General features: G+C 40.0%; 2 protein-coding genes across 13 annotated transcripts; one reads left to right on the top strand and one right to left on the bottom strand.

Annotated features, from left to right (window-relative positions):
• Positions 1-56,098: 56,098 nt before the first annotated feature.
• Positions 56,099-62,110, bottom strand: LOC134295571 (nanos homolog 2-like). 3 transcript variants are annotated; one of them, XR_010002201.1, is made up of 3 exons: positions 58,412-62,110; positions 58,244-58,282; positions 56,099-58,157 (listed from the first exon to the last, which is right to left on the bottom strand). XR_010002201.1 is itself a non-coding variant. In XM_062968512.1 (3 exons), exons 1-2 carry the CDS (start codon positions 59,033-59,035, stop codon positions 58,253-58,255), a joined length of 654 nt encoding a protein of 217 aa, XP_062824582.1. In that variant the 5' UTR covers positions 59,036-59,267; the 3' UTR covers positions 56,099-58,157; positions 58,244-58,252. The 3 variants fall into 3 exon arrangements, 1 of the variants encoding a protein (XP_062824582.1); XM_062968512.1 differs by having other exon boundaries at positions 58,412-59,267; XR_010002200.1 differs by having other exon boundaries at positions 58,244-62,110.
• A 48,196-nt stretch (positions 62,111-110,306) lies between these two features.
• cdc42bpb (CDC42 binding protein kinase beta) lies at positions 110,307-254,143 on the top strand. Of its 10 annotated transcripts, none has more exons than XM_062968505.1 (38): positions 110,307-111,047; positions 149,079-149,170; positions 159,865-159,948; positions 166,759-166,854; positions 171,204-171,352; positions 178,191-178,284; positions 181,607-181,807; positions 182,188-182,436; positions 185,657-185,736; positions 187,971-188,137; positions 188,227-188,346; positions 192,386-192,519; positions 194,242-194,484; positions 195,089-195,199; positions 195,943-196,190; positions 196,307-196,412; positions 196,971-197,095; positions 201,986-202,091; positions 205,313-205,461; positions 206,975-207,069; positions 207,149-207,228; positions 216,736-216,825; positions 217,224-217,313; positions 219,814-219,919; positions 221,999-222,135; positions 224,675-224,814; positions 225,242-225,323; positions 227,016-227,232; positions 228,580-228,642; positions 238,409-239,005; positions 245,996-246,093; positions 246,204-246,288; positions 247,256-247,373; positions 247,458-247,575; positions 248,318-248,491; positions 249,711-249,816; positions 249,894-249,964; positions 252,269-254,143. In XM_062968505.1, the coding sequence occupies exons 1-38, from the start codon at positions 110,870-110,872 to the stop codon at positions 252,398-252,400; spliced, it is 5,331 nt and encodes a 1,776-aa protein (XP_062824575.1). In that variant the 5' UTR covers positions 110,307-110,869; the 3' UTR covers positions 252,401-254,143. The 10 variants fall into 10 exon arrangements, with proteins under 10 accessions (XP_062824575.1, XP_062824574.1, XP_062824576.1 ...); XM_062968504.1 differs by having other exon boundaries at positions 247,253-247,373; XM_062968506.1 differs by having other exon boundaries at positions 110,308-111,047; positions 217,239-217,313; positions 247,253-247,373.
• Positions 254,144-255,943: the final 1,800 nt, after the last annotated feature.

The raw sequence follows: 255,943 nt of genomic DNA, 5'->3' as shown, positions 1-255,943 counted from the left end.
AGCTAGTCCTGAGCCAGGCAGCATCATTACTTTCCCCTTTTATATCCATGGGTTATATCAAAATCTGTAATTTGATATAGGGCCCCAAAACTTGCCCTTGACTTATTCATGTTGTATATATGGTAGTTTTTTGGAGTCCGGTTCTATCATTACATGTGAAGGGATGCTGGACTCCATCACAAAAGGGTTGAGAATCAGGATGCTTTACTGCGTGCCATCTGCTGCATCATTCACCACCCATAAAGCTTATCTTTTACAGTAGTAATGTGTCAGTGCTTAGCACCAAATAAAGCCTTGGGAAGACTTGGAACTAAAATCCAGTTCCAGAGCAGAAAAGGGGTGGAAATCTGGGTACTATCTCAATGCTACATAAACTTTCTTGGTTATGTTTAGGCAAACCACATTTTGCATTTGTCCTTTTCCTTGTGAGAATAAAAAGAGGAGTTGACTTTGCTTCTAATAATTGGTATACCACCTCACCAAATGCCTTTGAAATGAAAAATAAGTACATGTTTTTAAAAATCACAGTGTGTCCTATCTTCACCCACTTGGATCAGGCACTTCTTTGACTATCTCAGAAAGAGTGTCAAAAGGAAACTCATCAGTGAGATTATTCAACAGCTTTAGGGGATTACAGTAAATGCGATCGTGCTACCACTGCAGAAGCATTTATTTATAATCTATATTAAGGACCTACTTTCACAGAATTGCTCTTGACAGTTTATCTAGAAACACTTAACCACACTATAAATGGGGAAATTAATAATATTAATAATAATTCCAGCAAAGAGGGATAAATTGGAGCAAGACCTTGGCACTGCAATCCATTTTGAACTGCTGTGTACTACAATCCTGAAAATATTTATTCAGAAGTAAATCCCAAGGATATCAATGAGGAGCTGATAAAATGTAGTAAAAAGGTAAAGGTTTTACCCTGATGTTAAGTCCAGTCATGCTCATCTCCATTTCTAAGCCAAAGAGCCGGCGTTGTCCGTAGACACCTCCAAGGTCATGTGGCTGGCATGACTGCATGGAGCGCCGTTACCTTCCCGCCGGAGCAGTACCTATTGATCTACTCACGTTTGCATGTTTTCGAACTGCTAGGTTGGCAGGAGCTGGGGCTAACAGCGGGCGCTCATTCCGCTCCTGGGATTTGAACCTTGGACCTTTTAGTCCGCAAGTTCAGCAGCTCAGCGCTTTAACACACTGTGCCACCAGGGGCTCCTTGATAAAATAGTGTGGGGATAAACAACTGGCAGAAACTAAAAGACCACATTGCCCTCCTTTCAACATCTTGGAGGGTTGCATTCTGCACTGAACCTAACACAAATATTACTTATTTTTTCCTGTCAAATGTCACAAAATAGGAGCTCGTAGAATCACAAGAATCATAGAGTTGGAGGAGAGAAAAAGCACTGTGCAGCCCAAGTCCTTCAAATGTAGGAGGTGGAATACATAAAGCACTTTCAATAAATGGCCATCTAGTCTCTGTAAAGGTCTTCATATAAGGAGACTCCACTGTGTTCCAAGGCAGCATATTCCACTGGCAAACAACGTTTACCAACAGGATGTTCTTCAGGCTAAACATACCCAGCTCCCTAAGCCACTCTTTATAGGGCTAACCTTCCAGCCCGGTGTTAATTTCAGTTGCCAACCTCTGGACATGTTCAAGCATGTCAGTGTCTTTCCTGAATTGTAAATCACCTATGATCATTATTTATGTTTTCTTAATATTCAACTGTAAACCTGCCTTTGTACTTCCTTTCTTCTAAATCTTCTGCTATTTTTGCTAGTAGTATGATGGCATCTATATATCTTAGATTATACTGGAAAACAGGTATTTTGTTTCCTTTATCAATTTTGTGTACCAGATTTTTTGATGCTAATAACATAAATAACTTCAAAAATGTTACATCATGTACGGTTTTTGAGAAACGGCCAATTTTGTTTTACAATTATTACAAGATTATAAAATATTTTCTTGTTCCACAGTGACTTGTAAGATTTTTTAGATTGCTCATGCAGATGGAAGTGGATGGTGATCCTGACTTTGTGCCATCCAGTGATCATCATTTAATATCTCGAGCAGAGCTGAACGATCTGATCAGAAATTTGGGTTTATCAAAGAGTAAGACAGAGCTGCTTGGATCAAGGCAGCAAGAATGGAATATTTTGTCTTTTGATACAAAAATCTCAAAATTGCTCTACCATTTGAAGATTTGACAAAATATTTTAGCCAAGCTATAGTCTGATCTTTTGTTGTGACATCAACACTTTGTTTTGTGCTCTCAAATGCAACCATGAACCAATAGAATGGTGGCAAAGTCATTCATAGACTCATAGAATAACAAACAGACCACATGGACCATGCAGTCAGATACTTAAGTTTTAAGGCTGTTTTGCTGCACAACAGCAACATATTATTGAAGATACATTTTTTCATTCCCACATGGATTTCTTTCCTGACACTGTGAGAGATTTTTGTGTGTGTGTGTCAGGAGCGACTTGAGAAACTGCAACTCACTTCTGGTGTGAAAGAATTGGCTGTCTGCAAAAAAGTTGCCCAGGCGAAACCCAGATGTTTTGATGTTTTTACCATCCTTGTGGGAGGCTTCTCTCATGTCCCCACATGGAGCTGAAGCTGATAGATGGAGCTCATCCACTCTTTCCCTGCACTGGACTCAAACCGGCAACCTTCAAGTCAGCAACCCACCCTTCAAGTCATCCGCAAACTGTTGGACAGTGATAACAAACAAAAATCTGCAGCAAAACATTTGTAGTTGTGTTTCCTGAAGACACCATTACTATAATACAGTATGCCACTATAGACATATAGCAATGCTTAGGATGTATGTGATACAGACATAATAAATTACATACATAATAAATACATAGTTGTTTTCAGTGTGTTGAAATCTACTTGGTTCAACCAAAATTGTAGAAGAAATAAAACATTCCCAAAAATTTGTTGACCAATGTTGATATTCCCTCCTTCATTTTTTATGCATTCTTCCTCCATGTCTAATCTTGCTTTAAATATGCTATTTTCAATGTGCAAGTTCAGGAGATAGGGTGATGACAATGGGAAATTATTCAATTTCTTCATACTCTTTTCTGATAATAGCCTCTTGTCTTGAGTTTAGGTCATGCATGAAGGGACCTAGGTTATGCACTACTTTGCTGTGTGTACAAGTGACAACTCCATTGCCTATTGTTGTATCTGCAAGTAAAACAGCAAAACAAACACTTCCTTGCATGCAAGCATACCTTATAGTATATAGTTACATCCAACTTACAAATGACTCATAGTTAAGATTGGGGGTTGGACAACAGGAAGTGAGAGAAATCTACCCCTAAGAAGGGAAATTCACTCCAAAAGAGTTGTCATGGAGAAAAGGTATCTCAGCTTAAGCTTTATCACCAATCCTTGGTTCCACAACAAGCCAAATTTTTGAAAATCCAATTACCACAGAGACAGAAAGTGAGGTGAAATCTTCTGAACAGGGGCACAGACAGCAAAACAATCACCAGAGGGGCTATCCACATTATTCATATAAATATATATATGAATTTCTTTGGTAAGAAGCCTTTGACCTGTAATGGGAGCAGTGAAATAAGTGACCACGAATTAATGTGACTGACAAATGAAACAGCCCTGTATTATGATTTGGATTGCATGATTTTAATTGATGTTTTAATAATTGATGTTTTAACTGTTTGGATTTTAATTGTATTTGTTTATTTTATGGATATATATGTGTATGGCATTGAATGGCTGCCTGTTGTAAGGCTGCCCTGAGTCCTTACAATGTGGTAAATAATAAGACTATAATGGATGGCAAGCTACATGGAATGACAGTTTGCTTTTAGTTGCCGCCTACAATGTGCTGCTGTATGATAAGCATAATTAAGGAACTCCTTAATATATGTTCTAAACTATAATAGTTCCCAGAATCTGATGCAAGATAAGGAATTTCCATTACAGACAGGGTGGTCACTGTGAATGTCATCCAGAAACATGACAATAGAGAACACAGATTTTTATAAAAATGCATCTGCAAATGTACTGACATATATTTGGCAATAATTAAAGCAATTGTTCTGCACCAGGCATTCCCAAAGCATCCAAACGACACCTCTGGTAAAACCAAATTAATTCAGAATAAACCAGGATTTGCATGGTTTGTTCTGAATTGATTAAACATCTGGTAAGATCTGGATCTTACAGTAAGATCTGGGTCTTACCAGGTGTGGGCCCTGAGTGTATTGGGCCCGGGGATCTTGTCATGCAATTTCCAAGCCCAATCCACACAGCCATCTTAGTTTTCTGGACTCCAGGAGCCCGAAAAACCTCTCCCTCTAAACACCAAATGTATAAGCCGGGGGAGGCTTTTTCAGCTCATAAATAAGGGCTGAAAAACTCGGCTTATCTTCGAGTACATACGGTAAGTGGTTCCCATGTTTTACAAAACTGAAGCTGGATATTTGAAAAGCACAGCTTTTGGATTAAATTACCAGTAATAGAAATATGCAAAATGTCTTTTAAAAAAAAGGAAATGAGAAGAAGGAAACCTCCAAGGACCAGATAATTCTCTATGACTTTAGAAAGGATTCTAAGTGACTCAAGAGGATTTTAGAGATATTTTGCTAGAATGCCATGGCATTTCCACCTGACTTAGTGGGCTGCCTCCCATATTTATTGAAGTCTATATGATTACTGCACAGAAACATATTTTAGAAACCTCTCCACCTCCTCACAAAGGATTACAGTATGGTTATATTCAAAAGGCATTTAAGCCAAATATTATTATGAAGCAGCAACCTCCCACTTCTTGTTTTTGTGTAAGACTGAAAAAGTTCAGCTTCAGGACTGTCAGCAAAAGTTGTTACAAAGTACAGTAGAGTCTCACTTATCCAACATAAGCGGGCCAGCGGAACATTGGATAAGCGAAAATGTTGGATAATAAGGAGGGAATATGGAAAAGTCTATTAAATGTCAAATTATGTTATGATTTTAATAAATTAAACACTAAAACATCATGTTTTACAACAAATTGACAGAAAAAGCAGTTCAATACACGGTAACGTTATGTAGTAATTATTGTATTTACAAATTCAGCACCAAAACATTTCAATGTATTGAAAACATTGACTACAAAAACATTGGCTACTAACAAATAGACTACAAATAAAGATAGAATTGCATAAAATGATCTTACAGTAACAACATTGTCGAAAGTTAAAACCGTAAAAAGTTCAGTCCTTGCTGCCCAGAGAAACAGCTGTGGATCCAGGCAGGAGGCAGACTGTGTTGGATAATCCAGAATGTTGGCTAAGCAAAGTTGGATAAGTGAGACGCTACTGTACAATGCTGCAAAAAAATATTAAGAATTATTTATTATTTATTTATTTATTTACAGCATTTATATTCCGCCCTTCTCACCCCGAAGGGGACTCAGGGCGGATCACATTACACATATAGGCAAACATTCAGTGCCTTTTAACATAGAACAAAGACAAACAAACATAGGCTCCAAGCGGGGCTCGAACTCATGACCTCCTGGTCAGAGTGATTCATTGCAGTTAATTGCAGCTGGCTTGCTCTCCCGCCTGCGCCACAGCCCAGCACAGTAGTAAGAATTACTACTTACAAAATTAAATGATGTCACAGTTCAATGACATAAGTATCAAAAATAATAGGATAGCAGTATGGAAAGGAGCCTAACAGAAAATCTACTCCAGCCTTCTACAGTCTTGTAGTCTCAAAAGCGTCAGAGGATTTTTCTGAATGTTCAGAGGATGAGGGGGATTATGGTTTCCAAAATGAGCTGTGTGTGAGTGTTCAGGGGGAACTGCAGACAGATCACGCTGACCAGGCTGATGTTTGGAATGTATTCGATTGTTCCCAGACAACTGGGGAAACTCAAAGTACCAATTCCCTTGAGAAAAGGCCATGGGAAGATAAGGAGCTTTCAAGGGAGTGTAGATTAGACATGAGAATGCAGGGTGTGAAAAGCAGGCAAACTAGGTCTTCCAGCAAATTCAAGATAAGACCTTGAAGTCCAGGTGCATTAGTCATGATCTCATGGGAGCTTGGATGGGCTTAAATTAAGTGGTTTGGCTTCAAGCATCTCATAGGAGACAATGTTGGTAATGGTGATCAGTCTACTGTTCATGTTTCCAAGTTTCTGGTTCCTGTATTGTCAAGATTTTTGTTTTATGTTCCTGTCTATGGAGAGTTTACCTGGGAGAGATTCCTGTGTTCATGTTCATGGAAATACCTTGGATTAGTGCTGTGGTTTTCGATTCCTTGATTCTGGGATTTACCATGGCCTTATTGGATTATTGCTACTGAACTCTGACTTATTTTCTGTATTGCCTTTTATATATTGACTATCTCTTTTGAATTTGCTCTTTTCCCCTTTTTATATACTTTCTTCAATAAACATTTTATTACTGGATCACTGGACTCTGGTATGGTTTTTTTGTACTATGGTGCAACAAACGGTGAGATTAACCATACAAATCAAACCACATCTTCAAAAGACCCCGAATGAGATGCTACTATTTTTACTTTTACTATTATATTCATACGCACCCCCTTTCTACCAATAATGAGATTCCAGACAACTAACAATAGACTTAAAACAATACAAACTAAAAATAATAATAAGTCTGAATAAACATCTAAATATTTTTCACATGATTAAACAACTTTAAGTTAGAACATTAATTATTTTTTAAAAAAATAAATGGATTGAAAATCCTAAAAACAAGATTATTCATATCAGGGATGGACAACTTGATACTGTAAACCTCAGCAAAATTGTATGCATATCTCACAATACTCTTTAAACATAACTTTTAAAAATAACTAGAATAAGTTGGCTGATGCACAGAAATTGATTTTTTTTAAACTACATGTGACATTTCTTAGGACATTTGACTTGGCTGTATCTTTGTTAGGAAAAAAAATAGGGAGATTTATTAGGCCCCATGTGCACTACCATAAAACTGCATTATATGGTCAGTGTAGACCAGGCATGGGCAAATTTCGGTCCTCCAGGTATTTTGGACTTCAACTCCCACAATTCCTAACCTCCTCAGGCCCCTTCCTTTCCCCTTATATGGTGTAGATTCATATAATGTCATGCTGTCACACCCAGGCACCTTTTAAAGCTTTAAGATGTGCTTCTTCCTTTGCTCAGGTGAACTGCGGGGCCTTACTTAGAAGCTCTGGAAATCCCAGTAACCAAAGGCACTTTAAGTTGAACAATCAAATAAAATTTTATTTTCACAAAGTCCATAGCAGACTTGGCACACATAGTTAAGGTTGCAAATATAAACAGTCAACTTATAAAACCTTGTAGGTGTTCCTTTCTTGCTTTTCCTTTTTAGTTGCTGGTTTAACTTCCTCCAAAGGTGAAGAGATCCTGAGATCCTCTTTACCCTAGCCCTGAGCTATCAGAAAGAGCAGGTCTATAACTATCTAAGCTCCAAGCTAGTTTTTGAGGCAAAGTAGGTAGAATTTCCTCCAGTGGCAGAGAAATCCTGAGATATTCTCTGCCCCAGTGCTAAGCTACTGTTTTTAGAAAGAACAGGTCTTTCCCTATCTATGCTCGGCACTGGTTTTAAAGGCAAGTCAGTACTTACGATGGCTTTGTCAGAGTTGGCCTGGCTTGGCCACACAAGCACATCTAAGTTCTTTCTTCTTCAGCCTAGAAGGCAAGAGGCTTCTCAAAATGGAGCCTTCTTTTCCCAGGAAAAGGGGCAATCTCCAGAACAAAAAGATACATTTGCAAACCTATAGCAGTAAGGCTCTGCAAACTGGCTATAAACTCTGCTAATGGTTGACTACCAGAGTGCTGCAGAATCTGCAACAGCCCTGGAAGAAATGCAAACAGGTGCTGTTCCTACAACTATGAGCAATTTGTAAAATCAAACTCCTGGGAGACGGAACAAATGCAGTTCAAGAAAGTTAAACTGCATTATTTGAGTTTACACTGACCATATAATGCAGTTTTAAACTGTATTATATGGCAGTGTAGAAAGGGCCTCAGTTGTAGACCACTTCTTTAGAAAGAAGTGAGGTATGCCAACCACAAAGGAAGAAAGTCAGAAAAAATGGGACATTCTAGTAGTTGAGTATGTGGGATGGCAGAGGATTATTTGGGACATTACCTACATTACATTACTATGACTTGCTGTATTATCTAGCATTTTATTACTTCTATTGATGTTGCTGCTTTCTTATTTCACATTGCTTTAGCTGTTATATTCTTGTTAGTGTTTTAATCATCATTTAATCTTTTTAAATGTCACATTCTGCTTTGCACATTTTTAATTAACACTGAAAAGAGTATTATAATTTTTCAGTGGGGTAGGCATATTACACTGTTCCTTCAAAAGGAGGCTCCAATCTGAAACTATTTTATTTGAACTTATCAGAGAGGGTTGATCCTTTTGTTCAGTTTTGAATCAGACAAGGGATGCAGCCACACTACAGAAAGGCTAAACTGATTATGTTATCACCAGTTATTGCTACTGTAAATTGTCACAGTGATTATCTTGTACATATTTAGGCTTTACATGACATTTCCATACATTGAACTACACTCAGCCCTTCATATTAGCTGGGGTTAGGGACACAGGGCCCTGGTCAAAGAGAAAACCCACAAATAGGTGAAGGGACACCTGTACTTGCATTTTATGGCTCTGGGATCTTTGATTTACATACATTTTACTTTCTCAGAAAAATCAGTCAATCTATTAAGTGCTATAAGATTAGTTATTTATCAAACTAAGTACAGTGAAAAGTCAAGTCATGACAAAGCAGGCATTGCTTCTTTTTTCTTTTGCAAGCAAACAGTGTTCATTTGTTTTTAGGGTTTTCTGAATAGCAGAAAGAGGTTACAGATTACTACTCCTTTTTTTTAGAACTCTAGGATATACAGTGCTCCATAGCAGCACATTTTTTGCCTATTGAATTTTATGCGAACCTTTTTATCATGTGTTTTTCATGCCATCCCATGATTAAACATGCATTATGGGTGTGCGTTTTGTAGCTGCCACCCCCCTTTTATCCCAGTTTCCCTCAGGTTTTCAAGCCTGTGTAGATGGGCCCTGAGTTGCCCAAGTTCACCTGAATCCACTACATCACATCAGCATTTTCTAGTAGCTCTTTTAACTGGAAATACAAAAAGTCCAGCAGGAAAATCTATCAGGCAAATTACTTGCCCTTGAAAAGCATCCGTTCCTAGGAAATGCAAATAGAGAAAGCCAAAGAAAACAAGACTATTTTATGAGCCTCCTCAGAGGAAAGGCATTGTTAGTCAATGGGCTTGCTGAGACATGATTGCCTTGGTTTGAGAGGTCTTTGTTCCATATGAGCACCTGAATTCCAAGTAAAAATATATAGAAGCCTCTAGACACTCCAATTAGCCACTGCATTAAGAGTCCGCGAAAGCCAAACAGTCCAATTAACAAGCTCTCTTAGTGCCACTAATGAGAGTCAAGAAGCTGTTTTGCCAAAATTGCTGGATAATATTTCACTCAAAAGTTCATTGATTAGTGGCCTGCAGATTTTGACAAAACTTCCAACTGTTGTTTACTTCAACAGTGTTTTGCCTTGATTCAAGGCAACATAACCACAATTGCACCTTCTCCTCATTTTATTTACACAAGAATACTTCTTTTATTGGAAACTAAAATATAATATAAATCCCAGATTACTTCAGTGGACTTGAGGACCTTATTGTACTACACTGTTATGGTGCTACATTCCATTTAACCGCTTTGGCAACATTGTGTTTTAAAAGGTAAAGGTTTTCCCCTGACGCTAAGTCCAGTCGTGACCGATTCTGGGGGTTGGCGCTCATCTCCATTTCCAAGCCGAAGAGCCAGCATTGTCCTTAGACACCTCCAAGGTCATGTGGCCAGCATGACTGCATGGAGCGCCGTTACCCTCCCGCCAGAGCGGTACCTATTTATCTACTCATATTTGCATGTTTTTGAACTATACGTTGGCAGGAGCTGGGGCCAACAGCGGGCGCTCATTCCGCTCCTGGGATTTGAACCTGGGATCTTTTGGTCTGCAGGTTCAGCAGCTCAGCGCTTTAACACATTGCGCCACCACCAGGGCCCCAACATTGTGGGAATTTTCAGCCTGGGAAGTCTTGGACCTCACTAAACTACAACTCCCAGAATTCCACAGGATGTTTCCACGGCAGTTAAAATAGAATATAGTGTTATAACAGTGCAGCGTGACAGAAACTAAGGTCCCATCGATACTGTCGTATAATGCAGTTTGAAATGGATTGCATTAAATAAGTCTACACTGACCATATAATATGGTTTCAAGTATATATGGGGCCAGAGAAATAAAATCCTGGTCAGATTTTTAAATCATAGGTTCTGTGTTGTAAATATGATATCAAGAAATTGAACCCCCAAATTATGAATTATATAATGAAATGTATCAGAGCATGAAAAGAAGCAGCTGCTTTGCCAGACACAGCAAGTGTGTGCCTGTGCCTCACCTTTGTTATGAATTATCTTTGAAATGTTTCCTGGTTGCACCCAAAACCCATTCCTTCAACTTCCATAATCCCCTCATAATGAATTGGGAGACACGGAGGAAGGGAGATCGCTAAATGAATGTATGTCAAAACTCCCTGAGTCCATTTCCTGCTCCCATTGATAAAAATCGGAACTATCTGTGGGGAAGATCCAGTACTCATGTTTCAAGTCAGCTTCACCTATTGAGATGGTCATCATCCCCAAGTATCAATTGTGTACATTGGACTGTTGTGTTCACCAGAGCCAGACTATTAAGCTCATCGTGGACCCATTACCTAATATCACACTACATTCCTTTCAGATCACACTCCTCTTGGCAGAGGACCTTTAAACAGATTGACATTTCAAATGCTCCAGTGACATTTTATTGAATTTCCTGCCACCACAAAGCGTCAACCAGTGATGATGTCGGACAGAGACCTGAGCCACTCAGGATGCAGATCCTAGTAGGACAATTGTTCAACCAATTGGGAGTTGGCACGGGTTTCTTTAATAGCTGTCAAATGAAATAAAAATACTCTGTATTCACAATCGTGGCATGTCAGTACTTTGAAGGATGTTCTCTGCTGACATCCTCTCTGTCCATTGAGAATAAACCTCTGTTTTTTCCTTCTACCTGTCTGTGTCTGATTTGGCCTTCTTGACTGCCCCCCCCCCCGCCCACATTTTATCCATTAGTGGTGGTGTTTGACTCATATTATTTTACCATTCCACTTTACTATTATTGTGTTATACTGTATTACTGTGTTATCAATCTGTTTTTATTTTAATTGCTTGTTGGTGTTGCTTATATATGCTTTTAATTTTGTTCATGTATTGTTTTTTGGGCTTGGCCCCATGTTAGCCATCCCGAGCCCCCTCAGGGAGATGGAGGCGGGATAGAAAAATAAAGTATTATCATCATCATCATCATCATCATCATCGGCCTTCTGGAATAGCTAGATACACTGGGCTTCTGAACCCGCAGTTCTTGCATTAGCTGAAATCACTCAACAAATCTGGTTATAGTCTAAAGTCTGCTATTGTGAAGAAATTGACTTGGGCTGTAACGGTATCAGATTTCACCTGAGAAAATGTAGCAGGAATTATCCCTTTCCAAATTCAAAGATACAGATTTATCAGTCACTATCTCTAGTTTTTATCCCAAGCAATAAAATAAATAGATAAAGTACAGTGAGCTCTCCACATTTGCTGGGGATAGAAGTGTAGGGCTCCTACAAATGTGGGAAAACCACAAACAAAAATCTGTCTATATATATTTTCAAGCTGTGATAACACCTATCTAGGAATCTCTTGGCCATTCCATTGGAGGTTGAACATATTTATTTATTTATTTGATTTATATACCGCTCTTCTCCCCCAGGGGGACCCAGAGCGGTCTTACATAATGGCAAGATTAATGCCACATATAATACAAAATATAGTAAAACAAACGATCGTAAAAACACACTTAAAAACCAATATCATACCCCATTTAAAACAGCAAAACACTGTGTGACCATTACAACAGGGCCAGTAGCATTGGGCCAAAAGTCAGAGCCAGTCTGTATTCAATTACACATTAATCCAGCGAATACATCAGATTATATCAACCGTATCTTAGGATGGGCCAAAAGCTTGGTCCCACATCCAGGTCTTCAGCTGCTTCCTAAAAGACATGAGTGAGGGGGCTCCCCTAATCTCCCTTGGCAAGGAGTTCCACAGCCGCGGAGCCACATAGAATTGCATCAAGCGATGTGTTCTTTCTAGGAATCTTTAGATCAACCAGTGTGACTCTATGGTCAACTTCTAAGGGATAACCAGAGATTCCTAGAAGGAAAAATGTGTCAAATCCATGAATAATCAAATTCTCAAAAGCAAAACTTACAAACGTGGAGGGCCAATTCTACTTTTAAAAGTTTTCATTTTGTGACACAGTAATTCAGTTTTAACAGAAAACCAGAGGTTAAACCAACCCCTTATAAAAATATGGACACATACTTAAATTGTAATAAGGAAATGTATGGGGACACACATATAAATGAAAACGTTTCATTTATATTTCTCTAAAATATAGGATTGTAAAATAATAGCATACATTTTGGTCATTTTTCATTATGTTTGCACAACACACCAACTCGCTGCAGCCGACACATTAAGGTGTTGTGACACAGTTTGGAAAGCTCTGGAATCCTAGGGCTTACAATCTATGAAGGGAGTTTTAGGATTCTTAGCCAGAGAGCTCCAGTGCCTCACCAAACTACTAGCCCCAGGATAATAATAATAATAATAATAATAATAATAATAATAATAATAACAACAACAACTTTATTTTTATACCCCGCCCCATCTCCCCGAAGGGACTCGGGGCGGCTTACATGGGGCCTTGCCCGATAAAACAATCAAATATCAAAACACAGCAATAAAACAGTAATCCAATAAAAACATCAATTACAGTAAAAACAATCGTTAAAATCAACATAAAACATACAATATTAACACTGGAGACTAATTCATAGAACCCAGGCAACGTGCAACATGTGCCGAAATGGGGAAGGTAATTTCACAGTTGAAATGGACAAAGTGCAATATAGCATTGGCAACACCTTAAGAATGGGGCTATTATAAAATGGGCAGATCGATCAGTCCGACACCAGATTAAGTATCAAAGGCCTTTTGAAAGAGCCAGGTTTTTAAGCTCCTACGGAAGGAGAGGAGGGTAGGGGCCTGCCTGATCTCTCTAGGGAGCGAGTTCCAAAGCCGGGGGGGGGGGGCACGACGGAGAAGGCCCCACCAACCGCGACTGCGAGAGTGGTGGGAGCGAGAGAAGGGCCTCCCCCGACGAGTGAAGAGAACATGTGGGTTCATAGAGGGAGATGCGGTCTCTAAGGTAGGTGGGTCCCAAACCGTTTAGGGCTTTGTAGGTGATAACCTGCACCTTGAATTGGGCCCGGAAAGTAAATGGCAGCCAGTGGAGCTCCTTAAACAGTGTCACGCCCAAGGCAACGGAGCACTAAGAACCAAACACGGAGACCAAAAACAATCTAATATCTTTATTAAGGAAATATTAAAGTAGAATAAAAACAAGTAGAAAATGTAGTCCAGCAATAGACCTTTCAGGGAAGATCAAACATAGTCCAGAAATATATTGTCCAATATATTATATTAGAGTCCAAAGTTATAATCCCAATACCGAAACACACTCTACTTTCAAGCCGTAGAGGGGGAAACGTCCAAAGTGTTTCTAAGGTTCAAAATAAGTCCAAAGCAAGAACTGGAGACAAGGCTAGATACTTGAGACAAAATCCAAGGCTGGAAACATGACGAGATATTTCATGAAAACTTGACAAGGCTAGGCAAGGCAAGGCAAGGAAACTGGAGTTGCAGACTTAAAACACTGTCCACACTAGGCTGGAACCAAAGTTAATCCTGAAGCTGATCTGTTGACTCCGCACGGATTCCCCTGTGTGGGGAACTTTTATGTTCTTCAATCTTCCTGCAAAGCAGGTGTCCAGAACTTCCTTTCCCAAGGGAAAGAGAAGCAAAACACATCTTTCTGCAGCTGCGTTCCTCCCTGCAAATTCCCAGGAGAAACTTAGCTAATTAACGACTTGTTTGGCTGCTAATCTGAGGCTTCTCCTTGATAGTTCTTTCTGGCCCCAACTCGCCGTATAGGATTCCTTTCTCACAAAGGGAGGAGAGGAACTGGGAGAAATTTGTTCAAGGTCCGTTTGGCTAGAATCACCAACAACAGGCATCTGGAAGAAATCCGTCTCCTGCTGAGACGGCAGAAAACCCATGTTTTCGTCATCATTATCCATGATGGCGCTAGGGTCAGAACTCTGAGGCCCATGAGACATCACAAACAGAGGCGTTGAACGCGCCCTGTAATTCGCTCCGGTTAGAAGCCTGGCTGCCGAACGCTGTACTAGTTGTAATTTCCGGGCCGTCTTCAAAGGCAGCCCCACGTAGAGCGCATTGCAATAGTCCAGTCTAGAGGTAACTAAGGCATGGACCACCATGGTCAGATCAGACTTCTCGAGGTATGGTCGCAGCTGGCGCACAAGTTTTAATTCCCAGCCATGGCTGACACCTGAGCCTCAAGCGTCAGCCCCGAATCCAGGAGGACCCCCAAGCTGCGGACCTGCGCCTTCAGGGGGAGTGCGACCCCATCAAGCACAGGTTGCCAACCAATACCCCGATCAGACGTACGACTGACCTGGAGGACCTCTGTCTTGTCGGATGTCTTAAGGTGCTGCATTTCTATAGTGTGAAAATGTTCCTCTCTCCTTTGACATGATCTGGTAGACAGGCCAGTCTATAATATTTATAAGGAAAGAAAAATGCCTCAGGCTTCCCCCCATAGCTAGAGTAGGGTGGAGTGGTAGTGTCCCATTTTAACTACATAACTTTGAGGTTTTAATTCCATCTGTTGTGACACTAGCTGTGATTACTCATGGGCCATGTAGTCCCGTTCCTAGCACTGTTGTGACAGATGAAGAGGAAAACTTAGGTTTCCCACCGTTTCAGCCAGAATTGGAGCTTTTTCAGCCAGAATTGGAGCCCTTGCACCTGCAGGAGATTTGCCTTCCAGAAGTCTGCCAAACAAGCCTTGAGCAGAAATCTTCCCCATTTTCTCGCCGTGATTATTATAAACAACAGAAAGGCGCTCAGGAGGCGTCTCGCAGGAGCGCTAGGATTGCTGCCAGGCATTCAGCTGATTAAGCCTGCTTCCCATGGGAAACTTTAGGGAGTCATGCATCTGGACACAGAGAATGGCTTTCGGTTCTGGTTCCCCAGAGAAATGTTCTTTGGCGGGAAAACGAGACCCTATTTAGGTGTTTTGCTCACGTAGGAATCTTGCGGAGTCAATTCGTCAGCTTCGGGAGTAGGTTGTGTGTGGACTACGCTACTCCCGCGTCCAAGTCCTTTGCTCCCGTTTCCAGCCTTGCCTTGCTTCCCAGGACCTTGCCTTGCTCCACGGACCTTGCCTTGCTTTCCGGACCTCGCCACGAATTTACCACGGATCCTGTTCTTGCTCCTCGTTTCTTGTTGCCTTGAATTAAGCCTAGTGTTCCAAGAATCAAGTTTACTTCCTAGCCTTGCTTAAGTTTCATGGACTAAAGGACCTTGTCATCTCCCCTCACTTTGCTTGGCAAAGTGAGTGTTTCGGTTACTGGATTACAACTTTGGACCTTAATATTTCATATTGGACATTGTTTCTTTGGACTAATTTTGACCTTTCCTGAAAGGTCTACTTCTGGACTATTTTCTACACTTGTTTTTATTAACTTTATATATTTCCACAATAAAGATATTAGATAGATTCTGGCCTCTGTGTATGGTTATTGGTGCTCTGCAGCCTGTGTCCTGACACTAGCCATCATGCATATGGTAAAATAGGCTGTTGTCTAATACCTATGAAACCACATACCACAGCATGCCAGTTAGCCACTGCCATGTCACAGGATTTTCTGACTCCTTTTATTTGTCATGCAAAATTGGAGTTGAATCCTGGAGTCAAACTGTTCTTTATACTGGATAAAAGAAAAGGAAAAAGACTCTATTTGTGTATGTTGCCACCACAAAAATAAAGGGATTAAATTAAACAAGAGTACACTTCAGAAAAACTACTCAAAGCCCCCAAATTCACTTGAATAATTCAAAGGGCAGCTGGAAAGAACTGATGGAAAATACTATCCAATGCTTCGTACCATGAACATTGGAGAGCCTGAGCTGCATTGGAACTGATCTTGTGTCAAAAATTATAATTTAAATAGACCTTATACAGTAATATTAACCAAGATCAGCATTAAAAAAGTTATTTCCTCCCCAAGTCCATTTATTTATATTTGGGAGGAGAGGACTGTATGATGAAGTCTACGGTGCAACTTTGGGGGGAAATGTAAAAGCATTTGGCCCTCCACAATTGTGGGTTTAGCCTTTGAGGATATAATTATTCATGGATTTGATCAATATGTTCTCTCTCTAGGTCCTTGAGTGCAATTCTAAATTTTGCTTTTCCCCTAGGCTGTTTTCAGTTTATGAAATGCCCTTTTCTAAAACCAAAAAATGAATAAAACTCAGTTTTAAAAAAGCCACACAAAATCAGTCCAGACCAGCTAGGGATAACCTAAAAGACATCACATTCTATGGGGTATGGTGGCATATTGAGCGAAGATTTTTCTACAAAGAGAAAGAGAGGAGTCTTGCTGACTGCAAAAACAGTCTTAAGGATCTGTGTCCCACAAGCCACTTTCCCCCAACTCATGACATGAAGATATGTCTGGTTTCATTAATAAGGACAGTATTTTTAATAGGGTGTATGTAAGGGAGGACTTGCTGAAACCATGCCAAAAATCCCTCAACAATTCTCATCCCACTAGAACTATATATAGGACAATCCCGTTATCAACAGATTTGATATCCACGGTTTCATTAAGCCACACTCCAAAAAAAATCAAAAAAAAAAATCTCCCTCTGCCCTGGAACTCTTCGTGGACTTCCCTAGGTCCTCCATTATGATTCTATGGTATGCTTCTGGAACATATATAGTCAAAATATTGTTGTTTATTCGTTCATTCGCTTCCGAGTCTTCATGATCTCATGAACCAGCCCACGCCAGAGCCCCCTGTCGGTCATTGCCACCCCAGCTCCGTCAAGGTCAAGCCAGTCACTTCAAGGATACCATCATCCATCTTGCCTTTGGGTGAGGTCTTGTTGAACATATCCTCTGCCGATACATGAGTTGTACTAGGAGTTCAACTCTCCTGATTTGAGCGGGACAGTTCCAATTAATCCTCTGTCCTCCCACTTTTTCAGTGACTTTTAAAATTCTGTCTCCTTCCACTTTTTTGTCTTCAGCTTACTTTTGCTGCAGATTGTATTAAATGTGCAAAAATAAATGAATTCATTTTAATCAGAAAGGGCAAAAAGACAGGAGGGAACAGACTCTTGCCCTTTAGACTTAGCCAAAGTAAAGTGCTGTAGCATCTCCTAGCCTATCTACTCCTCCTCATTGATAATTTTGCAGTCTAGCCTGGACTTTGACATTTCTTGGCTACACATGTCCCTGTTTTCATTTGTGAAATGTTGGAGGGTACAGAAATCCTCTTTAGTACCATATTAACTCGAATCTAATGCTCACCTCAATTTTCAAAAACCTGAAACAAAAAAAGTATTTGCTGCCAAATGTAATGTGCAGCAGCAAAAAGTGCCCTCTTTGTAATTCAGCAAAGAAAGGTTGCTGCATGCTTTGAATTCCTTCTTTTAAAACAAAAGTGTTTGAGCACCAAAGCTTCCAGCAATTGAAAGGAAAACTTTGGAGTACATCTATGCTGTAGAATGAATCCACTTGGTTCGATGCTATGGAATCCTGGGAGCATTGAGCCATGGCCATAAAATTAGAGATGACAGCCCTCAACTAGGAGCTCCAGGTGCAGCTCCTGAAGCAGCTTCCCCTTTGGCTTTGGCTCAGCTTTAAGATTACTGTATTACATGAATCTAATGTGTGTCCTAATTTTGGCAAGGTAATTTCCCCCCAAAAGGTGAGCATTATTTAAGTAAATAGGCTAACTGATTTGAATCTTAAAGATATAATTCCCCAACCCTCAAAACTTAAGTAGAAGTAGCTTTGTGTCAGGGATTCCTCTTCTTCAGAGGAAGATGAAGGAGAGCAGGAAAGTGCTCATGAATCTGAGGGTGAGTTGGAGTCTGAGGAGGAGACTTTGCTAGTACCCTCATTCCAGGAGAGGCGAAAGGAAACAGAGCAGAGACGTCGTTCGGCTAGATTAGCTGCCAGAAATGCAACTGAGTACAGTAGAGTCTCACTTATCCAAGCTAAACGGGCCGGCAGAAGCTTGGATAAGCGAATAACTTGGATTATAAGGAGGGATTAAGGAAAAGCCTATTAAATGTCACATTTTGTTATGATTTTATAAATTAAGCATCAAAACATCATGTTTTGCAACAAATCCACAGAAAAAGCAGTTCAAGACACAGTAAAGTTATGTAGTAATTACTGTATTTATTAATTTACCTCCAAAACATAATGTTTTGCAACAAACCCACAAAAAAGCAGTTCAATACGCGGTAAAGTTATGTAGTAATTACTGCATTTATTAATTTAGCACCAAAACATCGCAATGCTTCTGGAACATGGCCAGACAGCCTGGAAAAATGACAACAACCCTGTGATCTGGGCCATGAAAGCCTTCGACAACACAGGGGGAGCCAGCAAGTGGGTGAGTGAGGAGGACTTTTGGAGCCCTCCTGGCTCACCCACCTGCCCGTGCCTCGGCTCCCTTGCATGCTGGGGCCGGCAGCACCGGCACCCAGCATGGAGGAGGAGCCAGCCAGCGAGTGGATGAGTGAGGAGGGCTCCAAAAGTCCTCCTCGCTCACCCACCCGCCCGTGCCTTGGTTCCCTCGCATGCTGGGGCCGGCAGCACTGGCACCCAGCATGGCGGAGGAGCGAGAGAGAGAGAGCTCACCCTCCATCCCTCGCTCACTCACTCACCTGGCTGGGTTCCAGCAGCACTGGGATCTGGCGGGATGGGGGGGGGGGGAGAGAGAATTTGGTTCGAATTTCCCAGATGCTCGAATGAGCAGGGCTCGATTTAGCGAGGTTTTACTGTAATTAGGAACTGCCCTAGCACCTGGGTGGGGACCCAGGGCTATAAAAGCAGAAGCAGGTGCAGCCAGCTCCCGCTGGTAACAAACTGACTCTAATACCTTTACTCTCTGTCTGCCTGCTCCAAGTCTGCATCTGGATTTATGCCTGTTTCTTTGTCTGAAGTAAGACTTCCTGGCTTTCTTTTGCATTATTTCACTGAATGTACTGTACTTTATGTTTTGCTGAAATAAGGCAGTTTTCATTTACTTACCACAGTGTCTTAAGGCTGTTCTTGAAAGACAAAACAGGACACTTTGCCACTCCTTCCCAAATCGAGATTTATGTCAATATTTATTGGCTCTTTAGCACTCTTTTCCATTTAATAATTAAAAATCCAGTTAATAACGTTGTTCTGAATAAATTTAATTTAATTAACATCTCCCCATTCTCTGTTAATTTCAGCATATCTTAATTAGTTTTAATTAGTTTGTTCCTAGTATTTTGCAAGAAAGTAGCCTTGGTGATTACTTTATGTTTTTTGTAAAAAGAAAACAGAGAATAACAAATCAGATGACAAACCGCACATGATTATCATCATCTATAGTTTCAGCTAACCCTTCTTGTAGGCTTGTTTGTTTCCTCCCCAACATACCATTTTTCCTTTTGGAGCAAATGCTTTTTGTTAACATCGCAGACGTTTTTAAGATGTGTCATCTCTTTGGAGCCAACCTTTAACAAAGATTGCATTTAGGGTTGTTGCAGGGAAAGGAAGGGGGGAGTGGGGGGGGGGGGAAGGAATATTGTTGTAATCTTCTGGCCCACAAAGATCCATGCTGAGCTGACTCTGGCAACTGATGTGGGTGTCACCTTGCAGCTCATAGGGAATTGATGTGACTTTTTGAGCTCTACAGCTCTTTAGGCAGTCTGCACGGCACTGACTGCCAGCCCGGTTCCTTGTGGGTGGTGCTGGAGAAGGAGGTTAAGGAATAATGTGCTTGAAATCACACTGCATCCCAACAGCTTGCAATTCAGTGCTGGCAAATACATGGAGTCCTGTTGACCTTTTCTTCTAGTATGGAAATACAGGGACACACAAGCATACACACACACACACACACAAAGAAAGGGCTTAGGAATTTTAAGGACTATAAAGTTTAGATGAGCAACAAAAATTGTAACTACTTTTCTTGGACTCTTTTACATGTTAAAGAGAGGGGCCAGGGATGGTACTGCATGTTTGTGCAAATTCCCATGGGAAAGGCTCTCTATTATGTGTGTATGTGTTTGTGTTGACTTATGATAATCCCATGAATTTCATAGGGTTTCCATAGGCAAGAAATTCTGAGGTGGTTTTGCCAGTTTGTTTCCCTAAAATGTTGTTGTGTGTCTTCAATTGTTTTCAACTTATGGTGACCCTATGGTGAAACTATTAAGGTTTTCTGGGGGTGAGAGTATATGACTCACTCAAAATCACCCAGAGTCATAATACAAGATACAGACCACTACACCATAAGGAGAATATTTTAATAAGAAAGTTGTTGTTGATTTTAGATGGGAAGGGACTTTCTAATATTCAGCATATCTCCTGAAGTCTGTAATGATAGCATCTAAAACTGTTAGTAGGCAAAGATATGTTACCACCTGTCTTAAATGTGGAGTTGTTTGTGGATACATAAATACCTACATAAATAAAATCAAGAGAAGAGAGATAGAAAAAATTATTGATTAGCAGCCTTAGAGAATTTCAGTCTGGAAACTGAATATGAAAAATTACCACCGACGATCTCTGACTGTATCAGCTAACCCCATTAAGGTGCACAGCTCTTGTAGTTAGAGTAAAGCAAATGGGTTACTATGAAAACTCATCCCTTCGGCAGTAATGAGATAAAATGGAGTTTCCCCTTAACAGTGATTATATAATTCACTAATTTGTCTAGTACTCATTGCTTGCTGTGTGTCTCTAAGCAATTGGGAGGAGGGACCACATTGGGACCACATTGCTTTGTAATGACTTCTACATTTCTACATTCTACATTTACCTCCCACTAAATTACTGAAGTGAAATAATGAAGTCTTTCAGGAGAGAACAGAAGGTGAGCTGTGTGTTGGGAGTCAACCTTGACTTTTTGCCTGTGTTTTCTTTGGAGGAGGGAGGTTGGCCATGGACTCTCTCTGAGCTCATGATTTCAGGGGACATCACTATATTGTTGGGTAGGACTGAAATATTAGTCCTACTCTATCCCCTCAGACACATTGCAGGAAAGAGCCCTGAAACTGGGCAGGAAGACAAACCGTCAACTAATCAAAACTTTGGCCAAAGATTTACGGAGTAACAGTACTGCTTTCAGTCCAACCTACTCACATCATTGGCTCAGACAGATAAAATGTATAACACACATCAGTATTTCATAGAACTTCAGAGTTATGAAGACAAAATGTGCATATGTGGTAATCCTTATCTGAGGTTTATTTAATCAGCACAGACTGTAACCAGAACTTGTCAGTTATTTAAGAGGATGTTCTTGGGATCCGGCACTGTATGTAACTATTACTTTTGGTTGTTGGCCCTGGACACATAATATTGTAGTTTTAGCGTCTGCAGCACAGCACAAATGACAGAGCTCAGCAAATAATGTAGGCCAGTTATTGTTAAGATTGAGTTTATCAGGCTCATTTAAAACAGATCGGCATATAGCTGAACCTTTCATTCTTATTTTATGCCATCAATGTAACAGCTGCCTCAATCTTTGGATTTTAGTCACAGGAGCAGTGATACATGTCTTGTGTCATATCAATAAGGATTATTACGGTCTGAAAGGAGTGAAAGAATAAATGCAGGGATGGAGACAGAAGGATCTTTTGCAATGTGTGTGCAGTGTTTGTCTTCTTGCCAAAGTCCTCACTGACTACACTTGCAGCACGTGCAAACTGGTGGCTCGCTTGGAAGAGAAGGTCAATGCACTGCAGCTACGTGTTAAGACTCTTCAACACATCAGAAAACACAAGAACTTCCTGGACAGAACAGAGTGAGAACTGATTCTTCAGAATCAACCAGAAAAAAACTGCCAATGAAAATGAATAGGGCTGTAACACTGAAGGAGCACTCTGGAGGATAGTCAGAAGGAGACCATGTCGAAGGGATTTGGAACTACTTCAACTAAGCAATCCCTTCCTACAACTTCCTGAGAACAACGGTAGTAATGAGGTGCAAATTGGACATGAACTCCAAGAGAAACTGCATGCCAAGAAAGCAGCCAACCTAATCAACAACTGTAGCAAGAAGAAGAAAAAGTGCTGTTGTTACAGGATCCATTACTCAGGGAATAGAGGGAACTGTGTATCTGCTGGACAAGATGAATTGGGACGTATGTTGTCTTCCTAGCATGCATCTCCAGAATGTCACTGACAGTTTATCAAAGCTCACCAAGGCAGAGCAGTCTGTCTTTCTTCAAATTCTTGTGGGCACCAATCACATTGCAAACTTTTTCTTTGAGCAGATCTTCTTGGAATATGAAACTCTGAGCAGGAAAGTAAATAATTTAGAGGAAAAAGTGGTATTCATGCTTATTTTACCAGTGAAAGATAGTGGTAGAAGATCACATAGGGATAAGAAGTTACAGTAAGTGAATGGCTAGCTACACAGATGGTGTAAACAGGAGAAGTTTGATGCTGGGACCATTGCTTTCCCTTCTTAGACAAATAATTACTGGTTACAGATGGGTTGAAGACCCAGAAGAATGTCTTTGGCAAATGTATATTGAATCTGGTCAAGAGCGCTTTAAACTACTGTAAAGCTTAAACATCTGTTTAAAAGCAAGCTCTAAACACAAAGATGTGAATTCCAGAGGAGAAAATGCTTCTGACACAATGTTTAGAAATGCAGAAAGTTTGAAAAATAAACAAGACAAGCTTGAAGTCTTAGTGCAGGGAGCTAAATATGACTTTATAGGTAAAATAGAGAATTAGTGGATGACTCCCATGATTGAACTATAACAATTTAAATCTGTTCAAAAAGATAGATGGGGGAGAGTGTAGTATTATATGTTAAAGATAATTAAAGGTAAAGGCTTCCCCTGACATTAAGTCCTGCCGTGACCAACTCTGGGGGTTGGTGCTCATCTCCATTTCTAAGCCGAAGAGCCGGCTTCGTTGTCCATAGACATCTCCAGGTCATGTGGCCGGCATGACTACATGGAGAGCCATTACCTTCCCGCTGGAGCGGTATCTATTGATCTACTCACATTTGCATGTTTTCGAACTGCTAGGTTGGCAGGAGCTGGGGCTAACAGCAAGTGCTCATTCCGCTCCCGGGATTTGAACCTGGGACCTTTTGGTCCACAAGTTCAGCAGCTCAGTGCTTTAACACACTGTGCCACCAGGGGCCCCTAAAGATAATTCAGTGGCCCAGTTTGCTTGAATTGATTTATGTATAAGTAAATTAAAGATAATTTACTTATACATAAATCCATTCAAGCAAACTGGGCCACTGAATAGCAATTTGGTAAAATTAACTGGAGAAACAGAAACATCTGCAGTAGGAGTGTACTGCAGGCCACTAAACCGAGGTGAGGTGATGGGTGATGGTTATGGGGGATCTGAAATATCCTAATACCTGCTGGAAGACTTATCCTGCAAATAATTGACTCTTCAATACATTCCTGATGTGCATTACAGATAATTTCCTCTTTCAAAAGGAAAAGGAAGGCACAAGGGAATTAACAATCCTGGACTTGATCCTAATCAATAGGAAGGAGTTAGTCATTAGATTCAAAGCAGTTAGGACATTTCAAATTTTCAGTCAGAGAAGTCTAGTGTTCCACCAAAATAGAAGCCCAGAATTTTTAGAGTAGTCCTGGCATAATTGTGTGATATGAAAGGGCTTCAAGTCTGAAACTGCATTTGAGCTTTGAAATACAACTGCAATAAGCAGGGTAGGGGTGGTCTCTCTTTCATGTTCTTTCTCCCTCTCTTTCTCTCTGAAGATTTGATTGATTTATGCACAGTAAACATGACTTGTTGAGTCACCAAGTGTACCTCTGTCTCCGCTAATCTTGTAATGCTAAAGTGGGCAATGATGAATCAAAATAGAGTAGATATTGTGGGATTTTCTGCCTTGATATTCTGGGTTACATGGCTGTGTGGAAGGACCCCCATTCATAGGGTCACCATAAGTTGAAGTTGATTTGATGGTAGTTAGTGAAGGAAAAACTCCTAACGGTAGCCTTGGACAGCCGCTACCACTACAGACAACAGACAACTATAGAGAGACTAGAGGATTGACACAGCTTCATACCGCTATATATTTCTAGTGTTTTGGCAGGGAAAGGCTATGGATGTAGAAGGATTGTCAATACTTCCTAATGATGATTTAACTGGGGGACACATAATAGAAGTGACAGGTGTATGGACCTAAATGGCTAGCTGATATTCTAAGGAGACTTGCTCACGGCAGAGGGGGATTTAAATTAGCAGAGAATAACTGCAATGCACAAAATGGCTCTTTCACACTACATGCTTCCACTTTAGCTGTCATCACAAAGTTCTGTGAAAAGTCAGGATTTGTAGTTGTGAAATTAGCATTTAGCATTTTCAGCCAGAGAACTCCAATGCTCTGCCAAAATACAAGCCCCAGCATTACTTAAAGAGTTGCCCTAGCAGTTGAAATGGAATCACTGTGCTATAATTATGTACTATGAAAGGGTCTCAGTCTGAAAGAGCCTTAAGTCTGAAAGCTGCATTTGAGCTCTGAAAGCTAACAGCAATTAGGCAGAGTCGGTTTGAATTCTCTCTCTCCTTCAAGATTTGTTTGATGAGGGCACAGTGGGCTTGACTTGAGTCATCACTGCCTACACTCATCTTGTACCATTAAAGTGGACAATGATGACATTAAAATAGTTCATGATTTTGTATATCTTGTCTCAGTCAGTAATCAAAATGAAGGAATTAGTCAGCAAATCAGAAGACTGTGGCCCCTTCTATGCTGCCATATAAAATCCAGATTATCTTCTTTGAACTGGAATATATGGCAATGTATGTTGCTGCATATGCATGTATTTGACTAAGTTTCTGTGGGATCGCCAATTGTGTGTATGTGTGTTAAGGGAAAAACAACTGGTCAATCAGAATTCATAGTTTGGTAATTAGAACAATCAAGGATAACAAGGTGTTGTCGAAGGCTTTCATGGCCGGGATCACAGGGTTGTTGTATGTCTTTCGGGCTGTGTGGCCATGTTGCAGAAGCATTCTCTCCTGACGTTTCGCCCACATCTATGGCAGGCATCCTCAGAGGTTGTGAGGTATGGATAAACTAAGTAAGGGAAGTAAAGAATATATATATCTGTGTAGAGTCCAGGGTGTGGCAAGAGTCTTCTACATTTAAAGGAAGGAACTGGAAAAACAACCTTGGAGTATTATTTGCCCAAGAAACCTTCCAAAATTCATGAGGTTACCATAAGTAGGCAGGCAAGGTGAAGGTACATACACCAATGAAGTAGAAGGCAATTGATAAAATGAAAGATCATGTAACAGTGGATTAATTGAGTTAAGGAAAACATAGCCCTGGGTTTGCAAGAGATCTGAGCAATTGATACAGGGGCCTTTGCGGTCCCTGATTCATAGGGTTGCCATAAGTTGAAATTAACTTGACAGAAAACAACAACAATGCCAGTAAACCTACACTGACCTCTTTTCAAACCTCAGTAAACACTGTGGGAACATCACCAAGCAGCGAAGGAAGGGTGTAAACATAATATATCCTCCTACTTCAGATCAAAAACGACAACTGATAAACTGTCACTAGATTTCCCTTCTCCAAAATAAATTGTCAGATCTTGCTAATCTTCACTCATGTTTTCCTGCTAGATAAGGGTGGCCAATGGTCGTAGGCTAGAGGATTGCATTACTTCCTCCAATGAGACTGCGAAGAGGGGAAATCAAATGTTCTGACAATGCCTCCTATTCTGCATTGGATTGTTGTTGCACTTTCACCATGTTTTGAGGGGCTATGGCCATGCTAGACTGAGAGACATTATTACAACATTCATTTCCTTTTTATTTAAAGGGTTAAAAGGTAAAGGTTTCCCCTGATGTTAAGTCCAGTCATGTCTGACTCTGGGGGTTGGTGCTAATCTCCATTTCTAAGCCGAAGAGCTGGCGTTGTCCATAGACACCTCCAAGGTCATGTGGCCAGCATGACTGCATGGAGCACCGTTACCTTCCCGCCGGAGCGATACCTATTGATCTACTCACATTGGCATGTTTTTGAACTGCTAGGTTGCCAGAAGCTGGAGCAACAGCAGGAGCTCACTTCGCTCCCAGGATTTGAACCTGGGACCTTTTGGTCTGCAAGTTCAGCAGCTCAGTGCTTTAACACACTTTGCCACTGGGAGAGGGGCCTAAAATTGTTCAGTGGGCAAAAAAGATGGCGAAACCTCTGCTTTATAATATTACAGCTACAAAAATGATGAAATGGATTATAGAGGATGAGCATCCCTTATGCAAAATTCCAAAATAGTTTCAAACTGCATTATATGGCAATGTAGACAGGTCTGATCATAACTGGACAGGTCAGCTCCATTAACTTTCCAAAGGCCCTATTCCCAGTGGAAACAAAACACTAGAATTGGGATAGAACTGCACTACTATTATGGAATCATTTTGGTTTTCATTTTCTGAGTGATTCATTTTTGACAGCTCTCTGATTGTTCACCATCAGTGATGTGTGCATGTGTGCCAATGTGCATTTATGTGTTTCCCCCCACACAAAAAGCCCCCACTGCCAAAAAATCAAACACATAACTGTTTAGCAGCTTAGCTTTTAACACAGGAAAAACAATTACAGTACCCAGAAAACAATGTCTCCTCCAAAGGAGGCCAAGTGATTTACAACTTATCAAAGAACAGAGGCAAGCTTTGCCTTTCTGTTTTGCGGCTTAAGGTTCTGTAACTATCAACCTTGGATACAATTCCATTTTCAAAAATATGTTTACCCTTATTTCATGTATATCCTTCCATTAAAGAATTAAGACTTGGCTTTGGGACCAGGCCTTTGAACATTAGTAGCAGCATCAACTATAACTATATGTCTCAGGATATAATGACAGACCCAGTTCGGACTCTAAACGCGTCTAAATGTATATTTATATGTGTATTTTATGAATGTTTTAATGTAACTTTAGTTTAAATTGAATTGAAATGTTATTGTAATTTTTATGTGTGCTTCATATTTGTAAGCCGCCCTGAGTCCCCTTATTGGGTGAGAAGGGCGGGGTAGAAATATTGTAATAAATAAATAAATAAAAGCAGTATCAACAATGAGTGTCCTGCCTCCTTTCAAGTTCACTACATACAAAAGAGACTCCATATATTTCAAATGATTCTGGAAAAGTAGAAAAAGTCCATTCAGGCAATCAATTGGATTACCTTGGAGAAAACGTGAGAAAAAAAAATCTGACTTTATTTAATGGGCACCATCATTTTAACCTTAAAGAGGTAAAAGATAGCTGCTTATGTCGGTTTACAGGGAGATAATCTCAGTTGTCAGTTTAAACTCAATCCACAGAGTAAAATCATGCAGGAATCAAAACCATGCTCATTGGTCTCCAAAGCTCCAGTCTCTGTGAAAAGAACTTTTTCTACTCTTGCATAAGTTATTACATCAGGGGTCCTCAAACTTTTAAAGCAGAGGGCCGGTCCACAATCCTTCAGACTGTGGAGGGGCCGAATTATCATTTGGAAAAAAAAACACGAACAAATTCCTATGCACACTGCACATGTCTTATTTGTAGTGCAAAACAACAACAATGAAAGAACAATACAATATTTAAAAATGAAAACAATTGTAACCAGCATAAACCTATCAGGATTTCAATGGGAAGTGTGGGCCTGCTTTTGGCCAATGAGATAGTCAAGTTAATTAGGATTGTTGTTGTTGTTGTGTGCCTTCAAGTCATTTCAGACTTTGGGCGAGCCTAAGTCTAAAATTATTTATTTATTCATTTACTACATTTATTTATTACATTTATATCCTGCCCTTCTCATCCTGAAGGGGACTCAGAGCAGCTGTATGTACATACAATATATTGTATTATTAGCATAGCACAATATTAGCATAATATATTACTATATTGAACTATACCACTATACTGTATTATATGTAATATATAACATATAATTAATATTATATTGTATAACATTATAATATTATTATCAATATTATATGTAAATACAATATATTATTAAAAATGATATAAAATATTATATTATAAAACTGAGGGCGGGGGCCAGGTAAATGACCTTGGAGGGCTGCATCCAGCCCCCAAGCCTTAGTTTGGGGACCCCTGCACTATACTGTAATATTGTATGTAATATATAACATATAATTAATATTATTATCTGGGGTTTTTTTGTTTGTTTTTTCATGTCAGGAGCGACTTGAGAAACTGCAAGTCGCTTCTGGAGTGAGAGAATTGGCCGTCTGCAAGGACATTGCCCAGGGGACACCCGGATGTTTTGATGTTTTTACCATCCTTGTGGGAGGCTTCTCTCATGTCCCCGCGTGGAGCTGGAGCTGATAGAGGGAGCTCATCCGCACTCTCGCCGGGTGGGATTCGAACCTGGCAGCCTTCAGGTCAGCAACCCAACCTTCAAGTCACAAGGCTTTAACCCACTACTCCACCGGGGGCTCTGGTAATATTATCTGGTATTAGTATTATATTGTATAACATTATAATATTATTATCAATATTATATGTAAATACAATATATTATTTAAAATGATTTAAAAATATTATATTATAAAACTGAAGGCAGGGGCCAGGTAAATGACCTTGGAGGGCTGCATCCGGCCCCCGGGCCTTAGTTTGGGGACCCCTGTATTACATGTTCAAGACGACTTGTGATGAGGAACATGGTGGTAGCGGAATAGTTGTTTTCCTACAATGTATCCTCACTATTGCTTAATACTCAATTTTAGATGTTACATTTATTCTACTGCAACTGATCAATATCAAGTTTCAAAGTAACGAGAATATTTAATTTTGGTTAAACATTAAATATTCGACTTGGTCTGGAATATGGTTTTTGTACAAGGTCTGGTGGACGAATGGCATAAGTACTTTGCACTATTTTAAATTTTGTATATTGTATATTATAATTATTTTAACTGTTTTAATGTTTATTTTATTGTACTATGGTGTATTGGCATAAATTGCCAGTCTGAGTCCCCTTGGGTGAGAAGGGCAGGGTAGAAATGATAGAAATAAATAAATAAATAAATAATAAACATGACTCTGCTCCAAATCTAAAATCATTAGCGTGGCCGTATATATAATGCCATATAATGCAGCTTGAAACTGCATTATATGGTCATTATAAACCCATCACAGGGTTGCTGTGAATCTTTCAGGCTGTATGGTCATGTTTCAGAAGTTTGCTCTCCTGACATTTCACCCACATCTGTGGCAGGCATCCTCAGAGGTTGTGAGGTAAGAGGTTGTGTACCTCAAAACTTCTGAGGATGCCTGCCACAGATGTGGGCGAAATGTCAGAAGAGAAAACTTCTAGAACAGGGCCATACAGCCCAAAAGACTCACAGCAACCCAGTGATTCCGGCCATGAAAGCCTTTGACAATATAGTAGGCATTATACGGCAAAATGTCTGGTGGAACATTTGGTTTAGTGGAGGCACTTCATAGGAGAAATCAGACAATTCTCATTGAGATAAGGGAGCAAAACAGAAGGTTCTGAACCACTGTTAGCAATCTGTCCATAGATGCTTTATATATAGACTTATCCCATCTAGTCCTACATGCCTGCAGCCAAATAAAACTAGGTCTTAACTAGGCCAGATGACTCACAGGAAGATATTCAAAATCTCTGGCTGTTGGCAGATACTGTAGATATTTCCTGATAATGCTTGTACTTATTTGATCTCCAAAGCAAGAATGTTGCCTGGATACCTCTGTCAAGTCCTGCTTCAGTGCTCCCTTTTAGCAGAGCAGCATAACTTAGCTTGAAGCCTATTTTAAAATGGAGAGAGTTCTTAATGGCCATTTCCACATAATTAGTGGGGATGAGGGGGAGCGTAAAATGGAAATGAATCACCAGCTACATGATTTGCATTTGCCCTTTGCTCTTTAAGTTCACTTTAGAAAACCCTCAGAGGTATGCATCCCTCATAAAAAAAATTTACACAAATTTTCCAAAGGGTTGCAACTTAATAAAGTTTGCCAGCTGCATGCCAACCTGGGGGAGTCAGGGGTCATTCCCAAATCTAGAAAGGAAAGTAACCAACAGCTCCTGGGACTCTTAGATCAGTGACTTCAGCAGCAATCTGAGGGCTCTGTACTGCACACCCACCTGACCTATTTGAGCAGGGATCGTCCTCGTTAATCCCCTGCCGTTTCACTTTTTCGACTGCTTTTAAAACATTTCAGGTGCAAAACCAGCCTTTCCATTAAGCTGAGGGAGGCAGTTGCCTTCAGAGTGTTCTGTGGGCTTGTGCTATTTTCCTAAAGTTAGACTACTTGGTTTGTGATTTTAGTATCACGGCTATACATTTCCCCCTCTTTTATTTCCTTTCATCTCTGTGCTCCCCTTCTCCAGAGCCATCTTTTCTTCTAAAATCCCACCAAAAGTTCAGTTCTTCATGTGGAGGTAAATTCCCATCATCTTTTTCCAATACTTTTTCTAAAAATCTTCTCCAGATACTTTCAAAGGTATTTTTCCCATAGTCCCTTCTTTACTTTTCAATTTGATGTTAGCCTATAATTCAACACCATTCTCTAGACTTCTTTATACCAGGGTTGTTGTATGTTTTCCGGGCCGTATGGCCATGTTCCAGAAGTATTCTCTTCTGATGTTTCACCCACATCTATGGCAGGCATCCTCAGAGGTGGTGAGGTATGGAGAAAACCTCTGAGGATGCCTCCCATCGATATGGGTGAAATGTCAGGAGAGAATACTTCTGGAACATGGCCATACAGCCCAGAAAACATACAACAACACTGTGATCCCAGCCATGAAAGCCTTCGACAACACTTCTTTATACCATTTGTATCATATTTTCCCCTTTCCAATATTTTGCTATTAATAATCTATCTGCTATTAATAGCATATCTATTAATTTCCCCCCTATCTTATCTTTCCATTAATCTATTTTAATTGATAGCAGTATTTCTGCCGGATTCCTTCTAATTTATTTATTTATTTAAAATATTTATATTCCACCCTTCTCACCCCAAAGGGGACTTAGAGTGGAACACAACATATATACAGCAAGCACTCCATGCTAGGACATGAAATAATTATAAATATACACAAACATTAAAATCAGTTATATCTACTTTAAAATCAGACATTTAAACCAACTCAGGACACCATGCTGGCTCTGGTCAGCAGAATAGGTTTCCTATTATTGCCTCATTGCAGTGTCCCAAAGGCTTGGTCCCACAGCCAGGTCTTTACCATCTTTCTGAAGGACAGGAGGGAGGGGTGTTATGGTTGAGCCTCATGGCTCTACTACTGGGAGACGTGGGCGTAAGACTCCTCGAGAGTCAGATACTCTCGAGGAGCGAGAAAGGAAGCGGCTGCGAGATATCTTTGCAGAACCATCTGACGAGGATTCTTTTGAGGGGTTTACTGAGAGAATGGAGGAAGAGATGGTTAGCTCGGAAGAGGATGACATGGAATGGACTCGTGTAAGGGAGGATTTGGGTGCCACTGGCAATGATAGTATGGAAGGCGATTGGGGACCTTCAGGATTAGACCCGTGGACAAGCTGGAGGGATGGGACGGGATCCACAGCTGGGGATGCTGTGGGGTGTAGTCAAAGGTGTTCCAGTTCTGATGAGGAAAGTGATGAGGAAACGCCCGGGCTAAGGAGAACAGCTGATAGCGATGAGGACTTGTAACTGGCATAAAATGGGGTTTGGGAGCAATAGCAAATTGCGTTGGGCAAGGTAATCTGGACGAACGCTTGGGATCTGTGTGGGAAGTTTTCCTGAAGAAGGGTGTGATTCGTTTGCTGACTACGTAAGTTATCCTGGACATTGGGCTCAGACGGCGGGAGGAATTGTGTGGGGTTTTGTTGTGCAACCTCTGCTTAATCTTAATAGCTTTGACCTTCCGTCGTCTTCTTGACGGACGCCATCTGCTTACTCTGGACTTACGGACTGACTGACTACGGCCTCGGATTCTCCTACCTGTGTCTATCGTTGGAACTGGTGAATTACAAACGTCTGCATCTGCCTTACGACCTTCGGAACGGATTGGGACTTCGCTGACTGCTTCTGCCCTCGTCTGCTGTGTTTGTATTGGGAAATTGCCTGCTGTGTGGAGGAGTAACCTCTAAGTTACTCAAACATAGCTCTTGGCAGCAGAGAAGCATCTGCTGCCAATTAGTTGCATTCCTTTGAACTTTTTGTTCACCAGCTTCTGTTTGTTTATTCCCAGGCTGAAGCAAGCTGTTTTGATTTAACCCGGATTAAACTCCGGTTTAATCCGGTTTATCTTTTGAACGTTTTTCTTGTCTCTTTTTACTTTTAAGGCCAGTGTTTGCCTAGCCCTTGTCTTTTACGGGCATTTTTGGTTCTGTAACTCCAATAAACTTTGTTATCTTTTATCTTGTGGCGTTCTGTCTTTGACAAGGGGGCTTATCTAATCTCTCCAGGGAGGGATTTCTATATAATTTCTATATTCATAATATTTTCTATTTCCCTTATAACTATTTTAACTTCATTAAAATCACAGGTTCGGGGTTTGGAGTTCCAAGCTTCCAAAGGACCAGATAAGACACAGATGGGCTGAAAATCAGGGCTCTGGATGCTAACATCCAGAGAGGATGTTAGCAGAGACAGCACTCCAAAGAACTGACAATACCTCAATGCAAATCATACAGAAATATTTATAACACTTTGACAGCAGTTTGAAACAAAGGACTTCTGTTAGTCTGAGTGTCCAGATAGTGGCAGGCTGGTTGGCTGGGATAAACTGTCTGTTGTTGTTGCTGATTGGTCCCTGGGTTTGGAGGAAAATTTAATAAACTGTAATTGGTATATTTGAAGGTTCATATCTGTTGATTGATCTGCCCATGAAAGCGGCAAGATTTATTTATTTATTTATTTCCAATATTTATACCCCGCCCTTCTCACCCGAAGGGACTCAGGGTGGCTTACAACACTGGCACAATTAGATACCTATACAAAATCAATCAATGATACATAAAATGTTATGATTGAGCCTCATGGCTCTGTTACTGGCAGACGTGGGCGTAAGACTCCTCGAGAGTCAGATACTCTCGAGGAGCGAGAAAGAAAGAGACTGCGAGATATCTTTGCAGCACCATCTGACGAAGAGTCTTTTGAGGGGTTTACGGAGAGAATGGAGGAGGGGCTGGTTAGCTCGGAGGAGGATGAGATGGATTGGACTCGGGTGAGGGAGGAATTGGGTGCCACTGGCAATGATGGGATGGAAGATGAATGGGGACCTTCAGGATTAGACCCATGGACAAGCTGGAGGGATGGGACGGGATCCACAGCTGGGGATGCTGTGGGGCGTAGTCAGAGGTGTTCCAGCTCTGATGAGGAAAGTGATGAGGAAACGCCCGGGTTAAGGAGGGCAGCTGATAGTGATGAGGATTTGTAACTGGCATAAAATGAGGCTTGGGAGCAATTGCAAATTGCGTTGGGCAAGGTAATCTGGACGAACGCTTGGGATCTGTGTGGGACGCTTTCCTGAAGACTGGTGTGTTTTCGTGTGCTGATACGTAAGTTGTTTTGGAATTTGGGGTCAGACGGCGGGAGGAATTGTGTGGGCTTTTGTTTGTGCAAACTTGTGCTTAATCTCATTAGCTTTGACCTTCCGTCGTCTTCTTGACGGACGCCATCTCCTGCTTTGGATTTCGGACTGAACTGACCATGGCTTGACTTCCCCCTACTCGGACTTGGTGAAACTACAAACGTCTGCTTCTGGCTTGAACTACGGAAAGGAACTGGGTCTACTCTACTGCTTCAATCCTCGGCTGATCTGTGTGTATTGGAAATCTTGCCTGCTGTGTGGAGGAGTGACTCAAGTTACTCAAAGCACAGTGCTGGCAGCAGAGAGGAATCTGCTGCCAATTAATTGCATTCTTTTGAACACTTTGTTCCCCGGCTTCTGTTTTGTTTATCCCCAGGCTGAAGCAAGCTGTTTTGTTTTTACCCGGATTAAACTCCGGTTTAATCCGGTTTATCTTTTGAACGTTTTTCCTTGCCCCTTTTTGCTTTTAAAGGCTAATACTGCCTGGCCCTTGTATTTTACGGGCATTTTGAGTTCTGTTATCCAATAAACTCTGTTATCTTTGATCTTGTGGCGTTCTGTCTTTGACATAAAATCAGTTAAAAGTATTACATACAGTATAAAATTACAGTATATAAATTAAGATTGTGGTGAGGCAAGCAATAATGGACTGAAATGGGTTTTAATATTCCAGCTCTGCTTAATGCAATGGATGTCAGTTCAGAGAGATAAAGGGGTCCTTAGGGTGCTGGTTTTATCAATGGAAGTCCTGGGACACGTTCAGTTTGGTGACAAGAACAAGGAAGTATTTCCAGGAATAAATCAGATCATATCTGGGAGAAACAGGAAAAAAACTCCTAGGCTCTTGTTCGAGCCCATTGGCCCCCTCCCCCTCCTGTGTATTGTGAAAAGATTATGTTAATGGAGGGATTGTTTCCTAAAGTACAGGGTGAGTGGGGTAACATTCCAGGGCAATTCATGAAGATTTACTGCAGGACAAATGGAAAGGCAAAACAGCCTCTCCGTATGTCCTGGTGGATCCATGTCTCATATCCACATGCTATGCTAATTTTATATATATATATATATATATATATATATATATATATATATATATATATATAAAATTTATAATACTTTATAAATATATAATATATTGTATATACATATAATATTGATAATAATAATATAATGGAATACAATATTATACTACAAATAATACAATATAATAATATTAATTATATATTATATATTAAATGTAATATTACTAATAATATTACCATATAATGATATAGTACAATATAGTAATTTAATGCTTATATTGTGCTATGCTAATAATATATTGTATGTTCATTTGATTTGTAAGCCGCTCTGAGTCACCTTCGGGGTGAGAAGAGCAAGATATAAATGTAGTAAATAAATAAATAAATATCCATAATTATGCGGTCTAATCTTTGATAACTTATTGACCATATGAAACTGGATAACACAGTAAATTTGACAGCTAATTCAATCTAGTTGTGTATGGGGTCTATCACAAAAGCAATGAGAATGATTTATTTTTAAAATTGAACATACATGCAATTACAGTTTATCCCCTTCAAAATAGGCACCTTGTGATTGACTTCAGCATTGTGGTCACCCTTCATAACAGTGGAGGACTCTTTACTTGAGATGTCATTCAAAGCCCTCGTCACAGCTGCCTGGACGTTTTCAGCTGCCCCAAAATGCTGTCCTTTGAGATGGGCTTTCAGCTTGGGAATAAAAAAAAATCACACAGAGAAAAGTAAAGGCTGTACTGTGGGTAAGGAAGCGTTCAGAACAGCCTTCACATGAGCCACATTGTTCTTCTCACTTCTTGACGTTGAAGGACGCCACTTCAGACTCCTCTGCATTTTTGCCCATGACAAGACACAAACACTACTATGCACTTTGCTGACATACCTTGTTAATGTACTGACTTTTTAGTGGGAGTGCCAAAGTGGGTTTTTAAAAGCCGTTCTGGCACAGATTTTTGCGCTGTGTGGAAGTGCCCAAAAAGTTACTATAGGTCAGAAACAAATTGAAGGCACATATTACAATAACATTCCAAGGAAAGCTTTGGGGAAATCCAGCATAGTAGGGGGAAAAGTACATATGGTTATCAGTCAACTAAACTTCAGTTCTATTGATATAATGTCAGTTTCTTTCACTGGGCCATTAAGTACAAAAAACCCAAAAAGGTAGTAATTAGAGGAAAAAGAGAAGGAAGGAGTAAAGAACTAAAATAGCAGCCATGTTTGAAAGTCACTTCTACATGTCCAAGCTAGGGTCAGAATGGACCTTGTCCAGGCCATCCAAACTTTTTGTAGCTGGGATCATTTTGAATTTTGTAATAAGATATTTTTTAATATACAGTTTGAATGTCTCTTATCTAGAATTAAAAAATGCTCCAAAATTAAAAACTGTCTTCATGGGTTGGTGCCTGAAATAGTGACACCTTTGCTTTCTGATGGTTCAGTGTACACAAAAACATTGCTTCATGCATTAAATTATTTAAAATACTATGTATAAAATTACCTTCAGGCTGTGTTTTCAAAGTGTTTATGAAGCATTAATGAATGTTGTGTTTCTAGAAAATATCTCCTTATGTCATCATAGGCTATCACTCGTGTATCAAGTATGATTACCTTCCAAGTGTAGCGTATTGGCGGTAGGTTCTTAAGTGACATAGAAACCTGTTCTGGATCCACATGTTCTTTCACAGTGAGGACATCAATTACCAGATGGAAGGCAGTCCCAACAAGGGTTGGCTTCATGCGCCTTCCTCTTGCCACCTTTCTCCCTTAATAAATAATTAAAAATAATAATAAAACTTTATTTATATACCGCCCTATCTCCTCATGGGACTCAGGGTGGTTCCAACATAGCAAGGAAAACCATACAACAACTTAAACCCATACAACAAGTAGACATAATACAATAATAAACCTAAGTATACAAAACATACAAATCAAGAAATTAACCACAGACTTAAGAACTAATAACAAAATACTCCAACAACAGACCAAGATACAGTGACCAGGGATTCAACGTTGGGGTGGCCAACTATAAAGTGCTAGGCAGGTCAAGTGCAACAGTGCTTTTGCCCTCCTTTTGTGCCTTTTTGAAATCCACAGCACTGTTGGTAACAGCTGACCTCCAGTTAGAATGTTCTGGGCTTCCCAGTTCTTGGTGTCTATGCCACAGTTCTTAAGGCAAGCTTTCAGCTCATCTTTGAATCTCTTTTGCTGTCTATCCACATTCCATTTCCCATTCTCAAGTTGACAGTAGAGTAACTGTTTTGGGAGATTGTGATTGGACATTCTGGTGGTTTCATGGTTGAGTGCAGACATTAACGTGTCTACCTGCAACATCAGGTTTTCCTCAGAGATAGGTGTTAAGTCGTGTTTACCTTTCAAAGCCCAGTCTCAAAACATGACATGCTAGGCACAAGATATGATGGTAATACAATGCAATCCATCTATCTGTGCAAGATATATTCCCAGACTTTGTGTGTATAAGCAAAACAGCAGATAATAGAAAATCCTGTTAAACTGAAGGACTTCTTGCCCAATAATTCCATAGAACTGCTCCAGAGGACCTAGAAAATGTTTGAAAAGGGCATATTGAAAAATAAAATGGCTGGTCCTGGTCCTGTGGATACAGAGGTCATACTGTAATGTGAGAACAGATGGGTGGGTTCTATCACTTGAAAGGTACACTCTTCTGAAAATGTGCCAGGCATATTGTCTAGTTTGAGCCTTGGTGATATGGGAAAGCAGCAGGATAATGCATTTTTTAAAAATAAAATAAATGCAAGGTCTGTGCAGGATCCCATCACTTCCAAGTCTCAGTGTTCATTCACTATACAAGAGTCTTTCCTTACATGCACACATCAAAATGAAGAAACTTCCCTTAAGTAGAAAATGAGTACCAGGCAAGCAGCCAACCATTTCTATGCTCAGTCAACATTTCCAATGGTACACCTCAATTGTATCAATTAAATAGGTACACTATTACCAGCTTAAATGGGCATGCTGTTCCTATTTACACTGCCGCTATTGAACAGGGACAGCAGGGAGGTTGTGTTAATCTCATGGAAGAATGATCAGTCAGTTCTTTCTCCCTTGAGCTTGCCTTTACAGGCACGTTTGACCCAGCTCTGCCCCCTGCATCCTTCCCTGGCTAGAGTCAATTATGCTCAAGATCTATACCAGCCAACATTTTACAAATGAAAACAGGGAGACATGTGGCTGAGCACCATCAGAGTGTGGTCAAAAGGGCAAAAGGTACTGATGAGCAAGAACACATAAATTATAGACTTCCTTCTCTCCTGTGTATCTGATGCCCAATGAAATAGGTTGGATGTGGAGTTATAACTGCAGCAGTTATAACTGAGGGCTCATCCTCATGGGCATTAAAACTAGAATCACCTTGAGTTGGCTCCTGACTGTCTGGACAATGTCTCTTTACTTTTTGTAAGTATTTCAAGTTAAATCAGCTTTATTTATTTATTTATTTATTTATTTATTTACAGTATTTATATTCCGCCCTTCTCACCTCGAAGGGGACTCAGGGCAGATCACATTACACATATAAGGCAAACATTCAATGCCTTAACATAGAACAGAGACAGAGACAAACGCAGGCTCCGAGCTGGCCTCGTACTCATGACCTCTTGGTCAGAGTGATTTGTTGCAGCTGGCTGCTCAGCAGCCTGTGCCACAGCCTGGCCCCAAGCTAGCCCTGTGTTAATAAATGTAGATGAGTGCTGCAGAGTTTTCTTAAATCTCCAGAGTATTCTCGTAGCCTTGGGACTGTGTGGACAACAGGATCAGATTTGATTTGGACTGGTATATTATTGGACTGGTCTTTGCAGACATCCTATCCTGACATCAGCAGAAGAAACTGCACTACCAGGAGAAAGGTGGAGAGATCTGATGACTCCTTCATCTTAGTTGATTGTGTGCCTTCGCTGGTGTGAGCAGAGGGAACCCACGATAGCCTGGAGCTCACATGAAGTTTTGCATGACGCCGAGAACAACAACAGCCATATGGACCATGAAGTGGTCCAAAACAGCCAGTATGGTCTTGGCCCAGCTGCAGAGTCTGAAGCTCCAGACAGACCCCAGACCCCAGGTCAGTGTAGATGCAGCCACACCTACAACTGTGGCTACAGAACAGTTGCCTAGATTTATTTCTCTGTAGCCGTTCATATTGATGACTGCTAATTAAGTGGAGAAACACAGACTCTTAGTGTCAGGTTGCAGCAGTGTGGTAAATAATGCAATAAACCTGAGCTGGGAAAACAATGGGATTGTACTGCAGCTGTGTGTGTATGCCTACAGCAGGTGAAGTAAACAGCAGCTGCCATCAGACTATCTTTCTGAGTACCGTATACGTGGAAAGCAAAATAGAGGAAAAAGGCAAGCAGACCAGCCTGCCACACCAGCTCCTCCTGGTGCCTTAAGAAAAGAAAAGAAAAGAAATGGAAAGCATAAGAAAAATGGAGGCTAATGAATGAAAGAAAAAGTAATCTCTGGATGCATTTTGGGAGGAAGTTTCAGGTGGTGTCTAGGAGGTTCAAAGGGTTTCTGTTTACCTATGCAAGTTATCTGACTCTAATGTTTTATTTCGCATGTGCATATTGTTAGTTTTGAATAAAATGTTTGCTAAAGCATGTTGAACTTCTTTTCCTTTTGTGGTATAGGAATTTATTATTTCCCTGTTGGTTCTGCCTCTGGCATCACATTTTCTGTTAACAAATAATGCTCAGGTATACATTTACCTCATTAATTGATGTATGCCTGTCAATTGATCATATGTACATCATTCCCTATTCACTATTATGAATTGCTTCTTATAGTGATATTTAAAGCATCCAAGTAGACCGCAGTCTCTAGTAGATAAATGAAACTGGAATAAGAAAACTCTTAACTCTTGGAAATGTTTTGGAACTGCAGCTTCTAGAAACTAAGGACTTGTCTACACTGGTCCTATACCCTGATTTTGATAAGACGTTGCTCCTGGATGTCCAGACAATTGACCTCTTCACACAACCCTTTTGGGTCGTGCCATTTTGCCAGCAGTCACAGACAAAAAGGAAGGTGTGTGGGGTGGCTCATGGCACTCCGCACACCCTCCCTCCTACCCCCATCATATGGTGGGGAAGGGACAGAGTGTGTGTTGGCACCCTGTCCCTGTCCCCATCAGATGGGAGAAAGGGTGGCAATGTTGTAGCCTGGTCTGATTTTGAGTGTTCAGACAGTGTGTGGTTTGTGGTGGAGAGTCTTCAGGGCCATAGTGCAACAGGCAAAACATGTTGCCCCGCCACCCTTTCCCCATCATACGGGGAATAGGGCAGGAAAGGGGGGTATCTCCGTTGGAGCTACTCAAAATAACTTCCTTCCCCATAGTGGTGGAGGAAGCGCCTTTCAACACTTTCCCTTCACTTTGGAAGGAACGTGGGCAGGGCCTGCCATGCATCATGTAATTGCACATGGCAGGCCCCATCCTTGCCGCAAAACAAAGTGGTAAAACAGGGCTAAAATGTACGAAGAGGTCAATGACCAGAATCTTCCAGTCAGCAACGCAAGGTAAAACGAGCTCACCCAGTATTAGGAAAAGTTTGGGAATGTGCCAGAATTTTGGCAAAACTCCAGAAAAGTCTTACAGTTCAAGGTAGCTAGGATACTATAACTCATTTTGGTCTACACAGCCAAACACCAGTGCCCTCTTTTCTCTGTATTCGGCAGCCACAGGAGAAAGTGGGTGGCTTGGGGCTGCTCTGTGGCCAGAGCAGATGGTCACAGAGCTCTGGATCATCTTCTTCCTCTGTGATTGCACAGGCAATGGATGGAAGATCTCCAAAGCAAAGCATTTAAATAGCTTTGCAGAGTCAAAGTCTGGTCCAAAGCAGCAATGCTCCAGACTGGCCCCGGATTTCCATAACTGTGCAGATGAGCTCTAAGAGTTTTCCAAAGTAGTTTTTTTCAAACTTTGCTTCTTTTCTGCAGGGCTCTTGCCTGCAAACTGTCTTCCAATTCCCTTTTGGCTCCACAGTGGGAAGGGGAGGCAACCATTTTAACCAGGAGGTTTAGATAAACTGAAGGAATGATTGGAAATGAAAATATAGCCAAGATGAAAGACCCAAAACACTCTTTTTTCTGTCTCCAACTCACACAGTACTCCAGAGTCCTGCAGGAGACTTCAGACTGGATAGATCCTTCAGTAATGCCACTACAGTTTGAGCATCAGATTTTGAAAGGCAAACTTGAAAGAGCTGTTGTTATAAACAATGCCTGAAGGGACTGGGATTGCATGCTTTAGGATAAGGCTTCAAGGCTGCTTCACTCCATGCCCTATTCACAAACCTGGCAGACGCAGAATTTATCATGCAAAATAAGTGCCTCTATGCAAATTGGTTTAATTGGCATGACTGATACAGATAATAAAATGTTACTTTTCTAGGCCCATGGTTGGTGAAGCGCCAACACTTTCCTGCCTACATCATACCATGTTTTCTAGGCTATTGATTGAGACTGGTTTAAAAAATCATGCAAACCTCCATGAAAAACACTTCACTGGCTGTCAGTTAATTTTGGGGCATAATTCAAAGTGCTGTCTTTGATCTTTAAAGCCCTACATGGCTCGGATCCAGAGTATTGAAAAACCATATCTTCTTATACAAGCTAGTGCAAGCTTTAGGATCTACAGTGTAAGTCTTTCTCTCCTTCATCGCTTTCACAGGTGTGTTTGGTAAGGAAAGAGCCTTCAGGTGACGGCTGCCAGGCTGTGGAACTCCTTTCCAAGGGCAGCCTAATTGGCTCCCTCCTTGCTCTCTTTCTGCGAAATGGATAATGAACTTTTTATCCAGGAAGGCCTTTGATTTGTAAAATGTATCACAGTAACGTACAATTTTAATTTTAATTGTTTTATTGAAATTAAGATTTAAATGTTTTTAACTGTTTTTTATCAAGGTTTTCATATATTGATACTTAATTCTTTTTAAAATTTGGTAAAATGAAATTGTAATATAATCTTGTTTTAAACTTCTGGAAGCCTCCTTGGATCCCATCCTGAGAGAGAGAGAGAGAGAGAGTATAAATCCAGTATTGGTGGTTGAAACCTAAAAACCCCAAAGGCACCAGTTCCCATCTGAACTAAGCAGTGATAGCCCTGATTAGGACTTGGATGAGCGACAACCAATGAATACCAAGTGCCATAGGCTAGATATCAGAGGAAGGAACTGGCAAAACCATCTCTCATCATTTTTTGCCTAAGAAAACCCTATGAAATCCATAGGGTTGCAATAAGTCACCTGCCAACTTGAAGGCACATAAACACACGCACATTGGTGATTGTGAAATATGGACAGAGATGAATGTTGATAGGAATAGAATGTGCTGCTGGATACCAAGGACTGTCAAAAATAAAAACAAAAACAAACCCCAGCTGAATGGTTCTGAGAGCAAATTAAGACAGAATCACCCAAGAAGCCAAAAACGATGAAACCAGTTGTACTTATCACGAGATGATGTGGCTCACTAGAAAAGACAATGATGCTTGGCAAAGTGGAAGGGAGTAAGAAAAGAGGAAGACTGCATTACAGGAGGATAGATTTGATCAAGGAAGACATGGCCCCGAGTTTGCAAGACCTGAGTTGGGCTGTTAATAACAGAGTGACTCAACAGTTACCTCAACAGAGGCCTCTCATTCATAGGCTTGCCATAAGTGGGAGTTGACTGGATGATAATTAGCAACAACTGCAACAACAAGTGGAAAGTGTTTGCCCCTGGACAGGTATAATGAAACTCTGCACATGCTGAGGAGCATCAGATCTTTTCTTAACAAAAAGTTGCAATGTGGAGCCATTCAAGTACTGCCAAAACCACCTCATCTGTCCTCAGATGAGCTGACAGAAACCACAAGCCAGGAACAAGGTGCCATGAAGATCCCTGCAGAGTAATTATCTCCTGATGATTCAAGCTAGGAGCTGAAATGAACTGCTGCAAGGAAAAGCCACATTCTAATGTTAACATTATTCATTCTGCCTGGAGGCTAGGCATACACATACCCATTGCACATCCCTGTGGGAAAGGGGTGCTCAAAATATGTATTAACCACAAGTATACAACTATTTAAAGTCTGAAAAGAGATTGATCCTGTGCAGGTTTGAATCTTCTGAAACACCATACTATAGGTTTTCCACTAATTTCAGACAGATTAGCTTCCAAGTAAACATGTATATATATGCCAACTGGACAATGTGGTTTATAGAAAGGCCCTCTATAATATTGATCAAATTATTGATTGACGCAGCAACACCCCCCCCCCTTGTGTCAATCCTAGCTTCAGCAGTAGCTCTCCACTGAAAGATTTGTTCATGGTCCTAACTCCAGATTCCTGTTGGCTCCTGGAAGTCCTACTTCCAGAATCTTGAAATTGTATGGAGATTCTACCTCCAGATTCCTGTCATTCCCTAGAGATCCCATGTCCAGATTCCTGATATTCTTTAGAGGTCTACTCCCAAATTCTTGATGTTCTTTGGAGGTCCTCCATTCATGTACTTAATCCAAACTCTACCGAACTTCCAGAATCAGCCAAGATTGTTTATGTCCAGGGTGTATTGGTCAAGTCCTGCTTCTCTGTAGGTGTACTTGGGTTCAGCCACATACTTTACAACTGTCCCAATTTGGAAGGGAAAGACCAAATTAATTTTCAATTTTCCCATTTTTTCCAATTGCTCTAAAAATGTCCCAGTTTTTCTTTCTCTTTCTCATTGTCCCAGTTTGTCCTTAGCTTCGTCCAGTTGCTAGAAAATGAGTTTAATGTGCAAAAAGTAGTTTTTACTCAATTAGTTCAGCAGGGCCGGGGGAGAGGAATAGTGAGGGCAAAATCTTGCTCTTCCCCAACAGGGTTTGGAAAAAGCAAACTGCTGTAGCCTCTCCTAGTCTGGTACGTTCTTCCTCATTAGTAACATATTCCATTTTGATCATGCTCTTAATTTTGTTTGGACACATGTGCTCTCGTTTTTATCTGTGAAATGTTGGAAGATATGTAGCCAAGGCAAAAGAATGCCAAGAAAATCATCTTTAATTTTTTGGGGGAAAAGATGTCATGTTTGTACTTCAGAGGAAAGATAAAAGGCCTCTTTTGTTCTCCAGTAAGTTTTGCAAAGATATATGTGGTGCAAAAGAGGAAACAAACAGCTTCCTGACCCCTGCTGTGAAATCATCTGTCTCTTTCTCTCTCAAGTGTACAACTGGATTGCCTTATCTTCCTTCCCTTTTGATATTGTGTGATAGCTGCTTAGTAACAAGAAGAGAATTCAGTTTTACCATCCCGCTGTTATATATCAGGCATACAAGAAGTGTTTAACTCAAAATGTTGTCAGGGCGACTTGGTCCGTTAATTGAGAGGGATATATGAATGCATAGGAATAAACATATGCACCTATCTAGAAATAACATTTAACCAACCTCAAATATGGAAGATAGAGCTCCATTAATGATTATTAGTCGTACCATTCCCCCATATTTTACTTGAGATCATAAAACATTTATTACAGAAGGCTCCTGGCATCTGTTAGAGTTTGGTCCTATGACACACCAACACCACCACCTTCCACACCCCGCCACCCATGGATCCATGGATGCTCAAGTCCCATTTTATACAATGGCATAGTAACATGGTGTCCCTTATATAAAATGACAAAACTGAGGTTTACTTTGAGGGATTTTTAAGGAATATTTCAAGCTGTGAATGATTGAATTTATGGATACAGATCTCTGGATATGGTATGCTGACTGTGTTTCATATTTTTGCCCAAGGAGCTTAAGGGTCTTACATGTTTTGTCCTTACAACAATCCTTGCTCTTAGGTTAGTTTAAGAGATAATGAGTTAGAGTCTATGATCTTCTTTTGCATACAAATTTTGCCTTTTTATCCATGGGACACTTCTGATCTACTAGAGTTCTTGAATAAAGGAATCTCACTGGATAAGAAGAGGTGGGAGGCAACTGTTGCTTACTGCTCCTTCCCTTTCTAGTTTCCTGCTCTCTCACACACTCTCTCTCTCTCTCACACACACACACACACCTGCTCTAGAGAACTACAGGAACCTCCAGGACAGAAGGAGACTGGAATAAGCAAAGTGAGGAGGAATACCGGTAGTTGAAGGTCATTTATCATCACCACGACCTCACCCTGCTTTCATTAATGCTTTGAGCAGAAATTCTCCCCAAGGAACATTTCTGCTGGCAGAAATGAAACAGAATCCAATCTAGTAACATATATGAGGGGCCATGCTTTTCAACTGTCACAATTAAGCAGGTTTAGTTCTAATCCGTCCTCTGGTATCTCATTTTTTTTCACCCTCTTTTAACATGTCTCAGTAATCTCAGCCTCCAACTTTCCCACTTAGCCCTCCACTTACTTGAATTGGTACAAATAGAGTTCAAAGTGCAAAAGTAGTTTATACTCAATTAACTCTGTGGATGGGAAGAAAAAGAGAGGAGGGCTAGACCTTACTCTTCCCAGTAGGCAAAAGCAAACTGCTGCAGCCTCCACTGACTTTAATTAGTAACTTTTTTTTATCTTGACCAGAGTTTAATGTTGCTTGGCCATCTGTGAAATGTTGGAGGCTATGTGAGGCCAGAGAATGTCATGGCTTTATTAGGCTATCAACCCTAGGTTTCCAGAATGGTTGCCATGATATTGGGGTACCCATAGACATATCCCTTGGCACCTGCTTTTCAAGGTCCCTTGTCCTTTCCTTTTATATCTTTGGTATCTCTTAGGGTTTGGTTCCAGGACCCCTCATGGATATTGAACTCCATGGATGCTCAAGATCCATTATATATAATTGTGTCGTAAATTGGCATCCCATAGATTAAAAAAAAAATCAAATTTGCCTTTTGAATTTTCTTTTAATATTTTCCAGACATGAATGGATATGGAGGGCCAACTGTATTTAATAGTTTTGCAGCAATACGATTACATTATATTAGATATCTAGCCTGTAGCTGTCCATAATTTCCATTTTCCAGAAGTGTGATGTCTCATGGGCCTTGTAGTCCCGTTCCTAGTACTATTGTGGCAGACGAAGAGGAAAACATGGGATTTACACCGTTTCAGCCAGAAACGGAGCCCCTGCACCTGCAGGATATTTGCCCTCAAGAAGTTAGCCAAACAAGCCTTGGGCAGAATTCTCCCCCGTTTTCTCGAAAGGACAATTATAATAAAGATAGAGGCGCTAGGGAGGCGAATCGCCGGAGCGCCAGAATCGCAGCCAAACAATTAGCGGATTAGGTCTGCTTCCCTTGGGAAATTCTAAGGAGTCATGCATCTGGACAGAGTTGAGTTTCATTTCTAGTTCTCCAGGGAAAATGTTATTCTGGCGGGAAGCGAGACCCTATTTAGGTGTTTTCCCGCGAAGGAAACCTTGCGGAGTCAACTCGTCAGCTTGTGGAGTGAGATCGTGTGTGGACTTCGTAATCCCAGCTCCTCGTTCCCGGACCAAGTTTCAAGCCGCCTTGTTTCACGGACCTTGCCACGGACCTTGTTCTTGTTCCTTGTTGCCTCGTATCAAGTCTTGCTTAGCCAAGTATCTAGTTGTTTTCCAGCCTTGTTGTCAAGCCTCCATGGACTAAAAGACCTTGTCATCTCCCCACACTTTGCTTGGCAAAGTGTGTGTTTCGGTTATTGGATTATAACTTTGGACTCTAATATCACATATTGGACATTGTTTTCCTGGACTATATTTGACCTTTCCTGAAAGGTCTACTTCTGAACTATATACTTCACTTGTTTTTATTGACTTTATATATTTCCTTAATAAAGATATTAGATAGATTCTGGTCTCTGCGCATGGTTATTGGTGCTCCGCAGCCTGGGTCCTGACAAGAAGCCATCTGATGTTAATGTGAACCTAGGCCTTGATTATGGAATGAGGAGAGCAGGAAGCTACAGACAAGTCCATTTACTTTTCAATGTACTGGACATACTGCCTCTTACCAAAAGTGGAATACAGAGCTAAATGTGGAGTGTTGAAGAGTGCCAACTCATTCTAGCTATATGGTGGGATTTAGCTATATGACTCATCAGAAAAGACAATAATGCTCAGTATATGTAGGCAGCAGGGAATTAGGAAGGTGATATAACAGGACAATGAACTGAGTCAAGGAGGTCTTCAGTTCTGAGTTTTCAAGACCTGAGCAGGGCTATTAATAATAGGCTGTCTTGGAAGTCCCTTGTTGATAGGGTCTCCTTGGTCAAAGCACATTAGAACAACAGTCAAAGACATAGGTTCATTTTTGTATGTAAATTAAATATGACAAAGACCCCAAGCATATGTCTGAGCTCAGCTCAGTGGAACAGGATATTGTCCAAAATCTTGAGTCCATACTGGCATGCCAGCTCCAATGTTTCCCAATCAAGCCATGCAGAGATGAAAGCTGAATCAGGATGGATGTCAGGGGATTTTCCCAGATCTGACATGCCCCCTGTTTACAGACATCAGTATTTTGCAGACATTCAAGAATAACAGACATTGTTCTGATTGGTGCAAATTACAATCCACTGTCGTTTTGTTCCGAAATATCTTCATTGTTGTCATGTTTTACCACCTGACATTGACAGAGGATGTATGGCAGGAACTTTAATAAAGTTTTCATTGGAGGAAAACCTGAGTCTGTCTGCTGTGTCTGAGTCCATCCTCTGTAGGCTGGAGGTGGAGAAACAGGTGCTAGTTTGGCGACAGTGGAGGCATTGAGGGTGGAATGACCCATGGGTGATGGGATTTCCCAATGGAGAGCAGGGTTGTGGTGATGGGCTTGGACCTCCTTTGGGTGGGATTCATTGTGCCTTTGTATGATTGGCTTGCCATCTGATTGATTATCAGCATTCTGATCCTATCATTGAGCCCAGTGGCTTGGCTGATGAGGAAGTTCTGGTGATTTGTCCCCATTGTGTGTTAGTGGGAAAACCAGGTGGAGTTTCCTGCTTCTAAAGTTAAGCGGGACATCGGGAAGTACTTTTTAGGTCTGGGTTTTTGGACAATAAGTGGTTCCCAGCAGATGGAGTGAACAGAGAAACTTACAATTGAAATCTCCAAATGTTTTTTTTCAATGCCATGATTGGATATTTTGTTGGCATTGTAAACAGAAATTATAATAGAATTAGCACTGTGTCATTTCTGCTTAAGCAAATCACCACAATGCTTAAATGTATAATTCCGTGTGCTGTTTGCTGGTTTGCATTGTGTAGGCTGTGTGAATGAAGTTGCTATTGTTTCTTTCTACTCCATGTAGCCTCATCCCAGTGCAAGCAAGAAGTGGCTGCTCACAATACATTCATCACATTGCATCCCATAAATCTACTAATTGGGGCCAATCCTACAACCCTTATCCAGGGAGGGTGGAGGGGAAGGAGCAATTCTCATAGTCCTGATTTTTAATAGGGGCCAATAATTCTAGGATCTTGCCCACTGTGCTTTGTAAAAAAAAAAGGGGGGGGGGATAATCAGTATGTGCAGAAAATATACAGCTCACAACTCAAAAGAACACTTGAAATCTGCTTAGCAATTTGTAACGCCCACAGTAACACAGTGTGGGAATGCTTCAGTGCAATACAAATCCACTTATCCTTTAACTACAGCTCTGGATATTTTCTCCCCCCCAGAAACCGACTCATAACTAGAAAAGCTACAAATCGTGGGAAGGAGGGGAACAGCCTTTCTTATAGGTTGTTTTGAGTAATAGGGAGGTAGGGGAGAGAAAGAGCATGTATTTATCGTCTTCTTTCTTCCCCAAAGACGCTATTTTATGCCATTAATGATATATTTTTTAAAACTCACTGCAATTATCAGCAACACACGCCTTAACCCCAAGCGTCACTCTGTTGTATCTGCTGACAGTTTGTGGTTATTACAGATTCCAAATGTCTCCCTGCCCTGACAGTGTTCCTTCAATAGATCCATTAGCGACTTAAAAGGCCAGTGCAAATTTTGCACAGACCCTGTTTTGTGTGTTGTGTTATCATTCTGAAGTTTCAAAATCTTCTCCACATGATTTTATTTCTATTGTATGACAAGCTGCTGTCTTCTTTCCCAGCAGGACTTCTAGCATAATATTAGTCACATATTAGTTCATTGGAGTGATTTGGTCCTGCGGTCCTTTGTGATGCATGGCCAAGCAGACTAAATCTACTCCGTCATCAGACTTCAAAGCCTGAAAGTATACCCGTTTGACATGGGTGAGTCTAAGGTTCAAATCGCACCTGTAATCATTACATTTATTCATGTGATTGATTGGCTTGTATCCCATCACTCAGGAAAAGGTACTTCAGTACTGTTCCTTTGTCCGGGTGGAGGCCACAAGGGGGTGCTAGAGAGAAAGGGATAGTCCATTTTACAGGGGGAGTTGGAGGAGGAAAAGCATTTCCCCTGTTTTCACTAATTATTCCTCCTCCCCATTCCTCTTGTCATAAATGAGGGTTATTTCCATGATGGGGACATGGGTGGGGGGAATAACAGGAAAACAGGGGGAAATTGTTTTTCTTGTTCAACCCAAATTTTATACTTACCGTGTTTCCCTGAAAATAAGACAGTGTCTTATATTATTTTTTGCTCCCAAAGATGCTCTAGGTCTTATTTTCAGGGGATGTCGTATTTTTCCATGAAGAAGAATTCACATTTATTGGTGAACAAAAAAAATGAACATTTTTTATATACTGTACAGTAGTTGTCATCACACACCAGCATAACCAAACAAACTGTGAATCCTATAAAGAATTTCTTGTTACTACCACTATTTCCATGTACAACAATCTATGGTACATACATTTACCAATCTTGCATGCTCTGGTGTTCTGTTCAGCGAGAATGCTTCCAAACAAAAACTTTGCTAGGTTTTACTTTCGGGGGAGGCCTTATATTTAGCAATTCAGCAAAACCTCTATTAGGTCTTATTTTCTGGGGATGTCTTATTTTAGGGGAAACAAGGTACATATACAATTATCAATAACATACAGGCACATGAGGGACTCATAGAGGGTAGGGGGACCCGTGTTGGTGGAGGACTCCCACTATGGAGTTCTTTGGGGAACACAGACAGAATGGGGCTCAGAGGGCAGCCTGGGGACCCTCCACTCCTGTACAATGGACTATCCTTCTCTCTCTGGCGCCTCCGTGTGGCCTCCACCCGCATAATGGAATAGTACCGGTACTTCTGTTTACTGATTCAAAATATGATTTCTCTTGTTTTAACCTATCTCACAAGATTGATGGAACATCCCCAGAATAATCCAAAAAAGTAGCTATTGTACTGATATATTGTTTATTTAATTTAAAAAAATCTGGCAGTACAATTGTCCCCCCCCCCCCCCCAAGTTTACAGGTTTAACTTTTGCAGATGTGATTACACATGGATTTGATTAATATGTTCTTTTCAGGAATCTCTATGTCCTCCAGCCCAATTCTATGGTCAGTTCTGCCAGAAGTTGATGATTGAGTCATTCCAGAGGATAAGATTGCAAGGCTGCATCTACACTATTGCACTCACATTAGCCTGGTGCATTCACACAGGCTAATGTGCATTAATCCAAGGTAAAAAAAATTAACCCATCTTGACCCCATGTTAAAACAATCCAGATCTTTGCTGGTGTTTTGGCAATGCGGACCGCCATCTCAGATTGCCGTGTACAATCCCAAATTGCATCCCCACAGCCATCCCTCACTCCCCTTGCCCAGGCCTGCTGAATCTGAAGTGGCTGTTCTTCTGCCTAGTGTAGACAAAATGTGGTTCAAAACACTATTTTTATGCCGGTTCCAGTCACATTTTGTGGATATGTGGCAGGGCCCCGAAAGAGATCACTATAAGAATCTCTAGCTTTCCTGTGGAGTTCTATGATCCAAGTTGACTATAGAGTCATGCTGCAGGAGCTAGAGACCCAGCTGCACCAAATACATAATACTATCACCAGCCTCTTTCTCTCTTCGATCCCCAGTCATGTCCTTAAGCAGTGGGAAAGAATGATTTCTTCATTTGGCTGCCATTATCCTGCAGCTTTTGTCAGAAAATCTGCAACCATCTCTGATTTATATTCTGCTCCTTGTCAGTCATTTTGGAGCATTGTTGCATGCCTTCTGATCTGCCCTTTTCACATCATTATGAACTATGAGCATAGACTTTTCTGAAGTGATGTTTCAACATTTTATCAACATTGCAGCATTATAAACCTACCAAAGAAGGAGATATTAGTGTTCTTCCTCACTAAAAATTGCCAGCACAACACGTACATCCTCTCTGAAAAACAGTTTTACCCTGCCAACATGGTACCATGTTCAGCAGTTGGTGACAAGAACCTTACTGACATGTGCTGAAGCATGTCTTTGTGTGCCATTTCTGCAAATTATTATTTTAAAAAAGAAGAGAGACCATGCCTTCTTGACTGAACAGTCCCAAATTAAGTGCAGATTAAGTGCTTCTGCATCCAAACTCCAATCCTTTCTCATCTGTATGAAACAAATGTGGATGGCAGTTACATCTCACTTGTTTTTGATGGATGTGTGCATTTTAATTTCAGATATACTGACTTCTATTTTTGAAACTCAAGGAAGCATTGCTAGTCATGTAAAAAAAATATGGTGTTAATGCAGGAATGTTAAAAATCCAAACTGCAACTGCCTAATCATTGTAAAAATCAAGTGAAAATGTAAAGGTAAAGGTTTCCCCTGACGTTAAGTCCAGTCATGTCTGACTCTGGGGATTGGTGCTCATCTCCATTTCTATGCCGAAGAGCCGGCATTGTCCGTAGACACCTCCAAGGTCATGTGGCTGGCATGACTGCATGGAGCGCCGTTACCTTCCCGCCGGAGCGGTACCTATTGATCTACTCACATTGGCATGTTTTCGAACTGCTAGGTTGGCAGAAGCTAGAGCTAACAGCGGGTGCTAACTCTGCTCCCGGGATTTGAACCTGGGACCTTTTGGTCTGCAAGTTCAGCAGCTCAGTGCTTTAACACACTTCGCCACTGGGGCTCCAAAAAATAAAAAAATCAAGTAAGACATGCTTTAATTCCTTCAGTCACTGAAAAAAACCCAATAATTTTATGTGGTCCTTGTGAAAGCATATACCTAACTGGGTGGGCCAGGAGGTGTCATTATCCAACTTCATATATTTTCTTGTATCCTCACAGGATTGTGAGGGAGGGCAACGTCAGAATCAGGCAATATTCTTGGAAGCACTTTAATTGCATCATCTTGGGTTGCCTAAACAGATTCTATAATTATGGGAAATGCTATGGTAAATCTGCAATACTTCAACTATTGTTGCCTGGATTTTTTTCAGCTGAGTCTCTTTTGATTAAATTAGATGTTTATGGTTCTGTTTTTTTCTTTCTTCATTTAATTCCTTTATGTTTTTATCTTGGCTTCTGAAAATACTTGTTAGGCATAGGATATATTTTGCAGTAACTGTTTTTGTTGACTTTGTGAAGTCCATTTTTGATGAGTCTTCCATTCTTCATTCAGGATTAAAACCACATAAACTCTTCCTCATCTTTGCTATGCTGAATGTCCTTTGCCATTATATTCACTGTCTGTCATAATTTGAATTTATTTTTAATATCTAAAATAAAAAAGAAGAAATAAATTTGCATGACTGACTAATACAGTGCCAAGAGGCCATCTCCTGGCTTGGCAGATGGTTGCAACACATTGTACTACAGAGATAAGACATAGAACTGTTCTGAAATATTCAGATTCTCATCTTTCACTCTTGGCTGTTTGAGTACCTCCAACAGTCTCAGCATTGATTCAGGACTAGTTTCCATGGTTTCCCCCTCCTTTTTGCTATCCACCAGTGAAGGAAAGCATTGGATCTCTCCCACCTGCCTCTTGAGATGACAGGCCGGTATGAGACCACAATGCTGGCTCATCAAATGAACAAATGCTTGCTCTTGAGATGACAGGATGGTGTGAATCTAGTGAATCAAGATCAGTCAAAGGGTTGGCCATTGGGAACTCAAGACAAAGCTCAATTCATAGTAATTCCAGGACAAACATGATGCATTGGCAATCGTGGACCCAACTGAGGATTTTCTCAATAGCATTATAGCTGGATTGACACACAATGCCATGTGCATCCTGCTACAAGTTTGCCTCCCGCTCCCCGAGGTTCTCCCATTCTTACCTATCAACAGGTAAAACAGCTCCCAGTTCCACAACATTCCTGTCACCTACCTTGATGTGATGGGTCCCTTCCGCTTCTATGTTAGCATGCCAGCAGTAACATGATGTAAGAGAGCAGGATTCCCCTCCTCTCTGCCTCTCTTCCCTCTTCCTTGCTGTTCCCAAGCTGGCTGTTTTCCTCTTTTTTTATGTATTTGTTTTTAATGCTGAAATTGTGCTAAAATGATAATAAAATGTAAGGAACTGCAGTAGCACAGAAAAGCTGGGTTACGAGGTTGTGCAGAAGTATGATCACTGGATCATAGAACGTTGGGGCAAAAGTGGTTTATAAATAAATTAAAATTAATAAATAAATTACTGCACTGTAGTCTTCAAGGAAGGCTTCCGCAGAAAGCATGAAACCAACAAATTGTGTTTATTTGGGAGTTACATTGTGATTTTCAAGCGAAAGTGGGTTAGAAGAGTAAAGGAAGGACACATGGTGATAAGCTAATATCACAATTTAGAATGAGAGAGCTGAAAAGCAAAGTCTACATACAGAGCTGTCCAAAGTGGTGCATCATTCTAGGGGAGAAGGGAAACAAATTATAAATCCTCTTCACACCAGATGAAGACATACTAATGAAAATTCGCACAGAAAAGTCAAAATAAGGCAGGTCAACAGAACCAGGTAGGAATTATGCAGCATGCTAGCCAACATTTGTTTATGTCCTAGCCTTCCTCCAAATGGTTGAGTGCAGTAAATATAACAAGGTTGGGGGAGAGGGGGGAGCAGCGGTGGATTCTAACCCATACTCAATTGGAATTATTATTTTTTATTTTTTTACAGTATTTATTTATTTTATTTTATTTATTTACAGTATTTATATTCCGCCCTTCTCACCCCGAAGGGGACTCAGGGCGGATCACATTATACACACATAGGGCAAACATTCAATGCCCATAAACACATCAAACAGAGACAGAGAGACACACGCAGAGGCAAGTTAACGTTCTTCTGAGGGGATGTTCGATTCTGGCCACAGGGGGGAGCAGCTGCTTCATCATCCACACTGACGGCACTTCCTCATTCCAGGTCGTAAATTAGTTAATCTTGCCTCCCCACTTTATAAGTGGTACCTTATCTCCTACTTGATAGATGCAACTATCTTTCGGGTTGCTAGGTCAGCAACGAGCAGGGGCTATTTTTTTTAAATTTTTAATTGACGGGTGCTCACCCTGCCACGGGCTGGCCTCGAACTCATGACCTCATGGTCAGAGTGATTTAAGGCAGCTGCTCAACAGCTGCGCCACAGCCCGGCCCTTTCCTTTCCTTTCTCCACCTTCATTCTAGTCCACTCAGATGCCTTGAGCTCCTCAAAAACACAAGGAGCCTCTGCTTTCCATCCAAATAAACAATACTTTATTGTGTTGCTTTTTTGGACCATCTCCATATTCCATCAACAGGAGCATGAAGAAACCCTTTCTGGATACATTAGTCTTTGAGGGCAGACTGTTTTAGAGAGTCCTCCATCCCTGGAGTGCTTAGACGTCCCAACACATGGAAACCATATTGGATAGTTCATTAATTGTCATCTGGATCAATCTCCGGTATTGCTTGGACACACTCATATCAGCTTTCATCTGTGAAATATGCATATAAAGTATGCATAGAACAACAACATCATAGATGTCCCTAGGACACAGCTGCAAGACATCTTCTCCTCTAGCTTTATTTACATCTGGGCATTGGAGCCAACCTGGGACAAAGGTGTTGCTGAAGAGAAATAGAACAAGATCCGACTTCTCTGTGTCCTACACGCTCCTTTAGATGTTAACAATAGACACACACGCATTATGTTAGCAGATCAGGCATGTGATTAAGCTGCTCAATATATTACAAGCCCTGTCCAATATAATTTACTCACTGAACTTGCTTTAATTCTCAGGATGTTTGTTATGATGGTGTGATATTTCCTTTCTAGAAATATCTGCCTCACATTGTTCCATTAATTTCTGCACTCTCGAATCATTACCCTCCTGAATTCCATCTATAATTTATTTGTTTTCTTTTAATTGACTGTGTATCCTTTAATCACAAATCCCATCGGGTCTCCTTTCCATTTTGTTTATCATGCCAGTAGCATACCACTTTAAGTAATCCATGTTCTCGGTCTTTCTTTTGAGTCATGATCTTGTATAAATCCCTTTCAGAAATACATGGCTTATTTCTGGGTATCTTGAGTGCCATTATATAGAAAATAAGCCTACTCTTAGTCATGGTCTTTTCTATCTTCATGATTTTTTTAAACAAGAGAAAGATTTTCTTTTCTTTCCTTTGTTTATCTTATTGGTTGACATGGCAGCACTGATTTATACTCTTTCCTTTCTGCCACTTCTATTCCTTCTCATTCTTCCTGTTCTTTTTTCATTGTAAATTGCATTGTTTCTTTTCTCATTCCCTCAAGTGTTGTAACTTTCTATTTATCTATTGCACAACTTGTCAATATCTTCATAACCTTATCAGTTTCTTGGCTTCAGTTTCTTGCATCTGAGAAGTAGTCTTGGGGATTGGTTACACTAGCTCTATAAGACAAAGTAGTCTAGCTCCTGGATGTCCAAATGACGTCCAGGACTTCTGGTTTCTCATGTGGGCAAACCAGGTTGAATCAGTTTAATCCCACATTGAGTATTAGGCTTGATCGATCCATGAAAAATTTGATTCTAAACTCGTTTCAAAACTAGAGGGGGCAGTTTTTCGTTTTTGTTGCTAATAACGAATTTGGCCCCCAAAATTTTTCGAAATTAACAAAAATTCGTTATTTTCTAAATTAATTCGTTAATGGCGGACGCGCATGCGCGGTGGCCCGAAAACAGCCCGAAGGGGGGGGGACTTAGGGGGCTCTCCCGCCCTCATTTTTTGAGTGATCTTCTTCAAACTTGGTACAGTGGTAGAACACATTTAACACTGATAGCTCACCAAAATGTGGAACGTTTCCCTTATCCTCTGATTTTTGGCAAATTTTCATAGCTTTTATAATGAACCATTTTTTAATAATTGCAGAAATCTGTTCCTGGTTTGAAAGTCTTATTTCCTGTTAAATTGGGTTGTCTTTACTGTGAAAGTCATTGCTCTACTTTAGAAACTTTGTTTTTGTGGCTGAAACTTTGTTAAATTGGTGTAGTCCCTGCATGTGTGTGTGTGTAAAGGTATCCCTTGACGTTAAGTTCAGTCATGTCTGACTCTGGGGGTTGTGCTCACCTCCATTTCTAACCCCAAGAGCCAGTGTTGTCCATAGACACCTCCAAGGTCATGTGGTCGGCATGACTACATGGAGTGCCATTACCTTCCCGCCACAGCGGTACCTATTCATCTACTCACATTGGCATGTTTTCAAGCTGCTAGGTTGGCAGAAGCTGGAGCTAACAGCGGGCGCTCACTCTGCTCCCGGGATTTGAACCTGGGACCTTTCAGTCTGCAAGTTCAGCAGCTCAATGGTCTTTGCCTTGGCTGCCTTCCAGATCAGGCTTATAACCAGCCTATTATGGGCCACAAATTAAAGAAAATTCAATCCCATTTAAGCACAACATGAACAGTTTTGATGCCAAAACCATAAACTCTGTTTATTAAACTCTACGATCCAAACTTTAGAACAACTTGCAAACAATTGAAGGTTAGACCACAGTAATAATAACCAATTCTATTCCTTTCCAAAATTTAAACATAAAATAGTATCTTTCTTTCCAATAGCATATAAACTTTTCCTTTCTTTACAAAACAAAATTCTAGACAGTAGCCATTTAGAAGATATTTCTATATTTTCCCTGCAAAGGATAGGGCTGCATCCCTCTGGAGACACACATGATAACCCGGACATGATATAAGGCACTTATATACGTTAAATAAACATGATGTCATTGCATATATAAAAGAAGCATGATATTAGGCAATTATAGTTGCAAATAATATAATTAAACATGTAAAAATTATACATCCATACATAAAAGAAACATGTAAAGTAACTGCATATATAAAACACAATATAAAATATGATATAAGGCAATTACAGATGTCAAAGGAACGTGATATTACATATGTAAAAAACATGATTATATGTATAAAAAAGCATGATACAAGGTGTCAGGATCTAGGCTGCTGGGCACCAATAACCATACACTGAGGCCAGATTCTATCTAATATCTTTATTAAAGGAATATATAAAGTCAATAAAAACAAGTGTAGAATAAAGTTCAGAAGCAGACCTTTCAAATGAGGCCAAATATAGTCCAGCAGATTATTGTCCAATATGAAATATTAGAGTCCAAAGATTATAATCCAATAACCGCAACACACGCTTTGCCAAGCAAAGCGTTGGGAAAACAGAAAAAGTCTTGAATCCAATGAAGCTTGACACAAGGCTGAAAGTTACTTGGAACGTGGCTGGAGCTGTGGCTAAAGGCAAAGCAACTTGAAGCATGGAACAAGATCTGTGGTAAATCCGTGAGACGAGGACAAGGCTTGGAACTAGATTCAGGAGGCAAGGAACAGGATTCGAAGTCCACACACACATGACCTCTCTCCAGGAGCTGACGAATTGACTCCGCAAGGAATCCTTCGCGCAATTTCCCTATATTGGGTCTCGTTTCCCCAAACAACAATCACTTTCCCTAGAGAACAGGGAGCGAAGGAAACCAGCTTGCAGGTGCAAGACTCCCCGTATTTTCTCAGGGGAAATACTTCTAATCAGTGGCATATTTGGCAGCAAGGCGAGCACTACTTCTAAATTTTTCTCTCGATCCTCTATCAGTCGTGTAAGCCTGTTTTCTCCCATAAGGGGGAGAGTTCCCACCAAGGTCAGGTTTAATTGGTTCTTGGACTAGAACTTCAGGCAGCTGCCAAGGCTCTGACTCCGACCGGAAATCTGGGGAAAACTCCATATTTTCCTCCTCATCTGCCACAATACTGTCAGGAATAGGACTGCAGGGCCCATGAATCATCACACTAGGCAACTGACACATCTAAAAGAAACACAATATAATTAACCTAGGTACAACAAATGTGAAAGAAGGCAACAATATACATAAAAAAACATTTCTGGACTCACAAATGTAGTCTAAGAGAATTGGGCTTCCATTCTCCAAACCTGAAACAAAGTGGGAGGAAATGTAAAGAGTGTTAATGATGCTCGAAATCAAATGTTGTTCTTTTACAAAGTCAAACTAAAACTAAGAATAAATGCTTCGGTCTTCTCCTGATCTTCTTATCTCCTCACCTTGCGTCCAGCCGAGTTACGTCCGCACTTGCGATACAGCGACCTCTTCCCTTGGCTCAGTGGGCAGTATTTTAAAGTATGGGCCTTTTCGCCCGTGGCACCGCAGAGCGGACAGGTGTATTTGCGCAAGATGGGGCACTCCACGGTGCCGTCCATCCCCTTCAGCCGGTGGGACGAATAGACCTGCTTGGATTCCCCGTTGTGTTTGCAGAAATTGCAAATCTCCTTGTTTTGGGAAGCCTGGCCATTGGCACTACCTTTGGAGCTCTTGCTGCTGGAACTGCTTCCATTAACCCATTGTGATGCTGTTTCAAAGTTGTCCTCGTTGAGGACTAGCTGCATGTCGTACTCCATTGTGTCCAAACTCTGAGATGGAAATGGGACCTTCTTGCGTTCCGCGATGATCTCCGTAACCACTTTCGCAAGGCTCAGATAGCCCTTCCATCTGTCAAACTCCCTGAACATGGAAGGGGCATAATGTGGCACGTGCATGGCTGATCTGGAGAGCATGGTGCCAATTCTACCCTGGTGTGGACACACACTGAATGCCACATATTGGAGGCGGAGTCTTTGTTTTATATATAAGGGGAGGGGTTCCAAACCTTTCACATTGGACCCTCCCATCTATTTTTACACTCCTTTGCCCTAGATTTAACCCCCACATGTCTAGACAATCACAGCTTTTCAAGGAAGAGTTTGGTTTTTCCAATTTTTTAACTTCGGAGGTAATGCCACAGTTTCTCCCTTGAGGCAGTGGTTCTCGACTTGTGGGTCCCCAGATGTTTTGGCCTTCAACTCCCAGAAATCCTAACAGCTGGTAAAATGGCTGGGATTTCTGGGACTTGTAGGTAAAAACACCTGGAGATCCACAGGTTGAGAAACACTGCCTTAAGGGAACGTTAGCAGTTGTGGTTCTGTTTGTCCATCCAAGAATGAGTTGAATTTCTGCCTTGGATGAAATAGCAACATTGCACATCCAACGTTTGCCAAAGTCCTGAAGGACGGATCCAGTAATGATGAAGCCTGCAAGAGTGTTATATTGCTTTTGCATGGCAGAATAGCATTGGACTGGATGGTCTCTTCTACCTTTATGATTCTATGATGTTTGGCGCCATGACTCTATGATTCTATCATTTTAGGATTCTAGGACTTTTGGGATGATTCTGTTACTTGTTTCTTTGAGTCTATGACTTTAGGGACCATGTTTCTATTATTCCATGACTTCTGTGACCATATTTCTATGACTTTTGTGACCATTCATGGGCCATCTGGCTAGTATTCCGGGACGGTAAATGATATATCGGTTACAGCACCAGATATTTCTGGATACAGTAGAGTCTCGCTTATCCAACATTAACGGGCCAGCAGAACGTTGGATAAGCAAATATGTTGGATGATAAGGAGACATTAAGGAAAAGCCCTTTGAACAGCAAATTAGGTTATTTTACAAATTAAGCCCCATAAAATCTTGTTTAACAGCAAATTAGACAGAAAAGGTAGTTCAATACGCAGTAATATTACGTAGTAATGACGAATTTAGCAACAAAATATCACAATATATTGAAAACATTGACTACAAAAATAAGTTGGATAATCCAGAACATTGGATAAGCGAGTGTTGGATGACTGAGACTCTACTGTATATTGTTTTTGCATGGCAGAATGGCGTTGGACTGGATGGTCTCTTCTAGCTTTATGATTATATGATGTTTGGTGCCATGTTTCTATGATTCTATCATTATGTTGTCGAGCAATTTAGAACAGTATAGGATACCGCTAACTGTTTCTTTGAGTGGTGTTCTGTGGAAACACAACCCGCCCATCCTCCCCCGCTGATTTCATGAAAATAAAAGAAAAGAAAGAATAAGCCACATCCGGCAAGGCCCACACACTGAAATACTAGGCCGGCCATCGTTGGCCGGCAAGCTTCCCTGAGTGGAAGAAATAGAGGCCGCCGCCCCAAAGAAGGGTTCTGTGCAAGATTGCACCAAGGGGTAAAGAACGACAGCCGCGAGAGAAGACAGAGGCGGTGCATCGTGGGAAACACGTCGACCACATAGGCCGACAAGGCCCACACGTTGAAATACTAGGCGTGCCACCGTTGGCCGGCACGCTTCCCTGTGAGGAAGAAAGAGGGGCCGCCGCCCCAAAGGAGGCTTCTGTGCAAAATCGCATAAAGGGGTAAAGAACGACAGCCGGCGAGAGAAGAGAGAGGCGGTGCATCGTGGGAAACCCGACCACGTAGGCCGAGAGGCAGCAAAAAGAAAAGAAAAGAAAAGAAAAGTAAGAAAAAAGCCACAGGCGACAAGGCCCATACATTAAGCCGGGCCGGCCACTGTTTGCCGGCACGCATCCCTGAGAGAGAGAGAGAGAGAGAAAAAAAACCAGAGGACACCGCCCCAAAGGAGGCTTCTGTGCAAAATAGCATAAAGGGCTAAAGAACGACAGCCGGCGAGAGAAGAGAGAGGCGGTACATCGGGGAAACTCGGCCACGTAGGCCGAGAGGCAGCAAAGACCAAAGAAAAGACAGAAAAAGCCACCGCCAAAAAGGCCCACACTATAAAATACTAGGCCGGCCACCGTTGGCCCGCACGATTCCCAGACAGGAAGAAAGAGGGGCCGTCGCCCCAAAGGAGGCTTCGGTGCAAACTCGCATAAAGGGCTAAAGAACGACAGCCGAGAGAGAAGAGAGAGGCGGTGCATCGGGGGAAACTCGGCCACGTAGGCCGAGAGGCAGCAAAAAGAAAAGAAAAGAAAAGAAAAGAAAGAAAAAAGCCACAGGCGACAAGGCCCATACATTAAGCCGGGCCGGCCAATGTTTGCCGGCACGCATCCCTGAGAGAGAGAGAGAGAGAGAAAAAAAACCAGAGGACACCGCCCCAAAGGAGGCTTCTGTGCAAAATAGCATAAAGGGCTAAAGAACGACAGCCGGCGAGAGAAGAGAGAGGCGGTACATCGGGGAAACTCGGCCACGTAGGCCGAGAGGCAGCAAAGACCAAAGAAAAGACAGAAAAAGCCACCGCCAAAAAGGCCCACACTATAAAATACTAGGCCGGCCACCGTTGGCCCGCACGATTCCCAGACAGGAAGAAAGAGGGGCCGTCGCCCCAAAGGAGGCTTCGGTGCAAACTCGCATAAAGGGCTAAAGAACGACAGCCGAGAGAGAAGAGAGAGGCGGTGCATCGGGGGAAACTCGGCCACGTAGGCCGAGAGGCAGCAAAAAGAAAAGAAAAGAAAAGAAAAGAAAGAAAAAAGCCACAGGCGACAAGGCCCATACATTAAGCCGGGCCGGCCAATGTTTGCCGGCACGCATCCCTGAGAGAGAGAGAGAGAGAGAAAAAAAACCAGAGGACACCGCCCCAAAGGAGGCTTCTGTGCAAAATAGCATAAAGGGCTAAAGAACGACAGCCGGCGAGAGAAGAGAGAGGCGGTACATCGGGGAAACTCGGCCACGTAGGCCGAGAGGCAGCAAAGACCAAAGAAAAGACAGAAAAAGCCACCGCCAAAAAGGCCCACACTTTAAAATACTAGGCCGGCCACCGTTGGCCGGCACCCTTCCCAGAGAAAGAGAGAGAAGACCAAAAAAAAGGAAATGTGGGCCCAAGCCCCTCAGACCCGGGGGGCCGGCCACCGTTGGCCGGCCCCACGCCCACACGCCGCAACCCACGGGGAAGGGCAGGCTTTCTTCACGTCTGCTTGCAAAATGTGGGCCCAAGCCCCTCAGACCCGGGGGGCCGGCCACCGTTGGCCGGCCCCACAACCACACGCCACAACCCACGGGGAAGGGCATGCTTTCTTCACGTCTGCTTGCAAAATGTGGGCCCAAGCCCCTCAGACCCGGGGGGCCGGCCACCGTTGGCCGGCCCCACGCCCACACGCCGCAACCCACGGGGAAGGGCAGGCTTTCTTCACGTCTGCTTGCAAAATGTGGGCCCAAGCCCCTCAGACCCGGGGGGCCGGCCACCGTTGGCCGGCCCCACGCCCACACCGCTGGACCCACAGGGGGAAGGGCATGCTTTCTTCACGTCTGCTTGCAAAATGTGGGCCCAAGCCCCTCAGACCCGGGGGGCCGGCCACCGTTGGCCGGCCCCACGCCCACACCGCTGAACCCAGAGGGGGAAGGGCATGCTTTCTTCACGTCTGCTTTCAAAATGTGGGCCCAAGCCCCTCAGACCCGGGGGGCCGGCCACCGTTGGCCGGCCCCACGCCCACACACCACAACCCATGACACAAAGATACACTCCATAACAGCAAACCGTCTAGCCTCTGGAAAAATCTAGCCATTTCTGTAGTCAATGATTCCATTATATTGTGATATTTTGAAGCTAAATTCATAAAGTAAGCAATAGCAACATATCATTTCAGCATATAGAACGACTTCTTATGTCTCCTTGGTTGTATAACATGCATTTATGGTGCTTTATTTGGATAATAATAACCTGATATGATGTGTTATATGCTTTTCTTCAACAAGTCCAATCCAAGAAATCTGCTTATTTCAGCAGTGGTAGGCCCGTTTGGCTTTGATCAGTGAGACTCTTCTGTGTTCATGTTGGGTCAATAAGACATAAGATATAACTGAAGTCACAGTCAGCATACAGCATTACCAGCTTAAAAAACAGTGGTGTAAAAACACGGCTCGAGTCCGAGGACTGAAGAGGAGGTAGTTTGACAGTTAAAAAACTATACAGTGCGAAATACTATTGGCCTGTCAAGCTATTCTTAAATAGGCTACAAACGACCACACAGACCTATAATGCTTTTTGGAGGGGGAAGGTTTTAAGGCTCTGATGTTAGGAACATGTTTCCATGCAGTTCCACTGCAGGTAAGACTAGTGTGTTCTTCAGGGGTTATTAAAGTTCTCCTGCAGATGACCTGGATAGAGGGAAATGACTTCAGTTGGTTGGTATACATACAGTTTAAGTATACTTGAGGAAGTACAATTATGAAAGATATAGTGTGTAATGTAGTAGAAAGTAATTCAAAGTAGAAACAAAGCAGAAATGTGGATTCCAAAGGAAACATGAAGGCATTATTAAGTAATTGTTTTTAATAGCAAAAGAGATTCTGAGTGGATTGATTCTCTACTTCTTACTCTGCGTAAGATTATCATCACATGCTCTCGACTACACCCGCACAAGGCAATGGTACAGTAAAAGAAGACAATTTTGAGAAGTGGTAAAGGCCAAGGTGTCCCACTTCTTTCATTGATTCCGCGTGCGCGGCCAGAGGGCGAGGGGAACAGCAAGAAACAGTTTCCACGAGACGGAACTTGCGCCCACTCCTTGAAAGCAGCCGCAAAGGCACACGCCCTGACGGGCAATCGGCAACGTCCGTGTGCGCGGACAGTGGGCAAGGGGAGCCAAAGGCGGCCGTTCTGCCGCCACATCGTTGAGTACACTTCCTTTTAAGGTGAATGGGACACTGTCCCACAGTCTGTGATCACTCCACCCTCGTTATTACCAACAGACCAGCAAGAAACAGTTTCCACGAGACGGAACTTGCGCCCACTCCTTGAAAGCAGCCGCAAAGGCACACGCCCTGACGGGCAATCGGCAACGTCCGTGTGCGCGGACAGTGGGCAAGGGGAACCAAAGGCGGCCTTTCCGCAGCAACAGCGTCAATCACAACCTCTCAGGGTGATGGGAGACTGTACCACTGTCTTTGATCATTCCACCCTCTTCTATTGTTTTACCCACAGGCCAGCAAAAAACATTTACCACTCGGCGAAACGTTCTGCCAACACCTTGAAAGCAGCCGCAAAGGCACACGCCCTGACGGGCAATCGGCAACGTCCGTGTGCGCGGACAGTGGGCAAGGGGAACCAAAGGCGGCCGTTCCGCAGCAATAGCGTCAATCACAGCCTCTCAGGGTGATGGGAGACTTTGAATCGTTCCACCCTCTTCTATCGTTTTACCCAAAGGCCAGCAAAAGGCAGTTCCCACTCTGGGTAACCTGCGCCCACACATTGCAAGCAGCCGCAAAGGAACACGCCCTGAAGGGGGAAGGGCATATACCTCTAGAGTCTGGCGTCACGTAGTCCGAGAGGCAGCAAAAAGAAAAGAAAAGTAAGGGGAAAAAACAAAGGGCAGCAAAGACCCCACCCTGAGCCAGCCGGCCACAGTTGACCGGCATGCATCCCGGAGAATTCGGCACGGCCCTCCCACAAAGTTTTTTGTTTTTGCGACTTAAACCTCTACCCACAGCAACACTCCACCACCCCAGGGGAAGGCCGTGTACCTCTTCTATCGTCCTGCCAACAAGCCAGCAAAAGGCAGTTCCCACTCTGGGTAACCTGCGCCCACACATTGCAAGCAGCCGCAAAGGAACACGCCCTGAAGGGGGAAGGGCATATACCTCTAGAGTCTGGCGTCACATAGTCCGAGAGGCAGCAAAAAGAAAAGAAAAGTAAGGGGAAAAAACAAAGGGCAGCAAAGACCCCACCCTGAGCCAGCCGGCCACAGTTGACCGGCATGCATCCCGGAGAATTCGGCACGGCCCTCCCACAAAGTTTTTTGTTTTTGCGACTTAAACCTCTACCCACAGCAACACTCCACCACCCCAGGGGAAGGCCGTGTACCTCTTCTATCGTCCTGCCAACAAGCCAGCAAAAGGCAGTTCCCACTCTGGGTAACCTGCGCCCACACATTGCAAGCAGCCGCAAAGGAACACGCCCTGAAGGGGGAAGGGCATATACCTCTAGAGTCTGGCGTCACGTAGTCCGAGAGGCAGCAAAAAGAAAAGAAAAGTAAGGGGAAAAAACAAAGGGCAGCAAAGACCCCACCCTGAGACAGCCGGCCACAGTTGGCCGGCATGCATCCCGGAGAATTCGGCACGGCCCTCCCACAAAGTTTTTTGTTTTTGCGATTTAAGCCTCTACCCACAGCAACACCCCACCACCCAAGGGGAAGGCCGTGTACCTCTTCTATCGTTTTCCCAACAAGCCAGCAAAAGGCAATTCCCACTCGGCGTAACCTGCGCCCAAACATCTAAAGCAGCCGCAAGGCACACGTCCTGAAGGGGGAACGGCACCCTCTGCGTGCCAGGTCAAAGGGGGAGGGGACCCAAAAGCAGCCGTTTTACGACCACAGCGTAGACCACGGCATATAAAGGAGAAGGGACACTAGACAACCATTTGGAGAAATGCTGGCAAAGGCGGAGGAGTACCACTGTCTTTGATGATTCCCCCCTCCGAGTTATAAAGGCACCCTCCGCGTAAGCGGTCAGAGGGCTAGGGGACCCAAAGGCGGCCGTCCCATGACCACTGCGGCAACCACACCCGCTCTAGACAATGGGACACTGAAAGATGACAATTTAGAGAAGTTCTGTCCCAAGTCGAGGTGTATTAATTCCAGTGGATAAAGACATCCTCAAAGGTTCAGATGGACAGATAGTATACCTCTGTAAAGTGAGAGTCTGGCGTATTCCTACACCTGAAATGATTATCTGAAGTATCCACATCAAATATAACAGTGCTCTTTCTGTACAGGAGCTGCGAGGATCTGTAGAAGACCAAACAGTCATGGCTCGTGATGGTAATATTTCCCCCCCCCCCAAATAAAAAGGGAATTGAATGAAATCCGAACAGAACACAAAGAGGAAGCATTATCTACCTTGGCTTTTATGGTCTAATTTTCCACAGAATATCCTTCAACCTCTACAGAGCCAGTATTACATGAGAGAAAACGTTTTGTAACTTCCGAATACAGAGATGGGCCAAAAGTATATTAAGTTCAACAGGGACAAATGAAAGATAGTACTTCTCTCCGCGATGGTTGTTCGGGAGTGGAACTGTCTCCCCCGGACTGTGTTGTAGGCCCCTTCTTTTGAAGCTTTTAAGCATAGGCTCGATGGCCATCTGTCGGGGATGCTTTGAATGATACTTCCTGCGTCTTTCTTGGGGGAGAACTCGATGGCCCATGAGTTCTATTCCAACTCTACTTTTCTATGATTCCATGATTACATGATTCGTGAAACGGCCCCTTGAGATGGATGAACCCAAAAACGTCAGTGGGGCAACGTCGAGTGATGAAAAAGAGGAGAAAGGAAGGGAAAAGAGAGAGGAAAGCATTGTAGGATAGAGGAGAGAGTTGTTGGACAGAGTCCAAAGGGGCCACCCCCCCGCCCGGACGCCCAAAAAAATTGGCAAAAGTTACTCTGAAGCAGAGTTGGTTAAAGGACGAGAACTGTTGCTCTAGGAGCAGTCGGTCTCAAAATCCAAATCTGGGAAATTCAACACAGGAAGGTTGGCCTTCAGGAAAACAAGTTTCTCAACTGTTTGAGGGTCCAGCAAGCTGCGGTGGGGCGTGACTACATCTCCCGCTATGCTGAAGACCCTTTCGCTCTGGACGCTGGTGGGAGGACAGCTGAGGAACTGGCGGGCTACGTGCGACAGATCCGGCCACATGTGTTCGCGTGAAGCCCAATAGGACAATGGATCACAAGAAATTATCTCCGGAGGCTCCTCAAAGTACCTGTTGACCGAGCATTCGGCCGAGTCTACCTTTTGAGCAGAAGCCAGCAAAGAGGATTCTTCAGAGCAGGCAAGTATGGCCACCGTCTCTGCAAAGAAAACGTTTCCTGTTCGCGCCTGGAGATCCGTATCCCTACGGCAACCCCCTACCGGCTCCGCGGGACTTTCCGTCTCGCCACTAGCGCTAGTGCTTGGGGTGACAGGCAGTTCTGGAAGAGGGGCCGCTGTGCCCGTTTCCTCCACCCTGGCAGCAAAGACCTCCCTCACAAGGTCAACAAGTTGGGCCTTCCACATGGTAAAGTCTTTTGGGCAGACGTTGTACTTTAGCCGTGGATCACACAAGGCCGCCAGCATATGGACCTTGCTGGAAAGAAGTGGCTCTAGCCGTTTCCGTACAGCAAAGGACAACCTCCTCACCACCTCCTGGACCGGCGGTGTCAGCGGTCCAGCCAGGGAGTCAATTGTTCGACCGGCACCAAGCCTTTCTAGGTGCCTCCTTAGCCTCAAGACCATGGGCACTGCCTGGCTCAGAAGAGCTTTTGATTCCGAAAGTGTCTCAGTGGCATGTTTGAATGGCTTTAGTACGTCTACTAGCTGGGAGATGGTGTCCCACTCTTGCTTAGTTGGAACAAGCTTGCTAACAGGCGCAACCAAAGTGAGGGAGATGCCGTGTACCGCCTTCTGCTGCTCGACCATGCGTTCGAGCATTTTTAAGGTTGAATTCCACCGAGTCGAGACGTCCTGGAGCAGCTTGTGCTGCGGGAGGCCTTCAAGGCTCTGCCTGTCTCTCAGCTGCCGGGCTGCCTTGATGCTCCGGTGGAAGTAGCCCGCGATCTTTCTACAGCGCTCGATCAGCAGGGAGATGTTTGTGTTGCTGCCCGACTGCTCTTCCTGGCTCTTTAAACCTTCCTTGACGGTATTGTGAAGCAAGTGGGCCATGCAGGACACATTCTGAAACCCGGCACTTTCAACCGCTTTGATCATATTTTTCCCTGCGTCCGTCACCATAAAGCCCCTCCTCATTTCTTCCGGCCTACACTGCATCCATTCCCCCATCATGTTTTCCAGATAGTTGCAGATGGTCTCTGCCTTGTGATCACGATCAACTACCTCCAATGCGAGGAGTGCCCAACGATGGGATGTATCCATAGTGCCTTCCTTCTCCCACCAATGTGCCGTGAGAGAGAGGTAGGAGTGGCCTCCTCCCAAGCTTGACCAAATATCAGAGGTAAAATGGATGTGTCCTCCCATGGCGCTACGCAACATCTGGATAATGCGTTCCTTACAGCCCTCGTACAAGCCGGGAATTACTTTTCTGGAAAAGGTGTGACGGGAGGGGATTTTGTAGCGGGGGCACAGTCGTTTCATAAGGCGTACAAAGCCTTCTTGTTCTACCAGGCGGAAGGGATGGTGATCTAGGGCAATCATCTCTCCCACAGTTTGGGTTATCTGCTGGGGTGTGAGCAATGTTTCCCCCGTTTTCTTTCTGGGTAATGGAATGGCCCAATCCTCCATGGTGGACTGTGTCCGCCTTCCACTATCTTCACCTGGTGAACTTTGCGTGCTAAGGCTGCCACTGGAAGGGCTTGCAGTTCCCCCTCCCAGCGAAATGGAGGGATGGTGTCGCTTCATGTGAGAGCTCAACCCCGAGGTCGCAAGATGTCTCGTGTCTCTGCCTCTGCTGATATTTGCCCCACAGTGTCTACAAACTGCCAAAGTAGAACTCTGAGAGTGGACATGGAAATGGTCCCAAATAAATGACCTTGGCCTCCCCACAGCCACTGTGGCGACGCCCTCAGAGATGGGAGTCGTGGGCACCCTTTCAGCAGCATGAGGAAGTCTACGTTTTGATGGTAGTACCTCCTCTACCTCCTCCTCACTGTCAGTAGTGGGTGGAGGGGTGGGGTTATCTATATCCTCACTATCCACCACCTGTAGTTCCAGGACGGCAACACCTGTATGTTCCAATGATCGTCCAGTTGTCTCAGCTCCATGCGACAGCCGGCTCCGGGTGGATGCCTGTGAACTGTCTGCATTAGAACAGCCTGGTTCTTCATCAAGTCCACCCACTCCCATAGTTCGTCGTTCCAGACGTATGGGACCCACCTTAACTTTTTTGGCCCCCCACAGTGTCCTGGCCGTGGCTTGACCACTACTAGGACTTGCTCCCCCAGACCCGCGTACAGCTGAGCGCTTCATGTCAAGGGGAGTGTTTTCAGGTAACAGAAGGGATGATGGTTAGGTGTTGTGTTACTGGTGGGAAATATTTGTTGAATCTTGATTGGCAACGTGTTATATTCTGGCCAATGTACTGTTGCAAAAGCGTAGTCTATAACATTTAGTTAGTTTTATTTATTTACAAGGGGATACCTATACTTTCCAGTTCTACAGGAAAGTATGGGATATGCAACTCTTTCCCAAAGTTGTCTTGGGAAAATCAGGAAGCGTCCCTGGCAGACACACACACAAGGCAAGGCAGAAAGGCAAGCTTTTCTTTCCCCAAAAGGAGTTGTATTTTGAACAGGATGGGATATGCAACTCTTTTTCAAAGCGTCCCTGCAGACACACACACAAGGCAAGGCAGAAAGGCAGGCTTTCCTTTCCCCAAAAGGAGTTGTATTTTGAACTGGATGGGATATGCAACTCTTTTTCAAAGCGTCCCTGCAGACACACACACAAGGCAAGGCAGAAAGGCAGGCTTTCCTTTCCCCAAAAGGAGTTGTATTTTGAACTGGATGGGATATGCAACTCTTTTTCAAAGCGTCCCTGCAGACACACACACAAGGCAAGGCAGAAAGGCAGGCTTTCCTTTCCCCAAAAGGAGTTGTATTTTGAACAGGATGGGATATGCAACTCTTTTTCAAAGCGTCCCTGCAGACACACACACAAGGCAAGGCAGAAAGGCAGGCTTTCCTTTCCCCAAAAGGAGTTGTATTTTGAACAGGATGGGATATGCAACTCTTTTTCAAAGCGTCCCTGCAGACACACACACAAGGCAAGGCAGAAAGGCAGGCTTTCCTTTCCCCAAAAGGAGTTGTATTTTGAACTGGATGGGATATGCAACTCTTTTTCAAAGCGTCCCTGCAGACACACACACAAGGCAAGGCAGAAAGGCAGGCTTTCCTTTCCCCAAAAGGAGTTGTATTTTGAACTGGATGGGATATGCAACTCTTTTTCAAAGCGTCCCTGCAGACACACACACAAGGCAAGGCAGAAAGGCAGGCTTTCCTTTCCCCAAAAGGAGTTGTATTTTGAACAGGATGGGATATGCAACTCTTTTTCAAAGCGTCCCTGCAGACACACACACAAGGCAAGCCACAAAGGCAGGCTTTTCTTTCCCCAAAAGGAGTTGTATTTTGAACAGGATGGGATATGCAACTCTTTTTCAAAGCGTCCCTGCAGACACACACACAAGGCAAGGCAGAAAGGCAGGCTTTCCTTTCCCCAAAAGGAGTTGTATTTTGAACAGGATGGGATATGCAACTCTTTTTCAAAGCGTCCCTGCAGACACACACACAAGGCAAGGCAGAAAGGCAGGCTTTCCTTTCCCCAAAAGGAGTTGTATTTTGAACTGGATGGGATATGCAACTCTTTTTCAAAGCGTCCCTGCAGACACACACACAAGGCAAGGCAGAAAGGCAGGCTTTCCTTTCCCCAAAAGGAGTTGTATTTTGAACAGGATGGGATATGCAACTCTTTTTCAAAGCGTCCCTGCAGACACACACACAAGGCAAGCCACAAAGGCAGGCTTTTCTTTCCCCAAAAGGAGTTGTATTTTGAACAGGATGGGATATGCAACTCTTTTTCAAAGCGTCCCTGCAGACACACACACAAGGCAAGGCAGAAAGGCAGGCTTTCCTTTCCCCAAAAGGAGTTGTATTTTGAACAGGATGGGATATGCAACTCTTTTTCAAAGCGTCCCTGCAGACACACACACAAGGCAAGGCAGAAAGGCAGGCTTTCCTTTCCCCAAAAGGAGTTGTATTTTGAACAGGATGGGATATGCAACTCTTTTTCAAAGCGTCCCTGCAGACACACACACAAGGCAAGGCAGAAAGGCAGGCTTTCCTTTCCCCAAAAGGAGTTGTATTTTGAACTGGATGGGATATGCAACTCTTTTTCAAAGCGTCCCTGCAGACACACACACAAGGCAAGGCAGAAAGGCAGGCTTTTCTTTCCCCAAAAGGAGTTGTATTTTGAACAGGATGGGATATGCAACTCTTTTTCAAAGCGTCCCTGCAGACACACACACAAGGCAAGGCAGAAAGGCAGGCTTTCCTTTCCCCAAAAGGAGTTGTATTTTGAACTGGATGGGATATGCAACTCTTTTTCAAAGCGTCCCTGCAGACACACACACAAGGCAAGGCAGAAAGGCAGGCTTTCCTTTCCCCAAAAGGAGTTGTATTTTGAACAGGATGGGATATGCAACTCTTTTTCAAAGCGTCCCTGCAGACACACACACAAGGCAAGGCAGAAAGGCAGGCTTTCCTTTCCCCAAAAGGAGTTGTATTTTGAACAGGATGGGATATGCAACTCTTTTTCAAAGCGTCCCTGCAGACACACACACAAGGCAAGGCAGAAAGGCAGGCTTTCCTTTCCCCAAAAGGAGTTGTATTTTGAACTGGATGGGATATGCAACTCTTTTTCAAAGCGTCCCTGCAGACACACACACAAGGCAAGGCAGAAAGGCAGGCTTTTCTTTCCCCAAAAGGAGTTGTATTTTGAACAGGATGGGATATGCAACTCTTTTTCAAAGCGTCCCTGCAGACACACACACAAGGCAAGGCAGAAAGGCAGGCTTTTCTTTCCCCAAAAGGAGTTGTATTTTGAACAGGATGGGATATGCAACTCTTTCCCAGAGCGTCCCTGCAGACACACACACAAGGCAAGGCAGAAAGGCAGGCTTTCCTTTCCCCAAAAGGAGTTGTATTTTGAACAGGATGGGATATGCAACTCTTTTTCAAAGCGTCCCTGCAGACACACACACAAGGCAAGCCACAAAGGCAGGCTTTCCTTTCCCCAAAAGGAGTTGTATTTTGAACTGGATGGGATATGCAACTCTTTTTCAAAGCGTCCCTGCAGACACACACACAAGGCAAGGCAGAAAGGCAGGCTTTCCTTTCCCCAAAAGGAGTTGTATTTTGAACAGGATGGGATATGCAACTCTTTTTCAAAGCGTCCCTGCAGACACACACACAAGGCAAGGCAGAAAGGCAGGCTTTCCTTTCCCCAAAAGGAGTTGTATTTTGAACTGGATGGGATATGCAACTCTTTTTCAAAGCGTCCCTGCAGACACACACACAAGGCAAGGCAGAAAGGCAGGCTTTTCTTTCCCCAAAAGGAGTTGTATTTTGAACAGGATGGGATATGCAACTCTTTTTCAAAGCGTCCCTGGCAGACACACACACAAAGAAGGCAAGGCACAAAGGCAAGCTTTTCTTTCCCCAAAAGGAGTTGTATTTTGAACAGGAAAAACACCCACAGGACAGCCCTTTGCAAGTTTGCAACAACAAAAGAAATAGAAAGACCTAAGACCCACACCACCAAACTCAGCCACAGACCACCCCACCTTTTCTCCTGTCCTGGTCTTCACACAGCCATGCTGTGACGCAGCAATGTTTCCTGCCTGCCTACACCAATGAATCTCTACCCTTCCACCCTCTCCAAAAGTCCCAGTGCGACTGAGCCACGAGGCGTGTGCACGCTGTTTTCATTAAGCACGTCCTACCAGCCCCTCCCCCTGGTTAAACGTGCTCTCTGATTGGCTACAAGGGGCAAACAACACACTAGATTGCCCCAGTGGACTTAAAAAAGTTTGGATGATTTGACAAAGCATTTTTTAAAAACGAAAAAAAAGGCGCCATTACGGAAAACGGCCAATCGCGGTTCGAAACCGCGATATCCAGGCGTGTGGACAGCCAAGATTCAATATTGCTTCAAAAAATCCGAAAAAAACGAATCAATAACGGTAAACGGGGAAAACGAATTATTTGAGCAAGCCTATTGAGTATAGTTAGGGCATGTTCTGGAGTTTTTTCCAGATCACCAGACCAGCTCCTCACTTCAGGTAGAGTGTGGACAACAGATTGGCTCCACTTGGGTCATTGCCACCATCCTCCTTTCCTTCTGGTTAGCAGTACAGGGAAAATGGAATGGACCAGGGCTATGTTGCCCTCATCACCACGGCAGATGGCTGGAGAGCTCCTGGCAATTATTATTTATAATATTTATATTCCGCCCTTCTCACCCCGAAGGGGACTCAGGGCGGATCACATTATACACACATAAGGCAAACATTCAATGCCCATAAACACATCAAACAGAGACAGACAGACACAGAGGCAATTTAACCTTCTCCTGAGGGGATGTTCGATTCTGGCCACAGCTGGGGGCAGCTGCTTCATCATCCACTCTGATGGCACTTCCTCATTCCAAGTTGTAAATTAGTTAAACTTACCTCCCCACTTTTATAAGTGGTACCTTATTTCCTACTTGATAGATGCAACTATCTTTCAGGTTGCTAGGTTAGCAACGAGCAAGGGCTATTTTTAATTTTTAATTGACAGGTGCTCACCCCAGCCACGGGCTGGCCTCGAACTCATGAACTCATGGTCAGAGTGATTTATTGCAGCAGGCTGCTCAACAGCCTGCGCCACAGCCCAGCCCCAATCACTAGGCACCTTTACTGATACCAGCAACCAAGGAAGGGAACTTCCCCTGGACATGTGGACACTTTTACTGATATCAGCAAAGGTGCCTAGTAATGGCCAGAAGCTCTCTGGAGCTCTCCAGTCATGTGTCACAACATCGGGGGCCACAGGAAAACTAAGGTGACAGTCCAGTTGGACCAAATTAGTTTTGGCTTGACTGTATGATCTAGATTCCTCTCTGCCATTGTGGCAGGTTGGGGCAGTGTGTCTCAATACCTCCAAGTAGTCCAGAGGATTTCCGCTCTGAATTGGACTCGGATTTTGTGGTTGGTGTAGATGAGCCCTTTGTCTATGAAAGCTTATGCTAGCAACTTTGTTCTTTCTAAAGTCCCATAAGAGCTGATATTCCAGACTAACAGGGCCATGCCTTTCAATTCCTTCTCTCTATCTTGTCAATCTAAGAAGAACCCGTAGTCCTTTCACACTATACAATTATCATACTATGGTGCCTTTTTAACTACCAAGGTTTCATTCAGAGCTAGATTTAGATGCCCTAAGCACTTAAAAGATTTTAGTGCCCTAGTATATCTCGAATTCAAAATATAAAGAGGAATAATAATAATAATAATAATAATAATAATAATAATAATAATAACAACAACAATAACTTTACTTGTAACCCACCCTATCTCCCCGGGGAAGGGAGAACTAAAACATTTTTTTTAAAAAAAAATGAAATGAAACAAAACTTACAGTAAGATGGAAAATAATGTTTATTTTGTATACTTCTGCATCAAATCTCTTCTGATCTTGGGAGCTAAGTAGGGTCAGCGTGGATTATTATTTGAATGGGAAAATGCCACTTCTAGTTTTGAATAAAAACCCAGTAGGATGGGGTGGACAAAGTGTGAGGTATCCTGTTTTGTGGCAAATCAACCATTCAGGAAAGCTTCCACTAATAGAAATAGCTATTTTATTCTCAAAATTACAATGGGATTGAGTATCCAGTAGTGAGATGGAGGTCCAAGGATGACCAAAAGACCCGGGACACAAATGCCAGGGTTCTGGGATTTGTAATTTTGGGGTTATATCTTAAAGGCACGTGATCCCATCAGACCTTTGGTCCATTCAGTTTAATAATTAGGTCCTTTTATTGGTGGCTGAAACCTAAATACCTTAAAGCACCTGTTCCAATCTAAAGTGAAACAGGATCATAGCTGGTCAGTACTTGGATGGAAGAATGCCAGTAGATGTGCTACAGCGACAGCTAGATTTCATAGGCGGCGACTGACTAAACTACCTCCGAGTATTTCTTGCCTAAGAAAACCATATAAAATTCATGGAGTCAACATAAGTCAAAATGTGACTTGAAGGCACATACACACACACATACACATAGCTAAAGGAAGCACTAGTACTCCAGCACAGTGGACCCTTTCACTCTATACAATTATAGCATTATGAGTCTACCTTTAACTGCCATGGAAGTTTCCTGTGAAGTTCTGGAGTTTTGGTTAGACAGAGGAGCTATCTGGCTGAATATTCTAATAATAACTTGTCCCTAAACTACAAATCTGAGGGCTCTGATAGCCACAGCAGTTAAAGTTGAATCATAACACTATAACAGTGTAGTGTGAAAGGACCCAGTGTCTTTGGTAGTCCTATAATGAATTAAAGTGAAGCAGTCACACAATAACAAGCATTCAAAGTAGAGAGCTACGTATTAAGTAGTCTGCCTTATGTCTTCTATCTTCATTTATATTGGAGTGCACTGCTGTCCATCACCCATGATGAACTAAAATTCAGTTGGCTATTTGATCGGCTTTTGTACTGCAATCAGAAGGAATGTGGTTGCTTGTGACATATTGTGGTCCACTAATATTTGCCGTTTAGAGCATTTTACCCTCTTTGGCTGAAAGCACATAAATCCCCAAGACCTTAAGAAAGCACCCTAAACCTTTGCCTCATGTTGATGTCTCATCTAAGTCTATAAGGTACAGTGTCGGAGACTGCTTCTTTCTCTACAATTTATAGAGCTGAGGGTTGCTCTTGCTCAGGTATGTTAGCACTTTGCATATTTGAAAAGGCAGAAACAAATGTTTAATTTACTTTTAGCTCCCTCTTGTGGATCTAACAAATAGGCTTTTGCTTTAATTGTGACATTTCCACCCATTACATAGCTAATATGGGCTCTCTCCGGACCTGACAGTGCATAACAGATCATCTTTCCAGCCATGGTTGACCTTCTTTACTCATTCTGCACCTTTCTTCCATCCAGAGGGAACTCTCTGTTTTCCAACTCAATATAGCAAACAAGCCTTGTTGTTTTCTCTCCCCAGTCATTTAAAAGGCCAAAAAGCAAAAATACAAAAGAAAGATAAATGGCATGAAAGCATATTGGAAGTAAACCAGGAAAAACTTTTAAGAAAAATTAAATACAGAATCCAAGATATTTGATTACACAGAATCTATATTATGCTAAAATCCACAAGATTTATTCAATCAAATAACATTTCTAAAGATTGCTATGTGTACTTTTGGGGGGGGGGGGCGGTAAGCCTCACTATTACTACTGAGGTAGTTCATAAAACTATACTAAACGTTCATCTACACTGTAGAATTAATACCACTTTAATTGCCATGGCTCAATGTTATGATTTCAGAAGACAGGAGCAGCATTCAAAATGATCTTAACAGACTAGAGAGATGGGTCAAAACTAACAAAATGAAGTTCAACAGGGACAAATGCAAGATACTCCACTTAAGCAGAAAAAAAATGAAATGCAAAGATGCAGAATGGGGGACGCCTGGCTCAACAGCAGTACGTGTGAAAAAGACCTTGGAGTCCTTGTAGACAACAAGTTAAACATGAGCCAACAATGTTATGCGGCAGCTAAAAACGCCCATGGGATTTTGGCCTGCATCAATAGGAGTCTAGTGTCTAGATCCAGGGAAGTCATGCTCTATTCTGCCTTGGTCAGACCACACCTGGAATACTGTGTCCAATTCTGGGCACCGCATTTTAAGGGAGATGTTGACAAGCTGGAAAGCGTCCAGAGGAGGGCAACTAAAATGATCAAGGGTCTGGAGAACAAGCCCCATGAGGAGCGGCTTAAAGAGCTGGGCATATTTAGCCTGCAAAAGAGAAGGCTAAGAGGAGACATGATAGCTATGTATAAATATGTAAGGTGAAGTCACAGGGAGAAGGGAGCAAGCTTGTTTTCTGCTGCCCTGCAGACTAGGACGCGGAACAATGGCTTCAAACTACAGGAAAGGAGATTCCACCTGAACATCAGGAAGAACTTCCTCACTGTGAGAGCTGTTGAAGAGTGGAACTTTCTGCCCCAGACTGTGGTGGAGGCTCCTCCTTTGGAAGCTTTTAAGTAGAGGCTGGATGGCTATCTGTCGAGTGTGCTTTGAATGCGATTTCTTGCTTTTTGGCAGGGGGTTAGACTGGATAATAACTCTATTATTCTATGATTCTATGATAGGATTTATAGTTTGTTGAGGCTCCTACTCTTTTGGGCAGAAAAGGCTAACGCCCTTGTACAGCCCCCATGAGTCCAAAGCATTGAACCATAGCAACTGAAGTGGTGTCAGACTGCATTAATTCTACAGTGGAGATGCACCTTTAGTTTCATGATTATTATAATTATTAGGTTTATTTATATCCTGCTTTTTCTCTCCATAAGGAGACAAAAAGTGGCTGACATTAAAAGCATTAAAATACACTGAAATCCACAAGCATGTGGACAAATTAAACAGAAAGGAGGAAACCATGAAAATGAACAAAATCTGGCTACCAGTATTAAAAAAAACTCTAAAATCAGAACAGTAAATAAAGAAAAACACTCTGAAAACAGAGAAATTCCAGACATGAATCAACCAGGGGCAGCTAACACCTCCAAATAAAGGATTCCCACCCAGGAAGGAAGAAGCCAAGCCATGAAGCTGGCAAGGCCATTAATGCTAATTAAGGCGATTAATTACAACATTCACACTGGCCTCCAACAAGCAAGAATTCTTTCGCTCACCCTGGACTTTCCACAGATATATACACCTCCCTTGCTTAGTTTTTCAATGTACCTCATAACCTCTGAGGATGCCTGCCACATATGTGGGTAAAATGTCAGGAGAGAATGCTTCTGGAACATGGCTATACAGCCTGGAAAATGCACAACAACCCAGTTATTCCCGCCATGAAGGCCTTCGACAACACAATTTAATATATACAAATATTCAAATATTAAAACAGTATTAAATATCATTAGTATTAAAAACAATTCAGTTTAAATCCATAAAAACATTTAAAAACCATAGCAGTCTCTGACATGATCTTAAAAACCTTCCTCTTTAAAGGCCTGCCTGAATAAAAGGGTTTCTGGTACATGCTGTCAATATTTTTTTGTTGCTGTCAAGAAAGTGGTTTGAGCATTGGTCAAAAACTCTAGGCCAGGGTTCAAAACCCTTCTGAGCCATGGAAACCCATTGAATGACCTAGGGCAAGCCACATTTTCTCAGCCTCAGAGGAAGGCAATAGGAAATCTTCTATGAATATATCTTACCATGAAAACCCCAAGATACGGTCACCTCTCAGTCGCCTTAGCCTGGAAGGACCAAAAGAAATGGGATATTAAAACATGGTATAAATATATAGCAGACTATCTCCTCCAAGACTACATTAACGAAAGGAAAGGTTACTATAAAAAAGGCCAAATCAGAAAGACATGGGAGGCAAAGCGGAAAGACTTAATTTACAGAATAAAGGGGAAAGACAAATATAAGGAATTAAACAAGATTATCCTCATGATCGAACAATTGTAATAAATATAGAAAATTTGTAAACTGTTCCTGGGGAGGGGAGGGGAGGGAGGGAGAAAAAGGAGGAAGAATGTAAACATGTGTTACCAATGAAAATTGTTCTGAATGTTTGTATAATTTTACGTAGCACTATTTACAATTTAAAAAGGTGGAATCTCAAAAAAAAAAAAAGTACATTCACCTTAGGGATGCTATACATGATAAATGTCTCGAAGACACTCAATAAAAAATGCTATTAAGGCAACAAGTTTGGCATTGGAATAATGCAACAGATTGAGGCCCGTTTCTTGATCCTCATATGCCCTTCTCACCCCCACCCCACCCCCACCCCGAAAGCATTGAACATCTGCTACTTACTTTAAAAGATTTCTAGGAATAGTTGCAACCCCATGATTCCATAACATTGAGCCATGACACATTGTTGTCAAACTGCATTAATTTTACAATGTAGATATAACCTAAAACGGCCTTGTTGTCAATCAGAAGGGCTGTTTTTAACATACCGTGCTTAAATTATGGTGCTGAAACTAGTTTTGGGCTTGTTAGATTCTTTGGGCAAAGTTAATATCTGTTCTGTCAGGGGTTAATTAGCTCTGTACCACCCTGATTTATTGGTGAGTCAGGCCTCTCACCGATCCATCTTCCGTCAGACCGTTTAAGCATCTGGCTACAAGCAGCACGAACAAACGACACCTCAGTTGTAACTCAGCTGATCACAGCGGTTCCAAGGCTTTATTATATACAAACTATACAACTATAAAGTCCATCGCTCATAGGACCAATGCTTTCCAAAGCATGGCAAAGCATGTCCTCTCTCTTTGCCAATCGTCTGCAAAGCTTTTCTGCCGGCAACTCCCACATTCCATAGAAGAATGACGAATGTCCTGTCTGCACTTCTGAGACTGGAAGGCTCGATCTATTGGCTAAGCAGGCTATCATTCAAGCTGGCCTGCCATTAACCCATGTGCTGCTGGAAAGCATACTGAAATACACAGTTGCAAAACCCCAACAGCAAAAACACTTGAATTCAACATTTCACACTGACACCAAAATACACCAACATGTTCTGTTTGCTTTCCTGCCCAGTTTTAGGGTTCATCCTAGCTGTGTCTCGTCATGGAGAGACCATACAGATCCTACTCAACACTACCATTGCCTCCAATGAACAATGAAACAATGCCTCTTTGTGATCCATTGATAGTAACAGGAAGAAAACTCTGCACATGTTCTGAAATGTTCACATTGTTTTGGAAGCTTCACTCCCAATCACATCTGTGACTTAGATGCCAAATCTACATTTCAGTCATTCACAGTAGTTAAATGTCTACTTAACATCTGCCTCCAAGGGGAGACCGGTGGACAAGTGGTTGACAGAGGGCAAGGCTTTCTTTCTCCTTCTTGAAATATGGAATCCACGGGAGGAACGTGCAAAGCAATGTTTTTGCCAGCAGGAGGCTGAGGAGGATGTCGGGAAATGGAGAGCCATGCAATTAGGCGAGTGCTGGGAACCTGTCAGTTAAGTGAGCCAGCCAAGAAGAGGGCACTCACTGAGGCTGTCATGGTAGGACGACGAGGGACCAAAAAAAAAAAAAAAAACCCCAACTGAACTACAACAGCTAGAAATCTGTCTTTGTGCCAAATAAAGCAAAGTGTGTATTTAATCTCCTCTGTGCCCTGACAATGCAGTGTCTTTGAAGCTACTAAGAACTGACAGCACCTAAATGAACCTGAAAATGGTGTGTGTGTGTGTGTGTGGGCATTTGCATGCACACTGAGGATAGGACATTATAGAGCTCGGGAAAGATAGCAGCATCAACGGTGATTTCTTCCCAATGGAAAAAAAGAAGCTTCTGGTGGAGTGCATTCTGGAAGGACCCCCTCGCTAGTTAATCTGGCCTCTGCCAATAGGCAGATGGATTTTGAAGTCCTTGTTAGCATCATAGTCAAAGAATAACAGCTGCCCTTGTTAGATGTACTTCAGCATTAGCATGGCAGTTTGAAGCTAGAAAAACGACATGGAGGCTGAGAACAGATTAAGGGAGTGGATAATGTTTTAGCACTGTTCTCATAGTTATGGAAGGGCTAGATAATGGATTTCTTTGTTTGTTTCTGCAATACAGACACCTGGCATCTGCTGGGATTTGATTCCAGGACCCCCTATGGATACCAACATTCACAAATGCTCAAGTCTGTACATAATCACTGTATATAGCTACTGAAAGTCCATCTGTTATCGAAAAATTAAACCCTATAGTCCATGGCTTTGTAAGGATGAATTAGGGAGCCCACAATGACTTTATTCTTAGTTTCAGACTGTCTTTCATCGAACCCCCTGGAAAGTTATAGCCTATAAAGCTCTAAAAGGTTCCGGCCCAGCCTACTTGTCTGAACGTATCTCCCTCTATGATCCACCTCGGAGGTTAAGATCATCGGGGAAGGCCCTGCTCTCGATCCCACCACCCTCGCAATCGCAATTGGTGGGGACGGGAGACAGGGCCTTCTCAATCGTGGCCCCTCGACTGTGGAACTCCCTCCCTAATGAAATCAGGTCAACCCCCTCCTTTCTGTCCTTTTGGAAAAACCTCAAAACATGGCTATAGGACCAGGGATTTGACCAGCAAACACAACAATAATAACAAGAACAATTTATGTGGCTGATAATGGTCAGACCCTGGACTATGTCTTAGACTAGTGCAATTTTTAAACAATGTTTTTTTAATTGATGCTTATATATATATATATATATATATATATATATATATATATATATATATAGTGTGTGTGTGTGTGTATGCGAGAGAAAGCGCAACATTTTGAGTAACACTGTCCTAAAAATAGGGGCTGCCTGCTCAGTCCTAAAGCAACTAAGCTGCTTTCCTCCACTCAAAATGCAGGCATTACTTCTTTTTCGGAGATGCTTTCCTAGGTCAGAATTGATATTGGGCAACCTGAGTAGAAAAGCAAGATACATACAGTTGAGTTGAGAAAAAGTAATTATTGTATGATCACTTCCAGAATCATTTGCAAACATGTTGTTATTGTGGCATTCCAAATTGTGTCGAGCTAGCTGTGTAAGCAAAGACAGGAATCACAATTAAATATACCTAGATATATGTGTTTTTCTGTGTCACTAGAGGGCACTCGAATGTTTCTTTTCCCCCTTGTTCCATTCATGCCTAAAAAACCTTTTAAAAAAAGAAAAATTGGAGGCTGCATACACAGATTATTTGGGGTCAAAAGGGTTCTTGCCGAACTGTTTTCTTTGGAACACAGAAGTTGTGACTAAGAAAACACATGTTTCAAACACTAAGGAAGTTGAATGGAAATCAAAGTGTGGTCCAATGAAAAATATGTATACAAACCATGCTTTTATTCTCATTAAGACAAGCAATAGTTCAGATCTTTATTAAAGAGGTTGCAGAAAGAAAATAACTAAATATAAAGGTTGTGCATTAGCTGTAGGGAGCAGGGGAGAGAAGACTCCAATTGTTTTATTCACTGCATGAAATGTTCAAAGCAGATGATATTTTTTTCCTTGTATCTTATGTAATGATTAACCATTTGAGAGCTGGGTCAAAACTAACAAAATGAATTTCAACAAGGACAAATGTAAGATACTACATTTAGGCAGAAAAAAATGAAATGCAAAGATACAGGATGGGTGATGCCTGGCTTGACAACAGTCCATGTGAAAAAGATATTGGGAGTCTTTGTGGACAAGTTGAGCATGATCCAACAGGGTGATGCAGCAGCTAAAAATGGCAATGGGTTTTTGGGCTGCATCAAAAGGAGCAGTGTCTAGATCGAAGGAAGTCATGGTGTATTCTGCTTTGGTAAGACCTCACCTTGAATACTGTGTCCAATTCTGGGCACCACAGTTTAAATGAGATATTAACAAGCTGGAAGGTGTCCAGAGGAGGGCAATTAAAATGATCAAAGTTCTGGAGACCATGAATAATCCCTATGTAGAAGAGAAGGCCGAGAGAATACATGATGTATATATTTTATAGTGGTATGTTTTGATAGATGTATTTTCTTGTATTTATTTTATGTTGATGTGTTTTGACTGCTTTGTACCTTCTTCCTCCAAGTGAGGCCTAGTCCAATGCTCAAATCACTAGGACTCATTCGGAGGTCAGGCTCAGAGGTCTTCTTAGCAGTGGAAGTCCACTGGGTGGCCTTGGCCAAGCCATACTCTCTGAACCTCAAAGGAAGGCAGTGACAAAATCTCCCCTGAAAAGTTCTTGCCAAAAGATATAACCTGTAATAGAATATGTGTTTTCTCTTTCTATCTGCCCTTCATCCATCCACCTATCTACCTAATCTATTTTTGTATTTGGCCTTTTTATAATCCCACCTTTCTTCTGAATCTAAGGCAGCATACAACTTTTAAAAATACAATTTAACTAAAAAGACTTACTGTAGCCTTGTTTGGGAGGTTTCATTTTTGGGGAGAGGATTTGCATACTTAGAGTATTTTCAAAATAAGTAACATGTTACTGACATGTTACTCTAAAAATAGCAAGTAATAGGCAGACTTTGTTGTGGCGTGCCTTCAAGTCATTTCTGAGTTACGGCGGGTTTAAGGTGAAATTATCACAGGATTTCTTTGGCAAAATGAGTTTTACAAGAAGGGGTTTGCCATTGCCTTTCTCTGAGGCTGTGAGAGTTGTGGCTTACCCAAGGTCGCCCATTTATTTCCAGGCCTGAGCAAGGATTTGAACACTAGTTTAGTCCAATGCTCAAGTTGTTTTTGGGGAACAGGCAGGGTATAAATAAAGTAACTGACTGAGCATGAAGTAGCCTTTTGCTTATTTTCAGGGAGATTTGGAGCCTCTCTGGTGCTTGGATGAGTTATTCAGGACTTCTTATAAATGAAATCATTTTTTTCCCTTTAATATGCAGATTGATTTTCCTTCCCAGATCTACCCCTGCATTAAAGTGCTTACTGATGGGGTCTTTGAGTATCCTAAAGGTGAGATGAAATAATGAACTACACAATAATCAAATGGAAGTGTGTGGGTACCTGGGAGCCTCACAGCAGTGTCTCCCTGCCTTCTCCTTTGTGCAAGGCGCTGCCCATAAATAGCACCGCGGTCACTTCCCCCAAACCTTGTGGCTGCTGTGAAGAGACAACAGATGGACAAAACAAAGAGACGGGAGGACCACAAGGTAACTGCAAGGCAATTACGATTAGCTTCGTAAGCTTCTGTCCCTGCACGCCAGCTGCCCAACCACTGTCACTAATTGGTGCTGGTATTTAACGAATTAGCACCTTCAATGTCATCAAGAAATGTAACGGGCACCTTCAAGAGCGGATAAAAATATTTTGATTATTTCCCCACAGATCCAATCACGTCGCCTGGCGCAATTGCCCCGCTTGACTTAATCCAGCATATTAGCAGATGCGGCATTGGATAAGTGTACAAGCTGCTATGCCTTCCCCCAACCCCGACTCCCAACCCCCTTCATGAATTAGCCTTATTATATACACTCAGCCAAAGATGCCTCAAGTGCTCCGGAAACCAGTTTGTCCTTGAAATGAGAATATAAAGATCCAACCCTATCTCTGTCTGGAGAAACATATGCTTCACATCAAAGCAATATTTCCCTTCAGTTAAAAACCTTTGGGAATCTTATTGGGAGTGATTTTGTGACTCGTTTTTAGCTGCTGCTTCATGAGTCCAAAATTCTAACCATTCACACATTTGCATTGGGGTCAGTTCCCATCCTCCATCTATTTAATACATCTATTAAAGGAAGAGCTGCAATGTCCTCCTGAGGGGGAGAGCGGCAGCAGGGATTAAAATGCCATTGGGCCTGCAAACTTGGAAACTGCTCTAGTCTTTCTGAAATTGCCATTGATGACAATTATGATGACAAGAATGCAGCAATAAATAAAGTTGCCATTCTTTCATCTTTGGAAGCAAAGGAGTACTGCTCTGCAAACTTGGGAACTGTTCTGGCCTTTCTGAAATTGCCACTGATGACAATTATGATGTCAAGAATGCATCAATAAATAGGGTTGTCACTGTGTTGTCGAAGGCCTTCATGGCTGGGATCACAGGGTTGTTGTATGTTTTCTGGGCTGTATGGCCATGTTCTAGAAGTATTCTCTCCTGACCTTTTGCCCACATCTATGGCAGGCATCCTCAGAGGTTGTGAGCAGGCCTGTAGCGAGGGGGGGGGTAGGAGTTCCCCCCCCCCCCGGAAATTTTTCAGGTTATAAAAAAACCCTGGTTTACTCATGAATTTTAACTGGTTAACCAAATCCTCATGCTAAGTCTATGAGACGCAAAATATTAAGAGTCCCTCCAGGCACTATCTCAAGCAGATACTGACAGGTTTGTAGTGGGGGGGGGTGCTAGGGGTTCAACCCCTCCCCCCCCCCGAAATTTTCAAAACTCCTCCCAAAATTTTTTTCTGGCTACGGCCCTGGTTGTGAGGTATGGAGAAACTAAGCAAGGAAGGTTTATATATATCTGTGGGAAGTCCAGGGTGAGGGAAGAACTCTTGTCAGTTGGAGGCCAGCGTAAATGTTGCAGTTAATCACCCTAATTTGCATTGAATGGCTACATCTACTAGCTACTTTCTGCCTGGGGGCATTCTTTGTTAACTGCCCCTAGTTCCCATGTCTCAGAGTGTTGCTTCTTATTTACTGTTCTGATTTTTGAGTTTTTTAATACTGGTAGCCAGATTTTGTTCATTTTCATGGTTTCCTCCTTTCTGTTGAAGTTGTCCACATGCTTGTGAATTTCAATGGCTTCTCTGTGTAGTCTGACATGATAGTTGTTGAAGTGGTCCAGCATTTCTGTGTTCTCAAATAATATACTGTGTCCAGGTTGGTTCATCAAGTGCTCTGCTATGGCTGATTTCTCTGGTTGAGTTAGTCTGCATGAAAGGCACTGCAGACTAACTCATGGCCATACAGCCATGAGAACATGGCCATACAGCCCGGAAAACATACAACAACCCAGGGTTGTCACTCTTTCATCTGCAAAAGCAAAGGGGCAGCAAAAGTACACTTATTGCTTACTGATCCCACACTGTGCTTTGTTCTTTAGGGCTGTCATGGCTGAACAGGGATCTGAACCTGTCAGCGGGGATGATGGGTAGCAGAGTGAAATCCAAAAATTCACCATCCTGTTCTTCACCTCCTCCAGACTGTCTCCCATGTGGAAAACAGCACTGGACAAACACACTCCAGCAGATGAGGGTTCGGTTGGAAATCCAATGGCAATAAACTTTTATTTACAAGACTATATACAAAATAGAGTAAATCAGTCCTTCCTCCATGAGTGCTTGCAGAAGCGACTCATGCATGCACACAGCACACTGCTCAACGCTGCTCTAGAAACTCCTCTGCATTCCACAGGAACAAGAAAGAAAGTCCCGGTCAAAACAAACTTGACCCCATTGGTCCTGTGATACATCAATCATAGCAGACTCTCATTAACTCCATAACTGCTGAAATGCCTTGCCAGAAAAACTAACACATAAGGCACTTCTAACAACCCAGATTGATTTTAACATTTCACAATACACAATACCCTGACAGAACCCACATTTCCAGGGTTGCAGCCCAAGAAGACTCAAACCACTATGCCATGCTGTGTTTGCTCAGGGCACACACCTTTCTGCTGAATGTTAAGGTCGCTCAACCAGTTGTACACCCGCCGGTGTGCTTGCTTATGCAATGGAGTGTGATAGCTGTATGTGCAAATCCAATGAATTGCAAGTGGTTCGTTGAAGTCACAAATAACGATGCACCACCTGAGAATACACAAAGGCATGTGGACTGGTTATGCAAAGGGATGTCTATTTACAAAACAATGAACTGAATATAATGTTTGTGCAATGACTTAACAAAATGAAACTGCATGGACACTTACAAGTTCACACAATGTGTGCAGAGGAAGCTGACCAAAATGATTAAAGAACACATTTCTTATGTTGCTGATGCTCTGGAGTGAGTAAGCAGAAGGTAACTTTCTTACAAGGGTCTCTCTCGCACACAGATGGCCTTTGGAAGGAAAGTCTTTGTGGCTGTCTTCCTTCCTTTCTTCTAGAGATTTATGGTTGTTCTTTCTTTAGTTTTTCCATGGCCCTCCTTAACCAGAAATAAAAGCCATCCAGTTGGAAAAGAGACATCTTTAACTTGATGTGAATGGGAGAACACAATGCTGAGAAACTTCCAGGACTGACTGTTTAGATTTTCTGTTCGCAAGGAGACAAGCTGCTCAGTCCTGTGATATAGGCCTAGTAAGACATCGTGGCCAAACCATGGCTGGGCTATTGGGGGCACCCCGTTATTTCATGCACTCCTTCCTTCTCTCTACATTCCTTGGTTTGCTAGATTTTTTGTCTCAATTTTTAAGCTTCTGTTGTGATTGCCATTGGCCACAGTAAGAAGGCAATGATTATTGTTAATCCTGAAACATTGTAATGTAGTGTTTACAAAATCATGCTTTTGCTTTATCATAACTATTTTGCCTGATTCCTATTTCATGCTAAAGACACCAGGAAAGAAGCACTGTGTGAGAAGCATAAAGGAAAGTGTATGCATGTACGTTTGTGTGCATACAAACACCTGCAATTGTGCAACAATAGTTCATGCGAAGGCACCTCTAATAATTGTTAGAAATGTAGCCATAGTATTCTTTAAAATGCAGATGACAAGACTAAATATTTTTATGCAAATGAGTAAATTCAAGATGTGTCTCAATTATGGATCCATCTCAATTTTCCTTCTTGGTCACTATAACTAAATATTCTGATTCACTTTTAAATTATTGTTTACAGAGCTAAGGGGCTAATAAATAACTTTTAAAAGCACTTCCACTCCTACTGATCCATATGTCTTGAGAAACTGCAAGTTGCTTCTGGTGTGAGAGAATTGAATGTCTGTAAGTACGTTGACCAGGGGACACCCTTATGTTTTGATGTTTTTACCATCCTTGTGGGAGGCTTCTCTCATGTCCCCGCATGGAGCTGGAGCTGATAGAGGGAGCTCAACCATGCTTCCCCAGGCTGGATTCAAACCGGCAACCTTCAGGTGAGCAACCCAACCTTCAAATCATCATTCCTGCTGGCACAAGGGTTTAACCCACTGCACCACCAGGAGCTCTCAACTATACTAATACATAATTTAATACTAAAAGAAGACACAGTAATATTGACTAGAGGTTTCCATTCCATTGGTGCAGTGAATCTGGATTTTAGCAGAAACTTTAAAGAAGTTGTCCAAGATGCTGAACATTATTCCACAACTAGATTCAGCACCTTTAAAAGTCCCATGGACGTTCAAGCCAAAACTGTACATTACACCAAGTCATGGTGTCTGTTACACACTGTTTGTTGGATTAGCCATCATTTATATTGCAAATGACCAAACAAACAACAATTCATCCCACTCTAGTATGTTTCTTTTCCTGATTTTTTTTTGGCATGTTTCAGGGAGGGTAGCTGAGAGAATAAGTCAGAATTCTGGGTTTAATTGAAATTAAAAGTCATGGTTTAAAGAAATCAGAGTCTATGGTTTGTGAACAGTGACCAAATTATGATTCGTTTGCAGGAATTGCTTATTATTGGGTACAATAGTAAGCGATAATCCAGTACTCAACCTGGGCCTCATCTACATTGTCATATAATGCAGTTTCATAATGCAGTTTAACTGCATTGAATTGGATTATATGATTCAACACTGACATATAATGCAGTTCAATGCAGTTAAACTGCATTCTGAAATTTCATAAGACAGTGTTGACAGGGCCTGGTTTCCTACTGTGCGTGAAACAGCCATATGTCTTTATTTAATCAGAAGGCATTACATTTATGAAACTAAATAAGAAATGCTGAAGGTATTTCAGAATCAGGCACTCCTACAGAAGAAAAGGTGAAAAGAAGCTTATTGGATAATGCAACAAAAAATACAGACAGGTTGGAAAACAGCTGCTGCTAGTAAATCCCCTCAGACAGTCGCCTAACCTTAGAAGCAAGATTTTTAAAAGAAATCTATTAGCCAACAACAGATCTTTCAGGCCGTTTAAAATTTGATATGAAGACATGTATATGCCTCAGCATCTTAACTGATATTTAGTCCATGTTATTGTAAAGGCTGAAAACAGCAATACCCCCAAATGAAACAATGATTGACATCAGACAAAATGGATAATAATTTGGTCTGATTGTCTAAAATCACAGAAGATTAACCATTGCAGACTTCAAATCCCCAAGAACAACTCAAAATTCAAATTTCCTGTGAGAAAAACTTAAATTAAGTGCAGAAACTGAGCCGACAGTACCATGTCCAAAGCTCTACTTGAATGGAACCATAGGTCTGGAGCACCAGAAAACAAACAAAGAGATGCAAAACTGAACAATAAAATAATACAAATCCTGTCTTCCTCGAGCTCCTCCAGACAAGGAAAATGTGTCGGGAGATCACAATATTTGCTGCTAATAGTTTTGGGGGTTTTCCTCCTAAAATATCCAGACCTGCTTCTTAAACTGTGGGTCCTGTCCCCAACTGGGGTCCCCTAAGCTCAATGATCAGGTCATTAAAATTGGTCAATAGTTAAAGGTTTTTTTCTGTGTGTGTCAGGAACGACTTGAGAAACTGAAGGTCACTTCTGATGTGAGAGAATTGGCCATCTGTAAGGACGTTGCCTAGGGGACACCCGGATGTTTGATGTTTTACCATCCTTGTGGGAGGCTTCTCTCATGTCCCTGCATGAGGAGCTGGAGCTGTCAGAGAGAGCTCACTCACTCTCCTCAGATTCAAACCATCAACCTATTGGTCAGTAGTCTCGCTGGTGCACGGGGTTTAACCCATTGCACCACTGGGGGATCCATAGTAAAAGGTTTCTGAACGCCACTCAATTACACAAATCTATTAGCAATACCATGCATTATTTACAGTGGACTCTGCATAAAATGCTTCAGCTATATGCACCACAAAAAAGAAAAGCAGCCTGTCAAGCAAGCCTCCCAAAATGCTGATTTATTTTTTAATTAAGTGTTTGATTTTTATATCTATTTTATATATGTATACACCTGGGGTCCTGTAAAAATTTATTGGGCGAAAGGGGTCACGAATAGAAAAAGATTATGAAAACTTGCTATAGCACACTAGTGAAATGACACTTTTGCACTATAATTCTATAAATGACTCATGATTGAGATTCTCGATCAGGTACTTTGTTGCTCTGGCCCAACCTTCCCAGCCCATCCTGCTTTATTGAGCAACTACTGGATATCTGTTGTCCTGTCGATACGGGTGCAGCAGACTGACATTTCCACCCCTTTCTGCAGGAAATCTCTACGACAGAAGCAGGATCCCTCTTGGAATCCCTCCTCATATCTGAGATTACTGGAGGGAGGGAATAGTCCCTCCCAATCCACAAGAATTAGTTCCAATCCACAAGAGGATAGATTTGAATTGCTCACAGTGCCTGCTTTCTGGTAAGGAAGCATTACAAGAATTTTATGATCTCTGCACATTCCTTACACTGTTGCCATGATCACGATTGTGCAGGATTGTGAACATGAGTCAGTTATTGCTGCATAGCTTTAGATAATCCAGTTTATCTGTGATTGTAAATTCCAGCCTATACTTTTTTAAAAATTCAGAGAGGGGGAAATTTGTCTGTTAAACCATAGGAACACTTCAGGGAGGGTTTTTTTAAAAAAGTTTTCAAGAGCCGTGGTACAGATCAACGAAATAGATATAAACAGCCCCCCCCCTCCCGCCCCAAGAACAAGTAGATATGGAGAAGGCAACACAAGCAAAACCTAAGGAGCGTGTGATAACTTACATTTCTTTGGACCAGTATGGAGAAGCCTTGAGTAGCAATAGGATTTTATATTTTATTGTGGATGATTTATTTAAAGAGCTACTTTTGGGACTGAACTAAATGTTACCAGGGAAATACAATGAACCTAAACCTTATGCAGTTTTTGTAGGCCCTTTACCCCTCTAAATTTGTAGTACTGTCTAAAACCGGTGAATTTTCCCTACCAGAAATCTCCAGGAGTGGCAATTCATTTTTAATTCATGGTGGTATCCTAATTCCTTAGAAGGTCAGATGGCCAGGAGTGTCTTTGACCAATTTTAGCTGGTACCCCAACTGCATTTCTTTGACCACAACAATGCATACCTTAATTAAGTCCCAGTTAGACTATTGCAATATACTTCACATGGAATACCTTGGAATACCTCTAATACCCTTGCATTAGAAAACAAGTGATGGTCAAACTATTTTTGTCAAGTGCTTTAGAGTTCATATATCACTAGTTTTGTACCAAACACACTGCCTTCCAATCTGCTTCTGAACTCAATGGAAGATGCTGATTTTGACTTGCAAAACTACCATAAATGACTTTGGACTAATATCCCATCTATACTGCCATTATAATACAGATTGAACTGGATAATATGACACTGTAAACTCATAAAATCCAGTCCAATGCAGTTTAATCTGTATTATATGAGTTTACAGTCTACACTGCCCATATAATGCAGTTCAAATTGCATTATAGAGCAGTGTAGATAGGCCCATGATATCTGAAAAATTGCCTTCTCCTGTATGAAAATCAAAGGCCCCTTCCACATGACTATAAAATCCACATTGAACTGGTTTATATGGTAGTGTAGACTCAGATAATTCAGTTCAAAGCAGATATTGTGGATTATCTGCCTTGATATTCTGGGGCCTTCTAGACAGGCCCTATACCCCAAGATCTGATCCCAAGTTTTCTGTTTATCCCAGATTATCTGACAATGTGGACTCATATAATCCAGTTTAAAGCAGAACATCTGGGATCAGATCCTGGGATATAGGGCCTGTCTGGAAGGGCCCTGGATTATATGGCTGTGTGGAAGGGCCTTGAGATTCTCCATAGAAGTTTGGTTTTGCATCCCACACTCTGAAAGCCTAGATTGGGGGCTAAAGAAAGAAGTTTATCTTTTGAAGTACTGTATCTTGGTTGTAGCGCTATTCTAAGGAAGGTCAGGTTGGCTTTGTTTCTCCTGAGCTTTCCAGCTGGCAGAAAACATTGCATTGCTACATATAGCCTTTTGTTCTTAACTAGGGTTTCCAGGTCAAGATTTCAGGGATGTTTGTCCTTAGATAAGTTTGCCTGACCCTGAGACCAAAACTGAGATGTATGGATCGTGCTTTTATACGTCACAGATGTAGGTTCTGGTGATGTCATTAAGCATGACAGACTTTCACACAGCATGCCATTCAAATAGCAAAACACCAGGTCTAATAACTGAAGAAAATATACACAACTAGCCTTCTGCATTTGTAAGTTTAACTTTTGCAGGTGTGGTTATTTGTGAATTTGATTAATATGTTCTTTCTGGGAATGTCTGTTATGTGGTCAACTTTCTGCTGGAGGGCCATAAGACTCCTAGAGAAAACACCTTTCTAAGAATTTGTGCAATCTGTTCTATGGTCAACTTCTGGTGGAAGTTGACCATAGTGTTATGCTGGAGGACCTAGAGATTCTTAGAGAAGTGTTCTCTCAGGTAAAGAAAATAATAGTTTTTTATTTGTGTTTTTTTCCACATTTGCAGAGAGCACTGTGTCCAAACCCCACAAAAGTGGAGAGCCTCCAATACACACAAACTTTTCAAGATGGCTCAATCCCCCTGGGATTCCTCCACATTACCCTAAGATTGGGGATAGAGATCTGGGAACACTATCCTTAGTTTTTATTGCTGTTTACATGCCTGTGTTTTAAGCTGGGTATTTGAAAGTTGTTTGTTATCTTTTTAACTGTTTTGCTTTGTTTCAAAAATCCCGTTGGGCTGAGAGGCACAAAGCAAATATTTTAACAAAAAAAACCCAAACAACCCAATTAATTAAATCAACCTATAAATCTGACAGATCTCTTTGAATGGAAATACTAAAACTGAGCTTGGCCTTGTCCAGAACAGGCAGGCGGCAGGAGGGGGAGGACACAATGTTATCCATTTACTATTACATAACACCATGAGTCAACATACCAAAACCAGGCACATCTTGCTGCTGTGTTTCTGAGTATTTCCTTTAAATCCATAATGCATTCTAAGTGCTTTCTGTAACAATGGATGGGTCTATGCCAGTTGACAACAGGCAGCCAATTGAACAAGCAATAGTGGTTTTTCACACAATGTCCCCTACTGGGTTCTACATTTTTTTTTGCTTTGTTTTTTTGGCTAAAGTACAATGCTTCCCTGCCTGCCCCAGCCTCAGATGGAACAGGAAAAAAAGAAATCAACCTTCTAAATATGCTAGCACCTTTCTTGATTCCGGCTTTATCATTAGCATTAAAGGCTTATCTAGGATTGTTCTGTTACCGTATAAAAGCTTTGAGAACGGAATAGAGTATCGCATGGTGTGTCTTAATTTTATCAATCTGCTTGTATGTTAACAGGATACTTTGGCAGAAAGCTTTTAAAAGGCTACATAATGCATTTCAAGATGAACATTTCCAAAAACTCAATAGTACATTTCAGGCAAGGTCCTCTTTCTAGAGTGTCTGCATTATAATATCACTTACAGCTATATATCAGATTGTAGCAGAGGGATTGAATATGCTGTTTTATAGAAATATGCGAGCAGTTTGGTTTCTGCCTTCTTTGTAGCAACATGGAAAGTTCCTTTTTTTGGACTACAATTTCTAGAAGCCCTCAGTCAGCATTAGCGAAGCTGTGAGCATTGCAATCCCAACAGTAAGGATGACCAAAATGGTAAAAGTTCTGGAAGCCAAGCCTATGAGGACAGGCTTAAAGCTGCGCATGTTTAGCCTGGAGAAGAGAAGAGATAATAGCTATCTTAAATCCTGAAAAGGATGTCATAATGAAGATGGAGCAAGCTTGTTTTCTGCTGCTCTAGAGACTAGGACACAATGGATTCAAACTGCAGGAAAAGAGATTCCACCAAAACATTAAGAAACCTTCCTGATAGTAAGAACTATTCAACAGAGCAGTACGCTCCCTGGGAGTCCAGTGGAGTCTGTTTCTCTCTTATTAAAAAAAGGTTGTATGGCTATCTGTCGGAAGTGCTTTGATTGTGTGTTCCTGTATGGTTGAGGGTAATGATTCTGTATCATTTTTTTCAGCCTTGTCTTAACAGAAACAATTATGAAATGAATTGCCCTGGAATGGTCTGCCTTCAAATATATTCATTATTTGAATCTCTTCTTATTAAATGGCATGTGGCATAGACATCAAGAACTGGGAAGCCTTGGCCCTTGAGTGCTCTAATTGGAGATCAGCTGTGACCAGCAATGCACTGGAATTCGAAGAAACGTGAATGGAGGGCAAAAGGGAGAAATGTGCCAAGATGAAGGCGCATCAAGCCAACCCTGACCGCCTTTCACCTGTAAACCGATGCCCTTACTTTGGAAGAACATGCAGGTCAAGAATAGGGCTCCACAGTCACCTATGTACCCACCACCAAGACACTACACTTGGAGGGCCATCATACTCGGATAACGAGGGATTGTCTAAGTAAGTGTTAAATGACAGTAACATTGCCCCATGACTTTGCAACTTACATCACATCAACTGTCAGGTTGGCTGTCCCTAAGAGAGATGACAGCGCCAGGTTTATGTGCACTGAATAAATGTTTGACATCCGCGAGGGATCAAGGGGGTACAAAGGTTGCATTCAACTCCTGTAGGTGTGGCTTTGGCTCCAGTCTAACTAAGCATTTTGATACCCTGTGAAACTAAGTGGAAATGCTGTCAATCACTTGGTAAAGAGGCAAGGGAGTAACTGGATACTCCTCCCTCTTCTAAACCAGGTAACAATTGGCCAAATTTAGCTTCTTTAAAAAAATAAAACACTTGCAATCCAATGTCACAAGAATTCATGGTGAAAACAGGAGAGGCAGAACTCCATATTTCTACTTATAACAGGCTATTAACTGTTTAAATTTTGCACATAAATGAGAGCTTTTTAAAAACATGGACTAAGTCATGCTTATGCACATTCTTTGAAGGTGTGCATTTTGTCATACAGGTTTTTGAATTAAACCCAGGGTGCCTACTCCCCCCAAATTGTACTGCAAAATGTTTGTATTGCTGAGACAACGTGTGTTCTGTTCTGTTGATAATATTGGGAGCTGTGAACTAGATATTTTCTTATGAATATTCAAATACAATCAATTTCTTTTTATGCCCAATCAGATGGCAATTATATTTTTACAATATAACTTGAACAGGAAAAATGCTTTTTTCATTTGAATAAGGTCCTTTCTACACGGTGATTATAATGCAAATTGAACTGGATTATATGGCAGTGTAGATTCATATAATTCAGTGTAATGCCATTCAATCTATATTATATGAGTCTACATTGACTATATAATGAAGTTTAAATTGCATTATATGGCAGCGTAGGTGGGACTGAAGACTTTCTATTGCAGGATCAATGAAGACAGGAGAACTTTCACTAGAATGTTATAGGATATCACATGGGGAGAAATTGGGTGTTACACATATGTTTCTATTTTTGGTCTGCTAAATGGCAGAGGGTGTTATCTTGAGATGATGAGTTGTGACCACAATATGCTACCACAGAAACTTCTCCAGCTAATGAAAAAATTACAAGAGAGTCATAGAATTGCAGTGTTGAAAGGCTATCTAGTCCAATCCCTTGCCATGAAAGAATACACAACTAAAGGTCTTCTGAAAGATGACCATGCAGTCATCAAAGACCTCAAAAGAGAAAGGGCCCTGGGACTGTCATTTATTTACTTGATTTAGATTCTTCCTTTCTTCCAAAGCAGGGACTCAAGACAATGTATAATGAGATTTTACGGACGACACCCAACTCCTTCTGCGCTTGGAGCCTGGAGCAACGTCAATACCAGACAATTTCACCTTATGTCTGGAGGCTCTGTCGAACTGGCTACGTGCTAGTAGACTGAAGGTGAACCCAGCGAAGACAGATTCTCTGGCATGGCCGCTCGACTGGTCTGACCCACTTGCTACCCACCTTCGATGGTGCTGCCCTATCTCCTTCGCCTACCTGGGTGTCGTTTTGGATTCGCAGCTGACAATGGAAGCTCAAGTCGCTGCTGCCAGCAAACAGGCCTTTTTCCATCTACGGCAAGTGAGGCAACTGGCACCCTATCTATCTGATGAGGCGCTGGCAACAGTTATCCATGCCACGGTCACGTCTAGGCTGGACTATTGCAACGCCCTGTATGTTGGCCTTTCAATGTCCATGACCCAAAAGCTCCGTATTGTTCAGAATGCGGCAGCCAGGCTACTCACAAGAACACCCATGAAATGCCACATAACACCAGTGCTGCAGCATCTGTATTGGCTTCCAACTAATTACCGTGGTCTATATAAGATGCTAGTTCTGACCTTTAAAACTCTTTACGGCCAGGGCCCATCGTACCTTAGGGACCGTCTCTCCTTCTCCCATCATCGGAGGTTGCAACGACCATCCCAATGAGACTTACTTTATGTACCGGGTCCTAGAGAACTGCACTTGGAAAGGACCAGGCGCAGAGCTTTTTCTATTTCTGCCCCTGTCTTATGGAATGCCTTGCCACCCTATATGAGAGCCATGCATGAGTTAGGGCCTTTCACCCTAGCACTCAAGACCTGGCTCTTTACTAAAGCTTTTAATCTATGTTAATTTTATGAATATTTGTATGTATGTATTTTTGTCCTTTACAATTTTATCTTGTAGATCGCCTAGAGCATCTTGGATGGAGGGCAATTAATAAGTAATTAAATGATGATGATGATGATGATTTACTTTAAATGGTACTAATAAAACAAATATGGATTGTACAATGGTGGTGAAGGAAATCAGACACAGTCAGCTGAGTCTGACCAGTCCATTTTACAAGCGCCTTTCCTCTTTTTCGCATGCTACACCCATAATCTTCCCCCTCCTGCTCCTACACCCTACATTTGAAGTAGTTAAACCAGATTCTAGCCAATAAAGCAAATTAGAATTTCAAAACACAATAGAATTAAAACGATTTAAAGCACATGGGTGTAGAAATATATTCCTAATCTCATTTTTCAGCAGCCTGTCAATTGCCTGAAGCCTACTTGAAACAAAAGGTTTTTGATTGCTAGCAGAGAGACAACGTGGAGGAGGCATCCTAATTTCCCTTGGAAAGGAAATCCAAATATTAAAAAATCAGTTTGCTGCAATTGTGAAAGCCGGACAGTGAAGAAAGCTGATAGGAAGAAAACCAACTTATTTGAAATGTAGTGCTGGAGAAAGGTTCTTCTGATATCTTGAACAATGAAACAAACGAAAAAATGGATCCTAGAGCAAACCACTCCTGAACATTTCCTTTTGAAGCCAAGATGACTAGACTAAGGCTGTCAAACTTCGGACATATAATGAGAAGGCTGGGCTATTTAGAAAAGCCCATAATGTTTGGAAAGGTAAAAGCAATAAAAAGAGGAAGACCACATCCCAGATGGATAAATCCAATGAAGGAAGCCACATCCCTGTGTCTGCAGGACCTGCAGGGATGTTGATGACAGGATGACATGATGGTCTTTTATTCAAAGGATTGCCATAAGTGAGAAGTTAACAACAAACTTAACTGGCATTGCCTCCTTAGTAGTAAATATCTCTGTATAACCAGGTCATCAGCTTTCTCCAGCATTTGCTTGGAGGCGTTTGGTAACCCATTGTAAGGTCGCTGGCTAGTCTCTAGAAGTGGCACATGGAAAATGTAATTTCAATTTAGAAATAGCTTCCTCTGCTCTAGTTGTGTTTCAAGGTGCATCTTCAATACCCTGTAGGAGGTTTTATGAAGTGTCACATATTTTAATGCAATTTGTCTAGGTATTAAGATCTTTATCTACATCATTCCAAGTCCTTCTGCTGAAGCAAGACAGCAGGTGAGACAAGATAGGTCCTGTATTGCACAGGGATGTGTAATTTTTTTTCTCCAGGGAAGCTCACTCCCTGTGACTTCTTTTCTCTTTTCAGCAACAAGTGAGGTCCTGTTACAAAGAATTGCCACAGTTGTATGAGGGAGTTCAGAATAACTGGCTCAGAGAAAGCAAATGTCAGAGAAAGCAAAACTGGGGAAAGTGATGCAGGGCAAAATCCAGCTTTCAGCAAGTCATGTCATTCAGAATGTAGGACTTTTATCACACAAGGCTGGTAAATCACAATTACAGCATGATAATAGTATGTTTGGCTGATATTTATTGGATGATGTCACATCTCTCCTGTTGCTGCTTTGCATTTATTTATTTTTATTTATTACAACATTTATATCCCGCCCTTCTCACCCCTTCTCATTTGCATTTAGTTCAGTGAAGTGCCTATTTTTATTGACAGGAAAACCATTGCACAATTGCAGAAAAGTGTGATAGTGATGGTCTCTATACCCCTGTGTTTCCATTTACTTCAACAATATGATTGCTGTGAGACAACAGTCTTGTGTCATAAATTCCTCAGTCAGTTCCACAGAAGCTGGAGAGTCATAACAGCAATGCTCAAGTGTTGCTTTAGCAATAAGTAAACGCAGGCCGCACCCTAAACAGAGCTGCAGTTTGTTCTTCGGAGTGCCTTGAAGAATTTCTTTTTGGACACAAACTTCAGATTAAAATTCCTAGACAGTTGTACTACAAAAAAACCAAAAAACAAAAAACCCCTAACTTCCAAGCCCTGGCTCTGGTGCCCAAGGTCACCCTTTGCAAAAAAAAAAAAAAAAATCCTCTTTAGTTAGGTGTTCAAAGCACAACTGGGCAAAGCATAGCAAAGCAAAGTCCAGCTTTCAACATGTCATATTATCCAGGATATGGTCACTTCCATGGAATCTGGAGTCATGTAAAAGCAAAGCTCAAACATAATTTTATCAAAGGATGAAACCAGGCTGAATTTTAAACAAAGCTGTATTATTTTCAGACGACATATTCCTGAATCCCCCAGCAAGTGGCATTTCAGAAATGTTACTTTTTCAAGGCCTGACAGGGTGCTAACGAGACTTCTACAGTTAAAGGGGTCTTTGCACAGTACTGAACGCTTTGCTATCTTAGGGCCTTATCATACTATACTGCTATAGATCGTATTTCATTTGAATTGCCATGGACTACAAATTCCAGAATTTCATAGGATGTTTCCATGGCTCCTTACAAGAGCTGCATGGCTGAGAATTTTAAACGACTCTCCCAAAACTACACATCCCCGAATTCCATACGTTGCCATAGCAGTTAAATAGCAGTGTGATTCAGTCTTAGGTAAATGCCAGTAAGAGGCTTGAATGGAGGAAGAAAAGAAATGGTGCTGATTGTAATGTCATGGTCACAGTAACCTTCTCTAATGTGTGTCTTCAGTTTCCCCAACCCAGGAAAAAGATTCTAGACAGGAGACACTATCTGAGGACACAAACTGAACTGTCATTTTAGCAATGCAATTTCTATAGACATGATCATGAATCATGAGTTGATTATTTCCCTCTTAGTATGGGTATTATGAAAGAATTCTTACTTTACAACCAGAATCAGAAAACAAATGTATGAGTAGTTCAGTGTTAAATTTCATATGCTTTTTAAGCAAGATCATCTGACTTCCTTGTTAGGACATGCTCTAGGATGTGACATTTAATTGAAAGTCATTTTTAATGGGCATTAATTATTGCAGTTGACCTCAGATTGAACCTATCACAGGGTTTTCTTTGCAGATTTTGTTCAGAGAGAGTTTGCCATTGCCTCCCTCTGAGGCTGAGAGAGTGCAACTTGCCCAGGGTTATTCTTTGGGTTTCTCATGGCAAAGCAGGGATTTGTACCCTGGCCTCCAAATTCATAGTCCAATGCTCAATGCTGTCTCTCCATGGCATGTTTTCATATAAATCAGTTATAGGCCGAGCATCCCTTATCTGGAGTTCTGAAATATTCCAAATACTGAAATTGTCCACATGGGTGTCTAAGGTAGTAGTGCTTTTGCTCTTTGATGGTTGAGTGTACACAAACTTTGTTTTATGCACAAAAGTATTAAAACGATTGTGCATAAAATTACTTCCAGGCTATGTATATAAAGTATATATGAAACTTAAACAAACTTCGTGTTTAGACTTGGGTCCCATTTCTAAGATATCTCATTGTGTACGCATGTGCAAATGCAGACTTTTATTTCAACATTCTAGAACACCCCAAATCTAAACATTTCTGGTTGCTAGCATTTTGAATAAGGGATATTCAAACTTTATTGATAGAGCTATACCAGTCTGGGTCACCTCAGCCTGAGTGGTAAAGGTAAACGTGGACTTTCATAGGCTATGCCAACAGATTACAATGTCTGGAAAGTTTTATCAAGCTAGTTATACTGCCAGCTGACAATTTGTCCACAGCAATTATTGTGATCTGCACTGGTGGAATGGCTAATAAAACCACACTAATGTGGTAATGAAACTACTGAGCTCTAAGATCAAGTGCACATGACGTGACATAGACATTGATTGGGCAGCTAGCTGAAAAATTTAGAAGATAACATTCAACATGAGAAAGGGAAGTACAGCTGTTTCATTTGCACATGATCTTTCGTATTGTTTGACATGGGAATTAGAGGGTTATCCCTTAGGAAAAATCAGAATAAAATGGTCCTTGATGCAAAACTTGGGCTGATGTAGGATAAATTGTCCACCTTATTCTTATTTGTTTTGCACTACTAAAGAATACTCTGGCCCCTTTCAGTGGTCCTACAAACATGTGCCAGCAACACAACTTGAAACACCTCCTTTGGGGGGACAACAAGTTCCAGAATTCCCTTAACTAATATTGTATTGTAATTGCATAGATTCCATAAGATGAGAGTAGAAGTCTTCCATCACAATGCTATGTGCATTTCAAGACACCGTGCCTATGTACACTCATTCTTATAGTATAATGATGCCAAATAATGTCAGGTAAGTTGAGGATCCCATTTCATATAGTGCAAGTCAACTTATGTTCATGCAGTAGGACCTCCTCTCCCCCCCCCCCCACCCCACCCCGCCCCATGCATCATTCGGTATTCGGTCTTTTCCAGTTGATCATGTTGTTGTTGTTGTTGTTGTTGTTGTTGTTGTTGTTGTTGTTGTGTGCCCAGTTCATTTCTGGCCTATGATGACCCTATCACAGAGATTTACTGACAAGTTTTGTCATTGCTTTCCTCTGGGGCTGAGGAAGTGTGACTTCCCCAAGGTAACTGTGGGTTTCGTGGCAGAGCAGAGATTGAAGCCTTAGTCTTGAGTCAAAGCTTAATACTTAAACCATTACATTGGCCTGGCTCCTAGTAGGTCACCTAGTCTTCAAGAAAATATTTGGAAGACATTAGGGGCTGTAATGAGATGGTGAATTCCTCCAGTGGAGTCTATTTAACTGGAAGAGATCTCAAAGTGGGTGTATGTGTTTCGACTGGGTTATCAGCACATGAACATAATAAATTGGGGTGTTGTGCGGTTTCCAGGATGTACAGACATATTCTAGTATCATTTTCTCCTGATGTTTCACCTGCATCTGTGGCTGGCATCTTCAGAGGATCATAATAAACTCATAGGGATTTTAAACATTTTTAAAAGTCTATTTTAGATAATAATAATAATAATTATTATTATTATTATTATTTCTTACCCGCCTCTCCTTGTGGCTTGAGGTAGGTTACAGAATAATTAAAACACATAATCATCATAAAAGTACTGCAAATCCACATATTAAAATGTATTTCTATAAAAGTTATTAAACCATATTTCTATAAAACACGTATTAAAATATACAAAACAGAGATGAATAATAATTATATTTCTTTTCTTTTTTTCCATTGCAGATTTTTATTCACATATAGTGTATAAAAGCTTCTGATGCATTAAACATTCCATCTCTATCCAGTACAAAAGGCCTAGATTTTGATAAGGGAAACCTGGATTCTGACACAGTAACGCCTTTGCTAGTTTCTGTCCAGTATAATGTATATACATATATTATAGAAAGCACCATCTAAAAAACAATGTTCCCCTCCCATGTGAGTCAGAAAGATGACTGCCTCTTTTATTAGCTTTGCAGAGACACAAGCTCCATCAGGATCTGATGGAAGCAGGCTAAAGTTAAGACATCTAACAGGTTTTTATTTAATCCACATTTAAGTGTTGCAAATTTTGGCAACTCCTGTTCAAAGTCTGAAATTAATTTGAGAGAAGCAGAAACAGGTGCACTCTGTCAGCATGAGGAACCAGAAACCTTTAGCATGGCTTTTCCTTATACTGTTTCTGTTTCAACTGTTCATGATAAGAACTTTGTAGCTAGACTGACGTGTGTGTTTGCTTTTGTCCTCTGTCCCAATCCATGTTTCTTTTGTGTAATGTTTGTATTGTAATTACAAACCCAAAAGCTGGCACTATTTTACTGCTGAACTTAGTGGCTCTGAGAGCCTTGTTCAGTGCACTCAAGGATACAAATTCATCAAATAATGTGGCATCCCTTGCCCATAATTTTTCTAAATACCTATTATCTATAATTGTTTTTTTGTCATATAGGCTGATAAATTTGGAACAACCTTTTGATAATCAGAAAGGTTTCAATTGAGGCCTATTATTCAAAGGTTTTGAACAATCGCTCTAAACTAATCCTGCTGGCTGAGTTTTAAAGGAACTATAGTTCTAGACAGCACTAGACTGTTTATATGCTGGAACTCTTAGCAATTTGTTATACATAGCATGTTTGAATTAGTCCTATGTCATTGTCTTGCCAAGGTCTCATTTAGGAGGAGCAATGATCCATTCTTGGTTTTGGGGGCTGAGGACACCAGAATGTAGTCTTGTAGCATGTTGTTTAACCAGCAGAGGCTGGATGACCACCTGTTGGGGGGTGCTTTGATTGTGTTTTCCTGCATGGCTGGGGGTTGGACTGGATGGCCCTTCTGGTATCTTCCAACTCTACGGTTCTATGAAATGGAAATACAGAATTATTGAAATGAACACTATCACACCTTGCTACGATGGGGCTATGCGGGCTGTTTGGTGATGCAAATTATTCTGATATAGGGTTGTTGTATGTCTTTCGGGCTGTGTGGCCATGTTCCAGAAGCATTCTCTCCTGACGTTTTGCCCACATCTATGGCAGGCATCCTCAGAGGCAACCTCTGAGGATGCCTGCCATAGATGTGGGCGAAACGTCAGGAGAGAATGCTTCTGGAACATGGCCACACAGCCCGAAAGACATACAACAACCCTGTGATTCTGGCCATGAAAGCCTTCGACAACACATATTCTGATATAGTTTCCCCACTTCCTACCCATGCTTCTCCCATCCAATGCATGGGTGCTGTTGTCTTCTCTTATTTTACTGCAATTGCACGGTAATGCGATTTCAGCATTCTTGCAAAGCCTTCCTCTGCTTTGCAATATCGGAGCTGCAGTGGGAGGAAATGATCACATAAGAAATAGTGGCAGAACAATGATTTTGGATTCATTTATGGTTTTTCCCATACATGAAGAGAGGCTATCCAATCACAATTCAAACATAATGCAATCACAGCATTATACAGTAAATAATTAAATATTATTTTATCTTGCCATAATTGTGCATTATCATCCTTGTGGGATAAAGTCCTAAGTTTATTTTTCCCCCCTTTGGTGTGCTTTATTGGTAGCAAGCCCCGTTGAGTTCAATGCGACTTACTCCCAAGTAAGTGTATGGACAAGTAAATAAGGCTAAGTAAATAAGGCAGCTGAATTCACCACAGAGCTTCAAGCAGTCTTGCTAATGGCACAAAATGTTTCAGTATTTTGAGAACTGGTGTTCCTCGGTGTCCCTGTTGGTTTCTTTAATTGCCTGGTAGAAAAACCCCTGATCTGTGGGTGGATTTTCCTGAGGCAGTGACACAGCCATTTCCTGTTGCCATTGCAGTCTTGACACAGGATATCTCTCTGGTGTTATCTGCCTCATTTCTTGGAGTTAAGCCAAGCACAAAGGATTTGGGGACACGGGCGCTATCTTAGATCTGAGATTCTTTCCAGGGGAACCTTGATAAATGTTGCATTTCAAGAAGCTAAGTTTAAGAGAAAGATAAGGAGAGCATTTGCTAAGACAGATCGAACAAAAGCAAGGCTTTAAGATCATTTCAAAGGGCTTGAGCAGGGAAGATGGGTTTGTGTTTTTCCACTGAAACGTCAGACAGGAAAAAGGAACTGCCAGGACACATATTTCCCTCACAGCCAAGTCACTTTTATTTTTAGCCTGCACCTCAGATAATATGAAACACCCGCCCCAGGCCTGCAGAGCAACGTGCAATTCATCAGGCTGGCTATAACCAATGAGCAGTAATACATTAAGGACTCTCTTGTTTTCTTCAGTCCTATTCACTAGTGGGGAGTAACAGGTCACAAACAACACAGTTTTGCACCAGCAGAACAGTGAATCTGCTCTGGGTTCTAGCTTGAACTTGAAAAGCGTCATTCAAGGGTGCATCTACACTGCAGAATTAATGTGGTTTGATACAACTTTAACTGCCATTACTCAATGCCAAGAGTTGGAATCCCAAGTTGTATTTTGGTGAAGCACCAGCAGTATTTGGCAGACAAGGCTAAAGACCATTTAAAACTACAACTCTTATGATCCCATAGCATTGAGCCGTAATAGATGCGTCCAGGATGCTGAACCTATGTTGCAGGTAGGGCTCAGTACCTTGGAAAGCTCTTTTAAAGTATGGGTTAAAAACAAGAGTGGATCTATAGTGTGCATGTACAGCATAGAATCAATGTTGTTTGACACCACTTTAACTGCCATGACTCAAGGCTAGGGAATGATGGGATTTGTGGTTTACTGGGGCACCAGCACCTTGTAACACTACAGCTCTCATGATTTCACAGTACATACTAAACCAAGAGCAGTTAAAGTATTATCAAACTGCATTTACAGTGTAAATGCACCCATAGAAGCCATCAATTGTTGAGTCTGTGGTTGTCACACTTTTCTTTTCATTTGTTGGTGTTACATTTCTAACATAATGCAACTAGGGAAAACAAAGTCTCTTAGTTGTGTAATGGTAAAGGTTTCCCATTAACATTAAGTGACTCATAGAATCATAGAGTTGGAAGAGACCTCATGGGCCATCCAGTCCAACCCCCTGCCAAGAAGCAGGAAATTGTATTCAAAGCACCCCCGACAGATGGCCATCCAGCCTCTGTTTAAAAGTCTCCAAAGGAGGAGCTTCCACCACACTCCAGTACAGAAAGTTTCACTGCTGAGCAGCTCTCACAGTGACAAAGTTCTTCCTAATTTTCAGATGAAATCTCCTTTCCTGTAGTTTAAAGCTATAAAGCCATTGTTCCGCATCCTAGTCTCCAGGGCAGCAGAAAATAAGCTTGCTCCCTCTTCCCTATGACTTGCCCCCACATATTTATACATGGCTATCATGTTTCCTCACAGCCTTCTCTTCTGCATGCTAAACATGTGCAGCTCTTTAAGCTGCTCCTCATAGGCCTTGTTCTCCAGACCCTTGATCATTTTAGTTGTCCTCCTCTGGACACTTTCCAGCTTATCAACATCTCCCTTCAACTGCGGTGCTCAGAACTGGACACAGTGTGATTCCAGGTGTGGTCTTGGCTGAATAGAGGGGTAGCATGACTTCCCTGGATCTAGACACTAGACTCCTATTTATGCAGGCCAAAATCCCATTGGCCACAAGGACTCCAAGATCCTTTTCACACATGCTGCTGTCGAGCCAGGCATCCCCCATTCTGTATCTTTATATTTCATTTTTTCTGCCTAATTGGAATATCTTGCATTCGTTCACTTAGCCAATTACAGATCCACCTAACTGTAGTTTTTTCTAGCCCACATTTGACTAGTTGACTCTGGGGGTTGGTGCTCATTTCCATTTCTAAGCCGAAGAGCCAACGTTGTCCGTTGACATCTCCTAAGTCATGTGGCTGGCATGAATGCATGGAACACTATTACTTTTCCACTAAAGCAGTATCTATTGTTCTACTCCCATTTGTACGTTTTGAGCTGCTAGGTTGGCAGAAGCTGGGGCTAACAGCGGGAGCTCACCCCACTTTGTGGATTTGAACCATTGACCTTCTGATCAGCAAGTTCTGCAGCTGTGCCATCGCGGTCACTTCTTAGTTGTATAATGAATAACAATTTCTAACTATTTTTAAAAGTTAAAATAAACATAATTTTAAATTTAATATTCTGGCATATTGTTAGAGATACTTTATATGAGTTTTCAAGATTCATGCTGTTCTCAATTCTTGTTCCTTTTTTTAAAAAAGGTAGAAAGCAATAAAAAAAGCAAAGAATAATGCAGTGATTGGCACAAGTTATTTTTTAAATACTACCCCAGATAATAGCAACAAAATCATTGGTTTAAATATGAGTGCACACACACACAGTATGAATAACAAGCATGACACCATAAAAGAGGGTTTGGACTAGGTTCCCGTAAAATATCTTTGTCCCATAAAAACCTTGTCAGAGGTCTTGTTAACTCCGGTATGCCTGTTTCCTTTTTACCTGAGTGTCAGCATGGTGAAATGCTTTCAGCACTGGATTAGCACACTAGGAAACCAGGATTTGAATCCCAGCCCAGCCTTGGACCCCCACTCAGTGGGAAGGTCACACTCTCAATTTTAGAAGAAGGCAATACCTTCAAATGTGTGGTGGCAATTTCTCATCCATGGTTGATATATGTCCTCAATCTCTATTTATCTGTCAGGCTATATATTTTTAAGAGTCACAGGTGAATACTGTAAAAAGAAACATAAACAAACTCTTGGCTAGAGGAACATTTGAATACATTGCTTGCAGGCTTTAACTTCAGACAGGCGCTAGTGGAAGTGCAATCTATGTTTCAGAGCTACCGATTTTATCAAGAGATGTAGCATAATAATGTTCTAAAAGACAGAAGTCTTAATTGCAGACTAAATCTGCTATTGAAATCAGTTGCCCTGGGAATGCTTAATTATAGCTTGGAGTTACTGGCACATCTCAGTTAACAAAGTCTTGACAGTGAAGTTTCTTTAATGAAGGATGATTTACACTGTAGAAGTAATAGTTTGACACTTTAACTGCTATGACTCAATGCCATGGAATCCTGGGATTTGTAGTTTGGTGAGGAACCAGCACTCTTCAGCAGCAAAGGCTATAGATCTTAGAAAATGACATCTTCCATATTCCATAGCATTGAGCCATAGCAGTTAAAGTGATGTCAAACTTTGTTAATTGTGCAGTGTTGATCCTCCCTAGTGTGGACAGGATCTTCATGTAGTTTATCCTTGAGCATATAGCCTTCCTTGTAAAAGCAATACTAAAATTGCCATGCTCATGTTGGAGTAAGAGGAATAAGCTGAGCCTTGCACATCTATCTGATAGAAATGCAATTGGGGAAGCAGCCCTACAACATAGTTTTGCTTGAGAAAGGAGGCATATTTCACAGACTTTCTTATTCACTCAGCTGTTCTAGTTACAGGAAAGCTATGGATTGCTGCCTATTATCTTGTTGACATAAAATAATACAAGTAACAGTAAGTTAACTTTGCCATCATATAAAGTCTTGATAATCCATAGAGCTAATATTTAACATCAAAAATGACAAATATTGCATTTGACCTTCCATGTTTACAGATTTCACTTTTGTGGATATGATGAATATGCTTTTTCTAGGAATGTCTAGGTTCTCCAGTACAATTCTATGGTCATTCCGGCTGAAGTTAGCTAGAGTTGCATTGGAGAAGCTAGGCCCCATTTATACTGCCATATAATGCAGTTTAAACTGTATTATATGGTAAGTGTAGACACATATCATGCAGTTTAACTGCATTGAACTGCATGATGAGAGTCTACAATGATCATATTATGCAGTTTTAAACTGCATTATATAGCAGTATAGATGTAGCCCCAGGGATTCTTAGAAAAAACATGTAACAACAACAACAACTTTATTTATAACCCGCCCTATCTCCCTGGGGGAACTCATCACTCACCTTTTATCAGCACTTGACCGCCCCCATTTTATCCATTTATTCATTGATGGTGATGTGATGTTTGTTTTATTACCTTATTTTTTATCTGGCCACTATGGTTTGTACTGTATTTTTCTGTTTTAAATTTGTTCATTTTATTTATTATGTTGCTATTGTTTTCAGTTATTTATACTGGTTTTAACTTGTTACATTCTGTTCTGTTTTGGGCTTGGTCCCATGTTAGCCACCCAAGTCCCTTTGGGGAGATGAAGGCGGGATAAAAAAATAAATTATTATTATTATTATTATTTGATAAGTCCCGCTGAACAATTCTATTGGAAGTTGATTATAGAATTGCACTGGATTCATAGAGGAGTATTCTCTCACTCCCCTTCCACACAGCTGTATAAAATCCTCATTGAACTGGAATATATGGCAGTGTGGACGCTGGGGAGGGAGTTCCACAGCCAAGGGGCCACCACTGAGAAAGCCCTGTCTCTCCTTCCCACCAATTGCACTTGCGAGGGCGGCAGGACCGAGAACAGGACCTCTCCAGCAGAACTTAGTGCTCTAACTGGCTCATAATGGGAGATGCATTTGGACAGGTAAGCTGGACTGAAACTGTTTAGGGATTTATAGGTTAAGCTAGCACTTAGTAGCAGACTGGGAGCCAGTGGAGTTGACACAACAGGGGGGTTGTATGCTCCCTCTACGCTGTTCCAGTAAGAAACCTGGCTGCTGTCAGTTGGACTACTTGAAGCTTTCGAAAAGTCTTCAAAGACAACCTCACGTAGAGTGTGTTGCAGTAGTCTATTCGAGATGTAACAAGAGCATGGACCATCATGGACATATCTGACTTCCCAAGGTATGGGCGCAACTGGCACACATGATTTACTTGTGTGAATATTCCCCTGGCCACCAAAACCTAAGGTTCTAGGCTCAGCGATGAGTCCAGAATTCCCAAGCTGCGAATCTGTGTTTTCAGGGAGAGTGTAATCCCATTCAGGCCAGGCTGTAAGCCTATACCCTGTTCGGTCTTGCGACTGGCCAGGAGTACCTCTGTTTTGTTTGGATTCAGTTTCAATTTGTTCACCCTCTTCCAGACCGTCACAGCTGTCAAACACTGGTTGTATTATTATTAAAGGTAAAGGTAAAGGTTTTCCCCTGACGTTAAGTCCAGTCATGTCTGACTCTGGGGTGGGGTGCTCATCTCCATTTCTAAGCTGAAGAGCCAGCGTTGTCTGTAGACACCTCCAAGGTCATGTCGCCGGCATGACTGTATGGAGCGCCGTTACCTTCCCGCCGGAGCAGTACCTATTGATCTACTCACATTGGCATGTTTTCGAACTGCTAGGTTGGCAGGAGCTGGAGCTAACAGCGGCTGCTCACACCGCTCCCGGGGCTTGAACCTGGGACCTTTCGGTCTGCAGCTCAGTGCTTTAATGCACTTTGCCACCGGGGATCCAATAATAATAATTTATAATAACAATAATAATAATAATAATAATAATAATAATAATAATTTCTTGTTTAAATGTATGTCCCATTTCCAAGATATGTCATTATGCATATCTTTTCTGTTCTCACGCATTTCGGATATGGTGTTATGATGTATTGAGAACACTGACTACAGAGGTGCATTGGATGGTCCAGAACCTTGGATGGGCGAGTCTTGGATAGGTGGGACTCTACTGTAATAATAATAATAATAATAATAATAATAATAATAATAATAATAATAATAATACAAACTTTATTTATATACCGCCTTATCTCTCGGATGGGACTCTGGGTGGTTTCCAATCATAAAAACAACACAAACATTACATAGCAACATAATAACACATTATTAAGCAAAGTAAAATAATACAATTATAGCAATAAATAACACTTACATGACCTGTATATGCATTTTATTCTGTTTACTGTTTGTTCTTCGGGCTTGGCCCCATGTTAGCCACCCTGAGTCCCTTCGGGGAGATGGAGGGGGATAGAAAAATAAAGTATTAATATGGGCCCCACTATTCTACACTGACATACAAAAATCGCATCATCTGATTTGAACTGAATTATAAATTCCACAGCCATATAACCCAGAATATCAAGGCAGAGAATCTCACAATATATGCTTTAAACTGGGTTACCTAAGGTTCCTTCCACACAGCTGAATAAAACCCCACATTATCTGATTTGAATATATGGCAGTGTGGACTCAGATAACCCATTCCAAAGCAGATTGTTGTTTATTCGTTCAGTTGCTTCCAACTCTTCATGATCTCATGGGCCAGCAATCTGCTGTCACGACCTCCAGCTCCTTCAAAGTAAAGCCTGTCACTTCAAGGCTACCATCCTTCCATCTTGCCCTTGGTCGGCTCCTCTTCCTTGTTCCTGCCATTTTCCCCAGCACCATTATCTTCTCCAAGCTTTCCTGTCTTCTCATTATGAGGCCAAACTACTTCTTCTTTAGAATATACTTCCCTCCAGTGAGCAGTCGGGCATTATTTCCTGGAGGATGGACTGGTTGGATCTTCTTGCGGTCCAAGACACTCTCAGGATTTTCCTCCAACACCAAAGTTCAAAAGCGTTTATCTTCCTTCGCTCAACCTTCCTTATGTTCAAAGCAAATACTGTGCGATTTTCTGCCTTGATATTCTGGGTTATATGGCTGTGTGGAAGGGCCCTGAGTCCACACTGCCATATATTCCAGTTCAAAGTAGATATTGTGGGGTTTTCTGCTTTGATATTCTGGGTTATATGGCTGTGTGGAAGGGCCCTGAGTCCACACTGCCATATATTCCAGTTCAAAGCAGATAATGTGCGATTTTATTCAGCTGTGTGGAAGCGGCCTCAGTCTACACTGATGGCCAGTTTCATGCTGAGGCTTATATTGCAGTATAGACGGGGCCTCAATTTGCATTTCCTCAGAAGCAAGTCGGAGTGATTTTGGGGCGTGGAAGCCACGAAAGTGTTGACCGCAATCGCAAAGCTCGCTTTTTCCTTCCAAGATTCCATTCGGTTGGAATCAGAGGGAGGAGGAAATTCTCTCCCTCTTCGCTGGGTTGCGCAAGTAACGAATCAGCCGACGGCGTTTCCAATAGCCTTTTTCCCCCACTCCCTCTCTCTCCCAGCTTCCTATTGCCCGGATGGTCACAGCCAGGGTGAGGGTTTTTTTTTTCTAGGAACTACGGCAAGCGGCGGGGTCCAACTTGTCCCGGCTTCTCCTTCGAGGCTGTAAGAGGGGCATCTTAAGCCTGTGCTGCTTCTAACTACGGCAGGCGGCGAGGCCTAAATCCGTCCCGGTTTCCCCTCTGAGGCTGTGATTTGGAGCCTCCGCTTTCTCCTCAGCGGTTGCCAGGCGAAGCGAGCGAGAGGGCGGGTCCGGAGAGGGCGGCCCATGGACCAGCCGGGCCCGGAGCGGAGGAGGCGGCTCGGGGCTCTTCCCTCGTCCGGATGAAGCCCAGGCCCTGAGGCGGCGCCGCCTCCTCTCCCTTTCCTTCCTCCTCCTGTTCATCCTTCTCCTCAGGCCTCTCGCCTTTCCTCTCGCCCTTGGCCTGAGGTAGGCGCTTGCCTCCGCCGCCGCCATGTCGGCCAAGGTGCGCCTGAAGAAGCTGGAGCAGCTGCTGCTGGACGGGCCGCGGCGCCACGAGAGTGTCCTGAGCGTGGAGGCCTTGCTGGACCTCTTGGTTGGCCTTTACACCGAATGCAGCCGCGACTCGCCGCTCCGGAGGGACAGGCTTGTCTCCGACTTCCTCGAGTGGGGTGAGCAGAGGAGCCAGAGCGCAGGAGTCGCCTGGTGGGATCCCGCCCCCCCCTCTCCCTGGGCGCATCTGCACTGTGGAATGGATTTGGGTTGACTTCGCTTGAGCTGCCCTGGCCCAGTGCTCTGGAATCATTGGTTTTGTACGTTTACACCAGGCATGGGCAACGTTGTGCCCTCCATGTGTTTTGGACTTCAACTCCCACCATTCCTAACAGCCTCAGGCCCTTTCCTTTTCCCCCTGAGCCATAGCGGCAGAGGGGGGAAAGGAAAGGGCCTGAGGCTGTTAGGAATGGTGGGAGTTGAAGTCCAAAACACCTGGAGGGCCCAAGTTTTCCCATGCTGGAGATTCTACACTGACCACTTCATGTTCAAGAAAGTGATTTAGCTGTGCAGATGATTACTTACGAAATTGCTGAAGCAATTTGAGGCCCCCCCAGGGCGATTACACAAACCACAGAGTGCTTATGCGCATTAAGGGCTTTCTTTTGCACACCCGCAGTTTGTAGCTAGCCTCAAACTCATTCAGTGGTCAGGGCAATGGAGCCTGAGAGGTAGTAGGTAAAGTAGACTACATTCATTCTACAGTGTAGATCAGGCATGGGCAAACTTTGGCCCTCTAGGTGTTTTGGACTTCAATTCCCACTATTCCAGGTCTGAAGAACAAGCCCTATGAGGAGTGGCTTAAAGAGCTGGGCATGTTTAGCCTGCAAAAGAGAAGTCTGGGAGGAAACATGATGGCCATGTGTAAATTAAATATGTGAGGATAAGTCATAGGGAGGAGGGGGCAAGCTTGTTTTCTGCTGCCCTGGAGACTAGGATGCAGAACAATTGCTTCAAATTACATGAAAGGAGATTCCACCTCAACATTAGGAAGAACTTCCTAACTGTGAGAACTGTTCAGCAGTGGAACTCTCTGCCCCTGAGTGTGGTGGAGGCTCCTTCTTTAGAGGCTTTTAAACAGAGGCTGGATGGCCATCTGTCGGGGTGCTTTGAATGCAATTTTCCTGCTTCTTGGCAGGGGGTTGGACTGGATGACTCACAAGGTCTCTTCCAACTCTATGATTCTGTTGGCTGTTAGGAATTGTGGAAGTGGAAGTCCAAAACACCTAGAGGTCTGAAGTTTGCCCATGCCTTCATTAGATATATTCAATAAATGTCTGTTAGTTGAGTATTAGATATACTCAATAAAAGGGATTGTGGGAGCTAAAGTCTAAAACACCTGGAGGGCTGAAGTTTGCCCATGCCTGGGGTAGATAAACACCCCTTTTCATCTGCCACCAAGATTAAGCCTTGACAGAGCTTGCAACCAAAGAGATGGGCTCCTAATAGATTCTCCTCAGGAAAGGGAATATCTGTTTAAGGGAATCTCTGGCATGCATCTACACTGTAGAATGAATGTGGTTTGACACCACTTCAACTGGTATCGCTCAGTGTTATGGAATCATGGGAGTTGGTCTTTAATGAGGCACTAGGACTCTTTTGCAGAGGAGGCTGAAGAACTTGCAAATCTCCAACTCCCAGGGTTCCAAAGCATTAAGGAATATCAAATACAGGGGTGTCAAACTACATTCATTCTACTATGGAGGTGCATCTTTTGACTGAAGGATAGAGAGATCTGTATGTTGGCCCGACAGCTGAGGTTGACAATAGCTGTACCAATATATGGGGGTGGCAAGGGATAGTGTGGAGGATATTTGAAAGACCAGTGGGAAAACCAACATATCCATTGTCAATTGGGATTCAGAGATGGTATATGTTGAGTATCCCTTATCCAAAGTGCTTGGGATAAGTATTTTGGATCCCCCTCCCCCAATTTAAGAATGAAATACAGTAGAGTCTCACTTATCCAAGCCTTGCTTATCCAAGCTTCTGGATTATCCAAGTCATTTTTGTAGTCAATGTTTTCAATATATCATGATATTTTGGTGCAAAATTAGTAAATACAGCAATTACAACATAACATTACTGCGCATTGAACTACTTTTTCTGTCAAATTTGTTGTATAACATGATGTTTTGGTGCTTAATTTGTGAAATCATAACCTAATTTGATGTTTAATAGGCTTTTCCTTAATCCCTCCTTATTATCCAAGATACTCGCTTATCCAAGCTTCTGCCGGCCCGTTTAGCTTGGATAAGTGAGACTCTACTGTATCTTAAAGATCAGACTCAAGACTAAACAAAATTCATTTGTTTCATATGCATCTTATTTACAAAGATGGTTTTATACACACAGTTGTAACAACGTTGTGCCTGAAACAAAGTTTGTGTACATCGAAATTTCAGAAAACAAAGGTGTCACTATCCCAGCCACCCATGCAGACAATTTCAGGTTGTGGAGCATTTTGGAATTCCAGATAACTTATATTGGGAAGTGACAGAGGGTAATGGAGTGATATGAGAGCTTTTTGAAGGCCCAGTGGGAAAAGCAACATATCCTTTGTCATCTGGGGTGTGGTGATGATATTGTGGTGACTGGGTGGCTATTGTTGCTTTATTAGAAAGAGTAGTGAAATTTGTTTGATGACTGAAATGGGAAAGGTGTGTAATGCTATTTAGGGGGAGTGGTACAGGAAGTACTTATGTGGAGGGGGCAGGGCCTCCACAGTGATTTAGGCATGTCATGAGAGAAGCACTGTGTATAGGCTCTGTCTTGGAACTATCATAGGTATTCATGGGAAGGGAGTGTGTCCATTATGAGAGTGTGGGGATGCTAACAATAATAAGGATGAAGCAACATGTGTTCAATGACAATGTATAAGCAAGGGTTTGCATCAGCTTATGAAAAATGGAGTAGATGAAGGGAGAACAGAGGTGCTATACTGATTTGCAATTGTCTGGATCATTTACTGATTGTTAAGTATAATAACAGGTGTATCTATGGGACAATTGCATTAACTAAGATGCCATGGCACCTTTGTGCCTTGGAATAGGAAATTATGAGATGCAGAGATTATGGTAGACTATTTAAGAAAACTGTTCTATGTTGGGCCAATTAGTGAAGTTCAAAAAATTGAAACAAGATCTGAGGATGGGCACTGTTATTATATGAAGAGTGGAAAAGTAGACTTCAAACATTGATTGAAAGTTTGGGTGTGGTAGGGAGTGGAAGTTCATTGACTCATGACAGACCCAGGAAAGATGTGGAAGAAAGATAATGCTACTCATACATAACTAGAGCAGGAATGTTGCTGCACTGTGAAAAGTTGATACTGTCTAAATCCAAAATACTTGATTTAGGTTCAACCATTATCAAGGATTAGTCCAGACTACAGCAAGAGAACAGTTGGGTATTGTCAGTAGTTAAATGTACAATTGGCTGTTATATGGAAGAGACTGTTCAGTATGGAAATAGGAAGTGAGGAGGTAGAACACTTCTTGTATTTAGAACTGTGGGAAAGACTTGTTCACTTCTGGAAAATGGCATTTCAGATTCATTTATCTTATTTATATCTTGCCTTTCTCCCAAAATGAGACCCAGATTGTCAGTAATGTGGTGGAGAGGAATCTCATCATTGGAGAATCACAATGGGTTATTGGAAGAGATTGAAGGAAAATTCAGGACTTCATAGATATAGCCCACTGATTGCTGATTAACAACAAGATTTGCTTTCCTAATTTGGAGACCATGCTGTATCAGAACAAAGATCTATATCACATCCTGTTTCTTTCATTGTGACTTACTAGATGACTACGAGGAGCCTGAAAGCAGGACACGAGTGTAGTAGCAATCGTGTTCCCCAGCAACTGGTGCTGATTAACATACTGCTTCTGATATGCAAAAGGGAGTCATTGTAAGCCAGTTTTAAAGGACAAGAACATATGAGATGCTATTGCTGAAAGTTGGAGATATTGTGGAAATTAAGTACAATAATTTTATTTCAGTGTGCTTTTGTTTGAGGTTTTCCTTAGTTTTGACGTTGTGTATGTGCTCTTTTTATTCCTTCACTTTTTAGAGTGTATTGAAAGTAGGTGTGGTAAAAAATGAAAATAAATAAAAATGTACATAGGAAATATGGCATTAAAGTATCCTTGGCTTGGTGCCAGGTTCAGCTTAGCCTGAAATGCCAAGTTAATCCCATGACCTTTTCTTAGCTTGTTCTACCTGGAATGGGTGGAGAAGAGGAAAAGAGAAGCAGGCACTCAGGTTCCACTCTTTCAGTTGTATTCAGTGTCATGTTCTGTCAGATTTGTTGCTTCTGCTAGACAAAAAAGACTAAATTTCCAGAAGAATACAGTGGTTCTGTACAATTTTCATTATTATACTTTAATATTGTGATAACTTTTGTGACAGATTCACACTGACACTGAAGAGTATGTAGCAATGGAACAGGAACAAGGACTCAAGTTAGTTCATTTTAAAATACACTTTTAGAAAGGGATACATCTTTGTAATAAGACAATGGAAATATCTATCAGTTGGCATGTTGTTCTTAAATGCTGAGGATTACTATTCTTAATCCTGGAAGTATTTATCTGTCTTTTTCTGTATAAAAGATTGGTCCAAAGAAAATCTGAAATTGTTTCAGGATTAGTTTGTTTTGAACCAGATGTATTGCTGAAAAGTAACTTCCACTAAAGTGTGTGGAGAAAGTGATATTAAGGCCGCAAGTGTGTGTTTTTCATCTTTGAAAAAAGTCTTCTCATTTTTTGTTAGAAAACTTCTTTTAAAAAGTCATATTTTCCCTTTCTCCTATGAGACACATAATAGTCATACATATGAGTGGTAAGGTACATTTTGATTCATCCTAGTCATACTTCGTTGTGCACTAAAATGTGGAACAGCTGGTTCTCAATTTCTGTAGGGACCACTGCTCTTTGTTATACATTAACCAACTAAGAGGATTCACTTCCTGAAGTCATCTGTTGATGTCAATAATAAGATTGCCAACTGAATAATTAAACACTGTCCAACATCTGCTTTGGAAGCATACAGCATCGATTATTCGTTTTGTGGCAGAAGAATGGTATACCGCAATCAAAGTTCTTTTTTTTGTAAGTCAGTTAGACATGCTTCCATAATGCTTCTTATAGAGGCCATTGTATAATGGCTGATGGAGGAAATTGACAGGAACATTTCTGGAGAGAAACACTCCTTAATTTTTATCTCACTGGAATAACATCCATGGTAATAATGGATATTTGGACAATCAGGATATTGGCATAATAAAGACATGTTTTTTAGGCATTTGCATTCAGCTGCTTTGCTACTCTCTTTGCACACAACTGGTGAAACAAGCTGGGAACCACAATTAACTATAGTTTCCCATTATATATGTACTTGGAGATCATAGTTTATAGCTTCCAAGAAAATCAGGCTGTGGGGAATAGCTTTAAATTGGGTCTTTGTGTTCTTGTTTTTTTCTGATAAGGAAGTGATGGGAAGTTATGATTAACTGCATTTCCTGGTTTATTGTATTGCTTATGCAAAGGGAGATGTGGTTATGAGCAAGTACTTTATGAAGCTGAAAATTTGGTCATCCAAATGTGGCCACACTGTTACGGATGACTATATTATTGATGTCCCATGGCCACTGTTTCTTAAAGTATTTATTTTTGTTTTAAAAGGCACAAATACTCTCTAAAATCTTGGTATGGTAATTTTGTCAAAGGAAAGCTAGTTTAATTTTATATAAGGTACAGCTGGTCTCATACAAAATAATTGAGGAGGAGGCATGTGTTAATAAAGCTAATGATATAGAATTAATTCTTGTATTGTTCCCATACTGTTCTTTCTTAGACTACAGAAGCCAATATGAATATTGAAGGGGGGGGGAGATCACTGTATTGGTCAGTTACTGTTAAAGTATTGTCAACTGACCAGTTAAATATTCAATTAAACTAAAACATTCATCTGTGCAAGTGACAGGTTATTTGTTGATCAGAAAAAGAGATAGGGCTCCCCCTCCTGAAATTGTTGCAGTAAGGAGCAAATCTAGCAGCATAGCAACTTTTCTCCTATGTGTTGGCTTCTACCTGTGTAGATATCTGGAAATGAGCAGAAGGAGTAATGCATAGCAAACTTCACTCTCTAAGACCACCCATAATTATAATTACAGGCTGCAGTACTCAGGATACACATTTTGTCTGTAGCTTATGTGGTGGGAGTCTGAGCATAAGTTGAGAAAGATAGTAGATGTTGAGGGCATGGGGATACTTGTTGCAAATTACCTTTATACTAATTAAGTTAATGTGTTAAAATGCACAACTAATATTTGCTCAGAATTTTTGAGCTGTCAAATATCCAGAATTAAGCACTCCACTTTATTTATTTATTTATTTAAAGTATTTATCTATGCAATTCAAGGCATATTACAGTGCCTGTTTTCATCATTGAAGTATCTTCTAGGTCACTCATGTTAAAACAGACATACAAAAAAAAAGATCCTGCTAGGCCAGTACTTAAATTATGACAAGTTCTTAAGCTTTGTTTCACAAATAGCCCCTGATGGTTTCTTTGCTTTACGAATTTTGATGCTTGAACTTTTATGATGCTGTCAGTGTTTTAGTTTTATTACACAGTCCAACAAAAATATATTTTTCTTGGTGTCTTGGTTTTTTGGCCTGTTCCTGGGGTTATTTGGGGCACTGATTAAAAAAATGGCATTAGATAGACTACATTAACTCTGGTTTCTTAGATATATAGTTACCATGATTTTCTACATGTGAGCAGATGGCAAATGTTTTGTGTCTCAAAAATTAGAACTGATAGGGGATAACTGGTGCCATTTTTGGAATCAGCAGATCAGATATACTCAAAAACAGATCTAATATTTGAGGCAACAAAATTCGTTAGCCAGTGTTATCACTGAATTAAATACATGGAGAAGCATGCACGTTTGCTTTTTCAACCATTCTGTTCCTGTCGATATGGGGAACATTCTGTAGGTGACAGTGCTGAACACATAATTTCTCAAAGTTTCTCTCAATTGATCTTGCCATATCCTAATAATAATAAGTCTGTCCATAATTGATATGTTTGTGTGTTTGTGTGTTTTCAGGTAGCCTGTCAACTTATGGCAACCTTTTAAATTTCATAGAGTTTCCTTAGGCAAGGAATAGTCAAAGGCTGTTTTACCAGTTCCTTCCTCTGAAAGAGTATATTGCCTAGGGTACCTGGTTTTCTTTGGCAGTTTCTCATCCAAGCATTAATCAGGACTAACCATGCTTAGCTTCCAAGATCAGTTAGGATCTGGTGCTCTTAGAGTATTTAGGCTCTTGTGGTATGGCACTCTTTTCAGTTGAAGTGTGCAGTGATCCCTCATACTTGCACCCACTTTTCAAGAATAATTTGCACAATCAGCAGCATATAGTTGGATATGCAAGCAGTCCCTAGGTTGCAAACAAGATAGGTTCTGTAGGTTTGTTCTTATGCTGAATTTGTATGTAAGTCAGAACAGGTACATTTTTTTAAAAGTGCAACTACAGCCAATTTTTAAAAAGTTTTGGATAGCATAAGGAAAGGACTAACACCTCTGTAATGTTTGCTTTGCTGTCTGTGCCCCTGTTCAAAATATTTCACCCCACTTTCTGTCCTTTTGACAATTGGAGTTTGAAAATTTGGGATTGCTGTGGAAACAAGGATTGGTGATAAAGCTTCAGTGGAGCTGCCTTTTCCCCATGATAACTCTCACAGAAGTGATTTTCCCTTCTTAGGGGTAGATTTTCTCTTGCTTAATGTTGTCCCACTCTGTCCACCTTCTGCAGGAACCACAAAATCTGGATGTTTCAGTGTGCATTTGATAATAATTAGGACCCTGTCTAAGAATGCCCAGCCCAAACTGACCATGACAGTGAACTCAGCACTTTACCCCAGCCCTGGCCCTATAATCTGCTTTTTGCATAAGCCCATGCCCAGCCCTCTCCAATTTCTGATCTTTCCCACCTTATCCCTGGTTCTGGTTATTGAGATTGTTTTATTTTGTGGTTGTTTTATATTTTGCTGTTTAATTGTTTTAATTAGATTGCTATATGTTTATTGTGTTTCTAAATGTGTTTTAGCTCATAGTTTTTGTTGTGCTGGGCTTGGTCCCACTTGTAAGCTGCCCCGAGTCCCTTCGGGAAGGTGGTGGAGGGATATAAAAATAAAGTTACTACTATTATTGTCTAGGGGACAGGAAGTGTGATTAAATGTTTCTGATGAGGATACAGGCAGCAGTAAAAATCTCTCAGTGACTCTAACTCAGACATGGGCAAACATTTTGTGATGGGGGCCGCACTGGGCCGGGAGGGGGGAGGCCAGGGGGAGGGCTTTCCTGCCAAGAGGAGAGTTTGTGTGGGCAGGAAGACACAGTGGGCAGGAGGATGCTAGAGAGAGAGAGAGAGGCCTGGGCAGCTGTGTGTAACTGCCTTGGCCCCACTCTCAATGTGGGGACACGGTTGTGGACGGAGAGACAGAGGATGGCTGGAGGAAGTAGCCCAAGGGGCCACATCTGGCCCTGCGTGTCTGCCCATGCCTGCTCTAACCCCACACCATACTCAACAAAATTCAAAAAAGTACAATTTGCATGGAGTTCTACTTTAAATGCAACTTGAGCAGACGTCTGTCTTAACATAGTATTTATTTTTACCTGTGCATGTAAATGCTTAAACATTTTCAAATACTGCAAAAGGCCTGGCACTCTGTTGGCTGTCATGCCCACTCCCAGGCCCAACCTGTCCCAAACAGATGTAATATCAGATGTTTGTAATTCGGGGACTGCCTGTATAGTCTTTTGAATCAGAGTCCTTTTCAGGCAATGTTTTGTATATATTTCTAATAGGAAAATAATACTTTTTCTAGTAAGAAAGGCTAGATTTATTCCTGTGATCCTCCATTTAGGACATTGGTGAAGTTTGAAATGAGCAATAAATGACATATTTTTACTAATATAAATGTACTATCAGGTTTTATATTGTCAGTAGCTGTATTTTAAGAAATACAGTAGACTCTCTGTTGGGCCAGGGGGCAGTAATGGTACTACTGGTGAAACTACTAGCAGGAGGAAAAGGGCTAATGGTGAGCAGGTGTTTGATGAGGAACAGCAAGCAAAGCAGGTCCGGGAAATACTTATGGCTCCCTCTGAGGATGAAACGTTTGAAGGGTTCTCTGGTGATGAGGAGTCAATGGTGGAAGATGTTGGTTTTACAGAGAGTAGAGGAACTAAAAGGTCAACTCGGGAGCAAGAGTCAGATGAGGAAAGGGAAAGGAAGAAGATCCGGGATATACTTACTGCTCCCACGGAAGATGAAACATTTGAGGCTTTTTCTGGGAATGATGGGTCTGGGAGTGAGATGGAAAATGCTGCAGATTGGACTCAAGTAAATGTGTGTGCTGAGCCAGTTCTTGAGGGTGCATCAAGGGATTGGCAAATTACTGATACACCAGGGACTTGGGGAGATCTAAGTCTTGAACAAAGATGGAGGGACTGGAGGGATGATGGGCGAGGTTCACATATGAGATCAAGATCAGCTGTGGATAATGATGACAGGGCGGAGGCCTCATCATCATCGGACTCCGAGGTGTAAGTTAAAAGTAGAGTTGGAAGTAAAGTTCCCTTGCAGACATTGGGTTGTCGCTGCCTGTTCTCCTGTTGGGCTTGGTTCCTGGCTATACAGCTTCATGTTCCTAAATCTGGTTTGGCTCCTGACGACAGCATCGCTCGTTCCTGGCTTGGCGTTTCCTGGCTTTCTCTCGGTTCCTGAATTCGGTCTGACTCCTGACAACGACAACGCTTGTTGCTGTCTTCCTCTTGGTTCCTGAATTCGGTTTGGCTCCTGACGACGACAATGCTCGTTCCCGGTTTGGCGTCTTCTGGCTTCCTTTTGGCTCCTGAATTTGGCTTGGCTCCTGACGATGGCATCGCTACTCCCGGTTGGCTTCCCTTTTTGGTTCCTGAATTCGGCTTGGCTTTTGACGATGGCATTGCTACTCCCGGTTGCCTCTCCTTTGGGTTTCTGAATTCAGCTTGGCTTTTTGAACAATGGCATCGCTTGCTCTCACTACTGGTGGGTGTTTGGCCCTCTTCTGGCTCTCTGTGCCATAGCTGGATGTAGCACTAGTTTCAGTAAATGTTTGGTTGAAGTTAAACCAGATTATTAGGCTAGATAATCCGGATTATTTTCTGTCCCTGCACTTTTGCCTTTTCTTGAAGCAAAGACATTTACTTTCACTAGGAACACTGAAGTTAAGTGTTCCTAGGTTCAGATTATTATTTATTAAACGTTTGTTATTTTTACTCATTGTGTGTGGCCTTTTAAGAGGCGTCTGAGTCCTGACACACTCAGTTAACTGGAACCCAAGCAACCAGAACTCTCAAGCAACTGGTAAAAGACCAAAGAAATAATATTTAAATAAAAATTAAAGTAATGTTTAATTACCAGTTCACAAAAATTGCATACAGTACAAAACCATTTTTATAATAGCCAAACTATGTTAGATTACACCAAGTTTGTCTTCATTTATCTTTATTTGCTTTTAATTACTACATTTCAATATTAATATCAAGTCAATATAGAATTTAAGGTATGGTATACTATAGGGCAGTGATTCCCAAAGTGGGTGCTGCCACCCCCTGGTGGGCGATGCAGTGATCCAGGGGAGCGGTGATGGCACCTATTAGGACATGGGGGCGGGGCCAGGGGAGGAGTGGGGCCTCTTCCCAAGTGCTGGAAACAGGGCTGAGCACCTGAGGCGCCTGTTAGGACACAGGGGGCGGAGCTAGAGGAGTGGGCATGGCTTCTTCCCAAGAGCGCGAGACAGGGCTGACCCTCTGTATACCTCCCCTGAGGTGCTTGTTTGAACACGGGGGCGGGATATCGAGGTTCAGCCCCGTCAGGCACTTGGGAAGAGGCCCTGCCCCCTCTTCTAGCCCTGCCCCGTGTCCTGGCAGGCCCTGCAGGACAGGGACAGCAGCTCAGCCCTGCCTCAGAGCTCATAACTCCACCTATCCCAGTCCTGGCCGCCCATTTGTGGTCCTGCCCACCTCCCCCTCCCCTTCCCAGCCCTGCATCTTGGACTAGGGGAAAGGCTCAGCCCCCCCCCCCAGCAGGAGCCACACCCACTCCTCTAAGCCATGCTCCCTTTCCAGGAGGCGCTGAGTAATATTTTTTTCTGGAAAGGGGGCAGTAGGCCAAATAAGTTTGGGAACCACTGCTATAGGGTATAGCATTAATTAGGCCTATTTTAATAGTTTCTAGTTGCTTCAAAGTTACTATGTTTATCCCGCATCTACCACTTCCCATTGGTGTTAGTGAAACCGAAAGTCTATTGTACATTAATGGGTAAACTATTTCTTTGGTTTACATTATAATGCATGTAATGGAAGTTACATTATGGAAAAATTAACAAACAGTTGAACAGTACTTCACATTACATTATTGAATTGAATAATTTATTACGATCAACATGTCAGACAAAAACAAGTAGAACTGAACAAACAATATTCATAACAAAGTCACATAAAAACAAACACTATTAAATACAGATAAAAATTCCTCTAAGTTTATGGTGTCATGTTTGCCGACAAGTGAGCGCTGCCAGCAGAGTGCTCTGGGCTTTTTGCAGTACTACTGTATAATATACTCATGTATCAATTGACCTCATGGATAAGTTGAGGGTTATGTGAAGAGGGGAAAACACCAATGTCAGCTCAGGGGACCAGCTGTCCTTGGCCGCTGCCGCCATTTCCCTGCATTCAAAAAGGCTTGAGGTGGTGCCATGGTGGAGGAAGTAGAATAGATCGGTGCTACTTTAGGTTTTCCTGGGATGGACTAGGTTTTGTCTTTCTCTATTCTACTCAGAGAAGGGGATCATTCCTCTTTTTTTTATGAGAGTTAAGGTACTACTCATATTAACACATGGACACATGAGTTCAACTCAGGTCTTGGGTTGGACTTTTGACTAAAATGTCTAAACATATACACATAAGTCTATGGACATGCCCTCTCTTTTTCTTTCTTTCAAGGACTTGCTTCTTTCTGAGTGCAAATACAAAGAATCGGTGAATAAAGAATTTGAGAATATGTCTGAACAAAAAAGAGGCGTCTATGTAAAAACTAGAGATCCATCTTTTTTGGATGAATGGAAATTGAGTTTGAATAACTGCTTGACCTACCTTCTAGTGACCTATTTTTAAGCAGGCAAAATAGTTCGTCATCTTCTGATTCCCATAGGGCTGATAGCTGTTCAAAACAAACATTTTGTTAACTGCTTTTGCAAACATCTGTTTTCAAGCGCTGTATGTTTAGGTGTTGTGGCATGCTATTGCTTTTGCATCAAGAAATAGTCCTGAGGACTTTGGGTGATTTTTAAATTTCACAAAATAGCAGAATTTTCATTGGGGGAAGGAAATACAGTGGGCCCATCATATCACTCAGATACAAAAAGACATGGGTGATCACACCCCATACTCTTAAATGGTTGCAACGTGAACATGCACATTTCAGCATGTTCATGTTCACTTTGCTGCAATGTAATACTATGGGGCATGTTGTTCTGCAGTTAGTTGAATTCGCAGATCTAAAGATTGCAGATTGGAAGAGCCCATGGTATTTCACTGGAAGTTTTTGGAGGGGGGGGGGGGAGAAAGAGTGCCTAGAGGAGGGTAAAAGTAACTGTCACAAAATGAAAGCATACATCTATTCATATTATCACAATCACAATATTAGCACTTATCAGGGTTCATTTTCATTGTTTATTTAAATGTGCACAGAAATATGAACTAATCTTAAACTAATGATCTTCCTTGGAGGCTTTTAAACAGGCTGGATGGCCGTCTGTGAGGGGTGCTTTGATTGTGCTTTTCGTTGGACTAGATGGCTTATTTGATCTCTTCACACTGTGATTCTGTGAACATGTGATGCTATCAAGAATGGGAAGAAGGCTTGTGTAGTGATAAATGAACTTCAGTTAAACCTCTGCAAATTATTACAAGCTGTGTCCGTATTCTGCCTCATTCATAAGTTCACTGATACAAAAGAGTCTCACTTATCCAACATAAACGGGCCGGCAGAACATTGGATAAGCGAATATGTTGGATAATAAGGAGAGATTAAGGAGAAGCCTATTAAACATCAAATTAAGTTATGATTTTACAAATTAAGCACCAAAACATCATGTTATACAACAAATCTGGCAGAAAAAGTAGTTCAATACGCAGTAATGCTACGTAGTAATTACTGTATTTACGAATTTTGCACCAAAATATCATGATATATTGAAAACGTTGACTACAAAAATGCATTGGATAATCCAGAACGTTGGATAAGCGAGTGTTGGATAAGTGAGATTCTACTGTAACTTTAAAACTGAATTACATTTGACTCAGTTAAAGGAAATGTTATTCGCACAGCTAGTTTGTGTAAATTTTGCAAATTTTGTAGGATGGGACAAAAGTAGTTCATGCCTAAGATAAGCAGTGTAAGATTTTGTTTCATAGAATAATTGAATTGTCATTTGAAATGGTTTCCCATGTGGCTGAAACGAGTTTATCAATAAATTTGTCAGTGTTAGCAAAGCAAATAAAAATAAGCTTTTGATGTTGATGCATATGCCAACAAAACCATGACTGGCAAGGCATGTGACACTTTGCTTTTGTAGTTAAACAGTGATAACTTCTGTGTTGAAGTTAGACCTACAAGTAAGTTTAAATATAGATCTTTACTCCTAAGTGTGAGAAAGCACATTTCTTTGTACAGTAGAGTTCGGGTTATCCGACTTAAACGGCTGGGCCGAATGTCGGATAACTGGATCTGTTGGATAATAGGGAGGCCCGGTTTAGGGAAGCTCTGGGTTCTCTGAAGGCCAGGCCCTTACCAGAGGGAACAGTTTCCTCCCTCCGGCAAGGGCCCGGCTGAGGAAAACCCGGGCCACATTGCTGTTTAGCAACACGCTCCCAGTTTCTCCAAAGGCCCGGGCCCTTACCTTCCATGGCTGCCTCTGCTGCTGAGTCTGCCTCCCCCTCCTCCGCAGCCATGAGCGCCACCGCGACAGGGAGAATACGACGCGCCGGCAAGCCCCTGGCGGTGTATCGGATAGCGGAAGTAAGATAACTGGAACTCTACTGTACTTGGTTTTTCCTTTCATAGCTTTCTGACAGATTTGTCATTCGCTGGCAGCAATGTGTAGTTGTCATGGTGAGCACTCTAATGATTACCTACATAGCATAGTAGAGGCAGCAGGTGTTGGAAATGTGTGTCAAAACTGGTTTTGTAACTTAAATATGGTAATGCAACGTACAATGGCAGTGAAAGGTACAAAGCATATGGATGGAATTTTTTAAATGGCTGATCTTGGCTCATTTTTCTTAAGCTTCTGTGTTGCTTTCAACTTTAAAGTTGTAACATGCTCAGAAAAATTTAAAATGGATTATATGTTATTTCATATTTGTGATGGATTTAAATCAAGTCTCCATATATCCGGCATGAACATTAGTTACTATAAAACTCAGTAGGTGCTTCAAACTTTCTTAAGAGTATTATACAGACCTCTGGCCACCTAGTATCCATGGTGTTTTTTAAAATAATAATATATTAAGTTTAGATCCCATTGATATATGTGGGGAAGTGATTGTAAATTTAAGATTCTGTTTGACTTGATATATGCACATAGGAATATTTACGAAAATTGCTTACTGAAAATCTTGGCGTCTAGAATATTTTGTGAGCTGAGGCAATCAGTTACTTGGTACTACATGGAAATACAGTATCTCTGCGATTTGGCCAACTCTAAATAATACTTATATATGTGTATGTTTATCTGCTCGTGCATGTGTGCTTTCAATTCACCAGTCAACTTGAGGTGACCCCATGAATTTCAAAGGGTTTATGTAGGCAAAAAGTTTTTTCTTGGAGGTGTTTTTCCAGTACTTTCTTCTGAAATATAGGTAAAGCACCTGGTATTATGTATCTTCATAACTTCTATAACAGCAAATTAATGAACAGAAAGTTCACTAACTTGTAGTATAGATAGTTATACTATCTGACTTCAGCTCCTATTTTTGCTTCTTTGTGTCTTTGTGTCTCTTAAAGTTCACTTGTAAGAGATAATAAATATACTTATATTTCTGTATCACTTTTGAGAGTTATTTTAAATGGATATTTTAAATCCAATTTATGTATTTTGAGGAAGAAACTAAAGCATCCTGTTCATAGTATGTTGATATAATTAATAATTTATTTTGTTTTATGACTCTTCATTAATTGTCATTTTTTCTAATTTTTTGACTGGCTTGGCTGTTCTGAAGTGATGCTCTTCTCTCCTTTTTTATGTATCAAATATGCAGTTGTTTTTAGCCCAAGAGTCCCTAGATTTTCAAACTACCACATAATCTTTTTTGCCTGAAAAGGCCAGTGACTCCTGGAGATTGCATACAAAAAAGTTAACATGATTGTGCTTATAAAGAGCTACCATAGGGAAACAAGAACATGTGCTTAACAACAAAAATGTGGAAAATAGTAAAATTGCAATATAAGAGAGAGATATACACATTTTCATGGCTCATCTTGAAGTGGTTTGTCTCATACCATGAATTTTACTCTTTCTTTCTAGCATGTTCATCCCTTCAGTACCATCAGCATTACTTCCTTTCCAATGACATTTTTGCAATATACTAGATCTGTTGCAATATTACGACTGCTGGATATAGTTGATCAATGTTTTAGGTTGTATCTTATAAGACTTTCTCTGAATTTGGTACTATAGGTGGCTCTTTAAAGTGATGTGTAAAGAACAACGGAAAGCCAGGTAATTAGGAAATGGAATAGTATTGTTAGTTTTGGAGATCCTGTATGATTTTCTTGTTATATGTTTCAGGACCAAGGCAGAAACTTACACATGGATTGCTTTAGCCAGGTGCCTGCTGACTCAAGTAATTGAAAATTTTACCCCCATGACAGTTATGTAGTTGGTCACTGTTACTGAAGTTATAGTCCTTTAGCGGAGGAACTTGAAATCACACTTAGATCCTATTACTTTTAACTGCATTAGTGCATATCTGTGCAGGTTGATATCATTGCACTGTACTGATAGTTGGTTTGAGAAGAGAAGATAGGCCACAATATATTTTCTGTATTATGAGGATTTCAAGTAAATTGAGATTTATAAACTTACCTCAATATATGCCTCATCCCAAGCCCCTTACCATGGGGCTCAGGTTACCTACTTCTTGTCTAGTTTACATTCCTCTCTTCATGCACTTTCATTGATCCAGTTCATTTTTATGAGCCTGCTCAGGTTTTTAACTATTTGTGTTATTATTGATGTGATTTTACTATGTTTTATATGGATCTGTTTTTACTTGGAATGTTTTTTTTGCTATGACTGTAACCACCTGGGCTTGACCCCATGTAAACCACCCCAAGTTCCCTTGGGGAGATGGAGGCAGAGTATAAACATAAAGTTGTTGTTGTTGTTGTTGTTGTTTTTATCTGAGGTGGATAATGTGGACCATATGATGTGGTTGGATTGCTTCTACCAACTCTAGCCAGAAGAGATTGTGGTGAGGATTAACTATATGCTAAACCAGTGTTCCCGCAATTCTGGTTTTAAAGGTATTTTGGGCCTTGGCTCCCAGAATCCCAGGATACCTGACTATTGTCCAAATTTGCTGGGGCTTCAGGGAGTTGAAGTCCAAAACAGCTGGAGGACCAATGTTTGGGAACCACAGTCCTGATGTGCTTTCAGAATTATATTTATGGTCTGGAAACTCATACCACTTCTGATCTTCTGCAGCAAAAATAATTCTTGCTTGTGCTTGGAAGCCTCCTTTGCCAGGTATCAGAAATGGAATTGATAAGGTAAAGAATATGTGCCTTTACAGAAAAAGACAAAACAACATTTAATTATTATTTTGATAAATTATTTCTAGTTTTACCCTTTTAGAATCCTAGCTGTAGTTTAGGAAGACAGAAAAGAAATTGTTTCTATAAGTTGGTCAGTATAGTAGTTGGTTCCTGCGTGGCCAGGTCTTGTCCACTTCCCGCGGGGCGCGCCCTGGTACAGCCAGGCTGCGTGTGGCGGCAGTCCTTCCAGGCTGGGTCTTCACTGCAGCCTGGAAGGACTCCCGCTGCACGCAGCCTGGCTGGGCCAGGACGCGTGCCACGGGAGGCGGGACCGGCCACGCCTCCCATGGCGCGCGCACTGCAATGGGAGTCCTTGCAGGAGGCGGTGAAGACCCAGCCAGGCTGGGCTTAAGCTGCGGCCTGGAAGGACTCCCGCCGCAGCCTGGCTGGGACAGGACGCGCGCAGCGGGAGGTTGGGCCAGGTCTGGCCCCACCTCCCGTGCTGCGCGCCCTGGACCCGCCGCCTGCGCCACAGGAGGCAAGGCCGCCCGGTGGGGGAGGCGGTGTCAGGGCGCGGGAGGCTGGGCGCAAATTTTTTTTTTTGTGTACCCCTTTAAATTTCCTCAGGCCGGTCCTGGTAAGGGATGAATACAGGCAATCCAGTCCTCAAGTTACAAACATCCGACTTACATTTGACTCATAGTTAAGAACAGAGGTGAGACAACAGCAAGTGAGTGAAATATACCCTTAGGAAGGGAAATTCACTCCTGGAAGAGTTATCATGGGAGAAAGGTGTCTCCACTGAAGCTTTATCACCAGCAAGCCAAAATGTTCAAAATCCAATTCACAGGGACAGAAAGTGAGGTGAAATACTCTGAACAAGGGCCCAGTTTGGCCAATTGTATCAAGTTAAGGAGAGACCCCTTTGAAAAGATGCCACATTCTTCTATAGAGACAGCATTTTAGAGCATATGTAATTTTTATTACATATATCAATACAATCTTTCTGATCTATAATGCTTCTAGGAATGTTGGTGCTATACTGAGAATGGATGTTTAGGGTTTTTTGTTCCTCAGTCAATGTCATAGTTCTTATTAAACCTGCTCATTTTATTCTTACAATATTGCTTTGCATTTTTTTCTTTTAAGATTTTTAATTTATTGCAAATTCTCTGAAACTGCTAAAATGAGGATTATAAGAATTGCTCAGTTCAAAATGTGAAAAATCTTTTTTACCATGTTGAATTTCAAATCAAGAGCTAGATTTTTCAATGATAGAATGCCTTCCTGATAATGATGTCTTTAGCAAATTGCCTTCAGATTACTATATGAATTCTCTTTGAGTTTCCTTTTCAGTACGAACATGCTACTTTATCTGCACAGTTGCTGTTGCTATGTATCTGCTCAAGAGATTAATGCTAAATATATATATTGTCCTTTAATTCTGAAGCCATGATTTGAACTTGAATTTAAAGAGCTTGGTTGATATTACTCATTTTTAGCATCAACCTCTGGGAAAGACACCACAATGAATACTGAAAAGGGTAAAAATAGGAAAGGAAAGAATTTAAGTATGAGAGTAGGGAGTGTTTCCATTTTCTTAAGACTGGGAAATATTGTGTATGCTACATCCTAACTGATAGCCGAAGTTTGCATTTTTGCTGTGTTTAGTATACATGGATCATGGATTTCATTGCTTTTTTTCAAAGGTTCTTAGAAATATATATTATCCTGCCTTTCCTCCCTACTTTTTCTTAATAATAGCCATGTGAGGCAGAACAGGGTCAGCTCTTAATTGTATTGCTCAGTGTAGAGACTTTGCTCTCTGAGGTTATGCATTACTCTACATTGGCTCTTGATTTTTTTTTTTTACTGGTATGTGCTGTGCATGAAGTTCTGCAACTAATACTTTCATTACAAGGAAGAAGTTTATAGGGACTGTTAATAAAATCTGTAAGAGCCCCTGGTGGCACAATGGGTTAAACCATTGTGCCGGCAGGATTGCTGACTTGAAGATTGGGTTGCTGACTTGAAGGTTGCCGGTTCGAATCCGAGGAGAGCGCGGATGAGCTCCTTCTGTCAGCTCCAATTCACCATGCGGGGACATGAGAGAAGCCTCCTACAAGGATGGTAAAAACATCAAACATCCGGGTATCCCCTGGGCAAGGTCCTTGCAGATGGCCAATGTTCTTAAACCAGAAGTGACTTGCAGTTTCTCAAGTTGCTCCTGACATGAAAAAAATAAAATCTGTAAACCCAATCTGTAAACTCTCCCCCCCAAGTCTCCTTTCAATTTTAGCTATTACTGAAACCAGCATCCGAGACAGACATTTAAGAAATGAGACTTAGAAACTACTCATAATTAAGAACAGAGTGAAACAACAGGAAGTGAGAGAAATCTAGCCCTAGAAGGTAAATTCATTCCTGAAAAAGTTATCATTTACTTACTTACTTACTTAAGCGATCCCTCGTAGCCTCTGCAGTGAAGACATCGGTTTCCAGGTGGAAGGGTTAGCTTGACGCGCTTTCCTCTTGGCACATTTCTCCCTTAAGCCTTCCATCCGTGCCTCTTTGAATTCTGCAGCACTGCTGGTCACAGCTGACCTCCAGTTAGAACGCTCAAGGGCAAGGGCATCCCAGTTCTCAGTGTCTGTGCCACAATTTTTAATGTTGGCTTTGAGAAAAGGTGTCTCAGCTGAAGCTTTCTCACCAATCCTTATTTCCACAACAAGCTATTTTTTCATAATCCAATTCTCACAGGGACAGAAAATGAAGCAAAATCTACTGAACAGGGGCACAGACAGCAAAGCAAACACCACAGGGTTGTTAACCCTTCCCTTTGCTATCCAAAGCTATATATGGCTGGAGTTACACTTAAAATGTATGTGTGTTTACTTGCATACGAATTCAACTTAAGAACAAACCTACAGAACCTACCCTGTTCATAACTTGGGGACCTCCTATATTACAGAATACTGACATTCATACTATGAGGTGCTTCATGTGCTGAACCCCATACCATTGACATTGAAGTCGGAGCAAACAATAGTTGTAGTCCAGAGATAACAACAATGTAGCACCCCTCTTATAAGTCCTTTCTTTACAAACCTTCAGATCTGGCCTGGTGGTACATGCCTTAGTTACTTTCCATCTGGATTACTGTAATGCACTCTATGTGGAACTGACTTTAAAGAGTGTTCGGAAACATAAGCTTGTTCAAAGAGATGCAGCCAGGTTGCTAACTGGGGATGGTTACAGGGAGCAGACAACCCCCATGTTGCAGCAGCTCTACTGGCTGCCAGTCTGTTTCTGGGCACAATTCAAAGTGCTGGTTATGATCTTAAAGCCTTAGACAGTTCAGTTCCAGGCTATTTGGTCAACCACATCCCCTTGTATGAACCTGTCTGGGCCCTGAAGTCTTCAGGAGAGGCCCTTCTTTCAGTCCCACCTCCATCTCAAGCTCGGAAGTGGGAACAAGAGACAGGGCCTTCTCAGTGGCTGCTCCACGACTCTGGAACTCCCTTCCCGGGAAAGCCAAAATGGTCCCCTTCCTGTTGTCCTTCTGGCGGCAGGTTAAAACCTTTTTATTCAGACAGGCTTTTAAAGATGAAGATGTTTGAGATCTAATCAGAGGGTGTTGTGGTTTTTAACTTTGAATATGTTATGGTGGATTTAAATGGTGATTTTTTTTAGTCCTGTTTGTGTTTAATTCTGTTTTAATGTTTGTATATTTTAAAATGTATAGCAATACTTTTATGTCAAACCGCTTTCAGTCCCCTTTGGGGAGATAAAGCGGGGTATAAATAAATAAATAAATAAAGAATACATATTGTTATTATTATTCCTCTTGACAAGAGATAAAGACATTGTAATGCTTTTTACTATGTGTTCTGTTTTGTGATATACATATAACCGTCTCTCACCTTCCTGTACTAATCATACCAAGTCAGTGTGGTGATATTCTACATGATCAGATTTACATTTTAATTTGGCCTGTCATTGCAGTGTCTGCAGTGCAAGCAATTCAGTATGGTATCTGTCCAGACCACTAATCTCTGGCATGCTGCATTCTATAAGTAGAAGAACAATTTCAGTTTAAATGAGATGATAGACTCATCAAATGCTGCCTGAGCAGTTAACTTTTACACCTCATATCGTGTTTCAGATTGTCCTGAATAACTTCCTTCTGTACATAAAGAAGAATGAAAAAAAATAAGCTATGTTATTATAATGAACACACTGAGTAATGTGTTTTATTGATAATGTTGTCACAGAATACTTTATTAAAAATCACCCATGGATAATTGCCATTGTACTTGTTCTGCTGTTTTCCAAGGGAGCTGAGGATTTTAAAGGAAGCCCCAGTAGTCTTCCAAGTTTATGTAATTCTGGCTAATCAGTTTTTTCGGATAATGGGTGAAATATCTTGTTGGAACTTGTTGAAACAGCTTATTTAAGGGCTCTATTTTTTGCATGTGTACTTAGGGCAAAACCGCCAGCACTGTTTGCTGCCGTGTTGTTTTGTTGTGAGGATTAACTTCTATTTGTGAAGTGGAACTTTGCATTTTCCCTCTTCCAATCAAATTCCATGAATGGCCAAAATATCCCAGTTCAGTCGATAGCAGATGTCTCAAGGTGAAGGGGGCGGGGTTGTGTTCCAACAGGTAACACTTTGCTGTTGGATGGATAATGCTGGATACAACCCCATGTATTACCTAGCTTGTGTGCTTGGAGCATGGCATAAAACAACTATCAGGGCAGCCTTCATTTTTAGTTATCAGTTATCAGTTCCAATGTTTTAGTTATAGCAGATTGTACAACTACTTTGACTTTACACATAAGATTGCATTTCTTCCTATGTCACTTGCATGAATGCTGGGTTTTGAGGAGACTGTGTTTATTCATGCCTGAAAGTTCAGGAGATCTTTCTGTACCCAGTGAAACAATGTCCATATATCAAAGATGCTGTCTCTGTAACCATTTGGTTAGCTGCGTGTCTTCAGTTATTTATGTTTTAGAGTGAGAATAGGGAGCCTGTTTCTTAGTATCTTTTTCTGTTGTGTATAATCATGTAAATTAGCCTTCTCAGAATTGTATGTTTTTTTCCTTTGAAAAGATTAGTGTTATTTCTAAAAGTATATATCAATACTTACAACATATGCATTAAAATAAAAGCATTGATAGGAAATACATTATATTTGTATTGCTTAGGCCTCTAGAATTGTTCAGGAAATGGGAAATGCTTCTTTGATCAAGACTAAAAAGGGTGACAGCTGCAAGAAGATAATGGATTATTTCTGTGGGAGGGTATAAGGTCGGTTGCGTCCTCCTTTTAACTTGAGCTTCCTTCTTTCAAGCTCTTTGTCAACCTTGGGGACAGATGTTTCTCTAGCTTTTTAAGAGAAAAGATAAAAAATTATACAATTTTTATTTTATAGTTTCATTAACAGCAAGAGAAGTTTTACTGGGTATGAGAACTCAGAGCAGGTTAAGCCCTTATTGAATTTATTCTACTGTTGAAATACTAATTGCCTAGGAATATTATCATTTGTCAAGATCAAACCCGCATCACTGACTCGCTTATAAATGTGGAAATAGTTCAAATGGGTATGTTTGGAAATATAGCTGTTTGATGTCCTCTTACAAAAAGCTAAAACCAGATAGTTTGCTTTTTTGATAAATAGTAATATGCTTACTGGGAAGTTTATCTAAAACTTCTTGCCTGGAAACTGGATAGGTTCCTTACTAAAATCATTGGCAACTATCTAAGGACTGGGGGACCCATTTCCCACAGATGCAGTGTGGGATATACCCCATAACATATGAAAATATATCCTTTTTTGTTGGAGTGCTTCTCAAAATGGCAACTGGAATAGTAGTATGAGAGGAACTACCACAGAGAAAGAGAGGGAGAGATCAAGGAGCAGGTTTCTAGTGGGTGTTTGAGTACTTGGGGACCCTTGTGCAAAGTTTTCATGTACAAATAGTCTGAATATTATGCCATATTTTTAAATTGTGAGGATCGGGAGACTTTGAGACACTAACATGAGGCTTTGGCAACTGTAAAAGATATGCCCAGTGTCAATAAATCCTTCAGAATGCTCATTTCCCACTTCTGATTTACTGAAACTGACATTACTAAATGTGTTATAATATCTTCATCACCTGTGTTCTGGTTAGTATTTAAAATGAAGCAATATATTCAAAAGTCATGAAAACAAAAAGTTTGGAAAATCCATATGAGTATTTGCTTTGAGTGGCCACTTGAAGGACAGAAAATATTGTGGGCCCTTGGTTTCCACTGGGATTTTGTTTCAGGACTCATGAATGCCAATACATGTTATATACAATGACATAGCAAAATGTTGTCCCTCATGTACAATGGCAAATCAAGGTCTGCTTTTTGACATTTCCCCGCTCCCCTGAAATATTTTGAAACTGTAGAAGCTATGGATACAGTATCCATGGATATGTAAATCTCATCAAACCATTACCTGGGTATGCAAAATGTTGATTTTTTTTTTAGATACATTTTGAGCCCTGTCCTACCTTAAGAAATACTAGGAAGATTTGTTTTATCTTTATACAGTTGTTATTCAAAAAACCCGGGGACTACTAAATAGAGAGGTGAATAGCGAATAAAATACCGTGTCCAGGAATATGTATGGTTATTTTATGGGAATAGTCTCTTATTGAATTCATGAGAGATTATTTATTTGTAATGCAATTATCATGAATTTATTAATGTAAAAAAAGTGAATATTGAGTCCATGGGCACATATTCACTGTAATTTTCTTATATATATTTTTTTAAAAAACATGTGTTTGGCAGTTTCCTGCACTCTGAAGTAAATTTTCTTCAGACGTGCTGCCTTAATTTAAGGTTTCTTTACAGTGTTTACATCTAACTAGTCATTTCTGGAAAATACTGTACTCGTTGAAATTGTGGGCTATAACTGCTTCGGTAAGTAGTCATAGAAATGGCCACTGTTCAGCTTGGCCAGCCAGAATAATTAGATGAGTGAATTGCATACTCCACTGAAATGTTATCATTCTGCACTAAAATATTATCATGCTTATTTTTAAAAAATCAATTGTGTGTGATATTAGTAGTAGTTGTATGGCATTGTAATAGAATATCTTTTGGCAAATTATTACACAGTTTTAAATTTTGTTTTATTTGTCATTATCTGAACCATTCTGAATGTTATTCAGTCCAGTTATAATTAAGTTTCATGGGTAGCTGTCTGACCAAAATATAAAGCTAATAGCTCAATTTTCAAGGAGACTATTCTCTTGATATTGAGTTCTGATGGCATTAGGTTATTTGCAGCATTATATTTTTATTTGCCTAGGTTTTTATACAGTACTCACATGTTATATTTAGTAGGCCATTTGCTTCTGAACAGTTGTCACCATGATGTCCATGGAATTTCAAAAACACAGCATTTTGGGATTTATGTTTAAGAACTAGAGAATATGCATTTTTGTATATCTTAGAACTGACAAATATGCTGAAAATAAGTGTCATGCAGACACTAGTGTTTATCTTAGTGTTTAACAGGATATATATTTCCATTCTTCCTGTGGAACTGTGTGATCTTTGTGTGAATTATAATGTATTCTTCATACTGTTTTGCCTTCTGATCTGGTGTGTGGAGACAGTATTATATAAAAAAGGAAGAAGACAAGGAAAGTGTTCTGCCTCCTTTGACTCCAAATTAACATTAACCTTTATCCAGGCAAATATTTTTAAAATTCATTTGACAGGAATGTTTGTAAGTGCAGAAGCAAGTGGGGAAATTCTTTTATCTGTTAAATAAATGCTTACTTCTGGCAGGTGGCTGGAACTTTGGAACATTATAACTCTACTTTATAAGGTTGCAAAATACTTACCTTGTTAAACGAGTTATGTGTGAATTTTGCAATTAAAATCTCACATCTGCTTGATTGAGGAATGAAATAGATTGTAGGTTAAAATAGGTTGACATATCAATTAATAGCGCAATATGATATTTACTGATAAATCTAAATACAGGCATGTAAAGAGAAAACCTTTCAGTATTTTAGCTGTTTTAAATTTATTTTTGTGAGTCAGTTTAGAAAAACATGATTAAATGTCATGCGACATACACTTCTTTCACAAATGGTATTACTAATTTCAATACTTTTTTCAGTCACATATCACCACGTAAATATATCAATGCAAGTTGTGGAAAAACTGTATACGATGGGTCTAATCTGAGGTCATTTTTGGATTCACAATGCCAAATTCTGTAAAAATCATCATACATTTAAAAATGTTTTGTGACTCGGTTTTGCAGGACTGTGTTAAAATTGAACTTATACTACAACTTGTTAACTACCAATATTTTGTTGAATAAATAGTAACTACAAAAAATTAGAAGAGAAGAAATTCAAAAGTCCTTCTTTGTTTCTGGAAAAACCTTGAACTTTGGCCAGTTTTTCAAAATAGGTGTGTGATGAAATGACCTATGAATCAGCTGTCTGTACATTCAAAGAACAAGAAAAATAATCCTGGCTTCTTATACTTGGTTAAGAGATTGAGAAAGCTTTTTCTTCTTCCTGACTTTAGCCATGGTGTACCAATGATATTGGAATATTTGTGAATCAGGGTTTGTAAAACAGCATCAATTCAGGCACTGGTGCTCTGGGTTTTATCTTTTATTATCTCCAGTGGAGGGTCATGAAGGAATTTACAGATTTCAAAACATACTACTTGTAAACAGTTTTGTAATTCTTTTAAGTAGAGTGTCCTGTACAGGCAGTCCCCAAGTTACCGATATCTGACTTACAAACAACTCATAGTTAAGAACAGGGCTAAGATAACAGGAAGTGAGAGAAATCTACCTCTAGGAAAGGAAATTCATTCCTGAAAGAGTTATCATTAGGAAAAGGTGTCAGCAAAACAAACTCCATAGGGGTGCTAACCCTTCCCTTTGCTGTGTATGTGTGTGTATGTGTGTGTGACTGGAGTTACACTTAAAAATGTACCTGTTCTGACTTACAAATTCAACTTAAGAACAAACCTATAGAACCTATCTGATCTTATCTTGGGGACTGCCTCTATATGTTCATGTATAAATTTAGAAATTTTAGTCCAAAACATCCACCCCAAATCTGAGTCAATCTATCCACGAGTCAATGTAAATATTGTACCTTAACTCTTACCAAATAAATGAATCATCCCTTTCTCTAAGTAGAGAAAGGTGTAAGAGCTTAGTCTGTGATGAGATTTCAAGGAAGCACTGAACTCATCTACTGTCTCTAGCTTACTTCTGGCCTTCTTGAATGTGTTGATGAAGAAAGAGCATTTGGTGGCCAGGAATAGCTGGATCACTGAGGTGGCAGCACTGGCACTTTCCCCTCTCCTTGGAATGACCCTTGACCTATTCATTGTTGACATCAAAATCCATAATTTTGGCCTACAAATGTGCCCTGAACTTATACACGAGGCCAATTTATACACAAGTATATACAGCAATTCTTATAGATCTTTTTTTTTTTTAAAAAAAAAGATAGCCATATTGAAAAATTATTGCAGATAATATAATGAGCTGTACCAGTAATGGCATTTCCCTTGTAGAATATGACATTTGTAAAACAAACAATTCTAAAGTGAAGATTGACTTTTCTGCCAACATTTTAAGGAGGTCTCTTGTTTCACTGCATCTATTACAACTAATAGCAGCAGTGAATGCCTTTTTAAATGTTTTAATGATTTTTTTGCTGAAGGCAAAGGTTCATTTTTCACTGACATTTCAGTTAGAATTCTCTTTAAGAAAGGAAAAAAGGGTGTGGAGCATAGAGCATAGTTGAAAACATTTACTGCAATTTCTTAATAGGAAGTGAAATGAAGAGAAAGGTGTGCCACACATTTATATTCACTAATTATTGCTCTTGATTTCTATCTTTTAATGGAAACATGTTTTATGTAAATCTTTCTGCACAGTCCCAGTAGCAAACACAACTTAAACCACTATTGTTCTTGGCAGAGAAACTGAAGTAAATGGTGCATTTAAAAGGATTTTTTCTGAAATCAAATTGATATATTTAAGGGTTTATGTTACAGAACAGTAGGGATAAATTACCTTTCCATAAAAATCCCTGTTATATTAACTGCTTGTGGCATTGGTGTATTGTTACCATATAGAATATGTATGTTTAGGAATGCTAACATTACTTTCCTTCTTTTCCAACTTTAATCTCGCAATTCATTGAAATTATAGTAGATTTTAAAATAAAACAAGAACACCATCATATGCCAGGTAGGTTCACACTTCTGTTTTTGGAGTATTTTGCAATATTTTTTCTGAATATTGTAAGATACAAAATACAGTAGAGTCTCACTTATCCAAGCTAAACAGGCCAGCAGAAGCTTGGATAAGCGAATATCTTGGATAATAAGGAGGGATTAAGGAAAAGCCTATTAAACATCAAATAAGATTATGATTTTACAAATTAAGTACCAAAACATCATGTTATACAACAAATTTGACAGAAAAAGTAGTTCAATAAGCAGGAATGTTACGTTGTAATTACTGTATTTATGAATTTAGCACCAAAATATCACAATATATTGAAAATATTGACTACAAAAATGGCTTGGATAATCCAGAAGTTTGGATAAGCAAGGCTTGGATAAGTGACACACTACTGTATTACAGAAAAGAGCATTAGAGACCTATCTGCATTACCGTTTCAGGTTGCAAGTTTTGTTGCCAAAGCTGCTAAGCTTTGCAGTGGTAAGTTTCTCACTAGTATCAACGCAAGGTCTGCAGGCCGAATCTGACCCACCATGTCATTTAATGCGACCCGCAAGGTTTTCAGTGCCAGGGCAACATAGTTCTATTTATACAATTACAAATGGTTCTTTGAAGGCAACCATAAGGCTAATGTGGCTCTTGATGAAAAATGAGTTTGACACTTCTGGTGTAGTGGATTCCCAGTTCCTGCGAACCATCATTAGTACATAGTATGGAAAATTATCTACATGGAAGCTAATATTCATGTTGGATATTGTACTACATTAGGATGAATGGGGACTCTTACCACAGGAGTGATACTCCCTATAGGGAACAGTGACATGTAATCCAGAGTACAGACATCTGAAGATTCAGTTTGCAGTGTTCTCTTTTGTCAGCATCTTTTTGGGTGTGTAGATAATATGAAAAACTAAGAAGCAGGATTACCTAGATTCACAATATGGTTAAAATTGCCAAACAGAATGCTTTAGTAAAATAATTGGTTCTCTTGATTCACAGCTCCATAAATTAATACGAGGTGTTGCACTTTGTTTCTGTACCTAGTCAGGAAACGTACTGAGGCAAGGGCCACCTTTGGCAGCTGTCTGTTTCTTTGCAGAGAAAGCTGCACTGTAGTTCTGAGAGTTATACTAACATATATTCTCATGTATGGTTTATCAAATATGCTGTTTAAACTAAAATACCTCAAGGCAAGTTACAGCACATTGGTCCTTTACATTTTTATATGAATTATGTTTACGAAGTGTAACTGATTAAGGGTTTGGCAGCTCTAGCGTAAAATGTGAATGTACTCCTGAGATGATATGATCGTAGCATGTTACCAAACCGTGAAGGTGTACAGTTCAATTGGAGATTACTGTTATTGCCCACTGAAGCTACAGTTTCCTTCCTTTGCATCTACATTTAAAAGGGTGAAGTAGCAGGTAATGAAAGAAACCTGGAAAGCCATTTGGAACAGGCAGTAGTGGGCTAGATCAAACTGTCTGTCCATCTGGTATATGATAGTTTCCAGTGAATAACAGAAAGAAATGAAAAGATTCTCCTCTCTTTGTTAAAGCGCTAGTAGGGATTTGTTTAAAATTAAATTCACAGTTAACATAGACATGGATTTGCGGAATCCTTTAGAAGAATCTATAATGCAATATGATCAGTTTATATAGCCTGCTATTTATTTGTCCCTTCAAGCATGCAGTTGGTCAAAGGGAGTCACCTTAATTGCTGTGACTAGCAAACACGTGAAAAGGCCAAGAAGTCATAAACAGATCTCTCTCTCTCTCTCTCTCTCTCTCTCTCTCTCTCTCTCTCTCTCTCTCTTGAAAATGAGACTTAAAAAGAGAGGTAAAAATCTTTTTGTTCTGATTTAATTTTCTTAACATTTCCTCATAGCATACTTTCTCAATATGCTCTCATTTCACCCTTGTCAAAACAGTAAGAATTAAAACTATTGTAGTATGATAGACGTAGAAGAATTTGTTTTTCTTGCACTTGTATCCAGGCCATTGAGTAACACGACACATTGAATACTATGTGTTGGTTTGTGTAAATAGTGTGTGAAAATTTCCATGTAGTTCTAATTTTCACTCCAGAAATGTTATAATAAAGCTAAAGTTGGATGCAAAAATAAGTGGATCACTATTTCCTTCTTAGAGGGCATTTTTGCAGAATCTTTATTTTTTAAAAAAACAGCAAAAAAATGACAAATGATTATAACGTGTTTCCCCAAAAATAAGACAGTGTCTTATATTAATTTTTGCTCCCAAAGATGCTCTAGGTCTTATTTTCAGGGGTCTTATTTTTCCATGAAGAAGAATTCCATTTATTGTTGAACAAAAAAATGAACATTTATATATTGTACAGTAGTTGTCATCACAAACCAGCATAACCAGACAAACGGAATCCTATCAAGAATTTCTTGTTACTACCATTATTTCCATGTACAACAATCTATGGTATGTACATTTACCGATCCTGCATGCTCTGGTGTTCTGTTCGGCGGGCATGCTTCCAAACAAAACCTTTGCTAGGTCTTACTTTCAGGGGAGGCCTTATATTTAGTAATTCAGCAAAACCTCTACTAAGTCTTATTTTCTGGGGATGTTTTATTTTAGGGGAAACAGGGTAGCAGAAGTTTGTGTTCTAGTGAACTAAAGCTTAGTGATATTGGTGAGAGAGGGGGGGAGAAGGTTTGAGGGTAATCTACAGCAAATAGGAATACAGTAATATTTCTCATGTATTACTTACATGCAGTAAGTAGATCAACAACGGATATTGGCTTTTACTGTGGAACAAGAGGTCTAACAGAAATGCTTTTGAAAAATGTTGTTGTTTCTTAACGTGTCAGTATTGGGGTTTCAATAAGGCAGAAATTCCAAAGCTATGTGCCATCTAATTTAGCTTCCTGTAACAAGGCAAGCTGTCCTATAAGAAATGGACACGTTGTGACAGGTTGGCTCACCTCCATTGTTAAGTTGCACCATCTAAATTTTTCCTACATTGTTTAATAATCCTAATGCTTAACCTTGTCATCGTGACCTACAGGTGCAGCAGAATGAGATGGCACAATCTTCAAGAGTTAGAATGAACGTCATCATTTCAAACTGGATGCAGAGGTTCACATTTCTTACTGCAGGCCCTAAATATATGTATAATAATAATAATAATAATAATAATAATAATAATAATAATAATAATAATAATAATAATAATTTTACTTCTTTCCCGCCTCTCCTTGTGGCTTGAGGCGGATTACAATATATATATGAGGGTTGAATGAAGACTAATGCCTTCGCCTTCATTACTTGGGTTTGGATGGGAATATTTTAATAAATCAAACGCAGAAATAATCCTTAGAATGTGCTCTTTAACTACCACTGTTCACTTTTCCACATAATCACCAGACAATTGGATACATTTCTGCCAACGATGAACAAGTTTTCTGAAGGCGTCATGGAAGAATTTGACACTCTGTTTCCGCAACCGGCGTCTCACAGTTCTCTCAATGTCTTCATCAGAAGCATAATGATGTCTCCACAGATCTTCTTTCATTATCGGGAACAGATGAAAGTCAGAGGGTGCTAAATCTGGACTGTATGGAGGATACCATACAGTGGTGAGATCCAGTCTCTGAAGTTCTGCTGTGGTGGCATGTGAAGTGTGTGGTCTGGCATTGTCATGCTGCAGGAAAACATTTCTCTTTTCCTTTTGGACCCGTATTAGCCGTCATTTCAAAGTTCACAGTGTTGTGATGTAACATTCTGAATTTATTGCCGTTCTACATTCAAGGAAATCAACATGGATAACAGCATCTGCATGCCAGAACACTATTGCCATGATTTTTTCAGCTGAGGGCTGTGTCTTGAATTTTTTTTTTTCTGGGGCGGGTCTTTGTGTCGATACTCCATAGATTGATGCTTCGTCTCCGGGTCGTAATGGCGTACCCACGTTTCGTCTCCTGTCATAATTGAATGGAGAAAGGCGTCACCTTCATTCTTGTAACGTGAAAGGAGTTCCTGGCAAATTTAAAGTCTGTGCGCTTTCATTTCAGCATCCTGGGTACTCATCGTGCACAGATCTTCTGATAGCCAAGAAAGCAATAATGTGACCCACATGTTCTTGTGAAATGCCAATTATGCTTGAAATTTCTCTCTGAGTGTTACGGCGATCATCCTGAATCAATCTGTCAACCTTTTGCTTGTGAAACTCGATGGTTGCTGTCACAGGACGTCCAACTCTTTGTTTGTCACACAAGTCAGATGTTCCCACCTCAACATCTTTAAACTTACTCACCTAACAGTGCACAGTACTCAACAGCTTGCATTTTCTAATGAATCTCCTTTGGGGTGACACTTTCTGTTGTCAAGAATTCGACTGCACATTGCTGTCAGGACCCAGGCTGCAGAGCACCAATAACCATGTGCAGAGACCAGAATCTATGTAATATCTTTATTAAAGGAATATATATAGTCAATAAAAACAAGTGAAGAATAAAGTTCAGAAGTAGGCCTTTCAGGAAAGGTCAAATATAGTCCAGGAAATCAATGTCCAATATGAGATATTAGAGTCCAAAGTTATAATCCAATAACCGAAACACACACTTGCCGAGCAAGTGTGGGGAAATGACAGGGTCCTTTAGTCCAATGGAGCTTGACAACAAGGCTGGAAAACAAACTAGATTCTTGGCAAACAAGACTTGATACGAGGCAACAAGAAGCAAGAAGCAAGAACAAGGTCCGTGGCGAGGTCCGGGGAACAAGGCAGGCTTGGAACTAGAACAAGGTCCGTGGCAAGGTCCTGGAAACAAGGAACTGGAGTAGCGTAGTCCACACACGATCTCACTCCTGAAGCTGACGAATTGACTCCGCAAGGATCTCCTTGCGGGTAAACACCTATATAGGATCTTGTTTTCCTGCCAAGGAACACTTTCCCTGGGGAACAAGAAGTGAAACCCATACTGTGTCCAGATGCATGACTCCTTAAGATTTCCCAAGGGAAACAGGCTTAATCAGCTAATTGTCTGGCAGCAATTCTGGCGCTTCGGCGCTTCGCCTCCCTAGCGCCTCTATCTCTATTATAATTATCCTTACGAGAGAACAGGGGAGAATTCTGCCCAAGGCTTGTTTGGCTGACTTCTTGAGGGCAAACATCCTGCAGGTGCAAGGGCTCCAATTCTGGCTGAATCGGTGGGAAACCCAAGTTTTCCTCTTCGTCTGCCACAATAGTACTAGGAACGGGACTACATGGCCCATGAGACATCACAATTGTTTAAGTCTGCGCAGGGTTCCATACTTCGCACTTTAACAACACAACCGTTCAATGCTAAGGCTTCCCGCCAAATGCAACTATAGAGGAGAGTCTACTGAACAAGCCAGTACCTGCCGCATACCAGGACTGCCATCTGTTGAGGAGTTAAGGTGGAGGCATTAATTTTCATTCAACTGTCATAAAAACACATAATCATTTTAAATATTCTATAAAATACACATATTAAAACATATTTCTATAAAATGCATGTTAAAATACACAGAACAAAGATTAAAACATATTTCTATAAAATGCATGTTAAAATACACAGAACAAAGATTAAAACATAAGATGTGAGTTTAAAATTCATGATTAAAACTGGCTGGGTAGGCCTTCCGGAAGATACAGGTCTTCAGATGGGGTGGCCAATGAAAAGGTCTTCTGGGTGACGTTTGCCAGTCCGGTTCTGGCTGGCTAGAGTAGCCTCCCCCCAGAAGATCTAAGTGTTTAGGGCGGATTGTATGGGGGAAGGTATTGTTGCATATGGATGTATTTGACTTAAGTTTTTTTGGGATCACCACTTGTGTGTGTGTGTTAAGGGGAAAACACCTGGTCAATCACAATTCATAGTTGGGTAATTAGAACAATCAAGGATAACAAGCTTGAACCACTCCCTGAATGGGGTATAACTTGGGGAATGTTTGTAACGCATTTTGGGACTTACTGAATCGCTTGCTTCAGAACTTACTCGGAGTAAGTTCCTGGCTGAGAGCCTACTATGCTTGTCTCCTTGCACCATTGAAGAAGAAATCTCCAAAGAAGATGCATGAATTTAATGCAAAGAACTTTATGTGAGTTTGTTGCTCCAGATGGACTGAGTTATTTTTCAAGCTGGAGGTTTTGTGTTTTTGAAGCTACTTGTTTTCTCCTTGACTCTGCTACTTAAGAGTAAACTTTGATTTTTCCCGTTTTCTTGGCTTGTATTTGCTCATTGTGGATGCACAAAAGAGCTGGATAAGTCTGGATAGGACTGCACGCAGTTTGTTTTTTCACAAACCCGTAACAGAAGGCGATACTGGAGAAAACCTGGACCCAAACCGTGTAGGGCTTTAAAGGTCAAAACCAACATTTTTTACTTTGCCCAGAAACTAATTGGCAGCGAATTGAGTTATTTTAGTATTGATGTAGTATGCTCACACCTGGATGTCCTTGTAACCAATCTGGCTGCCATATTTTGAACCAACTGGAGTTTCTGAATTTGATACAGAGGTAGCCCAAAGGAAAGCACATTACAGAAGTCCAACCTTGAGATAGGTACAGTGTTGTAACCCAGCTTCTGTCAACTCTTCTGTTTTTCTGTTATGTTGTGAAGCAGGGACTGTGGAAATATTTTTAAGGTGAGGAGCTCAATATTTTTGCAGGAGGATTACTCTTTTATCTGCTTGCATGGGAAGAGTAAAGTCCCTTTTTTACCTATTGTGACTGAAAGCATCCTTAGGTATGAAGAATCCTACAAGTCTAGTGTATATATCGAAGTGCCCTCCGTGTGTTCAGTGTAACTTACTCTGAAGTAAATGTACATAAGATAGATAGCACAGAGCCTTTATTGTTCCTGGAAGGGCTCCATGACAATAGCTGTCTTAATATTTCTTGTGCCTGATGGGTACACTCCTGAATGAGGAGGCTAAACTATATAGAAGTGGTGCAGTTTTGCAGATTATTGGGTTGAAGGACTCACTTTCCCTGCCCTTCCTTCCATGGTTCATGTTGCAAAGAATCCAGAAACATTGTATCTTGCTTTTAATCCATTAGTGTTACTCCTTTAGGACCCTACCACCTCATTCTGCACATATACAGATCTACACAGAGTTAATTCATATATGGTCAGAGTGTGCAAGATAATGCGTACATGAGGAAAGTATTATCTGTTTTGTCATGAAACAAATATGCTGGTAAGTCATGATGTGCTGGAGAAACAGTCAGACCTATTGGGCTATGCCTAGATATCTAATCTTGCACAGTATGTGTGCTTCTGTTCTGCATTCTTAAAGAAGAAGGTACACTGAAATATGATGTAAACAAGAAGCTTGGGTAATCATTTGAAGGAGGCTCAGATTGGGTTGAAGGAGTAACTGGAGAAATGAAAGCATAAAGAGGCATACTGTTCTTTGGACTTTGAAGTATAACATATTTTCCCTTGAAATATCTTGTAACTTTAGGTGATATTTCCAGTTTTAATTAACCCCCTGTTTCAGTATCTAGTCTCCAATATATTGAGTTTTCTTACAACATAGTTTTCTCAGTAAAAATATGAATGTATTCCCACACTAGTTTCTCAAAGGAAAGCAGAGTTGTGTCCATGAAGACTGCTTAAGACAAGTGAAAGCTTAGGATACAATCTGAATGTAGCAAATTGTAGATGTGGGTGAGTGCATTCAGTCTGTATGTGCTTGCTAATCACAAGACAGACAGCATGCTATCTATTGAATCTCAGTACATATAATACCAGAAAATGTGACTCTACACTCAGTATTTATTAGGTGAGAAGTCCAGTGTGGCCCTTGTGGAAGCCTGATAGCATGATAGGACTTTCTTCCCCTTCACTTCCAGCCTAACCTGTTTTCCAGATACTTGCTCCAGATGATTCCCTAAACTCTGAAAACTCTAAGGATATGTGGGGAGTCCAGGGAGGCAATTACCTTCTACTACTTCTACTAATAGATGGTGAACAATCAAGGACAAGGCCCTTTGGTTCCCTTCTTGAACAATTAAATTGCCCAAGAACAACTAGTTCATGGGAAAGCCTAGCCTTGTAAATGTTTCCTCAAACAAGCAACAATGTATTTGATCTTCAGTGTTGAAAAAGCACAAAAAATTACCTTATGGGTTGTTGTTGTTGTTTATTTGTTCAGTCGATTTCGATTCTTCGTGACCTCATGGACCAGCCCACTCTAGAGCTTCCTGTCGGTTGTCGCCACCCCAGCTCCTTCAAGGGCAAGCCAGTCCCTTCAAGGATACCATACATCCATCTTGCCCTTGGTCAGCCCCTCTTCCTTTTTCCTTCCTTTTCCTCCACCATCATTCACTTCTCCAAGCTTTCCTGTCTTCTCATTATGTGGCCAAAGTACTTCATCTTTGCGTCTAATATCCTTCCCTTCAATGAGAAGCCGGGCTTTATTTCCTGGAATATGGACTGGTTGGATCTTCTTGCGGTCCAAGGCACTCTCAGAATTTTCCACCACAGTTCAAAAGCGTCTCTCTTCCTTTGCTCATCCTTCCTTATGGTCCAGCTCTCACATCCATAGGTTACTACTGGGAATACCATTACTTTAACAATCAGTCTGGTTGCCATAATTTTGGTTTTCTTGATGTTTAACTGTAACCCAGCTTTTGCACTTTCTTCTTTCACCTTGGTTATAAGACTCCTCAGCTCCTCTTTTCAGCCATCAGAGTAGTATCATCTGCATATCTAAGGTTCCTAATGTTTCTTTCAGCAATTTTAACTCCAGCCTTGGATTATTCAAGCCCTACATGTTGTGTGATGTATTCTGCATACAAGTTGAATAGGAAGGGTGAGAGTATACAGCCCTGCCGTACTCCTTTCCCAATCTTAAACCAGTCTGTCGTTCCGTGGTCTGTTTTTACTGTTGCTACTTAGTCATTATACAGATTCCTCAGGAGACAGACAGGGTGACTTGGTATTCCCTTACCACCAAGAACTTTCCACAATTTGTTATGATCCACACAGTCAAAGGCTTTAGAATGGTCAATAAAACAGATATAGATGTTTTCCTGAAATTCCCTGCCTTTCTCCATTATCCAGCGGATATTGACAATTTGGTCTCTCATTTCTCTGCCTTTTCTAAACCCAGCTTGTACACCAGGCAACTGTCTCTCCATGTATTGCTGTAGTCTACCTTGTAGGATCTTGAGCATTCAAGATCTGTGGCTGTGGCGCAGGCTGGTAAACAGCTGCTGCAATAAATCACTCTGACCAAGAAGTAATGAGTTCGAGGCCAGCCCGTGGCGGGGTGAGCACCCGTCAATTAAAAATAAAAAATAGCCACTGCTCGTTGCTGACCTAGCAACCCGAAAGATAGTTGCATCTATCAAGTAGGAAATAAGGTACCACTTATAAAAGTGGGGAGGCAAGTTTAACTAATTTACGACATTGGAATGAGGAAGTGCCGTCAGAGTGGATGATGAAGCAGCTGCTCCCCCCTGTGGCCAGAATCGAACATCCCCTCAGGAGAAGGTTAAATTGCCTCTGGGTCTGTCTGTCTGTTGTCTCTGTCTCAGTTCGATGTGTTTATGGGCATTGAATGTTTGCCCTATATGTACATAATGTGATCCGCCTTGAGTCCCCTTCGGGGTGAGAAGGGCGGAATATAAATACTGTAAATAAATAAATAAATCTTACTGGCATGTGAAATAAATTCCACTGTACAAGAGCTTGAACATTCTTTAGCGTTTCCCTTTTTTGGGTTACTGTAATGAAAGTAGTTTGTTATTGTTTATTCAATCTGTCTATAATGTAGTCTTCCTCACTTCCTACTCCCGGTGGAGAGTTTTCTGTCTGTGTACCAGGTCAAGGGAGAGAGAATGTTTTGCATTTTCAAGTGGTATAATTTTGAACTGTGCATTTGCACCTATCAGCTTCACAAGGAGCTTATGATGTAGACAGAGTAGGTAAGGGAAATGGATTGTTGGGTCTTAATATATTAATATGACTTCTTAATGCTCAGTATTGCCAGATAACAATTTTACAGAAACAGTGAGTTTCTGTATATTTTTGAGAAAAGGGCTGGTGTCTTTGCTCAGAAACAATGTCTTTTATGTTCCAGTTTACTTTTGAATTATGATCTCACTAGTTGTCTGTGAATCAGGCTTGTTTTGTCTTTTGTGTGGTGATGACTGTTCTTAAGTTGGTGGCCTAAAAATTGACTGAAAGAACAAACAAAGGTAATGATTGACTTGATGATGTAGGCTACTCCCAAGAATGGCTCTCACCTTACATTGAACTTACTCTTAGCTGTATGTGTGTGAGGGAGAGTATCAGTGAGGTAGACATTACAGACTTGGTTTGAAACATATGTTATGTTTTGGGAAGGAATATGCTCACTTTATTTGGGTTTTGTTTAAACATAAATGTTTACCTATGCACTTCCTTCTGCACTTTATGTTAATTTAATACACTTTTTCTCATTTCTGATTTGACTACAGTAGTTTATATATAACTCTATTCAGCACACTGGTGCTATTCTACATTCTCTTTAATCTGAAAAAACATAAGATGGTAAGCCGGCCTTTGCCCTTGAATTACTACCAAATTGTGTTCTTAGTGTTACTGTGGCAACTATGAATTGAGGCTCTGAGATTTCCAGTAACAGATCCTAATGTAAGGATCTTTTGGTGACAGTAACATTACAAACAAATTAGTTGATGTGATGGTTTTGTGAATGCAAAAAGTGTGTAGGCACTCACATGTGCTGTCATACCATGCTGTAGATCAGAGTTTCTAAAACTGTTCTCCGCCAGATGTTTTGGACTTCAGCTCCCACAATTCCTAACAGCTGGTAAGCTGACTGGGATTTCTGGGAGCTGAAGTCCAAAACGCCTGGAGCAGCAGTTTGAGAAACACTGCTATAGATATAAACAGGTTAGGGCAAGCATGCTAATAACATTTGTAGACATATTTGCATGGTATGGATTTTAATTTGTGATTTCCTTTTGTTCTTAACAGCAAAACCATTTACACAATTGGTGAAGGAGATGCAGCTTCATCGAGATGACTTTGAAATCATAAAAGTCATTGGTAGGGGTGCATTTGGTGAGGTAAGTTGCTTTTGTAGCACAGCTGTAAATATACTGTCTGCTGAACATGGAACATACACCACATACTTCATATTCACATTGTTTCTCCATTATGATTGCAGTTTTTCAGACCTAAGTGGGCTCTTGTTCACAAAACTTTAATGAGTGTAGTAAATAGTTATAAAATGCTTTAAGATTCTGTGTGGTTGCTATAACCAAGAGTCTGCTTTTTGACGGTGTAATGAATCTGTAGCTGTCATAGGGAGAAGATAATACATAGCTTTTTGTCTATGGCAGGAGTGGGCAAATCACTGCCAAACCTGCCACAGCAGCAGCAGAAACTCAATTTCATGAAAATAGAATCCTAGGGTGGGGTTAACACACAGTTTCAAGACAGTATTATGGGAAGTATTATTAACATTGCATTGAAAATAACACTAGTAGGAACTCTATTTTCACTAGAAAACAAGGCAATTGGAATGATCATACTTGGTTGTTAAGACTAGCTGCATGTCAAGGAGGTGTCTGTCAGTGTTATGGCCTGGTAATACCCCCACCCCAGATACATTTTAATTTTTGAAACCGTCCTTGCAATTCAGTGGCAGGATGGGAACAGCCCTTGAGATGCTACAGAAATGGCTGGGTTTATACGTCTCCACAATCTCTGTGCTGCTTCTCCCTGGCAGAATAATACATATAATATACAGGAATGCTAGCATACAACACCATTTTGTGGAATATGAACTGTCCAGGATCCAAATTTGTAAGGTAGTACCCAATTTGCAAATATCTGAAAACCTAAATTTTCAATTTTTTTGAAAAAGGCTTAAGAAATGCAGTTTTTCATTAGAAATCAGTAGAATAAATATTTGAAGACTCCTGTCAGTCATGTATACTATTCTAGCATGCATGTAAGAGAAAGCAGGCTGTTTCAGAGGAGAGGACATAGTACTTAATTAGTGCTAGATCCCAGGATTTTTTGCATGCTGCAAGAGTCGCTGCGTTTATGTAGATTTATCAGCAGACATTGACTGCAGCTCTACAGAGTTTTATGTTTGTGAACTGGGGGATTCTCACCTTGACCTTCCCCTGACACCAGTTCTGCAACACATTGAATCTGCTGCCAGTTTTGGGGGGACAGATTGGCTGGGTAACATATGAAGTAACTTTTGTACATAATACAGTTGAGCACTCTTCTGCAACTATATATTTCACATTACATTTATTTATTTATTTTTCAAACTTATATGCCGCCACTCCCCTAGGGCTCGGAGCGGCTTACAAGGACCGGCTAAAATCAACAATTTAAAAACATCTTTAAAACATCTTTAAAAAACATCTTAAAAAATATCTTAAAAAAACATCCTAGAAGCACCTTTTAAAACATCAACAACAGTACTCAAAAGCCTGTCGAAACAGGTGTGTCTTACATGCCCTACGGAAGGCCAACAAGTCCCGCAAGGCACGAACTTCAGGTGGCAAGGTGTTCCAAAGAGATGGCGCCACTACTGAAAAGGCTCTGCGTCTGGTTGTTGTTAGACGCAAGGTCTTAAAACTGGGGACTTCCAACAGGTCCTTGGTCCTCAGAACGGAGGGATCTCTGGGGTTTGTAGGGAGTGAGGCGGTCCCTCAGGTACATCGGCCCTAGACCATGTAAGGCCTTGAAGGTAAGCACCATTGGTAACCAGTGCAGCTGCCGTAAGATTGGTGTTATGTGGCATCTTACCGGGACTCCCGCAAGGAGCCGGGCAGCTGCATTTTGCACCAATTTGAGCTTCCGGATCACCGACACATTGTCTTGCAACTGTTAGAAGTTTACATTTTCATAGTAGATTTGATAATTGATCACCTTGGTTCTCTTTGAATTGCAAGTTGTAAATTTGTGAGTTGAAAACAAAAAGTCAGAACAATTGATGTTCGCCTTTGCTTTAGCTGCTGTAATATTGTATGAAATAAATAAATGAATACATTTTATTTGCTACCGTGATTGAGGCAAGGCGTAACACAGTAAAAACACATCATCATAAAATACATATATTAAAATACATGGTACAAATATTAAAATATAATATAATAGAATGTAAATTTAAAATTCATGGTTTAAAATTGACTGGGTAGGCCTGTTGCAAAATATGGATCTTTAGTTGTTTTTAAATGTTGAAAGCTCATTTAGCTGTTGGATCTCCTCCAGTAGTCATTCCACAGTCTTCTTGGGGCAGCCAAGGAAAAGGTCCTCTGGGTGATGGTTGCCACTCAAGTTCTGACTGGTTGAAGTATACACCCCCAGAGGACTGAAGTGTTCTTCACTTAGAAACTAATTGGCAACCAGTGGAGTGACTTCTCTACAGTTGTAGTATGCTCACTCCTAGAAGTTCCCATAATCACTTTGCCTGCCATGTTTTGAACTAATTGAGTTTCTGAACTTGATACAGGGTTATATTAATGTATAGCGCATTGCAGAGGTCCAACCTTGAGGTTACTGTTTATAGTTAGATAGATAGATATACATATATAGTTAAATACATAGATAAATATAAACATGGATGGGTGTTTGTGGTATTTTTATAGACATAGATCATGAATGAAAACCCTGCTTTCAGTTTAATTACAGTAGAGTTCCTGTTAACGAAGTTCTGGTTAACCGACACTCCGTATTATTCAAGGTGCCGCCGGGGGCTCCCTTCCCTCTCTCCTTCTCTTGAGTTTCTTCCTGGGGCAGCCTGAGGAAGGGAGCTCAAGAGGAGGAGAGGGAGAGGGAGAAGGAAGCACCCCATGAACGTTGCTAGGCAGCAGCACTTGTGGGGTGCTTCCCAAGGGGCGAGGGCTCGCCGAGGAATGGGGCTCGGCCCAGGGAAGCACTCCGCTATCGCTGCTGCCTAGCAACGTTCACGGGTTGCTTCCCTATACTGGATTGCCGGGAGGGATAAAAAGGCCTCCCTATTATCCAAGCAGTTCCGGTTATCTGATATTGGGCCCTTTATCTCGATTAACCGGAACTCTACTGTAGTTGCTTATTGTTAACTGTTGGTTAGTATAACATGTTTTTGTGGCATGTATGTTACATGACGCATACAGTTAAACATAGTTATTTGTCGAAAAGGAAATCTTTGGTAATTAAGAAATGGCAGGGGGGGGGGGACAGAGTTTCCTTGACATTTATAGTATTAAATTGTTTTACTTCTTGTTATAATTACCTGTCCTATTTCTATGGTGCAGTAGGGAATAGCTTATCAATTCATTATTCTGCTTCTTTAAGTATGGAGATTCAAGTAATTGATTATTTTCCTTTAATTGCTGACTTTTACCAGGATATGGTCCCTCCATCTTGTTCACAACATGAACAGTCTTAGCTTCAGGTTTATACATGATGTATGTGATTGTTGTTATGGACTCTGTCTCATGGAGTCTGTTCTCCCCGTCCTTGTTTTTCCACACACAAGCTTCCCATATATGGTCATGTATAGTAATAGGAAGAGAGAAATGTTCTGCTTCTTAAAAATGGGCACCTCAAGTTTCTATAGATACAACTAGAGACTACATCATAGAGGATGTTTTCATAGCTAAAAGACACACCTTACCTTATATCCCTAAGCCCAGGGAACATGCTTCTTCACCCCATCTCATTGCTTTCAGTAGATACAGCACAGTCACACTGGGAGAAAGAGCCCCTGCATTTGTTCTCTCCACAAGTCCAGGAAGACAGCAGTGCCTTGGTGTGTGTTAATCTTTAATCTGAAAAGCTTTCTTAACATGTGTAATCTATAGAATCGCTTCAAACTAAAGACATCCCTAATAGATAAACGTAGTTTATTTAATAACCTCCGTTTTTTGCTTTCATTTTTTCAAGGAACTAACATTTGCAACACAGTCATCTCAGTTAGAAATATTCTGAAATGTATTATAAACTAAAGCATGTACATATGAATAGTCTAAGTAACATTATGATCTGTATGTTTTAACAGTTTGCTCACTTCGTTCATTTATTCATTTCCTTTGTTTAAAAGACTGGGCATTAATAATGTTTTACTGAAAGTTTAGTGGATCCATTATGGTCTTTAAAAGCACAAACTGTCCCATACAGGTCATTATGATTTAATAAATTAAAACTAACATGAGAAAAATCTAAGTGAAGACGGTTCTATGCCCGGTGCATGGAGCCGTTGAAACATATCCATGGAGCCATGTTAAGAACTCTTGCTATAAATAATGAAGCTACTGAGATTGAGTTTCAGGTTACTGTAATGTGTGATTTTATGATTAAAATCAATTCATTATATTAAACACCTTAAGAAGTAATTCAAAATTATTATATCATAAACTTTCATAATTTTGAATTTACTTGATTGTATTTAGCTGATAAAGTGGAATACAATGTTCCCTCACTACTTCGCTGTTCACTTTTTGCAGATTCGCTGTTTTGCGGTTTTTCAATAAATTCTAAAAGAATATTATAAATCACAAAAAAATACAATTTACAGCTTAAGGAAGGGAGAAAGGAGAAGCCGAAGGGAGAGAAAAGGAGCCCAAGCAGCAACAGGAGGAGAAAGAAGCGATTTATCAACACACAATTGATTGATAAAGACTTAAAATAGTGTATAACTACTAAAATAATGTATAAATATTAAAACAAATATAGCGTCCCTACTTCATGGATTTTCACTTATTGAGGGTGGTTCTGGAACATAACATAAGTGAGGGAACACTGTATAGCAGGGGTCCCCAAACTAAGGCCCGGGGGCCGGATGCGGCCCATCGAAGCTATTTATCCGGCCCCACGGCACAAGGGCAGAAGGGGGTTGGACTAAATGACCCAAGGTGTCTCTTCTTCTCTTACAACCCTTATTATTGTTATTACTATTATTACTATTATTATTATTATTATTATCATTATTATTATTATTATATCGTATGACACAGCAAACAAGATAGATATGCTGGATTTTGTATCACAAAATCACATTATTATAATATTATTATTATTGACATTGAGGCTGGGTGGCCATCTGTCAGGGGTGCTTTGCTTGTGCTTTCGGTGCGCAAAGGCAGAAGGGGATTGGACTAAATGGCCCAAGGGGTATCTTCCAACCCTCTATTTATTATTATTATTGTTGTTGTTGTTGTTATTATTATTATTATTATTATTATTATTATTATTATTATTGCTCAGTGGCCAACTATAGTCTGGCCCTCCTATGGTCCAAAGGAGCGTGAACTGGCCCCCTGTTTAAAAAGTTTGGGGACCCCTGCTGTATAGTGCAGGGCAGTTTATATACCCTAGTACATTTGTTAGTCTCTGAGATTCTATGATACTTGTATCTGTTTAATTCTGTTGCTGCCAAAACAGAACTCACCATTGGGATTATGTTGCACAATATACAACACCTGATATTTCAAACAGGTCTTAGAATTATTATTATGCTGCTGCTGCTGCTGCTGCTGCTGCTGCTGCTGCTGCTGCTGCTGCTGCTGCTGCTGCTGCTGCTGCTGCTTCTTCTTCTTCTTCTTCTTCTTCTTCTTCTTCTTCTTCTTCTTCTTCTTCCTCCTCCTCCTACTCCTCCTCTTCCTCCTCCTCCTCCTCCTCCTCTTCCTCCTCCTTCTGCTTTGGAGCAGACTCCTGTTTTCTCTTTATGTGTGACTGTGTAGCTGTTTTTTGATGACCCATCCAGATGTACCTATGGTCCAAGCCAATTAAAATCTACCAGTAGGTTAGAGCCAATAGAAAGAAATGTATGGCCTATGTTAAACCTCTCCCCTCCTGCAGTTCAGATAATAAATAACAGAATACTGAGCACCTTCTCTCTCTCCCTCCCCCCCCTCTCTCTCTCTCTCTCTCTCTCACACACACACACACACACACACGTGTCTGTCCAAGCCAGTTATGTCAGTGACTAGCTGCTGATTGTATGTTTGAATCTAGACAGCAAATTTGATTCAAAGTACAGGCTGCAGTAGTCTGGTTTGCTACATTTAAAAAATCTTGACCTATAAATGGACTAAGTAGCTGATTGAATTGAATTGGAAGCATAAAGAAGATGGCTGCATATTCAGGTTCAGTAGCATTTCTGCACTCAAGAAGTTTACACATTCTATGCCTGATAGGAACAGAGATTTATGAATTCAATTTAACTGATCAGTCTTGTCAATGGAGACTGCTTTGGAAATGCTCTCATATTCACTGGACCCCTTTTCAGTGACCAGAAAACTGCTAACGAACCATGGAGATCATGTATTAAGTGGTCTGTCAGAGAAATAATGTGCAATCATTTCATGAATGAGATGCTGATGAAAATGTCTCATGTAATCAGAGCAATGATGAATGCATGAACTACTGTTCAGTTTAAAGCAGTGACTGTGGATCTAGTTCTACCCTGGCAGCAACAAACTGTGGATCTGTTGTTCCTGAGTGGTGATGGAGATATTATCTACCATCACATCGGCTTTGACTTATAATGACCCTGTGAATGAGAGACCTTCAAGAATCCCAGGAAACAGCTGCCCTCAAGTTTTGCGTGCTCTGGCCATGGCTGTACCTATTGTCTACCTCTTTTCCTACTTCCTTCCACTTTAGCAAACATTATCTTTTTCCATTATCTTATGTCCAAAGTACGACAGCCAGTTGATATTTGTGTGAGAGGCAAAGTATGACAGTACATCTGTCATACGACAGCACATGACAGATGAGATGAGGTAACAATCTTTTTATCCCCTTAATACTGGTAGTTTCCAGCAACCAGCTCTTTATGTGTATTTGTATATGCACATGTTTGTGTGTATGAGTAAGAGAGAAAATATGGGTTGCTCTGGTGTCGCCATCTCCTTTCTCTTCCTTTGTCTCCTTATGCCAAATCCAACACTATAAACCTATTGAATCTTATGAATTTGTGTGTCTATAACAGGATGCATCTAATACTTTTGATTTCTCAGAAGGATTTTTGTCTAAGTTCTGCTTCTCTAACAGCTAAGTTAGCAAGCCACCTAACAAAATGTATGCATTATCAACAAAATTAATTGTGTAATGTCTAGATCACACCATTGGGATAAGGTGTCATTGTTGACAGTTCTGCAACAGGACAATCCAATAGGTGAAAATATGAAATACAGGAGTTATGGTATAAGGCAGGGGCTCCCAAACAAAGGCCCCTGGGCCAGATGCTGCTCTCCAAGGTCATTTATCCAGTCCGCTGCCCTAAATTTTAGACTTAGGGTTGCCCTATGTCTGAAATTAGTTGAAGGCACACAACAACAACAATCCTAATTAACTTGACTATCTCATCAACAAAAAGCAGGCCCACACTTCCCATTGAAATACTGGTAAGTTTATGTTCGTTAAAATTGTTCTTCATTTTAAATATTGTATTTAATTTTTTTGTTCTACAAATGAGATCTGTGCAGTGTGCATAGGAATTTGTTCATGTTCTTTTTAACTATAGTCCACCCCCATCCCAACAGTCTGAGTGACTGTGAATCAACCCTCTGCTTAAAAAGTCTGGGGACCCCTTGTATAAGATAATAATTAAACTATCAAGTTTTTCCAGAAGATACAAAGTGTTTATATTGGGATGGACAACTGTTAGGATATGGGGAGACAACATAGCTTTCCATGACGTAGTCAAACCTCTGTTCTCCATGAAGCTCCAATTTTACCATTCTTCCCCTTCCCCAGTTGATTTAAGGCTCTAGAGAGGTATTTTTACAAGAATGGACTGTCCCGGAAATCAAGATTTGGTTCATTTCCTATTTTCCAGAAAAACTGCTTTAAGGCCAACAATGATCTGTAGATCTGTAAATCTCCCTCTATTTAACTTTAGGGCAGGGGTTGGGTAAATTACCTTGGAGGACTGCTTCCAGCCAGCAGGCCTTAGTTTGGGGACTCCCGCCTTATACCATAGCTCCTGTATTTCATATATTGACCGTATCATCATCGTTGTCAATAATAATAATAATAATAATAATAATACTTTTATTTATTACCCACCTCTCCTGATGGCTTTAGGCTGGGTACAACAAATTCAAAAACATGAACATAAAATACTTACAATAAATTACATAGAAAAAAACCACAAAAACATGAAAAACTTGCACCAAACACAGATACAGAATTGACATATAGTAGCAATAGAATGTAAATAAAAACATATGATTAAAACTGACTTAGTAGGCCTGCTAGAAGAGATGGGTTTTCAATTGCATTTCAAATTCCAACAGCTCGTTTAGCTGTCAAAGCTCTTCCAGCAGATCACTCCACACTCTTGGGGCAGCTGATGTAAAGGTCCTCTAGGTGATGGTTACCTGTCTTGGGAAGTTGTTCACAGCCTGTGGGCTACCTTTTTCTCACCTAATATCTGTATCTGCTATACATGCACTTGTTTTGGAGATAAATACTGCATTGGTCTTTATTGTGGAACTGAACTGAGGGAAAGTGTGCTTTTCTGGCACTTTAATTGGATTTTAGTATTATTGATTATTTCACAATTGCCTGACTGATTTAGGACTTTAAAGGATAGTTTTACAGTTCATTTTTTCCAGAATATAGTACCAAGAAATTTCTGTTTCTCCTCCTGGCCACTGGCGCATGACCTTGTTTTCCAATGCAGTATTCTCCAGATGGTTTGGACTTTTCTCTTTTGTGCTGTAATATCTGTATGGATGAAATGCCTCTTATTGCTATCACTGTCTAGGGAAGCTGTGGAAGTGTGTTGTCACTAGTGGGACAGATTGCTGCTTATAAACTGACACTTCGTCCAGACAAAAGTTAGTATGGCCTATAGAAAACCCAATCTAGAAATAAAGATTTAGCCTGTGTTCAGGTTGAAGGTAGTTTCCAGATTAAGGTAGTCTTTTGGGCCTGATTTTGACTGTTGATAACCAGGTGAATTCTGCAGCCAGAAATACATCTTTGTTGCTTATCCAATGTGTCCTTTCAGAAAAAAAAGCAGATCAGGCTGTGATGGTATATATATTTGCACTCCACTCTGAGGCAGCTTCTAAAAAGCTTCAGCTTGTTCAAAATAAGATACCCAGATTGTTAACTGGAATGGTTTATCAAGATCACTGTTGCTGAGACAGAAAGATCCATAGGTCCATTTCAGAGGAATGGATGTGACCTTTCAACCTGTACATAATTTAGTGCTAATGGACATCCTTCTTCCTTTTGAGTTTGTCTGCTTATTAAGATCATCTTTGTATTCCTTCTGGCTGCTCTTAAGTCCATGTTTGGTTAGATAAGAGTATTTGTTTTGTAATCAAACCCTGCTTTGGAACCCCTTACCTAGGAAGTTTGTTTTTTCCTTCCTTGTTAAATCTCCACAAGGAATCAAAATCTCCCTATATAGAAACACCTCTACTGGTTGAATTTTGTTGCTTGTATGTACTCACATGCATTTCTTCCTGTTTTCTATCATAGCTTTTCATTGTAAATATATTTTCTTTTGCAGGTGTTTATTTTTCTTTCTTTTTGATATTATTTTTATTTAATTTTATTTTCAAAATTTAAATATGAGGAAAGGTGGTATATTTTAAACAATGGACATCTTACAACAAAAATTTCATCTGCACTCTAGCTAATGTAGAAAAAAAATCAGTTAGGATACTGTTCGCACTATAGCAGTAATGGCAGGATTTAGCCTATTCTTTCCCTCCTCCAGACCAATGATGTGCATTGCCAGAGTAAGGGAACAATATCATTCCTTAATGCCATATCTGAAGCCACATGTTGACACTTTTCAGTATGGCAGTATGAAAGGGCAACTCAACTTCTACTTATATATTATTTGTGTGAGTTAGCACATATTTGTAGGTTTAATTCAAACTAAAAGTTGGCTATACATTTTGAATAGATAAATACAGTATAAATTCCAGGACCAAGGAATGTTAAGGAAATATGGTTAAAAACTGTTAGGTAGGTCAAGACATAGACATTTTTTTTTATTGAAGACAGATTTTTAAATTTGTCTCTAATCATAAAAGCTACATAATTAGCAAAAAAAAAAAAACCAGATGGGAGGGGGGAAGAACCTAAATTACATGTCATCTAAGCAGCTTGTATATGAATTTTCAGAGGATAACTAAGTCTGCTTATAACTGTACACTAGTATCAGGGCAAGGTAATTTAATTTCTTTAAGTACTAGTCTTTAGAACCTGTTAATGCTTACTCTGATAATTTGTGGAAATATGCCATCATGTGCTAAGAAGTACTGTGCTAGCCAAAAATGCCAGTATTCCCTATAATTTTTGGCTCAGTTCAAAATGCTGGTTATTACTGTAAAAGTCCTCCAAGGTTTGGGTCCAGGTTATCTGCAGGATCACATTTTCCCATATAATCCACTCATAGATAAATGTCTTCCAGCACAGCTCTATGGTCAATTTCTTCCAGGCGTTCTCTCTAGTAACCAGATTCTCCAGCGTGATTAACTTCCAGTGGCCCTAGACTCACACTGAAGGACTTAGAGATTGCTAGGGAAAACATTTTAACCAAACGTGTGAATGATTAAATATGCCCAAGTCAAACCCACAGAGCTGGAGGAGCGACTGTATATGTATCTTCCATTAGTGCCATTTACAGTTAAACTAATCAATATTTCATTGAATTAGTTTTCCATTCTGTAGCACACTGTGGCTCTAATCTAGTATTTGTATTGTAACATGTATCCTTTATCAGGTATTGTGATATGTTTCCTTTTTGTAGAAATACATTGACCTTTTTTAAAAATTCTAGGTTGCAGTTGTTAAAATGAAGTGCACGGAGCGCATTTACGCAATGAAAATCCTAAATAAATGGGAAATGCTTAAAAGGGCAGAGGTAAGTCCAGTGTTTCCAATTCTGAGATTTTTTTAAAAAAAATGGTATTAAAGAAAATCACAGTGAATTTCTGCTAGATTAGAAAGAATTAACTGCATGAGCATATAGGAGCTTCATTTTCCCCCCCCCAAAGTGAACTGCTTTAATGCAATCAAGTCTGACAGTCCCTTTGAGGCATCTGTTGTTCTCAGCATTACTGTGTATTCGTTTACCAGACAGTCTGCCCTAGTTTTTTTTTTACCATGAATTATATTGGCTAGATTTTTGTTTACTATAAAACCAAGTTAAAGGCTACATGGAAGCTTCAGATTTCAGTTACTGTGACATACAGAGCCATATGCATAAGACATTATTCCGGACAAATAATAGATATTTATGCATTTGAAAGTCATTTCTTCAAGGAAGATTGTTATTTGATGTGGTAGAGTGGTAAGGAGACTATAGCTCCTTAAATATATTTACTGAGAAGGTGTTTGTGCAGGTAAAGTACTGAAATATTGTTGATTTGTCCTTAGAGGTGATATTTTGTTTAAAAGGCTTTTGGAGTCTCTTCCAGCTCTATGAATCTATGTTTGTGGAGATCTGCACATGAGTTATGAAAGAGCAATAGTATTCAAATCTAGATTGCAACATATAAAAGACTGGTTGAAAACAGTCATAAGAGTTGAGATACTTTTGTATGACCACCTCCCACAATATAAATTAAGATTTTAGCTCCTACCTATTTTCAGTCAAAAAGAGCCTTTGGAAGCACAGCTTTGACAGTAAATGCCTTCAGTCCCCCAGAATATTTATTTATTTATTTATTTGCCCCATTTATACCCCGCCTTTCTCACACTGAAGGGGACTCAAGGAAGCTTACACATGACACAATTTGATGCCCCAAAACACATATAAAATCAAAGCTTAAAATATTAAATATTTCAAAATCTAGACATAAAAATTTAAACATTACAACAGGTAAAAATCACGCCAACCAAAAAATCATGGCCTAAAGCCATTCCAAGGTAATTACAGTAGAGTCTCACTTATCCAACATAAACGGCCGGCAGAATGTTGGATAAGTGAATATGTTGGATAATAGGGAGAGATTAAGAAAAAGCCTATTAAACATCAAAATAGGCTATGATTTTACAAATTAAGCACCAAAACATCATGTTATACAACAAATTTGACAGAAAAAGTAGTTCATTACACATTAATGCTATGTAGTAATTACTGTATTTACGAATCTAGCACCAAAATATCATGATATATTGAAAACATTGACTACAAAAATGCATTGGATAATCCAGAACGTTGGATAAGTGAGTGTTGGATAAGTGAGACTCTACTGTATACATTTTAGACATCCATTCTTGCACTGCACAGTTACCCAAAAGCTTGATCCCAGAGCCAGGTCTTTACTTTTCTTCTGAAAGCCAAAAGGGAGGGGGCTGACCCTACATCGCTGGGGAGGGAGTTCCACAGCCAAGGGGCCACCACTGAGAAGGCCCTGTCTCTCGTCCCCGCCAGCCGTGCCTGTGAAGCAGGCGGGACCGAGAGCAGGGCCTACCCAGGTGATCTTAATCTATGAGGTGGTTCATAAGCGGAGATATGTTCGGACAGGTAAGGTGGGCCAGAACCGTTTAGGGCTTTGTAGGCTAAAGTCAGCACTTTGAATTGTGCTCGGTAGCAGACTGGTAGCTAGTGGAGCTGGCGTAGCGGGGGGTTGTGTGCTCCCTGTACGCCGCTGTAATATCAGTTTCAGTCTCCATTGATCCTGCCAGTGGAGGCCACCAAACATTGTTTTGAGAAGGTAATGAAAATGACATTTTGAGTATGCCCACCAGTAATCTAGAAGGACACTATAAATGATTTTACATCATACTCTAGGAAAGTTCAAATGATGAATTAGTTTACTATATTGTTTACAATGTTGTTAGACATTTGAAGCTTGCATGTAAAGAAATGGGATACTATACATACATGTAAAGGGGAAGTAGGTTAATAATAATAATAATAATAATAATAATAATAATACAGTAGAGTCTCATTTATCCAACCTTTGCTTATTCAACATTCTGTATTCAACGCAGTTTGCCTTTTAGTATTCAATGTTTTTGTAGTCAGTATTTTCAATACATTGTGATATTTTGGTGCTAAATTCGTAAATACAGTAATTACTACATAACATTACCATGTATTGAACTGCTTTTTTCTGTCAATTTGTTGTAAAATATGATGTTTTGCTGTTTAATTTGTAAAATCATAACATAATTTGACATTTAATAGGCTTTTCCTTAATCCCATTTTCGCTTATCCAACGTTCTGCTGGCCCGTTTATGTTGAATAAGTGAGACTCTACTGTAATAATAACTTTATAACCCTGCCTCCATCTCCCCGAAGGGACTCAGGGCGGCTTACATGTGGCCAGGCCCAGGTGGATACAAACAATATAAAACAGCACAAGAATTAAAAACAAATCAATAAAACATTTTAAAAACACATTTTACAATCAAACATACTTGGCTAAAAGTGCCATCCTCTGCAAACTTACTGTATATACTTTAGTATAAACCAAGTTTTTCAACTCTATCCCACCTCAATTTTCCCAGCTTTTCCCAATCCCTCCCTTCACGCTCTAGACTGGGATCTTTTCCATTTTTCCAGCCCCCTTTTTCATCCCAACATTTCCCAGTTTCCAGCTCCCCCTTCACACCTGTCATTCCTCCTCCTCCAGTTGCTCCCTTCTCTCCCCAATATTTCCTACTTTTCCAGCTACCCCCCTTTCCATGTCATTTTCCCAGTTTTTCAACAATCTCCTTTCATCTCAACCTTTTCCCATTTCCAGTTCTTTTGTCCCACCCCTTCCCAAGCCAGTCTTTCTCACTTTTCCATATTTATATACACACAGCATTTCCCCCAAAATGAAGAGTTAAAATAAATTATGGTTATTAGTGGAAGGACACATTAGCACATTTACATTGAAGAAGTTTAGAATAATGATTTAATCAGAATTGGTCAGTCTTATCTTAAATTCCAGTTTTATGTAAATATTCAAAACATTTAACCTACTGATACCTCAATTAATGTAATTCTATTAGTATCTATTTCCATTTTAAAATTTACCAGTAGCTGCTGTGTTCCTCACCCTCACATATACTAGAGTTGATACGTTTTCCCAGTTTTTTGAGGTAAAATTAGGTGCCTCAGCTTGTATTCGGGTTGGCTTATATTTGAGTATATACTGTATTCGTGGGGAAATCTGACTGAACTCGGTAGGAATTTCTTTTCAGTAATGTATAAGATGAAGCAAGAATTATGTTAGAAGTGTGTTAAGCCACAAAAGGGGATTTGATTGAATGTTGTTTGTTTGTTTACTTGTGAAAAAGATTTGAGACAGAAAATGATATTGTTCACATTTTAAACCGTTACATACAAGCAGATGATTAGTTTCAAGGAAAAAAAACTAATCCCTAGAATGTACTGTTTCTAACTGAAAGCATTATTGATTAAATGCCTTGGGAATTATTTTTTAGTTGGAATCTTTGTTTAGTGAGAGCTAGTGTGGTGTTGTGGTTTAAGTGTTATGCTAAACCTCCAGGATGCCAAAGTTCAGAATCTGCTTAGTTATACGAATGTATTGGGTGATTTCAAGTGAGACACTCTCTCTCAGGCTCTGAGGAAGGCAGTGGACTTCCCCCCTCTGAAACAAATCTTGCCAAGAAAACCTTGTGATATCATAAGCCAGAAACAACTTGAAGGCTCATAATAGCAACAGTTTAATGTTCAGCCAGTAAATTTTACACTAAACAAAAATGGACAATAGATTATTCTGTGTCTTTGTCAAGTTCTCTCTTTTTTCTCCTGTAAATTGCAAAATGTTGATTATCATATCCATGTCAACTGGCAGATAGAGAATCCTTGCTCAACCAAACTCCAGATAGAAATATCAAAGGTGGAATCTGGTGAATATGGCAGTTCATGTCTAAAGAGAAAGTTAGCGTATCTTGAATTTTGCAACCAAGAAGCAATAGCGGATCTCCCTTTCTGAAAACTTAATGACTAGTGTGTTTTGTTCTTCTTTATTTATACTGATGATGTGGACTCTACCTTTTATGCCTGCAGTTTTTTTTGCAAGTGATTAATTAAGATTGTAGTTGCTTTTCCTACAATTCTAATTTGCTCCCCTTCCCAAGGCAGAGCCCTTTAAAAGCTTAACATATTCTGGACAGGAGGAGCGGAAGAATTAGGGTCAAAAATTTTGTGCTTTATAAATTTTATCTCTAGCCCTAGTTCTCTTTTTTAAAATGTCACCATTTTTAGGTGCATTTAGATCAAATTTTTTTTGGTCTCTTTAACAAACTTCCTTGCCTTCTGGAGGGTGATGAGTGTACATCATGTTGTGCTTTTGTAGTGGTTAATTTTAGCATTCCTGTAGAATCTCTTCCTCCAAAATTCACAGAAACTACTGTCTTATCAGAGAATGCTCTTTTTTCCTGGCTAGCTGAGAACCACCAAGTTCCATATCAGAAGGAATAAGACGGCACCCACAACAAAATATTGCAGAGTATTTCCAGCTTTACACAGGAATACTATCTTAGCTGGAGGAACCCTGTTACTTTGGCAGGAGAGAAAAGGCCATTTTTTCTGTTTTTTTCTTATTATATCTTAGTTTCAGCTGTATCTTGCCTTTCCCCCTGTGAGAGGAAGACCACATACAAGATTCTTACTTCCTGCACTTCATCCTTATAATGATTTTATGAGGTAGAACAGGCCGAAAATGACTGTCCTTTGGAATGTGTTTGAACCTGAATCTCACCAATCCCTAACTTCCCAGTACTTTTCTTATTTCTAAAAATTCAATTAAAGTTGTCAGTCAGCCCTAAACGTTTGTGCATATTAGCATGCGTATGTATTTTATTGTATTATATACCACCTTTCCTCTAAAATGGGACTGAAGGTACCTCACAGTAAGAGAGAGTGATAATGATAAAAAATACAATTCAAACACCAAAAAATATCTGTGTGTGATGGATGGATGTACATCCCACCTTTTTTCTAGTGTAGGACCAAAACCAGTTTGCAACCTGTTTCTGGAAGATAAAAAGGACAATCCAATTTTAGTGGGTTGTTTTTGACACTATCTAGAAACATAGACAAGGGCTTCACATCCTTAAGGGTTTCTTGTCCCTAATTTTTTTTTTACTTCTTTCTCTTCTGCCTTTAGCCAGAACAGAGTAGTTTCTAGAGGCCATTATTTTCTCTGTTTCTGTTCTTTGATCTTGTATTTCCTTTGTTCTTCTGGATTACCATTGTCAGTGGTAGGAATCACGTGGCCCTCTATGTGTTTTTGCACTGCAAGCCCTAGCAGCATTAGCCAGCACAGTCAATATTGAGAAATGCTAGACTTGCAGTCCAAGTATATCTGTAGGACCACACAATTGGCACCTCTGCTATGCTGTGCTTCTTTGTTTAGCTTTAGATTTTTCCACTTCCTATGGTTGTCAACAAGGTCCTCTTAGTTCCTGCTTAACTTTGCCTTTTTCTCTGTCTCTGCTATGGATACTGATGAGAGAAATGATTACTACAGTACCTACAAATGTTAACGTGCAATTAAATGAGAAGCACAACTTAAAATGCATGAGTCAGAGGAACACAAAAGCCACCTGAAAAAAACACTTCTTCCTCAGCAACATGTCAGTTTCCAAAATCCTGCCTGAATAAAAACATCTTTACTTGACCTTCTTGTGGTTCAGCTGTGTATAGGGCTCTTCCAGACAGGTCTAAAATGCAGAACCTGTCTCGCTGTATAAATGACACTTCAGGTAAAAGCAAATTAATGCAGAATAAACCATGTTTCCCCAGTTTACTCCTCAATAATTAAACATCTCTAAAGATTGGGACCTTAGTCTAAGTTGCAGATTTTTAGAAGTGAGGGCCCTGTGGGGACTGACTCCCGGAATTGCTTCCCCCCACAGCCATCCTGCTTCTTTGGGCTCCCAAAAGCTCGAAGGAGCGGGAGGGCGCTCATCCCTCCAGTCCCCTTTTCCCTCCCAACTTACCAGAGGGGCCTGCTGGCAGCGTAGACCCCTCTGTACAGGAATCTTGACATGAAATCCCCCCCCCCCCCATGTCAGGAGTTCAGTACAGAGGAGCCTGTGCTGCCGGCAGGCCCCTCTGGTAAATTTTGGAGGGGAGAATGGGGGACTGGAGGGGGGCTGGATGGCATTCTGGGTCAACCTTGACTCAAGATGCCATCTAGCCATCCCTTATAGGATACCCCGGGGTTTGGGTTGAGGGTGGGGACCAGAACCTGAAAGGAAGCATATTGTTTTAATCCACTTCTTCTCGGGTTTTAGCTTAGCGTAGAAGGTCCCATAGTTTCACTTCTCCCAGATAATCATTGGTTCTGGATTTCTGATGGGAAAATGATCATCATCATCTTTTTGACATTTCTTTTATACATATCTCTGACTGAGCACCTTTGTTAAATGTGGAAAACGATGTGAGCGTTTGTGTCTCAGAAGCCACTGACTTCATAGAAGTCACACTGTACCACCTTCTTGGACTTGCCTTCAAAATTTCTGTTTTGAAATGTGGCTGGGAAAGTTCTAGTGTTCTCCTTTACATTGATGGGGCAAATCAGTACTAAGCTAGATGCTTTGAATTAAGTAAGACAAGCTGGGACTCACATTTGAATTCTGATTTGATTTTTTTTTGTCCTTAATTGTGTGCTAAGGTATAGATCATTTTAAATTCACATTAAAATATCTTGCAAATATAAATCAATTTGAAAAGAAATCCCTTTTGTTATTCCACATTTAGACTGCTTGCTTTCGAGAAGAGAGAGATGTTTTGGTGAATGGAGATTGCCAGTGGATTACTACATTGCACTATGCCTTTCAGGATGAAAACTATTTGGTATGTATAAGCAGTAAGCCTTCAAAGACGTGGGCCTCAACACCTTGTTTCTTAGTTGGATATCTTTTGGAGAATTTAAAATATTAACTACGTACCTTCTCGTCATTTATTTTCCTCTCTAGTCATGTTTGATTTAATGTAATGAGTTTCTTAATTTAATTAGATGAATAATTGTTCAGCTGAATGTTTATTCCATAGTAATTTACCATGGCACAGTAGCCTTATGTGTCATTGTATATGTAAGATTACAAGACTGATGTTTCTATCCAGGATTGGACCTGAACATTAAATAAGACATGGCTTAATTACTGCTCAGCCACCTCTCTTCAGTATTTGATGGAAGAGGAAACTGGAATAGTTTTCAGTGAAGCCATCTTTATGGTGTAAATCTTTGCTTGTTTGCTCATGAGAACGTATCTTTGAGTTTTGTAAGGTTTGCCCAAAGGTAATTGTTGCAGCTAGAATGTATGTTTGAATGGAGCCAATAGATGGAAAATAGCTACTCTGCCCAAGGACTATTGCAGGCAAAATGCAAAGAGAGATGACTTAGAATCATAGAATCATAGAATCATAGAATCATAGAATAGTAGAGTTGGAAGAGACCACATGGGCCATCCAGTCCAACCCCCTGCTAAGAAGCAGGAAATCGCATTCAAAGCACCCCTGACAGATGGCCATCCAGCCTCTGCTTAAAAGCCTCCAAAGAAGGAGCCTCCACCATGGCCCCGGGGAGAGAGTTCCACTGTCGAACAGCTCTCACAGTGAGGAAGTTCTTCCTGATGTTCAGGTGGAATCTCCTTTCCTGTAGTTTGAAGCCATTGTTCCGTGTCCTAGTCTGCAGGGCAGCAGAAAACAAGCTTGCTCCCTCCTCCCTATGACTTCCCTTCACGTATTTGTACATGGCTATCATGTCTCCTCTCAGCCTTCTCTTCTGCAGGCTAAACATGCCCAGCTCTTTAAGCCGCTCCTCATAGGGCTTGTTCTCCAGACCCTTAATCATTTTAGTCGCCCTCCTCTGGACGCTTTCCAGCTTGTCAACATCTCCCTTCAACTGTGGTGCCCAAAATTGGACACAGTATTCCAGGTATGGTCTGACCAAGGCAGAATAGAGGGGGAGCATAACTTCCCTGGATCTAGACGCTATTCCCCTATTGATGCAGGCCAGAATCCCATTGGCTTTTTTAGCAGCCGCATCACATTGTTGGCCCATGTTTAACTTGTTGTCCACAAGGACTCCAAGGTCTTTTTCGCACACACTGTTGTCAAGCCAGGCGTCCCCCATTCTGTATCTTTGATTTCCATTTTTTCTGCCGAAGTGAAGTATCTTGCATTTGTCCCTGTTGAACTTCATTTTGTTAGTTTTGGCCCATCTCTCTAGTCTGTCAAGATCGTTTTGAATTCTGCTCCTGTCTTCTGGAGTGTTAGCTATCCCTCCCAGTTTTGTGTTGTCTGCAAACTTGATGATCGTGCCTTCTAACCCTTCGTCTAAGTCGTTAATAAAGATGTTGAACAGAACCGGGCCCAGGACAGAGCCCTGCGGCACTCCACTTGTCACTTCTTTCCATGATGAAGACGACGCATTGGTGAGCACCCTTTGGGTTCGTTCGCTTAGCCAATTACAGATCCACCTAACCGTAGTTTTGTCTAGCCCACATTTTACTAGTTTGTTTGCCAGAAGGTCGTGGGGGACTTTGTCGAAGGCCTTACTGAAATCCAGGTACGCTACATCCACAGCATTCCCTTTATCGACCCAACTCGTAACTCTATCGAAAAAAGAGATCAGATTAGTCTGGCATGACTTGTTTTTGGTAAATCCGTGTTGACTATTAGCAATGACCGCATTTGTTTCTAAGTGTTCGCAGACCACTTCCTTAATGATCTTTTCCAGAATTTTGCCTGGTATTGATGTGAGGCTGACCGGACGGTAATTGTTTGGGTCGTTCTTTTTTCCCTTCTTGAAGATAGGGACCACATTCGCCCTCCTCCAATCTGCTGGGACTTCTCCCGTTCTCCAAGAACTCTCGAAGATAATTGCCAGTGGTTCTGAAATAACTTCCGCTAGTTCCTTCAGTACTCTTGGATGTAGCTGATCTGGCCCTGGGGACTTGAATTCGTTTAGAGTGGCCAGGTGTTCCTGGACAACTTGTTTCCCTATTTGGGGTTGGATTTCCCCCAATCCTTCGTCCATTCCATGTTGCTGAGGTTGAAGATGGCTTTCTTTGGCTGGATTGATTAGGTTCTTTTAGAAAAGTAACTTGTGAAGCTAAAAGAATGGAAATGGAGATTTCAGACCTATAAAACAGATGGAATCCCCAGGAATTTTGGACAAAATTGTCACAGCAAATGATCAAACACTGGCTTTTTCCCCCTTTAGTTTTTGAATTTTTAAAAAAATATTTTTCAGACCAAACACATTTATTTCACATTATCACTTTGCTCCATGATTAAATATTTGAGCTGAAGCCTTTAAAGTTGCTACTGTGACATGCTTCTAATTCTTCAACTAGAAGCCCCTGTCAACTTTTAGAGCAGTGGTTCTCAACCTTTAGGTCCCCAAATGTTTTGGGGACCTAAAGGACTCCCAGAAATCCTAACAGCTGGTAAACTGGCTGGGATTTCTGGGAGTCGTAGGCCAAAACACCCGGAGACTCACAGTTTGAGAACCACTGTTTTAGAGTAAGATGTAATAATATATGGCAGAAAGTAATTTTAATTGCTGATTTTACTTATTGTTGATTTTTGATCAGTGTTTTACTGAGTTGTATTTTATTTCTTGTATGCTGCCTCCAGAGATTCCTTTTCATAAAAAAGACAGCTTTAAAAATATTTTCTTAATTTAAAAAATTGAATAGAAGGATTTATCACCCTTCCTTTTCTTGCTGGTGTATGCATCTCTAGTAATGCAGTTTTGCTTAAAGTATTTTAATCCATTTTTTAGTTCTTATTTTGTATAATTATTCTTTTGTAGATGGAAAGTGGGATTATTTTCTGCTATTTTCTGCTCTGATTAATCTATAGTTTGAAGACAAAAATTATAAGAAAGATTCGTTGAAATGAAACTTTCAAATATAATCGTTACATCCAGAGAGCTGTATCATCAATACTGACTGAAAGAGAATCCTGGAGATCATCCATGACAAGCAGTCAGTATCTCTGCCTTTTGGCTGACCTATATTTTCAAGCAGTATTCTCTTGAGTTAATTGCTTGTAAGGAACTTATAACACCAATCTCCTGAGTTAGCAGTGCCTAAAGACATCTTTTAGTGAACCTAAAGACAAATCTATAGCTGTAGATACAGGACCCTGTTTTTATAGCTAAAATATTTCTATTTGGTTTCCACTATAAATATTCTTAGAAGCTACTTAACTAGAAGCTTTACCAAATGAGTAAATAGCTCTTTGTCCTCTCCTCCCATGTCTTGAATTTAGATTATAAGCCTAAGGGCAGGGACTGTCATGCTGATCATCTTTGTATCCCACTCTGTTGGAAGCCTTTTTGGCTAAAGGGTGACGTAGAAATTCAATAAACAAATAATAATTAGACTGCATACAGTGGTTGCTATCACCAGTTGTGGTCAGTCAACCATGAACAATGTCAATGAACCATTTGTTTGACTACAGTTATACCCACAATTCTTCCATGAAAGTCAAGCCAGTGGCCTAAATCTAATAGAGTAGAGTAGACCAACTGAATCACTAGGGAATTGATAAGTTTACATATATAAATTCTTATGTTTGGGCATATCTAACCATTTGGCTTGGATCATTGCCTGTATGGTCTCATAGGTGGTTTTTCACCCAAGCATTGACTATAGTGCCAGACTTGCTTACTTTTAGTACAGTTGCTATGCTATATAGTTTCAAGACCATTGCTTGACATGATTGCACTTGAACATTTCCTTTCACATATTTTGTAAACTTTTGTCCATGGGAATTTTAGTGTGTTCTGTCTAGAACACCACTGATCATACAGTTGCTTAAATTACTTATATGTGTATGTTTGTATATACATTCTTTAACTGCACCATTTAACTATTTTCAAAAATGATATTTATTATTTATATTTCACTTTTCTCCCAAGATGAGATTCTTGGCAGTTTAAAAATATCAAGCTAAAACAGTAATTTATAGAAGTTTTAAAAAATTAAACAGGATTTTAAAAAAATATTATAAGCGGTTAAAACCATTTAAAAGATACGCAAAGCACAAAAATTACCCAGTTTGATCCCCAGTTTCCCAAAATTCACATTTGTTTGCTGTCGTACCATAACTGCTATGGATAATCAGTTATGACTTGGTTCTAAATTGACTCTTACCTGTACTGTGTATTTACTGTTTTGTTTTTTTAGTACTTAGTGATGGACTACTATGTGGGTGGTGATTTGCTGACACTACTTAGCAAGTTTGAAGACAAGCTTCCTGAAGATATGGCAAGGTTCTACATTGGTGAAATGGTTCTTGCTATACATTCCATTCATCAACTACATTATGTGCACAGGTAAGGAATTTACCTTTATATTGGGAGCTAGTCTTGATCATTTTTGTTATAAGCCGGTTTGTGAAACCTACCTGTATGAGAGGAACTCCTGTTCATGTTACAATACAAGCTATGGCTTCCTTTAAAATACACTAAACTGTACAATACAGTACACAATGCTGTACCATCTATATGCATCAGCCTCTGCTACATACATGCACATTTAATAGTACCCCTTTGTGATTTTGTTTTGTTGCTTTACTTGTAGTATACTTTTACATACTTCAAAATCCTCTTGAGTATGCTGTTTCCAGCATTCATTTTGTTTCTGTCCCATATTGCTTGAGTGCTGCCCCTTTTGCTTTTGGAAAAAAGTAATCACTTCAGGTGATAGGTAGATATACATAATTCTAAGAATCACTTTTTGTTTTCTTTTTTTGCTTTGCGGTGCCTCCAATATTTAGAGGGAGGTGCTTTACTGCTTCTGATAGTTTTGTTCTTATCTCCAAGTGTTCCAGGATGTTTAAACCATTTATTTAAATTTCTTCATTTAATTATCAAAATTGAAAACATTAACTTTCAAAAATATGAGGTTTATAAAATGCTGCAGAACTCACCAGGAAGAGAAGTTTTGTAGGATAAATATGTAATTGAAGCCAATATGTATAGGTAGCAGATAGTCGGCATCCCTGCAGACATATGAAGTTCACAGCTGCCACAAATACATATGCAAGGAAATCGTGTATTACAACATTGTCTGTAAAATACACATACAGTAGATTCTCGCTTATCCAACATAAACGGGCCGGCAGAATGTTGGATAAGCGAAAATGTTGGATAATGAGGGATTAAGGAAAACATAAAACATAAAAACATAAAACATTAAACATAAAATTACATTATGATTTTACAAATTAAGTACCAAAACATCATATTTTACAACAAATTGACAGAAAAAGCAGTACAGTGCACATTAACGTTATGTAGTAATTACAGTATTTACGAATTTAGCACCAAAACATTGCAACATTTACTACAAAAACACTAAAAGGCAGACTGCGTTGGATAATACAGAACATAGGATTAGTGAAGGTTGGATAAGCGAAACTCTACTGTATACCAAAGCCAGCTAATTTGTATATGGGCCCACAATCAATATGCCCACAGTATCCGATTATTGGGTAGGATGGAAATCTAAAAATTAGCAATGGTAGAACACACAGGCAAACTAGAAAACTGAGTGTCAATCTTTAAACTTTCATTGACTTCTTGGTTTTTGAAATAGTGTATATTATAATTTAGAATCAGTACAGAAATAAGTGGCATTTAGTAGTCAAATAACATAATATCAGAAATGTCAAATTGTTCTGTAACATTTGTCACTAGATTTATTGCTATTCCCTGTGATTGTAAATACATTATATATATAGAAACTTCAACAGGTTCTGAAGGTACCTTTTACATAGGTAACTGGATATCAGATCTGATGTTGATATGAAATTAAAACAGAATTTGTGTCTTTTCAGGTAGCTAAAAAATTGAACCCCTCAAACCAGATTGGTTGTGTATGCATACAAAGCCATGCAGGCCTCTCATATAGTCATTATAATGCATCTCCCCCCCCCCCTTTTTTTTTTTTTTTTGGAATCTGTGTCAGTATGTATTGGGCCTGTAGGTTGCCATGCAAAATGGCAGCAAATATTCAGATTTTGGATTATTTTATTAAAGATATTTCTATATGAGATGTCTGTGAAAATTCCTTTGAATTGGGGTATTATTACTACTACTACTACTACTACTACTATAGTTATTCCCGGCTTTATCTCCCCAAAGGGGACTCAAAGTGGCTTGACATAATAGCATTAGTAAACACTTTAAAATATACAAATATACAAACATTAGAACAGAATTAAACACAAACTGCAGTTAAAAAATCATAGTTAAACTCACGGTTAAAATAGTAGGAGAAGTCATTGCTGAGAGAGCATATCATTTGATCATTTTTAACATATCAATAATTTTCTTCTTGGACTAATCTTGATCTTGCTAACATAATGTGACTTTTGGTGACCTTTTAAAATTACTGCCGTTTCAGGAAGTCAGTTAAGGACTTTTTGTCTTGCTGAGAGCAAGATAGAAAATTGGCCTTTAAAGCCAGTTTTCTGGAGCAAACAAACTGGTGACTTTCAGAAATGTTATGTACAGTGACTCTCAGTTAACCGGCAGCCATGGAGATTGCTAGATGCTATAAATTTGGTTACTTGAGAGTTACTATTAAAATCAGCCTAATACTATATCCCATAGTATGCCATACCATAAACTCTGAACTTACTTGATATTGAAATACAGTAATTAAAACCAAATTAATACAATTAAAGGCAAACTTAATGTAACATTTCCACTAAAGTGATTTTATTTTAATTTTTATTTAAAATATTATTTCTTTGTTACTTGAGAGTTTCAGTTGCTTGAGTTCCAGTTAACTGAGAGTCTACTGTATTCACTTCACTGTCCAGAATGTTGTTGCTTCTTTTCCTGCAATGTTGGGAAGTAATCCTTATACAGGTTCTTTCTCCTTCTGTGCATATTTGAGGCAAGCCTTAAATAAACTGTCATTCCAACTTCACCACCAAAAGTGGGAGAGCTAGTCCCTCCTCCCAGTTCCTTCCTGTGTTGCTTTGAACAGAACAGGACTTTCCTTTTTCCGGCACTTCAGATCTTCAGATATTGTTGAAGAAGCTTTCTTGCTTTTCTTTTTTTTAGCGAATCACTTGGTTGTTTTCAAATACTGCCCTTTCTTTCAAACTTTGCTAGTGACAACTAGTTTGTTGGGAAATGGAAAGCTTTTGCAGCCCTAATGTCTCCTTGAATGAGGAGTTAAAGGGTGGATGAATAGAGGTGGAGATGTCCTCCAAATGAGCCCAAAAGGCAGATCAATGTACCCAGCCTTGTTCTGTACTGTAGAGATATGTGATGCAGTGAGCGAGTTGGCAATGAACAGACATGTCTGCCTGTGAGTGTGATTGTGGCTGTGTGGTGAGTGATTACGATGCTACCATTTCTTTCCCAGCTGTAGTCATCGAAGAACAATCCCAAATTGCACCATTGAATCACTCTCAAGTCAGTTGGGACCTAGGGGTGTGTGGGAAACGGCAGTGACTTCAGAGGCCTCACACAATAGCAGGAAGGAACATGTTGGGCACAACAACGCAAAGCAAACCTGGTGACTATGATGAACATGGTCCCTCTATGTCAGAAGTTCTCAAATTTTTAAAGCTGTGGAGCCCTTCAGAAGGAAAAGTTTCTTGTGGAGCCCCAAGAAACTTTTGGATATGGGCCACATTGCATTTTCAAATTTTACAGATGGGCCTGGCTAGTGGCAGATGGATGAAGAATGTGTGTGTGAACTAATTTTAAAATCATGAACAAATTCCTATGCACACTGCACATATCTTGCAGAAATAAAGAAAGAATAATACAATATTTAAAATGAAGAACAATTTTAAGCAGCATAAACTTAACAGTATTTCAGTGGAAGATCTTAGTCCAATCCCTTCTGCTGTGCAAGAAAAGCATAGTCAAAAAGCACAGTTAAGCAGATGACAATCCAACCTCTGCTTAATGATTAGTACTACTACTACTAGTAGTAGTAGTAACAATAACAACAGCAACCCCAGGGGCCATCCAGTCCTACCTCATTCTGCCATGCAAGGGAGGCGTTGAAGGTTATGGCAGTGGCGGGACTCCCCAGGCCACATGCTTCGGGGAGCACCACAGGCAGAGTGCTGGCAGTGGGGTGCTCCAGAACCCTGACTGTGCTTCGTATAGCCTAAAGGGCTCAGTGGAGCACAGTTTGAGAATCACTGCTCTATGTGTATAAGACAAACAAGGAAATGTTGTTCCTTTGAGAGTGGAGTTTGGAGATCATAATTGGGGCTATTGTCTTGTGGATTCCCTCCTGTGCAAAGCTTAAAGGAAGAGCAGATAATGCATCCTGAAGAGATTGCTGTGCCTTCTTTTTGCCCAAGTCCTAGGGCACTGCAGGAGAAAGTGGCAAGAAAAAGAGTGGCACTTGTTGTTTGAGGCTGTGTTAGGAATCCTTCCTGCCCTTTGTTGGTGGGTATTAGTGTTGTTTGAGTCACAGTTGGCATTTTTACTTTACTCTGGAGCTTGTTATTGCATCACTAGATGGAGAGTCTAGCTCTCCTGCCTAGAGTGGTGAAATTTTGCAATTTCTTTAAACCCTGTCTCAAAAATGTTAGTAGAAAGACCCAGTACTGTATAAAGATTCAATTTTTACCACTGCAGAAAAGAAGCCTTCATGGTAAGTGTCAATATTCAGTTTTAATTGCATTATATTTTACTGTCCAGAAGCCTATATTGACTTAGTGTTTCATGTTAGAAGATATATATATATATATATATATATATATATATATATATATATATATATATATATACACACACACACACACACACACACATACACACACACACACACACACACACACATACATACATACACACACACACACACAAGTAATACTTTAAAATAATTTTTCAGGATTTTCAGTAGTTGTTACCCACTTTCCTTCCTCTTAGATTGTGGGAGGAAGTGAAAGGCAAAGTACGTAGCATACACTTTCATTGTTAGAATGCCTATTCCAGAAACTGGAACTGTTTCCCCTGGGAAACAGAAGTGTTAAGAGAAGCATGGGAAATGTTGCCCTCAATACAATGTGAGAATTAGCTAAGTTCTAAGACTGATATTATGACATATATTTGCCCTCATGAAACAATTGTGCTGTCAGGTTTTGTGGGGTGGAAAAGGGAGAGGGCAGGTGTTAAGGGAAATCACTTAATAAAGGAAATTTGAACCACAATTTCTGTTGTGATTTTTTGAGGTATCAGATTACAATCTTTTGTATGCATCTTATTTTATTTTAAAGGCTGGGATGGTAATTTCTTCAATGTTTGAGGAAATTCCTAATTAATAGCCAATGGAAATGGATGATTTGCATATTTAGTTGCATAGATTTACTCTGTTTTGAAATTTGACAAGCTGATTGTATTTCCAAACATAAGTTAAAACACAGAAGCCTAAAACCAATTGCTATTCCCAACAAGAGTAGACCCAGTGAATCTGAAATAAACACCATTGATTCATTGAATGTATGTGGGATTAACAACTGGATTCAGCTAAAGTTACAACAATTTTCAAAGATTCATGCTATATAAGATGCAAATAGAACATGTTCAATTTAATCACAAAATAGAAGCTATTCTCTTTTGCTGTCAACTGAAGAGAACAGATGAATCTGCACTTTTGCAAGAGCTTGAATTTACTGTCTTTACGTGGTGCTTTGAATGAGCAATCCCCTGTGCAAAATAAGTATATTATCTTCAGTATGCTGCAATTTTATGTCATAATTTGAATTTGGAAAAAATATTGGGACAATCATCATTAAAACATTGATATAACTTCTTAATTGGATTAATGCAATGACATTGATGCTTCTAAAATCCTTTCTATTTTGTGTTTGAACTGGGTTTTTTTGGCATATTTTATAAAACTCTTTCTTTTCATCTCTTATTTGTTGTAATAGAATATATAAAATATTATCTTGTTTATCTCATACCATGCTGAAGATGATTTGCATCTTATATAAATTTGCGTTCATATTTTGCTATGCTTTGTTTTGCTATTACTGTTTGTTTATATACCACAATCAATGTGTATGGTGTTTAACAAGTATAATAAGTAAAAACAATGGGCCCTGCCAAAGGCATACAGCCTCTCTCACACAAACACACATGCAGGCATGCACACACACATATGTGTGTGTTTATCCATATCCTGATAGAAAGAAGGAATACAGTAATAAAATATAAAGCTATACAATATAATTGTAAAACAAATTAGCCAGATAAAGTATAAAAATACCATACGATATAAAACAAACTGATAAATTGCAGTCAAAACATAAGTACAGTAGAGTCTCACTTATCCAACATAAACGGGCCGGCAGAACGTTGGATAAGTGAATATGTTGGATAATAAGGAGGCATTAAGGAAAAGCCTATTAAACATCAAATTAAGTTATGATTTTACAAATTAAGCACCAAAACATCATGTTATACAACAAATTTGACAGAAAAAGTAGTTCAATACGCAGTAATGCTATGTAGTAATTACTGTATTTTCGAATTTAGCACCAAAATATCACGATATATTGAAAACATTGACTACAAAAATGTGTTGGATAATCCAGAATGTTGGATAAGCGAGTGTTGGATAAGTGAGACTCTACTGTAAATTAAACTTAGAACAACAAGACAGCTTTTAATTGAGATTTGGCAATAACGAGGGAAGGTTCAGACTGCAATGTTCAGGGAGAAAGTTCCAAGAATATGGAACAGTGAATGAAAAAGGATAAAGCCGAGCCAGGGAGGAACCCCTGGTTGGGTAAAAAGGCTAGCATTCAATTTGATTTTGAATAGCGAATCTGAGGAAATTGATAGGCATATACTACATATCTACTTTAAAAACTCAATTTTGTTATAAAATTGTGATGCCACATATATCCTACATTTACAACCAAGGTACTGTACACTATATTTGAAAGGACATAACTGGCAAAACTACTTCTGGGTATTTATTGCCTAAGGAAATCTATTTAAATGAATGAGGTTACCATTGGATGACAGTTTGAAAGTACATACACACACAAATTGAATGTACTTGTATAATAAAAAAACACAGTTGATTTCTGAAGTTGATTACTAAAGGCTCAGTAAAATTAGTATTTTAACTTAATATATATTCAGTTTGAAAATATGCCTTTTCTTTTAAAATCAGAGATATAAAACCTGATAATGTTCTGTTGGATGTGAATGGCCATATACGCCTGGCGGACTTCGGATCATGTTTGAAGATGAGTGAGGATGGCACTGTATGTATTAATAAAATTTTAATTATAAGACTTGTTAAACTATCTGATACAATGGCTTTCAGTTAACATCTTAACATTTGTAAGATACAAGCTATGACATTTGTTTAATATTACTTAGTCAGCAGGCTGCTGCAGCTTCCACTAAAGCTTGTGTATTATTCTTTGAATAAAGTTAGAATTCTAATATCTATTTATTTTTAATATAGAACTTAGGTTCTTTTTCATGTTCTCTATGATTCACACATATGGTTTGCTCTGTGTCTGCATTCTAAACTGCGGGAATTTCTAGATCTGTGTTTGAGTGATAACCTTACTCCTTTGCTTGTATGTGTATAATCCATGTGTTTCTACCAAAACCCAGTTTCCATCCGTTATCGCAATTAGCTAGTTAGGTGCTTCTGAAACATGGCCATACAGCCCGGAAAACACACAACTACCCAGATATCCAACATGTTTGTGTGAATACTCATAATTGGGATGCATGTTACAGTGATTATGCAGCTTGTAGTCGTACCTCCTCCCCTTGCCACAGCCATAGTCCTTTGGCTGCTCTTTCCACAGCATTTGATGATGCTTATATTTCCTCCATGAGTTCCAGTACCTCCTTTTTGTCTAGCCAATTTGGCCTCTAGTCATTCCTTCTTCTACTTGACCATTGTGATGCTGTCTCTGATCAGTGCACTGGCAGTATTATGGGTTGACCCTTTTCTTACATCTCTATAGGGGCACGTAGTCATTTGGGTGTTGGACTAGAACCCTGGAGACCACAATTCGCACCCCCAGTCAGCTTTGTTGGAAACCCACAAAGTGACCCTAGTCAAGTTATACTCTCTCAACCTCAGAGAAAGGCAATGGAACATGTTGCCTAGAAAATCCTATATCAGGGTTGTCATAAATCAGAAGGACTTGGAGGCGCACAATTGCATCAGCAATGAAGCCCTCTTCATGGAATCTCCCTCCCTAAAGTATCTTATTTCCATCTCAATCAGCCTTCAGTTCTTCCACCTTTCAAGTAGTCACCCCCTCTGGCCCTCATATACAGGGTGTTTGAAAAAGAACTCCCTATTCACCATTGAAATTAAATGGTGAATAGGAAGTTCTTTTTCAAACACCCTGTATTTGTTGCCTAGGACACATATAAAAAAGAAAAGGCAATCTCATCTCAGCGGCTCTCCATTGGGTATTTGTGACTCACAGAAACCACAAAGAGGAAGAACAGGTTGCCTACCATAAGTGTGGTTCTTTGAGTGGTTATCTGTGCACTCACAACTTGCCCTCTTCTTGTCATCCCTTGCTCCAAGCCACACACCAAATGCACTTGTAGAATTTCTATATGTGTGAGGGCACAGATGACAACAGAATCACACTTAGAGGTGAACAACCTGTTTATACCTTGATAAACAGGAATTACTTTGTGTGAGTTATACCTTTCATTCATCTAACCCAATATTGTCTACACTGGCAACACCTCAGAATGTTTGGACATGAATTGTCCCCAGTGCTATGTAACAATGCCAAGGACTGAACTTAAGTTGCTAATTTTTTAAATATAAAGTATGTACCCTTCTAGTCAGATATCCTTCTGAACAATGGGACTATGTTTTCCTCCTGTCTACATAATATTACTTCATTTAACAGAGGTCTACAGTTTTTGGCTGGCCTTGGATGTTGAGGCAGAAGTTATAGTTGTCTGTTTTTCCATTTGCCCAGATTCTCCCACTCGTAGATAGCGTTCACTGTTCCTCTACCTTCATGTATGTGAGGAATATGGCCACCCCCAAGGCAAAGAGTGTGGGTAATGTTGCTCAGAAATGTACACGTGGTGATGGGCAGTGGTGTTTCAACCCCTTACTTGCCTTTTCATCTCTCAAGGTGGAAAGACCAGGAAGAATGGGTGAAAGGGATCATTGATTTGGTTCAGTAAGCCTGTAGCAACATTGGTGCTTTTGCAGTTTATCTGCCGAGCAATCCCCACTCTTCTTTCCAACTAGGAGTCAGTTTTGAAGGTGGTGGGCATCACCATGTTGGGTATAATGCAGTGAGGTAGCTGCTTATGTGTATATGTACTCATGTTTAAATAAACTGTTGAAGAAGATTACTTTTTACAAAAAAAAATTGTTGCAAATTGCACCCTATATTTGAATTTTTTGGATTCTTTTTTTTTTTTTAGTTTCATATACATAGGTATATGAAACTCAAAAAAATCCAATTTTTTTAGAGCAGTGGAACTTTATACTCCAATTTGGTAAAACTAGAAATGTTAATAAACATTTTGGTATAATCTTCCTTTACAGTGAACATTGTAAGGACCTATGCAGCAAAGCTGGCTTGAATGTGAAAAAATACTGGCCAAATTAGACTTTAAAAAGGAGCGTTTCTTGCTGTCTTCTCCCAACTGCAGATCTCTTAAAATTGCTTTTTCATTCTGTCCTACACTGATGAGGAGGTATCCCCTGCCCCCAGAAATTTTTGCAAGTTTATAAGGTGAAATAAGAACTAGAATGGGAAATCTCCTTCTGGTCATGATTTTAAGGATTAGAAGGAATTGTATTTTGTTTTACAAATAAGCAAAGTCTAATGTCTTCATATCTCAATAGTCCTTCAAGTTACAAGGAGGGAGGGATTTGTGAATCATAATATAGATTACCTACATTTAACATTTTACAAGAATAACTCTTGTGAATTGAAGCTTTTTCTTTCCCAAATGTCCAGTAATGTTTATATTAAACAGTTTTGTGTTAATCATGAGTTCTGTAGTGTTGCAGATTATTCTAAAGGATAATATCAGGACATCTGTTCAAGAGTTGAATCTGAACAGAAAATGTGATCCTAAACATACTAGCAGATTTATCCAAGAATGTCAGCAGAAGAATACATTTTATATTCTAAAATAGCTGAGTCAAATAGAAATCTCATTGCAGTGTTGTGATAGACCTGAAACAAACTGTTTAGTCAAGGAAGAGTTGAAGTAGTTGTGTAAGGAGGAAACTGAAACTGATGTCCTTGAAACTGATGTGAGAAACTGACCAACAGATAAAGGAAAAATTACTTGATCTAATTTCAGCTTAATTATGTGCAATTAGCACTGAATCTACAGTTTTACATACTTTTTCACACATAGATATTGTCTGTTGAATCCATCCTTGATAAAATGCTGAAAACTGATCATATTTATTGTCCTTTGTTTTGAATTATCATATTAAATTAAGAGCTAATAACAGTTTAGACTGGATGTAGTCTTAAGAGGTTCATTTTTTTCATCTCCAAATTAATATAGAGGTGGAAGAATTCGTCTAATTTTTAATATTTATTTTATTTAAAGGTGCAATCTTCAGTTGCAGTGGGCACACCTGATTATATTTCCCCCGAGATACTTCAAGCAATGGAAGATGGCATGGGGAAATATGGACCTGAATGTGACTGGTGGTCTCTGGGTGTCTGCATGTATGAAATGTTGTATGGCGAAACTCCATTTTATGCAGAATCACTGGTGGAAACCTATGGGAAGATTATGAATCATGAAGTAAGGGCTTTGAAATTCTACGTTCTGTAACATACTAACTCCTCTTATGTAGAAAGTATATCTTCAAAATGTTGTGTCAGGATTCCAGGAAGTTTTTTTTAACCATTTTTGAGGTATGATTGAATGGTGGTAATGATTTCATTGCTTAATTAATTTTTAAGCACAGCTTTAAAAAACAAAGTACAACCCTGAGCCCCAAAGTCTTTCAGCAATGGTGAACTAAGAAAATTTTCAATATACCATAGGCAAATATACATCCATTAACTTCTGAACATTAGTCTTTTCTTTGTAAGATAGGTTCTAGAGGCACCCTCCTTTAACTGTTTATCATTATGAATAGAGAAGTTTTGTTCCATATTTCTTTTTTTCTGTTTATTTAGGAGAGATTCCAGTTTCCATCACATGTTAGTGACGTTTCTGAAGATGCAAAAGACCTAATCCAGCGTCTTATCTGCAGCAGGGAACGTCGTCTGGGGCAGAATGGAATAGAAGATTTCAAGTCACATGCCTTTTTTGAAGGACTCAATTGGGATAATATCCGAAATCTAGAAGCACCTTACATTCCAGATGTTAGCAGTCCTTCTGACACATCAAACTTTGATGTGGATGATGATGTTTTAAGAAACCCTGTAAGTGATTATTTTCTTTCCTTTGAGAGGAATTTTAAAGTACTCACGCTTCCACAGGGTTTGGTACTCTTGGTACTTTTGAACAGTGTTAACTGAGCACCTTAGAGTTTATCTACTTCTCGCTGCAGTAACATTTTACATGAGAATCAGTACCATACATATATCCTTACGTATAAATCAAAGGCAGGTTTGGGGGCCAAAATCATGAATTTTGATATGACCCTTAGATAAGTGGAAGATCATTCTGTTGAGACAGGAATGCACCACTGCCATTTCAAGGGGCAGCTGCCCCTGGCTGTCCCCCATTTTTCCACCCAGACATTCAAAAAGGCAAAAAGTGGTGTTGTGGTAGAGAGAGTAGTATATGAGTATTTATTTTACATTCTCCTGTACTTTACCACTCTACTCAGAGAAGGTAATGGTTCCTTTATTTTGATAAGAGTTGTATTACAGCACACCTATTGTTCTGTGTATCCAGTGTTTTTTTGCATTTATGTTTTGACTACATGAGTATATAGGGAAATTCTTTTAAGATTCAGGTTGCTTATGTTTGTTTTACAAATTGTCAATCCACTTTCATGTCATTCATCTATTTTATTGTGACAGTCATTTTATGCATTATGCAAAATTGAGCAAGATATTCAGATTATTTGGTGTAATGTTTCATGGTGTAGGGAGATTTTAATGATTCAACACAACATGAAAAATGGATAATGTACATACTGTCATGAGAAGGATACTCAATTCAAAATTGAAATAGAATTTAAAAGAGATGTGTCAAATATAGACAACATATATTCACAAATTAAAATGGAATTCAAAGTGAAGCATGTTTTGACCTGGTATGTCTTCTTCAGATTTTACCAGTGAAATAATATAGTAAATAGATATAATTCCAGGAAGCAGATAGTTTACATTCTTGAAATTCCACTCTTCAGTCTGGAGTATAATAGTTATATGTGCAAGATTAGTCAGCAAATGAAAGAATCTGGTGCAAAGGTAAGTCTGAGAGCTTGGAACATTAAATAAATCGCTCTAAGTCTTGCTATAGGGAAAAGACAGGATATATATATAATAATAACAGATCTGAAAATTAGTTAAATATAATTGAACATTAGACATTGAGGACTTCATTTGTTGCCAGCAATACTATTCAATTCATGTAGGTTAGGTTGTCACTTAAAAAAATACTTATAAAAATGATCCATGGACTCTATAGGCAATGACTTGATTATTGTCATGGTTGGAGCTTTGGTGCACATTTTGTTGTTGGTGCTTGGAAAAAAATTATTTTTATCATTTAAAAATTGCCTTCCTTCAATGTAGAATATTTCCCTAGATGGGCTACATACCCCATTATATAATTGCTCTTCTAGAATGTTCAAAGTGCAAAACATGCAATAACTTTCAGATGGAAAAAGACAACCCCATAGTAAGAGATTTCATCTTACAACCTGATAAATTAAGTTTTGTCACTTTTATTTCTGTCCAAACCAATAATTACTGTATATACTATAAGTTGGTTCCAGGGATAGGTCATGGGCAGGTTTTGGTCCCCAAAATTTGATATGGACCATGGATAAGTCAAGGATAAAATGTAAAGACATGTAATAAAGGCAAGGCAAAGCAAATAATGCCAAAGAACTTCCAAAATTCTAGCAGGTGTAACTGTATGTGTTAATCCTAAAAGCTGAACGGATAGGGAGGGAACTAAATTGTGACCGTGCAGTGTGTGGGAGGCTCACTTCAGATCACTCACATTTCTTGTGAGGTGAGCTTGGAGGGAGGGGGGGGCACCAAGTCCAGATAAAGCCATGGCGGGTGTCTGGTGTGTTAAGATAGCGGATTGCTGAAAAGCAACCCAGCAAACTTCTTTTGGCTTGATGCGCATAGATGTGGGCTTTAGGGTCTTTAATTGAACCCCATTGAGGGACCATTTAATACTACACACTGTGATTCCATTTTAACTCCCATGACTACATCCTATGGAATCCTGGGCTTTGTAGTTTGGGGATGCACTCAGGCTTTCTGGTGCCAGTAAAGTTCTTCAGTAAACTTTGCTTATGGTTTTCACCAGAAGCAGTTCTTACGTTACTATCATGATGAAGAATGTTGATTTTTTTAAAAATTAAGAACTGTATTTTTTTACATTTAAATGTGCATGCTAAATTTATTATTAATATGTGAAATACAGTAGTTTCTTTAACTGTAAATGCAAAAAAATATTGTCAATGATAGTGATAATGATATTAAATAACCTGGATATGAGCAAGTAGTCACTGCATTTCATCTATAAACTCAATCAGAATGTGTATCATAGTGGTGTGCAATTTCATCAGATTGAGGGGCCAGCTGCTTGCTCTGATAATCACATGCACTGCCAGAAATGAATAAACCATTTTTTAAAATAAAAGTGTAGAGAAGTTAGCTTCTCACTTTGAAAAATAGGTATTTCAAATAGTTCAAGGCAGCTTTGTAATATGGTGAATGAGCGAATTAATGTTTCTTTCTTCTATTGGTGTAAAGCAGAGGTCAGCACCACTGAAAAGAAGTATGTAAATGAAAAAGTGTCCATTGCAGTCTCCTGTATCCTAAAAACCCTAATGATACCAGATCCTGTCTGATCTGGGAAGCTAGGCAAGGTCAGCTCTGGTTAGTACCTGACTGGGAGACCATCAATGAGTATCAGATGCTATTAGGCTATATTTCAGAAGAAAGAACTGTCAAAAGCACCTCTGAGTACGCCTTGTCTAAGAAAACCCTATGAATTTCATGATGTTACCATACGTCAACAGGTAGATTGCAGGTGAATGCATGCTTACACACACATGCACACCTTGATACTTACATTCATGAAACTCATAAATATTGTTGGAAAGATTTACAACACACTTCTACTGTAAATGGAAATATTTTAAAGACATTATTCATAAGTATTTTTAAAAGGCATAAGTATATACAGTAAAAGAAAGAGCTATAAGCCCAGTAAAGCAAAACTAGATAAAAAAATAAATTTAAAGATAATAAAATCAAATGTACAATAATTTGTAAATTATTATTTAAATGATTGTTTAGGAAATATAGGAAACAGCATTGCTGAGAAGCTTAATTTAGATGAACAATTTAAAATCTCATAAGCCACCTTGTGTGGACCTGAAAGTTGATTTAAATCATTCCACATTCTACATTCAAGTTTCATTTTGTGTTTTTTTTTCTACAGGAAATGATACCACCTGGTTCTCACACTGGCTTTTCAGGATTGCATTTGCCTTTTGTTGGTTTTACCTACACAACTGAAAGGTGAGTGAAAAAGTTAGCAGGGATAGGGGTACACAGGTATGGCACATTCGATTGCATACATTTATCTTTCTACTACTTACTGAGTTGTAGAATGAAATGCTCACAGCTAAAGTTGCTTTTGCTTTTTTATTATGATTTATTTTTATGGCACCATCATTGTATATAATACCTTATTACAGTAGTGTAGTTCCTTGACCAAGGAGCAGTAGTTCAATATGGGCAACTGCAGAGGGGCCAGTTTTCACCCCTACTCTTCCCCTAACCCTAACCCAAACCTCCACACCTTGTTTAAAATTGGATTCCCCCCAGGCATTAGTTGTCCTTCCCCCACAACTCAAAATCCATACAGAACACAGTGGTTTTGCTTGCTGAAATCCCCCTCAAAACTTTTAAAACCACCTAAAAATCAAATGAAAATTACCTGAAATTGAAGTAGGTTCTGATTTTTGTTGATTTGGGAGCAGTTTCGCAGTTCTGATAGGTTGTAGGTTATGGGAGTTTCAGAGAACAAGCTGCTGCATTTTGCAGTAATTCTGAGCTTTTTGGGGATGACACTTAGGGAGTCCAGGAGGCCCATGCTGCCTGTTAGTTGCACTGTGCCCAGAAAAATTACAGAAAAATTGAGTGACAGAAAGGCGAAATGTGCATAAATGAAGTTATACATGTTTCATATTTAAACTTCATATAACAGTACAATTTCCTATATAGTCCACTAGCTAGGCTTCAGCCTATTTGAAATTGCTTTTATCCTGGCTATATCAATCTCAGAGTGGTGTACATGATGTACCATTGCCCTGTTTTATCCTAGCAATAACTATGTACATTGGATTGTGCTGAGCATTAATGACTAATTCAGAACCACCCAGTAAGTGAACATTAGTGCTAAGTGAGGAAAGAGTTCCTGATCTGATATTCTTTCCTCTACATCACATTGATTATGATGAGGAAGGGTGATAAACTGGATCTTTATAGTTGTCATACAGAGTATTTTATGGAGCGTTGGCATGAATGCGCCTTTTTCCCTCTAAGAGAAATATGGAAGAGAAGAGAACTGATAGACTAATGTCATAGTTGCAGATGGCAGTGAAATGCTCAGTCAAATCATTGGTCTGTCTAGCCCACTACTTTCAACTTTGGCTGGCAATGGTGCTGCAGTGTTTGCAGCTAGCCCTGTTACCATTTTAACTGGTGATACTGGAACTTGAAGTATTCAATACCAACTTGATATGACGTGTTGTAGTTTTATTTGAGAGATTAAAGCAGGGATAGGCCTGGTTAATATTCGGATGGCAGACCTCTATGTATACAGCTAGAATTTATTTTTCGTGTCAAAAGTGACTCAAAAAACTTCAAGTCGCTTCTGTTGTAAGGCAGTTGTCCGTCTGCAAGGATGTTGCCCGGGGACACCTTGATGTTTTTGATGTGTTTACCATCCTTGTGGGAGCTTCTCTCATGTCCCCGCATGGAGCTGGAGCTTATAGAGGGAGCTCATCCACATTCTCTCCAGGTTGGATTCGAACTGGCAACCTTCAGGTCAGCAACCCAACCTTCAAGTCAGCAATCCTGCCAGCAAAAGGGTTTATCCCACTGTACCACCAGGAGATCCAACTAGAAAATAATTCTGCTGTATAATCCTGTATTTTTATGATGAGTTTGTTCACCCAATGATCATGCAGTGCCTTCCACTACTAAGGAGAGCTCTCCAGTTTTTTCTGTGGATTATTACATACCCATGCTAAAAAAAGATGGAAAAGTGATAGTGAAAAACCACATCATTCTTTCACTCTGTGGTTCTGCCAATGAAATAACAAATGCCAGAGGAATCAAGGGGAAGAGATCTTCATCCCCACTGAAGCTCTGGAAATGCTCTCTGGAATTGGGTTTCCTATAACTTGGAGAGCTAAAGGAAGGAGGGAAGATGAAGGCAACTACCACCAGAGCATTGCTTTTAACCTTCATCCCAAAGTAATTTGAAAGTTGTTACTGTGATTTCTTCTAAATATGTTTGCCTATACCTCCTGAAGTGAAGGAAAGCAAATTGCATCTTATTATTGCCATTTTATTTGTCATCCAAGTCCCATAGTAATGAAGTATAAAACGCAAAGATGGTTATTTTGTCATTTTACCATTTGTTCCCAAGCTTCTAGTTGTATTGAATTGTAATGAAATGAAACCTGCTTTTTAGCATTGAATGTGTTGAATAAAATGAATTCTGTGCTGTCTTGGTGTTCCAGCTGTTTTTCAGATAGAGGTTCATTCAAGAGTGTGATGCAGTCCAGCGGTATAACCAAAGATGAGGACGTTCAGCGTGACTTGGAAAACAGCTTGCAAATAGAAGCATATGAAAGGAGAATACGAAGACTGGAGCAGGAGAAGCTAGAACTGAGCAGGAAGTTGCAAGGTATGTGTTCCTTCAGTGTTTCATGCAAAAGAGCAATAGAATCTGTCTTTTTTTATTATTACTAAAAACCACTTTTCATTCAATTTAAGAATCCACTCAGGCTGTTCAGTCCCTTCATGGTTCTGGTCGCATAACAGCAAACACAAACCGGGATAAAGAAATAAAAAAGTTAAATGAGGAAATTGAACGCTTGAAAAACAAAATAGCAGGTATGTGCTTCACATATTTTAATAGGTTTTCCCTAGTTCTGGAAGAAGTGCATAATAATTTCAATTGTTAAACCTTAATCCTTACAAGGTGTGCTTCATTCAATTTGTTGCTGGATCTTTTATATGAATACCGAGACAACTCCTTGTGTAAAAACCTGAGATATTACATTCTAATATTGCTTTGGAGAGTTGTAGTAGTTGCAACATTCAGTAATATTTAGATTTTTGAAACAAGCTTATCTTTCTACTAAAGCTTTCTTAAAAAGGATAATGGTTTATTCCCACAAGGGCTTCAAAAAAGAAAGCAAGTTTTGCAGGTTTACGTAGATTATTCTTTTGTCTTCACTCCTTTCCAGTAAAATCCCAGGATATCCTCTTCTTCTCCCTCTTATGTCATCTATATAAAGTCTATGAGAGGATGCTATTAAATCAACTAGGACCTGTTATCGAACCCAAGCTTATTGCACAACAAGCAGGTTTCAGACCAGGGAAAAACTGTACAGGTCAAATCCTTCATCTGACTGAGCATATCGAGGAAGGCTATGAGAAAGGCTGCATTACGGGAACAGTTTTTGTGGACCTTACGGCAGCCTATGACACGGTGCAGCATAGAAAAATGCTGCATAAAGTCTACCACATCACCCCGGACTTTGACTTTACAAAAACTGTCCAGACCCTCCTAGACAACCGCAGCTTCTATGTGGAGTTTCAGGGCCAGAAAAGCAGATGGAGGAGGCAAAAGAATGGTTTACCCCAAGGCAGCGTTCTTGCACCGACCTTATTTAACATCTTCATGAATGATCAGCCACAACCACCACTCACAAAGAGCTTTATATATGCTGATGACCTTGGCCTTACAACACAAGCGAAAGATTTTGAAACAGTTGAAAAGCAACTCACTAATGCCTTGAAAGATCTCTCCAGCTACTACAAAGAGAACCACCTGAAGCCTAACCCTTCCAAGACACAAGTGTGTGCTTTCCACCTATGTAACCGTGAAGCCAACAGGAAACTGAAAGTTACTTGGGAAGGCCAAGAGCTCGAACACTGTTTCCATCCTAAATACCTTGGTGTCACCTTAGATCGAACACTAACATATAGGAAACACTGCATGAACACCAAGCACAAAGTAGCTGCACGCAACAACATCCTGCGGAAACTGACTGGCAGCGCATGGGGTGCAGACCCACAAGTATTAAGAACATCAGCCTTGGCCTTGTCTTTCTCAACTGCAGAGTATGCCTGTCCTGTTTGGCACAAGTCTGCCCATGCAAAGCAGGTGGACATAGCACTGAATGAAACATGCAGAATCATCACAGGATGCCTTAAACCTACACCTGTTGATAAACTCTACAAGTTAGCTGGCATTGCCCCTCCTGACGTGCGACGGGAAGTCGCTGCTAACTGCGAGAGAAAAAAGGTCGAACATTGTGAAAGCCACCCACTGCATGACTATCAGCCTCCTCCCACCAGACTCAAATCAAGGAAGGGCTTCATGAGAACCACCACTCCTCTTGACGTTCCTCCAGCAGCAGCAAGGGTGTCTCTCTGGGCAGCTAAACCTGGCAATTCTAACTGGATGACCCCCCATGAGGGTCTTCCTCCAGGGGCAAACCAAGAATGGGCAACTTGGAAGTCCCTAAACAGACTGAGAACCGGAGTGGGCAGATCAAAAGACAATCTGGCAAGATGGCACTACCTGGAGGAATCCTCCACCTTGTGTGACTGTGGAGCAGAACAAACAACTCCGCATATGTATGCTTGCCCACAATGCCCTGCCTCATGTACGGAGGAGGAGTTGTTTAAAGCTACGGACAATGCGGTTGCTGTTGCCCGCTTTTGGTCCAAAACTATTTAGTTGCTTGTGATTTCCTTTTCTTCCCCATAATTTTGAAATGTATTTGTCGTGCAATGCTTTTGACACGAAATAAATAAATAAATCCTCTTCTTCTAAATCCCGCTATTTCCCAGGGAGGAGAGAGTCTTTTATGGAATATTGTGCAAGTGGCTTCTATTAAGAACTGTACCATATTTTTCTTTCTTTTGATAACATACGGAGAAATGTGAAAAGCACATTATTTGATGTGGGTCTGCTTCCATGCTAAGAACCCTCAATCTTAGGTTAAAAAATTAACAGACTGGGATGTTAGCAATGTATTAACCCATGGTCCATTGAATTCAGCCGAGCCACTTTCTTTGCATTCATGCATGGTTGAGGATGTGACAGCAGGAGGAAAAGACTACAAGCTCCATGCCGCTTTTTCCCCAAATGCAAGTTGCTTTTTTTTACACGAGAATATACATGTAGCCAAGGCAATATGGGAGGTTTGGCTTGGACAGTCAACTGCCCCATGGCACAGGTGCTGGTTTTTCCAAAGTAACATACACAGTAAAAATCCTCCAGACATTTTCAATTGCATCTTACCAGCAATTTCTTCTCATGTTAATCTGATTTTATATGTTAACCTTTCTGTTAATGCTATAGCCTTCACTCTATTCAGAAACCTTTGGATATAAAGACCTTTTAAAATTTTCCATATGTGTACTATTTCTAATTTGGCAGTACTTAACGAAAGTACCACAAGGTCTTTGTTTGGCAGTTTTTCATTTTTTTCCTCAAATGCAGATATATTAACAATAAAGCACCCTAGCAAGTTTGACCTAAGTTTTAGGCTCACCAATTTATCATGTTCTCCCAGAAACATATTATTTTAAGTTAGGTTAGCCCCATTTGTTGCCCACCTCCATTTTGATGCAACTTCCTCATAATAATTTTGATATACTGTTGTCTCAATTTTATGTATTTTAACTGGAGATGAATGCCATTTTTGCATAATTTTAATACATTTTCTTTTGCCTCAGCAGATACTGATTAATAGGGTAGTGTCCAAATTCTGTGTCATTGTTTCTCTAATATTAGTATTTTTGTATCTGATTCCCATGTGTCTTATTCTTTGAATTTAAAAAAAACCTCATATAATATTCAATATATTCTTGAAGCTTGTCCAGTTATTCTATTCATATTATTTCTACAATATATCTCAAATGAAATTAGTCTTCTATTCAGCATTACAAAGAAGAAATGTAGAAGGCTAAGAAAGAGTGCTTTTCCACAGAGTGCAGTGCCCCATAATATGCAGGAATGAGTTTTGAGTTACAACCTTCTTGTAGCTACTACATGATAGGACTCTCTAAGTACATACTTCTGTATACGATGTATACAATAACAGGTTCCAGAATTTTTGTGATGGTGGATAGAGGAGGAGGGCAATATAAATTTTTAATCAGAATTTGCTATATTCAACTCTAAATCTTCTGTTGGCGGCAACTGTTTTTTGATAAATTGCACCACATTATTAAGAAAACTTTTCTTCTATGGAATAAATAGTATTTCCTTGATGATTTGTGTTCAGGTGTGTAAAAATAGCCAGAGCTTTGAATTTTGGTGTAAATATGATGGTTTCCCTTAATTTGTAGGGGAAAAAAATATGAGAGTTAGGGGCTAGTGATCTGATGTTTTTGTGTAATGGCCAGCAGACAAACATTGTGATTGTGGACTTGTGTCACTTCAACAGTGTCCTAGGTCAAAAGACTAATTACTTTCTGAAGGGAAGGGAATTTCAGAAATAGTATAAAAAGATAAATCTGCTATTGAAAGAAAAACATTAAAATTCCAGTGAGCATATCTCAAGTAGATTTTTGTGTGTGGGCCCAGCCTTTCAAAACATGTAGTGGTCTCAGAATCAGTGTTGTGAAACAAGTAGATGACAAGAATGCTTATATCCTTCATATATTCTGACTTCTGGATATGCACTTCTTTGTTATTAGGGCTCAGATTTCCTCAGTATAGAATTTGAATGTTATTTTGATTCAGCCCACACCATAAACTGAGCTGTCATTGTGAAGTTTCACTCATCTCTGTTGGTGAAAGAGGGAAGAATGATATACTATCTTGTTGCTTTGTAGAAATAGTTCTTTACAACAGAAAATGACTTTTAAGTTGCATTTTATGGAAGATCTGCCCTTTTTAATTTTATAGATTCAAATAGGATAGAACGGCAGCTTGAAGATGCAGTGACGCTGCGGCAAGAACATGAAGATTCCACTCACAGGTTAAAAGGCCTTGAAAAGCAATGCAGGATACTGAGGCAAGAGAAAGAAGACCTTCATAAGGTATTTATAGGAAATATATCAGTTGTAAATTGTCTGAGGAATATAAGGACTAAAATAGAGATAATATGGCCAGCCCTGTTGAACAGTCTGGAAAAGGTTTCTAAAGAGAGTTGCTGTTATTTATATTCTAGCCTTTCTTCATCACACAAGGAATTGTTTCCATTTATCATTACAGCAGATTTGTGAAGATTTGTCTGAAAAATAGTAGCATGATCAAATTAATATGCCACAGAGTAGGAAATAACAATAAGCTACTCTGTATTCTCATGTATAAGTCTAGACATTTTAGTTAAAAAATCAGCTCCAAAAATGGTACCTTTAACTCTTATAAAAAAGAACGACCCCCTTCTCTGAGAGAATGGCAAAAGGCAAGCGCTTAGTCTCAGGAGAACCTAAAAGAAGCACCCCCCCCCCCAATCATTTCTGCTATAGTGCCAGTTCTAGCCACTTTGAATGCTTGAGAGGGAAAATGGCAGCTAGCAGTAGTTGCCCCTAGGAGGTGGCCTTGGTGCTTTCCTTTCTCTATGGAATGACACTCAACTTATCCAGGAGTCATATCAAAATTCATAATAATGGCCCCAAATCTTGCCTTCAACTTACTCACAAGGTTAATTTATACATGAACTAGTATTCTCAGTTCAAATTCTGAACTCTGCTACGTTGTTCTTGCTTGGGTTGTTATACAGAAATGTAAATTAAACTCCTACAGAAAGCAAGCTGCTAATATTGGTTATACAGTTTATCATATACAACTTCAAACAGCCCACATTTTCCAATAGGGCACTTTGCATATTCCTAGCTACGTGCAGAACCACAGTGATGGTGTTGTTTGAATGTTGGACTGGGATACTGGAAGACCAAGACTAGCCTCTTTGGCCATGCAAGCCCATTGGGTGACCTTGGGGAAATCAAACACACTCTGCCTTAGGGGAAGTCAATGACAAACACATTCAGCCAAGGAAATGTCACAATAGGATCACCATAACTTAGAAATGATTCGAAGGTACACATCAACACGATACACAATGCATTTACAAGATTCATCAGGCATCTCCCACTTCATCTGTTGTTCAGCTCCCCAATAACTATTTCAAGCTCCTTTTCTTTAACATTTGAGGGGGGGGGGTGGTGAAGGGTGTGTGTGTGTGTGGCTGTAATAAGCTCTTGTTCCCTGTGATAAGCAACTCTTTTCTATCTATGTATGTTGTCCTATGGCCAGGAACTTTAGCATAAGCCTGAGCAGAAACTAATGGCTTCATTTTTGATCCTGGAATTGGATGGGATCATCGTCAGATGTGGAAAGGCAGTGCGAAGCACAACTAGGCTTCAGTTTTTTTTTAAAAGAAGGGCATATGCAAGTTCATTAAAAAGTCAGTGAGAGGAAGGAAGTGGGAAAAGGAAAGAAAGATAATGAAGTTTAAAAATGGCAGAAATTATCCAGAAAGAAGTTTTATGGTGCTGAAAAGGTAGTTTAAGGGGAGGTGAAAAAGGGTCAGAAAAATAAATATGAAAGGAAAGAGGAAAAAGAGATGACCTTAATCATAAGCATATAGCATATTTAGATACTGAAGTGATGATGTTTAAATGCTTCAACTTATATCCTGTCAAAATGTCTGTTATTATTTTGAGAGTGGGAATAGTTGAGCCTACAGTATGACTGTTATATATGTTTGTGCATGTTGTTCTAACAGTTGATAATACTATTGTTTCTTTTCATCTCAGCAACTTGTTGAGGCATCTGAAAGATTAAAGGCACAGTCCAAAGAACTGAAGGATGCCCATCAACAAAGAAAGCTAGCAATGCAAGAGTACTCAGAGCTGAATGAAAGGATGGCAGACTTACGCTCTCACAAGCAGAAACTCTCTCGACAGCTCCGTGACAAGGAGGAAGAAATAGAAGTGATCATGCAGAAAATTGACTCCATGAGACAGGAAATTCGTAAATCTGAGAAAGCGAGGAAAGAGGTAACTTGGCAGGGTACTCGAGGGTAATGGATTTCAGCTGCTATTTATGGTTGAAATGGTTAAACTGTGGCTGGATTCACACATGCAAGCAGCTGTTTTATTTTTGTGTGGGCTTCCCAAACCTCTTCTGCCTCTTTAGGGTCGTATTGAGAAATATAATGCTGGAACCAACTACTCTAAAGCACTGTAATTCTCACAGATATAGATAAGATAGATAGATAGATAGATAGATAGATAGATAGATAGATAGATAGATAGTTTTAAATGGGGCCTTAGTTGTCTAAAAATGTTGCCACTTATGTCTCAAAAAGATTGGGTAAGTCATTGAGCGGGGTGGATGGGGGTGGCACAAGAGTGAGGGTGAACTGTAAAGAGTGTAATATTTCTTTGGAAGTTTAGGTAGTTTCTGGAACTCAGTGTGGATATATATTGTTGTAGATCTGCTTGTGCCCTCAGCTCCTATGAATCATGCCATCTTAGCCTTAATTTAGGGGTCTGCATCTTTTTTATTGTTTTGTATAACCACCTACTTCTTGTAGATATTCTACAAAAAATTAGCTAAATATATTATGTTTCAGTAATTAAACCTATTTTCTTTTTATAGCTAGAAGCCCAACTTGATGATGCAATAGCAGAAGCATCCAAGGAACACAAGCTTCGAGAGCACAGTGAGATTTTCTGTAAGCAGCTGGAAAATGAACTGGAAACTCTAAAGGTGAACATATGGGGTTTTTTTTTAAAAAAAAAATCTAAGTCATGTGAGAACAGCAATGGCTAGAAATATAGGATGTCAGTACATTTTACAGGTGTAGACCATGCACATCCTAAAAACAAAGGATCTAGTTCTATTTATTTGCTGTCAAATTATCCTCAGTTTATGGTGACTATGAATGAGAGACCTCTACAGGCATTTCCAGCGTAAACATTATGTTATTACTTGATTGAAAACATCCCATTCCTATCCACTTTAGTTCACTCATACCAAGTATAGATATGACTAAATATTCTGTTTCTAGTTTTATAACTAACAGCGTCCCCTTATTCTTGCTTCTCACATTCCATATTTCTTCAACAAGTATTGTGCAGCTTCTGACTTTTCTTTCATATCTGGGCATATTAACAGCTGAACATCCTTTTGGGTTCAGTCAAGTTGCTAAGACACGTTGTTAAGACACATTGCTATTCAAACTGCTCTTCCCCAATATTTAGTTAAATGTTTTCCGACTTCCATCTTCTGGCATTAAATATAAAACCAGTTTGGAATGTAAGACTTGTTACAAGGCTGCAAAAAGGGGAAATCACAGTCTCTTAGCTATGCAAGCACAAATGTACAGATTCTTACAAGACAGAGTCAGTTCCTCAAACATTAAGGAGATTAAATATGTTAATCTGTACATTTCTAATTTTGGATTAATCACTTGGGATGTCTTTCTTCTGTTATTTTCTGCTATTGTATAGTTAAAGCAAGGGGGCCGTGCTGCAGGAATGGCCATGCAGGAACATCAGCAAGAGCTGGCTAAAATGAAGTCAGAGCTCGAGAAGAAAATCTTGTTCTATGAAGAGGAACTGGTCAGGCGAGAAGCATCCCATGTCTTGGAAGTAAAAAATGTGAAAAAAGAAGTGCATGATTTAGAAAGCCACCAGCTAGCATTGCAGAAAGAAATCATGATGTTGAAAGATAAATTGGATAAGGCAAAACGAGAGAAGTAAGTTCTGTATGCAACTGCTTTCTTTTTAGAATGTATGTGGGTACAAGAGTTTCTATAAAAGGTTTACAATATTTATTTGTCATTCTTTTAATAATAGCATCTTACATTTACAGACATAGTGAAATGGAAGAAGCAGTAGGAACTCTGAAAGAGAAATATGAGCGAGAGAGAACCATGCTCTTTGAAGATAATAAGAAAATAACATCTGAAAATGAAAAGGTAATTGGCATGATTTAGGATTTTTCATCTGATACAGGAACATATTCAGACTTTCAAAGTATCTTCCTTCAAATTCAAGGGGCAAGCACGTGTTATGTGAGTGGGCTTTTCCCTTGTGCAGTGAAGTGTTTCCATTTGCTCTCCTCAACCATTGTATCCCATAGGTTTGTTTCAAGGGGTCCCCACTTTTTTGTAAACCACTGGACAGGGAGTGGGATCCCCTTTCATTCCACGGACAGAAGTTGTTGAAAAACTTGGATGTCACCCAAGAAATGCTAAAGATATTGATTGAAACAATTAATATGGGTTTTTTAAAATAAAACAACAACAACAACATAAAATGTGGGTGAATTACTTCAATTATTGAAATTATGATTGTTTAGTGATCCTTTTCTAAAGCACTTCTTGTACATGTGCCTCATCACTGAGAGGGTTCTCCTTTATTTCATTGTTTGGAAAATGGCCTGAAAGGTTTTTTGTGGGAAGGGATGAGGTTTGCATAGGCCTTGAAGTTATGTTAAATTATGGTTGTGAAAACTTCTGATTATCTCATTGCAGCTTTGTTCCTTTGTGGATAAACTTACATCACAAAACAGACAGCTAGAAGATGAACTTCAGGATTTGGCAGCAAAGAAGGAATCTGTTGCCCACTGGGAAGCTCAGATTGCAGAAATTATTCAATGGTATGTACTCTTAGAATCCTTTGAAAAATACTCTGGAGTTTTATTAGCAGAAGAGAGTCTTGCAGAGAAATGAAATATCTCTTCTTGCAGATGATCTGCTTTGCAAATCACACAGTGGCAAATACAGTATTGATTGGTTGTGTCTGTCTTCACTGATATAAAAGCTTTATTTTGTGTCAACAGATTTCTGGAAAAGGGACACTTCTTGGTCTTAGTTTTAAAATTAATTAATATTAAATGAAAAACCTATAACCACATCCCTTTGTTTCAGCATTTTTAAAACATATTAAAATATACTGTGAAGTTCCATATCTGCAGGTATACTTCAGTTAACTAAGTAGATGTGTTCCTGGACATTACTTCATTAACAGAAAATTTGGTTTCAGAGGCCAGAAACAACATGGAAAGAATAGGTATAAGTTCCTACACCACAACAAATAAAGCAGTTCTGCATGTTGTAGCAAATTTTTATGCCCATGAAACAACCAAGGTCAAGAAAACCTTGCCTAAGTAAACAAAAACATTTTGAACCTTTTAGAGACCTATTGATATCACCAGAATGCATCCAGAAGATTTTTTTTTCTTTCACCAGCCACTTTTCATGCGTTTCATTTTGCTGCCCAAAAATGTCAGCCTGTGTTTTTTTACATGCCAGGGAGACCTTTTATACCTGCTTATTTGCTTTCCCTTTTTCTTTCTGTTTTTCTGTTTTTCTGTGTTCCGTGAGATATTCTGAATGCAATTACTGTTTACAGTATCTTGTCTGTTGTAGTTAATCACATGTTGCTACAGAACTAGGGCACAAAGGACCAAAATTAACAAAATTAATTTCTGCAAGGACAAATGTAAGATACTACATTTAGGCAGATAAAAATGAAATACAAAGATACAAAATGGGTGATGCATGGCTCGACAAGAGTACATGTGTAAAAGATCTTGAGTCTTCATAGACAACAAGTTGAACATGAGCCAACAGTGTGATACAGTAGCTAAAAAAGTCACTGAGATTTTGAGCTGCATCAAAAGGACTATAGTGTCTAGATCGAGGAAAGTCATAGTGCCTCTCTTCTACTTTGGATAGACCTCACATGGAATACTGTGTCGAATTCCGGGCACCACAATTTAAAAGAGATATTGACAAGCAGGAAGGTGTCTAGAGGAGGGCAACTAAAATGATCAAAGGTCTGGAAACTATGCCCTATGAGGAGTAGCTTGAAGAACTGGGTATGTTTAGCCTGCAGAAGAAAAGATTGAGAGGAGACATGATAGCCATGTATAAATATGTGAAAGGATGTCATAAGAAAGAGGGAGCCGGCTTGTTTTCTGCTGCCCTGAATACTAGGACTCGAAGCAGTGAGTTCAAATTACAGGAAAGGAGATTCCACCTGAACATTAGAAAGAACTTCCTGATTGTAAGAGCTGTTCAACAGTGAACTTTCTGCCTTGGGGTGTGGTGGAAGCCTTTTTGGAAGCTTTTAAACAGAGGCTGGATAACCATCTGTCAGGGATGCTTTGATTGTGCTTTTCCTGCATGGCAGGGGGTTGGAATAGATAGTGCATGTGGTCTCTCCCAACTCCATTATTCTATGATTCAATGATTCATTGATTCTTTAACACTTTTATTACATTATTGTACTACTATAATCTCACATAAAATGTCTGTGTTTCTCTAGCCTTCCTTCAATATCCTCCTAATCCTGATCCTACTTTTAAAAAACCCTTCCAGCTTGTTCAGTGGTTCTCAACCTGGGGTCCTCAGATGTTTTTGGCCTGCAACTCCCAGAAATCCCAGCCAGTTTACCAACTGTTAGGATATCTGGGAGTTGAAGGCCAAAAACATCTGGGGACTCCAGGTTGAGAACCACTGAGCTAGATAGAGGAGAATGAGGAAAAGTTCAGGCTGGGTAGCAACTTAGTGAAAAACAGCTAATTTGTTAGGTGCTTTGTCAACAGATATTCCTGCACATGTTTGTGAAACTAAATAGGTAGGTAAGTAGGCAGGTAGTAGATAGATATAATATGGATATTAAACATATCCATTCATTATACATACTTAAGGGAAAGAGGTTTTCAGGCTTTCCACAAGAGTGTTTAATGCTTACATAACCACATTTCACATCATTCTAATAGTGTGTTGGGGTTTGGTTTGGGTTCGCTTATTACAAGCTGGGCAGTCTTGTCTAATGGGCAGAATTCCCTCTGTTGATTGACAACCAGGACATTGTTAAGAGGAATAAGAGGAATAGTGGATAGACTATATGAGTTTATAAATACATTATATCAAGATAATACTTATTGGGAAGCCATCATTCTAGGTATAAGATGTCAGCCTGTTCTGGGTGAAGTTGCATTCCCCTCTTAAAAGACCAGACATATAGACTGTGAATTTTTCCTGGATGCAGCCATCGTAGTAGACGGTCAGACACTGGACAGAGCTATATTTTAAGTACCAGCTACATCCATTGCTATGGTCCTATGGTTTTATCTCATTTGGATCACTCTGTGTGGAATTCCTTCTGAAAGTTTATTATTATTATTATTATTATTATTATTATTATTATTATTATTATTATTATTATTATTGTATTTATACCCCACTTTATCTTCCCAAAGGGAGAGTTGAAACAGCTTCACTTAAAAGCATTAGTACACAATTTAAAGTGTACAAATAAACAAACATTAAAACAGAATTAAATACAAACAGCACTAAAAAAATCACAGTTTAAATCCGTCAAAACATATTCAAAGTTAAAAACCACAGCACCCCTGACTAAACACCTTCATCACTAAAAGCCTGTCTGAATAAAAAGGTTTTAGCCTGCCGCCAGAAGAACATTAGGGAGGGGGCCATTCTGGTCTAGAGGTCTAGAGTTTACCTATTTCAAAATACTAAATTTTTATAGTCAAAATATTCTCATCACCTCCACCAATTTATTTCCAAATGCAACTAAAGATGCTCTTAAAGCCCTCATGGCCTTTGGACTATGCTACTTGAAGAGCTGTTGCCTTCAATTTGAACCTGTCTACCCTTTGAAATTAGCCTTCTGTGGTCACATGTGCCTTTGGTACCAAGACTTAAGATGAATTTCTTGGTTGCAAAGCCTTTTGTGAAAATTCATTCCTCCAAAAGAGTTCATTCCTCTTCTTTGTTTGTATCCCCCAACAACTGAATGCAATTCATTTGTTTTGCTTAATTTTCCTTTTATTTATAGTTGAGTTTTTTTGGGAGGGGGAAGGGGTTGGTTTTGATTACTATTTATTGTGGCAGATATATGTTTAGTGTCTGAAAAGGGTATGCCTTTCTACCTGGTAAACAGTAGGATCTTGGCTTGGCTTTCTTTGCCGGATGGTTTGGAAGCCAAATTGAAAGCCCATCATTTTCACAGTTGGCCTTTGTGGTTCAGACTGTCAACCAGGAATCACTCTCATCAAGCAGTCAAGGATCAAAGAGAAGGGGAACTGATATGATGGGTTAACATAAAATTCCCCCTTTCTTCTGGCAGTGAATTGTCTGTCTGTCTGTTGTCCACCATTTTACTCATATCACCCCTTTCCCCCAAAATTGAGAACTTAAGGGTGGCATGGCAGCTCAAGAATTGGTAAAATGAAAAAATTCCTACCACAGAACCACTGTAATAAAGAAAAGTGTAAAAATCTTCTTTGAGATAGTTTGAAACAAATTTACTCATAATTTTAGAAAATTTGGCTTTGTAAACTTCCTGAATAAATGCCTGGGATCCATGTACAGGTAGTCCCCAAGTTACAAACATCCAACTTGCAAACAACTCATAGTTAAGAACAGGGGTGAGACAACAGGAAGTAAGAAAAGTTTACCTCTCGGAACAGAAATTCACGCCTGAAAGAGTTGTCATGGGAAAAAGGTGTCTCAACTGAAGTTTTATCATGAACCCTTGTTTCCATTGCAAGCCACATTTTTCAAAATCCAATTATCGCAGGGGCATAAAATGAAGTGAAATCATCTGAACAGGGGCACAGGCAGCAAAACAAGCACCATAGGGGTGTTAACCCCTATGTTATCCAAAGCTAAAAATATGTGCGGGGACTCGGGGCGGCTTACATGGGGCAAAGGCCCAAACAACATAAGGACAAAATAAACGACAACATAATACAAATCACAATATAAAAAGATAAAACAGTAATACAATATGAAACAAGAGTATTATAACAGTTAAAACCAGTCAATTAAAACAACAATACAAGGATAAAAAAATTGCATTTAAAACACATAAAACCTACAAAACCTATCTTGTTTGAAAAGCCTCGAAATCTTCTTGCGTGGAATAGCTTTTAATTGGGGTTGACAGAAACCCAAGAGCTGCATTTTAATCATATTTAACCTTCTCGGGAATTTTTAATGGTTTTATTTATTTAATGATAATTTTACATCTGACCTGGATTGAGGGGGAGTGTTTACCTTTTTAATGGTTTATTTTATATTTATGTTTAACTGCTGTTGTAAATCGCCTCGAGTCTTTGGGGAAAGGTGATATAGAAATCTCCCAAATAAATAATAATAACTTGGGGACTGCTTGTATAGGCATGTATAGGCAAAGCAGATTGTACTTAAAATAGAGTTGGATTGATGCCTGGATCCCACAAAATGACATTTTTGTTTTCTGTAATGTATAAACTCTAGAAAGGACCACAGAACAGGAGACATTTTTTCAGTGGATAAATATATTAGGTCTATATAGGGCATCCGTCACAATCTGTCTCTGCTAAATTCAGTTCTGAAAATTGCCATGCCAAACACCTAATAAGCTGTATATTGGTCACTTTGAGATTGGTAACAGAATGCTACTGAACATACATGAACGTTTTACAAGTATTCAGTTATATAAGAAAGTGACTGTTGTGATTGCAAACTAGGGTGAGTGATGAAAAAGATGCACGCGGCTATCTTCAGGCTTTGGCTTCTAAGATGACAGAAGAACTTGAGTCTTTGAGAAGCTCCAGTCTGGGATCAAGAACACTGGTGAGCATGAAAGTCTTATTGATTACTTAATCAGAGAGCATTTATACTTCTGCTGCATGTCAATGTTCCTTTGGCAGTTCACTTATCACTGAGTTATTTTAATCTCTTTGATATAATGGAAAATGAAAACATGGGGAGAAATCCTTTCCATAAAATAAAAGAGGCTATTCTAGAATCAGTTTTCTACAGTGGCCAACTAGAGATCTATCAGTAGTTTTGAAGAAGTTCATGAATGTGACAGTCCTCTTCTGTTACTGATCCGCAGAATCTGGTATTTGCCAAACCACTTCATTATCTGCAGCTATGTTGACCTCCAGCCATACACCTGTACAATCACTTTTAAAAATAAGGTGCGATTGATTACATCTGGTAGCTATGAAACCCCCAAGTAAATTATGCATTATGTATAGGATTCTTTTGATCTCTTCAACATTGCCAGCCAGTTAATTCCCTTGTCTGACTTTCAAGTTTACGCATTATGTGTATGGGAGAGGGAGGGGGATGGAGGGAGGGATCTCTGTTATTTTTCAATGCCATATTCAATTTGATAATTCACTTCTCTCATAATTACCTTTCCTTCTAGAACAAAATATTATATGCATTATTTCTTCATGGGGAAGGTACTCCACCCTTCTTATCATTCTGGATACATTTCCCTGTAAGCGTTCCAATGCTATATACATGGAATCCCCGTGTTACAAACATCTGACTTACAAATTACAGTAGTCTCACTTATCCAACACTCGCTTATCCAACGTTCTGGATTATCCAATGCATTTTTGTAGTCAATGTTTTCAATGCATTGTGATATTTTGGTGCTAAATTCGTAAATACAGTAATTACTACAAAACATTAATGTGTAATGAACTACTTTTTCTGTCAAATTTGTTGTATAACATGATGTTTTGGTGCTTAATTTGTAAAATCATAACCTATTTTGATGTTTAATAGGCTTTTTCTTAACCTCTTCTTATTATCCAACATATTCGCTTATCCAACGTTCTGCCGGCCCATTTATGTTAGATAAGTGAGACTCTACTGTACTCATACTTAAGAATAGAGTGAGACAAGAGGAAGTGACGAAAATCTATCCTTAGGAAGGAAAATTCACTCCTAAAGAGTTATCATAATAATAATAATAATAAAACTTTATTTATATACCGCCCTATCTCCCGGGTGGGACTCAGGGCGGTTTACAGTCATAAAAGCAACACAAACATTACATAACAACATAATACATAATACATAATACACATTATTAAACAAAGTAAAATAATACAATTATAACAATAAATCACACTTACATGACCAGATCAAGGGGACGGGAACCATAAAGGGAAATCTTATGCAATATATTCAGGCTCAGAAATCGGCGGTAGTCCAATATAATTACTCAAAAACCTGCCGACACCACCAGGTCTTCAGTTCCTTACGGAAATTGGATAATGTAGGGAATTGCCTGATCTCTTTTGGCAATGCATTCCAGAGCCGGGGGGCCACTGCCGAGAAGGCTCGTTCCCTCGTCCCCACCAGCCGCACTTGAGACGGTGGTGGGAACGTGAGAAGAGCCTCCCCGGAAGATCTCAAGGTCCGCACTGGCTCGTAGGAGGAAATGCGATCACGGAGATAGGTAGGGCCCGAGCCATGTAGGGCTTTATAGGTCAAAACCTGCACCTTGAATTGGGCCCGGCAGTTTATCGGCAGCCAGTGGAGCTGCTTTAATAGGGGCATTGTGTGCTCCCTATAGCCGGCTCCCGTTAGAAATTTTTTCATGAGGAAAAGGCGTCTCACCAATCCTTGTTTCCACAACAAGCCAAATTTTTCAAAATTCAATTATTACAGGGACAGAAAGTGAGGTGAAATCTTCTGAACAAAGGTACAGACAGCAAAACAAATGCCACAGGGATGTTAATGCTTCCCTGTGCTATCCAAAGCTAAATGTGTGTGTGTGGCAGAAGTTACACTTTAAAAATGTACCTGTTCCAACTTACATACATATTCAACTTAAAAGCAGACCTACAGAACCTATTTTGTTCATAACATCGGAACTGACTGTAATGTCTTGGAATCTTTTTTTTTTTTTTTACAGTGGAAGTGGGTATCATAGAGTCTTTTATGCATTCTCTCATCATGATCCATATTTATGAACTCAGATTGGAACAGGTCTCTTTAAACCTGGTCCTAGTTAGGATTTTTCTCTCTTTAGGTATCAAATTGATAAACAGTTATAGCATTTTAGTAGTTTTTGGTTTTTATATTGTTGTTATTGATGTTGTTGTTACATCTGTTTTTCACCTGTCTCTCCTTATGGATTCAGGTAGGGAACAACAAATTCTATCTCTCTTCTCAGCATATTGACGGTTGTAGCTGAATTGGCACAAGGGAAAGTAATTGCTTATTGTGCTGGAAACCAAAAGAAGGGTGGGTCTCAGAGTTCATTTCATAGAATCGTAGAGTTGGAAGAAACCACATGAGCCATCTAGTCCAACCCCCTGCCATGCAAGAAAAACACAATCAAGCACCCACGACAATGGCCATCCAGCCTCTTTAAAAGCCTCCAGAGAAGGAGCCTCTATTACACTCTGAGGCAGAGAGTTCTATTGCTGAACAGCTCTTATAGTCAGGAAGTTCTTCCAAATGTTCAGGTTGAACCTCCTTTCCTGTAATTTGAATGCATTGCTCAGTCCTAGTCTCCAGGGCAGCAGAAAATCTGCCTGCTCCCTCTTATGACATCCTTGCACATATTGATACGTGATTATTTTTTTACTTCCTAAAAAGATTTTAGAACAGGTCCAATAATCTAATTTCATTTAAAACACTGAAATAAGATAAAGGAATATTTGCATTTTGCCCCTCAGTAGACATGAAACGGTGCTGCAGATTCTTTATTAAACTTCTATTTTCAGCGTAACACTACTCAATTTCTATTTTCAGTCTGCAGCCATTTCCACATTTACCTGAAAAGCTCTACTGAAAAATCTCAATGTGGCCTACTTTTGAGTGGGAATGTATAGTTTTACATGGCCTATTACAAAACATTTCTCAGTTGTTGAAATGGAATGCCCTTAAATGCAGTGTGTTTCCGGAATATAATCTTTCTGAGATCTCTTCAACTCCAGCCTTACTAACAATGATGAATTCAAGTGAGGTATTTGAATCGATTTAATATTTAAAGAAGTTATAAATTCTTTAGTGGTATAAACAATTGCTTATTGTAATAGGATCCTCTTTGGAAAGTAAGACGAAGTCAGAAGCTGGATATGTCTGCAAGACTAGAATTGCAGTCTGCTCTAGATGCTGAAATACGTGCCAAGCAGCTAGTCCAGGACGAATTAAGGAAAGTCAAAGATGCCAACCTATCTTTTGAAAGGTAACATTTGAGGTTATTTGGGGTGGGGGAGTTGAATATTGCATGCATGTCTTTGAAAGAAAGCTTTTTTTCATGCATGTTTTGAAATGTTGGATAATGTAATTTCTTGAAAATGTAAGAAATCACATCATGAGGTTTTAATTAATACTAGTGACCTGAAACCAAACAGTTGCCCAACTAGTTTCTCATTTTCAAAGGAGCTTCAAGTAATACTTTATCATGCTACATGGCAGATTTCTTTTAGAACTGAGAAATCGTTTAAACATAGTTTGGGGTATGCTGTTGGGAGCTTCCATTGAAGGGTGAAGGAAATCAAGATGACGAAGGGCACAGAGGAACAGTGATTTCCTCCCCAATGTCATCTTTAGATAAAATACTGGAACCAAAGTCAGACCACTCCAGTCCTAATAACCCGAGGCTTGGCAGCTCCTTGTGTTTGTGAAAAGGATGGAGAAGGTTCGGCTGGCCTCTTTTGGTAAAGCCCTGCTCTTCCCTTGGTAGCTTGTATTTTGAAACCCCCTGTCTCCAATGTCTGTAGAATTAGCCACACATTTGGGAATTGTCATCTTTTAAAGCCTTGTTATGAATGTATGTGTAATGTATGATTTTATCAGTCTTTCTGAATTTTTACGCTCGATATATGAATTTTCATTGCCATGCTGGATAATGAAGGAGCCAAGGGCTAGAGCCAACTGCTGTCTACTTTCATTGAAGCCCTCAGACAATTATTTATATTCCTTTTTTCTGTTCTAATATATTTCAAAACCTGACTACTAAAATATTAGATTCACTAATGTAGACTAAACATAGGCATGTTTATCTGGAATATCAATGTGCAAGGGGATCTTTTAGCACCTTAGAGACCGAAAGAACAAAGTTAGTAGCATGAGCTTTCATAGCTACTTCTTCAGATGTTGAGGATGTAGATTTAGGGTGCATCTACTGTAGAATTAAAACAGTTTGATACTACTTTAACAATGCTATGAAATTGTGGCACCTGTCGTATTTAGAAGTCTGTAGCCTGTAGCATAAAGCAGCAAAAGAACAGCTGTGTGTTGTGATTTATGTGAAGCAGTGGTTAATTTTTTTAAATTATGTGGACTGACAGATCCCCCTAGAACAGTGGTGTCCAACCTTTAGTCTTCCAGGTGTTTTGGGTATCTGCTCCCAGAATTCCTGAGCATTGGACAAGCCGGCCAGGGCTTCTGGGAGTTACAGTCCCAAACACCTGGAGAACACTTGAGTCCCCTTTGAGCAGATAAAGCAGGGTATAAATAAATATTATAATCATAAAAATCGAAGGTTGGACACCACTGCCCTAGAATATGTTGTAAAATGTACTGTAGTTGTAGTTGTAGGGGCTCTCTGGTTGATACTTGGCAGGATGAGAATGAAACAGTAAAGAACTACAAAAGCTAAAAGGACTGGGGGGAATTAGAAATGGAAAAATGGGACAGAAAGTATTTTGTTCTCTTATGTTTCAAATGTTTCAAGTTTTCATTTTGCTATTTAGCAAATTAAAGGAATCTGAAGTAAAGAATCAAGAACTCTTGGAAGAAGTTGAAATTTTAAAGAAGAAACTGGAAGAAAAATACAGGACTGATGCAGGTAATTTAGGCAACTTAACATGTAATAATAGCAGAGTTTTTGTTTTCAATTTTAGTTAATTAGATTTTCCATTTTCCAGGTCTTAAACTTTCTGACTTCCAAGATTCCATTTTTGAGTACTTCAATACCTCTCCACTTGCACATGATCTGACTTTCAGAGTAAGTGTTACTATGTGATTACAAATATTTGCCAAAATAGTGAATTCATATGTAACAAATAGATGTTAAGCATGCAGGAATTCTACATAGCAAGCAATGCATTTGTGCAATCTTGCTGAGCACACTGTAAACTGATTTGTCATTTATAACTTATAATATAAGAGCAGGTGTCATTCATGCAGAAGAGGATTTCTGTGCAACAGTAATCTATATTGATAGTTCTCCAGATTTTGTCAGACTGGGATATCTATCAACCCAATTCAGCATATGAACATGATCCAACAACATGTGGAGAGCCATGGGCTCCCCATATAAACAGGAGGCTTTAAGTGGAACAGACAGCAAATGAAGAGGGATAAAAAAGACAAATGATTTCATTTGCAATGAGATAAAGTTAACGCTTGTCATATTCTGTAGTATACATATGCCTGTTTCTTCCCCATTTTCAAAATCTTTTTATTTATTCTCTGTCTTTCCTTCAATTTTTAAAAAAAGAAAGCTTAATTCTTTCACATTTCTCTTATACCATCCTGGAGTAAGCCATCTAGCATTTAATACTAGACAGAAGGGCACGTTAAATTATCTGCTCTGGCTGGAATTAACAGTAGAGTTCAGGCTGTTGAACCCTATTGAATGTTGAACCCTATTAAACACTAGGGTTCTGGCTACTGAATTTAGTAGTTGAAAAGGAGAAAAAAAATTAAGCTTCCCGCTAGCTATCCCCAGATCTATGAAAAAACAGAGATCTGTAAATGTGGCCATCAAAATGAAAAAAACTTCTGAAAATGTCTAGGGAAAAAACCGAGGAGGCACAGGTGATATTCATAGCCCCATAAGAGCCTTGGCAGCCATAGGTTCTTGTACGTGCCTTTGATTTGAATGATTTAAGTTGACAGTGGCCAGAAACAGTACTTTTTCCTGTAGTGATACCATTTCTTCAAATTTTTAATTGAGTGCAGTCAAAGAGCTTCTTCCAAGCATTTGATCATTGGGGTTTTTATTTTTTACTTTTTTACTTTCTTCTAAAAGGAGTTTTTAATGTTTAATGACAGACATATCATTACTTTTAACTGCTTATAAGCTAATCAGAAGTTTTATTAACCAAAAAGGAGAATACAGTGAGCCCTAAAAATTTACAAGTTAGGGGTGCAGGACCCCTTTTAAAGTGGAAATCCCATGAATATAGCCTTGGTCATTTTTTACCTGAGAGAATTCTTCTTTTGGATCTCCAGCACAATTCTATGGTCATCTTCTTCTGGGTCATTCTGGAGGACGGTACAGGCATATGTAAGTCCTCCAACATGATTATCTGACCAAGTATAATCACACTGGGGATTATAAATGCCTAGAAGGAACATTTCTCTAGGCATTTGAACGTCCTCTAGCATGACTTTATGGTCAATGTCTGGGGGGAAGGTGACTATAGAATCACACTGGAGGACTTACAAATCTTTAGAGGGAACAGATTAATTTGGTTGTATGTAAGTCAGCAGTGGAGGCAACAGCAATCCACAAGTAATCAATGTGAACACTTAACCTGTAAATGTGGAGGAATAATTGTCGACTGACTTTAACTTCTGCTGGCTTTCTGGCCAAAAGGAGTGTGGTGAGAGTCATGAGCTAAAGTTTTGTAAGTCCATATTTCTCTGGAGCAGATTTTTATGGAATTTTGTGTGATCTCTGGAAGTGAAATCTTGGAGAAGTAAATTGTAGGCTTGTGCAATACGAGTAAACCGCAATTTGTTTTGGTGTCCCGGATTTCGGTTGGGGGGAGGGGAGTCCCAAACCATTTTTCAGAAGCCACCCGAATTTGGGGGGACAGAAATCTGTTTTCAATCCAGAAAGCCGAAAAATTTGTTTTCTGTCCAGCCCAAGGGACTTCCCAGGCTCCCCTTCCTGTCATTTTAGGCATCGCTTGTCCTTATATCCTTCATTGAGACCTGGATCAAAGGCATCACAGTTAAGATACTACTCTTTCTGCAATCCTTTTCCTTCAGTCTGTAGAGGACATCTGGGTCTAAAGAAAAGGCTTAAGAAACCTTGCTTCCTGCGATCCTTTTCCTTCTCAAGGCTGCCTCCCTCCCCGCACTCCATGTGTAACCACAAGAAACTGAAAGCAGCTGGTTTTTGACAGCCACTGTTCTGTTGCAGCCGGTAAAAAATTGGTGGCAGAGCCCACAATGCTATGACCTTCCGAACCAACTGAACAAGCCAAAGGCAAACTTCCATAAGAAATCTGCACAAGCCTAGTAAATTGCCCGAGTGCCCATTATTAATCCACAGAATTCATATAACTGAATGCAAACTTAATAGTACCAACCTTGTAACACTGAATTGGTTGTCTGTATTTCAGTTGTTATGTCTTGGGAATATAACAAAATGATACAGTAGTTCTCCTTCCAATTTGTTTCTCCTTTGACATATTTGTTTCAGTAGGCAATTTGAAATTGTCTGCATCTCCAGTAAGAACTGGACCTACATGTTTCAGATTAGTTAATGCGCAGCATGTATTCCTTCCGAGAGAAATTTTCACAAGCATGTTGAAATGTAATGAACTGCTTGTTTATGTTTGAGATAATGGTGGAGTGCTGTTTTCCTTCTGAATGATAGCTTCTTAATTGTGGTTGCTTACTTCTTCCATTTTTCTCAGTGACCTATATATAAAGGACTAGCTTTGCCCGGCCACGAGTTGCTGTGGCTTATGCTTTCAGAGTGTTGCTCTTTATTTACTGTCCTGATTTTAGAGATTATATTGTTCTGTATTATTATTAATCGCTTTGAATGCGATTTCCTGCTTTTTGGCAGAATGGGGTTGGACTGGATGGCCCATGAGGTCTCTTCCAACTCTACTATTCTATGATTCTATGATTCTATTTCACAGTAATTATTACATATTATATTTATAATCTTATATTATCTGCTTAGAACTGGATTATATGAGGCCCCTTCTTCACAGCTGTATAAAATGCACACTGAAGTGGATTATATGGAAGTGTGGAGTCCAGATAATCCAGTGCAAATTAGATAATCTGTGGAACAGGCCGAGGCCTAAGTCTGCCTGTCCCCTGGGCTGAGTTGGTTGCTAGGAGACCAAGTGGGCAGAGATTAGTCCTCTAACTGGCAGCAGTTGGATAAAAACAATTATTGCTCTCCCTCTAATTAGGACTTTATTTTTCTTTTCTTTTTGTTGTATCAACCTAGAGGCGTGGATGATGGGTTGTGTTGTCAAATTTCGAGGTTGGGGGGCCTGTGGTTTTGTTGTTTTGTTGGTCGCCGTGATGCCATCACTCATTTATATATAGAGATTTGATTGTGTACAATTTTATTTTAAAATAATTAAGCTGTCAAAAGACAGATTCATTATCAGACACATTTTTTAAAATCTCCCTAATTGATACATTGAATCTAGTGGCTGTTTTTAATATAAGCATTTATTAGACTATTCATTTCATAGAGAAACTGAATCTTTCAAGGGAGATGCATACCTCCAGAAACTTCCTAAAAGAGTTTTCAGTGGTTTTACCAATAATCATATTACAACATGAGAACAGATCTGCCAGATCAAACCAAAAGTCTTTTTCGTTCAGCACTCTGTTACAGTTAAGTGGTCAACTTAATGATAATGCAAAGGCCAGAAATAGGGCATGAGTAAAAAAACACTGTTCCATTTGCCTTCCTGAGCAACTTATATTAAGAACATAGTGACTATGATACTGAAGAAAGAGTTAGCTATCCTAACTAAAAGCCATTGATAGCCGTGCCATCCATGAGAATTGGATCCCTCAAGCTATAATGGAGAATATTGGTAGAGGTCAGACTCAATTCAAACATGTCAAATATAGCTATAAAAGCTTTAACAACTATTTCATAGTGTCTGAATTAAAGAAGCAATATTTCTTGGACTTTCAAAATATGGCTTGCACTGTCTGTTCTAGATGAGGCTTGCAAGGTTTTCAAACTAGGAAAATTGAATAGTTGAAACTAGTGGAGCAGATCTATATAAAGAGGTCCTTAAGACTCACAAGAAGAGGACCTTTTATGAGAATTCAGGGCTCCTACAAGACCTCAAATTCTGTGGGACCCCAAGCCACTGGACATGTCGTGATGGAAGACCAGAGACTATTGCAAGAGTAGGAATGTTACCATTACCAGCCCAAGCACACTGCTCAACCTGAAGCAAAGACAGAAGGTGATACCTGCAGTTACAAAAGTTCTTCCCCCACCAGCATTTGTTGTATAAATTTTTCATACAGCATGTTCAAATAATCTTGCATAGGAGATTCCTAGTTATATGAATCAATTCCCTAGTTATTTCCAAGGTGGCTTACCATAATATTTCTGCTCCTGGAGACATATTTGAATCTTCCACTATTTCAGAAATCAGTTGCAAGAATTCAGACAACTTCTCTAAGTAGAAACATTTTTACACAATTTGGGGAGAAGTACATTGGCTATCTTTTCAACATTTAAACCCAATTGAAAGTGTGGGGACTTATCTCCAAAGCCCTAAAAAAAAAAACTTGGAACAACCCTACTTGAATTAATGCCCCCCCCCCCCAAATAACAAACTATTCATTGAGATTGTCAAATTGAGGCTCTCTTCCTGAATTCTATAAATTGGAGAGATGCATTATACTTTCATGAAAGAAAATGTTTTTGAGTTCTAACTCTTAGAATGACCTACTGGCAACCAGTAGTGTCCACATAATATAATAAAAATTGAAGAGACCTTACAAGATATGTAATAATAATATAATAATAATAATAATAATAATAATAATAATAATAATAATAATAATAATGGAGCCCCCAGATGGCGTAGTGGACTAAGTGACTTGAAGGTTGGGTTGCTGACCTGAAAGCTGCCAGGTTCGAATCCCACCTGGGGAGAGTGTGGATGAGCTCCCTCTATCAGCTCCAGCTCCATGCGGGGACATGAGAAAAGCCTCCCACAAGGATGGTAAAAACATCAAAACATCCAGGCGTCCCCTGGGCAACGTCCTTGCAGACGGCCAATTCTCTCCCTCCAGAAGCAACTCCGGTTGCTCCTGACATGAAATAATAATAATAATAATAATAATAATAATAATAATAATAATCCAGACTGACAAAGTTCTGGAACACAACACACCAGACATCACAGTAGTGGAAAAGAAAAAGGTTTGGATCATTGATGTCGCCATCCCAGGTGACAGTCGCATTGACGAAAAACAACAGGAAAAACTCAGCCGCTATCAGGACCTCAAGATTGAACTTCAAAGACTCTGGCAGAAACCAGTACAGGTGGTCCCGGTGGTGATGGGCACATTGGGTGCCGTGCCAAAAGATCTCAGCCGGCATTTGGAAACAATAGACATTGACAAAATTACGATCTGCCAACTGCAAAAGGCCACCCTGCTGGGATCTGCGCGCATCATCTGAAAATACATCACACAGTCCTAGACACTTGGGAACTATCTTGTTTGCTGTGTCATAATAAAATAATAATAATGATAATGATGATGATGATGATGATGATGATGGCACAGTTTTCTGGCATTGTATATTTCTGCCGCTTCTGTGACTGTTCATTTGGGTTTTGATGATTCCGTAGCCCACTTGTCGATGGATGTCCAGAATCAGCAGCATCCACCGCGGTCCTTTTTATCCTGGGCGACAACCGAGCCAGTATAGACTTCATTTTGGTTTGATTCTCCATAATGCTTAATGGGTTAGGTGCACTTGGTTGCATTCCTCCGCTGAGGCTCTCTGGCTTGGTTGGACCTGCCGGTTGTTACACTACCGCCAGCACAGCCCTCAGCATCCTCGGAATCCTCGCATCATCCGAAAATACATCACACAGTCCTAGACACTTGGGAAGTGTTCGACTTGTGATTTTGTGATATGAAATCCAGCATATCTATCTTGTTTACTGTGCCATAATAAAATAATAATGGCGCAAAGTGCAATCAGAAGCAAAAACAAACAAATACAACAAATAAGCATCACATAACTAAAATTAAGTCATAACAAATAAATATTTAGAGACAAGACTTAACATTGGGACTAATAAAATTAAACGTAGAATTTAAAAACCAGAGTAATAAGCTATTTCCATAATCCTTTCCAATTTTGTTTGTGCCTAATATTTTATGTCTTCTTTTCTGTATGCTTGTGAGCATAAAAAGGCCTTTAGTTGTTTTTAAAACAAAGCAAGGGGGGAGCCATTTTGATCTCCTTAGGGAGGGAGTTCCAGAGGCGGAGGCAACCACAGAGAAGGCCCCTTTTCTCATTCCTACCAGCCGTGCTTGAGATGGGGGGTGGAACCAAGAGCAGGGCCTTATCTGCCGATCGTAGCACCCGGGCAGGCTTGTATGCAGAGATGTGATCAGCTAGATAGTTTGGGCCCGAACCATTTAGGGCTTTGGAGGTAATAACTAGCACTTTGAATTTCACCCGGAAGCAGACTGGTAGCAAGTGGAGCTGCTGTAACGTGAGAGTAATTCTCTCCCTGTACTGAGCCCCAGTTAGTAATCTGGCTGCTGATTTCTGGACCAACTGAAGCTTCCAAACAGTCTTCAGAGGCAGCTCCATGTAGAGAACATTGCAGTAGTCCAAACGGGATGTGACTAAGGCGTGGACTACCATGGCCACATCTGTCGTCTCAAGGTCCAGGCACAGCTGGCACACAATCTTTAATTGGGCAAAGGCACTCCTGGACACCGTCGACACCTGGGCATCCAAGGGTCAGTGATTAATCCAGGATTACCCCCAAGCTGTGTACCTGAGTATGTCGGAGGAGTGTAATCACATCCAGCACAGGTTGCATCCCTATATCCTGATCTGCCTTTCGACTGACCAGGAGCACCTCTGTCTTGTCAAGATTTAATTTCAATTTATTAGCCCTCATCCAATCCATTACTGATAACAGGCACCAGTTCAGGATCAGGACAGCATCCTTGACTTTTCGAGGAAAGTTGGGTGTCATCTGCATTTATGTATCACCGAACTCCAAAACTCCAGATGATTCACCTAACCATTTTATATAGATATTAAATAATAATGATAATAGTAATAATAATAATAATAACAACACTTTATTTATATCCCACCATCATCTCCTAGAAGGGACTTGGGGCAGCTTATAGAACTGCACATAATAGTGCCATAAAAACACATAAAATACATCATTTTATGCATTTTATCCTGTTTTGTCGTGGTCTTTGGGCTTGGCTCCATGATAGCCGCCCTGAGTCTCTGCGAGGGGATGGAGGCGGGGTATAAAAATAAGGTTGTTGTTATTATTATTATTATTATTATTATTATCAACATTTGTAACAATAACATAGGACAACATTTACCAAAAAAATAGGAAAAAACCCAACTCAATTTAAATAAAATAAGCAATTAAAAACACAGCAATAGCTACTAATTAAAATGGGCAGTACAATCACATTAAATAGCATGGGGGACAGAATGGAGCCCTGAGGGACTCCACAGCCCACAGGCCAGGAGTCGAGCAGGAGTCCCCCCCAGCACCACCACCTGGGTCTGAACCTCCAGGAAGGAGCGGAGCCACTGTAAAGTAGTGCCTCCCAGCCCCATCCTGGAGAGACGGCCCAGAAGGATAGCATGGTCAATGCTATCGAACGCCATTGAGAGGTCCAGGAGAACCAACAGGGACACACTCCCCTTGTCTAGCTCTCTTTGTAGATCATCTACCAAGGCGACAAATGCCATCTCTGTTCCATAGCCAGTCCTGAAACAAGATGTACCAAATATAGTCCACTTAAAGGACTTCTTCCTTTTAGCCAATTCTGTGAGCGAGTGAAAAGTCAGTGGAGACTAACTTTAAGATAGTTCTGGGATAACTCTAGAACTTATATGTGAAACAAACCATGACCTTGGTGTTTCTAAGTACCACACTCTTACCTAAATGAACTACAAAATAAAGCAGTGCCTGTTAGCTCTCTGTTATTGGCCCTCATTCTGACATAGTTGCTAAGCAACATGCTCCTACTAAGTTTTGAGCATGTGCATTGATACTTTTGTCAGCAATAATAGAATGAAATAGGCTAAAATATGCCAAAAAATACAGAGCAGAGACATCAGAAGACATACTGCGGGGGGGGGGGGGGATGACAAAAGTCAAATTGCTATAACTCACACATCATGTTAATGCTTTGTAAATAAACTGTTTCTTGCCCTTCTGCCTCAGACTTGCCACATGCCATCTTCAGAAAACAATTCCCACATTATACAAATGTAAACTAATGCAGTGGACTGTTTTCTAAGAATAAATTGCAAACCCTATGCTGCCTCACCATCTCATGCATGATTATAAAGAAATTGGAACCCTGTATTTAAAGATGCTTTATGCTGTTATAAAACAAAGCGCACCATTGGGAATATAGACATAACTGCATAGGGTTAAATAGCCAAACAATGTTTACAGATTGTCATTGAAACTCCATATAATATGAACATCTTACAAGCACCGTTCTATAGCATGTCAGCATTCTGCAGGACTTGCTTTCTAGCGTAGAATATTGTAAGATACCTGATTGGTGTATCTTAATATTTCAGATCTCAAAGAAAGCCATTTAATTTCATTAACAATTTCTAAAGATCTGTTTACCAAGATGCTAAAGAGACACTCTTAACTCAATGCTACCCATTGTCTTCAGCCCACAAGCCTTTGGCTGATAGTCCAGAGTTTCCAGGAAAACAGGAAACTATTTTAGGTAATTTGCACAAATATGATTGCATCCCTAAGACATCAAAACACACACACATATTTTTTTTACTTTATGAAGATACCAAAGTAAGCATGTCAACGTTGTGAGAGAGAGACAGAATTCTAATTCATAAGCTGGTAATTACTTTAGATAAACATTCGTCCCCAATGTTTTTTCTTAGGGGAAATCAATATTAGTACATTTCCATTTCCCATTCCCTTGAAATTTTTATTTTTGTAAAAATGTCATCTTTTGAAATTTGACCTTTTACATATAAGAAGCTGTAGTAGCATCATCATTATAGTCTAATTTTACAGACTTTGACAGGCTGCTTAAAGGGCTTTTAATAATATTGACCAAAAAGTATTCTCTGACTACTTAAATGTATTGTGAGATAGATGTAAATGTAATTCAAAACAGAAAAACATTTTATAGAGATCTCAACACATAGCAAGTAAGGCCAGTTCCATTTTAATTGGGTCTACATTTAATTTAAAGTACTTTAAGTTCCATAGGTTTCTTCAAAATTTAACAATATCCGAAAGGAGATTGTTTTTGGTGTTTTTAACAGCAGCCATCTCCATGGGTACAATTTAAGTATTGTTTTGAAGGGATGCTTTAATAACCCAGATGTTAATTAGTCCACTTCAGCAATGACAGATGCAGAAGAGCTCTCTTCCTACTTTCTAAGCAAATATTATTTTGCTTCATGTGGCCCTGATCTTGCTTTAGTATATTAGCACTGTACTTGTAAGTTAATATGCTTACAGTTTTTCCTTCCACTCTGCAGACAAATTCCGTTAGTGAGCAAGAAGCGCCAGGTTCCAAGGCAGAGGTCTCACCATCAACATCTATGACTACAGAACAGCAGCAAGCAGAAGTAAGTGGACATTTTTCCTGCTCAGGTTATATCTGTTTTTTGGAGGTCCTTACAAATGTATCTTCCAGTCACCAGTCTACAAGAAAGTATTTTCACTCTTCATAGCATGTTTCTTCCCAGAACCATCTCAGTGTTAAATGTGAAAGCTTTGTGCACTTCTATTTAGTTTACTCTCCTTTCAGTGGCTCCTAGTGAATCATTGAGCTCGGCTTTCTTGTTTACCTTCTACTCCTTGCTAGAGTACAGGCTTTCCTATGAGTCCTTCTGATCTGCAAATCCACTTCCAGTAAAGCAGGAGCAATGCTGCCTTTTGCTAACCTTTAAAAAGATATTCAACAGTTGTTACCAGATCAAATGTACTTTGGATCCTAGAACGCTTAAATCTTGTTCAATTGTAGTTTTTTGCAATTCAGGAACCAATTCGGCTTCAGAGGATGCCTGCTGCTCCCTCCCCCACCATTCAGTCCATTTCTCTAGCTGTACCAAAGGTAGGGGGTCTTGTTCACTTGTTTTGCTTAGATCTGTGGGATAGGGAGGGATGTAAAAAGAATTGTGATTCATACATGATCCATATGTGTATTTCATCATTTCTGTGTGTGTGTTTCATTGCGTCTCCAGTTTGTCATAGAATCATAGAGTTGGAAAGAGACCACATGGACCATCTAGTCCAACCCCCTGCCCTGCAGGGAAAGCACAATCAACGTATCCTTGACAGATGGCCATCCAGCCTCTGTTTAAAAATTTCCAAGGAATAAGCATCCATTACAGTCTGAGGCAGAGTTCCACTGTGGAACAGCTCGTACGGTCAGAAAGTTCTTCCTAATATTCAGGTGGAATCTCCTATAATTTGAACCCATTACAAGAAAGGAGATTGACTTTATAAGATTATTTCTAATCAAGTTGACTTTATAGAATTATTTTTTATCAAGGCTGCACTGTGTCTAACCTACCATGACAAAAACAGCCGCAGGTGTTTTGAGAGTGACTAGCAGGAGTTTAGTAAAACTCTCATTTCTGTTTTCTGCCTGGGATTATTAAAACCAGCTTGTTGCAAGCACATGGCAGACCAGTGTGTGGTTTGTGTGTGGTCCTATATTGTGCAGACATGCGCTAAATTCAGTAATCCTAAGTGTAATTCTTTTTCCCTTACGGCTTTATTTTTGTTGAGGTACCAAAGTGGATTTCATTTCACATGCTTTTCTGTCTCTTCCAAGTCTATGGTTGTATCTTCTATCTATCTATCTATCTATCTATCTATCTATCTATATGTAATGTGTGTTTTACTATGGAGTAAACAATAAAACTACTGAACCAAATCACACCAAATTTGGCCACAAAAGACATATTCATCCAAAATATGTCTTTCAAACAAACAAAAACTTAGAAAAATAAAGTTCAAATTAGAGGACCAGGAAAAGCTGTTTTTTTCCCCTTGCTGCCAGTTAGAGGGGTAGGCCCCGGCCACTTTGTCTCCTAGCAACCCCCTCAGTCACAATGGCGCCCAAGGCCTCTTCACTCAGGCCTCTTCCACACTGCCTATAAAATACAGATTATCTGATTTGAACTGGATTATATGGCAGTGTAGGCTCAAGGCCCTACCCACACACCTATATAACCCAGAATGCCAAGGCAATCCACAGTATCTGCTTTGAACTGGATTATCTTGAATCCACACTGCCATATAATTCAGTTCAGTGTGGATTTTATACAGTTGTGTTGAAGGGGCCTCATATAATCCAATTCTAAGTAGGTAATATAAGATTATAAATATAATATCTAAAACTACTGTGGTGTAATAATACAGAACAATACAATCTCTAAAATCAGGACAGTAAATAAAGCGCAACACTCTGAAAACAGGGCAATTCCAGAAAAGAAACAACTAGGGCCAGCTAACATCTCTTAACAAAGGATTTGCCCAGGCAGGAAGCAGCCAGGCTTTGAAGCTGCAAGGCCATTAAATGCTAATCAAGGTGACTAATTGCAGCATTCATACTTGCTGCACTGAGACTATTCATTGCTATTCAACCTGGCCAACCGAGAATTCCACAAGGTAGAAAGCGGTCAGGTTTGCAAGCAGCAAGGCTATTCAATGCTCTTCAACCTGGCCAACCAAGATTTCCACTAGATAGAAAACCCTCAGGTTTTGAAGTCATGAGGCTACTCCGTCCCATTCATCCTGCCCATGGAAGGATGCCCCTATATAGAAAGCGGCCAGGTTTTGAAGCAGCGAGGTTATTCAATGCAATTCAAATTGGCCAAAAAACCATTCCCCTAGAACACAAGTACCCAGCTTTCCAAGCAGCAAGCCTATTCCATTGTATTCCAGCTCACCAAACAAGGATTCGCATAAGAAGAAAACAGCCAGCTTTGAGGCTGCAAGGCTATTCACTGCCATTACACCTGGTCAACAAATGATTCCCATAAGCCACAGCAACGCATGGCTGGGCACAGCTAGTGATTTTATAATTTTATAACTGTATGTCTTATGTTGCACAAAATTATGGTGGAGCCTAGATTGTGGGTCAGGCAGAAAGCCATTTCTTTCATTTTCTCACCTAAAAATAATCCTTGCAGAATTCTACTGTACTTTGCCGATGCCCTTTAGTAGTATTTTCATAGCCAGTGGTTTTTCTATCTTGGATGCACATGTTGACAATCTATCTTGTGTCTGTATTAGGGGGCTTAGCTAGATTGTTTGCTTTGCTTTCTGTATGCAGCAGAGGTTCAGTCTCAAAAATATTTTGGTGTATAGAAAATATTCCTGTTTGAGAAGCATTTTGATAGCAAGGGAGAAACTACATTTAATGTGTGAATTGTGCTTGGAAATGGCTTCTGCCCAAGAAAGACCATATTAAGGTCACTTTGAGCCTATTAAATTAAGATCAAATGAAATTAGAACTTGTGCAGTTATTGCTCTCACTTTATCCAAAGGTGTCAGTTTTCTCATAAAATTTAATTCTGATTGATTCTAATTTTTTATTTCAGCCGAAAGCTCATCAACTCAATATCAAATCCTTTTCAAGTCCTACGCAGTGCAGCCATTGCACATCCCTCATGGTGGGATTGATTAGACAGGGATATGCTTGTGATGGTAAGTTGGTTTAAATCTCCCAACTGTCCTCTAGTATAACAGTATATTTTTGCATCTTTATAGTGGCAAAGTAGTTCATTGAAACAGAGTGCATATTTGAAGGCTTTATGTGTGTAAATTTAGTATGCCTCTTTCTGCATTTGATAATTCAAGTAAACACAGAAAGGTAGTTCTCAAATGTATGTAGAGCAAGGAGGGAATTGTATTGCTCGTGTGCCACAAGCATACATACACAGAATTGCAACTTTGGAAGAATGCCCCCCAGTCCATTTTCAGAATCCATTTTGACTTTCCACAATTGAAGGGTAGAAGATAGAATATGAATACTTTTCAGACCCCTGCACTGCATTATATGGCAGTGTAGATGGGGCCTAAGTTGATTTATTTATTTATTTACTACATTTATATCCCATCCTTCTCACCCCAAAGGGGACTCAGAGCGGCTTACAAATAATATGTACATACAATAAGTTATATTACCAGCATAGCACAACACCAGCACTACACATCACTTTACTATACTACACCACCACACTGCAACACTACTAGTAACATTACATGTAATATATATCACATTACAACAATATCATCAACATCATATGCACATACAATATATGACATTATTGTATATTATATTGTATATTATATACAATATAATATATATGTATATTATATTATCGGCATAGCATATTGCTGGGGAGAAGGGCCTCCAACTGATGGCACAGGAGATGAGGTGGAATGGTCTTCCTGGCTGCCCCTTCTTCGCTCTGGCCTCAGTTCAAACCATTAGACCATTAGGTATGATTTGTTCTCCATACCCTGATTCATATTCATTGCTCTTCTCTTTACCTTCTCCAACTTGTATATATCCTTAAAATGAAGCATCCAGAATTGAATGCAGTATTCAATGTGAAGTCTGACCAGTGCACAATATGGTGCATCTATTACTTCCCCTGACTTTGAAATTATGCCTCTATTAAGGCACTCACTTGACCAAATCTGTCTCCACCTGTTGTCTTTTCCACTGGGAGAAATTTGTCGAACAGCTTTATCAAACCCTTCTACTGTCATATGCCATTTTAAATTGCATTTCCCTTTTCAGTCTCACTAGGGTACATCCCAATCAAAGATATCTTCTTCAACACACACTGAGAATAGCACATTTGAATATTAACTGAGGAGGTGCATTCTTGTAAGGCAAATGAAGGAGACAGTCATTCCCATACTTGCAGTAACCAGTTCCTTATTTCCCATCAATACATGTCTATCAGCTAACTAACAAACTCTTTTTGCTGTTTTCCCTCAGTCTGGCCCAACTATGGGCTAGAGGTGAGGGAGGAACTAAACGTCTAGCTGTAGGTTTCTGTTTCTCCAGCTCACATGAGCCTTGTTTAGCCTGGGTAATAGCAGGAGTTAATAGAAACAAGGATGTTTCGTTCTCTTACATAGGGAAATGATTCTTACCATTTAAAAGCAGAGCCCCTGGTGGCGTAGTGGATTAAAGCCTTGTGACTTGAAGGTTGCGTTGCTGATCTGAAAGCTGCCAGGTTCGAATCCCACCCAGGGAGAGCACGGATGAGCTCCCTCTATCAGCTCCAGCTCCATGCAGGGACATGAGAGAAGCCTCCCACAAGGATGATCAAAACATCAAAACATCCGGGCATCCCCTGGGCAACGTCCTTGCAGACGGCCAATTCTCTCACACCAGAAGCGACTTGCAGTTTCTCAAGTCACTCCTGACATTAAAAAAAACCATTTAAAAATAACATACAAAAAAGGAGGAATCTTTTGACATCTTAAAGACATATTGTGGTCTGATGAAGTAGACTGACTAATATCAGATTATTCCACAGTATACTCCATTTCATGATGTTATGTTCTTCCTAGAATTTGACAGATTTTTTGTAAACAAGTGTTTTGCTTAGCTAAAGAAAGAGAGGTGAAGCACACTTTAACTGGACAAGAGAAGCTAAGTACATCTGTATGATGCTCTGGTCCTGTGTGTTTTCCACTTCTGCCAGCTATTTCTTGCTGCTCCAACAGCAGATAACTTTGACAAGTCCACCTTTTCTTCTTTAGTGTGTTCATTTGCATGCCATGTTTCCTGCAAGGATAGTGCACCACAAGTCTGCCCTATACCTCCTGAGCAAGCCAAGCGGCCCCTTGGAGTAGATGTTCAAAGAGGCATAGGAACAGCTTACAAAGGCTATGTTAAGGTAAGAATCTGGTGTCTTTGGCAGGAAAAGAGGACTTTGCCCTTATCAGCAATGTTTCAAATCAAAGATTATAATTCATGGAGATGGGAATACAGACAAATAATCACAGTTTGTACTGAAAGTGACTGGCTTTTAAACAGGTGAGCGTTATGTAAAGAATGTATCAGGTCCAAAACTGTCTTCATTGCATTTCTTCTGTGTAATTTATTATTCTAACTTCCATCATTTGTGTGTTCAAACTGGAATCAATTTCATTGGATGTGAATATTTTGACCAGGGTCAGCAAATTGCTGGACTTAGTAGCCAGCTATTATTTCTTCTAGCCAGCTGTCGACTTCAGTTCTGCCACAATGCTATTTTTCTCATAGCAGTAAAAATAAAATTGGTTTAATAATTAGATTCCTTATGTTCAGAACTGTTCATAAAAATATAGTTATGTTAAGATAATATATGCATTAACATATATTAACATTTTAAAGACATTTTAAAGACCTTTATATACCCAGGTCTCCTTTCACTAGCAGAGAAGGCATTTACGTTTAATCAGGCTTGTACTTGCTTATAGGAATTTTTCTTATTGGGGCGCTTTATTTTTAATTTGTGTTTACCTTATAGATCATTTTATACTGTTGATCATTGTGATTCAAACTGATTTAAAATTACTTTTGTGTTCCATCTTAGGCCCCACTCTGTAAGAAAAGTGGCATATAGATGTGATGATGGTAAAATATTAAATGTTTTTCATAAACAAGGAGTTTAAATTCATTTTTATATAGAGTTTACAACTGAGACGCTTTTTCTTTACTTCTACAAAGAAAGTAGCAGCTTTAAAATAAACACATTCTGCCATTTGTCATTTAGAGATTACTTTTATTGAAATTTCTGTGCTGAAGTAATTTTAATACACTTACAGAATAGAGGTATTTCTTCAGCTAATAGTCAGTGTTCAAATAAATCAATATTGATGCCCTTTTTGATAAAAAATACATTTTAGTACTTGTGTAGTCTGAAACTATATAAACTTTCTACATTCCACTTTTCTTGCAAAGTAGAACTTGGCCAAGGTGGACCACAAAAGGAATTTTAAAAATCACAACAATAAATCTTAAAATAATTATAATCACAATGATGAATAGTATAAAATTATAAAATTGAATGCAGCATAATGGGTGCATTTTTAAACTTTGGGTTATTTTCAGTTGATAGTCAGGAAAATTGACAAACGTTGTTGTGGGAAAGGAAAAATTACAATTTCAGTTTTAATGACAACTACAAAATGAAAAAGCAGGCATACTTAAAAAAACATTCCTTGATACCATTCTGTGTGCCTCAACATTGTAGTATACAGAAAGAGCTTGATTATACTTCTTTTCCCCACAATATATACCATGGCATATCCTACACTACTAGGAGATACCCTAGAAGAGAAAGGATCTTCCTTTGAATTTTGCCTTATTTTCCTCCTCCTGCTGCATGCAGCTTACCAAATTGCGATAAAAGCCCCAAGGCTGTCTTTTTACAATTTATAATAATCCCCTTAGTGCTAATCCGTATTCTAGTAAGCATGGCAGGTGATTAGATATGCAGTATTGGGAACTGAAATGCCACAGAGCATAGTAAACGAAGATGCTGGTGTACAGAAAAACAAAAGGGATTCTTTTGCTAGCCAAGCTTAAATAGAAAGGATCATTACCCTTGCAATTCTAAAGAGTGGGATGTTTGTCCTGTTTCATGGTCTGCGTGCCATTCCACACGTGGAGGGTCATTTCACAGAGTGGAAATTGCCAGTCCACCTCAGTGAGATGGCTGCCCCAGTCTCTCACCACCACCATTTCTCTGCTCAGGCATTCAAATAGAGCTTTGACCAGTAGTTTCATTAGGGAAGTGCAGACCACACCAGTGCACACACTGAGGGGGTGACACCAACATGACTGCCTTCTGAAAGATCTAAAATTGCCCAACTTGTGTGACACACATGTTGCCGCGCCCATGGACCTCCAACAACCTGCACCGAGCCTTTTCTTCTGATCTGCTTAGAACGGGAGAGGCCAATTTACTCATGAGTAAGCAAGTGGAAGGTCACTCCCACCCCCCATTTTGCCCAGACTTCCTGCCATCTCACTCATTGCTGCCACAGTCACTGTTGCCATCCCCTCTTCAGCCAGTGAGGTTTCTATTCTTTATTATTGGGATTGAGTGAGACTATCTTTGCCTGTTTTCATGTATTTGGATGCTTTCTGAGCAAAGACTGTGAAAATCACACATTTTTTAAAATATGAGTGAGGCTTTAGGTACTGGTCGGAGGATTTATGGCTTCCCCACCTATCCCTAAAGTAAGGCATAGGGGCAAGCTATATATGGACCAAAGGCACACTTTGCCTCCCCCAATCCAAGCCTGGGAACCTCATTCTATGTCACATAAATTTTGGTACAGAACTGAGTTAAATGCCAATGATGATGATGTATATTATCTCCATAGAATGCTTCCTGTGTTTTCTCTCTGAAGTATTGATAGTGTCTTACATTTATATATTTACAGGTTCCAAAGCCAACAGGAGTTAAGAAAGGTTGGCAGAGGGCCTATGCCGTAGTCTGTGACTGTAAACTCTTCCTCTATGATGTGCCTGAAGGAAAATCCACTCAGCCAGGAGTTGTTGCAAGTCAAGTCTTAGATCTCAGGTTTGTGTTATCCTTGGCAGTAGAGTATGATTTCTCCTTTAATTTTGTAGTGTCAAAGAGCAAGCCAGGATAAAATGAAATTCACACACATGAGAATGGCACACCAATTTATTTTACATATTTAAACAAAGTGTTTTATTACATCAGTGTGCATTTTGGCAAGATATTGATTATGTTAATATACAATAGCAGAGAAGAGTGAGGCTTGTGCTTCCACCTGGTTTTATCTTGGATTTTTTTTCATCTCTGCAGGTAGCAATGTACCTTAGTGCTATTCCAGGTTTATATGTACTCAGTATCTCACTAAGCCCAGAATTATATTAGGTCATGTGTTAATTTCATTCCTGGGGAAAGGATGATGATAAAATTTGCTTTTCAAATAGATTGGACCAAGTTTGTTGACTTGTATTATTTATTTTCCTACCAGAGATGAAGATTTTTGTGTGAGTTCTGTCCTAGCATCGGATGTTATACACGCAACCCGCAAAGATATCCCTTGTATATTCAGGGTATGACTATTTAATCAGTTTGAGCAAATATAATTTGTTTTACATAGCCATGACGTATTATTCACAGAATTTTCTTCCATTAATGGCTCCTAAATAATAGCGCTGTGTGCTTTAAATCTCAGTTGAAAAGATTATTTTTATGGAATTGCCCACATACAGGGAAGCCTTTTAAAGTTAACTGTAACTTTAAAGCATGGTCTGTGTGCTCAGTTTGCTTTTTTATTAGTTATAATTTTTGCTTTCAGATACTCATTTACAGAACATTCTCACTTTCTAGAATTTGCTAACATTTTGGGTGAGGGGCAAGGTTCAAATATTCTGCTACAGATCTCATTTCAAACCTTTATTTGCAGAGTTCGAAATTTTGACAAATGACAAGTAGCAGGCACCTTACTCTGTTGCAAAGATGCTTCTTATTGAATTGGTGAGATGCAATGTCTGTGAGAGCCTACCCATAAGAATCATTATCTTCTCCTTGCAACTGTTGTTTTCGATTGTGGGTGTTTAGTTACTATTTCACAAGATTCAGTATTATATAATAATAATAATAATTTGCTGGATTTCATATCACAAAATCACAAGTGTTCGACTTGTGATTTTGTGATATGAAATCCAGCATATCTATCTAGTTTGCTGTGTCATAATAAAATGATAAATCTTCATTTGTATCCCACTTTTCTCCCATAAAGGGACTCAAACAACATAGTAAGCTGTTGTAGATTACATAACTACCTCAGAATAAGTTGTATCACTTCAAGGGTGTTTTGATCATTGTATTAGTCCAATGAAAGGGCAATTTTGCAATTTACCTATAGTACCCCACATATTCCTGGATATGCCTAGACATTTTATTCAGAAATTCAACCCAAAAAACCTGAGTCAACTTATGCACAGGTCAGTGTGAGTACTGTACCTTAACTCTTACCAAAAAAGGGACCATTGCTTTCTATGTGTAGAATGAGAAAGATAAGAGTTTAGTCTATCCCAGGAGAACCGAAAAGAAACACTGACTCCCTCTTCTCTCTCAACATGACAACCGTTTTGAAAGTCCGGATGAGGAAATGGCAGTAGAGACCGGTGTGGCTGGTCCCTTGGGTCGGCATTGGTGGTTTCCCTTCTCTATGGAATGACCCTTGGCTTATCATGAGTCATATCAAAATTCATAATTTTGAACCCAGAACCTGCCTTTGACATATACATGAGGTCAATTTATACATGAGTAGATACAACAAATAATAACTACAATTGTTCCAAACTGAATAATACAAATTGAGCAGTTTGGACTCCTCTGTTCTCGTGAAAAATAGCCCTTTATACATTAACTTCCAAAATGATGCAAAAGTGTTTGTAAGGGGAGAAAGAACAATAGACACTCCTGCCTTGTCCCATTCTCTTTGATGGCAGCTATCCAAATGCGCATCCCACTTAAAGCAACAGAGGATGGAGTGCAGTGACATGATCAAATATTAAAATGTATTTTCAAGTAACTGATGAATTGTTGCATTGGAGAAGATGGCAGAATAAATGGCAGGCTTCATACAATCAGGTTTTAGACACAAGACTTTTAAAAGAATTTACAGTGTATAGAACCAGCATATGTTTGCCAGCTGCTCCATCCAGTCTGTTTATCTATCTTATCTAGTGGTATTTCACTGACTGACTGTTTTCTTTTACCTCCCTCTTGCTATCAAGGTGACAGCTTCTCTCTTAGGCTCACCTTCAAAGACTTGCTCTCTGCTGATCCTAACAGAAAATGAGAATGAAAAGCGAAAATGGGTTGGAATCTTAGAGGGGCTGAAATCTATTCTGCACAAAAATAAACTCAAAAACCAAGTTGTACATATTCCACAGGAAGCCTATGACAGTACATTGCCCCTCATTAAAACCAGCTTGGCTGCTGCTGTTATAGGTATGTATGCTTTAATAAGACAGTTCAGTGTGTATTGTTGGAGCTGCACATTGAATGAAAACATTGCCATCCTTTTTATTGTATTATTTCTCATCTGCACAGAGAAGCTTAGTAGTGTGAAATTCATTAATTGATTTTTTAAAGCTAATTATGATTAACTCTACTTGCAGTAGGCGTCTGTAGTGTTTGAATTAATTTTCTAATTTCTCTGCCCATATTTTTATAGCTTAAAGAAAACAGTTTATACACTAACAGAGCCCTAAAATACAATTGTGGATATTTTTCCTACAGGCCTTCTCATTTGAGGAGATTATTTATGTTCATATTTAAATCCTACCTCATGGACGATGGCCCTCAAGGCAGACACCAAAATTATCACAATGGCAGCACATAAAACCAATTCTAAAATAATAAATATGCTGCAGTATTAAAACTGCAGCGTACTTAGCTGCATCAGTATAAATTATCAGGCTAGTTAAAATAACCCACTACCTCTGTCTCCTGAATATTTACAAGAAATACATTTTCACTTGTTTTCTGAACTGTGGACAGTATTGGCCTGGGAGACGCTCTTACATGGAAGTTCAAAGGGAACTTCACTAGTCTGTTCAGCTTCTCTAATTCAGTGCCTGCAAGAGAAAGATATTGAAGCAGGGCCACCTTCACTGACCTTCCTTAAGTATATCTTTGAGGCTGCACCCTATACAATTAGGCTTAATATGAGTATCTGACAGTGGATAAAGAAACAAAACTAACAGGAAGCAACTCATTTGAAATAACAGCTCTGGAGGAGAGTTGTAGACTGCCCGAAAGCAAAATAAATGTGTGCTAGTCAAACCTTAACTATCACAGAAACCAAAACGACTACACTGGGACTGTTGTACTTTGAACATATTATGAGACAACATTACTCATTAGAAAATATGCTAATACTTGGCATAGCAGAAGGCAGTAAGAAAAAGAGGATGAGTGCATTGCAGGTGGATAAACTCAAGAACGCGAAATCCCTGAATTTGCAAGAACTTAATAAGGCTGTTACTAACAAGATGACTTGGAGGTCTCACATTCGTAAGATCACCATAAATTGATGCTGACTTGACAGCAATTAACAACAACATTGTATTGCATTGTTAGTGTTTTAAATTTTATAATCTCTACTTCTGCTTTGCTCTCCAAATGCATTGAGACCTAGTGCTATCATATTAGCAATGGTATAATATATTCTTTCCAGCTCACATTTATACTCAGATTGGGGGTTTCCATTAAAACAATAAAAACCAAGTGTTAGTGAACATACTTGTATTAATAGCTCTTTTCTCTCTCTCCCCCCCCCCCCCCCCCGGTTAGATCGAGATCGAATAGCAATTGGTTCTGAAGAAGGCCTTTATGTCATTGAGGTAACCCGTGATGGTAAGTTATGCACTTGCTGCTTTTAGCAGTTCTGTTTCATTATGTGTGCCCCACCAACTAAGTTAAGGTAGGAGAACGAATGAATATTTCCTTAGAACCCTGTCAGCATGGTCAGTGACGAGGGATGATGCAAGTAATAGGAGAGGTTCCCTAAGCCACACGTGTAAGGCCTGCGGGCTGAATCCGGCCTGCTGTGTCATTTTATGTGGCCTACGAGGCTATCAATGCCAGGGCAACATACAGTCTTACAATTACAAATGGCTCTTTAAAGGTAACTGTAGTGCTGACGTGGCTCTCGGTGAAAATAATAATAATAATAATAAAACTTTATTTATACCCCGCCACCATCTCCCCAATGGGGACTCGGGGCGGCTAACATGGGGCCATGCCCAGAGCAATACAACATAATAAAATATAGAAACAACATATCATAACACCATTTAAAATACAATAAATAATAATAAACAGAACATCAAGAAATCAAAAAAACAATAAAGCAAGGGCAGGCCGCTTGAACACAGAGATAAAACCCGGAGTGAGAGGGACAGAGGAGTACTCCACTATGGGCAGGGACATTTGGAAGGGGTAATCTAGAGGACACCCATGACACCCATGACATAAGTCACTTTTAGAAGGATCATTAAAGAGCACTTTTCTTTTACAATCAGTTTACTTATCTGAGAATACTCAGAGGTTTCTGATTATCCACTTGTTCAGTTCACTGCCTGAAACTCTCATTGGGCATGATGAGATAGCAAACCTCTCAAGTCACTGAAGGCACATAAGAATCACAGAACATGTAATCTGTACACATTAAATAAAAGTGTAAGCTCACACTTCCACAAATAGCTGTAGCTCCCACTACTCAGGAGACACCAATGAGTCTGGGGAAAATTCATCATGATTTATAGGAGTTGTAGGGACTGGGATGTATAATTCACCTGCATTCTAAGAGCACTCTGAACTCCACCAACGATAGACCTAGAACTGACTTGGGACACAGAACCCCCATGAGCAACAAAAAATACTGGAGGTCTTTGGGGAAAATTCACCATGATTTGGGCAAGTTGTATTTCACTTACATCCAGATATCACTGTGAACCCAACTTGGCACACATACCTGATATGCCAAAATTTGATTACTGGAGGTTTTTTGGGGGGGTGGGTGTGACGCCCCTGGCTGCGTGAGCACTGGAAACCAATACACTGAGGCCAATAAACAATCTAATATCTTTATTAAGGAATTAAGGAATTAAAATGAAAACAAGTAGAAAGTATAGTCCATCAATAGACCTTTCAGGAAAGGTCAATTATAGTCCAGTAATATATTGTCCAATATATAATATTAGAGTTTAAAGTTGTAATCCAAAAAACCGAAACGCACTCAAACTTCCAAGCAGTTTGAGTGGGGAAAACGTCCAAGTCTTTCACTAGAGTGCAGATCAAATCCAAAGGCAAGGAACTGGAAACAAAGCTGGATACACGGCACGGCAAAACAAGACTGGATTCACGGCAAGACAAGTCAAGGAACACGGCTTGGCAAAGCACAAAAAGGCTGGAAGACAGTGGACTTAAACGCAGTCCACACTTGGCTGGAAGCGAGGTTAATCCTCCAATTCACACATTGACTCCGCAAGGACTAGCCGGTGCGGGGAACTTTTAAAGAACTTCAAATCATCCTGCAAAGCAGGTGTCCAATGCTCCTTTTCCCAAGGGAAAAGAACTGAAACAACATCTTCGGCCAGATGCGATCCTCCCTAAGAACTCTCAGGGGAAACGAGCTAATTAGCGCTCTGTCTAGCCGCTAATCGGGCGCTTTTTCGTGTTTGCGCTTTCTCTGAGCGGCTAGCCTCCCAAAATTCCCTTCTCGCAAAGGGGGGAGAGGTGCTGGGAATAGGCGCCTGTTCAAGGTCCTTTTTAATGAGCTCCGGACTAGAATTATCAACAAAAGGCATCTGGAAAGGAACAACCTCTTGCTGAAACGGCAGAAATCCCATTTCCTCATCACTTTGATCCATAATGGCGCCATGGTCACGACCCAGGGGCCCATGGGACATCACAGTGGGGTGGGGGGACTGACCTTTCTTTCTGGGAGTTGTAGTTCACTCACAACCAGAGAAACCGTAACGTCCACCGATGTTGGACCAGGACCAAACTTGGCACACAGAATCTCCATGACTAACTAAATCTACTGGAGAGGTTTGAGGGGACTGACTCACCATAGTGGGAGTTATAGATTGCCCTACAGCCAGAGAGCACACTGAACCCCACTGATGATGCATCTAGAGCAAACTTGCCCAACATAACAATCTTTAAGTACTGATGGAGTTTCTCAGGGTTAACCTGGCATGATGTCAGTTGTAGTTAATCAGGTGTAGTTAACCTTTTTCTACAATTAAATTTTTACTTTTTCAAATAACCCGGACAATGCTGGGTACCCTAGCTAATATCTAAATATTGAAGAAGGCCAACTAGGTAGTTTGCCTTGTCTTTTTTTCTTTTTCTTTTGTAAAATAAATACCTGTATACCTACGTGTGTAGTATGGCTGCCTAATCAATAGGTAATTGTGGTCATGTCCCAACACTGAAGTGTAGATAAGATCTGTGAGGCAGTTCTCTTAAATTTCACTGATTCGCTTCCAGGCTAAATTCAGAAAGTTGGTTTTAATCTTCTAAAGCTCCAAAAATTTAGAATTGCCCTTCATCACCTCCCTTTTTTTAACTTTTCCTAGCCTCACTCAAGTTTCTTGTCTCTAACTGTGGATTGTATGATGAGCGTAGGGCCGTTCTGATGTGGTTGTTTGTTTTTAATTAAGAAGCACCTGGTATTCTTATGCTTCACAAATAATAACACATACCTTTCCAGTTCATTTCCCCTAAATTGTTGTTGTCGTTATATTTATTTCTATCTCTTCTGTTTCCAGGGTTGGAATTCAAAGAGGATTTTAATTAAGAACAATTTAAAAGACCTTGTTAAAAATCCACAAAATACAAAAAGTTAAACACAGTTAAATCACAAAATTAATATCAAGTTAAGACATGCAACATTAAAAAACACACCAGCACAAAATTTGTAAAATTCAAGACATAGTTGAAGATGGCCCTTATAAAGACACTCATCAAATGCCTGTTATTAGGAGTTTTGCATACCATATCTAATAACATACACCATTAAAACCATGGTATTCTGTATACGCATGTATACATCTAGAAATTATTGTCAGGTCAAGGTAAGGTCTGTACTTTAAAAAACCACCCTATTCTCTGAATAGAATGGCGAAAGGCAAGAACTTTGTCAATCTGGGGAGAACCGAAAAAAATCACCAACCCTACTCTACTCTAATAATAATAATAATAATAACAACAACAACAACAACAACAACAACAACTGTATTCTTATATCCCACCCCATCTCCCTGAAAGGACTTACATGGGGACCAAGCCCAGTAATGCAACAATAAAATACAACAACATAAGATACATTCAATTAGAATGAATTAATATGTAAAAACATATAAAAATCAAAAAGCATAAACTCAACAACAACCAATAACCAATAGCCAGACACAATGAGTATGTTCAAAAATTGGAGGCAAGGTGTAACTGAAAAGGGTCTAAAATCCTCTCAGTCAGGCAGGGGGAGTTTAGTTATCCCACCGCTGCCACAAATAAATATGGTGGCAGGGGGTACTCTCTATTTCAAGATCCCAGCCACTGCCAGCGATAAATACATATGTGCATGCATGCACGTGTATGAGGTGATGAAGGGAGAGTGATGGAAGAAACCTCACAATCTTTGTGAATTGCGGTCCACACCTGAAATACGGTATCTTAGTCTCTGTGTCACTTCTCTAATGTGTGCGTGTTGCGAAATCCTCTTTTAAAATGTCTGTATATGTTTCTTAAATGTGCAAACCAAACCTGGAGCCAATATGCAGCTTCCGAATTTCTTCTCATAGGCCACTCCAATATGTTCTCTGACTGCCTCTCAGATTTGTACCTGCTTTCCTGTAAACTGACACAAGACTGCAGTACATATGTTGAAACAAAGAAATGTTTATTCATAAGTTCTTTGGCACATAAAATGTATCTTGTTACAAAGTTCTTCACTTCAATTCTCTTTAGATGTTATAGATATTATCTTTCACTCTCTTGGATACATAAAGTTGTTATTATTTACTTTTCAGAACAGTTTAACATAGTTTGACTTGACAACACACTTTCTTCTCTTTAAATATTTCTCCTCAGCCTTTCTGACTGGGTATCTTATTTCTTAAAATTATTCTTTACTATTGCAAACCAATTAGAAGTAGCTAAAGAACTAAAGTCTTTCTTTGCCACATAACAACATCAACAAAACATAGACAAAATCCCCATTATAATTAGATTTTCCTTTGCACAAGGCAATAAATTATACATGTGCAATATATTCCAAGGTCACTAATAGGATGGGCCAGTAATAAAGTGCAGTGTCTAGGTATAGGTGAAGGTTAAAGGACCCTGTCAAAGTGTGCCAAATTAATCATAACCAGGTTTTCAGGTCTTTCCGGAAGGTGACCAAGGTAGGGGCTAATCTCATTTCTCTTGGGAGGGAGTGCCAGAGCCAGGGGGGGCACCACCGAGAAGGTCCTCTCCCTCGTCCCCACTGACTATGTTTGGAACGGCGGCAGGAGAGAGTGAAGATCCCCAGCAGATCTTAAAGTTTGCGCAGGTTCGTAGTAGAAAATGTGATTGCAAATATAGGCTGGACCCGAACCGTTTAGGGCTTTATAGGTGATAACCAGCACCTTGAATTGGGACTGGAAGCTTATGGGCAGCCAGTGGAGCTGTTTTAATTGGGGGATCGTTTGCTCTTTCCACCATGGTGGCACCTCTGGCCTTTTTGATGGTTTTGGTGGGGGGGGGGGGGAAGCTGTGATAGCAGTGCTGGTTGGTCCAAAGGCAGATTTGGTGCTTTTGTATCTTGGAATGACTCTCAACTTTTGCATGAGTCATATCAAAATCCATAATTTTGACCCTAAAACTTGCCCTTGACTTATACATGAGGTTGGCATATACATGAATAGATACAATAAGTATGTCTCTGTGTGTCTTCAAGTCAACTAAATGATATTAAACCCTCCCCAAAAGGGACTTTAAACTAAAAATCAGAGTGCTAGATATTTTTTTCCAATACAGAATTGTAGGAGATTCCTCCTGCGCAAGAATGCCCCTTAGAATCACAATTCATTGATTGGAGAATATTGTTCCTCATTGTTATAGGGAATTATAGATGTCACCTATCGATACTTAATAAAGGAGTGGTGATGAATTTTAGATTTTAAACCAAACCTTCATCCCACCTGTCACAATCTTTTCCTATAGTGTGGACTTTGTTGTAGTTTTGTGAGCCACAATTTATGTAGGTCAGCTGAAGTAATTTCACATTTACCCAGCTTTTGACTGCCAATGTCATAGAATAAACATGACTTCTAAAAGCACCTTAAATGTCTGTGTTGTAATTGGCTAGTTCTTTTGTTTCATGTACACTCTTCACAGTAATTGGAGTCGGGCACAATTTCTCTAGAATGATTCTTTTTTCTCATTTGTCTGTCTAGGAAGCAGTGGTGATTTTCAGACAAATATTTTTCTTCTCATGCTCTCATTTATTACTCTAAAAATGAAAAATCTTTATGACTTGTCAGAAAGCTTTCAGAAAAGCGACTCTCTGAAACAAATAATGGGTGTATATACCAAAAATAGGAACCATGATGCATTTTCTACATTCTCTGGTCATACGCCTCACGTAAACATGATTCCTCATTTAATCAGTCCCATTGGCATATGTTGGATCAGTTCTGAGAATATTAATCATGCAGGCACCTTGCATGTTGCCAAAGGAAATAATTGCAAGACCTTAATATGTTTGCCAGTTGTTACCTATGTATTATGGAACAAACAAGAGCAGAATTCCAAAAGAAAAAGATGTTTATATTTGCAGACCATACTGCTATAATATATTCTATAGGGTTTGAAAGTGTATCTAAGCATACAGCACATATTCTAGTCTGCATAGTTTTTTAAGGTCCTGGTCTAGCTTTTCAGAACACTAGAATCATAGAGTTGGAAAAGACCTTGTGAGCCATCCAGTCCAACCCCCTGCCAAGAAGCAGGAAAATCGCATTCAAAGTACCCCGATAGATGGCCATCCAGCCTCTGTTTAAATAGTTTGAATTTGATACTTACATCTTCTGATCTGTTAGTTAGTCTTCCCTACTCCTTGAATTAAGAGATCCTGATGAGGTCCTGCTCTACATTTCCATTCATAGAATAATCTTCAAAAGAACCAGGTTTTTTTTTCAGTGATAGCCCTGATGTTGTATGTATGTGTTTGAAATACCAAGAGAACACTGTGAATTGTTGATCTACTCATTCTGTGGCCTGTTCCAGTTTTTAGTTTTGATTGATGTCATTATGTTGATACCAAAAGCAAGATGAATAGCAGAAAGATGTCTGTATTATCAGGAGAATGGATTTCCTTGCCTCCCAGCATTTGCCCCTGCAACTTCTTAACTTTTCCCTTGTGCAGTATAACGAAAAGATCTAGTTTTTTTTATAATTGAGGACAGGAGTTCAATTTGATATGTTGTCACTGGCAGTCCTGGACAGAAAGCATGAGAAAATATCTTTATCTGAGAGGCTGTGTAGTGACGGTGCTGTACGTGAAGTTGAAGAACTCAGATATAAAGCTTGGATTATTTAAGTAACAAAATAATTCCTAAAAGACTTAGATAAGAATATGACAACAAAATGTGTCTGGCTTTTGTGTTTACCTAGTGTTAGTCAACAAATGCATTTGAAAAACAATGTTGTATGACATCTTGGTTACTCTGACTTAGGAATTCTGATCAGTGACTATCTGTTCTACTCTGGGGTGTTTTTGTTTTTGATGACTGAACAGCTGTGTACAGATAAAATGCTTTATTTGCTTGTTTGAACAGTGGGAGAGCTAAGAATAGCACATGGGTCATTTTTATGGGTGTCAGTTTAAGATCTGGATTTCTATGCAGTTCAAACTGAACTTGAATTTAGCGGGTTTAAAACTTACTTTCCTTTGAGAGCAGGTTTAACAAAACTGCACAGTGCTTTCCTGAATTTGCTTTTCCTGAGATTGTCTTACACTTCTGTGTAGTTAAATTGAACATTGCTTACCTCTTTCTATATATTTAAATCAAAGTGTTATAGAATGGTAAAATATTGCTGCTACAGTGCAACTGTATGAGTTGGATTCAGTTAAGATGTTAAGGAGAGTTTCTGTTTTGCATGAAGTTGTTTGGTGTGAATGAAATCGTTATAACAAGGTTCACTTGCAATATTGATGCAGTGCCGAAGCATTAGACAATGCCCCTAGGGATTTATAGTACAAGGTATGACAATACACGCTATGATGGGCTGCCCTTGATGACAAAATAGATTCTGCAAGTAGTGCAAAACATGGCAGCTAGATTTCTGGCAGGAATATTATACAAAGATGGTATGACTTTGACAAAGATGTCAGATTTTATTTTTGTGGAGCATCAGACAGAATGTTTGACTTACATTAACCACAATTACGAATATAAAAAAAATAATTCTGTATTGCCTTGTCACAACACTTACAAGTAGGTTATAAGGTTCGTGATGTTTCTGAAAACGACATGTAACCTCAATGTTTCAGGCAGAACTTAGAAATATTAATCTTATAAAACTAATATTTTAATGTCACATTAACTTATGGAAATTAATTTGTTTATGTCTTAAGGAAAAACAATTAATCATTTTGAATCAATTGAGGTAGTGAACTATTCAATTGAAAAAAACATTATAAAGTTACTAGAAAGGATCATTGACAAATTTAAGTAACAAAAAAATTAATCATTGCTCAGAAATAACAGTTGTTAATAATGATTTTTAAAACCATTTTGACTTATTTTAATGAACTAATTTTAGTGAATTAGTTTGATGAATTATTTCCAAGTTCTAATTAAAGGAAATGCTCTCCCTCTATGTACTTGCTTTATTACGAAAGTCTACCAGAAGTGTCTCTCTTCTGTATCCTGTTGTGGAAGCAGTATGCTGTATGGAGATATTGGAAAGTCTTTTCTCCCAGCTGTAACACTCTAGGGTAGTTGTTCTCAACCTGGGGTCCCAGATGTTTTTGGCCTTCAGCTCCCAGAAATCCTAAACTGGTAAACTGGCTGGGGTTTCTGGGAGTTGTAGGCTAAAAACATCTGGGGACCCCTGGTTGAGAACCACTGCTCTAGGGCATCTTGAAGGTCTGGCTGGTACAGATTGAACATCCCTAATTAGAAATCCCAAAAACTCAAAAATCCAATATTTTTGAGTACTAGGATGACTGACCTCTCATATGAGTGGGTGGTTTACTTCCAGGACCTTTTGCAGATACCTGAAAATATGGATGCTGAAGTCCTTTATTTATTAAATGCTGTAGGACAGTAGCACAGGTTGTCATAAGCCCATCCACCTGGCACACATTCTTTGGGCTCACTTGCCTTTGGGGAACCTGCCAGTTGCCAGCTTCCATCTTCAAGATGACAGTGTTGCTCAAACCATTACACCATTTGGCTCTTCTTTTATATTGTTCTGGATTTTTTTTTCTCCAGCACATCAAAGTTAGTTGAATGCTGAGATGTTTCTACCACTGGAAATATGCTTGAAACAATTTGAACCATTGTGAACTAAATTCCTACAAAGTTTTTGTGATCACATTCACATTGGAATCATAAATATTGCATATACTATAACTGCAGTGGATTTTGTTTTTTAAGGAAGCATAGAGGAATCATAGATTTGTCTTTGCGCAAATCTCACATATGGGTTGTTCTGTGCCAGTGCCGAGAATTGAGTATAATGATTTTGGACAGACATTCCAAAAGCACTGTCATTAATGGGACAGGGTTTGGTCTCTGCCCTGGTTTCTGATGCTGCAATATACACAGTACTGAGAGAAAGGACATTTCCACTGGGTGATTATGGAATTCTGCCCTCAAATCACTGCACCCAATTCTAGAGGGGTCTGGGAAGCTCTGGGGAACCCATATGTGTCTGTTCACACAAGACCATTTGAAGAACCAATTACGTGTAAAAAAATCTTGCTTCTCTTTCTGGAATCTATCATTTCATCTTTACTTTTTCGATACTGAATGCATCTCCTCAGACTTCTTCAGCTGGACATTCTGTTACATTTTCTCTATAAGCTATTCTTGTAGAACTGTTCTTTCTATTGTTTCTTTGATAAAAATGAAAATATTTTCACTTTATATAAAAAAGTAACTTAGTGATTAAAATATTTATTTGCATATCCGATATAATGTGAAATGTTCTTGTTTTACCCTAAATATTAGAAATGGGAAGGTTCAGTTTGTAGATGCAATAAGCCTTAACTGTGTGGTTGCTGTGTAGCAAGGTTAGGTAGAAAATAGCCCATTGGATGAGGTGAGCTGCTCTAGCAAGGCATGTTCTTTAACACAGGTGTAAATTTGGAGAAATTTAGGTTAGCTATTCTTAATGATGAAGTATGCATTTCTGTCTGCTAATTTACAGTTTTAAGAGATATTTAAGACTGAGATTTGTCAGATGTCTGATTCTGTCATTTGGGAGATGTGTATAAATCTGTTTGCTTCTGTTATTGGGGAGATGTGCATAAATTCCAAATCATTATATTGCAAATGCTTAATATAACACTGTCTAAACTTCTGACACTCACATGGATCTCTTGTTCTCACAGTGATTGTCCGAGCTGCTGACTGCAAGAAGGTCTACCAGATAGAGCTTGCTCCCAAAGAGAAAGTCGTTATTCTTATCTGTGGTCGGAATCATCATGTTCATTTGTATCCTTGGTCCTCCCTGGATGGTTCTGAAGGCAGCTTCGATATTAAGCTTCCTGAAACTAAAGGTTGTCAGTTTGTTACAACTGGGACACTGAAGAAGACTTCTTCAACTAGTTTATTTGTGGCAGTCAAGCGGCAAGTTCTGTGCTATGAAGTTCATAGGACTAAACCTTTCCATAAAAAGTTCAATGAAGTCCAGGCTCCCGGCAATATACAGTGGATGGCAGTTTTCAAAGACAGGCTTTGTGTAGGCTATCCCTCAGGTTTCTCTCTGTTGAACATCCAGGGAGATGGACAGTCTATAAACCTGGTAAATCCCAGTGATCCTTCGCTTGCATTCCTCTCACAACAGTCTTTTGATGCCCTTTGTGCTGTGGAGCTCAGCAATGAAGAATACCTGCTTTGCTTCAGCCAGTTCGGAGTATATGTGGATGCACAAGGTCGAAGGTCTCGCATGCAGGAACTAATGTGGCCTGCAACGCCTGCTGCCTGTAGTATGTATATGTTTTTCTGTTGCCATATTCCTGTTTCTGCTTCCCTTGTCTGAAAATAATCTGTGAATATCTTTATGTCTCAACAATTACACCTTAAACCTTGTGTGATGGGCAGAATTTGGTATTTTAAATAAGAGAACTGTATAGATTTAATATGTTTCTCTCACTAAACTTCTGGCAATATAGAAAAGCTAAAAGATCCATTTATATATGTTTTGATGACTAAAGCAATTTGATATTTCTGCAAATAGCAGCTGCTGTGGGGGCAATTGTCAGGAAAAACTTTTTCTCTCTTGTGCTTGCAAGCTTTCTAGAATCCACTAATGGGTAATTGGAGATAACAGGATGCTGGGTCAGTTTCATTTCATACTGATTCTTACATGACAACATACAAGACAGATGAGGTATCATACATCAGAGATGAACAAAAGGCAGCTCTTCCCCTATTGTTGACTCAACCCCAATGTCCCCCAACATTAGATGTGTTGGCTAAGTCCTATAGAACTTGCAATCCAACATCAGAAGGGCTGCACTTTGCTAATCTGGTACAGGTTAAAATACAGGAAAGTCCATCTGCTCTTCTTTCTCTTATTCCTTTTTGTAGATTTTTTCTTTATATTGGATTATAGTAATTACACCCAGCCTGAATTAAGAACAGTTCAGATCTATTTAAACCCAGGGCATGACTAAGAATGTTCTACTTGTCTTGGCCACACCTTTTTCTTTGATTAGCTCCAAAGGCAATAAAAGGAAAAGGAATGTGATTATTGCTCTTTACTGTAGACTCTCCAGAAGTCTACTGTATACCATGCAGCTGTGGACAAGTCTACATAGGGACCACCAAACACAAATCAAGGAACATGAAAAGGCACTGCAGACTAATTCAACCTGAGGAGTCAGCCACAGCAGAGCACTTGGACACAGCATATTATTTGAGAACACAGAAATGCTGGACCACTCGAAAAACCACCTGTCAGACTATACAAAGAAGCCATTGAAATCCACCAGTATGTGGACAATTTCAATAGAAAGGAGGAAACCATGAAAATGAACAAAATCTGGCTACCAGTATTTAAAAATTCTAAAATTAGGACAGTAAATAAAGAACAGCACTCAGAAAACAGGAATTCCAAGCATGAAACAATCAAGGCCAGCTAACACCTCCCAACAAAGAATTCCCCCAGACAGGAAGCAGCCAGGCTTTGAAGCTGAAAGGCCATTCAGTGCTAATCAAGGTGGCCAATTGCAACATTCACACTTGCCTCAAACAGACAAAGAGTGCTTTCTCCCACCCTGGACATTCCACAGATATATAAATCTTTCTTGCCTAGTTTCCAACAGACCTCACAACCTCTGAGGATGCCTGCCATAGATGTGGGTGAAACATCAGAAGAGAATGCTTCTGGAACATGGCCATACAGCCCGGAAAACTCACAGCAACACATTGCTCTTTATGTTTCAGCACTAAGCATCAATGCCAGTGAAGTGTACCACCTCCTGGCTGAAAGCTAATTGAGATAAGGGGCTCTCCTGGAAAATCTGTAACATATGTTGATGACCAATTAATTAGCTTAGTTCTCAACTTTAGTTCTCAACTTGGAGAGTCAAAGAATAAGACTTTGTTCCTTCCTTGCCTTTGCAAATGCCCTGGGAAAAAAGCAGACTTAACCTGCTAATCTCTGTACTATGTGAATTTGTGTTCTTAATCTGTTTTACTTTTTGAAAGTCCCAGTGCTCTGAGAGCACCCTCCTCCCCCACTTGTGTTAACTTTTACTTCCTTTAAAATACGCCAATCTTGTCTCCACATAAACACATTTCCAAAGTCCATGGTGTGGATACCATTAGCTTGTGGAACTCATCACAAGAAGAGTAGATGGCCATAAATTTTGTATGTTTTTGAGGAGAAAGTAAACACCAGTGAATTAAGATTGCCCACTCCCCATTTTGGTTAACTGGTCCCTGTGTCTTAAGCACTTACTTAATGAGCAGGAATTCAACAGCCAAACCTTTTCCAGCAAGAGGGAACACTTCAACCATTGCATTTCTTGTTCATTAAGACTTGGGAACCTACATGTAATAAGTAAGCTCTAGCCCTATGATAACTACCAACCATGACAGATTAATAGAAGCACTCAGGGCCAATATACCTCTGAATACCAGCCAGATGCATGGAACAAGTCAGAACTATTTCTGTCAGGCTGGCCTAAATAACTCTGGATTTGATGCACCATCTGAGTTGACTAAATGGTCTGAGCTGTCAGGCATCCTTTTTTATGGCAGACAGCAGATTTTGGAGGCTTTCTGAACCCGCAGCAAACATGAACAAAAACCATGTTACATTAAAAATATTTGAGCTCCCTATTGTGAATATGCATCTCATCATGTGGCAGCAAAATCAGCCACAAGGTTTCCCAGTATAATTTCTAAAAAGAAATTTCCTTGTGTACATTATTTTATATTACATCCACGCGTCACATTTTTCTTTGAAATCTCATAGGTGTTCATATCTCTTCCTTTCAAGAACATTGTGGCAGGAAAATTCTATTTGTTCTTCTGGTGCTATTGCCTCACAGAAATGAATTTTCGCACCTGCACAAAGAATTCATCAAAATGTTCTAGAGCTAAGTAATTTGGCAGGAATCACATTCCCTCATGTGTACAGTGCATGTCCTAACCCACCAAGCTATCTTCCTCTCAGTTTCTCTCTGTCCACTAAATTACTCGTCAATGTACTCCAGAGTTGAGTAGTTTTTCTCCTTTATTTCCTATATTATTTCCTTCTAATTTCTTTTAATTTTCCTTCCTATTTTGCCTTTTTACTGCTAAATAAAAACTCTCTTTACCTCATATTCTTTCTGGAGCCTCAAGTGGCACAGTGAGTTAAAACCTTATGACTTGAACATTGGGTTGCTGACCTGAAGGCTGCCAGGTTTGAATTCAACCCAGGGAGAGCACGGATGAGCTCCCTCTATCAGCTCCAGCTCCATGCGAGGACATGAGAGAAGCCTCCCACAAGGATGCTAAAAACATCAAAAACATCCAGGCATCCCCTGGGCAACGTCCTTGCAGACAGCCAATTCTGCCACACCAGAAGCGACTTGCAGTTTCTCAAGCCGCTCCTGACACGAAAAAAATATTTCCCATTCCCTTCAGCTACTTATGGTCTCTACATCTCTTTTTAAGCATTGCTCCTCATTTGGACACAAAGTCTCTTTATCTGACACTCAGCGTCTCTTCCGTTTTGGAGAGAGACATTGTTCAACAGTGGTTCATCCTAAGGATTCATCATGTAGCCTTTGAAAAACTGAGCCTGTAATTTGTGGTTATATGTCTGGCAGAAACAACGACTTGCACAAGTTGCTTTACACTGCATCTATGATTGTTATAAAACAATGAGACAAGCCCACCTTGATACCAACACCCTCAGTTCAATAGTCAGTAGTACCAAGGTACAGTAGTACCTTCTGTATCTCAACCTTTGTCTCCATAAAAGGCTGCTTCACAGTTTACTGAGGCTCCAGTAGCCAGGGTTTTGGAGTTTCTAGTGTCATTGGTCTCCCATAACCCTAGTGAGACACCCAATAAGAGCTCAGGAGATCCTGTACCTTCTGCTCTAGAACACCATTCCAGCTTGAAAACAGTACATAAGAGGCACCATGGGATCAGTTCCTCATGAATCTAAGAAGAGGAAGAAAAAACAAAGCATATCAATGAACTATCAGCTGAGCTTTGGGTTACTGCTTCTTTGGTACTGACAATCAAAACAGTCATTATTGTAGTTGCTTTGGTATCATTCATTCCTGTGTTAGTCCTGACTGTGCCTGATTTTCAGCCATGGCAGGATCCCATTCAGAAACAACATGTGTCTTCTCCTTTGCTCCATTCAACACAAGCGACTGTAACTTCTCCATAGAGTTGATCATTGAGGACCTTATCTCTATCACCTAGACAAGAGAAATCCTCATTTTTTTCCTAAAAGGCCTTATGCATCCTTCCTACCGTTTTATTCTAAAAGGCCTTATGCATTCTTCCTATCAAGAATATAGATGTTGTGAAGATTTACCAATTACTTCAATGTCACACCTGGGTAGATATCAATGGGTACCCTTTGGAGAGAGACCCCATGGTTGTATCACCCCTACTCTCCATATAGACATTAGTACCATGAAAGCTGTTTCCATTCCACTCAAAGAACTCTGTTTGGTACCATAGTTGATCTCCATCTGTTGCAGCTCATTCTCCACACCCTCCAACTCTGCATGTTCACTTGTCTATAATGACAGTGTCATTTAGTCCTTTGGTACCTCACTCAGGTACTGTCTAATTCCAGTGGCCAAGTATGCCACATTCAGATGTTTAGATTATCATCCTGATGGAAAATTCACTAAACTCTGCTAGATTGATGTCTTTCTTGCAAGCTTGGGGGTGAATTATATTAATAGATCCTACTCGTATAAATGGAAAAGTTTCTGTACATTTGCTGCCTTTCACTCTGAACAATCTCTAGCCATCATTTCCATAGGTTTGCATTTATTGCTACATTTAAAGTAACAAGGCTTATGATTTTCATCTTGAAACGTTTACCTTATTGCCATTGTGGCCAATCAACCATCTGATCAATCAACTGTTTTCATTGATCCCATTGTAAAGAAGTTTGTGAAGGGATTTTTTCATTTTTATCTACCAGTGATGCTATCAATACCTCCATGGTTACTTTCACTTCTCCTCTCCCAACCGGTGAATTCCAGCCTCTTGTTTCAATGGCTGAATGACTCATAGCTTTGAAAGTCATCTTCCTGGTTGCAGTGATCTCAAAGGATCATATGAATTAACCCTATTTGATCTTCCATTGGAACAAGGTAGCACTATAACCTGGTGCTATTTTTAATGCCAGAAGTAATGTCCCAAATTCATCTCAACCAGAGAACATTTTTTCTTCAACATTCAACACAGTTGAAAAGTATCTTACACTTCTTGGATGTGTACACCTTGGATGTTAGTTTTCTACAAATAGTGAACAACATCCGTATTTCCAACCATCTTTTTGTCTCCTACAGTGCCTGTAGTAAGGGTCACCATCTCTCATCTCTGTTGCTATTCAAGTGGATAATGGAGACTATACAACTGGCTTACGAACCATTCCATGGAAGGCTCATTCCATCAGGGTATGGCTTCTTCAGCAATGCTGCTTAACGAAATTCCATTGCCTGAACCGTGCAAGGCTGCCACATGGTCTCAGCCTTAGACACTCATCCAAAATTATAGACTGCACTGCAGGACAAGAGCAAGATGCAAAGTTGTTTGGGTTGTTCTTTTCTCCACTAGACAGTGGTCCGACCCACCATCCTCTATAAACTTCACGATTATCCATTTGTGTAAGAGACAGAGACCATGAAGAAAATTAACAGGTTGCTGGCTTGTTCTTGTGATTTTTCAAGTGTTCATTTGTTCCCTCACAAAAACCCACCCTGACTCCACTTTTTTCATGGCCCCATCAGACTTTTTCAAAAGAAGGGTTGTTAACTTAGCATAAAGGCAGCTTCCATGTTATATGGGAGGAGGCAGGGTTCCCAAAAACCTACTCGGCTCTAGAACATTCTGATGCAGTCTCTGCATAGGCGCGAAAACTGATTTGTGTGAAGATTCAGATGATCACTTGTAGAACCACAGTTACATATAAGCAGTATGTTCTCCCACCACTATCTTTTCCCAGTGTATTTATTCAAACACAGGATTATATTGGCAAATTAAAAATGGAACACCGCAAAGTAGCATTCAAAAATAGAGGCGATTGTCTTGTTCCAGCTGGTGAGTGTGTGTACATAGACACATGCACAAGGAGTATAGGTAGCATAATATCCAATACACACATACATGCCATAACAACTGGTTTATTAGAATCAGCTGACAGTCATGAAATGGTGACCTAGACTCCTAGGGATTTAGTCCTGCAAGTCCTGGCTCTACAGCACTGCTTAGAGAGCTTCCCTTGGTTCTGCTACTGACTCTTATATTTTTATAAAATGAAACAACATGCTTGGCATCTCCCCAGAATGGTGTTTTGGTAAAGTGAGTTTTGGAATGTAGAAATCCAAAAATGCTCTAAGAAAGAATTAAATAATAATAATAATAACCAGAAATGAAGGAAGGATTCAGAGATGTAACTCTGTTAGTCTGGATTCATATTTAAAAGATCTTGTAGAACCTTTTGAGACTGAGAAAGAAATTAGTAGCATAAACTTTTGTAACAAGTTTACTTTTATCAGAAGCATGGAGTGGAGTCCAGTAATGAAGGCTCTCTCTCTTGACTGCTAGGTCTTTTTTAAATCTCTCTCTCATGTTGAATGTGTCATTATACAAAGGATGCAGATTACACTGTTAAAAGCAGAATGAGAAACTGTCTTGACTCTCTGCAGCTTTGCATTCTGTCTTGGAACTGGTTCTAAGAATTGATAGCTGCAGACCAAAGGCAAGGCTGGTTTGTTAAACTGCCCCTGAAACTGCTGGGCCCCAATACTATAAATCACTAGGTAGCCTTGAGCATGTCATTTCCCCCCAGTTTAACAGTAATTATCTATCATGACTGAACTGAAGGTACAGTACTCCTTTGTGGCTCGGCTTACAATTTATTCAAATGTTCAACTGAATCAGGTCTGTTCCCTTGAAGGGATGGGACACCTGTACAAGGGAATGCTTCTTCTTTACAAAAAAGATCCTGCACACACCATCAGGTAGTGGTTGGGGAGAACACTTCTGGGTTAATCTGCTTCATCCGGAAATTGTGTTGTTTTTTCATGAGCAAGTGTTTTATTCTGCAGTTTTGAAGTGTATAGCTGAGATACAAATTCATTGTGTTGGTAAGAATTGGTCCTAAAAGTGTGCAGATGACAGACAGGGTTTGAGAAACAGTAGCACTGAAAATAGTTTGAGTGTTCAAGCTTTATTTCAAATGTGTCTGACAATAACAGATTTTACTTTTTCCCCTCCAGGTTGCAATTCATTCTATTTAACCGTCTACAGTGAATATGGTGTTGATGTTTTTAATGCAAACACTATGGAATGGGTGCAGACTATCGGCTTAAGAAGGGTAAGTTGCTCACCTGTCCTGTAAAATATAAGCTAATCTGTTTTTTCTGAAAACATAAATGGAGTGTATTGAAGATTAATTCTAAGCTTCCTTCTGTTCCTCCATAACAGATCAGACCCTTAAATGTGACAGGCACATTGAATCTCCTTAACTGTGAACTTCCTCGATTAATCTATTTCAAGAACAAGTTTTCGGGTTAGTATTATGGGTTTGGGTGGCAGGGAGATAAGGAGGAGGTATAATGAAGAGTGATAGCTGCAATTGCATTCTGTTGCTTTTGTGATGAGCTCATTTGCACTGAGACGAGCTATGTAAAATTAAGCTAGCAAGCTCTAAGTGGTAAATTGACCATTAGTTTTCACTGATTTCGTGGAGGGGGGGGTGCCTTTTAATTGCTGCAGCTTTTTGTTGAGGAATTTTGCTTATTATCTGTTTTGAAACTATTTTAGCCATGGCATAAGGCTTCAATAGAGAATGAAAAGGAAACATTTAAGATAGCCTTTCATTTTGTAAAATTCACTGTTGGGTTTTGTTCTTTGCTTATTATCTTCAATTTCTCTCAGTTTGACAAGGTACACATTGAATCTTTAATGTCCTTATTTCTTTAAAGTACATTCTGAGTTGGAGCAGAACAGATTGAGGGTTGTGGTTTTGTTACTATGTTATCTGAACATAGTAGTCTTTTCTTCTCTAACCTGTATTTTCCCCAATAAAACAAAGAGAGAATCCATAGTTTATTTCATTGGTAAGAGGAAACCAACAGGGAATGTTGAAATTTGGGCCATAGCATACCTACTTCTTTTGAGTAGGAACAGCTTGTGCATGATAAGCCAGAGGTCCTTCAATTCTCTGTCTTATCATGTCCAAACTGGACAATTCTGATTCCTGGTGCCACTCAGCTTTTATTCCTTGATCCTGTGTATATAACAGATAGATAAATCCATTAAGAGCTCCTCTTAATGGATACTCAGTTCATTTCTGCAGAGCATTAACTATCTTCTGGTTTGTGTCTGGTCTGTTAAACCGTTTTGTATTAAAAGAGGACAGGAACGAAAAAGAATAAGTCTCATGGCACATTTAAGACCAAACAGTTTATTTCAGCTTAAGCTTTCTTGGACTGCAGCCCGCTTCTCCAGATGCGTGTTTTGTTTTGTTACAGCAGGAGCTACCCTTAGTGTGCCGGAAACATCCGACAATAGCAAAAAGCAAATGCTTCGTACTAGAAGCAAAAGAAGATTTGTTTTTAAAGTCCCTGAGGAAGAAAGATTACAGCAAAGACGGTAAGGTTTTAATCTGTATCTGCAGTTGGTAGTTAAGGGGGTTCTATTATGCAAAATCATCATTTTCTATCCTTGTTGACTTAGAGAGATGCTTCGAGATCCTGAGCTCAGATCCAAGATGATTTCTAACCCAACCAATTTCAACCATGTGGCTCATATGGGACCAGGAGATGGAATGCAAGTTCTCATGGATCTCCCCTTGGTAAAACTTTTTTGGTCGAGGGCTTTAAAGTTTGAACAGAAATGCTTTTGATTTTCTCGTGGTCAACGGTATTCTTTAATCAAGCCCAAAATGTTTTCTGGAATAGTTTAGGAGTAGGCATCTCTTCACCATATGGAGAAATGAATGGCAAAATGTATGATTCTATGGCTACTGGAACATACAATTCCTTCTGACTTTGTGAAGTCAAACCCCCCTTTAGAAGGATTCATGCCGTAGGGTGCATCTACACTGTAGAAAATTAATGCAGTTTGATACCACTTTAACTTCCATGGCTCAGTGCTTTGGAATTATGGGAACTGTAGTTTTATAAGGTTTTTAACCTTATAAAACTGACTACAAATCCCAAGATTCCAAAGCATTGTGTCAGGGTAGTTGCATGGTGTTAAACTGCATTAAATCTGTACTGTAGATGCACTCCTAAGCCCACAGGAGATACCATGTAAATGTAGGAGCTCATGTTTGTCATCTAATTGTTCCAATGTGAGGTGAATCAGGGAGAAAGCATGCAAATCCAGCCTCTGTGCCTAGTCTAACCCTGCAGGGCAGCAGGCATGCAGAAAGGAGGCCTGAGAACACCTTGTAAAAGCTGTCTTTAAGAACGCCACCATGCCTACAGGATGCTGAAAGTCAGCAAACATCACTGCCGGCAGTGTGATAGTGTTTTCTAAATAACTGTTCTTTCCTCCTTCCTTTTTCTTGTTTGTCTTGTCTAAAATAACAGAATGAATTTCCTTCCCCTTCATCCTCCCGACACTCTGCTCTGATATCACCTCCAACAGGCTTTGAGCACGTCTATCACATGAGTCCTATCTCTGCTGAAATCTTTCTCCAGAGTGACCATTCTTCCTCACTGCTTCCCTCTTCTTCCTGTCCCTCCTCTGCTTCTGTAGCCAGGGTAGGAGCAGCTTTTTAGGAACTGAAGTGGATGATGATGATGCTCGTTATGCCTCTGCCAAGATGAGTGGGGTTGGGATACTAGTGCTTTGCAGGGAGTTGCTAACCTCTGTGCTTATTCACTTGTGCTTGCTGTCAGGAATTCTGCACTTAAGACAGCGGGCTTCCATTGCTTTAACTAAATCATGTCTACTTCAGTTACCCTTTCCTCAGCTTTCATTCACCCTTCCAACAGTAAAAGGAAAAGAGAAATCTTACTCAAAAATGGCCATACATTTTTTCATTAAAATAGAATATCTAGTATAGGTTGAGTATCCCTTGCCTGAAATGTTTTGGGCCAGAAGTGTATTGAATTTTTATGAATTTTTGAATATTTGCATATGCATAATGAGATATTTTGGCAATGAGACCCAAGTCTAAACATAAAATGCATTGACGTTTCATGTACACCTTATACACAATGCCTGAAAGTAATTCTATACACAATATTTTTTAATAATTTGTATATGAAGTGAGGCTTGTATGCATCGATCCATCAAAAAGCAAAGATGTCACAGTTACAACCACCCATGTGAACAATTTTGGATTTTGGAGTATTTTGGATTTCTGGATAAGGGATACTTAGCCTGTATGTACTCTTTTAGCTGTCAGATAGGTGAAAAGCACACAGTAGTCTGATTTTTTGTAACAGGAAAAACCTAAAGGCATAATGTGCAGTCAAAATCCTTCAATTCTTCCACTGCTGATATCCAGCCCTGATTATACACTGGCTTAATCAGTAAGCATTCAAAGTTAACAGGATCTCATCAGATCAAAAGGATTAGTCTGTAAGGGAATAATATTAAAAGCAAACTAGAATGCCTTCGTTGCTGATGAGTTGTGTTTTCCTGCTTTCAGCAGTTGGAAGGAATGTGGGTTGATTATTATTATTATTATTATTGTTATTATTATATTTATTTATACCTTGCTTTATCTCTCCCAATGGAGACTCAAAGCTGCTATGCAACATTTGGGATGGGGACGGGGACGGAGGAGATGGATCTTCTTGGTGACTCTTTGAATGCTTTGATTTTGATTTATATGTCTCTTGTGGGTCAAGCAAATCAAATTTGCAAGAATACCACCATAGAACAATTTCCTTTATATGTGTTTTAAAACCTCCACAAACACTTACCTTAAAGTGTCTTGTTTCATTGACTATGGCTACATTTCTGATGCAGAGCGTCTTACCTCCGTCACAAGATGAAAAGTCCTGTCCTCCCACAACCAACATTTCACGCCAACCCCCTCAGAGAAACAAAAGCTACATTTCATGGCCATCATCAAGTAAGTGGAGAAAAAGTTCTATTTATAATCACTTGTTTTATAAACAGGGGAGATTCTCATACATCTTTGCTTTTCAGGTGGCACTGATCTAGGAGCAGCCATGCCTTTGCGGAGTATGTCTGATCCAGACCAGGAGTTTGACAAAGAGGTAAGACCAATTTGCAAGATCAATATATCATGCCTTGCTTTGATTGAAGTAGGCAAGATCAATCTATATACATAATCACTACTTTATGTGAGTTGACATATTTCTTGATTCTAGATTCCTTAATTTTGGAAGCCTCCATCACTACAAATTATAGAAACAATTTGTTCCAAGTTTATTCTCAGAAGACATTCTTAAATGTTTATTATTCTTGACAACACTTCATATATGATATCGAAAACAGCAAGTGTTGAAGTGGATACTCTGGATTTCCTATCCCACTCACTTTGTCCTGCTAGTTTGTGTAATCCATTAATGACATCTCTAGAGTTTTGAGAAATCCCCAGGCATTGGTATCCATATTTTTGAAGCTAGAAAATCGGTACCCAACCCAGCATATAATTTTATAACACTTAACATCTGTGAGAAATTTGTCCCAGAATAGCTGCAGGGAGGGGAAGCTGTATTGGGGGACTCCACTCCAAGTAACAGAAAGCAAATGGCTTGGAGCATTGCCTAACAAGTCCCTGTTCTTGCCAGGTACTAAGAAACAGCTTCCATTTATACTTGCTTGCATCTTATATTCTCAGGTTTTAACTTATGCTTGGGTTTTGTGTATTTGTTTATTTAGAGCACACAAGATAAAACTCTAGGTGGCTCTGCTTCATGGCATGCTGCCTTATCACTGCTTTCTCTGGCTGATCTTGTCTAAATAATAGCATTATACACAAACTTGCTGTTTACACCCACAGCAAAATCTTGTCAGCTGTATCTCTTGGGAATATCTCCTTTTAATCTATTGGCTAAATATAAATTCTTTTTTCCCCCAATTAAAATGACTGCCACAGTAGCTATTCTGCTGTGACATTGTTTGTTGTTAAGCATTAACAGCATTCCAAAATGCTGGGAACCTGTCCAGGAAGCCAGCTAACGGAAAAGAAAAGAGCTACACGTCAAATGCCAACAGGATATCTTGAAAGTAATCGTGAATGCATAGGCTTAACCAGCCTTCCCCAAGGTGGGACACACCAGATGTGTTGAATTACAGCTCCCATTTTCCTCAGGCTGCAGAGCCAGTGACATGCTGGGAGGGGACTATGGACATTTTCATCATGCACATCTAGGGTGTATCAAATTGGGGAAGATTAGCTTTAACTGGCTATGCAGTCAGTGTTTTCATGCTGAAATATATTTCCAGCATCCCTGATTATATTTGCACACTTTCGCGTTGCAGTCAGAAATTTTCAGTTCTCTCTTTTGTTGAGCATAAGTAATCAATGGGCAAATTCTTCTAATGTTTCATACAACTCAATTTGGTCCTTTGTTTTTCTAACCAGCAGTATTCATATGTTTTTTGATATCCTTGATTATTGTTCTCTATGTAAAGATCTGGAAGAGTTTAAAGAAATGTGAGATTTTGGCCTTCAAAGCTCACAGGTTATACCATAATTCTTCCTGTCAGGGGGAAGAAAGGCTTTCCCACATTATCAGAGCACCATTCTAAATGGTATGGGGAAGGAATTGGAAGATTGCTAGGGAGAAGTCTAGTAACAGTACAGTATTAAGTAAGAAAGTTTATGCTAGTGGGAGGAGGGTTCATGAATTTCCAGCCATCCTCTGAATTGGTGAAAGAAGTGTTGCTGAATTCCCCACCACTTTCTTTTCTCTGCAGCCACTCCTTTGGTTGCTCTTCTCCAAGTGAGGGTTCATGGGAACTAGGAGCTTCTGGCTTCTGAAATGGTTCTATGCATGCCTCCATGGAAGTTTAGAAGCACCTGTTTGAACAAGATGCAGCTGCATCTTTCAGGGTTTTCTCCTGATTGTCTTGGGATTTTTTTTCATCTTCTTTGTTCACCTCCAAAACACATTCATTGTTAATGTTGTTATTTTATCTATTTATATCCCACTTTCCTCTCTTAAAACAAGACTCGTAAAGCGCCTTCAATCAGGAAATTTTTCCTCTGAACAATTCATGTGGCTTGGAAGGTTTGCTGCAAACCATCACTTTCCCACCCTTGAAAAACTACCCCTTCTCTTTCTCAATTGCAGGAGATGTAGTGTCAACAAATGGGGTGGCCAGGGGGGGGGGGAGGCTTTTTTCACATGTTTTTGTTAATCATTCACTTATGTTAACCCATCATCCAACCAGGCAAATTGATCACACTATTAGTGTGATTAATCAGGGTGTACTGTGAGTTGCGTAGTTCTTTCAAGGTTCTTACAGTTGTTGGGTTGGTCTGAAGAGAAGGATTTGTTTGAAAAGCTTGCATAGCAGTGTGTTAATTGTTTTTCTTTCCTTTTCAACAGCCTGATTCAGACTCTACAAAACACTCGACTCCTTCCAACAGCTCTAACCCAAGTGGCCCCCCCAGCCCCAATTCACCGCATAGGAATCAGCTGACATTAGATGGATTGGACCCATCTGCCTGTGATGCATAACGCTATGGCACCTCCTCCCTGCTTTCTCATTTGCAATTATCCACTGCTCCATGGAGTATTCAAGAGCAAGATGCCTGTCTCCAACAACAGTGCCAAGACTGATACAGAAGTTCTAGTGTTGCACAAAAGTGAATATGGTATCTAAATTGTAGACTAGGATGGGGCGGGGATTTTAAAAAATGGAGAAGAATTCATTATAAACTACAATGGTCAAGTTTTGCTGTCATTTCTGATGCAAAACTGTCCATTCTTAAACTTTTGGTGGAACAATTTCTGCACAGCCGTGATATTATTGTGGCATGCGGTAAAGGCCACTGGTAAACAGTCTTCATATTTAAACTGAAAAAATAGAGAAGAGATGCTGGTAGTTTTACTATTATGCAGTGTCAGGAATAATATTTTTCTATAGGATGAAGTAATGTCTTGTTAGCAGGAAATCCTTTTAGAAAAAAAAATCAGACCTTTTGGTTAGGAAGTAAAAGCAGACTAGTCACATCCTTGGCTAAATATATTCTGTTTTTGTTTTTTTCTCAATGTTGAGGAGAATGATAGGAAGTTGTAGGGCCATTCCCAGCATCAGTAGAACATGTCAGAAAGTTGAAAACTGTGGTTATAGTTTGTGGCCTTTTAACTTATTTAGCCATTACATACATTCTCAGCTTTGTAAATGTCTTTCTCCTGGCTTTTTAGACATGTACATAAAACTATTACCAGTAACATTTTATCCTTACCCTTCTTTTTTAGATCTCATTAGCCAGGGCAGGGCTTTTTTTATAAAAAAAAATGAAATTTAAATTACTGCTGTGAAACAGGTTTTACTCTGCTTTTCCTGCTATCCATCTTCTCAGACATTTGTGTAATTTCTCTTGGTTGGCTGGTTGGTTGGCTGATTGGTTGGTTTCAGTGTAAAGATTTAACACTACATTTAAAAATAAAATTAGCTAGCTAGCATTCCTTTGGGATTGCTCCCCTGAAGGCTGCTCCTATGAAGGGATTGTGTAGTTTTTAAATACATCAGTCTCTTTTTATTGTTAACCAAAGTGGAAAAGTTGAAAGGTGTGTATATGAGGGTGCCTCATTGTCTTTTCCTTCCTTCCCCAATTCATTGTATTCTCACCTGCATGAAGACCCCATGATTGCTAATCAAAAGTATTGATAATGTAGGGAAAAATGCACAGCACACTCCTGTATATTTTGCTATGGCCCATGTGCAGCAGTGATATATTGCGTGTATATTTAATCCCATGCTTCCATGTATTATACATTTAGTAATTTTCCCTGCCCCTCCCCTCCAAAATCGTGATCATGTTTCATTTAAAAGCGTGTAAATTAATTCTGTGGCTGGCATATCCAGTTTGTCATTGTCACACTAGTGTGCCTTCTGTGCCAATTTGATGACAGTTGGATGTCAATTGTTTTAAAATCTGGTTTCTATGGGCTAACGCTGTTCCAATGGCTAATACTCTTTCCTGAAACACTGTATAGGATGTGCACTTATCTCTCGTTTAAAGCAAGTGATTCTAGTCAACATTTAATCCTGTTACATTAAGTGTTTGACAATATTTGCTCTTTCTTAGATTCTCGATCAATGAAGCTCAGTTTGAGCTGGACACTACTGCTTTTGGGATTTTCTGATTTTTACTCTTTTTTTAAATGTAAGTCTAAAGTCTTTGTAATTATTGAATTGTGAGAACATTTTTGAACAATTTACTTGTCAATAAAGCAGAAGAAGGAAGTTTTAAAGTGTTCCCATCCATCCTGTCCTTTACTGGGCAAGCATACAATAGTCTGGTAAATTGTCTGGGTTTTTGGGTTTTGTTTGCACCTTAACTCTTGTCAAAAAGAAACCATCCCCTTCTCTGAGTACAGTGCCAAAGGTAGGAGATTAGTCCATTCTGGATAACCTAAATGAAGCACTTACTACCTCTATTCTGCCTTGGCACCACTTCTAGTCTTTTTGAATGGTTGGGCAGGAAAGTGTTGGTGGCAGCTCTTTGTTGCCTTCTCTGAAAGTCCAGAGAGGGCAGAGGGTTCTTCAGAAGCTAGCTAAGTTCTCACCTTTCACCGCTAGATTGTACTCGGAGGCCTTTTGGGAAGAAGGGTGGGATATAAATAAAGCGTTGTTGTTGTTGTTACTACTACTACTACTACTACTACTACTACTACATTTACTTTTATCTAAAAAAGGACCCATCTCCTTCTCTGAATAGAATGGCAAAAGATCTATTTGAATGCCTGGGCAGGAAAATGGTGGTGGCCAACAGTGATGCTGATTCTTATCCCTCTCCATGAAATGATCTTCGACTTAGCCATGGGTCAAATCAAAATCTGTCATATTGACCCCAAAACTTGCCTTCATCTTATGCTTGAAGTCGACTTTATACATGAATACATACTATAAGCTGTTACTTAAGAGAAAGGCATCAACAGTAGCAATTCAATAGGAGAATCGTCCCGCTTTTATATGATAAAGGACACATCTAAGGGTGCTATGAAGTGATGTTTTATTTTCAAAATGTCTGATGTGTTTCATCCTATTGTGAGGCCTTCAGAGTTATTTTTAAGTCTTCAGAAATTATTGATACTTCAGTACAACAGTCACTGACCAAAAGTCTTAGAAAAGATTCAGTTGCTGCTGATATATCCTTTCCTGCAGTGTGAGACAAAATAAAACAATGAGCATGGATTCTCTGATCTCAGGATACCTACCAAGCAACAGAATTATCCTAAGTTGGCTGAAGGTAGTGTCATTTTTCAGGTACATTATAGCCAGGCAAGTTATTTCAGTACATGAGACATAAAATCTTACAAGCACCTTTCTCCTTTCCTGGAAGTAAAACTAAAACAGCAACAATAATACACAATGCGCTATCCTTTCATGACTCCCAAGAGCCACTGTGTGAGGCAACCACATCATTTTACAAGTGACTCTAACTGGCAGACCCCGCAATGGGGATAATAATGACAAGGGAGGATAATGTACTAAAACTATTAACTCAGGAAGCCACATGTCTTGTTAAACTTTTTAATTTTTCTTACTGCAGATGGTAAATTCTTAGGGACATTAGTATCTATAAAAAAATATTGGACGTTGGGGACATGGTTTTTGAAATGTAATTGCTGAAACAGTAACTGCTTTTAAGGAATGCTTCCTCTTTTCTCATTGACTCAATGTCATATATTTCAAATCCCCCAAAAAAAACCAGCTAGGAAGAGAAAAGGGTCTGAAATTAAATTCAGGGTTAAATATCCTGCATCTCACCAAGCGAATTCTTGTCCAAAAAAGCTAGTGCTGGCACATAAATCTTCTAGTCTTTAAAGTGCCAGAAGATGCTTTATTGCTTTTGCTGTAATAGAGTAATGGATACCACTCTGGAGAATGGAATCTGACAATATGGATCATAGCATTTCATCACACCCTACTTGTTCCAGATTGTCACAACAGAAGCCACAGAGGAATCCACATGAATGCAGTACCGAAAGAGACACTGAGAAGAAATGAATAAATAAGGAATCAGGAAGCTTCCAAGTATCCTGATTCCT

The sequence above is a fragment of the Anolis carolinensis genome, chromosome 1 (assembly GCF_035594765.1).
Source record: "Anolis carolinensis isolate JA03-04 chromosome 1, rAnoCar3.1.pri, whole genome shotgun sequence".
In the NCBI taxonomy this organism is placed as follows: Eukaryota; Metazoa; Chordata; class Lepidosauria; order Squamata; family Dactyloidae; genus Anolis; species Anolis carolinensis.
This window is presented reverse-complemented; position numbering and strand designations above follow the sequence as displayed.

Coding starts and splice junctions, on each gene's coding strand:
- cdc42bpb (XM_062968504.1), top strand. CDS start 110,870: ATGTCGGCCAAGGTGCGCCTGAAGAAGCTGGAGCAGCTGCTGCTGGAC. Junction 149,171..159,864: donor GTAGGGGTGCATTTGGTGAG/GTAAGTTGCTTT, acceptor TAAAAATTCTAG/GTTGCAGTTGTTAAAATGAA. Junction 185,737..187,970: donor TTTACCTACACAACTGAAAG/GTGAGTGAAAAA, acceptor TTGGTGTTCCAG/CTGTTTTTCAGATAGAGGTT.
- LOC134295571 (XM_062968512.1), bottom strand. CDS start 59,035: ATGGGAGGGTCCAATGTGAAAGGTTTGGAACCCCTCCCCTTATATATA. Junction 58,283..58,411: donor GTAACTCGGCTGGACGCAAG/GTGAGGAGATAA, acceptor ACTTTGTTTCAG/GTTTGGAGAATGGAAGCCCA.